Consider the following 288,358-nt stretch of genomic DNA (forward strand, 5'->3'; position numbering starts at 1 on the left):
CACTCATCCACTGCACACACTACCTAACACATCGAACCGCATTACAAACCACCCTCAATCTAAACAAGGCTCTCACTCTAGAAGCAATACTAAACCCACAAAATAAACTAGAAAACTTCAAGGCCTTAGGCGTATTCTTAATCAAAACGGAACTAATAAAACGCATCTAAAAACACTATTATCTACCAAATCAAAATTACATAAACAAACAAACATCCACCATACCCAGCTCCCTTAGTTCTCCTCCCCAACCCCATCGGCATCTATTCCAAATCTCAAAATTCCAAAATTCTATATAAGCAACCCCTAAAGCCCCCTCTTGGGTTGCACACACCACTTTCGCCCCTTTCGGAAACACATTAAATGGCCTGGGCGGGCCCGTGTGCGAAATACGCATCTGTCGGAAAGCGCACGTTAAATCTCCAAAGTAAGTAAGTAAGTAAGTCAATGCGTAACGTTAGTAAACACAATTGTTGATCAATGTTATTCCCTATTTTGATTTATACCATATGTTCCCGTATATTGTTTTCACGTTAACAGTTGACTTGTTTGTTCGTGTGTTTGTGACAGTTGTCACCTGTGGGGCAGGATACGCTCATCTTTTCGCCCAAACCTGGTGTCATCACTATTTGATACTGATGCATTAACGCATGCATTTGATATAGTCGGATTGGTGTAATGGACCTTTAGAAAAGATTTCTTTGGATTAATATGAATTAATGTGCACATCCTTATATGTGATACTAGTGTTGAGGATGTGATGTTAACGTTGAATATTTGATATTAATGTTGAACGTATCCTAGTTATGGTGAATGTATGTTTGGATGAGTATTACAGTTATATCGTGAGGTATACGACATGTCAGCTTGATGCATGTGAATTTGAAACATGTTTAAAGGTGTTTAAATTCTAAGCATGTTTGGATTAAGGGAATGTTGTGTTTAGGCTATGAAGCGATGGTTCATATCATGTGTTTAGAATCTAAACGAGTTTAGACAGAACACACATATGTGCATACCGTTAAGGATCCAAACACGTTCCTAAACATGTTTTGTATGTGTTTACATTCTACACACATTTTTACAGTGTGGTTTAAGTGGTGAATTATATTAATTTGATAAGTATGCAATCTACCTGGCAGGATTAGTATTCGCTGTTTACTAACCTTCTGGCCGCTGTTACTAATTTAAGTTAGTCGAATCAACTAGACTTTTTTCTCAGTGTAGGGAATTAGTTAAACATAAGATAATAAGATAAACTGATTCCTTCCTGTTGAAAATGACTGACATACAAACGAATATGCGCATTTATTAGGCAGGATATGTTTGCGCTCACTTCTTCAAAACACGCTTTTGTAAAAGGGGAGTTGATAACTGATTTTAATGGATATTTTCAATGATCCGCCAAAATCACGCATCAGACTCCATTGGGTGGAAAATGCAAAAGAGCAGTGACAAATGTGTAAATGGGTCACTGAAGAATCAGTGATAACGCCTGGTGTTCGCGAAAAAGCCATGTGAAGGAGCACATGCTTTTTGTGATAGTAATGTTAAATAAGTGATGTCAATTGTGAACGTTTCATAGTTGTGGGGATGTATGTTTTAAGCAGTATTTCAATTGTATCGTTAGTTATAAGCCATGTCAGCTTGTTGTATGTGGACGACAAGTCCAAAGTGAAGCAGGCTTTAGATGTTTACCGCCTCCGTAAAACCCTCGAGCTCGGACATGGCGTTGCTAAACTGTAACACATAATCAGGGCGAGTCTCGGATTCGAATCCATGTGATATTTATGCTGAATGTGTGGTGCATAATGTTGAATGTGTTATAGTAAAGTAAACTGTACAAAATTCACGTTGCACGAGTCATAGTAGTGTAAAATTGCGATATTAATGTTGATGTTATAGTTATGTCGGATGTGTTATAGTTATGTTGAGCTTTACTGCATATACGGTGATAATGTGTGATGCATAATGACATCCTACAACTGCCCAACTGTATAATGCATACGTATCCTGGATAGACACCTTCCTTTTGATCTGCTTCTAGGAATGTGTACAATACAAGTGTTCCATGTTAGATTTCCGATCTCGCACCTTTGACATCGGTTGATATAGTCTCCATATAAACCAGTTTGTTTAAATATCGATATATGTATGTGTGTATTTGTGTGTGACTTGTGTATTAGCATCATATTATTTGCAACAGCAGGTACAATTATTCCTAATTTATTATTTTATGTTCACTTTACTCTTATTGATTGTTAAATGTCCTTTGTAGGGACAGGTGTTCAAATAGGTTTAACCAGTTAACCAATCTCGTTCCTTTTTGGTAATAAATATTGTTTAAGTCATAGTCTCCATATTCAGTAATGACATATCTAAGGAACAATACAATTCTAAAACTGTGTATTAATGTGACATATTTTATTTGTCATCAAAACAATAATAACAACTTCAGCACTCACATCCACAAATATCACAGTTATAGCACAGAATAAAGATAATATAGCACTATGTTTCAGACATGGGGATTGATGTTATACAAGTGACGGTCCTCTTGAACATATATATTGCTCTTAAAGGTATTTCCAATAGCACTACGAGGGTCTCAGACATTATCATACAGACTTCATATTTGATATCAGTTACTATCATTCAAGTGATATTATCGTCCATATTTCACAACTGGAATATGCCAGACAGGAACTCCTCACAATGCTTGGAAGCAACTACGGCTTTGGCAGATCGGGGTCTCCTGGTCCTGTGTCTCTTATTTGCAAACCACTTTCGGAGCTGAGAAAGTGTGATGCCTCCCTTGTTGGCCATGTCCTCAGCTTCTGTATGAGTTGGGTAGGGGTTGTTGAGATGCTCATGGTACCACGATTCCATCAAGGTGATGGATTCAGGATTGAGGTTTCTGCTGGCAGGACGGGACAGCTTCTTGTTTTGATTTTCTAGATTGTTAAGACTTCTCTCGATGCTGGTGAAGACCAGGTGGAGCTGGTCAGTATATGTGTTGGTCAGCCAGTTGTGGTAGTCCGTGGGAAAGAAACCATCTTGAAGACACTGTTCATGCTCCTTCTGAATAGATGACGAATGGAAGGCAAGGAAGCTGGATAGTTCTTTAACCTCTGCTGGGAACCTTGACTGGAGTGACTGAAGTCTATTCTCAAGAGCTGACTGACGATCGGAGGAAAGGCAGTTGGTAGTCTTCATTGTTGAAACTCTATCAAGTGTTTTTGAGATGATGTCATCAACAGCTTTACCAATGTCCGGTCTGGGGGAAGACGGCAGCTTGAGGTCAAGTGGTCGCGTCTCTGTGACAGGGTTGATGTCCATACATTTTGAATGTGGGCGAGTGGCAACTGATATTTGCGTTGGTGTAGACAGGGCAGGGGTGTTTGGAATCGATACTGGATGGATGGGCGGAATTGTTGGACTAGAAATCGTCCCCGTTTTGCTGGAAGGTAATAAGGATGGACTCAATGGTGCACTGGAAAACCCCAACGACTGGGCTGGAAGAAAGCATGGACTTGGTGGCAGGAATGCTGGACTCGGTGGTAGGGTGCAGCTGGAAGGCATGTAGGAGCCTGGTCTGAAGCTGGAAGTGTAGTACCTGGTGGAGCAGGGAGGGAAGAAACTGTAGGGGCTGGAGAAGCAGGTTGCCTGGAGGTAGGTGGGAGATGCCATCGGGTGGAGGCTTGAGAGAGTTGGTACATGGTGGTGGGTGTCAGCAACTGGCAGTGTGAGGGATGGCACACCACGTCTCTTGGGCAGAGGAGTTGATGTGTGCTGAGGTGCCCCTGCAATAAAGGAAATATTGTATAACATACTCAGGGTAAGCAATGGCATGGATACGGCATAGACATTACCCAATGGCACTTTGAATAAGAAGGACTTGAACAATGAGGAGATCTCACTCATTTTATTCCATCTATAGATTAGAACTTGATACTAGAACACTATGTGGAAGGACTTACCAATACCAGAATTGACGTGAAAGGAATCATCAACAGGAGTTTTCAAGTCAGCCATCTTTGATTTTAGGAACGTTCACTTGTTCAAGGTTCTGAGGTAGCTGGGTATCAACAGACTCAACAAGTGAGATGTGCTCACCTTCCAACTGTGGAGTTTTATGCTCTACTCACCTCTCTGGCGTCATCATCTTCAACCCCATTGGCTGTAAGGACTCTTTGATCCATGGCTTCTTTTTGAACATTTAACTTTCTATGATCTAGGGTTTCACTAACCAATTGCTTACTCTTTCTTTATAACACCAAGCCAATCAGCTAATTGGAATTAAGTTTGGCCTCTTGATTCGTCTTTGCCTTATCAACATTCAAGGATGACGAGATTATCGAGTTTTGATAGACGGTCCTTGAGTGTGTACATGACGGAAAGCGGTTGATGGGGGTTTCATTGGTTTCATTGATCTCTGGCTTCTTTAACGCTGTGTTCCCTTTATGTTTGATTGGCTCTGGTGTCTTTCGTGTTACTGGTTAGTGTTTTGATAGCGTTAAACAAACATTTTCCTTTGGCGGGATTTCCTGATTGACGTATCTTTCTTTGATTTTCTCTGACACAAACCAATTAGTTTATTGGATTGATTGTTTCGACTACAAGTTGGGGTTTTTTCACATTAACGAATGATAATGATGTTTCGTACTACTATCTTAAGCAGCTGAACGCAACGTTAAATTACACCCAGACTACAATCTGCGGAGTTGTGGGTAGAATATTTGCATAGCAAGCATAGTACATTATAAACAATATTGTAGTAAATGCGTAACGTTAGTGAACACAATTGTTGATCAATGTTATTCCCTATTTTGATTTATACCATATGTTCCCGTATATTGTTTTCACGTTAACGGTTGACTTGCTTTTTCGTGTGTTTGTGACAGTTGTCACCTGTGGGGCAGGATACGCTCATCTTTTCGCCCAAACCTGGTGTCATCACTATTTGATACTGATGCATTAACGCATGCATTTGATATAGTCGGATTGGTGTAATGGACCTTTAGAAAAGATTTCTTTGGATTAATATGAATTAATGTGCACATCCTTATATGTGATACTAGTGTTGAGGATGTGATGTTAACGTTGAATATTTGATATTAATGTTGAACGTATCCTAGTTATGGTGAATGTATGTTTGGATGAGTATTACAGTTATATCGTGAGGTATACGACATGTCAGCTTGATGCATGTGAATTTGAAACATGTTTAAAGGTGTTTAAATTCTAAGCATGTTTGGATTAAGGGAATGTTGTGTTTAGGCTATGAAGCGATGGTTCATATCATGTGTTTAGAATCTAAACGAGTTAAGACAGAACACACAAATGTGCATACCGTTAAGGATTCAAACACGTTCCTAAACATGTTTTGTATGTGTTTACATTCTACACACATTTTTACAGTGTGGTTTAAGTGGTGAATTATATTAATTTGATAAGTATGCAATCTACCTGGCAGGATTAGTATTCGCTGTTTACTAACCTTCTGGCCGCTGTTACTAATTTAAGTTAGTCGAATCAACTAGACTTTTTTCTCAGTGTAGGGAATTAGTTAAACATAAGATAATAAGATAAACTGATTCCTTCCTGTTGAAAATGACTGACATACAAACGAATATGCGCATTTATTAGGCAGGATATGTTTGCGCTCACTTCTTCAAAACACGCTTTTGTAAAAGGGGAGTTGATAACTGATTTTAATGGATATTTTCAATGATCCGCCAAAATCACGCATCAGACTCCATTGGGTGGAAAATGCAAAAGAGCAGTGACAAATGTGTAAATGGGTCACTGAAGAATCAGTGATAACGCCTGGTGTTCGCGAAAAAGCCATGTGAAGGAGCACATGCTTTTTGTGATAGTAATGTTAAATAAGTGATGTCAATTGTGAACGTTTCATAGTTGTGGGGATGTATGTTTTAAGCAGTATTTCAATTGTATCGTTAGTTATAAGCCATGTCAGCTTGTTGTATGTGGACGACAAGTCCAAAGTGAAGCAGGCTTTAGATGTTTACCGCCTCCGTAAAACCCTCGAGCTCGGACATGGCGTTGCTAAACTGTAACACATAATCAGGGCGAGTCTCGGATTCGAATCCATGTGATATTTATGCTGAATGTGTGGTGCATAATGTTGAATGTGTTATAGTAAAGTAAACTGTACAAAATTCACGTTGCACGAGTCATAGTAGTGTAAAATTGCGATATTAATGTTGATGTTATAGTTATGTCGGATGTGTTATAGTTATGTTGAGCTTTACTGCATATACGGTGATAATGTGTGATGCATAATGACATCCTACAACTGCCCAACTGTATAATGCATACGTATCCTGGATAGACACCTTCCTTTTGATCTGCTTCTAGGAATGTGTACAATACAAGTGTTCCATGTTAGATTTCCGATCTCGCACCTTTGACATCGGTTGATATAGTCTCCATATAAACCAGTTTGTTTAAATATCGATATATGTATGTGTGTATTTGTGTGTGACTTGTGTATTAGCATCATATTATTTGCAACAGCAGGTACAATTATTCCTAATTTATTATTTTATGTTCACTTTACTCTTATTGATTGTTAAATGTCCTTTGTAGGGACAGGTGTTCAAATAGGTTTAACCAGTTAACCAATCTCGTTCCTTTTTGGTAATAAATATTGTTTAAGTCATAGTCTCCATATTCAGTAATGACATATCTAAGGAACAATACAATTCTAAAACTGTGTATTAATGTGACATATTTTATTTGTCATCAAAACAATAATAACAACTTCAGCACTCACATCCACAAATATCACAGTTATAGCACAGAATAAAGATAATATAGCACTATGTTTCAGACATGGGGATTGATGTTATACAAGTGACGGTCCTCTTGAACATATATATTGCTCTTAAAGGTATTTCCAATAGCACTACGAGGGTCTCAGACATTATCATACAGACTTCATATTTGATATCAGTTACTATCATTCAAGTGATATTATCGTCCATATTTCACAACTGGAATATGCCAGACAGGAACTCCTCACAATGCTTGGAAGCAACTACGGCTTTGGCAGATCGGGGTCTCCTGGTCCTGTGTCTCTTATTTGCAAACCACTTTCGGAGCTGAGAAAGTGTGATGCCTCCCTTGTTGGCCATGTCCTCAGCTTCTGTATGAGTTGGGTAGGGGTTGTTGAGATGCTCATGGTACCACGATTCCATCAAGGTGATGGATTCAGGATTGAGGTTTCTGCTGGCAGGACGGGACAGCTTCTTGTTTTGATTTTCTAGATTGTTAAGACTTCTCTCGATGCTGGTGAAGACCAGGTGGAGCTGGTCAGTATATGTGTTGGTCAGCCAGTTGTGGTAGTCCGTGGGAAAGAAACCATCTTGAAGACACTGTTCATGCTCCTTCTGAATAGATGACGAATGGAAGGCAAGGAAGCTGGATAGTTCTTTAACCTCTGCTGGGAACCTTGACTGGAGTGACTGAAGTCTATTCTCAAGAGCTGACTGACGATCGGAGGAAAGGCAGTTGGTAGTCTTCATTGTTGAAACTCTATCAAGTGTTTTTGAGATGATGTCATCAACAGCTTTACCAATGTCCGGTCTGGGGGAAGACGGCAGCTTGAGGTCAAGTGGTCGCGTCTCTGTGACAGGGTTGATGTCCATACATTTTGAATGTGGGCGAGTGGCAACTGATATTTGCGTTGGTGTAGACAGGGCAGGGGTGTTTGGAATCGATACTGGATGGATGGGCGGAATTGTTGGACTAGAAATCGTCCCCGTTTTGCTGGAAGGTAATAAGGATGGACTCAATGGTGCACTGGAAAACCCCAACGACTGGGCTGGAAGAAAGCATGGACTTGGTGGCAGGAATGCTGGACTCGGTGGTAGGGTGCAGCTGGAAGGCATGTAGGAGCCTGGTCTGAAGCTGGAAGTGTAGTACCTGGTGGAGCAGGGAGGGAAGAAACTGTAGGGGCTGGAGAAGCAGGTTGCCTGGAGGTAGGTGGGAGATGCCATCGGGTGGAGGCTTGAGAGAGTTGGTACATGGTGGTGGGTGTCAGCAACTGGCAGTGTGAGGGATGGCACACCACGTCTCTTGGGCAGAGGAGTTGATGTGTGCTGAGGTGCCCCTGCAATAAAGGAAATATTGTATAACATACTCAGGGTAAGCAATGGCATGGATACGGCATAGACATTACCCAATGGCACTTTGAATAAGAAGGACTTGAACAATGAGGAGATCTCACTCATTTTATTCCATCTATAGATTAGAACTTGATACTAGAACACTATGTGGAAGGACTTACCAATACCAGAATTGACGTGAAAGGAATCATCAACAGGAGTTTTCAAGTCAGCCATCTTTGATTTTAGGAACGTTCACTTGTTCAAGGTTCTGAGGTAGCTGGGTATCAACAGACTCAACAAGTGAGATGTGCTCACCTTCCAACTGTGGAGTTTTATGCTCTACTCACCTCTCTGGCGTCATCATCTTCAACCCCATTGGCTGTAAGGACTCTTTGATCCATGGCTTCTTTTTGAACATTTAACTTTCTATGATCTAGGGTTTCACTAACCAATTGCTTACTCTTTCTTTATAACACCAAGCCAATCAGCTAATTGGAATTAAGTTTGGCCTCTTGATTCGTCTTTGCCTTATCAACATTCAAGGATGACGAGATTATCGAGTTTTGATAGACGGTCCTTGAGTGTGTACATGACGGAAAGCGGTTGATGGGGGTTTCATTGGTTTCATTGATCTCTGGCTTCTTTAACGCTGTGTTCCCTTTATGTTTGATTGGCTCTGGTGTCTTTCGTGTTACTGGTTAGTGTTTTGATAGCGTTAAACAAACATTTTCCTTTGGCGGGATTTCCTGATTGACGTATCTTTCTTTGATTTTCTCTGACACAAACCAATTAGTTTATTGGATTGATTGTTTCGACTACAAGTTGGGGTTTTTTCACATTAACGAATGATAATGATGTTTCGTACTACTATCTTAAGCAGCTGAACGCAACGTTAAATTACACCCAGACTACAATCTGCGGAGTTGTGGGTAGAATATTTGCATAGCAAGCATAGTACATTATAAACAATATTGTAGTAAATGCGTAACGTTAGTGAACACAATTGTTGATCAATGTTATTCCCTATTTTGATTTATACCATATGTTCCCGTATATTGTTTTCACGTTAACGGTTGACTTGCTTTTTCGTGTGTTTGTGACAGTTGTCACCTGTGGGGCAGGATACGCTCATCTTTTCGCCCAAACCTGGTGTCATCACTATTTGATACTGATGCATTAACGCATGCATTTGATATAGTCGGATTGGTGTAATGGACCTTTAGAAAAGATTTCTTTGGATTAATATGAATTAATGTGCACATCCTTATATGTGATACTAGTGTTGAGGATGTGATGTTAACGTTGAATATTTGATATTAATGTTGAACGTATCCTAGTTATGGTGAATGTATGTTTGGATGAGTATTACAGTTATATCGTGAGGTATACGACATGTCAGCTTGATGCATGTGAATTTGAAACATGTTTAAAGGTGTTTAAATTCTAAGCATGTTTGGATTAAGGGAATGTTGTGTTTAGGCTATGAAGCGATGGTTCATATCATGTGTTTAGAATCTAAACGAGTTAAGACAGAACACACAAATGTGCATACCGTTAAGGATTCAAACACGTTCCTAAACATGTTTTGTATGTGTTTACATTCTACACACATTTTTACAGTGTGGTTTAAGTGGTGAATTTTATTAATTTGATAAGTATGCAATCTACCTGGCAGGATTAGTATTCGCTGTTTACTAACTTTCTGGCCGCTGTTACTAATTTAAGTTAGTCGAATCAACTAGACTTTTTTCTCAGTGTAGGGAATTAGTTAAACATAAGATAATAAGATAAACTGATTCCTTCCTGTTGAAAATGACTGACATACAAACGAATATGCGCATTTATTAGGCAGGATATGTTTGCGCTCACTTCTTCAAAACACGCTTTTGTAAAAGGGGAGTTGATAACTGATTTTAATGGATATTTTCAATGATCCGCCAAAATCACGCATCAGACTCCATTGGGTGGAAAATGCAAAAGAGCAGTGACAAATGTGTAAATGGGTCACTGAAGAATCAGTGATAACGCCTGGTGTTCGCGAAGGAGCACATGCTTTTTGTGATAGTAATGTTAAATAAGTGATGTCAATTGTGAACGTTTCATAGTTGTGGGGATGTATGTTTTAAGCAGTATTTCAATTGCATCGTTAGTTATAAGCCATGTCAGCTTGTTGTATGTGGACGACAAGTCCAAAGTGAAGCAGGCTTTAGATGTTTACCGCCTCCGTAAAACCCTCGAGCTCGGACATGGCGTTGCTAAACTGTAACACATAATCAGGGCGAGTCTCGGATTCGAATCCATGTGATATTTATGCTGAATGTGTGGTGCATAATGTTGAATGTGTTATAGTAAAGTAAACTGTACAAAATTCACGTTGCACGAGTCATAGTAGTGTAAAATTGCGATATTAATGTTGATGTTATAGTTATGTCGGATGTGTTATAGTTATGTTGAGCTTTACTGCATATATGGTGATAATGTGTGATGCATAATGACATCCTACAACTGCCCAACTGTATAATGCATACGTATCCTGGATAGACACCTTCCTTTTGATCTGCTTCTAGGAATGTGTACAATACAAGTGTTCCATGTTAGATTTCCGATCTCGCACCTTTGACATCGGTTGATATAGTCTCCATATAAACCAGTTTGTTTAAATATCGATATATGTATGTGTGTATTTGTGTGTGACTTGTGTATTAGCATCATATTATTTGCAAGAGCAGGTACAATTATTCCTAATTTATTATTTTATGTTCACTTTACTCTTATTGATTGTTAAATGTCCTTTGTAGGGACAGGTGTTCAAATAGGTTTAACCTGTTAACCAATCTCGTTCCTTTTTGGTAATAAATATTGTTTAAGTCATAGTCTCCATATTCAGTAATGACATATCTAAGGAACAATACAATTCTAAAACTGTGTATTAATGTGACATATTTTATTTGTCATCAAAACAATAATAACAACTTCAGCACTCACATCCACAAATATCACAGTTATAGCACAGAATAAAGATAATATAGCACTATGTTTCAGACATGGGGATTGATGTTATACAAGTGACGGTCCTCTTGAACATAAATTGAAGAGGTATTTCCAATAGCACTACGAGGGTCTCAGACATTATCATACAGACTTCATATGTGATATCAGTTACTATCATTCAAGTGATATTATCGTCCATATTTCACAACTGGAATATGCCAGACAGGAACTCCTCACAATGCTTGGAAGCAACTACGGCTTTGGCAGATCGGGGTCTCCTGGTCCTGTGTCTCTTATTTGCAAACCACTTTCGGAGCTGAGAAAGTGTGATGCCTCCCTTGTTGGCCATGTCCTCAGCTTCTGTATGAGTTGGGTAGGGGTTGTTGAGATGCTCATGGTACCACGATTCCATCAAGGTGATGGATTCAGGATTGAGGTTTCTGCTGGCAGGACGGGACAGCTTCTTGTTTTGATTTTCTAGATTGTTAAGACTTCTCTCGATGCTGGTGAAGACCAGGTGGAGCTGGTCAGTATATGTGTTGGTCAGCCAGTTGTGGTAGTCCGTGGGAAAGAAACCATCTTGAAGACACTGTTCATGCTCCTTCTGAATAGATGACGAATGGAAGGCAAGGAAGCTGGATAGTTCTTTAACCTCTGCTGGGAACCTTGACTGGAGTGACTGAAGTCTATTCTCAAGAGCTGACTGACGATCGGAGGAAAGGCAGTTGGTAGTCTTCATTGTTGAAACTCTATCAAGTGTTTTTGAGATGATGTCATCAACAGCTTTACCAATGTCCGGTCTGGGGGAAGACGGCAGCTTGAGGTCAAGTGGTCGCGTCTCTGTGACAGGGTTGATGTCCATACATTTTGAATGTGGGCGAGTGGCAACTGATATTTGCGTTGGTGTAGACAGGGCAGGGGTGTTTGGAATCGATACTGGATGGATGGGCGGAATTGTTGGACTAGAAATCGTCCCCGTTTTGCTGGAAGGTAAGAAGGATGGACTCAATGGTGCACTGGAAAACCCCAACGACTGGGCTGGAAGAAAGCATGGACTTGGTGGCAGGAATGCTGGACTCGGTGGTAGGGTGTAGCTGGAAGGCATGTAGGAGCCTGGTCTGAAGCTGGAAGTGTAGTACCTGGTGGAGCAGGGAGGGAAGAAACTGTAGGGGCTGGAGAAGCAGGTTGCCTGGAGGTAGGTGGGAGATGCCATCGGGTGGAGGCTTGAGAGAGTTGGTACATGGTGGTGGGTGTCAGCAACTGGCAGTGTGAGGGATGGCACACAACGTCTCTTGGGCAGAGGAGTTGATGTGTGCTGAGGTGCCCCTGCAATAAAGGAAATATTGTATAACATACTCAGGGTAAGCAATGGCATGGATACGGCATAGACATTACCCAATGGCACTTTGAATAAGAAGGACTTGAACAATGAGGAGATCTCACTCATTTTATTCCATCTATAGATTAGAACTTGATACTAGAACACTATGTGGAAGGACTTACCAATACCAGAATTGACGTGAAAGGAATCATCAACAGGAGTTTTCAAGTCAGCCATCTTTGATTTTAGGAACGTTCACTTGTTCAAGGTTCTGAGGTAGCTGGGTATCAACAGACTCAACAAGTGAGATGTGCTCACCTTCCAACTGTGGAGTTTTATGCTCTACTCACCTCTCTGGCGTCATCATCTTCAACCCCATTGGCTGTAAGGACTCTTTGATCCATGGCTTCTTTTTGAACATTTAACTTTCTTTGATCTAGGGTTTCACTAACCAATTGCTTACTCTTTCTTTATAACACCAAGCCAATAAGCTAATTGGAATTAAGTTTGGCCTCTTGATTCGTCTTTGCCTTATCAACATTCAAGGATGACGAGATTATCGAGTTTTGATAGACGGTCCTTGAGTGTGTACATGACGGAAAGCGGTTGATGGGGGTTTCATTGGTTTCATTGATCTCTGGCTTCTTTAACGCTGTGTTCCCTTTATGTTTGATTGGCTCTGGTGTCTTTCGTGTTACTGGTTAGTGTTTTGATAGCGTTAAACAAACATTTTCCTTTGGCGGGATTTCCTGATTGACGTATCTTTCTTTGATTTTCTCTGACACAAACCAATTAGTTTATTGGATTGATTGTTTCGACTACAAGTTGGGGTTTTTTCACATTAACGAATGATAATGATGTTTCGTACTACTATCTTAAGCAGCTGAACGCAACGTTAAATTACACCCAGACTACAATCTGCGGAGTTGTGGGTAGAATATTTGCATAGCAAGCATAGTACATTATAAACAATATTGTAGTAAATGCGTAACGTTAGTGAACACAATTGTTGATCAATGTTATTCCCTATTTTGATTTATACCATATGTTCCCGTATATTGTTTTCACGTTAACGGTTGACTTGCTTTTTCGTGTGTTTGTGACAGTTGTCACCTGTGGGGCAGGATACGCTCATCTTTTCGCCCAAACCTGGTGTCATCACTATTTGATACTGATGCATTAACGCATGCATTTGATATAGTCGGATTGGTGTAATGGACCTTTAGAAAAGATTTCTTTGGATTAATATGAATTAATGTGCACATCCTTATATGTGATACTAGTGTTGAGGATGTGATGTTAACGTTGAATATTTGATATTAATGTTGAACGTATCCTAGTTATGGTGAATGTATGTTTGGATGAGTATTACAGTTATATCGTGAGGTATACGACATGTCAGCTTGATGCATGTGAATTTGAAACATGTTTAAAGGTGTTTAAATTCTAAGCATGTTTGGATTAAGGGAATGTTGTGTTTAGGCTATGAAGCGATGGTTCATATCATGTGTTTAGAATCTAAACGAGTTAAGACAGAACACACAAATGTGCATACCGTTAAGGATTCAAACACGTTCCTAAACATGTTTTGTATGTGTTTACATTCTACACACATTTTTACAGTGTGGTTTAAGTGGTGAATTATATTAATTTGATAAGTATGCAATCTACCTGGCAGGATTAGTATTCGCTGTTTACTAACTTTCTGGCCGCTGTTACTAATTTAAGTTAGTCGAATCAACTAGATTTTTTTCTCAGTGTAGGGAATTAGTTAAACATAAGATAATAAGATAAACTGATTCCTTCCTGTTGAAAATGACTGACATACAAACGAATATGCGCATTTATTAGGCAGGATATGTTTGTGCTCACTTCTTCAAAACACGCTTTTGTAAAAGGGGAGTTGATAACTGATTTTAATGGATATTTTCAATGATCTGCCAAAATCACGCATCAGACTCCATTGGGTGGAAAATGCAAAATAGCAGTGACAAATGTGTAAATGGGTCACTGAAAAATCAGTGATAACGCCTGGTGTTCGCGAAAAAGCATGTGAAGGAGCACATGCTTTTTGTGATAGTAATGTTAAATAAGTGATGTCAATTGTGAACGTATCATAGTTGTGGGGATGTATGTTTTAAGCAGTATTTCAATTGTATCGTTAGTTATAAACCATGTCAGCTTGTTGTATGGGGACGACAAGTCCAAAGTGAAGCAGGCTTTAGATGTTTACCGCCTCCGTAAAACCCTCGAGCTCGGACATGGCGTTGCTAAACTGTAACACATAATCAGGGCGAGTCTCGGATTCGAATCCATGTGATATTTATGCTGAATGTGTGGTGCATAATGTTGAATGTGTTATAGTAAAGTAAAATGTACAAAATTCACGTTGCACGAGTCATAGTAGTGTAAAATTGCGATATTAATGTTGATGTTATAGTTATGTCGGATGTGTTATAGTTATGTTGAGCTTTTCTGCATATGTGGTGATAATGTGTGATGCATAATGACATCCTACAACTGCCCAACTGTATAATGCATACGTATCCTGGATAGACACCTTCCTTTTGATCTGCTTCTAGGAATGTGTAAAATACAAGTGTTCCATTTTAGATTTCCGATCTCGCACCTTTGACATCGGTTGATATAGTCTCCATTTAAACCAGTTTGTTTAAATATCGATATATGTATGTGTGTATTTGTGTGTGACTTGTGTATTAGCATCATGTTATTTGCAAGAGCAGGTACAATTATTCCTAATTTATTATTTTATGTTCACTTTACTCTTATTGATTGTTAAATGTCCTTTGTAGGGACAGGTGTTCAAATAGGTTTAACCAGTTAACCAATCTCGTTCCTTTTTGGTAATAAATATTGTTTAAATCATAGTCTCCATATTCAGTATTGACATATCTAAGGAACAATACAATTCTAAAACTGTGTATTAATGTGACATATTTTATTTGTCATCAAAACAATAATAACAACTTCAGCACTCACATCCACAAATATCACAGTTATAGCACAGAATAAAGATAATATAGCACTATGTTTCAGACATGGGGATTGATGTTATACAAGTGACGGTCCTCTTGAACATAAATTGAAGAGGTATTTTACAATAGCACTACGAGGGTCTCAGACATTATCATACAGACTTCATATGTGATATCAGTTACTATCATTCAAGTGATATTATCGTCCATATTTCACAACTGGAATATGCCAGACAGGAACTCCTCACAATGCTTGGAAGCAACTACGGCTTTGGCAGATCGGGGTCTCCTGGTCCTGTGTCTCTTATTTGCAAACCACTTTCGGAGCTGAGAAAGTGTGATGCCTCCCTTGTTGGCCATGTCCTCAGCTTCTGTATGAGTTGGGTAGGGGTTGTTGAGATGCTCATGGTACCACGATTCCATCAAGGTGATGGATTCAGGATTGAGGTTTCTGCTGGCAGGACGGGACAGCTTCTTGTTTTGATTTTCTAGATTGTTAAGACTTCTCTCGATGCTGGTGAAAACCAGGTGGAGCTGGTCAGTATATGTGTTGGTCAGCCAGTTGTGGTAGTCCGTGGGAAAGAAACCATCTTGAAGACACTGTTCATGCTCCTTCTGAATAGATGACGAATGGAAGGCAAGGAAGCTGGATAGTTCTTTAACCTCTGCTGGGAACCTTGACTGGAGTGACTGAAGTCTATTCTCAAGAGCTGACTGACGATCGGAGGAAAGGCAGTTGGTAGTCTTCATTGTTGAAACTCTATCAAGTGTTTTTGAGATGATGTCATCAACAGCTTTACCAATGTCCGGTCTGGGGGAAGACGGCAGCTTGAGGTCAAGTGGTCGCGTCTCTGTGACAGGGTTGATGTCCATACATTTTGAATGTGGGCGAGTGGCAACTGATATTTGCGTTGGTGTAGACAGGGCAGGGGTGTTTGGAATCGATACTGGATGGATGGGCGGAATTGTTGGACTAGAAATCGTCCCCGTTTTGCTGGAAGGTAAGAAGGATGGACTCAATGGTGCACTGGAAAACCCCAACGACTGGGCTGGAAGAAAGCATGGACTTGGTGGCAGGAATGCTGGACTCGGTGGTAGGGTGCAGCTGGAAGGCATATAGGAGCCTGGTCTGAAGCTGGAAGTGTAGTACCTGGTGGAGCAGGGAGGGAAGAAACTGTAGGGGCTGGAGAAGCAGGTTGCCTGGAGGTAGGTGGGAGATGCTATCGGGTGGAGGCTTGAGAGAGTTGGTACATGGTGGTGGGTGTCAGCAACTGGCAGTGTGAGGGATGGCACACCACGTCTCTTGGGCAGAGGAGTTGATGTGTGCTGAGGTGCTCCAGAACACTATGTGGAATGACTTACCAATACTAGAATTGACGTGAAAGGAATCATCAACAGGAGTTTTCAAGTCAGCCATCTTGGATTTGAAGAACGGTTTGTTCAAGGTTCTGAGGTAGCTGTGTATCAACAGACTCAACAAGTGAGATGTGCTCACCTTACTTACTTACTTACTTACTTACTTTGGAGATTTAACGTGTGCTTTCCGACAGGTGCGTATTTCGCACACGGGCCCGCCCAGGCCATTTAATGTGTTTCCGAAAGGGGCGAAAGTGGTGTGTGCAACCCAAGAGTGGGCTTTAGGGTTTGCTTATATAGAATTTGGGAAGTTTTTGAGATTTGGAATAGATGCCGATGGAGTTGGGGAGGAGAACTAAGGGAGCTGGGTAGGGTAGATGTTTGTTTGTTTATGTGATTTTGATTTGGTAGGTTATTGTGTTTTTAGATGCGTTTTCCGTTTTGATTAAGAATACGCCTAAGGCCTTGAAGTTTTCTAGTTTATTTTGTGGGTTTAGTATTGCTTCTAGAGTGAGAGCCTTGTTTAGATTGAGGGTGGTTTGTAATGCGGTTCGATGTGTTAGGTAGTGTGTGCAGTGGATGAGTGCGTGTTCTTGGGTTTCTAGTTGTTTGCAGTGTGGGCAGTTACCTGTAGTGTGATTTTTTAAATTTTTTTAGGTGGTTATTTAGGTTGGTGTGTCCTGTTTGGAGTTTAGTGATTACTCTGTCGATTTTTTTTGATTGATGTAGAATTTTTGGTTTGGTTAGTGGTTTGCTGAGCACTCTTTTGATTTGGCTATTTGAGTTTAGATATAGGCTATGCCATTTTTGTGATTTTTTGCTTGTTTACACTTTTAATTTCTGATTTTGAGATGGGTAAGTTTAAGCTTATTTCTAGGATTTTGAGGGATAGTTTAGCTGCTTTATCGGCGTTTTCATTACCGTATATTCCTACGTGGGCGGGTATCCACAAGAAGGTTATTTGTTTGCCTGCCTTACACTAAATGGTCTGGCCAGGCCCGTGTGCGAAATTCGCTACAGTCGGAAAGCGCACGTTAAATCTTCTATATCAGTCAGTCAGTCAGGGTATCTTTGGAGGCTCCCCAGTTAGAGCCAATTAGGCATCTTAGGGTGTTTAGGTCTGTACTGCTCACCTTACTTACTTACTTATATTGGAGATTTAACGTGCGCTTTCCGACTGCAAGCGTATGTCGCACACGGGCCCGGCCAGGCCATTTAATGTGTTTCCAAAAAGGGGAAAAGTGAGTTTGTGCAACCCAGGAGGGGGGCTTTAGGGGTTGCTTATATAGTAATTTTGAAATTTTGAGATTTGGAAAGAATGCCAAGAGTGGGTGGGGGACGAACTAAGGGAGCTGTGTGTGTTGGGTGGTTATTAAATAAGGTAGTTTTGGTTTTAATATTTTATTTGGTGTTTAAATGCGGCTAATTAGTCCCGTTTTTATTAGGTATATGCCTAAGGCTTTGAATTTTTCTAATTTATTTTGTGGATTTAGGATTGATTCTAGTGTAAGTCCGGTTTTAAGATTTAGGGTGGTCTGTAGTGTTGTTCGGTGTGTTTGGTAGTGTGTGCAGTGAATGAGTACGTGTTCTGGTGTTTCTTGTTGTTTGCAATGTGGACAGTTTCCTGTTTTGTGTAGATTAGCTATTTAACGGTGATTATTTAGTTTGGTATGGTCTGTTTGTAGTTTGGTAATTATTTTGTCGATTTGTTTGGATGGGTGTAGTATTTTGGGTTTATTTAGGGTTTTTTTGAGTACTTTCCTGATTTGGCTATTTGAGTTTTGGTATATATTTTGCGATTTTTTGTTGATTTTTTGTTTAGTGACACTTTTGATTTCTGATTTTGAGCTGGGTAAGTTTAAGCTTATTTCTGGGAGTTTAAGGGATAATTTTGCTGCTTTATCTGCCTTTTCATTGCCAAAGATTCCTACGTGGGCGGGGATCCAAATGAAATTTATTTGTTTACCTAACTTAGTTAAGTTGTTTGAGCTATTGAGTATTTGATTTATTAGTTTGGGGCGGTTTTTAGTGTTTTTATTTTTGAGGGCTTGTAGTCCACTGAGGGAGTCGGTTAGGATGAGGATTTTTTGGTGTTTTTTAGATTGCTGATTGTGTAGTGCTGAGGCAATGCCCATTAGTTCGACCGTGAATATGGATTGGTTGTTTGGGAGTCGGTAAGATTGTGTGTCTTTGGTTGGTTGTGGGATGTGGACTCCGAAACCTGTGTGTTTTGAGATCGGATCTGAGGATCCGTCTGTGTATATGTGACACCAATTTGGCCAATTTTCATGTATGTATGCTAGTGTGGTGGTTTTAGCGATGTTAGGATCGGTCTGTTTATTTAGTGTATCGGCTAGTGTTGTGTCTATTTTTGGTATTTTAAGTTTTGGAGTGAAGATATTGGATGATTTATTGTTTTGTTTAAGATTATTTATTTTGTGTTCATTTAGGTAATTGGTTATTCTTTGGGAAATTGGAGTAAGTAGTGGATGTTTCCGGGCTAGGGCTTGGTTTCTAGGGCTAATATTTTTTTTTATTAAGTTTTGGATGAGAGGGTTTGATTGGGACGCGGCCCAGAAGTTTAGGGTAAGTTGTTCCCTACGTAGTTTAAGTGGCATTTCTACTGTTAAGGCCTGGAGTGAGGTGGAGGAGGTGCCATGTTGAGTTCGTGTGATTAGTTTGAGGGGCCTGATACTGGATTGAGTCTAGTTTTTTAATGAGAGAGTTGTTTAAGGTGTCGTAAATGGCACTGCCATAGTCTAGTTTGGATCTAATTAGTGATATATAGAGTGAGAGGAGAGTGTTTTTAGAGGCCCCCCAGTTGGAGCCGGTAAGGCATCTTAACGTGTTTAGGTCTTTGCTGCATCTGGTTACAAGGTTTTTAATGTGAGCATCCCAGGTGAGATGTTCATCGAAGATTAATCCTAAGAATTTGGTTTGTTTTTGGAATTTGATTGGTTTGTTGTTTAGTCGGAGGTTTAGGGAGGCGGGTTGCTTATTTTTGTGTTTAAATACTATTCCTGTGGTTTTTTCTGAGTTTAGGGAGAAGCCCCATTTGTCAGCCCATTTTTGTATTTTATTTAGAGATTTTTGTAGTAAGTTTTGGGCCATTTTAATGCTTTTAGTGCGGATCCAGAGGGCTCCATCATCCGCGAATTTTGATGTGTTTACTTTGGGGGATAGTCCCTCGAATAGATCGTTAATCATAATATTGAAGAGTGTTGGGCTTAGGATACTGCCCTGGGGAGTGCCATTTTCTAGGGGACATTGGTCCGATAGCGTTTGGTCTATGCCCACGGTGATTTTGTGGTTTGTTAGGAAACTTTGGATGTAGTTAATTATTTGACCTTTAAGACATATTTTTGAAGTTTTTGTATTAGCCCGTTATGCCAAACCATGTCGAATGCTTTGGAGAAGCCTAGAAAGATAACTGTAGTATATTGTTTGTTAAGTTGGCCTGTTTTAATGTCCTGCTCTAGTCGGGCGAGGTTATCTAAGGTTGAGCGTCCAGGAGTGAAACCGCTTTGGTCTGGATTTATTATGTTGTTTTGTTCTAAGTAGTGTTGTAACCTGTTTTTTGCCATTGATTCCATTACTTTGCATAAGTTAGAAGTTAGGGAGATTGGTCTGTATGAATTAGCCTGGTCAGCTGGTCTATTGGGTTTGGGGATTGGTATGACCAGGGCTTGTTTCCAAGGTGATGGGACCTGTCCGTTTAGATATATGAGGTTATAGAGTTTCAGAAGAGTTTGGAGTAGTTTGGGTGGTAATTGTTTAATTATCTGGTATGAAGTAAGCCTGGGGCTGTGCCCTTTTTCCTATTTTGTAGGACGTGGAGTAGTTCTTCCATTGTGAAATGGAGATTAATTTCTAGGTTATTATCTTTTGGCTCTTTGGTAAATTTGGTTTCTGATTTTAGTTGTTCCTGGAATTTTTGATTGAAGTTGCTATTCCTACTGACGGCCGAGAAGTGATTTGCTAGGTTATTAGCTTTTTCAGTGGGGTTTGTTGAATTGTTTATGTTGGGAGTTTTTTTTATGACGTTTAATGCCCCTATTGGCGTGGATTTTGCGCCAAACTGTTCTGGCGTCTGTATGATGGTTAATTTCTTCGCAAAAAATTTTCCAGTCTCTTGTTTTAGCTGTTTTAACTAAGCTTTGTACTTTGTGATTTAGTTCACGTGCTATCTTTGGGTGTTTGAAGTCACGTTTGGCTTTATTGAATGCGGATTTGCTTTAACGCCTAGTTTGTTCTATCTCCCCGTTCCACCAAGGAACCGAGGGTTTGCCTATGCTGGTTATTTTGAAAGGAATGGAGTTTTTAGCTGCGTTTATCATGCAGTCAGTGGGGTTTTTGCAGTAGATTTCGGGGTCGTTACTTTCTAGGTCAGCTAGGTTAGCCTGGTTGCAAATTTCCTGAAATTTGTCCCAGTCGGCTTTGTTGAAGTGGAATTTAGGTTCCTGGTTTGGGGCTGGTGTTGGGATGTTTACGTCTCCTGTAGTTATATTTATGGGGAAGTGGTCACTACCTAGTGGTACCCCGTGTACTTCCCATTGAATACTTTGGGCTAAATCTGGGGTGCATATGGTTAAGTCGATAGCCGACATTTTGTGGTGTATTTTGTCGTATCTAGTAGGTTGGTTGTTATTTATTAGTATTAGGTCATTTTGTTCTATGCATTCTGAGATGAGTTTTCCGTGTTTATCTATTTTATCTTCTATACCCCAGGTAGGGTGGTGGGCATTAAAGTCTCCTAGGAAGATTGTAGATTTATTGCCTATTTGGTGGAGGGTGTTTAAATCCTCAGGTTTGACCTGTTTTTCTACCCAGTGGTATATATTTATGATATTAATTTTTTGGTTGCTATTTGTTATTTGGATACTGTTTGCTTCTAGGTTTGGTGTGTTTATTTTTAGTTCTTTGTTCACTGCTCACCTTACTTACTTACTTACTTTGGAGATTTAACGTGCGCTTTCCGACTGATGAGTATTTCGCACACGGGCCCGGCCAGGCCATTTAATGTGTTTCCGAAAGGGGCGAGGGTGGTCTGTGCAACCCAAGAGGGGGCTTTAGGGGTTGCTTATATAGAATTTTGGAATTTTGAGATTTGGAATAGATGCCGATGGGGTTGGGGAGGAGAACTAAGGGAGCTGGGTATGGTGGATGATTGTTTGTTTATGTGATTTTGATTTGGTAGGTTATTATGGTTTTAGATGCGTTTTATTAGTTCCGTTTTGATTAAGAATACGCCTAAGGCCTTGAAGTTTTCTAGTTTATTTTGTGGGTTTAGTATTGCTTCTAGAGTGAGAGCCTTGTTTAGATTGAGGGTGGTTTGTAATGCGGTTCGATGTGTTAGGTAGTGTGTGCAGTGGATGAGTGCGTGTTCTGGTGTTTCTGGTTGTTTGCAGTGTGGGCAGTTACCTGTAGTGTGTTTTTTAAAAAAATTTAGGTGGTTATTTAGGTTGGTGTGTCCTGTTTGGAGTTTAGTGATTACTCTGTCGATTTTTTTTGATGGATGTAGAATTTTTGGTTTGGTTAGTGGTTTGCTGAGCACTCTTTTGATTTGGCTATTTGAGTTTAGATATAGGCTATGCCATTTTTGTGATTTTTTGTTTGTTTACACTTTTAATTTCTGATTTTGAGATGGGTAAGTTTAAGCTTATTTCTGGGATTTTGAGGGATAGTTTAGCTGCTTTATCGGCGTTTTCATTACCGTATATTCCTACGTGGGCGGGTATCCACAAGAAGGTTATTTGTTTGCCTGCCTTAGTTAGGTCGTTGGAGCTTTTAAGTATTTGATTTATTAATTTAGGTCGGTTTTTGGTATTTTTGTTTTGGAGGGCTTGCAGTCTACTTAGGGAGTCAGTAAGTATTAAGATTTTTTTGTGGTTTTTGGATTCTTGATTGTGGAGGGCTGAGGCCATGCCCATTAGTTCTGCCGTGAATATTGATTGGTTATTTGGGAGTCGGAAGGATTGTGTGGTTTTAGTTGGTTGTGTGGTATGGACTCCGAAACCTGTGTGTTTGGAGGTCGGATCTGAGGATCCGTCCGTGTAAATGTGACACCAATTTGGCCAATTTTTGTGTATGTATGCTAGTGTGGTAGTTTTAGCTATGTTTGGGTCGGTTTGTTTATTTATTTGGCTAGCTAGTGTTGTGTCTATTTTGGGTATTTTAAGTTTAGGGGTGAAGATATTTGATTGTTTGCAGTTTTGTTTAAGATTTTTAATTTGGTGTTCATTTAGGTAGTTTGTTATTCTTTGGGATATTGGGGTAAGTAAGGGGTGTTTACGAGCTAGAGCTTGGTTTTTGGGGCTGATGTTTTGGTTTATTAAGTTTTGGATGAGAGGGTTTGATTGGGACGCGGCCCAGAAATTTAAGCTTAGCTGTTCCCTGCGTAGACTTAGTGGCATTTCTCCTGTTAGGGCCTGAAGTGAGGTGTAGGAGGTGCCATGTTGGGTGCGTGTAATGAGTTTGAGAGCCTGATATTGTATTGAGTCACGTTTTTTAGATAGAGAGTTGTTTAGGGTGTTGTATATGGCGCAGCCGTAGTCTAGTTTTGATCTAATTAGTGATATGTAGAGAGAGAGGAGAGTATCTTTGGAGGCTCCCCAGTTAGAGCCAGGTAGGCATCTTAGGGTGTTTAGGTCTTTACTGCATTTAGTTGTTAGGTTTTGGATGTGAGCATCCCAGGTGAGATGTTCATCGAAAATAAGTCCTAAGAATTTGGTTTGTTTTTGAAATTTGATTGTTTGATTGTTTAGCTGGAGGATTGGGGAGGCGGGTTTCATGTTTTTATGTTTGAATACTATTCCTGTTTTTTTTTTCTGAGTTAAGGGAGAAGCCCCATTTGTCAGCCCATTGTTGTATTTTATTAGAGATTTTTGGAGTAGATTTTTGGCCATTTTCATGCTTTTAGTGCGGATCCAGATGGCTCCATCATCCGCGTATTTTGATGTGTTTACTTTAGGGGATAGACCCTCGAATAGATCGTTTATCATTATATTGAAGAGGGTGGGGCTGAGGATACTGCCCTGGGGAGTGCCATTTTCTAGGGGACATTGGTCCGATAGAGTTTGGTCTATACCCACGGTTATTTTACGATTGTTTAGGAAGTCCTGGATGTAGTTTATTATCTGACCTTTGAGTCCTATTTTTTTAAGTTTTTGTATTAGCCCATCGTGCCATACCATGTCATAAGCTTCAGAGAAGTCTAAGAAGATGCCAGTGGTATATTGTTTATTTAGTTGTCCTGTCTTAATATCTTGTTCTAGTCGGGCGAGGTTATCTAGGGTTGAGCGGCCAGGAGTGAAACCGCTTTGATCTGGGTTTATGATGTTATTTTGGATTAAGTAATGTTGTAATCTATTTTTAGCCATTGATTCTATTACTTTACATAAGTTTGAAGTTAGGGATATTGGTCTATATGAGTTAGCTTGATTAGCTGGTTTATTAGGTTTAGGGATTGGTATGACTAGGGCCTGTTTCCAGGGAGTAGGAACCTGTCCGTTTAGGTAGATGAGATTGTATAGTTTGAGTAGTGCCTGGAGTAGTTTTAGGGGGAGTTTTTTAATTATTTGGTAAGAGGTTAGGTCTAATCCTGGGGCTGTGCCCTTTTTCCTGTTTTGGATTACGTAGAGGAGCTCCTCCATTGTATAGGGTTGATTTATTTCTAGATTGTTAATGTTTGGTTCTTTTGTGGGTTTGTTTTCTGTTTTAAGTTTATCTTGGAATTTTTGGCTGAAGTTGCTGTTACTGCTAACGGCCGAAAAGTGGTTGGCGAGATTATTTGCTTTTTGGGCGGGGTTGGTTGAGTTGTTAATGTTAGGGTTTTTTTATGTCGTTTTAAGCCTCTAATGGCGTGGATTTTGCGCCAGACCGTTCTGGCATCTGTACGGTTATTTATACCTTCGCAGAATTTTTTCCAGTCTCTACTTTTGGCTATTTGGACTAGTTTTTGAACCTGGTGGTTTAGTTCGTGGGCTATATTTAAATATTTGTAGTCGCGTTTTGCTTTATTGAAGGCTGATTTACGTTTTCGTCTAGTCTGTTCTATTTCCTCATTCCACCATGGTACCGTCGGTTTGCCTGTCTTAGATGTTTTGAAAGGGATGGAGGTTTTGGCTGCGTTTATTATATAGTCTGTTAGGTTTTTACAATAGGTTTCTGGATCATTATTTTCTATTTCGTTTAAGTTAGCTGCGTTGCAGATATCTTGGAATTGGTCCCAGTTAGCTTTATTGTAATGGAATTTTGGTTCTTGGTTTTCTGTTTGGATTGGTACGTTTGTATTTCCTATGGCTATGTTTATGGGGAAGTGGTCACTACCTAGCGGGACGTCGTGCACTTCCCATTGAGTGCTTTGGGCTAGATCTGCGGTGCATATGGTTAGGTCGATAGCTGACATTTTTTGGTTTATCTTATCGTACCTCGTGGGTTGGTTGCTATTAAGGAGTACTAGGTCGTTTGTTTCTATCCATTCGGAGATTAATTTGCCATGATTATCTATTTTATCATCTATGCTCCATGTAGGATGTTGAGCGTTAAAGTCTCCTAGGAATATAGTAGATTTATCGCTTATTTTGAGTAGATTGTTTAGATCCTCAGGTTGGACTTTTTGTTCCGCCCAGTGGTAAATATTTATGATGTTTATGTTTCGGTTATTTAATGTGATTTTAATGCCGTTGGCTTCTAGGTTTGGCGTGTCTATTTTTATTTCTTCGTAATTTATATCTTCCCTGATAAATATGATTAGTCCTCCTGCAGCTCTTCTTGTTTTCGGTTTAGCTCTGTCAGTTCTAACTGAGTTGTAGTTAAGTAGTGTGAATTTCGATTTTTTTGAGAATTTGGTTTCCTGTAAACAAGCTATGTGAGGGCCTTTATTTAGTTTAAATTTAGTTTTTAGTTCATGGCCGTGGGAGGTGAGTCCGTTGGCGTTCCACTGAAAAATATTTAGTCCTTCCATTATTGGTTTCGGGTGATTGGTGATTTAGTTTTTAGTTTTTATTTTATTCGGTGAGTTCTTTTAGATGGAGGTTAAAGAGGAAGAAGGGAAGATCGGTTAATTTTAGATTGAAAGCTACTTTGTGGAAGGATTCCATACTAGCTTTTGGTGAGTTTTGACTATGCATGTATGCTAGGAGTAAGGTGAGGTTATTTAGGTTTGGGCTGTTGGCTGGTTGGGAAGTTTGGTTTGTTTTAGTTGGAGTAGTGTCTATTGTTTCCTCAGTAGTGGAGAAATCTTCGTCATTGGTTGGATTAGGTTTAGCTGGTTGAGTTTCCATGGGGGAGGCATGTGATGTGGAGGGTTGTGAAGGTGTTGGCGGGATGGGTGTAGCTGATGTTTTCTTAGTGTTTGTGTTTTGTTGTTGTGCTTGCTTGTGGGAGAGTGTTGTTGCCATATGGGCTGTAGGGTGCTTGGATGAGGGTCGTGTTGTGGTGGTCATTTTGAGGTTTGTTTTGCATGCGGGGGTTGATGTTTTGGCTATGTGAGATGTGGGAGGGTTTGTGGTTGGTTGAGTGGCTGCTTGTGTGTGTGAGGTGGGTGCGGTTTCTCGGTAGGGGTCCCAGACAGAGCTGTCGGTTATGGGTGTGGTGTTTGTTTGTGGGATGGTGTTTGGGTGTGGTGTAGGGAGGAGTGGTTTAGATGCAGGTGTAGCAAATTTTCGTGTTTGGATTTTAGCCGTTTCTATGTTTATGTGTTTGTTGACCTGCTGGGAAAGTGTGTGTCTGTGTGGGCATTGGTTTGAAAGTGAGGTGTGTTGGGTGGATTTGCAGTGGATGCACCAGGGTGTGCATGTGCCTGGGCAGTCTGTTTGTGCGCATTTTTTATACATTTAGTTTTAGGGTATGTGCATTGGGAAGCATTGTGGTTGTATTTGAGGCACTTTGAACATTGCTTAACCTGCTTTATATAGGGTTTGACTTCTAAGTTGGTGTGGGCTCCGAAGGATATGTGTTTGGGGGCTTCAGGGAATTTAGCGGGTTTTTTAAAGTTGATTATGACAATGGAGGTTGGGACCGTTTTTCCGTTTCTAGTTGAGGTTATTCTGCGCGTGCTGGTGATTAGGGGTTGAGGGTTTTGGTCTTGGTTTATGTTAGCTTCTAGAGAGTATAATTGTAAGTCCTCAGTTGTTTCCCTTGGGTTAACCCTAATTACGCCTCGTGTATATTGTTGCCAATTAGGTGTTTGTTTGATTACCGTGACGTGGAATATTTGAGTTATTTTATTTGCTGCGTTGTAAGATTCTCGGTTAGGAAAGATTATCTGGTATCCTTTGTTGGCTTTTTTAATATTGTTGTAATTTATTTTTTGTCTTTTGAACCAAAGTCCTATTTTATCTGCCGAAAGGTCTAGTGAGAGAGTGGTGCCTGAGCCTGCTGAGAAGAAGTAGAGGGCGAAGGTGGTGAGGAAGGCGGCCGGGGAGGGTGTTGGCGATGGAGGTGGAGTGGATGTGTCGAGTTTGCGTTTTTTGGTGTTTTGTGGTGGCGAGTTAGCTGGTTTGGTTGGGGTGGTGTATGTCGTGTTTTCGCCATACTCGGTCGGGACGATGTTTTCGAGTGACCTCCCAGAAGTGTTGTGCGCTTCCGCAGGCGTGGGTGAGTAAGGAGCTGGAATGTCTGCGAGTGTGGCGTTGCGGGTGTCAGTCATATTGTTTGGGTGTTGTGTTGGAGAGCGTGTGTTGTGGTAAGTGGTGGTGGAGTGTTTTGGGGAGGTGAGTTGGTTTGTTGTTTTTACTTGGACTGCTCACCTTCCATTTGTGGAGTTTTATGCTCTACTAACTTCTTTCGCTTCATCACCTTAAACCTCATTGGCTGTAAGGACTCTTTGATCCATGGCTTCTATTTGAACATTTAACTTTCTTTGATCTAGGGTTTCACTAACCAATTAACTACTTTTTCTTAACAACATCAATCCAATCAGCTGATTGGAATTTCAGCGATCTCTGGCTTCTTTAACACTGCGCTCCCTTTATGTTTGATTGGCTCTGGTTTCTTTCATGTCTCGTGTCATTGGTTAGTGTTTTGACAGCGTTAAACAAACAGTATCCATTGGCGGGATATTCCTGATTAGCTTATCTTTCTTTGATTTTCTCTTTTACAAACCAATCAGTTTATTGGATTGTTTGTCTCGATTGTGTTTTCAACATTTAAGAATGAAAAAATTGTTTTGCTGTTGTATTGGTTTAAGGGAAATATCACGAAACACTGTCGTAAGCAGCTGAACTTAACTTTTAATTACACCCAGATTACAATCTGCAGTGTTGCGGATACATTATGTACATAGAAGCGTAGTAAATGCTATTGTAGTCAAGGGGGGCACGCCAGAAACCTATGATTGTGGGTTCGAATCCCGATTCGCCCCGATTATGTTTCTAGGTTTGTCAGCACAATACCCATGCTCGTGGGTTTCACCAAAGTGGTAAACGTCTGAGACCTGCATCACTTCGGGCTTTCCTCCCACATTAAGCTGACACGCCGTATAACTGGAATACTGTTAAAAATGGCGTAAAACCCAACTCACGCACTCACTATTGTAGTCAAAGTGTAAAGTAGATGTCTGATACTACAGTTGTATATATGATTAAAATCTACACACATGCGTGTCATATGGTGAGATTGCAATCTGCCAGTTTCCGTTGGTAGACACATTGGGATGCGGTGAAATAGGCAATTTGTTAAACACAAATGTTGTCCAATGCAGTTCCCTGTTTTGATTGGTACCATTATGTTCCCGTGTTGCTATTTTTCTGGTGAATAGTTTTCTTTCCTTTGCATGTGTTTGTGACAAGTCATTTTTCGCCCACACCTGGTATCATCACTGTTTGATACTGATTCATAAACGCATTCTTTTGATATAGTTGGAATGGAATGGACCCTACTTTTAGACAAGATTTCTTCTTTGGATTAATATGGAAATGATTTGTATCACTTATTTTTATATCTCATAAGCTGCTTTATGGAAATGTTTAATAATAAATGTTTTCTGTTTCAAATGGCTGACATACAAACGAATGGTTTGAAGTAAATAAACGTCATTTTGATTCTATTATAATGTGAGCATGGGGACCAGTCATTAAAATTCTGGAGGGGCAGCTGCGTGTTTTATTATAGTGACAGGATCCTTTTGTGACTGCCGATTTTTAATGAAGGTTTTCACAACACAATTTTTCATGACATCAGCCACTCTAGCGAACATCCGTACGATGACATTACTCGAATACATTACAGGAAATTACTCCACACTTATGATTTCTTTATTAAAAGTTATATGTTTAGAACCACAAACTTACCTATCGAGCATGCTCTTTCTACCAGCGTCATACGACTCTTGCTCAGAAGTTGTTTCATCAAGGTTACAACATTCAAGGCCTCAGTAAAGCTTTCAAAAAGTTTTATGGTAGACATGTGGAGGACATTTCCAAATTTGACACACCAGTGACAAAAATTAGGTCCGATGCAATTCCCTGTTTTGACTTGTACCATATGTTCCCATGGTGTTTTTTTCCAGATGAACACTTGCCTTGCCTTTGCATGTGTTTGTGACGGGTGCTCGCCTTTTCGCGAACACCTGGTATCATTACTATTTGATAGCTATTCATAAACACATGCTCATGATATAGTCGGAATTGTACAGTCGACTCTGCTTTATGCAGAGATTTCCATCGGATATGGAAAGGGTTTTGTCGCTTTATTTACCAATTGAAACCCGATTTTCTGATATTCTGATATCCAAAGAGTGGAACGTTTATGTAATTTATGTAGTTCTCCCGCGGATGATAACGAGTTTCATTACCTATTTAGCCATTTACTTATGTGAATCTCTTCTCCAGGGGCGGCCTATGAAATTGCCTTCAGATCTCTCCGAATAGCCTAATTTGTATAAATTGTAAAAAAAAAACGTTTATCCAACATTAGAGTAAAAGATACGAAAAACTTTATCAATATATTTCCTTAGAAATGTTGAAGCTGTTAAGAAAACGTGTATGGGACTTTAGTTTTGTCATAATTCCTTGTAACTTTTAATTTCTTTATATATTTGCACAATGCCCCTGTCATCTTTATGTTAGTATATATGAATTTGTATTATACTTTTTGTATCATGTACCACCGTTGGTGGACTGAACTGAACTGAACTGTATTACGCACGATTGCACTCAGCCTGGTTCCCTGCGCAGCATACCCAGGGAACCAAGCTGGATTGCACTTGGAATGGTACCATCTGAGTTAAAGATAGTTCGCTGTATGCATTACTCATGGACATCCATCCTCGATTACCCAAGGTATGATATCTCCATTCTGTTCAGTGTGTGAGTGAGTGCGCCGCTTTTAGCAATATTCCAGCAATATCACGGCAGGGGACACCAGAAATGGGCTTCACACACTGTACCCATGTCGGGAATCGAACCCGGGTCATCGGCGTAACGAACGAATGCTTTAACCACAAGGCTACCCGACCGCCCCTGTTATGTGTGTGTGAGCACGCGCACAAGCGCGGGTTTGTGTTTTGTTATTTAACACCGCACTCAACTATATGACGGTGGCCATCTATTATTATACCTGGATCCATTTGCATCAAGAGCTTCGTTCCGGAAGTGACGTCATCATTTCAATCTCATGTTTCACTGGATAATCGAGGATGCCCCACTTCGTGACGGTTGTTCAGTATTATGGTTGGGATGGGTAGATATGTGCCTTCCTTTGGTCTTGTTCTTAGCCAAAGTACAACCTAGGAAAGATAAGGAACCTTATCAACTGGTGCAAGCCGATGTTTCCGTTCCCTGTGGCCAAAGTGACACGGTTTTCATCTAGTCAGTGTATTTTTTGTAATATCATAACCCTGATGAAGACATTACTTGAGTCTATTACGCTCGTGTGCATTCTGTGTGGCGTGCAATACACAAGGGCTGGTAAGTGACATTAATCTGTATATTTCTGATATATACTACTCAAAATACATTGTCGTTTAAGAACACCCGATTGTATTATATGATATTGTTATTCCGTCATCTCGGATTAATTAGTCATATGACAAAATTCCTTTGAGTTGTAAATGTCAATTTTAGTAAAATTATTTAAAAAACTTGGTGCAAAGGTGCAAGATAATGAAAATGTAAAACATATTTACGAATATAAACTGAGGATCAAAAGAAAGTGTACCGATTAGTTTGCTAAAACCGACAATAAACACAAGTTTAACCTTTTGACGAGATATAAACACGTCAACATCACAGTTCACAAACAGCACTAGTTGTAAATGTACGATTTTACAAAATGACACCCAGGAAGAAGTGTGAATATCCACGGTCATAACTGTCACTAAATAAATGTCAATGATTCAGTATGAGGCGACTAACGGGATCGGGTGGTCAGGCTCGCTGACTTGGTCGATGCATGTCATACTATCCCAATTGCGGGGATCGATTCTCATGATGTTAATCACTGGATTGTCTGGCCCAGACTCGATTTATTTACAGACCGCATTCATATAGCTGGAATATTGCTGAGTGCGGCGGTAAACAACAAACGAACAATGATTCAGTAGCGTGCATGTAGCGTGCGTCTAATGAGGTCATCAATAATTGTCACCCATTCATGTGTCAATGACAATACAATCCGATCTGTCTGTTCATTTGACGTCGTTTTCTCTGGCCACGTCGGTAGCTCAATGTTGTTGCGTCGACTTTGGCCAGCTGGAAACTACTCTCAGAAGGGAACAAGTTGTTTGACCCGATGTTGCTAACTCCAAGGTGAAATTGACGTGCCAGACGTAAACGTTGAAGGCGTTGATTCTTCGTCGTTGTCATCTTTTTATTCCTCTAGACCCTGATACCACGCAACGCACTGTGTGGCGATAAATAGCACGTCCAAGCGCAGTCGCAATCGTACAGTCCATGATCATTTGCGACGTGGGCGTAACCTGTCCCCAACTGCGCAATGCCAGTTCCTCTCCCTTGTTGTTCAGCAGGTATCCTTGCCATGTTCTCAGGTGTTTCACTGTTGACTAATGACCTTATTTTGCCATGGCACCGTTTAGATACCATTACAAACCAATGCTTCATACCCATGCTTCACGTGCAGTAAATGTTTGCTTCCTAAGGTCATTTTACACGTTCAACATCGACCGAACGCAGCGACGATTTTAAATTTCTTATATTTCGTCGATCAATAATGGAACCGGTCTAACCCTCCATGAATGTAAATTGTGTTTATTTCTGCAGGAAGTTAAAAGGCATGGAATATTTTTGATGACGTTGAATGTTTTGTGCATAATGTTAAATGTTTTGTGCATAATGTTGAATGAGGTACATAACATCAAATGTTTGGTGGAACAGAGACTGTCAAATCTAGCGACGATGGCTGGCCAGTGAGAGAGTTCCGAGCTGTGTGGGTGGCCACAGTGGCGGATATCGACTGGCCCCTGTCCAGCCATCACTCCACCTCCCAGCAGAAGGCGGAGCTGGTCCTCCTCCTGGACAAGCTGCAGCAGCTCAACTTCAACGCCATCGTGTTCCAGGTATACCCAAACTCCCGCAGCATCGCGTGTTAGAAGTTCATCTTTGTTGTAATTACTTTTAGAGATTGGAGTTCAATTTGAATGATTAATGCCAGAACAGTCAAAAACAATTTTAAAGTTCTTTTAAGTATAGATAGTTCAATTCATTTCGGGGGCCCAGATGGCCCAGCGATCTAAGGCGCCTCCTTGAACCGTACTAGGATCCGCTGAGCATTGGTTTGAATCATGGATTCGCCCTGACTGTGACCCATGCTCTTTTAGTACTCTGTGTTTTGGGGGTTTCAGTTCTCATACATTAAACTGACACTCTTTGATTTAACTGAAACATACGATTAAAGCCACATTAAACCCAATTCACGCACTTACTCTACTCTACAACAATGCAACATGTAGACATAGGCAAATATGTGTCGACCATCACCTTTTTGTGAATTATTTTCATCAACTGCATCGCCTAACGAATAAAGTTTATTGTACAGCATATATGACGTTCCGACGACGTTAGGTTGCGCTGAACCCATTCACTGTATATTTGCAGATCCGCTCAGTGGGTGACGCCATGTACAACTCCACACTGGAGCCATGGAGCGCGTATTTGACAGGCTCCCAAGGAAGGGCTCCTTCTCCCTACTACGACCCCCTGACCTTTGTGTTGGAGGAGGCCCACAGACGTAACATGGAGGTCCACACCTGGTACAACCCGTACCGAGCACGGGCTGGGAGTACATCCAGGGCCGGACTTGCCCACAACCACATGGCTGTCAAATACTCACAATACGCCCATGCCTATGGGAAGGATCTATGGATGGACCCAGGTGCCAAGGTAGTTCAGGATCAGTGTTACAATGTCATCATGGATGTCGCAAAGCGTTACGACATTGACGGTGTCCACATGGACGACTACTTCTACCCCTACCCCGTTTCAGGTCAAAGCTTCCCCGATGACACCACCTACAACGCCTATCGACACGGAGGCGGCCATCTTGGACGGGATGACTGGAGACGGGACAACGTCAACTCACTTATCCAGCGTCTGTATAATGGAATCAAGGCAACCAAGAAGCATGTTAAATTTGGTCTTAGTCCATTTGGAATATGGAAATCAGGGATTCCTCATGGCATAGTTGGACTGTCGGCTTACTATGCACAGTACGCAGACAGTAGGAAATGGTTTGATGAGGGTTGGGTTGATTATTTTACTCCTCAGCTGTACTGGCGGATTGATCCGGCGCGACAGAGTTTCACTCACCTGCTGGACTGGTGGCTGCAGCAAAACTCCAAACATCGCCATTTCTATGCAGGGAGCTATGCAGGCAACGTGGTACATCAAAACTGGCCTCTTGATGAAATTAAACGTCAGGTTGAGGAATCAAGGAAGCGACGTGACAAGCTAAGCCTTGGTGACGTGTTCTTCAGCGCCAAGTACTTCCGGGACAACAGCAAGGGTTTGTCCACCTTGTTCCAGAAAGACCTCTACACTGTTCCAGCTCTCGCGCCTGCTATGCCATGGCTTGGCGTCACTCCACCCCCAGCGCCCTCTGGAGTCAAGGTTTCTGGCAGCACCTTGACGTGGAACAAGGACAGTTCCGGGGTGACGAGGAGCTGGGCTGTCTACAAGGACGAGGCAGACGCATGGGAGTTGAAGAAGATCCTAAACAAGGATACAACCAGTTGGTCAGTGCCCAGTGGCCGCTACGCCATTACAGCGGTGGACAGACTGTCCAATCAGAGTGACGGGGTGGTCATGGAGGTGCAAGGGAGAGGCAGTATCATTGGCTGAAAATGTTGAACCTAGCAAATACATTGTTTGTAAATGTAATCGATAACTGATAATAATCATCATCGGGGTTATAGTCCTAATAACAATGACAATATGCTTGTGTATAATTTAAGTCAAGTAGTTTGTTGTTTAACGCTAATAATCCAGCTAGATGATGGCGGTCTGTACATATTCGAAACTAGCACAGGCAATCCAGTGATTGACATTATGAGCATCGATCTGGGCAGTTGGGATACGATGACATGCATCAACCAAGTCAGCGAGCCCGACCACCCCCATCCCGTTAGTCGCCTCTTACTACTTGAATGGGTTGCTGAAGATCAGTTCTAAACAGGATCTTCACAGGTAATGAAATGGGGACATACATACCTCACTAGTCTGTCATACAGACCCTGAAACAAGTACATCCAATACAGCCCTGAGTCTAGATTACCACGGTATCAGGAAATGTCTCTGGGCTCATTTTTATTATATTTATCTGTAAAATATGTTCATTTCAGAGACTAAATGTTAGTCTAAAGTCAAATGTCTACTCCTTGTGTGATTTTTGTGCGAACCCAACCGTTACCTGAAACAAAAGCAATGTGTAGATGCCGCAAGACTCCCGCATATGTTGCACGGGAAATATTACCGTAGTGTGATTTAACCTGAGCGCTTATTCGTCAGAGCAAACGCTGGTGTCCCTATACCTGGATGACGAGTGTGGCTTGATTCGTACATAAAGCTGACATTCCGTGACGTAACTGGAATACTGTTCACAGCGGTGTTAACCCAACTCACTCACCGTGATCAAGTATAGACATGTCATGAGGAGATAAATAACGGTTCGCAACCTGGCGTCCATAGGAATAATTCACATCTGGGTAGTTGTTGCATCAGCGTGCTAGGAAGATAACGGTATAGTGAATGAGTGAGTAAGGTTTTATGCCGCTTTAAGCAATGTTCCAGTTGGTTCACAATTGGGGACACGACACGTGTTTCATACATTCACTGGTGTTTATTACGAATCGTCATGAATGAGTGGAACGCTGGTCCTCGGGGCAACGAGCAAACGCTTTAATGGCTGTCCTAACCTTCTTTCTGAGCTAGTTTTTGTTCAAGAAGCACATTTTTAGACAGTTATGGCAACATTTCTATGATTGTTATCGGAAATGTTCATTCGAATGACAAGAAACATATGTTTTCTTTCCTTTACGAGCAGAGTTTGGACTTATAGCACGATCACTGACAGAAAAGTGAAAATGGAAATTTTACAAATTTAGAGAAAATGTAATTGGGAGCAAGTATAATCGCACTTTATTAAGCTACATCTCCTGAGAAAGTGGGAGGAAAAGCCAAATAAACGCAGGTTTCCTTCGTTTACTACGTTTGTGAAACCCACGCGCACAGGTATAGTGCTGACTGACCGAGGAAAGAACGAGTCTATGACATGCGGATCCTGGAACGGTTAAGGGGTGTAACCAATCTCAGTGATGATAGCCACTTAGACACGTAAAATGGCCCTAAGTCATAACGCTGTCATTATTTTTCATCGTTTGTTTGTGTTTCTTGTAATTTGCTTTTTTGCTGTTTATATTTATGAGCGGTTTTCTGTTGTTGTTTCCGAAAAATTATGAACCATTAATATTATATTATTATGTCATGTATTGTTTTTCTCGATTGGGAATAATATACTTATACAAGATATAAATTAACTCAATTGAGTAGATCGATGCTCATGATATCACTGGTTTGTCCGGTCCAGACTTGATTATTGCTGAGTGCAGCATTAAACAACAAACAAACAACTTAAATTAACCAAGAAGATTCGGATGTGTTACCCTTTAGAATAAAATTATCCATTGGCACCTCTTAAAGTCTTAAACAAATAAAGAGGCGGTCGGGTAGCCTAGTGGTTAAAGCGTTCGCTCGTCACGCCGAAGACCCGGGTTCGATTCCCGACATGTGTACAATGTGTGAAACCCATTTCTGGTGTCCCCCGTCGTGATATTGCTGGAATATTGCTAAAAGCGGCCTAAAACCATACTCACTCACTCACTTAAACAAATAAAACGATAGACACCAACCCGCTTCCACTCCCTTCCCTTCGACATCTAACGCGAACATATAAATTAATATGCATAAACAATTTCCCGTCATTTTATATACGCTTTATAATTATCAAATGCGCATGGTAATTTCTAAGCTCATGTTTCAAATAAGGAAGCTGAAAGTAGAAACGTAATATTGGACCCGCGATAAGTGGTATGCGAGCAGCAGCAAGAAAGATGCATGGCGGATATACCTGTATACACCAGGAAAACATGGAAACACCACCACTTCTCAATTCATTATATGGACTTGCTATGTATACTTTCTCTTTGACTACATGTAGCATTGACATCCTTTTGATAAATATCTAAGATACCAGTAATATCTGGTGAAATGTTAGTGTACAGACATAATACGGTTCGCCAAATGGACACTAGTACCGAGTGAGTGTGAGTGAGAATGGTTTTACGCCGTTTTTAGCAATATTCCAGCAATATCACGGCGGGGGACACCAGAAATGGGCCTCACACATTGTACCAATGTCGCGAATCGAACCCGGGTCTTCGGCGTGACGAGCGAACGCTTTAATCACCTGGCTACCCGACCGCTCCTCCCAAGCATTGAGTCTTATCACATGATGGTGAGAAGCAGTGGGAAAACATATTGGAGTCGTCAAGTAGCTGTTACCACAGGACTGTTACAAAACATGCCATTACATAATTCAGTTCGATTTCTGTAGTCTTGTTCGTTTGTTTGTTGTTTAACGCCGCACTCAGCAATATTCCAGCTATATGAAAACGGTGTGTAAATAATCGAGTCTGGACCAGACAGTCCAGTGATTGACATCATGAGCATCGATCCACGCAATCAGGATACGATGACATGCATCAACCAAGTCAGCGAGCTTGACCCCCCGATCCCGTTAGTCGCCTCTTACGACGAGCATAGTCGCCTTTTACGACATGGTATTAGTCGCCTTTTACGACATGGTATTAGTCGCCTTTTACGACATGGTATTAGTCGCTTTTCACGACATGGTATTAGTCGCCTTTTACGACATGGTATTAGTCGCTTTTACGACATGGTATTAGTCGCCTTTTACGACATGGTATTAGTCGCATTTTACGACATAGTATTAGTCGCCAATTACGACATGGTATTAGACGCCTTTTGCGACTTTGTATAAGTCGCCTTTTACGACATGGTATTAGTCGCCTTTTCCGACATGGTATTAGTATAATCAAGGTTTTGTCCCGGGTTTGGGAACTTGATTATACCTTAATAAGAAGAAGAGGAACGATTACAGTCAAGCAGTTTAATGTCAGTGGTGTTGTGTTATATAATACAGAATACAAAGACATAATAGCAATACATGGTACATAGAATGATAATAGTATGAATACATGAAACCTATAGAATAATAATAGAACGATCGAATAAGCAACGGTTATAATACTTGAGGGGGAAAGCTGGAACGGTAGGGGATATAGCTATAGGTAGAGCTAAGCACACTTTCATGTCTAGAGAGAGCATTACATCATGACACCAACATTATGACCTGTGACTGCATTTGTAAGTAACGTCACTATAGATACGCTTGGCTTATTACGTCCGAAGTGAGACGCGCTATTTACTAAATGTAGATAGACATATACGCCATAAACGATAATAACAATAACCTCAAACCAAGTATAATAAAACATGTAGATGTAGGATATGAACGATTTTGATAATCAGAATAGTATCATTTGCATGGAGTTGACTTATCACGATGTTAGATTTGATTCCTAAGTTCATCAATGCTTTGTCATCGTTTGTATCAAAATATGATAAAGTAACAGTTTCTGTAACGGCCGAACATTAGATATACAGACTAACTGTCTGTGTCTTTATCGTTCAACATACCGCCCAACATACGTTACTTTCATGACATTTATTTGATACATATTGCTGTCTGATACCGTGTATATTCGGATATTGATAATGGAAACTCATATTCAATTAATAGGGAATTACTGCTCATTTACGGACACATGTGGTGCTAAACACATTTCATAAAACATACAAAGTATAGTAAACATCTCTTCATAGTACATACAAGTTCTGGTAAACAAATATCTCAAACACGTACGTTATTGTGTTTGATCTTTCATACGTACATAGGTAATAATGAACGCTTCATTATTAAAACATACAAGGAACACGTGCACATGCACAGTGCAAATATGTCTCCACAATCTTACATTAGCTTGTTAGAGTTAACCATCTATAGAAACACAGACTATCTAGAATATATCACACACATATATATAATATAGGACCAAATGTATCAAATAATAAAATGTTTCTTACCTTAATAAGAAGAAGAGGAACGATTACAGTCAAGCAGTTTACTGTCAGTGGTGTTGTGTACTGACCAGTGAAGATGCTTGACTTTTATAGTAATCGCCTCGTACATTTTGACTTTGAGTGATTCCCTAGTCAATGAATTGTGCATTGTCTTCATCTAGTTCTTGACCGACGGACGATACGTCACGAGGTAGTGATGCTGTATTATTACATAATAATAACTTCTACGACGGCGCGACTACGGCCTCTGTACGATAGAATTCACTCAGCGCGATGGGTTTGATGGATACGTCCATCTTACATCACTGTAGCCTGCTATGTAGCTGTCAGTGTTCAGTGTGACACGTGAACGTCTACAAGATTTAATTGCTTGTTGGTATGTTGTAGGTAATGAAACCTTTATGAATATTTTAATTCAATTTATATTTAGCTAATAATTATATCAGAAAACGTTAATATTTACGTAACATATTGGAACAATATTGAGTGTATTTTACACTGGTATATTAGTCGCATTTTACGACATGGTATTAGTCGCATTTTACGGCGATTATGGGTTGCTGAAGACCGATTCTTACTCGGATCTTCATGGGTAATAGTTCATCAGTAATATATATCATGTAACATTACAAATTCAATAATTAGAAATTGCATTAAAGAGAACAAACATAAAAAGACCACAAACATTCCATTCCAGAATACCTTGGAGTGAATGAGTTGGGTTTAACGCCAATTTTTAAAGTGTTCGGGTTATATCACGGCGTGTCACCTTAATGTTGGAGGAAGACCCGAAGTGGTGCGGGGTTCAGACGTTTACCACTTTCATGAAACCCACTAGCATGGGTATGGTGCTGACAAATCTAGAATTATAATGGGGGCAAACCTGGATTGGAACTCACCATCATAGGTTCCTGGTGTGACCAAGGGACGCAACTCTGTACAGCGAATTGCGGCGCCTTAGACGACTGGGCCACCCGTGCCACCAGATGACCCTGGAACATGTCATAGATAAAAAGAGTATTCATCTTGGATATTGAATAGATACCATGTTTATACACTTAGAAGACTAACATCCTTTGATAAAGTCAACAATTAAAAAAGAAAGGATGGAGATTTTGTCGGCCCCCCTGTCAAACGTTTTCAGAAGATACCTTGCTGAGAGCAGCTTTTATTCACGAGTACCTTAAACAGACTGTATTTTATTTTCAACTCAAACGTGTTTGTCATTAATAAGATAAAAATAATCGCCGACAGATTATTTTCCAAATCGTTTCATGTTTTTAATCAAGGTGCTCAAGTCATTTGATGTACTTCGCGAGGCAAGACCCGTTCTATAACAATATAGATCTTGATTATCGATCAGATCGTCTTGACAAGGCGCCGTCCTATTGTTAAAAACAAATGCCAGTAATATGACAGGTGGAACCTGATTGGTCAACAGGAGCGACATACGAGGGGATATCAAAAAGTTTTGAGCCTCACACAGAAAAAGTAAAAGAATTGGATTGTTACTACTTTATTTTTCAACATAGTCCCCTCCCAACTCCACACACTTGTTCCACCTAGTTTGCCAGTCACTGATGCCCGATCGGTAGAAGTCAACATTCTGGTCCCCTAACCAACCCTCCACAGCAGCAGTTAGCTCATCGTCATCTTCAAATCTCCGGCCCGGGAGGTGTTTTTTCAGCCTGGGAAAGAGGTGGAAGTCACTGGGGGCTAGCACTGGAGAATAGGATGGGTAAGGGAGGAGTTCGTAGCCACAGTCTTGCACAGCTGTCATTGCAACAAGGCTCGTGTGGACTGGTGTGTTGTCCTGGTGAAGCAGAATCCCATGACGGATTTTTCCACGGCGTTTCACCTTGATGGATTGGCGCACCTGCTTCAATAACTTGGCGTAATACTCCCCATTCATTGTGGTGCCATGGGGCAGGTAGTCGATGTGAATTACTCCTTTGCTGTCCCAGAAGATGGTCATCAAAACCTTCTTGGTGGATCGGGTGGCTTTGAACTTCTTTGTCTTTGGAGAAGTGGCGTGTTTTCATTCCATTGACTCCTGTTTGCTCTCCGGATCATAATGATAAACCCAGGTTTCACTGGTTACAATCCTAAAATGAAAATCATCGAGTTAGCAAGGCTCCACTGATGGTGACCGTTGATAGCTTCATGCCATCTGTAAGCATTCTCGGGACCCATCTGGCACACACTTTGGACATGTGGAGTTTGCCATGAATCATATTATGTATGGATCCATATGATAGGCCTGTTGTTTCTTCTACCTCATGGAGAGTAATACGGCGGTTTTCCATCAATAGTTCGTGTACAGTGTCAATGTTTTCAGGGCTGGTACTGGTTGATGGCCGTCCGGGCCATGGTGAGGTGAGGTTGACGAGAAAAAACATGATTTGATTACCAAACAGGCTAAAAGACGAATTTATTTAATATAACAAACTGTTACTGTTACAAAAAACGAAAACGAAATGTTCATGACTGGGTGACTTTGAATGGGCGGAGATTAATGTAGATGGCAGTGACTGCGAACTATTTTGTACTGTCTGTCGTATGTACCCTCAACTTAAAGGTTAATTACAGGAAATGGTAATAATAACTGAGAACATAAGGCTGTATAAAATATAAAAGGGCCAGTGAAAATATTGCAGGATGGGTACAAAATAATATCTGCTTGCCCTGCAGGACAAGTTCGGTTAAAGTATTTTTTTCGATCCCTGCTATCAAAACAAATCAATCAACCAAGCGGACCGCCCGATCCATTTAGCCAACCCTTACGACAAGCGCGGGTTGCTGGGGACATGCATTCTGACCCGGAATGTCCACGGGTCGGGTCGGCTTCAGAAACAGATGACATGAGTGGTAATAATATATGTGCGTGGCATAATGGACTACATTTACCGAACTAATGACCCAATGTAGAATAGAAGTGACAGACGCGAGGGGAGGGTGGTGAGAGAGCGACTGGGCACAAGTGAACGAGGGTTGAACATCAGTGAGGAAGGCAGACATAAATAAACACAACGCAAATATACCCAACTGGATCAGTGTCTGTCTGCTTAACATAATTCGTGGCTACTCACCAAACAAGGAAATAGGGCTTAAGTTCTTAGGCAGGGTCACCCCGCTATAAATAACAGTCACAAGACGAATTACGTTTGTGACATATGTCCTCATTGTCGTGTGCACATATGACGTAGATGGCCGTGTGCAGAACCGGCCATTGGATCTGAGGTAACGTTTTCAATACGTTTCCCCCTGAATGAGCGAAGCGTGGCGTGTGCATGAAGTGGAGTGCAAGGCTGTATTTGTACCGTGTGCAGCAACTACAGCACGAACGAATGGCATAAAACCGCGTTTGCTCTCTCACTTACACAATATGGAGTAATTAAGTGGTAAATAGCTAAGTAGGCACCTTGAAGGACTAAATATCTAATAATCTCTTTAAGTGTGGTTTTACTTTATTTTATTGTGTGTGGGTTTTTTTATGTATTATGTCACAATGCTATTGGGGTAGATTACACACGGTAATACCAAATAAGATGGTCAGTGTATGGTGTACACTCGTGAATAAAAATAATACAACCTGGATCGAAATATAAGGGAGTTTATATCAGATTCGCTGGAAAAAAAAGTACCCACCCTATGGTCTTTGTCGTCTTGCAAGTTCTCGTATATAGGCAACAAACAAACTACACATAAATCCCAAATATCAGAAGGCCTTCAATGATTCAGCTTGAGTTACAAAATGTAATTAAAAGCTGGGTTAAGGATTTTGTATTCGTCATGATCACATCTTTGAAAATAGACAGGCATGTTGACTGGAACTCCCTAAAAATATATTATGTAAAATACGCTTTTTACCCTCCACCCTTGGTTGTTCTGAATGCAAAAAATCAACAACTGCAAACACAGATTTGATTTTATCACTGCAAGCTGACTTTATTTTATTACTATTTTGGAACACTGTTTCAAATGACATTTTTTGTGGCATTTTGTTTGTTATATTGATTTGATTATTTAAGACACTATTTACAATGTAGTTTGATACAGACTGCTCCATCCAGTCCATCACGAATGTAGCCTGAGGTTTTATTTTGCATCCAAGCTGCGGAAACCTTATCCCCTCAATGGTTCATCGCTTATTGCGTCAACTATGCCCCATGTGTCACTTCTGCGGGCCATAGATCTCCCCGTTAGATAAAAGTGCGCCACTAGTAAATTAATCAGGATTCCAGATAAAAAAAACGGTTTTATATAACAAGATGGCGGTCGCCACGAAACTGCTATATTTTGTATGTCAATCTGGAATCTATATTTAAAGTCCTTTTTTCGATGTAAACATGCGTATTTGGAGATAATTCAGTCAGTAAAGGGGGAGGGGGGAGGGGGGGATATCGATTTGAAAAAAGCGATATTATTTGTAGAAGTCGATGACAGAACCTTGTCTACTAATAATAAATGATTAATAAATTATAAACAGAAAGGGGGGAAAAGGAAGAGTCCCTATGTTTGTTTGTTTGTTTGTTTGTTTATTGATTGACGTTGTACTCAGCAATATTCCAGCGATATGACGGCGGTCAGGAAATAATCGATTCTAGAGCAGACAATCCAGTGATTGATATCATGAGCATCGATCCACGCAATTGGGATCGATGACATGCATCAACCAAGTCAGCGAGCCTAACCATCCGATTCCTTGGTCGCCTCTTACGACAAGCATAGTCGCCTTTTACGGCAAGCATGGGTTGCTGAAGTCTTCTTCAACCCCGGATCTTCACGGGTCGAGACCCGAAATGAGGGGATACAACGCATCTTATGTTATATCTACGGCCGAAAAACATCATAACCAAGCATATGTACATTTAACAAGTACTGACAATGAAACTACGACTTCTGTTTTAACTGTAAAGATGCATTCACAAAACCTAATCGCCAAATAAAAAATGCATACGTTTGTAATTTGTAGCGACCAGAACTGGGATAAACAGTCCACAATTTCGCAAAGTCCCATTTACTGCGGTAATGCTTTCGATTAGCTCTAAAACACATGGCGATATATATGCGGAATATGATTTAGTTTATATATTTTTTTTTTTTGGGGGGGGGGGGGGGGGGGGGCCGTACTGAATATGATCTCCTGTATATTTCCATGTCCCATTCCAAATAAATAACGCACATTAAATTCTTCACTATAACCTGGAAACATCTTCAGTTATTATTATCATTTTGTTATTTTGTACTTGACAAATATTCACACTCCTTTCTGTGCGGCAATTCACATTTATGCACAAATGTCACAGTGTCTGTGCGATATTTCTTTTAACAAATTATTTTATAATTAGATCAATAATTGAAATCAAGGATGTGTTTCTACATCACATTGTGGTCACAATAGTGTATAGAATGTAATGGAATCGGCCATATTACAAAAGTAAAAGCGGTAACTCGAGGGGTTTCTGAAATATTTCGGATTGTGGCCGTTAAATAAAAGAGCCTCCACACATTATGCATTCCATTTAGATTTTGTTTTGTTTGTAACTGTAAAAAAAAATTCCGTATTCTGTTGTTTGTGGCCCAATTTAACGTGCGGTCTTCTCCAATCCCACGATGTGAATAGAAATGCAAAACATGTATCCTCATTAATTTATTTAATGTAACTGTGCTGAAGGGAATCCTTGTAATTCACACATGAGTATATGTGAGAAATCATATTTATATAATTTCAAAACAATTATTTCACTTGCCTCTGCATTTAGACAAGCTCTTTCCACTTCTTTTAATTAGTTCGATGGGTTAATTGTATATGGTTTGCCAGAAGATTGAGGCGAAAATTACACAAGATGAAAGTGTTATATAATTCTTCTTTACAAAGTTACGGGGAAGTACACAGGTACATCGGACATAAAATATATATTACTCAGAATGAAACGCGAGGTGTTGTATATCAGACATGTTATGTACATCATTATAAATGAAAGACGCGGGGGAGTATGTATATCGGATATAAACTATACGTCACTCAGAACGATAGATAACGATAGAGGGTTTGTATCGGATGTATTATATTATACATACTTCAGAATGCTGTAGATGCAGACCAATGTAAGCTTTGAAACATGCTAAGAAGTATCCAAGCTGGATATTGACGATTGTTTCAGAATGGCATTCTACCCACATATACAAGTTAGTGGTAACCTCAAATACCTCCTTAACTTAACCCTATCACATATACATGATACAGGTAATGCAAGCTCAGAAGTTTGGTGTGCAAATTTATAATAAATGTATAAATATAAATGTATAACTAACAGATATAAGCGGTAAGACGGATATGACTCCTCATGCATGCATGCACCGGTAAACCAGACCTAACAGAAAGGAGTATATAGTTACTCCATAGTGTTTTAGGAACCAGGCAGCATCAATTTGAAATAAAGGAAAGATATATTGAAGCAAGTCGAAATAATATATTATTTTATATATCTAGCCTAAAATCACGATGATCCATGGACAGTGCATTGTGTATGTCTATGTTGGGCATTGCTTAAAATATACCAACCGCTTCGCTTGTCATGTTAGGCGACAATCGATGGTTTGTTGGTTGTTTAACGCCGCACTGAGCAATATCCCAGCTATATGACGGCGGTCTGTAAATAATCGAGTCTGGACGAGACAACACGGACAATCCAGTGATAGACATCATGAGCATCGATCCATGCATTTGGGATACGATGACATGCATCAACCAAGTCAGTGAGCCAGACCACCCGATCCCGTTAGTTGCCTTTTACGAGAAGCATAGTCGCCTTTTAGGGCAAGCATGGATTGCTGAAAAGACCTATTCTACCCCGGGTCTTCACGGGCACCACAATCGATGGACCGGGTGGGCATGCTTGTATAGTGACTTCGTTAATTGTGTGTCATGTACCCCGATATAAATACATGTAAATAAACGATTGGTTTAAGTATGAACAACGTCCCACGCCGACATGTACGATGTCTCGCAATCAACCAAATAACGAACCTGACTACCCGAGGCTCGTTAGTCGCCTCTCATTATACGATTCTAAGCCGGTCTCCCCATCCGATCATGGGAATATTACCTGCATGGTCAGCTTTGCTGTTACTGGTTCTTGTAGTAAAATGTTGGTCCAAATGGGCAGAGAGCAAAATAGTGATTGATATTATAAGAAAACATCCAGCACGTCGGAGGACGTTGAACCTCCGATCCATGAAGTCACCTAGTAAGACAATTAAATTAAGCATGTGTTGCTGGGGACCCCTTCTACACGAAATCAACTGCCTGAGTGGTCTAGTGGATAGACGTCTGCAGAAGGAGTGAGTAAGTGGGTGAATATGTATTTACACTGCTTTTAGCAGCATTCCTGGAGTATCATGGCACGGGACACCAGAAATAGGGTTTACTCATTGAACACATCATTGGAATCGAACCCGGGCCTTCGACGTGACGAGCGAACGCTTTGACTAATAGGCTAACCAATCGCACCCCTGACAGCGGAAGGTAAAACACACGGAATAAGATAGTACCCGTGCTTGGCGATTGGCATTACGTGGATAAACGTGGATAAACACAGTACATATTCTGTTTTACAAAACCCATGTAAGAATCCATGTATTACCTTCACCCTCACTCCTTGTGTAACACACTTACTGGTATAATACTCCCTATAAAAGTACCAATCATGACCTCCCTCAATATTTGCTAAGTTTGTGGTCCTAATCACTTTCAAAAGCTAAAATTAATTATAAATATTCAACAGTTAATAAATTTTAAAGGTGTTATGCCGCTTCTGCACGGTTTGATTACAGTAACACAAGGGTAAATATCTAATCAATAATTAATCAAAATCAGCTACAAGTATTCCATTATTTGTACATGTGAAAGGGCTATCCCATTTCTGGTCAAAGGGACATGAGTGATAATATAGTAAAAGGTCTCTTATAAATAGCAGTATTGACCCATTACATTAAGATTCTGCTCATAAGTACGAAATATTATTTATTATCATCAACAACAAGAAATCTTAAGATTCCATTAAATGTAGATTTTAAAGGCATAATCCCACTTCTGGTCAAGGTGATATGAGTCATGATATAGTAAAAAATCTCTTAAAATTAGAAATATTGACCCATTACATAAAGATTCTGCTCATAAGTGCGAAATATTATTTACTATCATCAACCAACAAGAAATCTTAAGATTCCATTAAATGTAGATTTTAAAGGCATTATCCCACTTCTGGTCAAGGTGATATGAGTCATAATATAGTCAAAAATCTCTTAAAATTAGAAATATTGACCCATTGCATTCAGATTCTGCTCACAAGAATTTACTATCAGTAGTCATGAAGAAATCTTAAGATTCCATTAATTGTAGATTTTAAAAGGATTATTCCATTTATGGTCGAGGCAAAATGAGTCTTAATATAGTCAAAAATCTTGTAAAATTAACAGTATTAACCCATTGCATTCACGTTCTGCTCACAAGTGCGAAATGTTATTTATTATCATCAGCCGAGAACAGATTCCATTAACTGTAGATTTTAAAGGTGTTATTCCATTTATGGTTGAGCGAGTAAGTGACTATGGTTTTATGCTGCTTTTAGCAATATTCCAGCAATATTACTGGGGGACACCAGAAAAAGGCTTCACTCATTGTACCCATATTGGGAATCAACCCAGGTTTTCGGCGTCACGAGCCAATGCTTTAACCACTAGGCTACCCGACCGCCCCCACTTATGGTTGAGGTGATATGAGTGATAAATAGAGGTTATCACGCGAGTGTGTTTTGGGATGGTAAATATCCTGTATTAGGAATAAACATTGTATTTAGCGAGCCTTGGCTTGTTAAATACATAGTAATTGATATTTCTCCAGATTCCCGATGGTTAATTCTGACTTGATCGCGGAATGACAGGGGCGATGCCATGTTTGTTTATAAACAGTGAAAGTAGTCCCAACTTGTCCTTTGATATTTGCATCTCTATCCGCATATGACCCCAACGGATATCGTTTTTATCCATTGGCTTTATTCTGCTGAGAAACCTACCCATTATATGATAATACAGTATAAAAAGAAAATCTTAAGATTCAATTAACTGTAGATTTTACAGGTGTTCTCCCTTTTTCTGGTCGAGGCCATATAAGTAATAATATATACTGAACAACAAAAGTTCCTGTGACATTAAATAAGATTTAAAGCAAAGTTATGTTTTTTACCAAATCTGAAACAATCTCCGTTTGCAACAGATAAAAGACTCCTGTAAATGTTCAAATGGTTTAATTTGTCATACTAAATGTTTCTGAATCAGCTCCAAGTCTTATGGTCTATGGCGAATGTGGTAGATACCCGTTATATATTTGTTCATATTTACGTTTACTCAGATACTGTCTCAAAATAACAGAGATGTCGCGGGAACGAATCCCAAGAAAATGCTACGAAATGCTTGTCTATCGTGATAGTGTTGGTTACGTAACCTGGGCATCAAACATTAAGCATTTACTGTTCTCTCACGGATTTGGATATTTTTGGCTAAATCAAAGCGTTGGAGACAAAATGTATTTTCTTAGCTCTTTTAAGCAGGTAGCGTAGTAAATTACTTAGTAAATCCGATATGTCCAGAAATAATTAGTTGTTTTGAAACTTTCGCATCTAGATCAGGTGTATCTACATTTCATTTTTGTCTGTTTTTTTCTACTAGAAATGCATATACATTTAAATTGTCAAATTGTCATGACATGATGAGTTTATTACTGATAGATCCTTTTGTATTGAACGTCGTGCTATGGCTGAAAGCCTTTGCGACGTAAAACTTCATATTTCCATTCCATTCCTTTTGTATTCCTTTTGTATTTTATACTACTACTGCTGCCACTGTGGTTATTACAACTGTTATTACAATACCTCTATTACATGTCAAGCATCATATTAGTTATCCAATAATCATATAATGCGCTGTACAGCTGTAAATGATATTGTTTATCTGTATGTGTATATGGGCCAATAGCCTTTCATAAAATAAAGATTTATTCATTGACTTCAGAAAATGCGTGATTTCATAAAAAAAACATGAACATGCCAAAATGTCAATTTACAAATCAATAGTGTGTGTGTCCACCTCTGGCTGCAATGCAAGCACCACGTCTTCATCTCATGGAATAGACCAGGCGTCGCACAAAGTCCTGTGGGATATCTGTCCATATCTGTTGGAGCATGTTTGAAGTTCCTGCTGTGTCTGTGGAACACGTGGTTGACGTCGAAGGTGCCGATCCATCTCATCCCATATGTGCTCGATTGGTGAGAGATCAGGGGAGCGAGTCGGCCAGGGGATGACAATTACGTTGGTTTGTTGAAGAGAATCCTGAACAAGTCGAACAATATGAGACCGGGCATTGTCATGTTGAAAGGTAATGCCTGGGCCATGACAACGACAAAACGGTAGAACAACAGGGCCAGTGATCTCGTCACGGTAGCGTTGTCCATTGAGATTTCCCTCTACCACTATCAAACAGGTCCTCTGTCTTGAAGTAACATTCACCTCGACGTAGGTACACACGAATCCGTCCATCGCTTTGGCTGAGGTGAAAACAAGACCCGTCAGTGAATAGAACTTGTCCCCACTGCATGGCCGTCCAGCGTAGACGCTGTCTACACCAGTGTAGACATGTTTGACGGTGGTTTCCTGTCAAAATGGGACGTCTGGCGGGTCTTCTGGCGACAATCCCTGCACATCTGAGGTGGTGACGTACGGTTGGTGAAGATATTCGTCAAAGGCCAGGGATGCTTCTTGCAGTCGCTGTTGCCCGCTTGAATCGATTTCGTGGGTGTATTGTTCGAATCAAGTTGTCTTGTCGATTATTGGTTACGCATGGCCTGCCACTCCGAGGATGGTCTCTGACTGCATTTGTCTGTTGCCAATGTTGCCATAAACACCAAATTGTTCACAGGCGCTCATTTTCGGACAAGCGTGGCATTTCGTAATGTGGAATAATTGCGTAATTTTGTTGTTTTTCTGAGAAGTTGTTGTCAGCACGATGCTAAACAATGCACATTGAATCCAGTTAACGCACATGTTTTTATATCCATTCTTGGGTAGTGAAATGCATGGGGCTTGCATAAAAGTCAACTTTTGCATCGAATGCATGCTTTTCTGTAGCAGATGCGTTTTTGTGACTAGATTCCATACATGGACTACAATATTGAAAACCAAACTTTACTTGTTTGAAAAATACACAAAAATATTGGTGTCACAGGAACTTTTGTTGTTGAGTATAGTACCTGGCAAATGAAACGAGAACAAAGAAGTACTGCTTATTACCATAGTTAATGGAGAGATCTACTTGAATGTTGAGGTAAAATGTACATATTGATAATCTATGTCAGGCAGAATAGTTTCTTTTTGTCTTTGCTTCAGGAGTTCAGCCATGGTGCACAAAGTATTAGTAAGAATTAGTCTTCAGGCGAATCATATGTCATGTGATGAAAATATGAGGGCTATATTGAATTTAACTTATCGCGTACATGACGACACTTTCAAAGACATGTTAGAAGGGGTTACTTTGATCAGAAACATTATTCTTCAAGATCAAATTGTTGGTTCTCAAATTCGCTCCAAGAGAACATTGCTACCTTTAATTGGTGAATTCTCACACAATTCATTTGGTGCCGCCCTGACAGCGACGTGAACATAATACGACAACATATCAATATCTTATCAAACAGAATGAGAGCTGAAGAAGCAGCTTTTAATGTGTCACAGGATTACATGGGTTCGTACATATCTAAGGCTAATGACAAAATGGATGGTTTGAAGCAAGGTATAATTCAAATAATTCCAGTAAAGTAAAATTATTTTTATCTGCTACAACATTAACAATATGAGCTAATGACCTTGCTTAAATTTACACTGAGGTTCTCACACCCTTCATAGAGATAGTTCCTCCTTGGAATTCGAGTGTCAACAATCTCCTGAGCAGTAAGAGATCTGAACAGACAACTAGTCAGTAGTAATTAGGGAATCATCTTGTGACATGTTTATGGCTAGTGAGTCAGGTCAGTGCTAGCAGTAGCTGGCCTGTATTCAGTTGTTTGAGCCCTCAACAGACCAATGAACCCTTCAGTATAAACTATCAATTTCCACTTTCCCCAGTTTGGCTTAAGCAAGTCTAGAAATAGACAAATACACACTTCCATGGAAGGTGGTAATACATCAATCTATACAGATGTTCACAGGTCATAATCAACCTATGACATTTTATACACAATATCATCATACAATCTACACTTAATGGAATGTTAAGATTTCTTCTTGGCTGATGATAGTAAATCACATTTCAAACTTGTGAGCAGAACCTGAGTGCTGTGGGTCAATATTTCTAATTTCAAGAGATTTTTTGCTATTTTATTACTCATATCCCCTCGACCAGAAATGGGATAACACCTATAAAATCTACAGTTAACGGAATCTGAAGATTTTCTTTTGGCTGCGGATAGTAAATCACATTTCTAGCTTGTGAGCAGATTCTGAATGCTATGGGTTAATATTCCTAAGTTTAAGAGATTTTTTACTATATCATTACTCATCTCCCCTCAGCCAGAAATGTGATAAAGTCTTTAAACTCGACAAATAATGAAATCTTAAGATTTCTTCTTGGCTGATAATAGTAAATAACATTTCTAGCCGGTGAGCAAAGCCTGAATACTTTGAGTCAAGATTTCTAATTTTAAGAGATTTTCTGCTATATCAATACTCATATCACCTTGACCAGAAATGGGATAACACCTATAAAATCTACACCTAATGGAATCTTATGATTTCTTCTTGGCTGATGATAGTAAATCACATTTCAAACCTGTGAGCAAAGCCTGAAGGCTATGAGTCAAGATTTCTAATTTTAAGAGATTTTTTTACTATAATTTATATTATCATTTATATAACCTTGACCGGAAATGGGATAAAACCTACAAACTCGACAAATAATAGAATCTTAAGATTTTCTTTTGGCTGAAATGGGATAACACCTATAAAATCTACAGTTAACGGAATCTGAAGATTTCTTCATGACTGCTGATAGTAAATAACATTTGAAACTTGTGAGCAGAATCTGAATGCAATGGGTCAATATTTCTAATTCTAAGAGATTTTCTACCATATTATTATTCATATAACCTTGACCAGAAATGGGATAACGCCTTTAAAATCTACAATTAATGGAATCTGAAGATTTTCTCTTGGCTGCTGATAGCAAAGCACATTTTTAGTTTGTGAGCAGAATCTGAATGCAATGGGTCAATATTTCTAATTTTTAAGTGAGTTGGGTTTAACACCGCTTTTAACATTATTCCAGTTATATCATGGTGTGTCAGCTTAATGTGGGAGGAAAGCCCGAAGTGATGGTGCTGACAAACCTAGAAGCATTATTGGGGTGAACCGGGATTCGAACCAACCATCATAGGTTGCTGGCGGATCCAAGGGACGCAACTCTGCACAGTGAATCGCGGCGCCTTAGACGACACAGCCACCTGTGCCCCCTCTAATTTTAAGAGATTTTTTACTATATCATCACTCATCTGCCCTTGACCAGAAATGGGATAACACCTTTAAGATCTACAGTTAATGAAATCTTTAGATTTCTTCTAGGCTGATGATAGTAAATAACATTTCAAACCTGTGAGCAAAGCCTGAACACTTTGAGTCAAGATTTCTCATTTTAAGAGATTTTTTTATTATATTATTAGTCATATGACTTTGACCAGAAATGGGATAACACCTTTAAAATCTACAATTGATGAAATCTTAAGATTTCTTCTTGGCTTATGATAGTAAATAACATTTCAAACCTGTGAGCAAATCCTGAACACTTTGAGTCAAGAATTCTAATTTTAAGAGATTTTTTTACTATATTATTATTCATATAACCTTGACCAGAAATGAGATAACACCTATAAAATCTACAGTTAACGGAATCTGAAGATTTCTTCATGACTACTGATAGTAAATAACATTTGAATCTTGTGAGCAGAATCTGAATGCAATGGGTCAATATTTCTAATTCTAAGAGATTTTCTACCATATTATTATTCAGGCAGAATAGTTTCTTTTTGTCTTTGCTTCAGGAGTTCAGCCATGGTGCACAAAGTATTAGTAAGAATTAGTCTTCAGGCGAATCATATGTCATGTGATGAAAATATGAGGGCTATATTGAATTTAACTTATCGCGTACATGACGACACTTTCAAAGACATGTTAGAAGGGGTTACTTTGATCAGAAACATTATTCTTCAAGATCAAATTGTTGGTTCTCAAATTCGCTCCAAGAGAACATTGCTACCTTTAATTGGTGAATTCTCACACAATTCATTTGGTGCCGCCCTGACAGCGACGTGAACATAATACGACAACATATCAATATCTTATCAAACAGAATGAGAGCTGAAGAAGCAGCTTTTAATGTGTCACAGGATTACATGGGTTCGTACATATCTAAGGCTAATGACAAAATGGATGGTTTGAAGCAAGGTATAATTCAAATAATTCCAGTAAAGTAAAATTATTTTTATCTGCTACAACATTAACAATATGAGCTAATGACCTTGCTTAAATTTACACTGAGGTTCTCACACCCTTCATAGAGATAGTTCCTCCTTGGAATTCGAGTGTCAACAATCTCCTGAGCAGTAAGAGATCTGAACAGACAACTAGTCAGTAGTAATTAGGGAATCATCTTGTGACATGTTTATGGCTAGTGAGTCAGGTCAGTGCTAGCAGTAGCTGGCCTGTATTCAGTTGTTTGAGCCCTCAACAGACCAATGAACCCTTCAGTATAAACTATCAATTTCCACTTTCCCCAGTTTGGCTTAAGCAAGTCTAGAAATAGACAAATACACACTTCCATGGAAGGTGGTAATACATCAATCTATACAGATGTTCACAGGTCATAATCAACCTATGACATTTTATACACAATATCATCATACAATCTACACTTAATGGAATGTTAAGATTTCTTCTTGGCTGATGATAGTAAATCACATTTCAAACTTGTGAGCAGAACCTGAGTGCTGTGGGTCAATATTTCTAATTTTAAGAGATTTTTTGCTATTTTATTACTCATATCCCCTCGACCAGAAATGGGATAACACCTATAAAATCTACAGTTAACGGAATCTGAAGATTTTCTTTTGGCTGCGGATAGTAAATCACATTTCTAGCTTGTGAGCAGATTCTGAATGCTATGGGTTAATATTCCTAAGTTTAAGAGATTTTTTACTATATCATTACTCATCTCCCCTCAGCCAGAAATGTGATAAAGTCTTTAAACTCGACAAATAATGAAATCTTAAGATTTCTTCTTGGCTGATAATAGTAAATAACATTTCTAGCCGGTGAGCAAAGCCTGAATACTTTGAGTCAAGATTTCTAATTTTAAGAGATTTTCTGCTATATCAATACTCATATCACCTTGACCAGAAATGGGATAACACCTATAAAATCTACACCTAATGGAATCTTATGATTTCTTCTTGGCTGATGATAGTAAATCACATTTCAAACCTGTGAGCAAAGCCTGAAGGCTATGAGTCAAGATTTCTAATTTTAAGAGATTTTTTTACTATAATTTATATTATCATTTATATAACCTTGACCGGAAATGGGATAAAACCTACAAACTCGACAAATAATAGAATCTTAAGATTTTCTTTTGGCTGAAATGGGATAACACCTATAAAATCTACAGTTAACGGAATCTGAAGATTTCTTCATGACTGCTGATAGTAAATAACATTTGAAACTTGTGAGCAGAATCTGAATGCAATGGGTCAATATTTCTAATTCTAAGAGATTTTCTACCATATTATTATTCATATAACCTTGACCAGAAATGGGATAACGCCTTTAAAATCTACAATTAATGGAATCTGAAGATTTTCTCTTGGCTGCTGATAGCAAAGCACATTTTTAGTTTGTGAGCAGAATCTGAATGCAATGGGTCAATATTTCTAATTTTTAAGTGAGTTGGGTTTAACACCGCTTTTAACATTATTCCAGTTATATCATGGTGTGTCAGCTTAATGTGGGAGGAAAGCCCGAAGTGATGGTGCTGACAAACCTAGAAGCATTATTGGGGTGAACCGGGATTCGAACCAACCATCATAGGTTGCTGGCGGATCCAAGGGACGCAACTCTGCACAGTGAATCGCGGCGCCTTAGACGACACAGCCACCTGTGCCCCCTCTAATTTTAAGAGATTTTTTACTATATCATCACTCATCTGCCCTTGACCAGAAATGGGATAACACCTTTAAGATCTACAGTTAATGAAATCTTTAGATTTCTTCTAGGCTGATGATAGTAAATAACATTTCAAACCTGTGAGCAAAGCCTGAACACTTTGAGTCAAGATTTCTCATTTTAAGAGATTTTTTTATTATATTATTAGTCATATAACTTTGACCAGAAATGGGATAACACCTTTAAAATCTACAATTGATGAAATCTTAAGATTTCTTCTTGGCTTATGATAGTAAATAACATTTCAAACCTGTGAGCAAATCCTGAACACTTTGAGTCAAGAATTCTAATTTTAAGAGATTTTTTTACTATATTATTATTCATATAACCTTGACCAGAAATGAGATAACACCTATAAAATCTACAGTTAACGGAATCTGAAGATTTCTTCATGACTGCTGATAGTAAATAACATTTGAATCTTGTGAGCAGAATCTGAATGCAATGGGTCAATATTTCTAATTCTAAGAGATTTTCTACCATATTATTATTCATATAACCTTGACCAGAAATGGGATAATGCCTTTAAAATCTACAATTAATGGAATCTGAAGATTTTCTCTTGGCTGCTGATAGCAAAGCACATTTCTAGTTTGTGAGCAGAATCTGAATGCAATGGGTCAATATTTCTAATTTTTAAGTGAGTTGAGTTTAACACCGCTTTTAACATTATTCCAGTTATATCATGGTGTGTCAGCTTAATGTGGGAGGAAAGCCCGAAGTGATGGTGCTGACAAACCTAGAAGCATTATTGGGGTGAACCGGGATTCGAACCAACCATCATAGGTTGCTGGCGGATCCAAGGGACGCAACTCTGCACAGTGAATCGCGGCGCCTTAGACGACACGGCCACCTGTGCCCCCTCTAATTTTAAGAGATTTTTTACTATATCATCACTCATCTGCCCTTGACCAGAAATGGGATAACACCTTTAAAATCTACAATTAATGAAATCTTAAGATTTCTTCTAGGCTGATGATAGTAAATAACATTTCAAACCTGTGAGCAGAATCTGAATGCAATGGGTCAATATTTCTAATTCTAAGAGATTTTCAAGCCTGAACACTTTGAGTCAAGATTTCTCATTTTAAGAGATTTTTTTACTATTTTATTATTCATATAACCTTGACCTGAAATGGGAAAACACCTTTAAAATCTACAATTAATGAAATCTTAAGATTTCTTCTTGGCTGATGATAGTAAATAACATTTCAAACTTGTGAGCAAATCCTGAACACTTTGAGTCAATATTTCTAATTTTAAGAGATTTTTTTACTATATTATTATTCATATAACCTTGACCAGAAATGAGATAACACCTTTAAAATCTACAATTGATGAAATCTTAAGATTTCTTCTTGGCTGATGACAGTAAATAACATTTCAAACCTGTGAGCAAAGCCTGAACACTTTGAGTCAAGATTTCTAATTTTAAAAGGTTTTTTTTACCACATTATTATTCAAATAACCTTGACCAGAAATGGGAAAACACCTTTAAAATCTACAATTAATGAAATCTTAAGATTTCTTCTTGGCTGATGATAGTAAATAACATTTCAAACTTGTGAGCTAATCCTGAACACTTTGAGTCACGATTTCTAATTTTAAAAGATTTTTTTACTATATTATTATTCATATAACCTTGACCTGAAATGGGATAACACCTTTAAAATCTACAATTAATGAAATCTTAAGATTTCTTCTTCACTGATGATAATAAATAACATTTCAAACTTGTGAGGAGAATCTGAATGCTATGGGTCAATATTGCTAATGTTAAGAGATTGTTGACTATATTATTACTCACATCCCCTCAACCAGAAGTGGCATAAATGTTATGCTTTCAAGAATGAAAGGAATCTTGAGAGTTTTGTTTTCTGAACATTGTCATTCACATTTACAACCTTTGAGAAACATGTACTTTGACAATTAGCTGTTCATATGAAACTACATAGTTTTAAAAAAAGCTTAGTCCCCTTCACAGCTGTAATAGGCTAACTGATCATCATGGAGGGATTGACTGCACAATGTATGACATTGTGCTAGGTCTGTACCTGCCTTGATAGAAACCACAGAAAAAAGGTAAAAAGTAAAGGTATAATGACTTACCTACACATTCTCGTCTTTCAAAGAAATATTATCTTAGAAACTTCAGCCACTTGGCCTTCAACAGCAAGGACCAGACGACCATTTTGATCAAGTTGTAAAGAGAGGATAACTCTTACTGTTGCTTTGTCTTGCAAATATTAATGTCAATGATGACAGAGCTTGAGATGGGTGAATCAAAGGAACATTAAAGAAATCTTTTTTGAACAAGAGAAATCTTTTTCAACAATTTCTACTCTAATATTTCTATATGTAATTAGTTTCTTTTATCTTTTAAGTTAGACTTCTAAGATGAAGCACAAACTTTCTCACATCCTGCATCTGCTATGCGTGGAAGTAGTTACATGTACCTCCACCATTAATATAAGAAAATAGTTGCTTTTATCATCATGTACACAATAATCAAATGGAGTGATTTTGAATAATTGTTACCACTAAAATCTGATACATGATAATGATAGTAATATTTACAAAAAATGACTTTGGGACTTGAGAATACAAACAAAAATACACACATCAGTTGCCAAAGGGCTGTGAGGTGTTGGGGCTTAGAAATCCATTGAATAGTACAAATTTAACTGTACCCCTTTCAACTCTGACATGTTGAGTATTCATTGTTTGATGTTTAATGACACACTTAGTTATATTCAAAATAATTAATATTATTATATTGATGTACATACCCTCCCACATATCTTTTGTGAACATCATGGCCTATCGTACAATGTCATGAGTATTTATTTCTTGACATTTACCTGCGGTTTTACTGTGTATGAGAAGAAATATGTCCAACTCTCATAACTCTTGAAAAATAGCATAACACAAACATCCTAGGAACTTGAATTATTACGCTTTTATCCCCACCAATGAGTGGCATAACAACTTTAAAATACATAAATTAGAGAATAATTTTATTTTCATTTGGCTTTTGCTATTTTGTAGGAAACACTGTGTTCAGAAGTGGCCAAGATAGCTATTTAACAGAAAAATTACTCCGTTTATAAACATGTCACCACCTCACAAAGGTTATGATATGATAGACAATTAAATAATACATTTGGGAGTGATATCATGGTTAGAAATTAAACATGGCAATGGGCGGTAATTACAGATAATAAGCAAAAAGACCATTTTTATAGGAATTGCATTTTTTCATGAGAGATATGCATCAAAAGAAGAAATTGTATTCCGCTTTAGTTCCGCATTACCACTTTTATACGCTGCTATATTTAGCTGCAAATGTCGGACATCGAGTCAGTAGCATTGCCATTGGCGCACTTTGCAGAACGGAGTAAAAATTCAAAACACAAGAAGTGCAGATGATTTTGTTCTTATTAAATGTTTGTCAATTAAACACATAGTTGCATGCCAGAGATATAATTCTCTATTGTGTTTATCCCAGTTCTGGTCGCTACATACGTTCTGGTTCGACCTCGTTTTCACAATGTTTACGGTATTGTGCAAGGCCTATTTTTCACAAAATGAGACAAATGATAAATTACCTCCCTTCTTCATGGAACTGGTGCCTTTGCTGAAATGCGCTGTCGCTATATTCATCTTAACTGGTATTTCTTGTAATGTGTGCGATCGCACTGTCGTGTACACCTTAAATATCTTGACAGACGGGTGCTCAGTCTATTATCGAAAAATGGCACCCAGTCGACCTTATATGATAATAAGAACTGTGTCAGCCGGTTAGATCAGCTGTATGCGAATTTGAGACGGAAGAACGACCCACAACGATGAAATAACATCATTCAATTCACGGCCCTTAAATGACTCAGTCGTGAAGCCTTAAGTAGACGCATTGACCGTGGAAATCGTCACATATCCGTTTTTGCACACAGATCTAAGTTGAAGTTGACGAGTGTCGAGTGCAATATTCTGAACTCGAAAAATGTAGAAATTGTAGTCATGCTATTGTGTTGCAAAGGGAGTTGTGTGCAAAATATTCAACAACGTTCGGCCATATTCTGAGAAGAACCGACAGTAAGTTTTTTCGCCTCTTGTTTGTCAGTAAATACCGCATTAGTATTGATTTGCTATTGTTACTAGGCAGCATAAATACTCCATATTTGCCGAAATGCCAGTGTATTAGGCAACTGTCCCCTGGCTGTTGACTAGGTTATGAGGTCAGTGACATGTCGATGTGTGCTTATCACTTTATCACTGCCGATATACCAGTGAGCAAATGGCACGATCTAACAGAAAGGCGTTCAACCACGATTACAGTTGACGTAAAGAAGCATTGTTAAACCAATGGAATGTTCCAAATTCATCGAGGCTAGGCCTAAGTGAAATCATGCATTTAGAATATCCACATGCCAAAATATAGGATTCACATTCATAATTAAGATATTATATGGACTCTTATTTTCAAAGATATTTTGAATTTAACACTAGAAACTTAATGTGCTGAAAACAATGAATGATATACATGTGTCCCATTTACTTCTGAAGGCAACTATATCTTACAACTGTAAAACATCTCATTTACTTCTGAAAGACAACTATATCTTACAACTGTAAATATCTCATTTATTTCTGAAAGACAACTATATCTTACAACTGTAAAACATCTCATTTACTTCTGAAGGCAACCATATCTTACAAGTGTAAAACATCTCATTTACTTCTGAAAGACATCTATATCTTACAACTGTAAATATCTTATTTACTTCTGAAAGACAACTATATCTTACAACTGTAAAACATCTCATTTACCTCTGAAAGACAACTATATCTTACAACTGTAAAACATCTCATTTACCTCTGAAAGACAACTATATCTTAAAAACAAACCATTATCTGAGTATTTTCAGTGTCCATGCCACACTACTTGTTATTGCATTGTTATAGACTTGGATATAAAATGGATAGAGTTATCATTAAATCGCCCACATGTTATCATAAATGAGGGGCCATTATCATGCCCATTGTTAGGTGATGTCATAGGATAGGGATAGGTGACGTCACGTTCAATAGTGATGTCATCTGGTTTGTTCTCTGACGTTTCCATATTTGTAAAAGTGGGTCAGTGACATTCCTCATGATTGCAATATATATTTCAAAACCGATATTGTTGTTTATTTTTATTTGATAACAAATTATATCCATTTCAGCTATAATAACGGTAACGCTATTTTTCAGGGCATTATCATTTGCAAAAGCCCTCGGTCTTCTCAACTGCCCTCCTTCGTCAGGCAGTAAATGGAAGACCCCAGGCTTCTGCAAATGTTAATGCCCTGAAAAATAGCGTTACCCCTATAATAATCACATTATGTCCGTCCAAAAATGTATGTCTGAAAACCTCTGATCTGAATATATGTTATATAATGATAATTATGATATAAAATTTTTATAAATAATGGTACATTTTTAAAGCGTTTTGTTCACTTTAATTTTACCTTTGTGTATTCAGTGTCAACCACAGCAATTAAATCCTGTCTCCAAAACTGATTAAATTTATGAGATAATACTTCAATTGATAATAATTCAAATCAAATTTATGATGTGTCATGGTACACTTTACTTCTGGGATAGGTAATTCGGGTGGGCCCTGGGTAGGACCTGGATACCCACAGGACTACTATAACTTATAAGACTAGTTAGTCACATGACATATTGTTTTATGACAATAACAATCAAAACTCCATGATTACGCATCAAGTTGCTAAATGTTGCATTCCTTCTGACTTTTATATGTTTCAGTAAAGATAATGCTTCTGTCAACTTCACAGTGCATGCATGATTGGATCATTTTACATGTGAATAGAACTTAGCAGTTTTTGCCAGGGCTCCAGTAATTCACAATCGGACATTTCGTACCCAACTTGAGACCTACAGCGGGTACCCCAGTAGGGTTGGGTAATGCATTTGGACTCATCCGAGTCCAAAAATAACTTTGCAGGTCAAATATCTATATTGTTCTTTGTTAACAATACATCCATAGTCACAGATCATTCCATTTTGACCTATTCTCAGGGTTTTGTGATGATTGGTCTCTGTTTTATTATCAATGCAGGACTGAGCCCCATTCCACCAAACGATTGTTGTACAATGACTGTTGTCTGTCTGTGTTACAATATGGGAATTGCAATTGTCTTGGCTATACAAAAGCTTAGTCAAGCATATCCCTGTTAGAGTTGGAACTGTTTGGGTCATTGTCAGCGCAGGTTCGGCATACAGAAACAATATGTATCCAGGAATATATCTGGGATTTAAAACTAAACCCTTGCCAGGCAAATTGGGGGAAAACTATTTTGTTCAAAATTTGTACAATTTTAGACTTCTTATTTTCTTACTATCAGCAATATTTTAACATTGTAGTTTAGTATTGCATTCGATTCAATGATGTCAAATTAAAGTGAACGCCTCTGTCTCTTTATTGGTTATCAGTGAAACACAAGTCACTTCAACCAAGCCATCACAATAATTATTAACATGAAGTGGGAAATTGTTAATTTGCTGTCGACAAGTTTGAATCGCAAAAGCGTCTGACCCAAAGCCTGTTTTGGTTAAAGTACTCCAAAAACGTGGAGTTACAGGTGCAGGAAGAGCAACTGTAGGACCTGTCCACATATGGTGGAGGGTAGCTAAGTAACATGGGACGAAGAGATTTTTCATCAATTTATGTTTGATGTGATTTAAATTGTCCTGCCAGAACTGGCATAACTTCTGGGACTGGGATGATACCCCAACTGTGCGATACGTATCACGATACCTTACTCACGATCCAATATGATACCTGCATGTGCTTTTAACTCTGGTCCGCAAGCCATCTTTTTCATAGACAGGATGATCAAATATCTGGCACACTGACAATTTAGGGTAAAGTATGGCAAAACAGATAAAAATATTTACGTTTCCACTGTTAACTTTCACTAATAGTTAGTGAACAATATATTGGATAAACCAAATGATTGTGAACTTGAATCTGTGTGCAAAGAAAACACCCAGAACTATGTTTCATACCTTTAACATGTTTACGTGCATGGTTCGACATGGCACAGGAAAAGGAAATCAGCTTTACAATTCTGCCAGTTTAATGTCTGCAAAATGTATAATGGACAAACATAAACCACTTTTAAAACAACAATATTTTATTAAAACATTTTCAATACAGCATTAAATGTATGTACATAATTCATCAACAGTGCATGACACATGTTGGAGAACGTTTTCAGCTTCATGTCTTGGTTCTAAATTTTGAATCTACTGCAGTGGGCACTCTCACTTTTAGTACTTTTGGTTTTTGTAGTCACAGCTGGTGAGAAAAGTAAACATTTTTGAAGGATCGGACTGGTTGGATAAATAGAGAATCTCACCCGTGTGTCTTTTGATCACTGCTCAGAATTTTTCCACTTTTATCAACTCGTGTTTATATATTTGATATCAAAAGACACAAGGGTGAGATTTTATTTATCATCCAATATCATTCTTCCAACTTTTTCAATTTGTAGACAGTAATAAGCAGTGTCTTCAGTGTAAAAAGTACTGCTATCAGCTTCAGTAGCAGAGCCATTAATGATGTCATTTGATTGTGACGTCATGGTAACATTTGCTAATGTCCAATATTGTCGTCTTTAGCAAAGTTGAGTATTAAATCTTAAACCATGTTAACTGAAGAGGAAGATTTAATCAAGTTACTTTAATGTAGAAAATGTTAAGATTGGAGTTGTTGACTGGGAAAGACAAATGTCTGCTTACTTGCCAATGTTTAGTTTCAGAGAAAAGAAATGGGTCGTTATTCTGGTAAAACATGTCGCTTGTTGACCATGTTGGGTCTGACTGGAGCATTCTTTCTGGTGGAGATCATCGTGGGCTACATCACCAACTCCGTCGCCCTCGTGGCAGATTCCTTTCACATGTTGTCTGATGTGGTGGCACTAATAGTGGGATTCTCCTGTGTCAGGGTAAGTCACTTCCACTCTGTCTGATGTGGTGGAACTTATAGTGGGATTCTCCTGTGTCAGGGTAAGTCACATCCACTCTGTCTGATGTGGTGGAACTTATAGTGGGATTCTCCTGTGTCAGGGTAAGTCACTTCCACTCTCTCTGATGTGGTGGCACTTACAGTGGGATTCTTCTGTGTCAGGGTAAGTCACTTCCACTCTGTCTGATGTGGTGGAACTTATAGTGGGATTCTCCTGTGTCAGGGTAAGTCACTTCCACTCTGTCTGATGTGGTGGCACTTATAGTGGGATTCTCCTGTGTCAGGGTAAGTCACTTCCACTCTGTCTGATGTGGTGGCACTTATAGTGGGATTCTCCTGTGTCAGGGTAAGTCACTTCCACTCATCCAGCCATAATTTTCCTGTCAATATCCTAAACATACACGATAATGGAAACACTGCTCATCAAGTTGTTAGCACTGTCACACAGATCATTTTTTGAGTGATCCTTGTCACGTCTGCTTGACAATTTTCATTTCTTCTTCCAGATTGCACGCTGGCCAAGTGAGAAGAATACCTTTGGCTGGATCCGCGCAGAAGTTCTTGGGGCCCTAGTCAACTCTGTTTTTCTCCTTGCGCTGTGTTTCTCCATCCTGGTTGAGTCCCTCAAACGACTGGTCCAGGTTGAGGAGATCGATGACCCAAAGCTGATGCTGATTGTCGGGGTCTGTGGTCTCGTAGTAAACCTCATTGGTCTGGCGTTGTTCCATCAGCATGGTAAGAGAATAACACAGTAATTGCAACCTAATTTTTTTTTCACAAGGCGATAATAAATTTAGATACGAATTTGTTTGGTTGCACACACGCGTGCAAACATGGAAATGGCAGAAGGCCTTGATCAAGTTTTGGTCCAATGACGTAAACATTTGGGGTAAAATTGTCTCCATTGAACGTGTGTCAGTGGAATAAGTTGGGTGTCTATTCTCCAGGCCACTCCCATGGAGGGGTCAGTCACAGTCACGGAGGGGGAAGTCACAGTCACCACAGTCACAACAGTGACGAGGAACCAAGCACTGAGATTGAGAAGCTTGTTGCCAAGCAGAACATCATCAATGGCCTCAGTACCCAGGACGGGGAGGGTGATATGGATGTGCAGATAGAGATCGAGAGCAGCAAACCCAAAGTTGGTGAGTATGGTTTAAAGCATATTTTAGTTATGTCCCTTGACTGACATATTCACTTGACTTGGGTAAAAAGACAAAGAAATGACCTAGGTCTGATCCTTGATTATGAATGAGTTTTATCCACTCCCTTATGGTAAAGACCTTCTCTAACATATTTAGTGCCTGATAGACATGATAAAATGCTAAAAATAGCCTTCGAATGATGGAACTGCCCTCATGATCAAAAGAAACGATGTGATCTGACATCATTTGGTGAATGGGATAGGGTATATATAACAATTTATCATAAAATTGATGATCGTGGTGGCCATAAGTGTTTTACTCACTCACTCACTCACTCACTCACTCACTCACTCACTCACTCACACATTTTTGGAAAGGGTGCTTCCAATATATTGACATTAATAGAATTTCACCATGTACACTATATACACAGACTGTCATTTTTCAAATTTTTTTTTCAAACTGACCAAATATTTTATGTTCACATGGTATGTGTTTGTCATAATACAATTTGTCATTCACATGTATATCATCTTTGTAATACCCGTATAAAGTATAAGGCGAGGAAACATTTGGATTTTTAAAGGAAATTTCATAATACAAGATGTAATCGATGGTTTTCCCAGTTTCCCAGTCCCAGCTGAACATGCGAGGGGTGTTCCTCCATGTGCTGGGCGACGCCCTTGGGTCCGTCATTGTCATCATCAGCGCCCTTGTCATCTGGTTTGTGGAGGGACAATGGAAGTATTATGTGGATCCAGTTATGAGGTAGGCACCATATTTCAACTCAACCAGAGTTCCTATGTGACAGGGGACACTGGTGGCTAAGTCGGTGGCAGGGGACACTGGTGGCTAAGACGGTGGCAGGGGACACTGGTGGCTAAGTCGGTGGCAGGGGGACACTGGTGGCTAAGTCAGTGGCAAGGGACACTGGTGGCTAAGTCGGTGGCAGGGGACACTGGTGGCTAAGTCGGTGGCAGGGGACACTGGTGGCTAAGTCAGTGGGAGGGGACACTGGTGGCTAAGACGGTGGCAGGGGACACTGGTGGCTAAGTCGGTGGCAGGGGGACACTGGTGGCTAAGTCAGTGGCAGGGGACACTGGTGGCTAAGTCGGTGGCAGGGGACACTGGTGGCCAAGGCGGTGGCAGGGGACACTGGTGGCTAAGTCGGTGGCAGGGGACACTGGTGGCTAAGTCGGTGGCAGGGGACACTGGTGGCTAAGTCGGTGGCAGGGGACACTGGTGGCCAAGGCGGTTGCAGGGGACACTGGTGGCTAAGTCGGTGGTAGGGGACACTGGTGGCTAAGTCGGTGGCAGGGGACACTGGTGGCTAAGTCTCCTAGGGCACCTGTTACCAGGGGTTCAAGCTCACGATTCACCCTGATAATGTTTCCAGGTTTGTCAGCACTAAAGCTCAATACCTGCGGCACGTCGTTCTTTCCGCCCACATTAAGCTAACATGCTGCAGTATAGCTTAAATACCGCTCAAAGGTAGGGTACACGGGTGTCCCTGTCGTCTTAGGCACCACAATTTGCTGCCCAGAGTTGCCTCCCTTCGGCAAACCAGAAACCGATGAATCGTGGATTTAAATTCCGGTTCACCCTGAATGTTTCTTGGTTTGTCAGCAGCATACCCATGCTCATGAGTGTCACCATAATACTGACTGTGGTGTAAAAGAAAAAAATGAACGTAACATAATTATTTAGTACTCAACGAAAGTTAAAGGAAATCTGATTCTTTCAAATTACCATAGTTAATCTGTCATGCCATGACAGATTAACTATAGTAATATGATAGAATAGGTTGATCCTTTAGTTGTTTTAAGTAGTATATTTATATTTTTAAAATTCCTGACATGGGTACAATGTGTGAAGCCCATTTCTGGAGTCCCCCGTCATGATTTTGCTGGAATATTGCTAAAACTAAGCGGCGTAAAACCATACTCACTCACTCACTATATTTTTAAAATGTCAAAATATGGTGGAGAAAACTTACATTATGTGTGACCATTTTCATCATTCAATCATGATTATGATTATGATGCTATGATTGTTTTCTTCCAGTATCCTGCTAGTAATCATCATCATCAGTACCACAATTCCACTTTGTAAGTATGATAGTCACAAGGTTAAAACTATGTCAATGTAATGATTTGTCAACTCAAAGTGACATAAAGTTTATATAAATCAAATCGAGCAATGATATAACAAAACAAACTTTGCAATCTTTCGTCAAGATACTTTTGAAATTTCAAGATACTTAGTTGAAAATTCATGATAATATTTTGAAAATTCAAGAAATTAAGTTAAAAATTTAGGTTCCTATCTTGTTGACTTTTCAAGATAGCATCTTGAATTTTCAAGATGAAATACATAGTTTAGTGGCCCTAATGGGCTTCCATAGCACTCCCATATCTATTTCTTTCCTGTTTCTTTCAGTGAAGGATTCATCATACATTCTTCTTCAAGCTGTACCAAAACACATACGTGCAAAAGCCATCTTAAGAAAAGTTGAAAAGGTAATTTGTATTTAAATATTCAAACATATGTTTTACATACTGGTTGCTAGATGTGATGTGGATTTAGAGAAGTTTCAGAATTTAAACTAATATATATCCAGGTTCAGACAAGAGGAAAGTTGATAAGGATCATGTAAGTATGATTGAGGCCTAATTCTTAGTCCAGATTATTTCACAGTCTACAATGGTCTAACAGAGGTATGTACCTTGGTGTCTAATTTTTCAAGCTCTTCCCAGCATGTGACACCTTCGCTACACTCTCGGTAACATCGCTGCCACCAGTGTGGGCGCGACCATTACAAGAATCTTGAAATTTGGCCTCTAACCCCTAAAGTAGTAACGTTCATACTTTTGTTTGTCTTTGGGAATTCCATTATAGTTCATTTTGAAAAGGCTTACAATGGACCATGTTTTCCAGATGAATTTACTTTGTTGTTTGTATAATCAGATTGGTTCGATATTGCAGAAAATCAATCAACTTCTCCCTTACATTCTTACTATATCAGTGACATGATAGATTTAATGAAATGGAAATTCAAATTGGCAAAGAAAGTAATTTAGCTGGGGTGGGTGTTTTCAGCGTCTCGACAGTCGTCACTTGTTTGGAAACATAACGGTCATTCGGTTTCAAGTTCAACTCCAAGCATGGTTGTGGCCACCTATCACAGTGGGGTATTTTGGCTGGTGGCAGTGATAAAATAGAGAGCTCCGCGATGGTGATGGTGGTACTGTTTAGGGTGCCTTAAACTTGAAGGAAGGTCTAAACATTGCCATTCATGTTGAAGAATCATTAATATATATGACCCGTGAAGATCCAGGTTAGAAGAGGTAGGTCTTCAGCAACCCATTCTTGCCGTAAAAGGCGACTGTGCTTGTCGTAAAAGGCGACTGTGCTTGTCGTAAAAGGCGACTAACAGGATCGGGTGGTCAGACTCGCTGACTTGGTTGAAGCATGTCATCGTATCCCAATTGCGTGGATCGATGCTGATGATGTCAGTCACTGGATTGTCTGGTCCGCCGTCATTTAGCTGGAATATTGCTGAATGCGGCGTTAAACCACAAACAAACAAAATAAAAATCATTAATATATTTCTCAGTATAACAAGAGTTATGTCCCTTGGTGTCTAATCTGTAGTCAGGATACTTCACAATCAAACAAGAGTGATGTCCCTTGGTTATCTCACTTACTAGAAGCACAAGGTCTGTCTTCTAACTCTCCTTTACTTCAAGCAGCAAGGCCTGTCGTCTATCTGTAGTGACTGGTCTAGGGTATATATCTCAACAGAAGGAGATGTGGTGCACTGGATAAACAAGGATGCAGATTGCTTATTTTGGTCATGATTGTTTCAGCTTCCAGGAATTGTGGCAATCCACGAGTTCCATATCTGGCAACTGGCCGGGAATCGCATTGTGGCAACAGCTCACCTCAGCTGCCACAATGTGGAGGACTACATGTTTCTCGCCTCCCAGGTGAAGGAAATCTTCCATGATGAAGGAATACATTCCACAACCATTCAGCCAGAGTTCATTGAGGTAAAACTCACATGCAGGTCTCATGTGAACAATATATACATAAATGAGTGTTGATCAATATATTTTTGTTTCAGTTGAGTTGTTGACGTCATTAGGTTTAGTGGAAAAATTAATCCTTACACGGTGCAGGATGTTTAGTAGTTTTATAGTATCATGTTTATGCATTGACTCCCATCATAGAAGGTTTTGTTATATTTTTAGGCCTGAGACTCTATGCAATGCTTTTGAGCATCTATGTTAGAATGCTTGTCGTAAGAGGCGACTGAAGGGATCGGGGGTGTCAGGCTTGTTGACTTGGTTGATGCATATCACCTGATCCCTATTGCGTAGGTTGACACTTAGGATGTAAATCACTGCATTGTCTGATCCAGATTCAATTTTTTACAGATCATGTCATATAACTCTTATAATGATGAGTGCATCTTTAAAAAACGAACAAAGAAATTTAAACAAAACAGGTGGTCAGGCTCGCTGACTTGGTTGAAGCATGTCATCGATCCCAATTGTGTGGATTGATGCTCATTATATTAATCTCTGGATTGTCTGGTCCAGACTCAATTATTTACAGACCATCATCATATAGCTGGAATATTGCTGACTGCGCCGTAAAACAACAAACCAACCAACCAAGAGAGGGAATATTGCTGACTGCTGTGAAAACCGATAAATACTATAAATTGCAAGTGCTTCAATGGCATTTGATTGGCTAACAATGTCACTGATTTTGAATCAGTGTCCTCTTTTTTTTATGTTTATGCCTCCTTAAATGGGAAAAGAAAGTTGAAACCGATTCTTAAATAAATGAACCAACAAAACTGACTCGCTCACTCACCTCTCTGTCACCTTGCAGGCTGGACAGGGCATGAACAAACGCAGCTGTGTGATTGAGTGCCATCCTGACAAAAACTGTATAGGGGACACCTGCTGTGGCAAGACAGGCAAGACCAGTTGCAAGAACTCCAGTCTTAATGACAAGGATAGACACACACTCACTCAGAGTCAGAGTGAACCAATACAAAGTGAAAGTAAACCAATGGAAGACCAGAGTGAACCCACCCAGAGCCTTAGTGAACCAATCAGGAGCCAAAATCAAGAGGACAAAGATCTTGCTCTTTAGTTCATATGGAGAAGACTTGGTTAGACTTTCATCATTGTGAACCAGAGCACTGGAGGGAGGAGGGGTGTTTGCTGGTGAATTGTTCCAGATAAGCAGAATTATTTTGGGCATTTTCACTCACCAGGACCAAAGGTCTAGGTGAGCTTGTGGCTACGTCTGCTTCGACTGTTTCGACTTCTCTTCTGAACTATCTTAAGGATTAGCCTGAAGCTTTACGAGGATAACTATCACCATTACGAGATTAAGAATGTGGTAAAATAATTTTAAAAATACATTTTTTTAATCAATTGAAAAGAAATTAAGATGTTTAAAATCTTCTCAATACTCTCCTTCACAAACACAAGGTCTCGGAAACTGAAGCGTTGATTTCATGTGAAGAGAGTGTCATTCAGCTTTCTTCATACCTAGAACATGATTGGTTCATGTTTAAACATTGAAAATCTTTGAGAAAAGTCTCCTGAAAACAACAAGGACAAGAGATAATTGCATTCAAAAATATAATTCAGATCACCCAGACTTAGGATTAACAGAGAAGGATGAGCTCACTTGATTGTGGCTGATAAGCAACAATACCTTGCCGCTATTTTTGTATGTCAGTGTGTATCTTCATTACACAGTTATTATCAAACATTTCATAGGTTAAATGGCAAAAGACTTCATGAATGATCATTGTCAGGAAATGTTATTTGATCGTTTGTGATTTTTGTGCCAATTGGTGTTAAGTTGTGGCCATTCATATATTTCTTTTATTTGTCAGATAAATTTTCGTATTTTTACGAAATGTTATATATATTCATCTTTATGTGTGTATTAAGCCAACCATCCTGTCTCATACTCAAGGGGTTACATTGCTGTAGAACTGTGCAGAGTTTCATCCCTTGGGGAGGACAACATGATCTATACAGTTGCCTCCCTTAGGCAGGACAGCTTTCTGTGTAAGTTACATCCCTTAGGCAGCACAACTTGCATCCATCAGTTGTCTGGATGCCCTGATTATGAATCCAATATTCTCCCAAATTCTTATCCTTAGCTTGTCAGTATTATAGCCTTGTTCAAAGGTTTATGTCTGTGGCATGCATCAGTTAAGCTTTCCTGCTTCATTAGTTGTGACATTGAAACTAGGAGTGAAGCGATACATCGGTGCACCAGTGCCTTGTGAGTTTTCATGCGATGCTACGATACGTGATATGTTTTTTCGTGTATCGATACAAGACGATACACTTTGTAAAGTAAATTATTTACTATTCGTTTAATGACCCAGCAGAGTTTTTGTCAGTCAAATATTGCAAAATGTATTGCAATTAGCGCATGTTCATGACTACATGCCACTAACATAAGACCACCTTTAGTTTTTCCTTTTGAACCTGCTCTGAAATATTTATATTCAAGAAGTTTCCAAATCATTTGGCGTAATTATTTAATATCTCGTTACATATCGTGTCGTGACTTATGCATTGTGATAAGTATGACCTTTCTGTATAGTTTCACCCCTAGTTGAAACCAACTTCTTCACTATCTTAACTAGTAGAATCATTTTTTTATTTGAAGTTTACAGGATATACAGCTTTTCCATTGGACGAGAGGTCGGTCACATGACCGCGAAATTGATGTTCATAAGTGTATGAATGACACAATTTGACGTTTATACGTTTTTCACGAGACTGTGTTCTTGAAATGACGTAAACACTGGCGGACTACTTCCACATTCCTGGGGAAACCCCTGGGAATTCCCTAGCACGAAAACATACATAAGCGTTCTTTCTGATCATTTAGAACCTTTAATCTTGGTCTCAGTGTTTCAGTATGTGTTGAGAAAAGTAAGAGCTTGACTGCACGATTGTTCACAAATATCCTCACTACGGCCCATCCTAATGAGCAAACGAAGAAATACACATCCAAACTATCGTAGTATCGACTCGATCCGTGTCTAGGCTGACAGTGACCGTCTCCAGCAATCTATGAATTTACCTCAGTGTCTGTTTGACGCATCTTTGATCACCTTTCAGTGATCGGCCAGTTGATCAGTGATGACTAACACATGTAACAGCCATGGGTTCATTAACAACTTCAGATATCTCTCCCGTCACATTTATCGTGTCTGCCATTTTGACGTCTTGTACTCGATGTAAATGTATTACGACGCTCTGTCATTGAGACTGACTTACTGAGGTAGTTCTTTACAGACCTTTCTCATCAAATAGTAATATTATCTGAACACATGTGTTGTGTAAGATGTTTCTGAAGAGCAAGTTATGCATCCATTCGCTCATGTCACATCGCTTTTTGAGGAACTATTATATTCCGCAATATAGCTGGTTGTTGAATTGATGTCAGTGTAAACATGAAGTCACACGTACTAAATACAATTGTGCTTAGATCTTGGCCTACATCCTTTTGAGGTTAGAAATTGTGATAAAAAATTATAAGAATTGACTTTCACTTTGTGTGAGTTCATTTCAGTATGAACCTTCAAGCTCCGACGTTCATATAGTTTGGCCCTCACTCTATGAATGTTCATACTCCAATGAACTCACACAAAGCGAAGGTCAATTTTTAAGTAAATGAACCTCAGACACAAAATCAAGGACATCTAATACTATGTCAGTAATAGTGGCTGTTTATGTAGGTGTAATCGTTGTGTTGTAGAACAGCCCGATATTGATGATGTCAATAGAAACAGCTTTAAAGGGTTTCATTGATTGGTGAGGCCACAGATGAGCCAGTTGTCTGTGCTGAAATTTGTTGCAAAGAGTTATCCCCCTTAGCAATGTTTGCCATTCTAGGAACTGCTCATCTTGGGTTCGAAATCCAAGGTTCTCCCTGTGATGGCCAATAGCTCAGGTCAATGTCCATGCTTGCTTGTTCTCCAGAGTGGAAAATGTCTATCTATTAGGGGTATCGTGATACACCGATGTGTTGGGGTATTGCAAATTTGCACCTGCCTATACGATATACGATGTGTCTACCCTTGTGACTATTCATGTTTTAATTCTGTATCATTTTTCAGAAAGTAATAGATACTAAGTTTTGCAGTAACCAGCCTGATAACTACTTTGGTTGTGTTACCCAGCTGCCTTCCACAAAACATTTTGCCAAATCAAAATGAATGATACCATTAGAATGAACCAAAATTAATCAGGTGTGAGAATGTACTGGTTGAAAGCAAAAAGATTTTGTCAGCTGGGGAACATGGAGAATCATACGCCAAAAACAAATGCAAACTAAGTATTATGATATGTACCGTATGATAGCTCTCAAGTATCGCGATATGTGTCCTATGTCCTATGTAAGGTTGGCGTGTCTTGACACCCCAACTATCTACACTCAGTGATGCTGTAGCTTAAAATGATGCACTCTAACACTGGTGTTGCAAGCTCTAGCTGAAGTAGCGCTAATATGGCAGTGTAACCCCACTCACTCACTCACTCACTCACTCACTCACTCACTCACTCACTCACTCACTCACTCACTCACTCACTGAAACTGTATCAGTAATAATGTATATAAGTATTATCAGCTGTTTGTGGTCTACCTCATCAGCATACAGGTTTTCTAATGCTCTTGTGTGGTAAATAGTCAAAGTCCAAAATAACTGTTTCATTTGATACTTGAATAGAGGGGGCACGGGTGGCCCAGTCATCTAAGGCGCCACGATTCTCTGTGCAGAGTTGCATCCCTTGGGCACGCCAGAAACCTATGATTGTGGGTTCGAATCCTGGTTCGACCTCAATTATATTTCTAGGTTTGTCAGCACCATACCCGTGCTCGTGGGTTTCACCGAAGTGGTAAACGTCTGAGACCTGCATCACTTCAGGCTTTCCTCCCACATTAAGCTGACACACCGTGATATAACTGGAATAATGTTAAAAGCGGCATTAAACCCAACTCACTCACTCACCCACTTGAATAGAGATTACCTTGGCTTTTTGTAGCTGTGAATAGAAGGTTTTCATGGTTGGTATTACTAGGGCTGGGACGAGTCAAAATTTATACTACCCAATCCCGTATTACCCGACCCTGCCCGGGTACCCGCTGCAGGTTTCAAGAGATGGATACAAAATGTCTGATTGGGAATTGTTTGACCAGAGCCCTGGCAAAAAGTATTTAGATACACTATAACCTGGTCTGGTCATGCATACTCTGAAGTCAGCTGAAGTTATATCTTTACTCAAACGTATAAAAGTAAGAAACAATGTGTGCATAGTCAGAAAGAAATGCAAACATAAGCAACTGTTATTGTTATTGTATTTAAGCAATATTTCATGTGACTAACTACAGGTCCGAGTAGACATTTGGGTACCCAGGTCCTTCTCAGGACACCCCTGAGTTACCCGTCCTGGCCTTAGCGTTTTCCAAGCTTGAACTTAAGTGATGTCATGTATGTATGTCGAGACTGATGGACACAACAGTTCAATAAACTGTAAACATGCACCCAAGTTTGGTGTTAGTTCGGAGATAACTGCTGGAAGGCTGGACGGAAGGCTAAAAATGTTTATTTATTTGAACTTAGCATATCCAGATGTCTTTGTTATATTCCTTCATTTATGAATTAACGAATGTAGTCTGTCCATACTATTATGCTATGAATTGAAATTATTCTATACTAAATATGTGATTTTTTTCATTCAGTGCAGTAGATGATGTTACCGGTACATATTTTCACATAAGGTAACATGTAATACTATATTTAAATATGTGATAATTTGAATTTGACATTTTTAAACTTTTGTAATTGTGTATTTTGTATTTTGTAAGATAAAGCAGAGGACAAATATAATAGATCTAATCTTTTTTAATGTTTCATTTTGGTTGTGGTGTGTGACTCAGGCTGGTTAGTTTGTAAACAGTAACAATTTATAAAGTGTTGCTTAACAATAGACAATATTTTGTAAGGGTCACCCAAAAACTTTCATAATCTGGTGGAGGGTCATCACTTGTTCTGTTTTATCAGTGATCTGTTTGTTGATCAAAATTGTGCCATGGTATTTTAGATAGCTACAAGAAGAAATTTTATGTGTATTTGTCATACATGGTGAATGTATGAATATCTGGAAGTTAGTTAGTATTTCCTTGTTTGTTTTAATTAATCGAAACCATTTATACCAATCTCATTAAAATCAGATCTTAGTTCTCAGTATCGTTAAACAACGATCTGAGGACATCCCATTACGGGTCACGTCAGAACAACCTTTCATCCAACCAATCAGAGCGTCGCTTACCGGATCATGAAAGTGACGGACGGAATGTGTTTTCTGATCATGCAACCTCGAAACATTTAACAGAGAGTATTCCGAAACAACAGTTACGGGTTTTATGATTATATCCATACAATCTAAGCCATCTATAAGCCATTCCAGAATGTTCTTTTTATCAGTTTTAATTTTTTTAATCGAGAATACGTCAAAATATGTTCGAGGCGGAGTCGCCAGTTTGAAACTTGTGTCGTTAAGCTCGAGAAAGCTGCCTTCTGATTGGCAAATATCGATTTCTTTTCAGTCATTTCATTGGTCTGTCAAAGTTCGCGAAAGGTCGTTCTGTCGTGACCCGAAATGGAATGTCCTCAGATCTTTGTTGAGCGTGAGCGAAAACTAATCTGATTTTAATGAGATTGTATTTATACCAACACTAAACTAGGTAGAATCATTCATTTTTATTTCTCAAAAGGTCTGTACAGATTTGTTTTATCAGAAAATGCATAGAGAATACTTTCCAAAGCTCAGAAATCAAAGAACTAACTTCTGCTGTAAGCTCAATGTGTGGTCATTTGAAAATATATATACACACCACATTCTACCCAGGACTCTTACAAGACAAACTGTTTTTTATCAAAATGTTTATAACATATTTGGGTATTTCATCGTAGTTTGTCTCATGTTTGCATCAAGGTGAATCTTACTCATGAATGTTTTTCTCCCTCCAATACAGTGCTGTGTGGGTGATTTCACAGAAGGTGCTGAACTTAAGGCTCTATGTTTTGACTTGTACAAACTCTAATAAATGTAAGTAAACAGGTCGGAATATTTTTACCAGTGATTGTTAACTATGGCAAATTCCTTCACAGATATTGACTTAAAAACCCTCCAAAACTTACTCTGTTAATTTCTTCTCTCCCTAAATTGAACAAATATAATTATTAGCTTACGAACAATTTCTTTGATTTGTTATTGTGTGTTGTTGGGTTGTCTCCCCTTGAGTTTGTTGCTGTGAGGAGCAAAGGATGTGTATACATGTTGGGTTAGGGATGTCTGCTGCCACGTATTTCTGTTCACTGCACAACTGAGTCGTGATTCCTCTAAGGCACATTCTAAATCAATCACCAGAATGTAGAGACGCAGGCAATAATCATAATAGTCAAATCATCAAATATGGCGTAATATGCCATACAAAAAGTTAATTACGTCCGATTTTACAACATTTCATATATTGCTTACTATTGCTGTGATGTCATTGAATTGTAACCTTGTCTCTTGACATCACCGCACTGTAGGATCTCATCAAGTGTCGCTGCATGTTAAGAAATTAGGGAAATACATACACATGCAGGTTTTTATGAATTTGATCAAACATTTTGCGCGCTGACAAAGAGAAATAACGAAGCTTCCTTATGGGGGGCACCGGTGGACCAGTAGTCTAAGGTGTCACGATGAGTGTGGTAAACGTGTGCAGGCTTTTCTCCCACCGTAATATAACTTGGATACATTTGAACGTCAAATTTGTGAGATTATTAAAAAATTAAATACTATTAATTGTAATTTTTATGTAAAACTGTTAACAGTGTTGGTGATTAACCTACATACCTCTTTGGCATGCTTAGTAAGGTATGAATTCGGTTGATAAGTTAATAATCGTGCCAAGCTTAACAGAATGCAGACTGACTCTCCTTTCTTTACTTCAACATTAGATTTTAGGAATACATATCTCATTAAAAGTAAAATACTCTGGATACAGACCAGGGGACATCCTTCAGTATTTTAGTCCACTAGAGAGTGATCAGATTGGACTCAAAGTCGCTAAAATAATCATAAAATCCATGTGGGGCGGTCAGGTAGCCTAGTAGTTAAAGCGTTCGCTCGTCACGCCGAGGACCTAGATTCGATTCCCAACATGGGTACAATGTGTGAAGCCCATTTGTGATATCCCCGTCTGTGACATTGCTAGAATATTGCTAAAAGCAGCGTAACACCATACTCACTCACTCACTCATGAAATCCAGGAACTTCATCGGGTGCTAAATTTGTAGACTCATTAAGAAAATTGGTTCCTTTTCCGGTTGAATTTTCCTACTAACTGTTGTCATAGCCAAGTGATGTATGATATCAAGATCATTGAAATTCACTTTAGTTTAGTATATTTGATACCTGGTAGACTAGTCTATATTTCTTTGTTGGATTAAGATATATTGTGGTCAGATTTGTACCTTTGTGGAGTTAAGATTGTATCAGATATTTGTTTAATACTAACCTCCTTTGAAGTCTGTGTTTTATATTTTGTAATAAACATGTGATACCTGTTCCTTTCTGTTCCTGAAACATACATTTGCTCCCTATGTTTAATATTTAATTTGGGAATGTCAGATGAATATTATCCACATATATCTTCATTGTGAGAAGCCTAGATAAACCGAGTTGAAACAGAATAGCAAGTTTAATCAGTTTAAGAAGACTTTGCCAATTTATTTTCTTGTTAGAGTGAGTCTAATTTTATCATTTTATTATCATGATTAGATCTGTATGTTATATATTCATTTTTTTAAATTATCGAAATTAAAATTTTCTTTACATCTTTTGTTTCTATTTTTGTTATCACTTTTATTTCAACTATCTTTTATGCAAGTTTCCTTGAATCACCCCGAACATCTTTTTATTTTGCCTTCTTGCTGTTGTCCTAATGACCATGAAGATCAGTGGAACAAAAACATGACCTTGTCTTGCCTAATGTAGTGCTGATCTTACAAATTAAAAGATATTTTCAATAAAGTAATGTAATCAGTTTCTTTAAACAGGGTCATGTGTCATGTTCTGGTGCCACTTCAAACAGGGCCATGTGTCATGTTCGGGTGCCACTATAAACAGGGCCATGTGTCATGTTCGGGTGCCACTATAAAGAGGGCCATGTGTCATGTTCTGGTGCCACTTCAAACAGGGCCATGTGTCATGTTCGGGTGCCACTTCAAACAGGGCCATGTGTAATGTTCTGGTGCCACTTCAAACAGGGCCATGTGTCATGTTCTGGTGCCACTTCAAACAGGGCCATGTGTCATGTTCGGGTGCCACTATAAACAGGGCCATGTGTAATGTTCTGGTGCCACTATAAACAGGGCCATGTGTCGTGTTCTGGTGCCACTATAAACAGGGCCATGTGTCGTGTTCTGGTGCCACTATAAACAGGGCCATGTGTAATGTTCTGGTGCCACTTCAAACAGGGCCATGTGTAATGTTCTGGTGCCACTTCAAACAGGGCCATGTGTAATGTTCTGGTGCCACTATAAACAGGGCCATGTGTAATGTTCTGGTGCCACTATAAACAGGGCCATGTGTAATGTTCTGGTGCCACTATAAACAGGGCCATGTGTAATGTTCTGGTGCCACTTCAAACAGGGCCATGTGTCGTGTTCTGGTGCCACTTCAAACAGAGCCATGTATCGTTTTCTGGTGCCTCTTCAAACAGGGCCATGCATCGTCTTCTCGTGTCACTTCAAACAGAGCCCTTTGTTGTTTTCTGGTGTCATGACGAACAGACATAAGGTGAAGATACTGTAATATGGATATAGGATAGGGCTGTAATGACACCCTGCAGCAATAGGATCCCTGGAGTTGTTGTAGCAGTGATCACTAAGCCTACCAGGGAAAACAAATGGCAATAACTCCTCAGTCAATGCTTATATTTATTGCAGGAATGCCTGCATGTTGTTTCACCTTCAATACACACCAGGCTAGTTTTGTGTCATCCACTTACAGCAGTAACGCCAAATGAAAGATTTTATACTATTATCAACATCGCATTGCTCAAAAGGTGTCCTGAACTTTACTATATTTCTACCAGAGACAGCAGCCTGCAGCTATTTCCAAGCCATTTTAAATCTCCATTCTGTTTTGATATAAATCTTAGACCAATTTGCTTCCATAGCTTCATAAGGCATGCAAATCAACAGGTCTCAACCGTGATATTGTTGAAATTTGGTTGAAAACATCAAACATACCTCGCTGTCTCAAGCATCATATTGTCAAAATTTTGTGTAAAACACAGGATTTCAACAATAGCATGGTTGCCTGGTGATGTGGCCAGACAAACCAGTGGTTGATAGCAGGAGCATTGATCCACAGGGGAGGTACAAAAGAGTAACACACTCTTCACCGCTTCATTCTTCACTATTATTGTGCCTTACGGTATGAACATGATTGTCGCTTTCGACTTATACATACATGAATCACTTGTTTCAATTTTCTTCAAGAAGTCATTTAGCTAAACTTTGAATAGATATACTCAGGTTGCTTGACTTTGATAAAGTAGTGTTTAAAGGTTTGTTGTTGTGTTAATTTGTGACATCTTCATGATCTTAGATCATTGAGATACTTGTATTCGCTTTCAGGGGGCAAGGGTGGCCCAGTTGTCTAAGGCGCTGTGATTTGCTGTGCAGAGTTGTGTCCCTGGGGCACGCCAGAAACCTATGATTGTGGGTTTGAATCCTGGTCCTCCCCGATTATGTTTCTAGGTTTTTCAGCACCATACCCATGCTCGTCGGTTTCACCGAAGTGGTAAACGTCTGAAACCTGCATCACTTTGGGCTTTCCTCTCGCATTAAGCTGGCACGCCGTGATATAACTGTAATAATGTTAAAAGCGGGGTTAAACCCAAGTCACCCACTCACTATTCGCTTTCAGAAATACACTCAAACCTTTGGACCACAATTATATGTACTGTATGTGATGTATAAACTCTAAGAAGCTCAATTGAACTACATCTGTCTTAAATCTCATACTTAAACATACACCTGTAGAGATTCCAGGTAAGAGCCCAGGTCCCCTTCAACCCATGCTTGAAAGAGGCGACAAAATCAGATGGGTAGATGCATGTCATCGTATCCCAATTGTGGATAGATGCTCATGTCAGTCACTGGATTGTCTGGTCCAGACTGGATTATTTTCAAGCTGCTGTCAATAAGCAGGGGTATTTCTGAGTGCAAGCAAACTTAAACATAGTTCAAATAATCAGCACTTAAAGTTTGCTTTGTGTGTTTAGTTCCAAGGAGAAGGATGGTTTTATGAATCCCATATGTCCTATCCTTTATTTCCTTGTTCCAATAGGGAGGCAGATGAAAATATGTGGGTGGTGATGGGGCTTGGGAGGGGTGGGATATTTTTAAGGGAGGGTGTGAGTAGGTAGATGGGTGACTGTGTACTTGTTGTGACTGTTGGATGTCTTTTAAGGAATTTTTATGATGTTAGAGACTGAATATATTTTGTATATTGAATATTTGCAGATAGGTAATTTGTGTTTAAATACCGGTATGTAAATGTGTTCTAAATTGTACAGATTTTGTTGAACAACCAGAGATAAATGAATCAAATCTGCCTGATGTTTCTGTCGTTTTTTGTTCCAACTTTATATGAAGGAGGGTTGTGGGGGACACGGGTGGCCCAGTCATCTAAGGCACCGTGATTTGCTCTGCAGAGTTGCGTGCCCTGGGAACGGCAGGAACCTATGATTGTGGGTTTGAATCCCGGTTTGCCCCGATTATGTTTCTAGGTTTGTCAGCACCATACCCATGCTCGTGGGTTTCACCGAAGTGGTAAACATCAGAGACCTACATAACTTCGGGCTTTCCTCCCACACTAAGCTGACACTCCATGATATAACTGGAATAATGTTAAAAGCGGCGTTAAAACCCTACTCACTCACTCACTGAAGGAGGGTTGTACATTGCTGTTTGAAACATGGGGGTTACAGCGATCAGCATCAGAGCAGACCACCAAATGCATTAAGTGTTTCTTGTTGAAACTTTCTATATAGATAAGTCTAGTTGGGAGCTGGTGCCTTATGATTTGGAATATTTATTCTTTTTATTTTGTTTTGTTTTCATGATTTTTCATGATACAAACAAGTTGATTTCTGTTTCCGGAGCAGAACTCTCAAACAGTTAAATATCTCTAGATGAAACATGCCATATTGATCAGTCTAGTGGACTGGTGCCTTATGATGATTTGGGATTTTGAAAAATATGGACAACCATTATTTTTTTCCTTCACTGAACTGAAGGTATCCAATGGTAGTGAACCAAAAGTAGGGTAAAAACAGTCATTCTCCTTTTCCTAATTGCACCAGACTGCGGGATATGTCATCTTCTGATGACTCTTGTCTTACATTGTCCTTGAGGGCACAGGTGACCCAGTCATCTAAGATAGAGCTTCACACAGTGTATCCATTTTGGGAATTGAATCCAAAAGCATTCTGCATGATGTGCGAACAACTTACCCACTTGGTACCCAATTGCCCTAAACTCAGATGATTGATCTCGCAACAGTGATTTGAACACAACATACCACACCTGGGGTTAAGAAGATGACTAAGGCATATCATTCGTGTCAACAAAGTAAGGCACGGGTAAATCACTTTCATACCAAGGTCAATCTCATTAAAATCAGACCTTAGTTATCGCCACTAAACAAAGATCTGAAGACATCCCATTAGGGGTCACGTCAACAACCTTTCACCAATCAGTGCGTCGCCTACCAGATTATGAAATGGACAGTCGGAATGTGATTGCTAATCATGCAATCTCGAAAACTTTAACATAGGGTATTCCGAACGATAGTTACGGGTTTAACGACTGAATCCTTACAATCTAGACCATTCAAGAATATTTTTTGTTCAGGTTTCAAATTTGTAATCGAGAATTTGTCAAAATATGTTTCGAAGCCTCAATTTGAAATTTGGGCCGTAAAGCACGAGAAAGCTGCCTTCTGACCATTGTCGGTCAAAGTTCGTGCAAGGTCGGTCTGACGTGACCCGTAATGGGATGTCCTCAGATCTTTGTTTGGCGGTAGCGAGAACTAAGATCTGATTTTAATGAGACTGTACCAAGGTGTACCAGTCGTGGATGTTGATTTTGTGAAACATTCTCTGATTGGACTATCGATATGTGCCATAGTCCAGTCATATTTAGCACATGAAAGTGGTCTTGATGTGGCATGGGTGGATACAAAGGCTAGTGGACGCTCTTTCCTCGGGAAGATGTACCACAACAAACTCATACTTGTTCATCAGATAGTTTCTGGTGTTCCCTGCCGTGATATTGCTGGGATATTGCTAAAACCGGCTTAAAACGATACTCCCTCACTCAATCATCAGGTGCTATGGGGCAGTATTATTATAAGTTTCCCATGATTGTTAGTGGCAGCAAAGCAAATACTCAAGGTAGGTCGTTATCTGTTGTGACTAGGGTTATATTAAGTGACATGACCACGACATCTCATAAAATAGAGTGACCTCCCTAAGTTGTGGACTAGAACCGTTTGTTTAGAATGGGATCAAGTCTATCTGAATGAGTCTAAAGTTTGCGTCGGGAACCAACAGTGGAGACAGCTTACTCGTTACCCTTCCGGGTTAAAGAGCTCCGCTGCGAGGAGCTTGCCGATTCAATTCCGGAACTGACTACATTTATTCGAAACGTTTCCCGAGGTTCAGTTTCTAGAAGGCTGTCCGTGCTTATGTAAGACCGTGAGTGAGTGAGTATGGTTTTACGCCGCATTTAGCAGTATTCCAGCTATATCACGGCGGGGAACACCAGAAATGGGCTTCACACATTGTACCTACGTCGGGAATCAATCTCATTAAAATCTGATCTTAGTTCTCGCTACCGCTAAAAAAAGATCTGAGGACATCCCATTACGGGTTACGTCAGACCGACCTTGGGCGAACTTTGACCGACCAATGAAATGACTGACAAGAAATCGATATTAGCCAATCAGAAGGCAGCTTTCTCGACCAATCAGAAGGCTTTACGGCACAAATTTCAAAATTGGCGACAACGCTTCGAAACATATTTTGACAAATTCTCGATTACAAATTTGAAACCTGAACAAAAAAACATTCTGGAATGGCTAATAGATGGTCTAGATTGTAAGGATTTAGTCGTTAAACCAGTAAATATCGTTCGGAATACCCCATGTTATAGTTTTCGAGATTGTATGATTAGAAATCACATTCCGACTGTCACTTTCATAATCTGGTAATCGACGCACTGATTGTTCGGATGAAAGGTCGTTCTGACGTGACCCCTAATGGGATGTCTTCAGATCTTTGTTTAGCTGTAGCGAGAACACAGATATGATTTTAATGAGATTGGTCGGGAATCGAACCCGTTTCTTCGGCGTGACGAGCGAACGCTCTACCCGACCGCCTAAATAAGAACGACATGAGGGCAATACGAGTAGCACGTGCCTCACTCAAGAGATTCGATTGCGACAAATTCTTGATCTCCGTGAGTGCCCTTATTTGACCAATTGTATTGCCTGTTATTATTGTAAACATAATTCTACGTCTTTCTTCATAATTTGTTTATTAGTCAATGGTTATTTTCAAATTCACACATTAGTTATGTACGTAGCTATTTCTGGGTTAACCATCGCCTTTCAACTTGGGAATCAACTCGTAACAGTACAAAAAGGGTTCCCATCGTGTACGTGTCTGTCCGACAGATCATCATGAGACTATCAAACGCCACAGTCTGCAATGTTCACGCAATTTCACGCCGGCCCGCAAGTATCTTACCAGTGCCAGTAGCTGATAGAATGTGGTACGATAGCACACACGGCCAATTTAGGCATTGTAACTACACGATGGAGCTTGTCACTGGCATGGGGTACTGGCTACATTCTGACAGAATCCCACGGTGAGAATTGCAATTGACCGTTAACTGACTGATAGTTTGTTGTTCAACGCCACTCAGCAACATTCCGCTTATATGCCCGCGGCCTATATTGTGGTCCTGACAAACCAGTGATTGATTTTATTAGCAACGTCCCACGCCCTCGGGGTATGACAGCTCGCAACTCACTGGGTCACATGTCACTAAAAGTTAACGTCACTGAGCCTGACCGTCGATCCTTTTGGACAGGCATGGTTGTTGGGAAACTATTCTAACCCCAAATCCCCAAATGGGGACAGACTTTCAGAGCACACAAAAAGAGAAACAGTGGGTCGTATGGTTGTCATGGGTTTATTTCACAAATATACTCGCAGAAAACACGAACCTGACAGTGAATATTAAACATCACCACGAATTATCCTACCCAAATCAAACATAATATATAAATAGTATATACACCTTGAACAAACACAAGTATAAACAAAACAATACTGTTTCAAGATATACATAGAATAATACTGCTTCGTAAAATTTCAATACATGTACATTATACGTCATCAACTAACAATAGTTTATTTGCTTAAAAGACTTTCATCAGTGGTAAAATTATCACAGCTTGGAATGATTTTACACAACAGACATATGCATCAAGGAGGCTAACATTTTCGCGCTTTTTACTCTTTCACGTTTTCAATAGCAGGGATTCCACAGGTATCCTGTGCTGAATGGTTATTCCATTGTGACGTACTCAGGTCACGTGTTACTTTAGGTTTTCAGGCTTTGGGTAATGTTCGATGGCTACCTCTAAATATATATCCGGTCTAACTAAACTGCAAATTTAGAGGTAATTTTACTCCCAAATACAATATTATCAAATATGAATTTTCGGAAGTAAAGAAACAATATAATTAAACTGAAGATGATAATTTACGATGAACACTAAACCTTTATAATTTCAACATATACGATTTCGATAAATCATAAAAACTCATTTCATTTTCATTTTCATACATCAATATAACATTGGTCCCCTGGTTACCAAGCAATTTCATGAACGCTAAGTGCCACGATATTATTTGTATTTGTACACTCCCTTGTATTTGTGCTGGCTCTGAAGGCTCATCTTCCTCAGCACATCTGGGTCTGAGCTGGATACCATCCCCACTCTCGGCACACTCGGCACTGGAGAACAGGAAATCAATCGTATTACTTATCGTTTGTCCATTTGATTTAACAGAAATAAATTGCAAGTTATCACATGGTATTTTTGCTGCGTTTTATGTTTCTATAAACCGAAAAAATAGGCCTCGCCCACTAGCAGACAACCGTTTCCTGATTGGATGATAATAGAATGGGTGGGGCGTGGTTTGCATTTTTGCGCTGAACGTTGTAACTGATTTCGTAGTGTTGACTTGAGGTTATTCCGATTATTTTTTTGTATATGTATATGTCAGTGTTTTGAAATTAACGAAATGGCGAAAAATATACATGATACCCATCTTTAACAACTAAACAAGAAAATCCGAAGAACTAGGTGTTGTAGAGTGTTGTAGAGTAGAGTATATATATATAATTACGATTTTGCCCGAACGACGGAACGTATCCTGATCTCTGCATTGTACTGAGGTCCCGCTGGTGGTAGCTATCCAGATCTCGCGAGAGCGGGGCATAGCAAGGGTTTGCGAGATGTGGTCGATGAGGAATCTCTGCCTGAAGGGAATTGTTGAACTCGCTGTCGTACACACCCACCAGACCTGTCAACAAAACGGCTATCACAGTTCATGGATGCAGATGGGTTTCCTATACAGCTAAGGAAAGGAGCGAAGAGGGTAAAACAGGAATATGTGAGTGGTGCGAACGTTATATTATCTGTTTAATCAGAGGTGGTTATTTTAATTTGAAACTTCAGATTGACCAATCAGCTTATTTGCCCAAAGTCATATGGTAGAATGTTGTCAGCAATAATCATGTTATATTACATCCTCGATTATCCAGTGTATTATATCTCTATTCTGTTCTAAAAAATACCGTGCAAACCAGTGGTTGATAGCATGAGCAATGACCCATGCCGTCAGACATAACAAAATGTGTTGCTGCCACTAACCATTCACAAACACCGTCCTGTTGCCGCTATGACCGAGGACCTCTTTGATGTGACGCCATGTTCCTCCAATACGACCTTGTCTCGTTCTGAAACAAACACAGATTTCAAAGGGTGCTAGTCTCCAGTTACACAGGTATTTTTTCTAGTAGACGACGGACCTCCAAACTGCTAGTCTCCAGTTATACACGTATTTTTTCTAATAGACGACCGACCTCCAAACTGCTTGTCTCCAGTTAGACACGTATTTTCTCTAATAGACGACTGAACTACACAACCATATTGGAACGAAAGGAACCAGGTCTCTTTCACACAAGTCTCTGACATGCACTCTGAACTGCCATTGACAAAATGAGGCCCCGATCATTGCCAATCTCATAAAAATAAGATCTTAGTTCTCGCTACCGCTAAACAAAGATCTGAGGTCATCCCATTACGGGTCACGTCAGACCGACCTTGAGCGAACTTTGACCGACCAATGAAATGACCAATCAGTAGGCAGCCTTCTCGTGCTTTACGGCACAAATTTCAAATTGGCGACTACGCTTCGAAACATAGTTTGACAAATTCTCGATTACAAACTTGAAACCTGAACAAAAAAACATTCTGGAATGGCTAATAGATGGTCTAGATTGTAAGGATTCGGTCGTTAAACCCGTAACTATCGTTCGGAATAACCCATGTTATAGTTTTCGAGATTGCATGATTAGAAATCACATTCCGACTGTCACTTTCATAATCTGGTAAGCGACGCTTGGTCGGATGAAGGTCGTTCTGACGTGACCCCTAATGGGATGTCTTCAGATCTTTGTTTAGCGGTAGAGAGAACTAAGGTCTGGTTTTAATGAGATTGGATCATTGTCTGGGGTTGTGTTTTAAACTGAAATAAATGAAAACGGTACGTTTGTATAGAAATTTTGTTATGTACTCGGTGTTGCGATGGTTGTGACGTGTTTCAGCAGATCTTATTTTTAGATTAAGGAAAGGGTTTTGTCCCTTTTATATTCAAGAACTGTTGTTCGAGTTTTGAAATGGTAAGTTGAAAACACTCGGTTTTGTAATAAGAAATGATACATGTAGCCACATATACTGCCGCTTTCTTCAACATGTCGTCTGTTATCCGCCATATTGCCTATCGTAAGCTCCTACGACAGGTGCGTATCGCCCACCTTGTGTTAATTTTTGTCTAAAAAAAGACACCTTCAAGAATACACAAAGCTAGGTCTATTTTTTCGCAACGACATCTTTACGGAATTTAAAGCTCTAACAGTACCTGGACTAATAAACCAGTAACCAAATTCACTAAATTCACTCCAGTTTGATAACAGCGTAAGAATCTACATCGAAACGTCGCTATATGCAATAAACCAGAAGTTGTTATCCATAAAGCCAATCAGTTAAATTTTACAGAAAACAGACAATGAACATCGTCTTCGGGGGCGTCTACAAAAGGAACTACGGTATGAGTCACATTAGACATATCAGAACATCGTATCGTCAGAAAATAATGCCGGTTATTATTATTCGTATTATCATGTCGTCTGTTTGTTTGTTGTTTAACACCACACTCAGCAATATTCCAGCTTGTGACTGACATTATGAGCATCGATCCACACAATATTGGGATACGACGACATGCAATAAACAAAGTAACTAAGCCTGACCACCTGATCTATTCATTCGTCTCAAAGACAAGCACGGGTTGCTGGGACCGCGGAACCCCAGCGGTCTGAGGCGCAACTGGGCTGATTTTAAGTGTTTTACAAGCAAAACCAACTTTACGAGGACCCGCTTGGAACGTTTTGGGAAAGCTTACCCAGACATTTTAGAAAATTAGATGCTCTTGAGCGCAATCATAGGTTTCTGGCGTGTCCAAGGGACGCAATTCTGCACAGAGCACTCCAGACACTGGACAACAATCCCTTTTCAGGTACTCACCTGGGTAGACCTGGGTTAGGGTGAATGTAGGCTATCTTAGAGGTGAGATCACTGTAGGCGCGTCTGAACTCCAATTGGGCCTTCTGCTCCATGTTCTTGCGTCTCTCTGAGTCCATCTGTGTGTGGAGGAGGACACTCGGTTATGTCATCCCGGGTTTCATTGATAGCGCAATGTACTGATTTCACGCACATGGTGTAAGCAGCGAGAAAGCAGTCGAATGATAATGAGTGGGTGGGTGTGGTTTTACCCCGTATTTAGAGTGAGTGAGTGAGTTGGGTTTAACGCCGCTTTTGGCAATATTCCAGCAATATCACGGCGGCGGATACCAAAAATTGGCTTCACACATTGTACCCATGTCGGGAATCGAACCCGGGTCTTCAGCGTGACGAGCGAACGCTTTAACCATTAGGCTACCTGACCGCTGCCCGTATTTAGATATACATCATAGATTTAAATCGGTTAATCTTCTCGTTATGTATATCGGACACAGACTTGTATAATATATATATAGATTTGTTTAGTAACGATATTAAAGTAGATTAGTTGATAATATCATTAACATGTTCTGTCATTTATGTCCAGCAAAATCCCTCAATCAGAATGATAAGGCTGTGACACAAAACTTTGTTCAACACTTCGTTTGTTTTGTTTTGTTTTTTTTGTTTAACGCCGCACTCAGAAATATTTCAGTTATAGGATGGCCGTCTAAAATTAATCGAGTCTGAACCAGGCAATCCAGAGACGGACACCATGAGCATCGTCTACCCAGTTGAGATACGATGCATCAACCAAGACAGCGAGGATGACCACCCGATCCCGTTAGTCGCCCCTTTAACACAAGCATGGTTTGCTGAAAACCAATTCCATACCGGATCTTAACACTTTGCACCCATATAATAATCGAACGGTCTTTGATGTGACGAGTGAATGCTATTCCACATTTAAGAAAACAAACACAAGTCAAAACTCGGCAGTCCTAAGGAAATTGGGTGAGTGAGTTGGGTTTACGCATCTACCTGAGGCAAGGCAGTTAACTGACTTTAAAAGTTCAGTTTCCACCCTTGCCGAACCAGTGAATTTCTGGGCTCGATAGTAGCGCACTCGATAGTAGTGGCTATTACGAGTTATGTCCCTTCTATGTCCCTCTTACTGACCAATCAGATTCCACCTCTCATATCACTTACATTTGCTTCAAACAAAATGGCGGTGCCAAGTAGAGACGATCTGATCGATAATCAAAATCTATATTATGATAAAACAGGTCTTTGCAAATCCTGCAATCGACCGAAATCTGCACGGCAGTTTACGAACCGGGTGTAGATTTCGTCACGCGATTTTGCTTGGACTATGCATAGACTCGTTATTCCAGCCAAAACAGAACTCCCTTGCCTCGAGAAGATGGGTTTACGCCGCTTTATCAATATTCAAACCATATCACGGGCTTCATATGATGTACCCCTGTGGCGAAATTAAACCCTGCTGGTCTTCAGCGTGATGCGCCAAATCTTCGGCCATTAGGCGAGCCCATCTCCATTGAACAGCTGTAGCATGACTTAAGACATCGTAACATATGAGATCTAAGATTGACAGAAACACCATTAACAAACAAAAACATTCTTACATCTTTCAAATGACTCCATCTGGCGTCTGTGAGGGTTTGGGGGACGACCGGGTGTGCCACGCCCCCCTCGTGGACCATGTCTCTCCACTCGTTCATAGAAGTGTACGTGGTCCTGAAACATGAAGCATAGGCATGAGATGGAGTTATGTAGTCACATTCTGAAGGTTGGTCCAGTGGCGAGTGATGTAGTGGTCACGCGTCAAATACGGGTTCATGGGCACCAGCTTAAAATAGGTCAGCAGCTCAGCACCCCATGGCTGGTTGTAAGAGTAACTAAAGTGGATCGTGTGGCCAGGATCTGTGATTTGGCTGATTGCTTGTCGTCGTGCTCGTGGGTCATCACTCAAGATTTGGTTTACCTGGTCCAGACTCGATGAATTTACAAGCTGCCGTGCATACAGCTGGACTCCATTTTATTACATCATGTATATAAATACAATGGCGGATCAAGAATTTTTAAAAGGGGGGTGGGAGGTCAAAATATCAAATCCTCTCCCAGATAATTTAACTACCCACAACCTTCCACATTTGGGTTTCAAAATTGTGTGGGGGGTGGGTTAGGGGTCCGGACCCTCTGGATCCACCTATGAAATATTACCTTTACGTAATAGTAATGAAATAGAGTCTGATTCTCGATATCGGCAACACCGGAAGCTCTCATTAAATATCCATCATCATCATCCAGAGGTGTTAATGTAATGGCAACCCCTGGATAATGGACAGATATATCACAGATCTTTTACACTATTGCTTAAATTGATACTGGAGAGTCAAGGACTACTTCCATTCTAACTTTAACGTCTTTTGTTACAATATCAGGAAACAGGTACTTGATGGGATTTGTGCCTTATATGTGTCCAAAGGCTTTAATTTTACACACAGTCATAGTCTGAATGATCACTTGTAAACATAGAAATTGTATGTTCAAAATTGTCATGAAATCTTAACTTTCCGAAAGAATTTGTTTTAAATAACCCCAGAGTGACGAGATACCGTGATATATTGGGACAACTATTGCTTATCTCAGGCATGCTTTTCGGCTATAAATGTGATGAACTTCAATCAGAATAGTTTTTAATATATGAAACAAATCTATATTCACTTTACTTCTGAGGCACTTCACTGTATCCCCGTTATTTCGATCAGTGCCCTTGTGATTTATGTAGGTACTACATACAAGCGAAGATCAGTCACTATATACGTCATATTTCACATATTCCTCCCACATTTAAAACAAACTTTTAGTTCAGACCTTTAAGCTAATGAGAACACAAATTTCATTCCGTGGTACCTTGAGAAAATGCTTGTGCAGGAGCAGTCGAAGATCAACAATCGCGTGACGTCATAGATACGCCACTTGATACGCTTGGGAAATTGGTGACGTCAGATAACAATCGCAGTTTCCGACTTGAGTATCGTACGGAACCAGCGACACAGGAACAAATTTTGTTTGATATACTAATCTAGATTAACAGCTTGAATCACATCCCAAACTTCCATGTTGTTTCGAAATAGTTACATTGATCTGTTTGGGTAAATATCAAAGACATCACTGATGCCTTCGTTGGAATTTGACGCAAAATACAGATTCGAGTGTATGGAAATGTATAGGAAGAGATCCATATAATATATTAATATCAACCTATGACAGGACTGGTTTACTGTTAATATGACTATTATTATAAGTTGTACATTATTACATATACTCGACCCCGTCGGGAAATGTTATGTAATTAATATTTTGAGTGTTTCACAATTTAAACGCAGCTTCAAGTCTGTGTTGCACCAGTTATAGTAATGGCACGTGACTCGTTTCATAGAGCTTGGCATTGACGTAACAATGCATTGTTGTAACCTCAAACAATTCAACTTATGGCCGCTTTTTGCTGTAAAATTGGCGGTTGAGCAATATCAAGTTGCACATTAAATCATGTCTATTCATACTACATAGTGATTTGAGTGAGTGAGTATGGTTTTACGCCGCTTTTAGCAATATTCCAGCAATATCACGGCGGGGAACACCAGAAATGGGCTTCACATAATGTACCCATGTCGGGAATCGAACCCGGGTCTTCGGCGTGACGAGCGAACGCTTTGACCAATAGGCTACCCGACCGTCCCTAGTGATTTGAACTATAAAGAATAATGACTGTTGATAATACAACGCGATTGTATTGTATACATGGTATGAACAATAATATGCAGGTAACAGATTAAACATTTTACACAGCTAGTTGCGAACACAGAAAAGTATATATTGAAAGAGTACCAAGTAAAGTGACACCTTGTTAATCCGGGCGGTATCGTTCCAGGTGAAATGTTCCGTATTGGCAAGTTTCCGGATTAACGAAGCATACATGTACACTGTTATATCTCTTTAGATTCCTTTATCCCAACAGGAATTGACCAGTAAGCAGGGATTCAGGGGTACCGGAGTTTCACTGTAATACGTTATGAGAACAACCTCTACGTACTTGTGAAGGAGCTGGTTCAGGGCCTATATTCCCACGATAATCTCTTTGTAGTGCGTTCTTAAGTTGTGGTTCAACCATACAGCAAGAGCTTGAACATAGAGGGCATTATAGCAAGCCCCGAACGATTAGTTTAAGCATGTGGCAACGGAGATTAAAAAGCAGTGCTTCGATCGGGGTGGGATTAGACCAACGGCGCGTTGTTAGGGTCTCGGTGAAGGGTGTACTGTATGCCAGAGGTACATGCTACCTCCCAGTGATTTCTCACACGGATAGTTTATAGCATATGTGTACTTCGTGTATATGACCTGTGAAGATCCGGGGTAGAATAGGTCTTCAGCAACCCATGCTTGCCGTTGTTGTTGTTGGTATGTTGTTTAACGCCGCACTCAACAATATTCCAGCTGTATGAAAGGCGACTATGCTCGTCGTAAGAGGCGACTAACGGGATCGGGTGGTCAGGCTCGCTGACTTGGTTGATGCATGTCATCGTATCCCAATTGCGTGGATCGATGTTCATGATGTCAATCACTGGATTGTCTGGTCCAGACTCGATTATTAACAGACCGCCGTCATATGGCTGGAATATTGCTGAGTGCGGCGTTAAACAACACATAAACAAAACTTCGCGTATATAAAATAAATCGCGGAATATATTGACAAAAAAATAACCACTGCGGGTTATTTATCTAAAAATATACAAATGGCGTCTTTGAATGACAAAGAACACACTAAACACATATTTGGGATATTTTATTAAAATATACAAAACTGGTGTATTTGAATGAAGACAAACTCATAGACATGTTGTCTTGCTTTAGAAAGGGTCGGATATACTATAAACATGGCGAAACCTCAAAACGGATGAGAGACTTGAACTCAAACATATATTAATGTTTTAAAAGGTGAAACGTATGGGCCCTGGTAGACTCTTTTGGCTCGCTTTACTCTAACACTGCATGAAGTTTCAAACGTCTTAACGTACAGGGGCGGTCGGGTAGCCCAGTGGTTAAAGCGTTCGCTCGTCACGCTGAAGACCCGGGTTCGATTCCCGACAAGTGTACAATGTGTGAAGCCCATTTCTGGTGTCCCCTGTCGTGATATTGCTCGAGTATTGCTAAAAGCGGCGTAAAACCATACTCACTCACTCTTAACGTACAGGTTACAATGATTGAATGAACATGTATTAAAGCCGATTTACGCTGACAAAAGTACCATAACACAGGAAATTCGTTCTAAAATATCCACCAGCCCGCGCCCTCTGGGGAAGTTTCACATTCCGTCGCGTTAAAGCTAGCTAGGCTTGGATAAATAGTCAATCCAAGCAAGTTTCACTGAAGCCATTCAAGACTATGTCTGCTTATTCACATGTTAGGATGTGTATCATTCCAGATATAAATATAGGTCCCCAACAACCAGTATGATTTTCAGGTTCGGCAACTTGCATTTCAATCCTTCAATCCGTCTGTTTATATAGACAACCAGGGCAGAAAGCATATAGTCCCCCTTTAAATTGCGTGTTTATATAGACACCTAGGCCAGGCTGACACGGGGCGTCACACCCCAGCTTAGGTAAGTAAGCTGTCTGTATATTTAATGACGTGTGGATCAAGAAAATCAATAACATTTTCGGTATGTAGGTCGTCTCGATGCTACCCGTTTAAATATTTAAACATATATAACACATTGATGCCGGTTGTGCTATTGTTTTAGGTGTTAAGATTAAGAAAGTGTAATTACTTTTGAAAATGCCTAAAGGGAAACCTTTCAATATCAATAGGGCTTTGCACGCGTACGCACGTGCATTAATATCAGGACAACACGATATGTGATAGTTTAAGGTGACATAAAGACAGATAGCCAAATAATTTCATGCTATACAGTGAATATATTTTTACATACAGTTACTATTTAAGTTGTATGAAACGTGCTTACATATCAGCTATATAATTATTGACGTCAAGCCTAACAGGGGTGTTCTTAATCGTTAGGGATGTGCATTATCCTGTTTGACTTCAAATCAGAATTATCAATTTTTCTCCGATTTCTTCCCACCAACATTTGCCAATTTGGACAACTACTAGTAAAACAATATTTATTTGCAACACTTCACAAAATGACATTCATAATTCTCGATTTACAAAAACGCACATGGCCATCAATCTCACGTGCAACCTGGATAACACTGTGGTCGATCATCTCAACTGTTAAAACGGCTCAGCTTAATATTGTTCAGCCCTGGTTCCATGGCGTAGATTTTGTCACCGAACGTACTTGAGTATTGACCTTTCAACAGGTTAATTCTTCCTCTAACCCGATCCCATGAACCAAACTGAATAATCGGACATTTTCACCCATGCATGACTGTCGTTTAGTTTAATATTTATACATGGCTAACTAGACCTGCGCCATGAGCGTCCAACCTATCCCCAAACGCGCAATCTTGTAAAATCCACAGCGACACTCACACCTTCCCCTCCAAAACAGTGTATGATAAATATTAGTATATTGGGACGTCCCAATGCTCTGTCGTTCCCGAATTATTTATGGGTACGTGGAGCCTTTTCATGATTGCTATGCTCTGTGCTCCTCCCGTGCAATCCGTTTTCTCCCTATACCCACCACCCGACGCTCACTTACCTGTCGTGCACCAAATGATCTAGACCCGTTCCGAAACTGTCGATTGACGGAAAGTCTGCCATATATCTATAGACACCTGTCGACTCCATAACATGCTTATCAAGATCACCCCTGCGCCACTTGTCAGTCGCGTGAGTGCAGACGAAAGTTTCAATGGAAGGAATCGATTTCGGGCCCTGTCGGGAGCTTGCTATACATTGAATCAATGTGAGCACTGGAAACGAGCGAACGCTTGACTATTTACCTGTGTGGAGTTTCCAGGTACAACTTTCGTGTGTTCTTCCGAAATGTACACGCCAATGTCCGATATGGAAGAGGGCACTCTGATTGATGAGATATACAGATATACGTCTGCGGAACAAGCTTAAAACTTAGAGTCCAAGTAATTGTTCAACATTCGGCTGTTTGTTTAATACTGCACTAGGCAATATACCAGATATATGACGGCGATCTGTAGATATTAAGTTTGGACCAGACAAACCGGTTATTGATATCATGGGCAACGGTCCCCAGTAAAGGATATGATCACACGCAATCAGCCAAGTTACCGAGCCTGGCCACCCGCTCTATTTAGTGCTACTCACCATACAAATTGGAAACTACGGGCCTAACGTAAGATATACCTGCCACGGGCCTATTGGCAGGAACTTCTTGCGAATACTGGTATCAACCCCGATACTTGAAGATGGCCCTACTTTTTTTGTAAAGTAGATACAAGGCAATCGTAATTCCAACACTTGAGCACTGGCCTAGACTGACCACTCAATCGCAACCTTCGTAAGTAATCCTCGTACTACAATAGTACTATTGTAAACTCCGATTCCCTTACATAGACCCAAGGCAATCAAATCTTTCTTTCTTTCTTGTTTAACGCTGCAGTCTAGCAGTATGACGGCGGTCTGTAAACACTCGAGTCCGGACCAGATAATTTAGTAACTGACATCATGAGCATCGATCTACGTAACAGGAATACGATGACATGCATCAACCATGTGAGCGAGCCTGACAACCCGATCCCGTTAGTCGCCTCTTACAACAAGCATATTCGCTGTTTACCGTAAAGGTAATACTGTTGTTAATCTCAGAATTTACCGTAACTCCGTCTCGTCGTAATTCGCATACTGGAACGTAGATTTGCGGTTATCATATAACCTTATAATTAGCTCAAAAAGTTCAGAGTTTATGTTTAATTATTAAACGTAATACAAACCAAACTGCCAACACTCGAACGTTCAACCGGGTGACTAGCTGTTTATACACTCATGCAGGCTGTGTTTATATCCCTGCGTAAAGACCCAATGAACTTTAACACGCTAAAGTGTGTATGTAACTTATACAAGGGTACTCGACGACCATGGTTTGTAATTCACGAAGGGTGGGTTTGGAAACCAAGTGCCAGATTTATGATATAATACTGACAATGTTGGTCGTGATCTACTTGTAGACCTGTTGACCTCAAACATGATTTACTCAGAATATTGCTTTGAATGGATAAGGGGCTGTTTAGATAAAGATAATAACTTGAGTGGATGTGTAATTAAATATTATAGCTAAAATGGATAGAATTATCATTAAACCGCCCGCATGTTATCAGAAATGAGCGGATCACTGTTGCTTACTAATGCCTTCATTTTGCTTGACAACGGGCCGTTATCACACCCGTTCGTCGGGCAGTTAATTAAAGACCTCGGGCTTCTGCAAGTGATGACTGAAAAAGAGCATTAACGTTATATATATAGCTTAAATGGATAGAATTTGTTATCAAATAAAAATAAACAATAACGGTTTTGAAACATTTAGTGCAATCAACACGAATTTCACTGACCCACTTTTACAAATATGGAAACGTCAGGGAACAAACCAGATGACGTCATTATTGAACGTGACGTCACCATTCCCTATACCCATGACGTCACCTAACAACGGGCGTGATAATGGCCCGTCGTCAAGCAATATGAGGGCATTATCAAGTTACAGTGGCCCGCTCATTTCTGATAACATGCGGGCGGTTTAATGATAATTCTACCCATTTTAGCTATAAATACGGATATAACGTGTCTATGTCTAAATAGTTTTACCGCAAAGTGTCAACGATTACGATCATCATAAAAGACTTGAACGTTGATACAAATATGAAATCCCTTATTCCCGAATCATATTATTTACATTTATGATAAAAACCCAATAATTTTTAGAAAAACTGCAGGGCCACAGAAATATAAACCCATGTTTGATGGTGGCTAAAAATAAAATGTGATGGCGATGTAACTGATACGGGTATCAAAGGCGATATACATCCATCATATCAATGAGTGAGTGAGTTGGGTTTAGCGCCGCTTTTAACAGTATTCTAGTTATATCGCGGCGTGTCAGCTAAATGTGGGAGGAAAGCCCGAAGTAATGTGTGCCTCAGACGTTTACAACTTCGGTGAAACACACGAGCACGTGTTTGTTTCTGACAAATCTAGAAACATAATTTGGGCGAACCGGGATTCGAACCCACAATCATAGGTTTCTGGCGTGCCCAAGGGACGCAACTCTGCACAGCGAATCGCGGCGCCTTATATGACTGGGCCACCCGTGGCCCCTCATATCAATGAGTATCTCGCAACAAGGAAAATGGAGGTCGCAATTTCATATTACACAGTAATGAACAGCGTGAAGTGTAAATGTTGAAGTATTTGCTTTCTTTCCCCCGGCAGTCTATGTATAGAAACTCAAGAATAAACCTTTGTTTTTTTATTCTACACTGATTCTCAGTCAACTTTTGTTTACGTTTATATTCCATGACCTTGGCTAAAGCATTATTCAGTATGTTCAGTCTTGAATAGGAATATGTTTTCGTCATGTTATTTTACAGTCATGCGAAACGGAATTTCAAGCGGTCCCTTAGCAACCACAGTAAAAAGTCATAAACAGTACTTCATTTGTCTATATCGTAAATTTAACAATTTACTTACTCGACAAGTCACCTTAAACGTCAACAACTGTATTTTTAGCGTCTGTTGATATTGTTATCTGGATAAATATATTTAAAGACGGTATACATACTTGGCGTTAATGATGGGCCTGGTGCTGTCCAGAAAGTCCGCGCTGGACGACACGGGTTTCACATCAATTCCAGCCATCCGTTAACAGATTAAAAATGTTCTTTAAATTCCTGCAAAACTTTGCAGAGACAATATCCGACCATACGCTCCTCGCGACCACAACTCCCGTCTGACAACCACCCTGTATTCTGTCACAGGTGATCTTGGGTTGTGATTGTACGATAATTACATGGCAGTACTGAACAGTACAGTGTTATAATATGGTATTATATTGTATAGGAACGGGAGGTAACCCGAGCAGGTTTGGCTAGTTTGTTAGACATCAGAGACAATGGGCTCCTTAGAAACGCCTAGCGGATAAGGGCGGAGATTCTAGCCAGACGTAACAAACTGCTTGAGAATCAATGAGGTGTTTCGTTGACACGATTAGTGGCCATGTGGTGAGATTATACCTTGTGCAGGTTAAGGTGGGGGTACCAAACAGTGGGACAATTTGTGCTTTTGAGCGTCGGCTTATTGGATTTAGCCATGTTGTATGTTAATCCGGTTGAATAACTTGTTTCTCATGACTATTTTTTAAAACTGATTGGGTTAGGAAGGAAGGACTTTTTGTTTATTTCATTTACCAAGGCAGTAATCTTGATTCTAAACCACGTGACCTATAAATATAGTTATGCCCATGTGGTTCGATGTACGACGATTGAATGGTTGTTGATTAAAGCTTCATTAAGCAATATTCCAGCTATATGACGGCGGCATTTAATAATCGACTCTGGACAAGAAAATCCAGTGATTTAGGGTCGATCTAAATCGATACGATGACACGCATCAACCAAGTCAGCGAGCCTGACCACCCGCTGCCGTTAGTCGCCTCTTACGACAATCATAGTCGCTGCACCTTTTACGACAAGCATGATCTGCTGAAGACCAATTCTAACCCGGATCATCACGGATCGAAGTATTGAAAGAGATGGGCCCAAGGCCATGGTGACTCCATTATCGGGCTGGGACGAGTCAAAATTTACTACCAGGTACCCACCCTGCTATTACCCGACCCTACCCGGGTACTCGCTGTAGGTCTCAAGAGATAGGTACAAACTGTCCGATTGGGAAAAGTTTGACAGTAGTCCTGGCAAAATGTATTTAGATACACGTATAAAACGATCTGGTCATGCATATGCACTGATGTTTACTGCATGAAGTTTTATCTTTTTTTCAAAAATATAAAAGTCAGAAGGAATGCGTGCATAGTCAGAAAGAAATGGGAACATTAGTGATTTGCAGTGTGACCATAGAGTTTTACATAAGTGTTGTCATTAAACAATATATCACGTGACTATCCACGGGTCCGGGTGGTCCTGTGGGTACCCGGGTCCTGCTCAGTACCCACCCGACCCGAGTACCGGAGTTACCCGTCCCTGCCCTACTCCATTACTCTGATGCTATGAACAAGATGAGATCTTCTGCAAACATTTGAGTAGAACAAATCGTCCCTTAACAGTCATTAAAACTTGAATTAGGCGATTCTAGAGGCGGGCGGATCAAGATCACCTATGCTATCTTGTCATCAGTTCAGTTGGAAGCTGCGAAGAACTGCAATAGTCTGTCCACTTAATCTTCCTGTACATAATATGTGGATATTCTAGTTCTTGTACAGGAAGGGCTGACTAATTCGAAGTCTTGGTACCATTAAAAACATCATTCGATACGAACAAAAAGCCGATGTGCCAGTCAGTTAGCCTCCGTCACATGGACAATATTCAGCGTTATGAGAGAAGGCAATGGTGACCACCTCCGAGGTCTAGTGGATAGAGTGTTTTCACAGAGTGCGACAGGTCGGAGGTTCGATCCCCTGGCCGTGTCATACCAACAGGCGTTAAACGATGGTTCTTGTGACCCTGCCAGGCCAGGCGCTCGGCATTTAGGGGATAAAACAAGGATTGGGTGCCGTTGTACAAAGCGATATCTTAACGATAAGCTGATCGTAACTCCCATACCTTAAACATAGACTTACGATAGTCGTAGTGATAAGGATGGTCTGTACAACAGCACCTTGGTCAGCTCGATGCTGGTATACAGTTTCTGGGTGTGGTATCCATCTCAGTGGGCTAGCACTACAAAATCTATATCTCAGTGGGCTAGCACTATAAAATCTACATCTCAGTGGGCTAGCAATATAAAATCTATATCCCAGTGGGCTAGCACTATAAAATCTACATCTCAGTAGGCTAGCACTATAAAATCTACATCTCATTGGGCTAGCACTATAAAATCTAAATCTCAGTGGGCTAGCACTATAAAATCTACATCTCAGTAGGCTAGCACTATAAAATCTACATCTCAGTGGGCTAGCACTATAAAATCTACATCTCAGTAGGCTAGCACTATAAAATCTACATCTCAGTAGGCTAGCACTATAAACTCTACATCTCAGTAGGCTAGTCCGGACAGGTACAAGTGCACACATGCATGCACGCACGCACGCACACACGCAAATGGATTCACATGAGGACGCTATTGGAACCTACAGATGGACATGTCTGTCTCGTCTCGTTTGGCTGTTTTTGTCGGTGAAGCGTTGTGCGTTTTAAGATGAATATCAAGAATAATTTAAGCTTGAAAAGGTGTCGAGTTCCACGATCCCAACACACAGTTAGTGGTATTATATGAGCGCTTCACGTCATGTTGACCCGTGGATGGTGTACACGTCCATGTGTTCTGCCTTTAAGTAGTTTTGTTTGTTTGTTTGCAAGTTTAACGCCGCACTCGGCAAAATTCCGGCAAAATTCCAGATATATGACGGCGGTCTGTAAATAACTGAGTCTGGACCAGACAGTCCAGTGATTGACATCATGAGCATCATCCACGAAATTGGTATACGATGAGATGCATCAACCAACCCAGTGAGCCCGACCCCCCGATCCCTTAGTCAGCTCTTAGGACACGCATAGTCGCCTTTTACAGCAAGCATGGGTTGCTTAAGGCCTATTACCCAGATCTTCACAGATCACTTTCAGTAGGAGCTAGTGAGATTAGTCAACAGTAATTCAGTCATATCACAACTTGTCTGCTTAATGTTCGAAGAAAACCAAAACTGACTCCAGTAGGAGAAACTTACCATCTTAATCACTGTATTACAGCCCATAAACATGTATACTCACCGCCAATAGAAACGTGAAAACATACATGTTGGTTAATATGTGAAGAAAAACTCATATTCAAGAGATACTAGATTGGTTTGATGCCCAAACGAAGATACTGTTATTTTGCATGAACAGATGTTCATGAACACAACACATGTGACATCATAGATGCATAACTAGAGATGCACCATTTGTCTCGTGCAGGATTAGGTGTAAAGTTTGGAAATCACCTGCAGCATATTGTGACAAGAATAAAGACACTCTGTTGTAACACTTGACTGATTGTTAGTTTTGTCATTTGGTGGTACACATTGGAAACATCTCTTCTTGATGTAGATACTTCTCTTTATGTTTCTTTGGTTCGCGTTTCTTTTGTTGGTGAGTATATATGGCGCTGACACACCAAGGATCACATCCCCTATGGATTCAAACCTTTGCGAATCTAAGGGATGGAACTCCAGCATGGCAGACAGCTGGGACAGCCATGGAATCTTTCCAGGAAGAACTTCTTCAACACGGCCTAATTTTCTTGATTCTATCCCAATAATAGAAAAAAGAGACAAAGTTATTCGCGACAATTTTTAATTCACTTTTATATCAATTTTATTCTGGATACCCATATGAGGGACAAGCCCAGGTCATGACTAAATAACATATATATGTACATAGATCATCATATTGATAAACACAACAAAACCCTTAATACAACTCTCTCATTTATGGTATCTGGTTCTTGAATTTCTTTCATAAATCCAATTCTAAAGGTATGTAAACTAAAAATGATTGGCACAGCCTCTTCACTACTGTAAAAGGTTGTAACATCTCATGTATATTTAACAGTCTAATATGTAACAACAATTTTAAAAAAGTAAAAAAACAGGTAATTTCACTAATGTAAAAGAAAAAAATAATTATCTTGACAATATTTTGATAAATGTTTCTCATAAAACGAAGACAGATGTACTAAAAATATATTGGCTGTAAATAATTGAAACAATAACTGGTGAAAGGAAGCAGTACAGTACCAAGATGACCAGGTTTTGCTGCTCACTGTAACTTTCAAGTATATAATAATTTCTGTCAATGTTCCTCAGAATAGGAACTTTAATTGTGACAGCGCAAATACTGTGTTCAAATAATATGATATGGTATACAAAAGAATATTTGTAATACGTAATATTACGGCATCCATACATTACATATTTCTATTTATAATCAAGGGTCATTTCATAATAAATTAGCATAAAACACATATACAAACTATAAATATGTTTCATCAAGGTCAGTACCCGTAACTATCAATGTCACAATATTAATAAATAATTTCTTCATCCTGACCAACATGGCATCTAAATACACCCATGTGTAAGAGAAACTTTTGTGTGTGAGCGAAATAGAACTGATAGTAAAAACATAAAACAAAGAAAACTGTACACCACAACATCAGCGTGAGGTATGTTCAAAGACTAGAGGTCAAGGTCAGTTCACCAAAAAACTTGCATATCCCAAGCAAACTATCTTATCATCATTCAGAAATGATAGCCATTAAAAAAAATGAGGTAATTTATTAACAAAATGAGTTATGAGTAAAAGCGAAAGCCTTTTGAACTGTATTTCAGTAACATGTATATGTGAGTGAGTTGAGTTTAATGCTGCTTTTAACAGTATTCCAGTTATCTCACAGCGTGTCACCTTAATGTGGAAGGAAAGACCGAAGTGATGCAGGTCTCAGACCTTTACCACATAGGTGAAACCGAGGAGCACAGGTATGGTGCTGACCAACCTGGACCCATGGTCCTTCCTGCAAAGGGACACACTTGCAAGGTAAGTTGTTACAGATAAGGGACACAAAGTTGTGGCACCCTTGGTGACTGTGCAGTCCACCTGGAGAGTCTTCAGTTGAACAATGTATGTTATTTTGAAAAATTAGAATTACGTTCACATCCAGCACTGCTGGTAATAATATCAATATAAATAAATTTTGAGACATTGTAACACATTAACATATTGTGAAGCACCATCAATAAAAAACTAATTCTAAACATCTTTTAATGTTAAGTTATGAAGTTGCTGCATGATTATCAAATAGGCCACCATGACCACGATTCCAGGTTAGGGACCAACCATTTGACATTGGACTTTATCCACACACAAAATTATCCTAGAAAATTCTTGAAAAAAATAACTATACCTCAGACTGTTGAAAGAAAGAACTTAAATTACATTGTTGCAAGGTGTTTTTCTTAAAATGATATTCAGGCTCATAGTTTTAATAAAGAAAATCCTGGTTTTGCAGCTTTAAGTGAAAAATTATCTAATCTCCTGACAAAATCCCCAGCCCCCCTCGAGAATTTCCCTTAGAAGAGGTCCCCAGTAAACTATAAGTCGACATAAACAGGATTTTAGGAAATGTTAAAGATGATACTTGTCTTGTAGTCAAATTCTATCCTGAAATATAGTAGACCACTTCCACAGATTGAAAACACAATCATCAGTATGACAGGCAAAAAAATATATAAATATGTGTTTCCAGCAACTTGACCAAACTATCATTCATTTGCAACCCTAAAAATTTATCACATCTGCACTTATCCAGAAAACTGGAGAAAACATAGAATAGACTAAAAATACTGGTATCATCAAGTAAATGCCTCCAATGAATACAGTAAACAAATGAATGGTGATCAATCGAATACAGCATTAACAACTTGCAGCATTAAAACTCTGTTTCAATACTGAAATAGACATCTGCAAATTTATCAAAACCAATCAACAAACTGCCATCGGGTTTTACTCTCACTGGGAACACTTGGGCGGTTACTTTTCTTCCTTTTGGCATCTTGACCTGTCCAGTGTCAAGGTCAAATCGCCAACTATGCCAGGGACAGCGGACACACAACCCTCCCCCGGGTAGATCCTCAATGTCCCCTAAGTGGAGGGGGCCACCTGTGAACATTGGAGAAATCAGTGTTTACAACGTGTTTTAAAGAGTTTCTTTCTTTTTTTTTAAAAAGTATGTTATTTTTTTAAAGATCCAACAAACAAATTGTTGATGGTTAAATAAGAATATTCCCCTCCATGATTCCTTCTCCATGGTTCTGTTTTGATTTTGTCACCTATTTTATTTTCAAGTCCATCTGTGGCCAGTATTACAGGCTTTGACATTCACCCTATCAACCAAGAGTAGCGTGTGGGCTCGTACAATATAAGGAAAACTGCTATCCAAGCAAGTGAAAAGTATTTTCTGACTATGTTCATGTCAACTAGCAGAGACAAGGAGAAAACCATACTGCCAATATTGATTCTCATAGTCTTATTTGAGAACTAATTTTCAATTAAATGTTAATTAAGTGTATAATTTTATGTATTGGTAAGTGTTCAACAGGGCAGTTTGTTATATGACTATTAAATATCCATATGATACAAAAAAGTCTCTCTGGAAAGATTTCATTATTTAAATGGAAAACTGTCTGAAAATACCTTAAGCCTACTTGGATTGCATCTATTGTACTAGCCCACTCAACTTAAGTCGAAGGGACAGCAAATTCACTTAATGGGTGCTAAGTTAATTCAAATAGGGCGCCCAGGGCGCTCTCAAAATGAGAAATAGGGGGCTCTCATTAGAATATTATTTGGGTGGAAAAAAGAGAGTTGAAATTTCGTGGTTTATGCTGACACACTGAAATGTTTATATGCGACAGATACATTTATCCAGAATTTAATTGCCCATAATTAAGAATGCATGTAACACACGAGTGCGTTTTAAACGCGAATAAATAAGTCTTGTGTACATTGATCAATCGGAAGAAGTGCTAATTGGGATTGTTCACTAGCCAATATATCAGCAAATATCGCCGTGGGGGCTTATTAGAGTGGCACGCTTATTATGTTGAATACGGTAGCAATCTTTGCAATTCTTATTGTTTCATGTGTTCCAGCATCGCCAATACTTCAGGACCTTGTATACACGGAGTGTACATAAGCAAAATGAATACTGACAATACTTTTGCATATATTATCGATACTGTTAACTAGTTACCTGCATGTGGGCACCGTTCCCTGATGGCGTACACCTGCCGATGGTATCTGAAAAGGGCGATCTTCTCTTCATTACACTCAACAACAGATCCAGTCTGACTGGTCTGCCTTGTGAGACCTCGCTGCACAACAACTGTCTTTTGTCTACACTTCTGTACAGGGTCCGACCAATCAAACAAATCTGAAAATAAGAACTGTGAATAAAGTACAAGCAATGCCTTTAGAAAGAAAAATGATACTTTGTCAATGTCATACTTAAAAATGACCCCTGAAGATCCGGGGTAGAATAGGTCTTCAGCAACCCATGCTTGCCGTAAAAGGTGACTATATGCTTGTCATAAGAGACGACTAACGGGATCGGTTGATCAGGCTCGCTGACATGGTTGATGCATGTCATCGTATCCCAACTGCGTGGATCGATGCTCATCATGTCAATCACTAGATTGTCTGGTCCAGACTTGATTATTTACCAGCTGTTTACAGACCGCCATCATATAGCTGGAATATTGGTTAGTGCTGCGTTAAACATCCAACAAACATACTTTAAATGATAACTTTGTGATATCACAGTTCTGATTCGTCTTGGTAAAAAAAGTAATTATATATGGTATGATTAAACTGTCTTGAAATGAGCATTCAAACACTGAATCTGGTCAAAAACTATTTATCTGACTTTGTCAATTGGTGTTTTACTGAACAAGTTTAACTGCAACTTTACCACTATACCGTCTAGCTGAAGTCCCAGTTTAGAAAAGATGTAGCATGATTATCAATCTTTACTTGAAGCACTATCAGTATAATTTATTATGTACTTTGTGTGAACTACTGCATTCATCTGAGTAAATATAACTGATATCTCACTCTTATGTAACAACACATAATGCTGCAACTACTTTCAGACTGCTCTGACACTATTGTTTTCACAGTAATAAGGTGAAGATCAGTAAAACAGATAACAAATAGATCTAGAATGTTTGTCTTTTCTTGTTACATTACATGCATATCTTGAGAACCATTTATGAAAATATCGACCTTGTCATGTTACCTTGATCAGTGGAATAAACATGAAATTTATAAGAAAGAACAAATATCCTCTGTAGTCTAGCTATCTCCACGATGGGGGCCTAAAGTCAAGACATGACCCTACGTCGTGATGTAGGGTCATGTCTTCACTGTAGGACACCATCGCGGGTCTCGGCTAGTGCATAAGCAGATGATTATCTTCTAAGGTCTCGAAAAAGCTGACGTCGGCTCGAAAATCTATGTGTTACTCGGGATACGAATGTCTGGCGACGTTCCACACTACTAAGTCTAGTAAGGTCTAGTAAGATACTGCGGGGATACATTCTTTTGATTGGCCCTGTACCTTCGAAGTTTCACTTCGGTCTTTAAATTTCATTAAGTTCCGGTGACAAGCAGTGACGATATTCGGATCAAAACACACTCTATTCATAGGTCATAATGGCGTATCTTGTCAAAATCCTTGATGTTTAGGCAACGCCACATTAAGACACTATATTTCTCTCGAGAGAAGAAATGGAGCGGACTGCCATCCATCATTCGTCTCACCTGAAACTTTTACTCCGCTCACTGGAATGTAAATCTTGTCTTCCATCGCACACGGGTCTGGCTTGTTGTCTACTGTGATCTAATCTTTATGTGTGCCATCACGGTGACGGCTGTAAATGTACAGACAGCGTTCACACGAACTGACTCACCGACTGTCAAAACACGCGCGTTCATATATATGACCTTGACACTGTTTACATTTTGGGTCATTCCTTACAGCAATCGTAACTCGTTGAACATTTTCAAAAGTCTCGGATATTGTATTCCAGGGTTGAGCACGTCGTAACTAGCCGAGTGTTTCCGACTGTAGGCCTTAGTTCACACGCAATATTGTTTTGTCTTTGAATCCTTTTTTTATCTTCTAATTACCGTTCCAGTCCATGCACAGTACCTAATCTCTGATATATGTTAAACGTTTAAGTTAACCATTTTATTAAATACATTCAGTTCTTTGATCACTTGTGTTTAAGATAGCAATTGTATCATTACCTTTGTTTTTGTTCACAATATTTACATCATTATATCTAATTAAATCCCTATAAAACTGGCATATTACAGCTAATTAAGTAACGGCGTCTAATCGCCTTAAAACATTAAGCTGGCAGATGTCAATTAACAACGGGAATTCTGGAAAGAGCAATCAGTAGCTAATCATGCTAATTGCTCGTCAGTGCTTGTACAATGAATCAGACAGCCGTTAGTTGTATCAGCTGTCAAAACACGCTACAGTACTTGCATAACGTTTGTATTATTATTGCATTTGATGTTATGGTGTTACCAATCTTACTGTACGGCACCGAAGTATGGGGATTTGAATGTTTGAATATGGTTGAAAAGGTTCATTTAAAATTCCTTAAATTAGCGGCTGGTTTGAAATTATCAACTCCTTTTATGGTCTATGGCGAATTAGGCAGGACCCCCCTTAATATTAGAGTAGCTAAGAGAATTATAGGTTTTTGGCATAGACATATTATACGATCTCAACAAAATACGTTTTCGACTCTAATATATCAATTCATAAGGATGGATGTTAACGTAAACTCCAATATTCACCCTTGGTTATGTAATCCAGAATGTCTATTAAGCCCCTGTGGCCTGACCCAAGCATATGATATGCCATGTAATTTCAACACCAAGTGGCTTGTCTCGTCTGTGGAAAGAATATTGACCGATCCATTTCTACAATACTGGAGAAGTTCAATATTGTCGAGTTCAAAAGGTTTCTATGATAAATATCTTAAAGAAATGCCATTATTTGAAAACTATCTGTATCTACCTAAATCTGTTTATTACAAGCTCTTAATATTTCGCATATTTCGTTGTCAAGCTTTTCATAACAAAAGACTGGCACTTATTCCTAGAAGATATTTAACTTGGTCAAATGTGTTTTCATTGAAAAGCCTATTTTCAACGACCATACTAAACGAGCTAAAACGTCTATCAAAATATGTATTATTCGTGTTTACCACTTTAAACGCTAAATCTAAAGGCACACAGCCGACTTGACGTACATATTAAATTTATCTCTCTACTTCATGTATGCTCTTGTACCACCGTCGATGGTCTATGGAGTATAAAGAATCTGAATCTGTTACCTCCTTTAGTGAAAACCTTTCTGAGAGACAAAGTAGACACAATTTATGGATGACCTATTCTATTCTTTATTATAGCGACGTTGCTGTACAGATCCTTATAGTGTTGTCAAGACTGTAGTCGCTATACCGAAACGTCGCTCGCTATTACAGTCAACTTATTACCCATAAATTGTGTCTCTGTTTGTCATCCCCCAATTTCTCAGAAACGCCTGTCAAACAATTCATTCTGAGAGAAAAGAAACTGAGTACAAGAACAGAACTGTAAACGTAAGGGTGTCATACCTATTCGTTCATATACATTATTAACCGAATATGTTTCCGTATCGTAAATATCATATACAGGGTATAACAGATATTATGCGAGCACAATACATACATGATATTTGTATATTCTTTTCAAATAACATGTGTATGTCGACTATTGAGTTCATAATGTCTTGAAAATGTCAACTTCGTCAGGTCACGAGATGAGAGAACGATGTATTGGACCAGAAAAGATAATTCCTCTATTTTTTATGTATTTTCTAAATGACAATGTAGACACAATTCACTGGATGTCTTGCTTGACAACGGTATAAGGATCTATACCGAAGCGTCGTCTTTACAGTATTAAAGAAGTTGTTATCCATAAACTGTGTCTACTTTGTCATCTGTCAACTTCTAAGTAATACCTATCAAACAATCTATTTTATAACTGATCTTCACAATCACGTGGTATCATTGAGGCAGACGGAAGGTAGTTCTGACGTAAAGTGTTTTTTCGCTGGAATGAGATATTATTAATATGATTTTATATTGTCAGAGTGAGTGAGTTTGATTTTAAGCTGCTTTTAGCAATATTCCAGCAAGATCACGGCGGGGGACACAAGAAATGGGCTTCACACATTGTACCCATGCATGTCGGGAATCACACCCGGGTCTTCGGCGTGACGAGCGAACGCTTTAACCGCTAAGGTACCCGACCGGCCCTTATATTGTCAGATATATACAGTATCATCACTAAACACATCATAACATTCCATATCTAAATTTATTGGGGACGTTGGGAAAAGTTTATTGAGCAAATACAGGTACAGGTTGTAGGGATCTTATTAAGAGTGGTTCCTGCATCATCGTTATCTCATCAAGTCTCAGTGAAGGAAAAGACAACATTCAGGTATTGGTGAGTGAGTATGGGTTAACACCGCTTTAGCAATTATTATGGCATCTATATTACGGAATGTGACTTCATGAGTGAGTATGGGTTAACATCGCTTTAGCAATTATTATTACATCTATATTACGGAATGTGACTTCATGAGTGAGTGAGTATGGGTTAACACCGCTTTAGCAATTATTATTACATCTATATTACGGAATGTGACTTCATGAGTGAGTGAGTATGGGTTAACACCGCTTTAGCAATTATTATTACATCTATATTACGGAATATTACTTCACGAGTGAGTATGGTTTTACACAGCTTTAGCAATTATTATTACATCTATATTACGGAATGTTACTTCATGAGTGAGTGAGTATGCTTTTACGCCGCTACAAGCAATATTCTAGTAACATCACGGCGGGGGCCATCAGAAATGGGCTTCACACACATTGTACCCATGTGGGAAATGGAACCCGGATGTGACTTCATGAAGTAATGGGCTTCACACATTGTACCCATGTGGGAAATGGAACCCGGGTGTGTCTTCATGAAGTAATGGGCTTCACACACTGTACCCATGTGGGAAATGGAACCCGGGTGTGTCTTCATGAAGTAATGGGCTTCACACACATTGTACCCATGTGGGAAATGGAACCCGGGTGTGACTTCATGAAGTAATGGGCTTCACACATACACATCATGAGGGGCAAGTTTAAAAAAAAAAATGATGGTATGGTTAAAAGAAAATAGGCTTACCATAATATATCGTGTTATAGTTCTAAGGGTCACGACTGCTGCCAGATTGTGTTGTCTAATGTGATAGTCACGTGAACTAGTGAATCCAGTTCCAATATGGATTCCACCCAACGCGAGCCGAGATGACTTGTATTGGATTGGTGTTAGCCGAGTGCTTCCAAGGGAATTATAGGTTCTGAGTTACGCTCCGAATTGTAGCAAGAGGAGTGTGTGAATGAATGCCTGTATATAATCGAATGACAACCAACCAGTAGTTGGGGCATGAGCGGGAATGACGTCACACATTGTTATCAACAGATTATTGTTTTAAAAAAACCATAAAGTACTGTCGGCATCATTTAATATTACGAATCACAAATAACGCAAATCTAACAAATCTAGCCTATCATAATTGACACTGTGATCAGCCTCAAAGGTACCTTTCCAGGCAAAATGATAAACTTAGCCTATTCGTATGTTGTCAAGCATGGAAGAAACGGCCTATAGCCTGAGGTAAGTACCTTACACCTGTGCATTCTAACAGGTGCAAGTGTCACCTGAGTTGGGGATGGTCTCAAAATATTGTTGTTATTGTACTATATTAAGATGTGCGTTGACGCGGGGTAGCAAATAAGGTATGTACCGCATAATATTTGCCAGGGAAATTCAGTGAAACCGGATGAGTATTGGAAGCTAGGGATATTTGAATCAAGATGTATTTGTTGTTCTACAGATGATTTCTTCAGCCAGCATCTGACTCAGCTGATGACGTATCTGTATCTGTACTATCCCCCAAATGTATGATAACTGGAGCAACAAGACTATCTACGCCAAACCCCGTTAATCCGAACCGTGGCGGATTTACACATTCAAACGCAAGAAATAGTGAAGTCAGTTCTTGATATGTCAATAATATAGCGGACTGGTTATTTAATCAATTGCACAAATTTTTTTGACAACGATACGAAATCAGTGACATCATTCGGCGCAATTTAACGCAAACGAAGCCCCACCCACTCTATTATTAGCCAATCAGGAAACAGAAGTCCGCTTGTGGGCGTGGCCTACTTTGTTTTGAAAAGGTATAAGGAAACATAAAGGCAAACAGAATTGTTTACTTAAATATTTATATATAGAAATGTAACATACTATAAAAGAACGAAACACGGGGTTTTCCCGTGTGCGAAATACGCATCAGTCGGAAAGCGCACGTTAAATCTCCAAAGTAAGTAAGGTTTCCGGATTAATTGGGATCAGGGTTAACGAGGCTTCATATAGCACCAGGTCCTGTTTACAGCGAACAGGTCCCAGAGCAGGTGAAGTAAAGCACGTCCACCGGGTAGAGGAGTTGGACCGGTGACCGTGTACGCCAGCTTGACCCTAGACTAACATTAAGTCTCTGAAATCTTATATTACACAATATCCTTCTTGACTCTAAAAAAAAAAAATCCCCATGCTGATTTCAGAATAGAGCTAACTTGAGCTGGCTGGACTTGCTTTTGTATGCATTTTCAGATTATTATTTTTCATAAAATAAATATATCCCACGGTCATGGTGCATGACTAGCTTGACCCCTGAGAGTTTCTGGGGCTTCGATCTTGCCCCACGCTGAAGCACATGTAACCTTAGAGGTTTAGGCAAGTGACTTGGTTCGAAATATGTTTCTGTTCTCACAAGGAGTGTATAGGTACCCGGTAGGAGGAGATGATAGACTGTTAACCTACCAGCCACATGAAGCTTGCATGGGTTGTATACTCCCCGGGGGCTGAGATTGAAACTCGAATGCAGACTGATCCAGTGACCGGGGTACTAATAAGATCCATCGTGATCTAAGCGCATTTGAGCAATTATAAATTGGAAAATGCCTTATACATTTTCATATTATATAATATAATAGATATGCATTATTTTCTATGCTCGTATACAAAACACTTTTCACTCTCGTCCGACCGCCTCCGTGGTCTCGTGGTAGACCGTCCACCGGAAGGTCGGGGGCTCGATGCCCGGCGGCGTCACACAAAAAGATGTTAAAAGATGGTACTTGTTCTTACCCTGCCTGACGCTTGGCATTATGGAGCTAAAACAAGTACTTGTGTACTGTGTCTGAGTGGGGTATTCATGTTAAACTGCGACATGGTATCTCTGTGGGCTGGCACTCGTCATTAGTCCGAACTAGTTCACACACACACACACGGACACAAACACACACACACACACAGTCATGTCAATAGTCCAGCTATATGACGTCGGCCTATAAATATTCCGAGTCTGGCCAGATAATCCACAGACTGATATCATGAACGATCCAGGCCGTCGATGACACCTAATCAAGTCACTGAGCCTGATCACCCGATAGATTGAGTCGCCCCTTCCGACCAACATAGAGTGCTGGGGATCGATATCTGTGGGTATGTTAGGTAATCCATGATCCCAAAGAGTGTTACGTCTAATGTTATATGACTGGGCGGTGTCTTAATTCTTGGTGTCTTTAGTTTAGAAATAAAATTTAAATTTCCTCAAATTAATATTCGCCAAAGAATACACATAATGTTACTGTAAGCGATTTGTTGAAATGTGCCCTATCATGAATTGGAAGTATATCTTGATGTTACCCAAACTTAAGTACTAGCGCTCCCAGAACCCAATCGTGCTTCACGGAAGTCTCGCGAAAATATTCTTGATTTCGGTATCACGTTACTTGTCAACTTATGTTGCAATCGAAAGGGGTCGTCAATATTGACGACATAGAAACCGTCCAATCAGCGTTTAGATAAAAATAGGTCAAGAATCCGGGATTCCCCTATTATGGTATTAATCTATAGTTTTGAACTAAACATTTGGAGACGTTATTCGAACAAGAGAGACTATCGTGTTGTCTTAGTGGAGAGGTTAATGACTGTTGGGTATGGGGTTGTTTATTGCACGATTCTAGACTTCGGAAGAGGAAAGGTGTGTACAGGTGTGAAGATTTGATGATATTCTTCAATAGGATGTAATGGATATATTTGAATGCGCAATTCACAGGTGTGCCTTTAGGTGTGTGTGTGAATTTTTCATATTCTTACGAACACAAGAGTAAGATAGATTTTGTCTTAAAAATATATTTAAATATATTCATAAAAAGGATTTTCCATATATAATATTCATTTTCATATCTTCTTTTCATAAGGTGATGTAAACACAATGTGTTCTCGATCGACGTATAGATATGCCACGTGTACATAGTGGTTATCACGCGAGAGCGTTTGGGGATGGTAGATATCCTGTATTGGGAATAAACAATGTTCATAGTGTTTATTCCTAATACAGGATATTTACCATCCCCAAACACAAAAGCGTGATAACCTCTTTATCTTATAATGTCATTCTTCAATTCTGTGATCTAAAAATCTCTTCCCATCTCTCACAAACATTACCTAAACATTGCAAGTTTTCCTGGAATGTGCGCATTAATATATATAAAATTATATTTCGTCAGAAGGTAAGTGAGTGTCAGTCGGACACGTTCATGATCTGGTAAGCGACGCACTGATTGGTCGGATGAAAGGTCGTTCTGACGTGACCCGTAATGGGATGTCCTCAGATCTTTGTTTAGCGGTAGCGAGAACTAAGATCTAATTTTAATGAGATTGCTAGATGATTGTTGTAAGAGACGAGTGAGGTGGCAATTCAAAACTACAATGTCAGGTAAAGAACTTAATTGTTAGGTTTTGAGATCTCACGTTGAGAGGTAACGTTTAGGAGTAAAATATCTGATTATATTGAAATTGGAACGAGTCCGTATTCACTTGAATTGTACCAGCACGTGGTCTTATTTAAATGAACTTGCGACCTGCAATCTATTTAAAGAAACCTGAGGCCATATTACAATATTTTATGGTTTCCGGAGAAACCGATGCCAGTTTGGGAATTAAATATATGCAAATGAATCACGTGTCAAGGAGCAAAGAAAACCGTTTCTGCCCGCAGAATAGAGAAAGCAGCTATACGTACTGAGTTAATAAACTTGATGTGAAAAGTGGTAATTCCATGCTCTGAGTTAACTTGACGTGTAAAGTGGTAATTATGTGCTCGGAGTTAACTTGACGTGTAAAGTGGTAATTCCATGCTCTGAGTTAACTTGACGTGTAAAGTGGTAATTCCATGCTCTCAGCTCTGAGTTAACTTGACGTGTAAAGTAGTAATTATTTGCACGGGTGGCCCAGTCGCCTATGGCGCCGTGATTCGCTGTGCAGAGTTGCTTCCCTTGGGCACGCCAGAAACCTATGATTGTTTGTTGGAATCCCGGTTCGCCCCGATTTTGTTTCTAGGTTTGTCAGCAAACCGAAGCGGTAAACGTCTGAGACCTGCATCACTTCGGGCTTTCCTCCCACGTTAAGCTGACACGCCGCGATATAACTGGGATACTGTTAAAAGCGGCGTTGAATCCAACTCACTCACTGACGTGTAACGTGATAATTTCATGCTATGAGCTCTGAGTTAACTTGACGTGTAAAGTGGTAATTTTATGCACTGAATTAATGGTGTTACTTCATTATTATTTATTCATTCATTTTTTGGGATCAATGTGTCAAGGGAAGTAACCCTTTGGCTTATTTAATTCCTTTCCTTGAACTAACAGATACAAATATTGAGAGATCAATGTCTAAAAATATTCTCATTTCTATTTAGACAACGCTCCCTACTGTTTTTGTTCTTTTGTTGTTTTTTGTATAATAAATTTGTCATCCAAGCGTAAAAGTCCTTTGTATTCATTGCATTGTGTCTTCATTTATATTTCCCCGTTAATAAACCACTGAAATACCACAACATATCCTCAGTTATCCAGTACGTTATGTACGTGAAGATATGATACACTGGATAATCGAGGATGCCACACCTCCATCACACCCAAACCTAAACTCCGCAGCTCGAGGTGTATATCCGCTTTGTGGTACACTCGCACTGGCACAATCTTAAAACAATACATTCACATTACCACACACATCTTAAGGAAATGTACAAGGACAAGTCTCCCACCGGCAATCACGGGAGTTCGGACTACCCTCTGGTACGTACAAAAATAGATACTGATTTAGTTTCTTCTTCACACGTTTTCAACTAATTTTGTTGGTTTGAAATGGCGAATTGTAATATTGTCATATCCTTCATTCACATATGTCTTGATGGTATTTAAGTATTATTAATAATCATCGTTATAGCGCCTGTATATACACATATATGTCATGTTGACCAGAATTATGAATTTTTATTGTCGACGTCGTTACCTGTTAGTTATATATTTATGTCTCTGTCCAGAGGCAATTGTGTTTAGGTGTTCTTAAATTTAGGCTTCAAATGCACCTTGAAACGTGTTGTCGAACTAGATCCTTGTTGTTTCTCTCCTTGTGATTTTACAATGTATTGTTTTCTTGTTTACCCTTTTGAACCCATTCCGACACGATCACGTTATGTTAATCTGAATGTATGTAGTATCTAGTACTATCTACGTTGTGTGTACCCTTTGTTCGTCTTAAGTTTACAATTATGTCTGATTACTATTGTGACTTATTGGTGAGTTTCTTAATTTCTGGCCAGTGAAAAAATACGGAATATATACTTTCTTTATTTGATGTTATGGAATGATTATGCATGTTTTCGTATCATATTTACTTCCACTACTCAAACTGATTATAATAATCCTCTTGGAATTCATTTTCTACTTTCAAAGACACGATAACTTAGAATGAAATGTCGTCGCTGTCTAATCGTGACGTAAATCCATCTTTTCACAAAACCAAGGAGGAACTACACGTTTATCGGGTTTGCGGCACTAGCTATCGCTGTTTCGTTCTGCGTTTCGACTAGTAAGTCTCTCAACTGAGTAGCGTTACACGCGCGCTAAAACAAAACGGCAAATCGACTAATTAGGATTTTACGCAGCTTTGATCAATATTCGAGTCGTAATCCTACACATTGGAAGAAGATACCCGTTCAGCCACCGGAGACATCCTGGTATCTGTCGTCACACACTACAGAGAACGAGGGTCTGGTTAAAAGATCAGTGTGTAATATCTCAGCAAGCATAAGATATATGGATGCGCAAGTTCTTTATCAAAATTAGGAGCTACTTTTCGGATTAGGTTCTAACACCGCTATCAGGCAAGTGAAGTATGTATTAGAAGCATATATACAAGTATATGAGGTAGGATTTATACAGTTCATTAGTTTGGCTGTGGATAAGCCTGTTATGTACACAAAGCGGGTGAAATAAGGTAAAAAGTCCTAACAGGTGAAGCCAGTCATGTAAATAAGAGGATTACGACTGATTGGAATCTTTGATGAGTTGATGGTAAGCACGAGGTGTGTGGTACACACAATCTTTTCAACTGTATAAATTCTATTTCTTATAAAGGAAGGAAAGAAGAAGAATCGAACGAACGAAAAAAAAAATAATAAAAGTGTCTGTGTGGTCATCCAGTAACCTTACCCCGTTGGTAGACACGTGAAGCTCCCGCTTAGAATGTCTTCAGTGACCCATGTTTGTTTTAAGATGCGACTAACGGGGTCGGGTGGTCAAGGCGGACATGGTTGATGTATATAATCGTGATCTATGATCATGATGTCAAGCACTGGATTCAGCAACCCATGCTTGCTGTTGTTGTTGGTGGTTGTGTGTTGTTTAACGCCGCACTCAGCAATATTCCAGCTATATGAAAGGCGACTATGATTGTCGTAAGAGGCGACTAACGGGATCGGGTGGCCAGGCTCTTTGACTTGGATGATGTATGTCATCGTATCCCAATTGCGTGGATCACTGGATTGTCTGCTTCAGACTCGATAATGGACAGACCGCCGTCCTATATCTGGACTAGTGCTGAGTGCGACTCAGAACTGAATCATGCAAAGATTGGCCAGAGTAACATATTTGAACTTAACAGTCAATACTTGAGAAACAAAAGTTGACCACTGATACGAAATTATTATTATAAAGATGTTATTACAGCATGGTGGGATTTGGCGTCTCAGTTTGATAATAGTGCTGTTAAAGGTAACGACATGACAACATTGACATGTGCGAGAAAGGTCTTTTGCTTAAAGAATGGTATAACCGTTGGTAACCGTGACCATTGGGTAAATGACATAATCGATGATAAGAGGAAACTACTTTCGTTTGACGCATTCAAAAAAGGTTTGATATCAAAAATAGGATATGTAGATAGCAGTTGTTGTAGTTTCTGCGCCAAAGACAAAGAAGCAACCACTCATATATTTTGGGATTGCAAAAATTCTGGAAATTACTTGAAAAAAAATGCTTAAAGGTAAGATAAAAATCAAACTTGAAATTACAAAGGTGCACATACCACATGGTATCCAAGTAGAAACAATGATCAAATCAAAATTATTATTATACTTTTTGAAACTTCATAAAACGAGGTCTATACATTAGCTTCTTAGATAGTCGTATTTCGTAAAAACTAACAGAAAATGAATCTCAACTCATTTTCAATCACATGTTAAACACATTGCTAAATAATTCTCAATTCTCTAATTTCCATGTCTGCCTACTTTCTCAATTCTCTAATTTCTATGCCTGCCTACTTTAATCCTAAGTCTATGAGAGCTGCATCTAAATTGTGCTAAGGGTATTCTAAATATTTTAAAACTGATGTCAAATAAATAGTATATCTGGGGAAATATGTGTGTTCTGCACTTAAAACGTACGATAACCATTTCTGTAAGTAGATATCCTTGGCTTTGCAAGTCTTTGGCGTGCAGATGATAAGAAAGAATTTGGATTATTCGGTACACATTGATTATGCCAAACCAGAGACCATAAAATATATCTATCTATTATATGGTCTCTGGCCAAACATATCCATAGCCGCATTCATGTAATAGAAGGATTTTACATCATAAACCCAATTACGAAATCCATGTTTTTCATAGGACAACATCATATTATATAATTTTCTAGGTGATCTATCAAAATACATGTTAATAATCTTGAACCAATATTGAAATATGTAAAGTGGTAACACTCGATGTACAGTGTTTTACGCCAAGGAAGTACATGGATTGACCATGGCTCTGTATTCATTATCATCGCAGTCATCTGATCCATATAAAAAATAGGAGTAGTTTTTTAATCAAATATTGTAAGAAAGGTTTTCTGTAAAAAAGAAATCAGTGAAAGTTTTTTAAACTAAGTAAGAGTCCCTTCCTTTTTGCCTGGATCGTTGCATTACTGGTGCGAGAATTCCGCGAGAGTTTTCTTGTGCAAATATCTGGATGCTGCTGTAGACCACCCGTACAATTATCCTTAATTTGTGCAGCAAGTTCATTGATGAATAAACAGAAGGAGGGGGCTAAAAATACATTGGCGGACATCAATATTACATGTAAATACATCAGATTATATTCCACGGTTTATAACACATGACTTTACATTTTGATAAATATTGCATAAGAAATTACCCATTTTGTTACTTACACAATTTGAAAAGGAACAATGACATCATTATATTTCTATTAACAGAGGGCGGTCGGGTAGCCTGGTGGTTAAAGCGTTCGCTCGTCACGCCGAAGACCCGGGTTCGATTCCCGACATGGGTACAATGTGTGAAGCCCATTTCTGGTGTCCCCTGCCGTGATATTGCTGGAATAATGCTAAAAGCGGCGTAAAATCAAACTCACTCACTCACTCTATTAACAGAATCAAACGCCTTTTTAATTCTACAAACTCTGCATATAATTATCCGCATTTTCTCTGCATGCATATATTTGTGAACAATCGCATTAAATATAAAATATTACCCGTGGTTGAGTAGCCTTGTCTAAAACCGGCTTGTTCTTCCGAAATATTATCTAGTCAATAAGTCTAAAAGGTAAGCCTTTTATTTATAATAGAAACAAATACTAATATTTTGCTAAAAACACTCGTAAGGTAACTCTTCGATAACTGTATGCATCAGTACATAATCCTGATTTGTGTAGTGGAATAATCACTCCAATAGTCCGGAAATAAGATTTTTCTAAATTCACATTAAAAAGTATTTCAAGGCATGGGAGGAGAATATTAACAGAATGTTTAAGAAATCTCTGGAATTAAACCAGCAATGCTGTTATTCAAATCGTATGTCGCATTTTGAATGACCTCTCTTGTAATTGGTGAATCAATAATTGTTCTGTCATTCTGACATTGTTCCTGATCTGATAAATCAAAGTATCATTTGTAGCACCATCACCACAAAAATATTTTTGAAATAATCATACATTTAACAATTTCAACATTATGTAAACATGTACGCATTAAGTGGATTTAACATCATAAGGGTTGTCCAAACTTCTTTCGAGGACTTAATGGCATCTTCAAAAAACATTGTTTCTCTTTCAAGAAATAACATTTCTTCTCCCGGCACGTGTTTTGTAAAGATTTCTTATTCCTGTATATTCCCTTATCAATGTGGACTACTTTCTTTATTTCTTCACCAGCACAGGAGAGTGCCCCTCCAATTTGTAAATACAGCATCAACTCCTTTTTCAACAAGAGATAAAAACTTCTCGGAAGATAAATTACAAAGAAATATTTCTTCTTTTTCAGTTCTCATTTTAAATCTAAATAAACTTGCATAATTACTTGATATCATCATGACCTTCAATGCCTGAATTTGCATTACGTAAAGATATTGCGAATGGAAAGACTTAGTGTTGCGTCTCTGCAACCGTTTTATTCTTTCCAGAATGAGTGGGTGAGTGAGGTTTTACGCCGCTTTTAGCAATATTCCAGCAATATCACGGCGGGGGACACCAGAAATGGGCCTTTCCAGAATGAAGTAAAACAACACAAGATCTCTTAACGTTCCTCTTTAATAGATTGTACTACAGATTCCTTTTATAAGTTTATGGTCGTCATACCATACTCCACTCTAGTGCTGTCCAATATGTACAGAGGGGCGGTCGGGTAGCCCTGTGGTTAAAGCGTTCGCTCGTCACGCCGAAGACCCGGGTTCGATTCCCCACATGGGTTCTATGTGTGAAGCCCATTTCTGATCCACCCGCCGTGATAATGCTGAAATAGTGCTAAAAGCGGCGTAAAACCATACTCCCTCACTCACTCACTCACTCACTCACCCACTCCAATATGTACGATGCTGTTTCCTACCCCCGGAGGCCATTGTTAATTGTTTCTCTGTACAATGTTGATAAATGCAACAAAACAATAATATTTTTTTAAAAACACTCTCTGTGTTCACAAATGTACCCCAGATACATTTTGGTATACACGGATTTAACTTGACAATATATATGGCACTAGATGTTGTCACGATGCACGAAACCGGTTTCAGTTTGGCAGTCGTATGTGTCGCGAGTGTTGTTTACTTAAATACCGTACTCTCCTGATCGTAAGAGCCGTTCATACTGCCACCTGGGGTACATACCCCATTAACACATAACAAAAACATACTGCATTAACTTTGATTACTATAATCTTGTGAATGAAATTAAGTTGAATGAAAACAGTGAACATGAAGAGCCTGTACTAGGATACCATTTAAGCCATATTTGTGATTTAACAAATGATTAATTTTTTATTACAATATTCGCCAGTCCTAAGGTTAGTGGATAATCAGACCCCAATATAAGTAAAAATGACTCCCGTATCTACACCTACACTAACAACGTAGCATATTCTGAGCTTGTATTTATTAGGGACGGAGGGCACCTTTTGTTTCGTAAATGTTGTTTTGTTTTTAATCCAGAAAATACTGGTAAAAATAATTTAGCGTCATGTTTTACCAAAACAACTAAGATTGTTCACTGAACATGCTTGATGAGGTGAGAATATCTGTTTTTGGTCCCCCAAATTGTTTGACTCCTTACAGAGAAAGAAATTGTATGTCTTGACGCAGTGTTCGAAATACTATTCTTACACAAATGGTAGCTGTCACTTTATTTTTGTAAATGTATTAATGTATTTAAGAAACAATTACTGGAGCGACCCTACTATGACTGATTGTTTACAAGAACAGCTTTAAAACAGAGCTTACACAGGCAAGATAATGTATGAGACGGCGGGGCTACGACTGTCTAAAGCTGTGTGAAACTATCCGGATTACGATAGTCGTATCACTACGATTTCCGACTCGTGAAGATCAGGGATAGAAAGGTCTTCAACAATCCAGTCTTGTCGTAAAAGGCGACTATGCTTGTCGTTAGAGGCACAGGGGCTTAATTCTAACGCACCTGTATCTAAAGAATTAGCAATGCAGTCCACCATAGTTAGGCCATCAACACAAGGATGAGATGAGAATTTACTCAACTGACACTAATTTCACAATCAATTGAGAAGACACTTTACTTCTAGGCGTCATTGGCTCATCTGCCCCTACTAGTTGGAAGGAATCGAATCTGGACCGGACAAACCAGTGACTGAAAACATGAGCAACAATCAACGCAATCGGGGAACAACAACAAAAGAATAACATATTATTTATATTGCGCATGTTTCCACACCACACAGGTAAATGCTCCAAGCGCTATTTGAGTAACACGCAAGCAGCCCAATCACCCATCCTGACCGCTCTGCTGGGGTACTGCATATTCTTCCAGGAATACCCACTCGCTAAAATGTGTGACGTCTGTTGTGCCCTTAAACCTACAATGGTCTTAAGTCTACAATATTCATGAGTAGGCGTGGCTTGTGTATGCACGTGACACTATCTTCCTCAAAGCTGTTGATGTCTAACGAACGCACCGCTGTCTCGGCTGTCATTGCGCGATACGATGTTTCCCTCACAATCTGTACATCAGGTATATAACATGTAGTTTATGTGTCTTTGAATATTGTGCTGGACTATATTTGCGAGCCTCGACTTCGGACAGATCGAAAGTTCCGAGAATTACAGAGTCAACCCAATTCGCCTCACTCCTAAACATTCGGTGGTGTACATTAGCCCTGATCGAAACATTGACATGTCTTTGCTATTACTTGCAGATCCAACACATTAAAAACCTCTTGTCATCATGCTCCATACTTATACAATATACCTTTCTCTACTTGTTATATTCAAGAGCAAAGCAATCTCTGCGTGTGGCAAAAGTTAGTCAACTACAAGATGCAACTATATATTTTTTATTTCCGAAACCCTGTAAAGATTCCAGGGAGTATATTCACATGGTGTCCCAGAAAAAGAGTTATCATGCTTGTGATATAAATATATAAAATAAAATCCAAATAGTGCCTAGAACAATGTTTATTAATCAGGCCCATGGCTCAGGCAATTAGGACTTGCCAAATCAGTCTAGACTTGAGTTGGCTCCCTTTCTCCATTTATTCTAATGTGTCTGAGAGACAGGTTCATGAATGTGCAATCTTCTTTCTGGATAGAAATAACCATATGAACAGATTCTGAACAGAAAATAAAGTAAAAAGTATGAAATTCAATTCCATGTATTAAAGTGACACAACTTTAATCTCCAAACAAAAAATATATGATATGATGCCCTATTTGTATAAAATCTGTTTGGAATTTATTTTTCAAATTCAATATACATCTATGAATAACCATTTGGCAAATAATAAAATTAGATAAAATACATGATCAGTGATGATATTTTCCATTATTCCAGATAATAATAGATGAGCATCTAATTGGATCTAATTAGATATGAGTACATGCAGTTTAATGTTACTCAAGATGGAAGATCTGTCGAAAAGTATGAACAACATGAAATTAAAAAAACCCAGGTAAAATAGACATAACCGCATTGATCATGATCTGACATTTTCATCAGAAATAAAAACAGATTTGTTGGTATCAATCATTGCAGAAGTCTTTACTGGAACTTTCTAAGTCTCAAGTAACTTGAAATGCTTTGACATAAGTTTAGTCCCAGTCAAGACTACTATTTTTGTAAAGGTGCAATTTTTTCATCTAAATTGTTATTATGACATTCACTCTCTCTCCCATTTCAGCAAAAAATGGTGGCTTCCTTGGCGTATCAACGGAAACCCTTGAAGCTACAGAAGGTCTTAAGTCTACAATGATGGGGTGGCCCCTTCCTGGACCCCCCTGGCAGTCATGGGCTGTTGCATAGGCCCCTCCTGATCCCTTTGACCATGCAAAACCCCATCTTGGCTGAAAACTTTCATTCACTCTCTCTCCCATTTCAGAAAAAATGGGCGGCTTCCTCGACGCGTCAAGGTGACAGTCAGTGTGCACCTCAGAGGTTCTTCCAGCTTGCCAGGTGAGCTTCAAACAGCCCAAGGCAACCTAGGAAACTGGTCAAAAATCAAATCCACCTTCTTTTGCTCTCTGTCTTTTTTTAAAGAGCTTGTGTAGACTTAAGACTTTCAGCAGGTTTAAGGGCAGCTATAGGAGCCCTTAAAGCTGCTGAAAGTCTTAAGTCTACAATGATGGGGTGGCCCCTTCCTGGACCCCCCTGGCAGTCATGGGCTGTTGCATAGGCCCCTCCTGATCCCTTTGACCATGCAAAACCCCATCTTGGCTGAAAAATTTCATTCACTCTCTCTCCCATTTCAGAAAGAATGGGCGGCTTCCTCGACGCGTCAAGGCAACAGCCAGTGTACACCTCAGAGGTTCTTCCAGCTTGCCAGGTGAGCTTCAAACAGCCCAAGGCAACCTAGGAAACTGGTCAAAAATCAAATCCACCTTCTTTTGCTCTCTGTCTTTTTTTAAAGAGCTTGTGTAGACTTAAGACTTTCAGCAGGTTTAAGGGCAGCTATAGGAGCCCTTAAAGCTGCTGAAAGTCTTAAGTCTACAATGATGGGGTGGTCCCTTCCTGGACCCCCCAGGCAGTCATGGGCTGTTGCATAGGCCCCTCCTGATCCCTTTGACCATGCAAAACCCCATCTTGGCTGAAAAATTTCATTCACTCTCTCTCCCATTTCAGAAAGAATGGGCGGCTTCCTCGACGCGTCAAGGCAACAGCCAGTGTACACCTCAGAGGTTCTTCCAGCTTGCCAGGTGAGCTTCAAACAGCCCAAGGCAACCTAGGAAACTGGTCAAAAATCAAATCCACCTTCTTTTGCTCTCTGTCTTTTTTTAAAGAGCTTGTGTAGACTTAAGACTTTCAGCAGGTTTAAGGGCAGCTATAGGAGCCCTTAAAGCTGCTGAAAGTCTTAAGTCTACAATGATGGGGTGGTCCCTCCCTGGACCCCCCTGGCAGTCATGGGCTGTTGTATAGGCCCCTCCTGATCCCTTTGACCATGCAAAACCCCATCTAGACTGAAAAATTTCATTCACTCTCTCTCCCATTTCAGAAAAAATGGGCGGCTTCCTCGACGCGTCAAGGCGACAGTCAGTGTGCACCTCAGAGGTTCTTCCAGCTTGCCAGGTGAGCTTCAAACAGCCCAAGGCAACCTAGGAAACTGGTCAAAAATCAAATCCACCTTCTTTTGCTCTCTGTCTTTTTTTAAAGAGCTTGTGTAGACTTAAGACTTTCAGCAGGTTTAAGGGCAGCTATAGGAGCCCTTAAAGCTGCTGAAAGTCTTAAGTCTACAATGATGGGGTGGTCCCTTCCTGGACCCCCCTGGCAGTCATGGGCTGTTGCATAGGCCCCTCCTGATCCCTTTGACCATGCAAAACCCCATCTTGGCTGAAAAATTTCATTCACTCTCTCTCCCATTTCAGAAAAAATGGGCGGCTTCCTCGACGCGTCAAGGCAACAGCCAGTGTACACCTCAGAGGTTCTTCCAGCTTGCCAGGTGAGCTTCAAACAGCCCAAGGCACCCTAGGAAACTGGTCAAAAATCAAATCCACCTTCTTTTTCTCTCTGTCTTTTTTTAAAGAGCTTGTGTAGACTTAAGACTTTCAGCAGGTTTAAGGGCAGCTATAGGAGCCCTTAAAGCTGCTGAAAGTCTTAAGTCTACAATGATGGGGTGGCCCCTTCCTGGACCCCCCTGGCAGTCATGGGCTGTTGCATAGGCCCCTCCTGATCCCTTTGACCATGCAAAACCCCATCTTGGCTGAAAAATTTCATTCACTCTCTCTCCCATTTCAGAAAGAATGGGCGGCTTCCTCGACGCGTCAAGGCAACAGCCAGTGTACACCTCAGAGGTTCTTCCAGCTTGCCAGGTGAGCTTCAAACAGCCCAAGGCACCCTAGGAAACTGGTCAAAAATCAAATCCACCTTCTTTTTCTCTCAGTCTTTTTTTAAAGAGCTTGTGTAGACTTAAGACTTTCAGCAGGTTTAAGGGCAGCTATAGGAGCCCTTAAAGCTGCTGAAAGTCTTAAGTCTACAATGATGGGGTGGCCCCTTCCTGGACCCCCCTGGCAGTCATGGGCTGTTGCATAGGCCCCTCCTGATCCCTTTGACCATGCAAAACCCCATCTAGACTGAAAACTTTCATTCACTCTCTCTCCCATTTCAGAAAAAATGGGCGGCTTCCTTGACGCGTCAAGGCGACAGTCAGTGTGCACCTCAGAGGTTCTTCCAGCTTGCCAGGTGAGCTTCAAACAGCCCAAGGCAACCTAGGAAACTGGTCAAAAATCAAATCCACCTACTTTTGCTCTCTGTCTTTTTTTAAAGAGCTTGTGTAGACTTAAGACTTTCAGCAGGTTTAAGGGCAGCTATAGGAGCCCTTAAAGCTGCTGAAAGTCTTAAGTCTACAATGATGGGGTGGCCCCTTCCTGGACCCCCCTGGCAGTCATGGGCTGTTGCATAGGCCCCTCCTGATCCCTTTGACCATGCAAAACCCCATCTTGGCTGAAAAATTTCATTCACTCTCTCTCCCATTTCAGAAAGAATGGGCGGCTTACTCGACGCGTCAAGGCAACAGCCAGTGTACACCTCAGAGGTTCTTCCAGCTTGCCAGGTGAGCTTCAAACAGCCCAAGGCAACCTAGGAAACTGGTCAAAAATCAAATCCACCTTCTTTTGCTCTCTGTCTTTTTTTAAAGAGCTTGTGTAGACTTAAGACTTTCAGCAGGTTTAAGGGCAGCTATAGGAGCCCTTAAAGCTGCTGAAAGTCTTAAGTCTACAATGATGGGGTGGTCCCTTCCTGGACCCCCCTGGCAGTCATGGGCTGTTGCATAGGCCCCTCCTGATCCCTTTGACCATGCAAAACCCCATCTTGGCTGAAAAATTTCATTCACTCTCTCTCCCATTTCAGAAAGAATGGGCGGCTTCCTCGACGCGTCAAGGCAACAGCCAGTGTACACCTCAGAGGTTCTTCCAGCTTGCCAGGTGAGCTTCAAACAGCCCAAGGCACCCTAGGAAACTGGTCAAAAATCAAATCCACCTTCTTTTGCTCTCTGTCTTTTTTTAAAGAGCTTGTGTAGACTTAAGACTTTCAGCAGGTTTAAGGGCAGCTATAGGAGCCCTTAAAGCTGCTGAAAGTCTTAAGTCTACAATGATGGGGTGGCCCCTTCCTGGACCCCCCTGGCAGTCATGGGCTGTTGCATAGGCCCCTCCTGATCCCTTTGACCATGCAAAACCCCATCTTGGCGGAAAAATTTCATTCACTCTCTCTCCCATTTCAGAAAGAATGGGCGGCTTCCTCGACGCGTCAAGGCAACAGCCAGTGTACACCTCAGAGGTTCTTCCAGCTTGCCAGGTGAGCTTCAAACAGCCCAAGGCAACCTAGGAAACTGGTCAAAAATCAAATCCACCTTCTTTTGCTCTCTGTCTTTTTTTAAAGAGCTTGTGTAGACTTAAGACTTTCAGCAGGTTTAAGGGCAGCTATAGGAGCCCTTAAAGCTGCTGAAAGTCTTAAGTCTACAATGATGGGGTGGTCCCTTCCTGGACCCCCCTGGCAGTCATGGGCTGTTGCATAGGCCCCTCCTGATCCCTTTGACCATGCAAAACCCCATCTTGGCTGAAAAATTTCATTCACTCTCTCTCCCATTTCAGAAAGAATGGGCTGCTTCCTCGACGCGTCAAGGCAACAGCCAGTGTACACCTCAGAGGTTCTTCCAGCTTGCCAGGTGAGCTTCAAACAGCCCAAGGCACCCTAGGAAACTGGTCAAAAATCAAATCCACCTTCTTTTGCTCTCTGTCTTTTTTTAAAGAGCTTGTGTAGACTTAAGACTTTCAGCAGGTTTAAGGGCAGCTATAGGAGCCCTTAAAGCTGCTGAAAGTCTTAAGTCTACAATGATGGGGTGGCCCCTTCCTGGACCCCCCTGGCAGTCATGGGCTGTTGCATAGGCCCCTCCTGATCCCTTTGACCATGCAAAACCCCATCTTGGCTGAAAAATTTCATTCACTCTCTCTCCCATTTCAGAAAGAATGGGCGGCTTCCTCGACGCGTCAAGGCAACAGCCAGTGTACACCTCAGAGGTTCTTCCAGCTTGCCAGGTGAGCTTCAAACAGCCCAAGGCAACCTAGGAAACTGGTCAAAAATCAAATCCACCTTCTTTTGCTCTCTGTCTTTTTTTAAAGAGCTTGTGTAGACTTAAGACTTTCAGCAGGTTTAAGGGCAGCTATAGGAGCCCTTAAAGCTGCTGAAAGTCTTAAGTCTACAATGATGGGGTGGCCCCTTCCTGGACCCCCCTGGCAGTCATGGGCTGTTGCATAGGCCCCTCCTGATCCCTTTGACCATGCAAAACCCCATCTTGGCGGAAAAATTTCATTCACTCTCTCTCCCATTTCAGAAAGAATGGGCGGCTTCCTCGACGCGTCAAGGCAACAGCCAGTGTACACCTCAGAGGTTCTTCCAGCTTGCCAGGTGAGCTTCAAACAGCCCAAGGCAACCTAGGAAACTGGTCAAAAATCAAATCCACCTTCTTTTGCTCTCTGTCTTTTTTTAAAGAGCTTGTGTAGACTTAAGACTTTCAGCAGGTTTAAGGGCAGCTATAGGAGCCCTTAAAGCTGCTGAAAGTCTTAAGTCTACAATGATGGGGTGGTCCCTTCCTGGACCCCCCTGGCAGTCATGGGCTGTTGCATAGGCCCCTCCTGATCCCTTTGACCATGCAAAACCCCATCTTGGCTGAAAAATTTCATTCACTCTCTCTCCCATTTCAGAAAGAATGGGCTGCTTCCTCGACGCGTCAAGGCAACAGCCAGTGTACACCTCAGAGGTTCTTCCAGCTTGCCAGGTGAGCTTCAAACAGCCCAAGGCACCCTAGGAAACTGGTCAAAAATCAAATCCACCTTCTTTTGCTCTCTGTCTTTTTTTAAAGAGCTTGTGTAGACTTAAGACTTTCAGCAGGTTTAAGGGCAGCTATAGGAGCCCTTAAAGCTGCTGAAAGTCTTAAGTCTACAATGATGGGGTGGCCCCTTCCTGGACCCCCCTGGCAGTCATGGGCTGTTGCATAGGCCCCTCCTGATCCCTTTGACCATGCAAAACCCCATCTTGGCTGAAAAATTTCATTCACTCTCTCTCCCATTTCAGAAAGAATGGGCGGCTTCCTCGACGCGTCAAGGCAACAGCCAGTGTACACCTCAGAGGTTCTTCCAGCTTGCCAGGTGAGCTTCAAACAGCCCAAGGCAACCTAGGAAACTGGTCAAAAATCAAATCCACCTTCTTTTGCTCTCTGTCTTTTTTTAAAGAGCTTGTGTAGACTTAAGACTTTCAGCAGGTTTAAGGGCAGCTATAGGAGCCCTTAAAGCTGCTGAAAGTCTTAAGTCTACAATGATGGGGTGGCCCCTTCCTGGACCCCCCTGGCAGTCATGGGCTGTTGCATAGGCCCCTCCTGATCCCTTTGACCATGCAAAACCCCATCTTGGCTGAAAAATTTCATTCACTCTCTCTCCCATTTCAGAAAGAATGGGCGGCTTCCTCGACGCGTCAAGGCAACAGCCAGTGTACACCTCAGAGGTTCTTCCAGCTTGCCAGGTGAGCTTCAAACAGCCCAAGGCACCCTAGGAAACTGGTCAAAAATCAAATCCACCTTCTTTTGCTCTCTGTCTTTTTTTAAAGAGCTTGTGTAGACTTAAGACTTTCAGCAGGTTTAAGGGCAGCTATAGGAGCCCTTAAAGCTGCTGAAAGTCTTAAGTCTACAATGATGGGGTGGCCCCTTCCTGGACCCCCCTGGCAGTCATGGGCTGTTGCATAGGCCCCTCCTGATCCCTTTGACCATGCAAAACCCCATCTTGGCTGAAAAATTTCATTCACTCTCTCTCCCATTTCAGAAAGAATGGGCGGCTTCCTCGACGCGTCAAGGCAACAGCCAGTGTACACCTCAGAGGTTCTTCCAGCTTGCCAGGTGAGCTTCAAACAGCCCAAGGCAACCTAGGAAACTGGTCAAAAATCAAATCCACCTTCTTTTGCTCTCTGTCTTTTTTTAAAGAGCTTGTGTAGACTTAAGACTTTCAGCAGGTTTAAGGGCAGCTATAGGAGCCCTTAAACCTGCTGAAAGTCTTAAGTCTACAATGATGGGGTGGTCCCTTCCTGGACCCCCCAGGCAGTCATGGGCTGTTGCATAGGCCCCTCCTGATCCCTTTGACCATGCAAAACCCCATCTAGGCTGAAAAATTTCATTCACTCTCTCTCCCATGTCAGAAAAAATGGGCGAGAGAAAAAAAATGGGCAGCATCAAGCTGGACAGTGATTGTACATGTCTATGTTTAGTTCTCCATGTGATGTGATTAATATTAAAACTAAAAGTTTTAATGTTAGTTATTTCTGTGTTTGATTATGGATTTACTGCAGACTGAATGGATATTAAACACAATTGTCCTTGTGCCTTATAATGGTTCAGGTTAAACTATACTTTATTAAACTGTATATGAGGATAGAGCAACCTTTATATCTGAAAGACATGCTCCATTTGCTTTATCTGCATGGTTGAACCTTGGCTCTATTAATATCAAAGTTGGCAGTGTAGCAGAGGCTGACATCAACCACATATTAGAATGGATCCCCTACTCTTTTACAATCCATCCACTGGTTTAGACAGAGGGGGGGTCAATTCTCTTGTATATGATGTTTCTTTGTCCCAATTTCTCCGACAGATTGATTTTTTATTAATTGTGCATGTACATCTTTTATGCATGTATTCTGGTGAAAATTTTGCAGAGTATTACACCCAGAGTGAGCCACCTTATCGCAAGCACAGAGTCAGCGATGTAACCCACTGAGTCTTCCACAAAATGAAAGTCCAACAACTGGTAGTCTGATTTCGTCCTTCATGTACACCCCCCACCCTATCACTACCTGTATTTGTCAGTTGAGGTATTATTAGATCTTACCCTGATTGTAGGAAAAAATGTTACAGGAAAGACAGTTACAGAAATAAAGTTACATGACCAGCATAGCCTGCTTGATACCCAACATGGAATACCTGTTTCCTGTGCTATTATGTTCTGTCAGTATTGGATGAAACACATTGTGTAGTAGTATGCTAAGTGTGTGCACCAAGAATGACTTCCTAGAAGAGAACTTAATTGTGAGGCAGTTAACATTAAGTATAACATTACATGCTAATTACTCACTCAGAACTAGAAATTATGAAATAACTTTTTCATGTTAATTATTGTGGAAAGTATCTTTTTATCTTTACATGAATATATTATGCCTTATTTCGTGTGGTTTCTCTAAATTCTTATATTCAAAACTACAGGGTAAATGTAGAAATAGAAATAAACTTTAAATTTGAAAAATAAATAAATGCCATTATAAATGCATTTGTGAATATGACACATGAAAAAGTTACATCCTTTTCACTATTTACCAATTTTGTCAAATCCTGACAGACTTGGTTCAAATATATTTAGATTTAAAAATGTAATTAAAAACACGACTTTATATCTTGCATGCCATTGCAGAATATTGTAGAATATCATAAGGACTGGTAATTTATATATTTATTGGGGGGTGATCATAAAGAAATTACACAGCAAATAATGGAACGGGTTGGGGGGTGGGGGGGGGGTGGGTGGGGGGGGGGGGGGGGGGGGGGGGGGGGAGAGGGTCTCATCTAAATATGGTCCTAACCAGGTTGATAATTAAGGTCCTCTACCTCCTTCTCACACAGATACCTGTATATTTCCACCCCTTTATGTTTGTATGGTGCTCTCACATGGGGGCAATGTGTTCTTTCATTCAATACACAACATGCTTTTGATCTAATTAATACAGAGAGCTGGCATGTTGGTGTATGTAGGATGCAATATTATGCAATCCTCAGTACCATGGTTTATGGTCACTGATCTGGTACTGTTCATTCCTCGTTTCTGTCAATCATGATGAATTAGCCAATGAAAACACTTGTTTCATTGAAAAGGCCAATGACCATCGCTTCCTGAAGTTAGTAGCTAAGAATATAAGATTGTTGTATGTGGTTGTTTATGGAATGTGAATGACTTTTCAACTGTGCCAAGTACTAGTCTGTATCAACAATCCATGTGTGTAACATTGAATCATATCTCCTTGTTATATTTCTCTGTTGGATTGGCGCTACAATTATCTGTCCTCATGACAGTTAAATATTGCAGGTTAGTAATATCATTGCTTTAGGCACATACGTTTCAGCATATCTTTAATGATTGACATATCTCAGGTAATTAGCAGTGTTAATTGCCATGTATGATACTAACTTCCTCATATCAAATAATTCTTGTTTTGGTAATAATAGATATTTTAAAAGTCTTAAAGAGAAGACCTCCAAACCTGAGTATTTGCAGCACCATGTTCATGGGATAGAAATAAAATGCGGTTTCGCAATTTGGACCTGTATTCTTCATTTGTTAAAAAAATATGAAAGTATCATATTTTCCAATGTTTCAAATTGTTTCTATTTGAAAGATTTGTAGAACAATTTAGGGGGTCACATTATGTAGAGAAATAATTGTAAAAAATTAGTAATGAAAATGAAACTGTTCAAATACTAGTCCAAATTTCTTTTCGATATGATCTGTGGATTAAGGGGTTCTTTACTTTTTATTGTTGTATCCAGCAAGTGATATCATTTGATTGATAACGGTGTTAGAACCTACACTGAAAGGTCGCTCTTAATTGTAATAAAGAAGTTGTTCATCCAAAAATTCTTAACCTTGCGACTGAAAATGCAATCTGTATATATTGGGATTATAATAAATGCACATAAAGTGTGTGTGTGTGTGTGTGTGTGGGGGGGGGGGGGGGGGGTGAGGGTCTCATCTAAATATGGTCCTAACCTCAATCCCATTTTAAATTACCCATACCTAAGGTTGATAATTAATGTCCTCTACCTCATTAATACAGAGAGCTGGCAGATTGTAAAAACCAATATTCATAAGACTTGTATACTTCATACTGATATTTCCACACTGAAGAGAGGTACTGCCAGAGACAATGGCAGGATGGGGACCCCAGAAACTGATAAATGGCGATCACATTACAAATGTTCTCCCTGGGTCTGGGCAAAAAAACACAAAGCACACATATTCAACAATTGTCAACAATTCAGGAAAACTAGTTTCATGTAGTATCATTTGTTTGCAGATGAGATTCCTGAATATCTGTCAGAATGTCAGATGATTTGAGGAAACAGACACAGTCCAGTACATCCCAACCAATGGCAAGAGTAAGTACCAACACTATGATATGTATATGTTACTTTTTTTAACTCTATGTTTAGATCAAAGTTAATTTGATTAGGTACTTATGTTTACAAGTTCTACTTACATTAGATATCTAATGTTTTGGTCATTATTGTAAGATAGGATTTGTAGGTCCAGAATAAAATATATTCCTTTCCATTTTGTAAGGCCTTGTAAAGATTACTGTCAGTACATTATTTACTTCAGTTCCCACCAGTTTGTAAGTTCAATATTATTAGAACTGACATGCAATGTAACTAAAACAAGTCATGCAAAGTGCATGGTGGAACCGGGCCTTTATTTCTTAGTCTGAAGAAAAGTGATAACTTAATTGTTTCATGTAACTACTTCGCACACAGCAATATTTAAAATTCGGCAATAGCTGAACTATTGTGTCATGATGACATCTTGATATGTTTGTTAAGAATGGTATAATTTGTATGTTCAATAATCATTAGAACAGAACAGGTACTCATACATCTCATGTTCATCTATTTTTCTGAAGTAATATTGCTTAGCCTTTGTATGATGTGGTGATAACTTTCATGGTGTGACAATCTGTCCATTATACCATACTGTGAGTATGTACACCCAAAACAAGACACAAACTAAAGAGGAATCTTATAAGATAATCATTAGCTCACCCTGGGGTTAGGCTGTGTGTCTGCTACTGATCTATATAACGCATTCTGCATGTAATTAGCTACAAACCACATGGACATTTCCCCACACAGACAGTTCCCAACACTGACATTTCCCTACTCAGACATTTCCCTACTCAGACATTTCCCTACATGACAATCTGTTCTTGTATATTGAGGGTCCTTCTACTTCTACAACATATGCTAAATAACTTGTTAATTTTTATGATTTTCCCATTACCATGAGCCTATGATGTGTACTTTTTATAGTGAGCATGACATTCCATTACAGTTCTGTATATCATAATCTAGTGTTTTAAGTATGAATACTTGACACTAAAATAGGGGCCATTTCTGCAAGTAGTAAACATTTTGAAAAGTTCTTTTCCAAGATGTGATTATGGGAAGGTTTTCCTTTCTTTCTTTACAATCATTAGGATAACCTGGTATTCTGAAAAACTGAAATACTGCATAGAATTAAGGGTTACGTGTTTACATTGCCTGATTGTCTTTGGCTTTATTTACCATATATATTACAATATTAACACATTTCAGTGAATCTTGTGATTTGAAAGGCTGATATGGCAGTCATTATGAAAACAGTTACTCTATATGCAGTTTATTTTAAGACTAGCACCAAGTACCACATTCACAATCAATAAGAAAGAAATAGTTCTGAGTGTCTGTTTATTTAAATTTTCCTTAAATCCTAGAAATATGATTGTGGAAAATAGATTGTTAGTCATCATTCTTTTGTCAGCATCAGCAACCAAATATGAGGACATGTAGAAGAATGTTATCACAAAATTTCAATGAACACTCGAGTACTTATTGGGAATTACAGTATGTGTTTTGAACAAATCATGTACTATTTCTCTTCTCTGGCTCAGCCTAACATGTGACATGTACATTGCCCAATGAGGGTGAGTTTCTGTATCTTTGGTAATGTGTTTTTGTAGGATGACTAATGCACATAGTCAATAAATTTAGTAATATGAAAGAAAAGCCTGGTAAATATGATTATGGACATCATGTATGTCATACAGTTGAACATGATGTAATAGGTTTGCTTTTAATGCATTTCAGGTCAAATGTTCAAGAAAAAGAAGTATTGGTGTGATTTCAAAGGAGAATTACGACTGCCTTAGATTAAAACTTGAAGGAGGTGACATTCCCAAGGATAGCAAGACTGTCAAGTTTTACCATGTCTGCCAGAAAATACGGAAGTTCAATTTATCTTTGACAGAAATTCACAACCCTGTCCAAGGAGAATATAGACTGGAGATTATTGATGGGGACAGAAAAATAGTGATATCAAAGTCAGAACTTGATAATGTCATCTGCAAATTTTACAATGAGTTGCGGGGTTCTGGAGCAAAGAAAATAAGAACATTGATAAACCAGTATTATGCTGGCATTTCTCAGGAAGCCATACAAGACTTTATAGACAGGCAAGATGACAGGCAACTGTTACATCCTAAATTTGTTAATGCTGCCAAACTAAAACCGGTGATCTCAAGAACACCAATGGGGCGACATCAGGTTGACCTTGTGGAACTAACTGGAATGCCTGCAGAAAATGATGGTGAAACATTCATTTACATCTTGTCTGTTATTGATGTTTTCACAAGATTCTTGTGGCTTCGGCCTCTTTCCAACAAAAGAGCCAGTTCAGTGGCATTGGAACTCCACAAAATCTACTTTGAGTATGGATGGGGAAATCCAAGAATCTTACAGTGCGATCAAGGCTCTGAGTTTAAGGGAGCAGTCAACCAACTCTGCATTGAAATGGGAACGAAGATTGTCCGAAGTCGGGCTCACCATCCCCAATCTCAGGGAAAGGTGGGTGACAAATTTCAATCAAAACATGCACACTATAAACGTTGAGGTAATAGATGTAGATACTTAATAGTAAGAACATTAATGTTGATGTTATTTGGAACATGTCATCTTTAGGGCAGAGCCACACTTGCATGTGTGTGACAGATGACACCGGTGGGGCAGGATACACTAACCTTCGTGAACACCTGCTACTATCACTATTTTATGTTGATTCATAACACATGCTTATGATATTGATGGAATCATTCAGTGGACCCAGCTTTTAGAAGAGACTTCTTATGATTATGGAAACTGTTTTTGTTATATATTTCATATATTTCATATACATGGTATTACACTTGTGCACACTTTTTGTGCCTGCCTAATCTGTTTACTATTTAGATGTTAATTTATTTCAGAGTGAACGATCACACCGGGATTGGAAAAGCCATCTGGAATTTGATCACAGCAAACATGGTGATGGAGAAAGCTTCAACTGGGTGGAAAAGTTGCCAGCATATGCTAGAATACACAATGAAAGCATTCATTCTGCACTTGGTAAAGTTTGAATATATAGCTTTAATTTAATGCGGGCATATGTCACAAAGTGTGAAGCACATAATGTAAGCTATACTTTTCAGACTGTAAGCATGGTAAATGTGGATGTGTGACATTGAATTTATTTTACGCACTGACCAACAAATAACCATTATGACACAGTTAAATGATGATGGCTCATTACAGAAGGTACAACAGTTTCATAGTTGACCAGGTATTGACCAAAATATAGTTGCCTGCACCCTTCAGGCTACTGCAAATTTATAGAACTCTGGAAATATCAATATTGCCACAGTGCAGTTGTGACATTTATTGTTGAAGAAGACATGAGAAACACAGGCTTGTATTTAAACGTAATTCCTATGTTAACAGGTTGTTCACCATACAAGGCCATGTTGGGCTGCCCTCCAGTACACTTCAAGAATTTGTTGAGAGCTGGGAGTACAGTTGATGCATACTCTTGCTCTGAAGAAGATGAGCTGTGCGAACTATCTGCAGAGAGTGATGAGGTATGGAGGATTTATGTCATTACGCATAACAAGAGACAAACTCATCTATATACCCCGCCCATTGTCTAGTTTTAAATACAATGATATGTGCAATCAAATGTGACATTGTAAATTATCAGTTTGTCTCACCTCCTTGTAGAAGAGGTTGAATACAAGAGCTAATATAACATCTCCATAAACTTTGTACATCTAAACAAAGGTTATAATCATCTTCAAGTTTGTGTAAGCTAAGAATATTTAGATATCATGCATGGTATTGTAGAGCATTGTTTTCAGGCAGGTATTGTTGCAGCCCTTTATAGGTACAAGTAGTTACCAGAGTAAGGTACTTGGTACAGATAAGGTACAAAAGTTGTAAGCATGCTGACACCTCAAAACCTGGTGAATTTCTAATACATCTACAATGAATGCTTTTATGGATTTTGTTGCAGTGTCTACTGGTGTGTCATTTAATTAGAATAAGAAAATAAATCATATTTTGAAGTTTTTTAAAGAAAAAAGACTCTATAATAGCCATAGACTTATATTGTACAAAGTTTCATGAAGATATCTTGAACAGTTTTCGGGTTCTGCTCTGGTAAACCCCACTGCTTCCATTCAGTTCAGAGACTAAGTCAAAATTTCAAAACTTTATACAAAATAAAAAGAAAAATTTGTAGGTGCAGGGGATAATAACTGTCATCGGGTCCTGTAAACCTGTGCAATAATGACAGTAGATGTGACAAGTAGAGACATGTACATAGAACTATTTCAATTGCAAGATATTAGAAGTAATGATATGTTTAGGTAAAACTACATGTGAAGTGGAAGTGATATTATTTGACGTTTATGTTAGATATGTGGATATAAAAACATGGTAAATGTAATACTTTATTATTCTTTAGGATACTGGAGACGAACATGGCATTAATGAGAGAATAGAAGCAATCACAAACCTCAGGAAAACTGTGCTGCAGGCGTCACTGACCAAATCATCAGAAATGATTAAAAAACACCACAAAAACAAGGACACATCAGTGTACAAGATAGGGGATGAAGTTCTGGTGAGGGTTCATGGAAAAGATACCAGAGTCAAACGAGGTGGGCCCAAAAAAGGGATGAAAAAATGCAAGGAAGGAACTATTGTCGAAATAGATTCCCAGAACTCCCAATTCAAGGTTGTCTATCCGAACAAGCATGTACAGTGGGAGCAGGTGTGTGACATTACTTCTCAGACAAGAAAAGAAGAGAAGAGGAGAAGAATGAGGATATATGAAGGTACATATTTCCAGTAGTAGTTTATGAATAGTATGTAATTAGCAAGTATGTTTAATAATGTATTTTAAATGAAATAGTTCTTACAGAATAGATGACATCATCTATCTTGATGGACTGCAAAGACATGATGTTTGTAATGTATTTGCTGTTTTGATCATTTCCTCCACCCAAAGTAAGTGCAGTTCGAGATACAGAAACGAGATCAGTGTGTCCATCTGTCACATTTTGTATCAAGAGCATTCAATATTTCTTCATGGACCCTCACAATTGGTGCCTTTTCCCATGCTGGAATGTTTATAATATTTCATTTGCATTTTCATGGCAACAAGTTGGTTCAAATGAGGGTGGGGTTTGTTTCCAGAGCACAATTCATAAACCATTGCGTATTTCTTCATGAAACTTTATATACACATCAGGCAGGTTCTGTTATTCTGCTATTCAGTTTCTTTGGTAGACTTTTATATTTTGCATTTCTAAGAAAATACCAAGTTGGACAGCTAAGCAGAACAGTTATCAAAGATGATACAACTCATGTTGCTACTTCAGGTTGAAAAAGGTCTCCAGCAATACATGCTTGAGGTGACTAATTTGACCAGGTGATTGGGTAACTTGGTTTATTCTATGACATGGTACCCAGACAGTGTGGATGTTGCTAATACTGCAGTGTTAATTAAAAGAGAAGGAACAGTATCATAATTAAAATCAGGAACATATGTCAATTAATGTTTTTGCTGTTGTGGAATTATGGTTCAGAATTTTGAAAGTATTATATGGATCATAGCAAATGTAATTACATGCCATTACTAATTCACGACTTTGCAAGGTATTGAAATAATTTGGTGTAGTCATTAATTGTTTTGTCATTTGTACTCAAATCTTAGGATTAATGTGGTATATGATACTTCCTGTGATATTATACATTACTTACAAGGGACATTCATTGGTTTGTCTTCTTGGAACGAAAGCTAACATTGACACAGGAGGTTAGGTGGTATACAAAACACAACTGATCAAGGGTCTGGAATCAAACTGCAGTCAATGGTTGAAGCATTTGTTGATTTTCATTTCAGTTCAGTTCCTTAACCAGTTAAATTGGTCGCTCTGTGATATGTTGGTATGTGCAGAAGAAGGGATAAATGTGATAATTTTCATATATTTTTCTAACAGATGCTCTGCCAGATGCAAGAGAAGAGGGTAGAAAGCCACTCAAAAAGGGAAAAACACAGGATGAAAAAGGTATTACAATTTGAGACACCTCATAGGAATCTTCTCGAAAACATTAGGCATATGCATGAATACTTGCATGCATGCATGCACAATAAGAAGGGTAATCAATACTTGTACAAATTTTCCACCTTTCAGAGTACATTTACACATATTGAACACTTCAACGGAATAAATGTTTTCAAAATAAAATGAATGTAAAGCATTACTTTATCCTGAAGGTATATGCTTGCACTTGGTGATGTATGTTTGTACTTTTAAGGAAAGGGAGAACAACAGGCTCAAACCAAGAGGAGAGACAATGCAGTAACAAAAGGTAATATCTGAATACAGATGGGTACGATCAACAAGACTGATCAGTCCTAGATGCATAATTATATCTGTTGGAAGGAGTACACAAATTCTCCATATGATGTTGTGTCAGTTGCTCATATGTCTTCTTGTATATCATGCACATCTGAAATGGCTCATTGTCTCAGCTGAAAAATACTACATCAGTACATGTATTGCAGAACATTACAGTTGTTTCCATAAAAACAATATACTAAGAGATATATTACAGGTCAATTTGTGTGACTTATATAATGTGTCTATGCAGGACACAAGAAGACTCCAACTATGAAAGAACTGGAGATGGAGGCCTCATTCTATGACCTTGACATTGTGGACAATGAAGGGGCTGGTAACTGCATGTTTATTGCATTGGCTCAACAGCTTCAAATACATGACATTGATATAATCAGCCATAAACATCTGCGAGAAAAGGTTGTGCAATATGTACAGGTAAGTAAACAATAATGCATACTTTCAATTTTCTTAGGGTAGGAATTTGATATAGTGAATAAAATGTGAAAGCCTAATTGGGCTGAAGCCATGTCCTATTTGTTTGGAATCATGTTATTCTTAGAAATCAGTGGACCAGCTGAAAATCTGGCATACAAGTTTGTTCAGATTTTTACACCTCAATGGATTAAAAAAGTTTATATTTGTTATTATGAACATTGATATGCAGTAAGAATGTTTTTTACAATAACGGCAGTACATTTGATTTGGTGAATTTCAATTTTTATCCAGTAATGAATTCCACATATCTTTTTTTGTGTTACTGAAATTTTGGCTTACAGGACGAAACCTCAAAGCTTATGAAGCAAAGGTTTGCCTGAATGGTATTAGTTATTATTGTCTCTGAAAAGTACTCACATATTTTGGATCTTATGTTAAATATGTCAATGACAATTTGCTCTCAACCTTTCCATCAAATATATTTTCATTAATTCTTCTTACGTTATGTGAGCTAGAGAGTCATGGGGCTCTGTTGGTGATGCCCTTGACATTGATTAAACTTCTTTATTTAAAACAAGATAAACGAATGGTTGTCCCAATGAAGGAAACATCCCTCAGGTCAGCCTGTTTAGTAGGGTATATTACTTTCAAATGTTTTGGATATATTATGAGACACCTCTTAATATTGAGAATTTAAGTTTCAAAATTGCATGACAGTTGTCAGATAAGGTGTGTAAAATAAGCTGAATATTCACTTTTATCTGCCACATATGTACATGTTAGCTACAGTTCTAATAGGTTTCATACTTCCGCAGCTGATTTATATTACATTATAAAATTTGTTTTACTTTTGACCTCATAAAGTGTTATCAGGACCTTAAAAGGCATTTAAAAAATGTGATGGCTGAAATTTTGTACAGAAAGGCTGTATACACATTTCTAAATGAGCAAGTCTAAAATCATTATGCAAATTGGCTCTTTTAGGTTACAGTATAAACCACTGACTTTATATTCAGTTCGGCTGTATGAATAATTTCTGATACTTTATGTTTACCCCAATGAATAGGTTCAAGTAAATTTTGAAAGGCATATAGATTGGGATGAGGTGAAATGGGACTAAACTTTGCATTTAAGGTAAATGCACTTATACAGCAAGCCAGTGAAATCTGTTTTTTCATTAGCTCATCTTGAATTTTCACTTTTTCCAGTTTTGGGCAAACATAAAAACACTTGACCAAATTCATGGAACCTGATGAATTGCACAATTTCAATTCATTATCTATGCATGTTGCATTTAACATAAAGATGCAAGTACCAATACGTCCCCATGGGGGTCATGCAAAATGGTATCTTCTGACAATGTGAGGTTTGTCACTTGTAGAGATTTTGTACCATTTTAGCTTTGAACTTAGATGACTATACAACACAACATTGAGTCATGTTTTTTTTTTGTTTTTTTTTTTTTCATTTTATGTGTATTACATGTAGTATAAGAAGAAAGAAGAACAGTAACATTTCTCAGTCTCACACTAACTGAACATGTTTTAGGGCAAGCGGCGTCTGTTTAAGGACTTCGTGGATAAAAACCATTATCCAACATTCAGAGACTATATCATCAAGATGAAGATGTTGGGGGAATGGGGAGACAACATCATTCTGCAGGCAACAGCTGACCTCTATAAGGTGACCATCAGGATCATTACAACAATTGCAAATGAGCCTACATTCATTCGTCCAGCTGAATACCGAGGAGACATGCCAGTACTAAGCATAGGCCACTTGTGGGAGCTGCATTATGTGACGCTCATACCAATGTCCACAGAAGGAGGTTTGTGCTTTATTGATGGTACAGTTCAAATAATTATGGCAGGTCACCATGTCAAAGCATTCAGAACTTGTGTAGGTTTTTGCAATATATACCTATAACATTACATATTACTCAAAACAGTTGACTCTGTCTTCACGCTGAAACAAAGCCCAATAATGCTTAGCATTGTGCAAGTGCCAGCATGTGCATGTTCTTTAAGTTAAGAACTGAATTACTCTTGGATCGTCACATTGAGACCGTGGCATGTACCTATTATCAGATATAAATTTATGACATCTCTGACCACAGAGATATCAGTATATTACTATATTGGTACTGAACATTTCATATATTCATAGACTCATTGGAAATTAAGGATAGAGAGCTAATATAAGTATACTTCTGACATTAACCATTTCATACTTATCATACACAGAAAAAACATTCTTGTGTTCATTCATATGCTTGTTACTTGTACAAGGATTACGCATACTGGTTCCACATCTCACATACAATCATGTTTCATTTTAAGAGAAAGAGACGGAAGCAGCTAATGACACCAAAATGGACACAGAAGATGAATCAGATTCAGATTCAAAGTATCCAATCAACACTGCTGTATGGGAACACAAGGCATGTCTAAACCCATTGCAACACCAACAACAAGACATTTCCTTATTATTGTGTCAGTTGCTTAATGATAGATCCATTAATGTTTTCAGTATGAAATATTAACCAAAGATGATTTCAGATGTACTTTTGTTATAATAAAAAAAATTCTATCTGAGTAAACAGTACTCTTGTATTACCTTCATAAATGTTTTTGCCATGGTGCCTTCATATTTCACAATACATTATTTGAAAGTTTAGCTTAACAATTGTAAGAGGCACATGTCAGTTGCTGCGATTAGATACCTGATAAGAAGGTATTATTCACTCTCAGTAAGATGTTTTCTTAAACTTGTGTTAATGATGTTTCTCTTTACTAAAATTTATACAGAAAGAAAATGTAGTGGCACACCTGCAGAAAATTGCTGCAAGAGATGCACCGTGAGTTTTGTTGGCAGATAACTTGGAATGACTTTCAATCCAGATATAGTAATAACTGGGTTTTTATTCCAGTTGCTTTCTCATAGTGTTTGATTTACTCCTAACCTGTGTTTGTGGGTTTTACCAAAACGAAACAAGCTAAAACAATGAATTATTGAAGTACCATTAAAACACGAAGCACTAATTGAAGTCCTGAATGGATACTGTGTTAGAACTAGTCCCTAGCAACCTATGCTTATCAAACCAGGAGACTCAATGGATACTGTGTTAGAACTAGTCCCTAGCAACCTATGCTTGTCACACTTGGAGACTCAATGGATGCTGTGTTAGAACTAGTCCCTAGCAACCTATGCTTGTCACACCAGGAGACTTAATGGATACTGTGTTAGAACTAGTCCCTAGCAACCTATGCTTGTCACACCAGGAGACTTAATGGATGCTGGGTTAGAACTAGTCCCTAGCAACCTATGCTTGTCACACCAGGATACTTAATGGATCGTGTGTTAGAACTAGTCCCTAGCAACCTATGCTTGTCACACTTGGAGACTCAATGGATGCTGTGTTAGAACTAGTCCCTAGCAACCTATGCTTGTCACACCAGGAGACTTAATGGATACTGTGTTAGAACTAGTCCCTAGCAACCTATGCTTGTCACACCAGGAGACTTAATGGATACTGTGTTAGAACTAGTCCCTAGCAACCTATGCTTGTCACACCAGGATACTTAATGGATCGTGTGTTAGAACTAGTCCCTAGCAACCTATGCTTGTCACACCAGGATACTTAATGAATGCTGGGTTAGAACTAGTCCCTAGCAACCTATGCTTGTCACACCAGGATACTTAATGGATGCTGGGTTAGAACTAGTCCCTAGCAACCTATGCTTGTCACACCAGGATACATAATGGATGCTGGGTTAGAACTAGTCCCTAGCAACCTATGCTTGTCACACCAGGATACATAATGGATGCTGGGTTAGAACTAGTCCCTAGCAACCTATGCTTATCACACCAGGAGACTTAATGGATACTGTGTTAGAACTAGTCCCTAGCAACCTATGCTTGTCACACCAGGATACTTAATGGATATTGTGTTAGAACTAGTCCCTAGCAACCTATGCTTGTCACACCAGGAGACTTAATGGATACTGTGTTAGAACTAGTCCCTAGCAACCTATGCTTGTCACACCAGGATACTTAATGGATATTGTGTTAGAAATAGTCCCTAGCAACCTATGCTTGTCACACCAGAGACTTAATGGATCAGGTGGTAAATCTCTGTGACCCTGGATGAATTTATGACATCATACATTATGACTGTGAGAACTTTGCTCATAATATCAAAACACTATTTTGTCTTGTTGAGACACAATATAGTATTGATATTGCTGAGTGGGGCACTGAACAACAAACACTCATTTTAGATATGTTTTTCAGTGAGGAACAACTTCAAAGGCATGATGAGTTTGTCAGCGGCTTCCCAACACCAGACCGAAGAGTCAATTTTGCAGAGGGATATCTGTCTCAATATGTATGTACCTTCTCAAATGTGACAGTTGCCTCATATATTTTTAACAAACATCCTTCCAATCATTGCTCATGAAAACGTTACATGAAAATTTGTGAGCTATTTCAATGCAAGACCATGCTTTAAGGATTGTGTACATGATACATCAGTCAAGCTGTCCATTCTTTTGATGTATAAAAATGGGTTCAATCTGTCATTGTATTCTGTTGAGAACAGTGCACAGATTATTGAACAAATACCCACCTGAAGGTTTTTGGTTACACCTACTGAGAAAGCATTACTACTTCCATCACCAAATGAGACTTGGTAACCTACAATAACATGACATTTCATGTAGGTAAGAAGATACTATGACAATGCATTGAGATAACCTGTCAGATAGTTTTAAGAGTGAATAATTCATTATAGGTACTTTAGTACATTCAGGTTTGGAAACTGTGGCATAATAAGAATTGTTTTCCTATAAGTAACACTGTAGACATAGAAGGAAGTAATCAACCAGTGTGAGAGCATGGAAGTCATACTGCATACTGCATTAAGTATATGTTTTGTCTGACTTCTAGTAACGTCTGTACCATTTTTATTTAGATAGTTTAGTTCATGCAATTACTAGGTTAATTGGAATAATTGGACCTTCTTGTTGGATCTGTTCCTGTAGTAGCCATGTGCTCAGGTCCTTGCCCATCTGTTTCTTTATGCATATGAATCAGAACTCCTGCTCGGATTGGCAAAATAAAAAACACAGGAATTCAGTCAAGAATTTTGACTTTAGATTCCTGTATATCAATGATCTGAAATTGTTCAATAATGTAAGTAGCCGTACCCTTCCACTGAACTGGAAATAAAAGTGACTAGTACATCTGTTTTATATTTTGGTCTATGCATAAGGATTCAGAGTGACAGTAAAGTATACACAAGACTAGAACAAATAGGATGACGTCAACTTTCTAGTACTCGACTATGCTTTTATGTCTGACAATTTTCAAACAGCTACAGCCTTTTAAGGTACAATTGAGCGTGCTCTTTCTACAAAGTTTTTCAAAGAGTGCCATACAACTCTTGCTTCAAACTTGTTTGATCAAGGCTACAATATTCAAAGCCTCAGCAAGCTTTCAAAACATTTCATGGTAGACATGTGGAAGCCATTTCCAACTTTAATGCATTAATGACCAAAATGATGTCCCATGCAATTCTTTTTTTTTGACTTGTACCATATGTTCCCATATTTATTTAGGTGTCACGAGTCTTGCATGTGTTTGTGATTGGTGTCATAAGTGGGAAACGACGCCATCACCTTTCTTTGAACACCCTGTATTGACAGTTGTTCATAAAAACATGCTTGTGATATGGTGAAACTCGTAAAAAGACTTCCCTTTAAGCAGAAATTTCACATGATAATAGAAAGGGATTTGTTGCTTTTATTTTTTTATGTTTATGAAAATGTTTTTTCCACTTTTATTCCCACACACAGTATTTTTATCTGAAAGTGCATGGTGGTAAGTCATGAGGACATTGCGGTGCCCCTGTTGTCACAAGTACAATTTAAACACGTTCCAAATTAACTTGTGCTTTTAACTAAAACAAAATGTTATTAAAGTTGCTATATCTGCTTATATTTGCTTAACTACTTACTTCATTACATAACAAGACGTGTATTCCCTATATATTTTGCATACTTTTATTATTGTTTCAGATGCAGCAAAAAATGCTTCAGTACTTGATATCAGCTTTGACATTTACAAGACTGAAAGATACACGGTATTAAATATTAATATTTTGTGACACTTTGTGAAACAGGTTGTTTCAAATAATTCCTGATAACATACATTATATTTAAGTTTTGAGGTTATACCAGAGGAATGAGATAGATACCATGATTGGCTTAATGTTACATTTATTTGCATTTACTAAAAATGTATTGTAGGATTGGCTTTCGTTTTCATTCATGGAATGTCATGTAATTCCTGATGAAGTACTCTACACATGACACATATTGCCATCAAATAAGCAACAATGCAGGTAGTTAACTGCCAGACACACTGACATATAGACACTTCCACTTGACATGTAATAAACCAAGTCATCGAACCTGACCATCAGATAAATTAGGTTAGCATATGTTGTTATGGACCTATGTTCTGTCCCATTGGGTACTTACCCAACAGTTGACTATGATGAAATGATGGATTTCTTTGTTGATACAGGAGGATATACTCGGGGAGTATGCGACTGTTCAAGTGCAAGGTTGAAAAGAAGCTGGAACTTTTAACGCAAAAGCACATGATGTAAGAATACCTTTATGTTGAAAAAACACATGATTTACGCCACCGTGGTCTAGTGGATAGAGCATCCACCTGGAGAGAAGAGGGTCGTGGGTTCGACCCTCAGCCACGTCATACCAAAAGACGATAAAAGGTTGTACTTGTTCCTACCCTGTCTGGTGCTCGACAATAAGGGGCTAAAACAGGTATTGGTTGGGTCAGAGTCAGCAAACTGTATTAAAGGTTACACAATTTGCGTTAGCAATCTTTTAACGTCTTTTGGTATGACGCAGCCGGAGATCAAACCCTAATGTTCCTGCTCTCAGGGCAGACAATCTTCCTATAGTTAATGGAGGTGATCAGCTTTTTTTCTTTTACTCTCCAAAAACCTTATTAAGGTATTGATAAGGAACATAAACTGTCATAATATGTAATGTTATAATGTCTTTCAACAATACACATGAGGAAGAGAATTTATGTATGTATGTATGTATCTACCTGTTAGAACAACAAAAGTAATAAGATAACAAAAGTGGTAACGTAACAAGGGTAGCCAACTGATAATTGGTGCTGATAGGGGAAGCCAACTGATAATTGGTGCTGATAGGGGAAGCCAACTGATAATTGGTGCTGATAGGGGAAGCCAACTGATAATTGGTGCTGATAGGTGATTAGCAAAGAAAAAATGGAAGCCAACACTTAACAGTAAATTGGCACTGACAGGTAAAAGAATAGAATGTTGCTCATGGGGTACACAGTTCCAGTGACTGTCATGTTCAAATAACAAAAGTCAGTATGAAATGGTCAAATATTTTTGCCTGTCATTGTACCCAGTTAATGTCATGGACTGGTTATCTGTCATCTGAGTAAACATCTTCTCCTAGGGCAGCCTACTGGTTAAGCATTCACACATCAAGCTGAAGACCCGGATTCGATTCCCCACATGGGTACAATGTGCGAAGCCCCTTTCTGATGTCTCTCTTCTCCTTAGAAACCACATAAACAATGACACTGAAACATCACATACTTGTTCCAATGATGTCACGTGTTAACCAAATATTTCAGTAAGGCTGCAATTTCTGGATATATTTATTGCGTTTTCTTTAAATAGTTCTATGAAAATGAATGAATGACAATGCTTACAACAAATCCTGTTAGATGACTGGCTTTGTTGATATTTCAAACTGTTGCCTACATGTGTTGATGTCTTTGTGAGCTACAGTGCTTAGTCAATTGTTTTTACATAAACATATGTTTTTTCACACTTCAGAGCTGCCACAGATTACCTGATGTATGTTGGGGTAAAGGAAGCTATAATTCATATTCTGATGGATGTGCTGAATAAACCCTATGAAGAAGTCAACTATGAATGTAAATCAACAGAATTTGATGCCAGTCAAGTTCCAGGGAGGGGTGTCCACATCACTGTGGATGACGAATAATGATGGCTTGGTTCACAGAGGGAGGATTAAAATGCCACTGTTATACAGGATGACTGACTTGCTGGATGTGTTGTGATGATTGTGCTTGCACACTGATATCAACACCAACATATATTATCTTTACAAGAAAAGTAATTTGATGTACATGAACCACAGTGACATGTCATTTTGTAACATTAGTATTTCTTTGTATGACAATGTGGGAATTTATTAGGGCTGCAACGGGTAACTCGGGTACCTGGGTCGGGTGGGTACTGAGCAGGACCTGGGTACCCACATGACTGCCTGGACTCATGGTTAGTCATGTGATATATTGTTTAATGACAAAAATTATCGCGAACTCTATGCTTACACTAAAAGTTCGCATTTCTTTCTGACTATGCACCCATTCCTTCTGACTTAGGCTCTTCTTTTGGCAACTGACAGTAAATCCCATTTCTAAGTTGAGAGCAGAATATGAATGCTATGGGTCAATATTTCTAATTTTAAGAGATTTTTGACTATGTTATCACTCATGTCCCATCGACCATAAATGGGATAACACCTATAAACTCGACAAATAATGGAATCTGAAGATTTTGTTTTGACTACTGATAGTAAGTCCCATTTCTAAGTTGAGAGCTGAATATGAATGCTATGGGGCAATATTTCTAATTTTAAGAGATTTTTGACTATATTATTACTCAAGTCCCCTCGACCAGAAATTGGATAACGTCTATAAACTTGACATATAATGGAATCTTAAGATTTTGTTTTGACTACTTATAGTATATACCATTTGTTACTTGAGAGCAGAATATGAATGCTATGGGTCAATATTTCTAATTTTAAGAGATTTTTGACTATATTATTACTCATGTCCCCTCGACCAGAAATGGGATAACGTCTATAAACTTGACATATAATGGAATCTTAAGATTTTGTTTTGACTACTTATAGTATATACCATTTGTTACTTGAGAGCAGAATATGAATGCTATGGGTCAATATTTCTAATTTTAAGAGATTTTTGACTATGTTATCACTCATGTCCCCTCGACCAGAAATGGGATAACGTCTATAAACTTGACATATAATGGAATCTTAAGATTTTGTTTTGACTACTTATAGTATATACCATTTGTTACTTGAGAGCAGAATATGAATGCTATGGGTCAATATTTCTAATTTTAAGAGATTTTTGACTATGTTATCACTCATGTCCCCACGACCAGAAATGGGATAACGCCTATAAACTTGACATATTATGGAATCTGGAGATTTTGTTTTGACTACTTATAGTATATACCATTTGTTACTTGAGAGCAGAATATGAATGCTATGGGACAATATTTCTAATTTTAAGAGATTTTTGACTATGTTATCACTCATGTCCCCTCGACCAGAAATGGGATAACGCCTATAAACTCGACATATAATGGAATCTGAAGATTTTGTTTTGGCTACTTATAGTAAATAACATTTCAAACCTGTCAGCAAAGCCTGAATGCCAAGGGTCAATATTTATAATGTTTAAGAGAGTTTTGACCATATCATTACTCATGTCCCCTCGACCAGAAATGGGATAACACCTATAAACTCGACAAATAATGGAATCTGAAGATTTTGTTTTGACTACTGATAGTAAGTCCCATTTCTAAGTTGAGAGCAGAATATGAATGCTATGGGTCAATATTTCTAATTTTAAGAGATTTTTGACTATGTTATCACTCATGTCCCCTCGACCATAAATGGGATAACACCTATAAACTCGACAAATAATGGAATCTGAAGATTTTGTTTTGACTACTGATAGTAAGTCCCATTTCTAAGTTGAGAGCAGAATATGAATGCTATGGGTCAGTATTTCTAATTTTAAGAGATTTTTGACTATATTATTACTCAAGTCCCCTCGACCAGAAATGGGATAACGTCTATAAACTTGACATATAATGGAATCTTAAGATTTTGTTTTGACTACTGATAGTAAGTCCCATTTCTAAGTTGAGAGCAGAATATGAATGCTATGGGGCAATATTTCTAATTTTAAGAGATTTTTGACTATATTATTACTCAAGTCCCCTCAACCAGAAATGGGATAACACCTATAAACTCGACAAATAATGGAATCTTAAGATTTTGTTTTGACTACTTATAGTATATACCATTTGTTACTTGAGAGCAGAATATGAATGCTATGGGTCAATATTTCTAATTTTAAGAGATTTTTGACTATATTATTACTCATGTCCCCTCGACCAGAAATGGGATAACGTCTATAAACTTGACATATAATGGAATCTTAAGATTTTGTTTTGACTACTTATAGTATATACCATTTGTTACTTGAGAGCAGAATATGAATGCTATGGGTCAATATTTCTAATTTTAAGAGATTTTTGACTATGTTATCACTCATGTCCCCTCGACCAGAAATGGGATAACGTCTATAAACTTGACATATAATGGAATCTTAAGATTTTGTTTTGACTACTTATAGTATATACCATTTGTTACTTGAGAGCAGAATATGAATGCTATGGGTCAATATTTCTAATTTTAAGAGATTTTTGACTATATTATTACTCATGTCCCCTCGACCAGAAATGGGATAACGTCTATAAACTTGACATATAATGGAATCTTAAGATTTTGTTTTGACTACTGATAGTAAGTCCCATTTCTAAGTTGAGAGCTGAATATGAATGCTATGGGGCAATATTTCTAATTTTAAGAGATTTTTGACTATATTATTACTCAAGTCCCCTCGACCAGAAATTGGATAACGTCTATAAACTTGACATATAATGGAATCTTAAGATTTTGTTTTGACTACTTATAGTATATACCATTTGTTACTTGAGAGCAGAATATGAATGCTATGGGTCAATATTTCTAATTTTAAGAGATTTTTGACTATATTATTACTCATGTCCCCTCGACCAGAAATGGGATAACGTCTATAAACTTGACATATAATGGAATCTTAAGATTTTGTTTTGACTACTTATAGTATATACCATTTGTTACTTGAGAGCAGAATATGAATGCTATGGGTCAATATTTCTAATTTTAAGAGATTTTTGACTATGTTATCACTCATGTCCCCTCGACCAGAAATGGGATAACGTCTATAAACTTGACATATAATGGAATCTTAAGATTTTGTTTTGACTACTTATAGTATATACCATTTGTTACTTGAGAGCAGAATATGAATGCTATGGGTCAATATTTCTAATTTTAAGAGATTTTTGACTATGTTATCACTCATGTCCCCACGACCAGAAATGGGATAACGCCTATAAACTTGACATATTATGGAATCTGGAGATTTTGTTTTGACTACTTATAGTATATACCATTTGTTACTTGAGAGCAGAATATGAATGCTATGGGACAATATTTCTAATTTTAAGAGATTTTTGACTATGTTATCACTCATGTCCCCTCGACCAGAAATGGGATAACGCCTATAAACTCGACATATAATGGAATCTGAAGATTTTGTTTTGGCTACTTATAGTAAATAACATTTCAAACCTGTCAGCAAAGCCTGAATGCCAAGGGTCAATATTTATAATGTTTAAGAGAGTTTTGACCATATCATTACTCATGTCCCCTCGACCAGAAATGGGATAACACCTATAAACTCGACAAATAATGGAATCTGAAGATTTTGTTTTGACTACTGATAGTAAGTCCCATTTCTAAGTTGAGAGCAGAATATGAATGCTATGGGTCAATATTTCTAATTTTAAGAGATTTTTGACTATGTTATCACTCATGTCCCCTCGACCATAAATGGGATAACACCTATAAACTCGACAAATAATGGAATCTGAAGATTTTGTTTTGACTACTGATAGTAAGTCCCATTTCTAAGTTGAGAGCAGAATATGAATGCTATGGGTCAGTATTTCTAATTTTAAGAGATTTTTGACTATATTATTACTCAAGTCCCCTCGACCAGAAATGGGATAACGTCTATAAACTTGACATATAATGGAATCTTAAGATTTTGTTTTGACTACTGATAGTAAGTCCCATTTCTAAGTTGAGAGCAGAATATGAATGCTATGGGGCAATATTTCTAATTTTAAGAGATTTTTGACTATATTATTACTCAAGTCCCCTCAACCAGAAATGGGATAACACCTATAAACTCGACAAATAATGGAATCTTAAGATTTTGTTTTGACTACTTATAGTATATACCATTTGTTACTTGAGAGCAGAATATGAATGCTATGGGTCAATATTTCTAATTTTAAGAGATTTTTGACTATATTATTACTCATGTCCCCTCGACCAGAAATGGGATAACGTCTATAAACTTGACATATAATGGAATCTTAAGATTTTGTTTTGACTACTTATAGTATATACCATTTGTTACTTGAGAGCAGAATATGAATGCTATGGGTCAATATTTCTAATTTTAAGAGATTTTTGACTATGTTATCACTCATGTCCCCTCGACCAGAAATGGGATAACGTCTATAAACTTGACATATAATGGAATCTTAAGATTTTGTTTTGACTACTTATAGTATATACCATTTGTTACTTGAGAGCAGAATATGAATGCTATGGGTCAATATTTCTAATTTTAAGAGATTTTTGACTATATTATTACTCATGTCCCCTCGACCAGAAATGGGATAACGTCTATAAACTTGACATATAATGGAATCTTAAGATTTTGTTTTGACTACTGATAGTAAGTCCCATTTCTAAGTTGAGAGCTGAATATGAATGCTATGGGGCAATATTTCTAATTTTAAGAGATTTTTGACTATATTATTACTCAAGTCCCCTCGACCAGAAATTGGATAACGTCTATAAACTTGACATATAATGGAATCTTAAGATTTTGTTTTGACTACTTATAGTATATACCATTTGTTACTTGAGAGCAGAATATGAATGCTATGGGTCAATATTTCTAATTTTAAGAGATTTTTGACTATATTATTACTCATGTCCCCTCGACCAGAAATGGGATAACGTCTATAAACTTGACATATAATGGAATCTTAAGATTTTGTTTTGACTACTTATAGTATATACCATTTGTTACTTGAGAGCAGAATATGAATGCTATGGGTCAATATTTCTAATTTTAAGAGATTTTTGACTATGTTATCACTCATGTCCCCTCGACCAGAAATGGGATAACGTCTATAAACTTGACATATAATGGAATCTTAAGATTTTGTTTTGACTACTTATAGTATATACCATTTGTTACTTGAGAGCAGAATATGAATGCTATGGGTCAATATTTCTAATTTTAAGAGATTTTTGACTATGTTATCACTCATGTCCCCACGACCAGAAATGGGATAACGCCTATAAACTTGACATATTATGGAATCTGGAGATTTTGTTTTGACTACTTATAGTATATACCATTTGTTACTTGAGAGCAGAATATGAATGCTATGGGACAATATTTCTAATTTTAAGAGATTTTTGACTATGTTATCACTCATGTCCCCTCGACCAGAAATGGGATAACGCCTATAAACTCGACATATAATGGAATCTGAAGATTTTGTTTTGGCTACTTATAGTAAATAACATTTCAAACCTGTCAGCAAAGCCTGAATGCCAAGGGTCAATATTTATAATGTTTAAGAGAGTTTTGACCATATCATTACTCATGTCCCCTCGACCAGAAATGGGATAACACCTATAAACTCGACAAATAATGGAATCTGAAGATTTTGTTTTGACTACTGATAGTAAGTCCCATTTCTAAGTTGAGAGCAGAATATGAATGCTATGGGTCAATATTTCTAATTTTAAGAGATTTTTGACTATGTTATCACTCATGTCCCCTCGACCATAAATGGGATAACACCTATAAACTCGACAAATAATGGAATCTGAAGATTTTGTTTTGACTACTGATAGTAAGTCCCATTTCTAAGTTGAGAGCAGAATATGAATGCTATGGGTCAGTATTTCTAATTTTAAGAGATTTTTGACTATATTATTACTCAAGTCCCCTCGACCAGAAATGGGATAACGTCTATAAACTTGACATATAATGGAATCTTAAGATTTTGTTTTGACTACTGATAGTAAGTCCCATTTCTAAGTTGAGAGCAGAATATGAATGCTATGGGGCAATATTTCTAATTTTAAGAGATTTTTGACTATATTATTACTCAAGTCCCCTCAACCAGAAATGGGATAACACCTATAAACTCGACAAATAATGGAATCTTAAGATTTTGTTTTGACTACTTATAGTATATACCATTTGTTACTTGAGAGCAGAATATGAATGCTATGGGTCAATATTTCTAATTTTAAGAGATTTTTGACTATATTATTACTCATGTCCCCTCGACCAGAAATGGGATAACGTCTATAAACTTGACATATAATGGAATCTTAAGATTTTGTTTTGACTACTTATAGTATATACCATTTGTTACTTGAGAGCAGAATATGAATGCTATGGGTCAATATTTCTAATTTTAAGAGATTTTTGACTATGTTATCACTCATGTCCCCTCGACCAGAAATGGGATAACGTCTATAAACTTGACATATAATGGAATCTTAAGATTTTGTTTTGACTACTTATAGTATATACCATTTGTTACTTGAGAGCAGAATATGAATGCTATGGGTCAATATTTCTAATTTTAAGAGATTTTTGACTATATTATTACTCATGTCCCCTCGACCAGAAATGGGATAACGTCTATAAACTTGACATATAATGGAATCTTAAGATTTTGTTTTGACTACTTATAGTATATACCATTTGTTACTTGAGAGCAGAATATGAATGCTATGGGTCAATATTTCTAATTTTAAGAGATTTTTGACTATATTATCACTCATGTCCCCTCGACCAGAAATGGGATAACGTCTATAAACTTGACATATAATGGAATCTTAAGATTTTGTTTTGACTACTTATAGTATATACCATTTGTTACTTGAGAGCAGAATATGAATGCTATGGGTCAATATTTCTAATTTTAAGAGATTTTTGACTATATTATTACTCATGTCCCCTCGACCAGAAATGGGATAACGTCTATAAACTTGACATATAATGGAATCTTAAGATTTTGTTTTGACTACTTATAGTATATACCATTTGTTACTTGAGAGCAGAATATGAATGCTATGGGTCAATATTTCTAATTTTAAGAGATTTTTGACTATGTTATCACTCATGTCCCCTCGACCAGAAATGGGATAACGTCTATAAACTTGACATATAATGGAATCTTAAGATTTTGTTTTGACTACTTATAGTATATACCATTTGTTACTTGAGAGCAGAATATGAATGCTATGGGTCAATATTTCTAATTTTAAGAGATTTTTGACTATGTTATCACTCATGTCCCCACGACCAGAAATGGGATAACGCCTATAAACTTGACATATTATGGAATCTGGAGATTTTGTTTTGACTACTTATAGTATATACCATTTGTTACTTGAGAGCAGAATATGAATGCTATGGGACAATATTTCTAATTTTAAGAGATTTTTGACTATGTTATCACTCATGTCCCCTCGACCAGAAATGGGATAACGCCTATAAACTCGACAAATAATGGAATCTGAAGATTTTGTTTTGACTACTGATAGTAAGTCCCATTTCTAAGTTGAGAGCAGAATATGAATGCTATGGGTCAATATTTCTAATTTTAAGAGATTTTTGACTATGTTATCACTCATGTCCCCTCGACCAGAAATGGGATAACGTCTATAAACTTGACATATAATGGAATCTGAAGATTTTCTTTTGGCTACTTATAGTATATACCATTTGTTACTTGAGAGCAGAATATGAATGCTATGGGACAATATTTATAATTTTAAGAGATTTTTGACCATATCATTACTCATGTCCCCTCGACCAGAAATGGGATAACGCCTATAAACTTGACATATAATGGAATCTGGAGATTTTGTTTTGACTACTTATAGTATATACCATTTGTTACTTGAGAGCAGAATATGAATGCTATGGGACAATATTTCTAATTTTAAGAGATTTTTGACTATGTTATCACTCATGTCCCATCGACCAGAAATGGGATAACGCCTATAAACTTGACATATAATGGAATCTTAAGATTTTGTTTTGACTACTTATAGTATATACCATTTGTTACTTGAGAGCAGAATATGAATGCTATGGGACAATATTTCTAATTTTAAGAGATTTTTGACTATGTTATCACTCATGTCCCCTCGACCAGAAATGGGATAACACCTATAAACTCGACAAATAATGGAATCTGAAGATTTTGTTTTGACTACTGATAGTAAGTCCCATTTCTAAGTTGAGAGCAGAATATGAATGCTATGGGGCAATATTTCTAATTTTAAGAGATTTTTGACTATATTATTACTCAAGTCCCCTCGACCATAAATGGGATAACACCTATAAACTCGACAAATAATTGAATCTTAAGATTTTGTTTTTACTACTGATAGTAAATACCATTTGTTACTTGTGAGCTGAATATGAATGCTATGGGTCAATATTTCTAATTTTAAGAGATTTTTGACTATATTATAACTCATGTCCCCTCGACCATAAATGGGATAACGTCTATAAACTTGACATATAATGGAATCTGAAGATTTTGTTTTGACTACTTATAGTATATACCATTTGTTACTTGAGAGCAGAATATGAATGCTATGGGGCAATATTTCTAATTTTAAGAGATTTTTGACTATGTTATCACTCAAGTCCCCTCGACCAGAAATGGGATAACACCTATAAACTCGACAAACAATGGAATCTGGAGATTTTGTTTTGACTACTGATAGTAAGTCCCATTTCTAAGTTGAGAACAGAATATGAATGCTATGGGTCAATATTTGTAATTTTAAGAGATTTTTGACTATATTATTACTCATGTCCCCTCGACCAGAAATGGGATAACGCCTATAAACTTGACATATAATGGAATCTGGAGATTTTGTTTTGACTACTTATAGCATATACCATTTGTTACTTGAGAGCAGAATATGAATGCTATGGGACAATATTTCTAATTTTAAGAGATTTTTGACTATGTTATCACTCATGTCCCCTCGACCAGAAATGGGATAACGCCTATAAACTCGACAAACAATGGAATCTGGAGATTTTGTTTTGACTACTGATAGTAAGTCCCATTTCTAAGTTGAGAACAGAATATGAATGCTATGGGTGAATATTTCTAATTTTAAGAGATTTTTGACTATATTATTACTCATGTCCCCTCGACCAGAAATGGGATAACGCCTATAAACTTGACATATAATGGAATCTGGAGATTTTGTTTTGACTACTTATAGTATATACCATTTGTTACTTGAGAGCAGAATATGAATGCTATGGGACAATATTTCTAATTTTAAGAGATTTTTGACTATGTTATCACTCATGTCCCATCGACCAGAAATGGGATAACGCCTATAAACTTGACATATAATGGAATCTGAAGATTTTCTTTTGGCTACTTATAGTATATACCATTTGTTACTTGAGAGCAGAATATGAATGCTATGGGACAATATTTTTAATTTTAAGAGATTTTTGACCATATTATTACTCATGTCCCCTCGACCAGAAATGGGATAACGCCTATAAACTCGACATATAATGGAATCTGAAGATTTTGTTCTGACTACTGATAGTAAATGCCATTTCTAACTTGAGAGCAGAATATGAATGCTATGGGTCAATATTTCTAATTTTAAGAGATTTTTGACTATATTATTACTCATGTCCTCTCGACTAGAAATTGGATAACGCCTATAAACTCGACAAATAATGGAATCTGAAGATTTTGTTTTGGCTACTTATAGTAAATAACATTTCAAACCTGTCAGCAAAGCCTGAATGCCAAGGGTCAATATTTATAATGTTTAAGAGAGTTTTGACCATATCATTACTCATGTCCCCTCGACCAGAAATGGGATAACGTCTATAAACTTGACATATAATGGAATCTGAAGATTTTGTTTTGACTACTTATAGTATATACCATTTGTTACTTGAGAGCAGAATATGAATGCTATGGGGCAATATTTCTAATTTTAAGAGATTTTTGACTATGTTATCACTCAAGTCCCCTCGACCATAAATGGGATAACACCTATAAACTCGACAAATAATGGAATCTTAAGATTTTGTTTTGACTACTGATAGTAAGTCCCATTTCTAAGTTGAGAGCAGAATATGAATGCTATGGGTCAATATTTCTAATTTTAAGAGATTTTTGACTATATTATTACTCATGTCCCCTCGACGATAAATGGGATAACACCTATAAACTTGACAAATAATGGAATCTGAAGATTTTGTTTTGGCTACTTATAGTAAATAACATTTCAAACCTGTCAGCAAAGCCTGAATGCCAAGGGTCAATATTTATAATGTTTAAGAGAGTTTTGACCATATCATTACTCATGTCCCCTCGACCAGAAATGGGATAACGTCTATAAACTTGACATATAATGGAATCTGAAGATTTTGTTTTGACTACTTATAGTATATACCATTTGTTACTTGAGAGCAGAATATGAATGCTATGGGGCAATATTTCTAATTTTAAGAGATTTTTGACTATGTTATCACTCAAGTCCCCTCGACCATAAATGGGATAACACCTATAAACTCGACAAATAATGGAATCTTAAGATTTTGTTTTGACTACTGATAGTAAGTCCCATTTCTAAGTTGAGAGCAGAATATGAATGCTATGGGTCAATATTTCTAATTTTAAGAGATTTTTGACTATATTATTACTCATGTCCCCTCGACCAGAAATGGGATAACGCCTATAAACTTGACATATAATGGAATCTGGAGATTTTGTTTTGACTACTTATAATAAATAACATTTTAAACCTGTCAGCAAAGCCTGAATGGTATGGGTCAATATTTCTAATTTTAAGAGATTTTTGACTATATTATTACTCATGTCCCCTCGACCAGAAATGGGATAACGCCTATAAACTTGACACATTATGGAATCTTAAGATTTTGTTTTGACTACTGATAGTAAATCCCATTTGTTACTTGAGAGCAGAATATGAATGCTATGGGACAATATTTCTAATTTTAAGAGATTTTTGACTATATTATTACTCATGTCCCCTCGACCAGAAATGGGATAACGCCTATAAACTTGACATATAATGGAATCTGGAGATTTTGTTTTGACTACTTATAGTATATACCATTTGTTACTTGAGAGCAGAATATGAATGCTATGGGACAATATTTCTAATTTTAAGAGATTTTTGACTATGTTATCACTCATGTCCCATCGACCAGAAATGGGATAACGCCTATAAACTTGACATATAATGGAATCTGAAGATTTTCTTTTGGCTACTTATAGTATATACCATTTGTTACTTGAGAGCAGAATATGAATGCTATGGGACAATATTTTTAATTTTAAGAGATTTTTGACCATATTATTACTCATGTCCCCTCGACCAGAAATGGGATAACGCCTATAAACTCGACATATAATGGAATCTGAAGATTTTGTTCTGACTACTGATAGTAAATGCCATTTCTAACTTGAGAGCAGAATATGAATGCTATGGGTCAATATTTCTAATTTTAAGAGATTTTTGACTATATTATTACTCATGTCCTCTCGACTAGAAATTGGATAACGCCTATAAACTCGACAAATAATGGAATCTGAAGATTTTGTTTTGGCTACTTATAGTAAATAACATTTCAAACCTGTCAGCAAAGCCTGAATGCCAAGGGTCAATATTTATAATGTTTAAGAGAGTTTTGACCATATCATTACTCATGTCCCCTCGACCAGAAATGGGATAACGTCTATAAACTTGACATATAATGGAATCTGAAGATTTTGTTTTGACTACTTATAGTATATACCATTTGTTACTTGAGAGCAGAATATGAATGCTATGGGGCAATATTTCTAATTTTAAGAGATTTTTGACTATGTTATCACTCAAGTCCCCTCGACCATAAATGGGATAACACCTATAAACTCGACAAATAATGGAATCTTAAGATTTTGTTTTGACTACTGATAGTAAGTCCCATTTCTAAGTTGAGAGCAGAATATGAATGCTATGGGTCAATATTTCTAATTTTAAGAGATTTTTGACTATATTATTACTCATGTCCCCTCGACGATAAATGGGATAACACCTATAAACTTGACAAATAATGGAATCTGAAGATTTTGTTTTGGCTACTTATAGTAAATAACATTTCAAACCTGTCAGCAAAGCCTGAATGCCAAGGGTCAATATTTATAATGTTTAAGAGAGTTTTGACCATATCATTACTCATGTCCCCTCGACCAGAAATGGGATAACGTCTATAAACTTGACATATAATGGAATCTGAAGATTTTGTTTTGACTACTTATAGTATATACCATTTGTTACTTGAGAGCAGAATATGAATGCTATGGGGCAATATTTCTAATTTTAAGAGATTTTTGACTATGTTATCACTCAAGTCCCCTCGACCATAAATGGGATAACACCTATAAACTCGACAAATAATGGAATCTTAAGATTTTGTTTTGACTACTGATAGTAAGTCCCATTTCTAAGTTGAGAGCAGAATATGAATGCTATGGGTCAATATTTCTAATTTTAAGAGATTTTTGACTATATTATTACTCATGTCCCCTCGACCAGAAATGGGATAACGCCTATAAACTTGACATATAATGGAATCTGGAGATTTTGTTTTGACTACTTATAATAAATAACATTTTAAACCTGTCAGCAAAGCCTGAATGGTATGGGTCAATATTTCTAATTTTAAGAGATTTTTGACTATATTATTACTCATGTCCCCTCGACCAGAAATGGGATAACGCCTATAAACTTGACACATTATGGAATCTTAAGATTTTGTTTTGACTACTGATAGTAAATCCCATTTGTTACTTGAGAGCAGAATATGAATGCTATGGGACAATATTTCTAATTTTAAGAGATTTTTGACTATATTATTACTCATGTCCCCTCGACCAGAAATGGGATAACGCCTATAAACTTGACATATAATGGAATCTGGAGATTTTGTTTTGACTACTTATAGTATATACCATTTGTTACTTGAGAGCAGAATATGAATGCTATTGGGCAATATTTCTAATTTTAAGAGATTTTTGACTATGTTATCACTCAAGTCCCCTCGACCATAAATGGGATAACACCTATAAACTCGACAAATAATGGAATCTTAAGATTTTGTTTTGACTACTGATAATAAGTCCCATTTCTAAGTAGAGAGCAGAATATGAATGCTATGGGTCAATATTTCTAATTTTAAGAGATTTCTGACCATATTATTACTCATGTCCCCTCGACCAGAAATGGGATAACGCCTATAAACTTGACATATAATGGAATCTGGAGATTTTGTTTTGACTACTGATAGTAAATACCATTTGTTACTTGAGAGCAGAATATGAATGCTATGGGACAATATTTCTAATTTTAAGAGATTTTTGACTATGTTATCACTCATGTCCCATTGACCAGAAATGGGATAACGCCTATAAACTTGACATATAATGGAATCTGAAGATTTTGTTTTGGCTACTTATAGTAAATAACATTTCAAACCTGTCAGCAAAGCCTGAATGCTATGGGTCAATATTTATAATGTTTAAGAGATTTTTGACCATATCATTACTCATGTCCCCTCGACGATAAATGGGATAACACCTATAAACTCGACAAATAATGGAATCTGAAGATTTTGTTTTGACTACTGATAGTAAATGCCATTTCTAAGTTGAGAGCAGAATATGAATGCTATGGGTCAATATTTCTAATTTAAGAGATTTCTGACTATATTATCACTCATGTCCCCTCGACCAGAAATGGGATAACGCCTATAAACTCAACAAATAAAGGAATCTTAAGATTTTGTTTTGACTACTGATAGTAAGCCATATTTCTAAGTTGAGAGCAGAATGTGAATGCTATGGGTATTCATGCATTTATCAAAATTGTATATGCCTTCTTTATTATGTGTACTTGCTTTGTTTAGGCTTTGGTTAAAATTATTAAAGGTTAAGGTCTGTGTTCTGATATTTGCAAAACACATTTTAATTATTGTATGAGGCATGGTTTTCTCTGTAGACATGAGTGAGTGAGTGAGTGAGTATGGTTTTACGCCGCTTTTAGCAATATTCCAGCAATATCACGGCGGGGGACACCAGAAATGGGCTTCACACATTGTACCCACGTCGGGAATCGAACCCGGGTCTTCGGCGTGACGAGCTAACGCTTTAACCACTAGGCTACCCGACCGCCCCCTGTAGACATGAAACTATATATGTACATCTTTACAAATACTGCCACATTAAATGTTAGTGCTATATATGTCAATGTTCAAGGTGACATTTGAGGTTATTGGGACACATGGTTGTATTAACTGTATTACTTGTGTAATGCAGAGACTGGGTTATATTTGGACGAAGAAATTGTGTGATGGTTTGGACTTGAAGTACATGGTAGTTTTTTTAAGACATTTTGAGTAAATGGAAATGTTTCTGATTTTGCAAGTATTTTTAAACATTTGCTAGTTACATTGGTTTGCATTCTGAAAACATTTAATTCCCATGAAAATGATGTGTATAATGGTCTTTGTCATATTTATGTAACCTCCAGGTTTATGTTCATTTGATGTTAAGGAGCCAATGGCTATCATTATTCATCTGGCATTTCTTGTGTGTTAGAATATTTGGCTGACTTATTTCAACAGCCATAAAAATATATTTGTGTCTACCAAATTAAGCGCTTGAATACCACATATGATTATATTTAACATAATAATCATTTAGTCTACCTTGTTGCAATATGGTTTAGACCAGGACCCCAGCAATCTATTCTTGTCATAACAGGCGACTAAATAGATCTGGTTGTTAGATTTGGTGACTTTATTGATTGTGTGTCATCGTACCCCGATGGTGTGGATCGTTGCTCATAATAGGAATGACTGATTTGTCTGGTCTGAATTTGCATACAGGTGGCTGGAACATGGCTGAATATAGCAATAAACAAGAGTGAAAAAAATATCAAAAATATATGATCATGTAGTTTGCATATGTTGTTGTTAGCTAACAATTTGTTATATGTTTGTTTGTTTGTTTCTTATGTGCCTCAGATTTGTCATCAATAATATACATAGGGTGTTTTGTATTTTTGTAATAAAACACCTTCAATGAACTTCATTTCTTTTGTCATGTGAAGTGAATACACCAACAACTAACCCCAGGAGGTGATGGATGTCTACAATCTGACTTCTCACACAATGTCAACCTTGACAAATGTACCTTGAACAGCTTATCTATGTTCAGCTACATACACTTTTTTCTGGTATTAAGTTATCATTGCATGAATGTCCAATCGTGTGTCACAAACTAAAAGCCAATGTGAAGCTTACACCATCTCTAATTACACAAACATTATTTAGTTCCTACATAGGAGTATCCTCTTCTTTCTTCAGATTTGAACACACAATTTAACAGCAGACAAAATGCATGTATAAGTTGATGTAAAGAAGGTGTTCTATTCATGGTAACACACGTGCTTCACATCCTATGTATAGATGTGAGTGTAAAACTAATAATATACACAGATGTAGGGCACAGGTCCTGCTGACTGGTATGTGACTTCACCCCACCCACATGCAAATGTGTACACTTGGTGCCCTCTACAGTGATGTGACTGGCATTATGCTTATAGCAGCATTAAAACAAACTACCTCACTGCTGCCACACTTTACTTTATGTTTTCACGGGACGTCCCAAACACTTACATTAACTAATGATGTCTTATAAACCAACTGAGACATTTGTACTGTTTAATTTGCCTAACCTGTACAATGGGTAGCCTGTTACATTTGCACAAGTCTCGAAGGCAAAACGTATTAGTTTTAAATAATAATTTCTAGATTATGTAAAGAGAAAGAACATTTTGACGTTGGATTCATCTAGACTTGCCCACAATGTGTATAGAATTACAAGGAGCCATACTAGTAGCCTGTATACAATACTTCTAATGCATACCAAAAATGCAAAACTAAATTCCAGTTTATTGATTAAAAAAAATATGCTTTATCTGACCCTAACATGAACACCAATATAAACACCAGTTCCAACTGGTAAAACCTGCAAACAAAACAAAAACGAATTCAATATAATTTTTATGAATATACAATACTGATATTGATCAATCATCTTGTGTGGGGGTGACACATCACTTTCTGGTCCTCTTCAAACTATCTGATGGGGAATGAAAACCACTGACATTTAACCATATATATGTAATGAATATGAACACTACCAGCCTGGATTAGAATTTGAATTTTGAATTTAATGTTATACTTGATATATACGTTGCTATACGGGAGTTATGACACACTGCTTACGAGAAGGAATATTTCCTATTTTAATGCCCATTTCCCAGTGTTTATTTTTCATGAGACAATGGCAACGTGGAAGGTGATACTGGGAAGAAAATTCCTTAAAATTCCCCACTTGCTTACAAAATACACGAACGTTTTTTACAAACATTTTGATTTATTTCCTCTTAGTTTTGCATAAAATAATGATAGTTTACAGATTGAGGAAAGTTTCTTCAGGTTCTGCTGTACCGCAAACAATGCAGTCTCACTGCACGCTGTGTGTTGTCACAACACGGCAGAAGTTCGATGCACTTCCGGGTTCAGTTGAGAAGCAGTGCGTACGAAATAAGTGTCGTGTGCATACACAAGCCACGCCCACTCATGAATATTGTAGACTTAAGACCATTGTAGGTTTAAGGGCACAACAGACGTCCGTTGTTGGAGTCCCGCGCTGGAGTAGACGTGATCCGAATTCACTCACTATCAATGAGTGAGTGAGTTGGGTTTACGCCGCGTTCAACAGTATTCCAGTTATATCGCGGCGTGTCAGCTTAATGTGGGAGGAAAGCCCGAAGTGATGCAGGTCTCAAACACTTACCACTTCGGTGAAACCTACGAGCACGGGAATGGTGCTGACAAACCTAGAAACATAATCGGGGCCAACCGGAATTCAAACCCACAATCACAGGTTTCTGGTGTGCCCAAGGGACGCAACACTCCACAGCGAATCCCGGCGCCTTAGACGACTTGGCCACCCGTGCCCCCTAATTTCAATGAAGATTGTATTCTCATATATGTTTTTATATACAACCATAACCGTTTCATTGAAAACATTCCAAATGATTTATCTGTAAGTACACCAATATGTGTTTAATTAATTGCAAATGTATTCGGCAAAAGGTTTGAATCCGATAATACGAACAACTCGTAGAAACGTGCCAATAATTCTGTTTCTAAAAATAGAAATCGCGTACGTAAGTAACTAGAATGTATGAGAGTTATGTCCCCTTAAAACTAGTCGAAAAGGAGCGTGTGGGTTTTTATAACCAGGAACTTCGAAGTAGCCTAGTGGGATAAGTGTTTATTTGACATTTTCCCAAGGTGTATTTAAATGGACTTCCCCGGCATCGTCCCCCCGGTTCATAAATGGACAAGGGGGGAATAACAGAAATAACAGAACCGAAGGCCCGACCCTGATGTCGTCTCTGTACGAAAGATGACAAGCAAGTTCTTCTCACCATAGCAGGTGTGTACTTTACCGCCAAGGCATGTCTGCGAACGTGTTAAATTCACGGAACTGTAAATACTGCTTTCAATTCCCTATCGTCATATAACTGGCGTTATGTATGGCGGTGTATATGCTTGGAGCTGTCTTATGAAAACAAACAATTATGTGTTTTCATTTAAAATTAATTTTGTTTATTTGTAAGTTACAGCTTTATTTAGCATTTTCGGTTTTCATGTTGTTTCCATATTAATTCGTGTGGACATTAGGACGTCAAATAATTTGTTAGAAGTAAAGCTACGGGGATATACATCAAATGCAAGTTTATTACAGTGGTCTGTTTGGTCAAATGCCATTCAAATGAAAGATCCCATTCAACAATAGAGTTCTTTGAAGATAAGATACTGTGTCATCCTGACGTCTGATTAATGTGTGATGTCATCAACTTGTCATATCACTGACTGTTAACAATTTTATTGAAATCAGACCTTTTACTCCGATATGATACATCATGCGTAAAGATCTGTGGACACCTCCGTAAGAGGTTGGTCAGGTGATCTTTAAAATCAGCCAATAAGAGTAGAGGATTCTAACTTGTTGTAATGAATGAGCGAAACATTCTGACAAGCATATGGTATCTGATTTCTGTATCTCAAAAGTTAAACCGTCAGTTCCTAATGTAACAAAGAAAGGCCCTGCTATGATATTGATTTGGATATAATATACACCCTGTTGTTTCCGATAAAAATGACATGACACCCAAAAGAGAAAACTAACATAAGAACATTTGTTTTCTATTTGGGTTTTCGTTTTCAAAACTCAAAACGTGATAAATGAAGCGGAATCAAGTTAGAAAACTGACTGGTTCAAGAACCCACACATCCTTCATTTAGATTGAGCAATTAAAGTTCACTCAAGGAACACCTGACAGTGACACAACCTCCTATGTCCTCAGATCTTGACACAACAAGGTATCGTATCAAAGTAATGATCAGATTGACCCAGTTTACACTTTGTAGTATTCAAAGTTATGCACACAGGTCATAAATCAGGTGAGTAGTGGCATAGGTGACTGTTTTTGGAAGCTTGCCTCCAGAGAGTTTTTAGGGCTTCAGTCCTGCCCCACACTGAATCACACGTTGCATGTGTGTTGTCTCCATAGGCATGTGCCTTTGTTCAAAATATGGCTCTGTTCACCCATCAGTGAATGGGTACCCAGAAGGATGAGATGGTATAATGACCTTGCACCTCCCAGGCATCTTGGGTCATATACCTCCCAGGGAGCTGAGAATGAAAATCAAGTGCACACTGATTCATTGATCGGGGTAATAATAATGTAGCACCATGAGCAATCACCTGGTTAGTGGAATCATATTCGTTCTTATGGACTTAATATTATTATTATTATTATTATTAATATCTGTAAGAAAGCAGTTAAAAAATTTGGAGACCTGTGAAGATCTGGGGTAGAATTGGTCTTCATCAACCCCTGGTTGTTGTAAAAGGCTACTATGCTTGTCGTAAGAGGCAACTAACGGGATCGGGTTGTCAGACTCGCTGACTTGTTTGATGCATGTCATCCGATCCATGTCATCCCAATTGTGTGGATCGATGCTCAAGATGTCAATCACTGGATTGTCTGGTCAAGACTTGATTATTTACAGAACGCTGTCATGTAGCTGGAATATTGCTGAATGCAGCATTAAACAACAAAAAAACAACCAACAGATGATGTCCGTATCGTGGTGGCCTATGCAGGCTGTACATATATTTGTATTACCTTACATATCTATCCACACATCTGAGCACCCTAAGCAGTATATGTTAACACTGTTCAGGGTTAAACTCTTAGGTCATGTCGACAATTATTTTTATAATCAGATCTTAGTTTTTGCTTCCCCTTAACAATGATCTGAGGACATCCCATTATGGGTCACGTCAGAACGACCTTTTATATGACCAATCAGAACATCGCTCACTGGATCTCCTGTTTGAAACTAGTGCTGTATAGATCAAGAAAGCTTCTTTCTGATTGGCTATTGTCGACTTCTTGTTAGTCATTTCATTGGTCAGTCAGAGTTTGCAAAGGTCTTTCTGATGTGACCTGTAATGGGATGTCTTGAGATCTTTGTTTAGTGGTAGCAAGAACTAAGATCTGATGTTTATGAGATTGGGATGAGGATTTCTGTGGTTTGAATCCCATGACAGGAATAGGATATTTTATGGCCTGTACATGTATTTCTAATAGCTAATATGTCAAACCACATATCTGAGCACTTGAAGCGGTATATGTAATCACTGATCAATGTTAATATGAATATTACACATGCAGAACTATATCAACTGACATGACAGATCCACCTCACACACCCGTTACAAGTTAACTTAGCCCTTGGCCAAGTTTTGTCATGATTTTGGTATTGTTAGAGACACTATCTCTGAGTCTGTTAAATAATATAACAGCTGGTTTTGTTTTTGTCAGTCATGCATTGACCCAGCATAACCCAGCTTGAGTCTAGACCCTTTTATCGATAGGTTTTCATTGCTAGTGTGACTAAGACAGCATATATGACAATGTACACTGATTAACCTAGACCAGCTCTGTGGCTGACTTTAGGCTCCAAGTCTGCAGTAAATGTCAGTAAAAAGTCCCAGATATAAGATTTCCCAATTCTTGTTAGCTTACTTATTACTGATAACAGGACCATTAGAGAGGAAGTGGCTTTAATGCTTAGTTATTTATGGATTGAATAATTCATTGAATTCAATGTTAAAATATTTCTGAAATAAAGAATGAAGACCTCAATTCCTGTTTTGAACTAAAAAATAATGTTTCCCCCCGATTTGCCTGCATAGGGCTCATGTATAGTTTTGAGTACTAGATAAATCCCTTCAAACAATCTTTGCCAAACCAATTTGAGTACTCGCCTCAACTTTGGCTCTTGATATCATTTTAGTAGGTTTCACTGTGATGGTATGGACTACTATTAGCTGAGCTTACTGTTTATACTGTGTGTGCTGTATTTGGGGTTGGACATTCCACTTGTCCAGAAGTCGACCACATTTGGGATTCCAGGTTAGAATCATCTTCCCGTGGCAAGAGAGTTAACTGACTTTAAAAGTCTAGTTTCCACCCTTGCCGAACTAGACTGGAATTACTGGGATCGATCGTAGCGCCACTAAGTGGCTATTACCAGTTCTAAGCCTAACCTATGGACCAATCAGACTCCACCTCTCGTGTCTCTTGCGTTTGCTTCACACAAAATGATAGCGCCCAGTCAGGACGACCTGATCGATAATCAAGATCTATATTGTGATAAAATGGGTCTTACATCGCGAAATGCATCAAATCACGTGAGCAACTTCGTTGAAAACATGAAAATATTTGGAAAATATCTGCTGACAAAGAGTTGGTGGTGCACATGCTTTGCAAATCCTGCAATCGACTGAAATCTTCATGACAGTTTACGAACTTGATTTAGATTTCGGGCTGCGATTTGACTGGACTATGCATAGACTCGTTAGTCCAGCCAAATTGTAACTCCATAATAGCAGCAAAGTTCGGCAAGGATGGAAACTGGACTTTTATAGTCAGTTAACACTCTTGCCACAGGAAGATGGGTTAGAATTGGCTCCTAACAACTTTTGATGGTCCTAAGACATGAATTAATGGATCCGAGGGTCGGTGACTTTGTTGATGGTGTGTCATCGTACCCTGACTGCGTGGATCATTGCTCATATCGGTCACTTGATTGTCTGGTCCAGACTTGATAAAGTCACAGAGTTGAAATATTCCTGAGTGTAGCTTTTAACAGCAAATGGGGGCACAGGTGGCCAAGCTGTGCAGAGTTGCGTCCCTTGGGCACACCAGAAACCTATGATTGTGGCTTCGAATCCCGGTTCGCCCCAATTATGTTTCTAGGTTTGTCAGCACCATACCTGTGCTCATTGGTTTCACTGAAGTGATAAACTCTAAGAACTGCATCACTTGGGGCTTTCCTCCCACTTTAAGCCGACGCGCAGTGGTATGACTGGAATACTGTTAAAAGCGGTGTTAAACCCAACTCACTCACTCACTCACTCACTCACTCACTCACTCACTCACTCTCACTCACTCTCACTCACTCACTCACTTTAACAACAAACATAAAGGGAAAATCTTGAAGGAGTAGTTGTATACCACGATAAACCAGCCATGACTAGTCTGATTTAACTTGTCCATCCGTCCACTTCTCAGAGGGGATAAATGTTTTAAAACAGCTATTTTTTGTTTAAGAAATAAGATTTTACACACTGATCTAATACTGGTCATGATGTCAAATGAGTTCAAAAATTGGTGTCTTAAATTCCATTTTTTTACAGAGTTAACGCCCTTGCTCCATGCTTTCAACTAAATGCCTACTGGGTGAAATTGGGACAAGTTTTCTCAGAAGCTACTGAAGTTACATGAATAAAACTTTGCAAGTTTATCATAGATATACTGATCTATTGGTGCACATTAATTATTTTTTGTAGAGTCACTTCCCTTGCAACATGTTTTTAGATTTTGTGCATCCTGTCTTCAATGGGGACAAGTTTCCTGAGAAACTATGTGTAGTTTGCATGCTTATAAGAGATTTTATCTTATATTTGCTATATAGCTAACATTAAGTTCCATATTATTCACTTTGTATGGTGGCTTAACTTTGGTTGCTGGGGATCTCTAGCCAACTTTTATAATGTATTGTGGGGCGGTCGGGTAGCCTTGTGGTTAAAGCGTTCGCTCGTCATGCCGAAGACCCCGAGTTCGATTCCCAACATGGGTACAATGTGTGAAGCCCATTTGTGGTGTCCCCCGCCGTGATTTTTTTTTATCTGAATGTGGCCACTGGAAGTCTCAAAGCCAGTGTTTCTGAAATGCCAGCTTACTTTTTTTTTTCATATTCACAGTGTTTTATGGCCGCAGGTTTTGTATATCAATTTTTTCCTCCCATGAACAAACGGTCAATCCAAGACAATGCAAGTCTGCGGTGTCACCAACTCCCTCTTCGACATTCTGTTCAGCTCACTGACACTAGGGCTCATCCTGATTTACACATGTTGGATAGGGTTGTCTAGGGTAGCCTAGTGGTTAAAGCGTTAGCTTGTCATGGTCATGCTGAATATTGGCGTACCTCACTGTGATATTGTTGGAATGTCACTAAAAGCATAAAACCCAACTCACTCACTGACATCAGGGTTTTACCTCAGTTAATTAATTTTAAGGGTCCTTGCAGGCAATTTGAGGTTCCTGTAATGAAATGTGTGTAGTGTACTGTACTTTAAAGCCTGGAATGAATCAATGATCATATAGACAGTGGTCATAATTGATGGATGAAATGACGCCCATAACTGCTCTTGATGCGCTGTCAGTAAAATGAACATCATTGTGCGTCCTTTGGGATGCAATGTATCCTTTTTCTGCTCTATTATCATCACTTGCGTGTACTTGACACACATTTGTGCATCGCATAAGACCCTGGGCATTCAGCAACATGATTTGACAGAAAAAAGATATGCCTGAATCGCCACAACAGTCTCTTCTGTAATTTCATATTGGAGAAAATCAAACCTTACTGAACCTTGTCCTTTAGACTTTATAATAAAAGGATTTCTTTGATCAGACTCGGGTGGTTTTCACAGTCGAACAAGAAGCTTTGCCATTGGTTGAAGAAGCATAACTTTCCTATTCAGTTGATTATTTGAGACCAGGAAGTAGAAGTTTGATTTAAACGAATTCCTTACTGAGAAGGCTCGGGGTGTACTGAATTAATTATGAATAAATGTGATTGGTTATTTGCTACATGTTTAGTTTGGACTAATGGGGATTGATAGGTATTGATATGTCACAGCCTTGTGTGTGTAGAGGGAAGAGGGTGTCTGTGGGCAGCAGGACTGGTGGGGATTGTTGGGAGTTAGGTAAACCCATATTTAGTTGTGTGATAGGTATCGATATGTCACAGCCTTGTGTGTGTGGAGGGAAGAGGGTGTCTGTGGGCAGCAGGGATAGAACTAGGCTTTCCTGATTTAATCCATGTGTTCTGAAAACTCTCAGTTTCAGACCTTTTGAGTAAGAGTCTGTGTTAGAAGTTAGTCCTGCTATGCTGTTAGCTAAGTAGAATTTTTTTTATTTGGATAGGACTTTTGCAAGTTCAGTACACCTCAGCTTGTTCAGTCATGTTATTTGGACGAGTATGATTAATAATTTCCCTGCATCTAACTATTTTTTATAATAACCACTTATATCCAAGCTCCAACTTTCATACGATGTTTGAAAAATACTAATCAGAATTATTTATTTCTTCATTGTACTGAAGGTATCCAGTGGCAGTGAACAAAAAATGGGGTATAAGTAGCCAAACTCCATTTCTGGATTGCACCAGACCGGGGGGATATGTCATCTCCTGATGACTCTTATTTTGTGTAGATGCCATGTTGTTTAGAAATGCCAGGGTGTATAGATATCCTCAACAGTATAATGACATGGCCTTTCTTATTTACATTTGGAACTAGACATTTAAATTCATTTTCAAAATACAGAATCAGAATGTCTATGCTTGCTAACTCAGACCGAGAACGTAGAAGCTGTGATGCTTGTTGGCCATTCAGAAAGTTGAAGCACTAACTGAAGAAAATATTATCTCTCAAGTATCCTAGCCCTCCACTTCAGAATATGATTTGGTCCTTAATCATACCCCTGTGTGACACTTTGATGGCACACCCTTTAAAAGTCACTCTAGCTTTCCGGGAATTGTTTGCTTTCCTTAGCCTAATATGCATAAATGGCTAATATCTGCACACATGGTAAATAGGAGCTATTATCCCACGCTGATGTAGGTCAGTTTGAGTGATGACTGCTAGTGTTATAACCCACATCATAGTGTAAGGACAAAAGCACCAGATGGTATGTATCCAGTAATATTGGAACAGTTTACTCAGTGGACGTTATTTCAAACATTAAGGCATAAAACCCCCAAATGGGCCTCATATCAATCTTTTAAAGACGGCAATCTCTTTAACTTTATCCCTGATAAAACTTAATCTCTTAACTTTTTTAACGTTTAGTTATATTCCTATTAAAATGGACGATTGGAAAGTTTACCACATTGTATATGAATCTGTTATCTAAAACTAAAACTGCGTTGGTGATGAATTCCACTATCTCTGTCGAGAATTGGAAACAGAAAGATGCAAGACTGTCTCTCTTCCTGCCTACCAATAGGGAAGCAGTGTTATGCTTATCCTAGGATTCAGTGGGTCGGGTGGTCAGACTTTGTGACTTGGTTGATTGCATGTGCCAAATGGTGTGAATTGTTTCACACTATATCATCACTAGATTCAGTTATTTGCTGCTGAAATCTTTCAGCGTAAAACAACAAACACATTCTCATCCTACTATTGTGAAAAAGTCCAATGTTTTCCTAACCATTGATCAGGTAGAATCATGATGTATAAGGCCACTCATTTGTATTTTTCGTTTCATTGGCCCGCAACCCCTACTGGTAGTGAGCATGGTGAGTGAGTTGGGTTTAACGCCGCTTTTAAAGGGGCACTGATCTAACGCAGTTCCCCGGGACTGGTTGTTGCCTTTGTTATTGTTTTTTCCCAGTGCGTACCCGGATGTATAGCAGAAATCTAGACTAGTTCGACCTCTGCTGCACCATTCGTAAGCGCATTGGTCACTTTTATGGGTACCTGTAGTAATAAGGGCGTATGGTCACATTGATCAACAAAATGAAATACAGTTTTCGAGATAATAAGGAAATGTAGGTATCTTTGTGGGTAGCATCGGTGATGGTGACGAAGTTTTGATAAGTCACTTGCTTGGTAATTTTGCGATTTTCGTTTACACTATTTTGACTTGCAACACAAAGTAAATATTTCACCTGAGCATTGCTTTTTTTATAGTGTGTAAATTCTTTTTACTGTCAAAATGTGTAACAAATTTATTAAACATCTAAATATTCAGTTATTTTACAAAGTGACTGAAAAACATTTCCATCTGTATTATTATGATAATGAATTCCAAACATTTGGATGTTTAATGTCATCACCAAGAGACTGAAAATGTTACGTTGAAAAGTACATTTCTATGTTGTTTGGCTTCTAATCCTACATAATAATCTGTTGTGATGTGTGTAGGCCCTTTTGATCGTCTTAATCAATCTGGACAGATTTTTTAGTCAAAATGACTGAATTATTTACACATTTTATAAATTGCCTGAGGGAATCACATTTTACAAACTGACTGGTAATATATACACGCTTACAAAGGAAAAGACCTGTGAAAACAACGTCTATTGCACATTGAAGAATTTCCCAACCAAGACGTAGAGAAACAAGAACGAATCTGTTCAAATGAATGAAAACAAAATGCAAATACCATAATATTACAACCTACCAAATTTATGTGTATACATTTTAGGCAGCTTCCTTGTTCGAGGAATGTATCCGTGAATATCCACACAAAGGAACAATATCCCACTTGTCTGCAGCTGTACAAAGAAATTTATTCGATTTCACGTGTCTCTGTAACAATCAAATATTTTAAAAGATATATATCGTTTAGGGATATTATAATACGTGTTCGTTTCTCAACTGATCACTTGGATTGTTTCTGGTGTTTCACATAGGTGTTAAGTCTCAAGGGTCGGCTGAGAAAGCCCACGTGATAACTATTTTCATAACGTCCACGGTTCCTAAAATATCCATTGAGTGATAGATACTAATGATCAATCAATCAACATATTATCAGTTAACCCTTTGAACAAAGTATGTTGTTTTTACATCGGCACTTCACGCCATGATGTGAGTGTATTCCCTTTGTTTTAGTAAACCTAGACATGTAAACACTCCCTTTTGACATATCCACTGTGCAAGATAACAGTGATTAATCAATCAACGTATTTTCTGTTAATTCTTTGATGACTAGGACCGATCCGTTGATTTACAAAAAAAGAGTAAATCAACTGATCATTCATCTCTTGCTGGGCTGCCACGTGAATATTACATAACACACATTTCACCTCACTTCAAACCTGGATTTAGATTGAATAATTACCCCAGACACAATAAATGCCAAATGGGAACCTTTATCAGGTTATCTAAGTGGTGCTACCACTAATTGTACCTGTAATAAATTCATTAACTGAGCATCAAGTGAATGACGACAAATACACAAGTGTAGGGTTATACGAGAAAACGTGGATGACAACAAGGGAGTAGTAATCGTATTATCGCCGAAATCCGAAAATGCTTTCACTGCATGGATACTTTTTTTTAGTATTAAACTATAACCATCTGGGGTATTTCCATATGACGAGTGAGTGTGTGAGTTGGGTTTAACGCCGCTTTTAACAGTATTCCAGTCATATCACGGCGTGTCAGCTTAATTTGGGAGGAAAGCCCGAAGTGATGCAGGTCTCAGACGTTTACCGCTTCGGTGAAACCCACGAGCACGGGTATGGTGCTGACAAACCAAGAAACATAATCGGGGCGAACCAGGATTCGAAGCCACAATCATAGGTTTCTGGCGTGCCCAAGGGATGCAACTCTGCACAGCGAATCCCGGCGCCTTACACGACTGGGCCACCGTGCCCCCTTCCAAATGACGACATCAGATGAGCTCCGCTGTTCTTTTTGTCTGTTTGTTTAGGCTGAAGAAATTAATTAACATGCGCCCTTTGTCGGAATCTTTATAGATCACAGTTAACCAATCAGTGTTTATGCAAAAATGCGTAAAACAAATATTGCCTCCAGCCTCCAAGTTTATTTAGCTGTCCTTGCAGACGGTAGCCCAGTCTCTGGTCACGCTCAGTTGCGTTGCGTATCATCCGGGTACTCACGGGGGGGGAAACAATAACAAAGGCAACAACCAGTCCGGGGAATTGCGTTAGATCAGTGCCTCTTTAACATTATTCCAGTTATATCGCGGCATGTCAGCTTAATGTTGGAGGAAAGCCCGAAGTGATGCAGGTCTTGAATGTTTACCACTTGGGTGAAACCCACAAACACGGGTATGGTGCTGACAAACCTAGAAACAGGGATTCGAAGCCACAATCATAGGTTTCTGGAGTGCCGAAGGGACACAACTGTGCACTGTGAATCGCGGCGCCTTAGACGACTGGGTCACTCGTGCTTGATAACGGTGTTAGAACCAACACTGAAACGTCACTCCTAATTGTAATAAAGAAGTTCTTCATCCATAAACATGATAAATCTTATCCTTGCTTATAATATAAACACAAGCATGGTTTGTAACAAGTATATAACAATGTCATTCAGAGAATAGGAATTGCACAATGGGGTTCTGGTGAGTTATCACTGCTGGGGTCATGAGGTCTACCCACTCGTGTCAAACTTGTTGACACCTTCTCCACATACCAATTCAATCAGTGAACTGTTGTTGGTTCAATTATTTTATTGTCTTTGAACTTCCTTTATGCCAGTAAACAGAGTAAACATATAAACTGTTTATTGTTTTTACGGAAGTGCTCTATACACTGCTTATTAGCGGTGCTGTTTGATTGGATTAAGGTAAGGATATGTATCATTCCACTGGGGATGGGGTTGGGGGGAGTCGCTTTTTTGGCTAGGGGTCAGCATTCGTATTAATTTTGAGATGCATGAATTTCCAGATTTACAGTATTAAACATAAAAACATTTATTTTTATTATGGTTCCTGCTAGTACGTAGTCCCTCTATAATAATAAAACATGTTACCGTATTGAGTAGAGAGGACACTTTGTTTTTGGAAAATACAGTTGTGTAGAGGGAAGTATGCATCATACACTAACAATGAGTTCTTATGACTTCCCTCCCAAAACAAAAGCATTACCGTGAGCACATAACATAGGAAATACCATGACAATAAATTGTGTACTGAAGTATGCAAATTAGTCCTTTTGTTTCATTATCTGGTTATAAAAAGTGTTCATTGTATATCTGGATTTTTGTTTGTAATCTAATGTATTAATTTTATTCAAAATTTCATTCAATATTGTTTACACTAATTTTTTGGCAAAGTCATGTGTTGACTAATCGCTGGCTCTCACTGACTCACCGTTATTTACAGCAGCCAGGATCTGATTACCACTAATGACGACTTGAAGCGAATCTCGGTGGACAGAAGATGTATACACTGTACACATATCATAATTGCCTCATTTTGACTTGTTAAAAGCCATATATGTTGTGGTTAGACTGTTATATGTCATTATGTTTTCGTGGAAAGATTCAATGGTGATTGGTCAAAGTGTTCCATACGTTAAAAGTATCCGACAATAGCAGTCAACTGTATGTAAGTGTAAGTTTTGTGAAGTTATGTCATTGAGTGATTGTTTTACTAAATCACCAGTAGATCATGGAGAAAATGTGTGTCCAGCTGATTGCTTTTTCCAGCATTATTTACGAGAAAATATATGGTAATCTTAATATATGCAAATAAAGAAATGCCTAGCAGAACAGGAAATATACTTGAAATGGTAAATCATCATGTTTAGTTATGTTTTATTGTGACAAACCAATATCAATACTAAATTTGGACCACATTATGTCATTGTGTTGTACTTGTTTTACACTAACCCTACCGACCATGCATTGCACAAGATAAAGAAAGAAAGACCTGAAGTTACTATTTATTATTATTATTTTATTTTTTTAGACCGACATTGTGTGGAAAAGTTGGAATAAATCAGTGAACATAAAATTTATAAAAGGGTCCTCTCTGCTTAAAACTCGGATATCATACGACAAGACACTCTAAAATGTACTAGTCCTTATGATACCTTAACATTGGGCAATTTGGCAAGGACTATAGGACTAGTGGCAATTTCTATTGCTGCGACTGCTGTCAAACCTAGAAACATATTGGAGGCAAACTGGGGTCTGAGTGTAATAAGGACTGTTCTATTCCAATCTGTGAGACATAGAGGTTATCACGCAAGTGTGTTTGGGGATGGTAAATATCCTGCATAAGGAATACATAGTGTTTATTCCTAATACAGGATATTTACCATCCCCAAACACACAAGCATTTCTCTGAAGGTTTTCTGATCTGAATTTGATTTTATCTGTTTTATTCATCAGATTGTTGTCAAAGCTAGCTGGATTTAGTCACTGTAAGTTATTTTTATTTTGCATGAGAGGAAAATGTGTTGTAATAGTAAAATGATTTTATTGATCGCCATCTCTTGTATTTTGATATGTACAATGACGTACATATAATTGATGACATAATCTGTTTGTACCTCTTTCTTTCACATATTCCTGAAAAGAATTTCTCATCTCTTTCAGGAAATAAGAACCTTTGAAATACTAGCGTTGCTGTCAAAATTAACAATTTTATGACCAACTTTACGTGCTGCTGAAGACCTTTACAATTCACGTACATGTACCATCACTTGTAGCGGCTGTACTGAAACGCAGCATAACCTAATTGGTGATGATATGACATGTGGATATGTACGCAACTAAAGTATATGTCAAGTTGGAAAGTGTGAAATTCAAACAAGAATAACTTTTTTACATACCGACTGCAAAACGTTTTTCTTACTGATGATTTACCAAATACTAATTGCCAACTAGATTAGAAGCTAGTGTTTATCAAAGGCTTGATTACAATGTTAATATGCCTTGGTCATATGAAGTCAATCACTTTAATACCCAGAGTTCCTTGCGTCTAGCCTTGTACCTCTGTCACATTGTCACGTCTTGCACAATCCATTCATGTGTTTTTTATTGGTTTCATTTTGGATGAGTCTACACATTTAGATTTACGTAAGTCATAAAATTTTAAACTTTCATTGAGGAAATATCCTAAACCGTGAAAAACAATTCCCATTGGCGTATTGATCCTCCAAGTCCGGTCAGTGAAACTTCACAGAGAGCTAGCGATATTGTCACTTTGATATGTAAAGCTGTAGTGTCATGCAGCCCATGCAGTTGTAGACAATTGGTCCAGAGAGGGGAGGGTCCGGGGTACGATCCCCGGCTACATCATATCAAAAGACACTCAAAGATGGTATTGTTGTTACCCTGTCAGGCGCTCGGCATTAAGGAGATAAAACAAGGACTGGTCGGCTTGAAGTAAGTATACTGTGTCTGAGTGGGGTATTCATGTTAAACTGCAGCATGGGTTCTCTGTGGGTTGGCACTATAAAATTGGCATTAGTCCAGACTAGTACAAGCGGCCACATAGCCCCACATGTGTGTGGTGCACTCACGCATGCAAAAAAAACCACACAACACACACACACACACACACACACACACACACACACACACACACACACACACACACACACACACACACACACACACACACACACACACACACACACACATGCATGTACGACGCTATATAAGTGCAATTATTCTCACCTCACCTGGTTAAGTGTTAGAAGTTGAGATTTTTAAGATGCGCCTAATATTCTGAGGTGGTTTATTTGTGTTTTGATTTGCCTGATATGAAGCCATATGATACGAGAACAGAGGCACATGAGCATCAGAGCATGATGAACAATAGTTTTAGCCATCCACATGTCAGTGATGAGACAATATACTTCTCGGCCTTGTATGCTCTATGTTCTGTCACCTGAGAATACAACTTGTTACATAGAATGTCTGTTTGTATTCACTGCAGGTTATTCACATGGACTTACTGATCACACAAATACACCTGATACTACCACACCCCACACCCTCCACACACCCCACACACCCCACACACACAGCCCCCCCCCCCCCCCTCCCCCTACCCCCCACACCCCCCACACCCACACCTCACACCCACACACCCCACACCCACACACCCACACACCCCACACCCACACACCCCACACACACCTACTACACCAACACCCACTGCAACCACACCCACACAAATCAACACACCATCTTCCCAGCTACCTGTCAACCAAGTCAGCAGGCCTGACAACCTGATCCCGTTAGTCGCCTCTTACAATCATAGTCGCTTTTAATGACAAGTATAGGTTGCTGCAGACCTATTTTAACTTGGATCTTCACAGGTTAACTTTGGCATATATCTCCTCATGATGATGTCATACCTTGTTCATTAGATTTTAGTGTTAGTTTTTAGTATTTATGCAGAAAATATTTTAATCAGTGTTAATGTCATTACGGATAGCAACCTTTGTTCAGTGTCTGTCTTTGTTTTTTAAAGTATTGACATATCCAGGTGAGCTACAGTGCTGTTTCACTATTATTTCTTTATACTTGACCTCAGTAGGCATATGGGCCTCCTTCCGAAAAGTAATCTTACTTCTACGACTGTTGTAAATGTATGTTGAATTGTGGGAGTTAGGATCGTCTTAGCTCTAGGATCACTTTGTGGAACAGGTGAGTGAGTTTAACGCGGCTTTTTACAGTATCAGGTGACTAACCACGTGACTAACCACGGGTCCAGGTAGTCCTTTGGGTACCCGGGTCCTACTCAGTACCCATCCGGCCCAAGAACCCAAGGTACCCGTCCCAGCCCAATAACCCATTACGGGGTTATGACAAAGTGGACAGTGGATAGGTTTTCCAATCTCTCCAAATGCAGTCTGAGAACCATTGTGACCAGGATATGTGTTTACACAGTTGCCCCATTCTTATAGTAAACAGGTGCCCCCTTACTTCCTGGTCTGACAAAGTAGGTCAATACAAGCCAGTGCTCACCCCATCCAGCTACACACTAGGAATCCAATGAGGTTTGTTGTTTGTTTGTATTGGCCTGTCATATTATCTGGTGTCTATAGAAATAGTGGAGGAATTGGCATTGAGTGGCACATGTATTAGGTACTATAAATGTGTTTATGACTGGAAGCAGAAAGTTTTATGTAACACTGATTATCTTCTCAGAAATTAGCATTTGATTCATGGCCTTCAACGTCCACCTTATAGCTATACTTTTATGTTCTTTCTGGACCTAGTTTGGAGCAATTGTCAGTGAATATTGGAATACAATATTGCCAAGATATGTTTTAATGGTAATAACTAACGTTATGGCTTTTCATTTCAATGACAACAGGAGCAATTGACAAGAAGAGTTTTTTATGTAGTTTTGCATTTTTGCATTCAATGATGTATTAAAGTACCCCTGAATTTGATAAAATAAGGGCTTTTAACATGTTTAAGAAAGTCCCAATTTTAAACAAACAGGGCACTTTGTTTAGAATCCTAGATATTCCCTGGTATATCAGTGTATTAGTTTATGACTTTCCTAACAACCCAGAGACAATGCCCCAGTCTAACACATGGCTTTAATACAACCTCAAGACATTACGTGCTTGTTTCACCCTTGCAAGCTGCAAGTCGGATAACCTCAAACCTCTTCCATTGAAGAATGATAGTACAAGTGACATCAGTTTGAAGGTGTGTATTCTGGAGATGGAGGTTTACATGAAAGGCTGTGAGAAATATACACACAAATGGTTACTTAACCTGGTCACTGACACATAATATACTGTATTTTTACAAAAGTGTCATCATTTTAGAATAATTACGGTAGTTTACTTTATAGTGAGTGAGTGAGTATGGTTTTACGCCCGCTTTTAGCAATATTCCAGCAATATCACGGCGGGGGACACCAGAAATGGGCTTCACACATTGTACCCATGTCGGGAATTGAACCCGGGTCTTCGGCGTGACGAGTGAACGTTTTAACCACTAGGCTACCCGACCGCCCCAGTTTACTTTATAATAAAAATAACATTTAGCCTGTGATGCATTTAAACAGATTACTAATCCGATAATTACATATAACCTTTATCCGAGAGGTTCGTTTTTCTTGAATTAGTTATTCTGTACATTCATCTATGCAGAGATGTAATAATAACTTGGACTTTTCAACAGCCCATCAGAAAGGGTGGTTCTGCTGTCATGTCTCTTGGGTCCATGTGGGAATTCTGAATCCTACCCCATCCTTCCCATCCTACCCCATCCTACCCATCCTACACATCCTTCCCCATCCTTCCCCATCCTTCCCATCCTACACATCCTTCCCCATCCTACCCATCCTTCCCCATCCTACCCATCCTACCCCATCCTACCCATCCTACACATCCTTCCCCATCCTTCCCATCCTACCCCATCCTACCCATCCTACACATCCTTCCCCATCCTACCCATCCTACCCCATCCTACCCATCCTACACATCCTACCCCATCCTACCCCATCCTTCCCCATCCTACCCCATCCTACCCCATCCTCATGACATGTTTACAATGTTTACGTTTGTTGTTTAACCCTACACTCAGCAATATTCCAGCTATATGACTGTGGTCTGTAAATGATTGAATCTGGACCAGACAATCCAGTGATTGATATCATGAGCATTGAACTACACAAATTCGGATACGATGACATGCATCAACAAATTTAGCGAGTCTCAACCTGTTAGTCACCTCTTAAATGGGTTGTTTAAAGCCGATTCTATCCCGGATCTTCGTGTGACGTTTACAATGTGTGACCTGGTTGATTATGTGTCATCGTAACCGGATGGTATGGATCATAGATCACTACGTGCTCAGTACCACACACATTTTCTAGAATTTAATTCAGATCTTGACAAGTTGGCAAATGTTCATTCGCGCACAATTGGATAAGATGTGTTAATCACATTGCAGTTGTACTTCAGGAACTAGGATGACGTGACTAACATGCATTCACAAACGATTGGCTATGATGTATGAAATTAAAGTGCAATTAAACATCAGGATTAAGATAAGATCCGGATTACATGGCAAGTGTTACGATGACATTGAACTCAAGAACATGGTGAATGGGGGATCCTTGTTTAGCTTGTTGAATCACATGGCGTCAGCTTACTCAGACAATTTAATAGATACCTGAAAACGAATAGAGAGTCCTTAAGATATTGTGTACACCTAGTACCCAATACTTCCTGGTTGCTGAATATTCTTTAGCTGGGTGCCTGTGAAGAGACGAGACAGCGTGCCTCTATAAATACTGTGCTCATCTTGATTGTGGCCGACAACCCAATACGCTGTGATCCTAGACAGGTTGGGATTTTAAGAGACGGGGTATTTGAGATTTATTACACGCAGTAAAATATTTCTGTGTCCTTGTTGTAAGAGTTATTGACCTTTATTGGAGATGTTGATACAAGATCAATTTCTCTGTTGTGACAGAGCTTGAATATTCCTGCAGTGTTATTCTGATATCAGTTCATCTAAATTAAAACAAGACATTCCTTCCGTAGCATGACTGGTGTTCAAAAGCATTCATGACAATCAAACGATCTCTTGTCATAAACCATATGTTAAAAGTTAAAAATTTAGGAGGTCCTTGAATTTAAAAGCAGTACAGAGCTACAGATAAGATGCGTATTGCGTAAATTACCCCCCCACCCCACCCAAAAAAAAACACACAAAAAAATGTTCAAAACCCAATAAATAACAATTAACTTGCCCACAGAAATGTATGCATTAAATGAAAAAATCAAACGTATTAAAACAGCACTGGTAAATACCCAATAAAACTTTTTCAGCATGCATACAATGGAGTTTATTTCCGAAACACAATTACGAGCTTTTCTAAGTCAAGCCCATTGTTATATACATCTTAACATTATTTTATTTTTTTTTAATCTCTGAATGTTTACTCATATTTGGAAAAACCCAATGAAAAATGTATGTCCTAATTAAGATAGAAACCTTTGAGTAAAAACTCAATTGCTCAAAAAGTTATCTGGAGCTCTGGCTATAGCACCAAGTCTCAAGGACCCAAGGGCCCCTTAATATTTAAACGCTGATGAGATAGTTAAAGAAAAAGCCTAAAATACATTTTTTATATTTAAGTCAGAATTATTTTGTAAGCTTCCATAAACTTGTACGTGCAGTCCAATTATTAAGGCTGTACGTGTCTTGCCAAAAAGGTTTGAATTGCAATATATTGCGATACAGGTATTGATATTCTGATGTGTATTGAGATACAGTCAAGTCTCGTTAATCCGACACTCGGCTTTATCCGACACAAATGATGGGAACCGATTGATTCAGCGCTATTTAGTCCCGTTAATCTGACATTCTCGCACTCCGGCTCCGACACACCTAATTTGCAACGAATTACCGAAATCACTCATTAATCAGTCTCATTAATCCGACACAGTGGTCAGCGTACTCCGTGGTCATCTGGCCGCGAGTACACAACCCCATGTTTTGACACGCACTGGCTGCAGAGATTAACTTTAACAATTAACAGGAAAAGCTATTCAAACCTGTATGTACAAAGCTATACAAATGTAGTTTACAGATTGAAGCCAGATAAATGTGCTAGTATATTAGGAGCCAAAGTGATTCACAATGGTTGTACAAGCAGATCCTATTTTCTACATACTAAGGAGAACAATTATGAATGTTGTGGTTACAGCACTCTCAAAATGAGGGTAGGTAGGTAAGAATATTTTTCCCCCAAAATATATAGTTCTAATAATTACTGAATGCTATGCTCTGTGTCATCTTAAAATCATGTGATGTATCATTTCATGACATGTTCTGTATCTTCTGGGAAATTAATGTTTTTTTAGAAACCAAATATTCTCAGGTACATGTCTTCATTTGTTTTGTGTCTTATAGGTTCAGGGGTGGTCGGGTAGCCTAGTGGTTAAAGCCTTCGATTGTCACGCCGATGACCTGGTGTTTGATTCCCAACATGGGTACAATGTGTGAACCCATTTCTGGTGTCCCCCGCCGTGATATTGCTGGAATATTGCTAAAAGCGGTGTAAAACCATACTCACCCACTCACTTAAAGGTTCAAGTGACAGAACAACTCTTTCATAATAAATTTCTTTTCCAAAGTTTGCATTTCAAATTTATATTTTAAAGCTGTATATTTGTAGTTGTGGGTATATGCAGGTTGTGAAGAACATTCTGTGAAGTCTTGGAATCATATTTTACCCACACATACTTTATTAGCCCTTCGTTTTTTAATTTTCTTTTCATGAGAACCATTATCATCCCCCGCCACGAAGTGGAAGGGGGATATAGGAATGGGTGCCGTCCGGCCGTCACATTTCGTTTCCGGAGCAGATCTTGAAAACCGTACCATATTTCTTCACCAAACTTGGCACATAGATAGATATAGTGGTGAACTGGTGCCTTTTGATAGTTTGGGATTAAAAAAAAATTCTTTTTCGAGTTTCCATGGCAACGACTTTGATTTAGACTGAAAATGGCGGTAGTCCTCGTTTCCGGAGCAGATCTTGAAAACTGTACCATATTTCTTCACCAAACTTGGCACATAGATAGATCTAGTGGTGAACTGGTGCCTTTTGATAGTTTGGGATTTTTAAAAAAGTTATTTTTCGAGTTTCCATGGCAACGACATTGATTTAGACTGAAAATTGCGGTAGTCCTCATTTCCTGAACAGATCTTGAAAACCGTACCATATTTCTTCACCATATTTTGCACATAGATAGGTCTAGTGGTGAACTGGTGCCTTTTGATAGTTTGGGATTTTAAAAAAAATTCTTCGAGTTTCCATGGCAACGACTTTGATTTAGACTGAAAATGGCAGTAGTCCTCGTTTCCGGAGCAGATCTTGAAAACCGTACCATATTTCTTCACCATATTTTGCACATTGATAGGTCTAGTGGTGAACTGGTGCCTTTTGATAGTTTGGGATTTTTTTTAAAAGTTATTCTTCGAGTTTCCATGGCATTGGCAACAACTTTGATTTAGACTGAAAATGGTGGTAGTCCTCGTTTCTGGAGCAGATCTTGAAAAACGTACTATATTTCTTTACAAAAAGGCCCAGTGAACATAGTTCACATGGGGCTAATGCATTGCACACATCTGACATGTCATATTGGCAGGGGGGGTGAGTATTTCATGCTTGTTTATTTACTTTCGACTGCGGCCGTTGTGGACTGTTTCTCCTGTCTGCATTTGCATCCATTGGCTTGGAATCGTGTCCACCATCACTATGATTAGTTCCACCATATAGTCATCATTGTTTTCACTCCCAACTTTTTTACTGTGCCCAGATGGAACAGTACTTCGCCTGATGTTTTTGAGAAAAGCAGAACATTCTTCTCATGTCAATAGTTTGTAAACTCAATGCACTTTACAGTGTATAATCATTTAGCATAGCCTAGTCCTCGCACCGGTGCATTAAACTATCAAAGTGTTCACTGACACAGACGATAAATGTGATTGTATGAGTTTCATTACAATTGGAAAACTGGCAATCAAGAATAAGGCGAAGCAGACGTCAAGTTAATAAATAGTGAATAAACGTTTGGGTTGGAAACATTTTAATGGGCAGGTTGGGTAATTGGAACCAAAACATTCTTTGTGAATTAATTTCTGTGTAGAATTTAGATTAAACGGTACAAATCATAACAAAACTTGTAGTATTTTTTCACCCAATACACCGGAACACCAAAACATATTGCAGTATACCAGTAAGGCTGTTCAGTCCTACCAAATATTTCAGATTATAAAAAGGAGTATAATTATTTGGTAACAAGTTGTAATTGATGTATTTTCTATGCAGACTATCATAAATGTTTTGTATCCTGCTTTGGTTGTGGGAGACTTAATCAGTGATTACCACCTTCATGGCATAGTGGTGTAGTGTCTGTCAAGAGGATAGACGTTTACCAGTACGCTCCCCTCGCCTTGTCTTACCAAAAAACGTTAAAAAATGGTATTTGTTTTTACTCTACCTGGTAAGTAAGGGGACAGTTCAATAACAATAAAATATTATCCATGTTAAACTGTGTCATGGTATCTCAGTGGGCTAGTACAGTAAAGTATGTTTATAACGAACACGATTATAACGAACTGACGGATATAACAAACTGATTTTTTTGTCCCGACTATTTGCTTTTGTTATACTGTATAAATGCTTATAACGAACTACGGTTATAACAAACTCAAGTTAGTGGTCCCTTTGAGTTTGTTATAACCGTAGTTTACTGTACTATAAAACTGGTATAAGAAAAGACTAGGAGAAGCAGCTACTCATAATCTTAAACAGTATACTCCATGTCACCTCACCTCACCTCACGTCACGTCAGTGAGTGTTACCTGCTTGACTACAGATTGCCTGTACCAGGAAGTAGTGATATGCTGTGTGACACACTTGCAGCCAGGCTTTCATTCTACATCACTCTCTCTCTTTCATCTTCGGATCGATTTTATTTCTTTTACTGGATTTATCCACTTGGCAGTATGTGAAACACTTTGAGAAAGACCTTTTCTCCTGGTTTGGTGAGTTGGGGCTCATGTTTCCTTGGAACCAGTTTATATAAGAGATACAAGGGTTTTTTAAGTGTTCATAGTTAATTTGTTTCCTGGTTGGAAAGGTTGTGACATTTGTGTTGAAGAATAATTTCAATATTGATAATTAATTTATCATTATTTTAATTGTTAATGGGTGAATTTCAATACATATTGGAGGAAATAGGTTTTGCTTATCAAAATGATTTATATAATATATATATATATCCTTATATATATATATATATATATATATATATGTCTCATGTCTAGGTTTTCAAAATATGTGTATATACAAGGCTCGATTTAGCTTTGTATAGAACATGCTTCAGTGCAACCTTTTATTAATAAATGCACCCTGATATTTATGTCGACATGCACCAAGTGCGAGTAAAAAAACTTTAAATTTTTGGGTCTACTTGACACACATCAATCTTTGAACACATTTAATACCATTGAGGTTTATTTACCACACTACATCTCTAATCTCTGTGTTACGTGTAGTTTGTCATACTTTTGTGGGCTTGACATCATCAAACTGTGGGTACTGGAAACTATGGATACAGCATTATGTCATTAATTAATGTGACACAGGCAGCCGACTGGCCATGTTTCAACTTTGATACATTCATGGGACAAGGGTTCAACCTAATTTTGTCTGTTGCAACTGGGTTTTCATGTCAACATACACCTGGTGCAAGTTAAATCAAGTTCTGACCCGTGAAGATTCCGGGGTAGAATAGGTCTTCAGCAACCCATGCTTGCCGTAAAAGGCGACTATGCTTGTCGTAAAAGGCGACTAACGGGACCGGGTGGTCAGGCTCGCTCACTTGGTTGATGCATGTCATCGATCCCAATTGCGTGGATGGATGCTCATGATGTCAATCACTGGATTGTCTGGTCCAGACTCTATTATTTACAGACCTCCGTCATATAGTTGGAATATTGCTGAGTGCGGCGTTAAACAACAAACCAACCAACTAAATCAAGTTCATTAATTTGAGCCATGATACATACACTCAATGATATATGCAAGTATTTCAGTATTAAATAATCTGATGTTGCTGCTGACATGGCTGATATACTAATCAAAATATTTCCTATTTCTGTAGTTAATCTGTCATGGTATGACTAAAGTTATATATTAAAGATAAAACATGACTCCAAGGTTTTGGTTGAAAACGTAAAACCGTTAGCGAGGGCTTTTCCTTAGCTTTATAAAAGTTTTACATTTTCGACCAGTACCGAGGAGGAGTGTTTTATCCAACTTACGTACCATCTAAATGCAACCTGCTATAGTGATCGACAAAAAGGCAACCGTTATGTTTGTGATCTAAATGTTTTTATCACAGCTGGAAACAGCCATCAAGAAACCCATATTTGGCATTTTTTTTAAAATTCAGATGTTTATGCAAATAATTAATGATGAAGTCATCCATTGTCAATGATGTCACAGAAAGTCGTGTGATGTCATTCCAACAATATATTGATTGAATTGATGTCTCCACTTGTTAGAGTAGGTCTTCAGCAACCCATGCCATGTTAGGCGACTAATGGGATCAGATGGTCAGGCTCACTGACTATTTCACTGATGATTTCCTTTGTCAGAGTCTTTTCCAAGAAAATACGTGTGTGTTGTACCAATTGTGAAAATCAAGAGCGTAAAGACTTCTACTTCGTTTGTGTCTTAAAAGGAGGGCAACAGACTGTGCCCCTTTGATATGAGAGTACCGGTATGTGAGTTGGCAGTGTGTTTTTCAAGGTTATTGATCATTCCTTTAGATGACATTCATTGCAGTTTTCTTATTTTGCCCCCAAACTCAAGTGCATATGATACACAATAAAATATGGTGTTTACAGGCCATTGACATATGCATTCAAAAGAACCCACTCGTCCGATGGTAGAGGCCAGATGGTGGAAACATGAATACGTACATACACTGAAACACAAGTGTCAAAACTTGTGTTGTCACCCTGGGCAAGTGACTTAGTTCAAATGTGCCTCTATTCACCCAGCAGTAAATGGGTACCTGATATGTGTGGTGTATGTAAAAACCTTCTAGTGCCCCTAGGCAGCATGGCTTGTATACTCCCTAGGGAGTTGAGAATGATAACAGGAATTTAAACAGATCCTCTGGTCGGGGACCAAATAAAACCGCATTGGGCAGATACTAGTACCTGGATACCTGCGGTGTAATAATAATAATAATAATAATTATAATGATAATGATATTTTATGAATCCTTTTGTTGTTGATATTAGTGTTTGGGGGCAATTTCTTTTGAAGCCGCTTTTGAAGATTAATAAATGAATCCGCTACCAACACCACATCATCTGCAAATAAAAGCAGTAAAATGTCTTCAATATCTTGATTTACAAATATTCCCCTGTCTGAATCTTCCTTTATCATGTTTATATCATCAGTCAACTTGTTTATAAAAATTATAAACAATATGGGATTTAACAGGCACCCATGTCGAACACCAGATGTTGTACAAAATGTTTCAGTATACTTACTACCGATTTTAACACATGCCTTTACACGGCTATACATACTTTGTAGAACATTATATGATTTACCATGAAATCCATTTAATAATAACCTATATAATAACTTTTCTCTATCAACTAAGTCAAATGCCATTTTGAAATCAATGAAAACTGCATAAAATCTGTGATTTGGTTTACTAAGGTACTTTTGACAAAGTGACTGAAGAACAAACATATTATCCACAGTTGCATATCCCTTTCTAAAACCGGCCAAAACTTTATCAAATAAGTCTACCCATTTTCTAATTCTTAATTCAACAATATTAGTAAAAACTTTCCCTATAACACCTAACAACAAAATACTTCTAAAGTTGCTTGGGTCTCGACGGCTCCCATTCTTATACAAGGGAATAATTGCACCAATATTCCAAGTTTCAGGGAAAACTCCACTATCTAAGACTACATTGAATAATAAAACAAAATCTGATACCAATATTTGGGCATTCTTAAGAGCTGGAATACCATCTATACCTTGGGCTTTATCAGCTTTTAACTTCTTAATTGAAGTAATTACCTCCTCTTCCGTAATCCTACTTGATAAAAAGTCAATAGATTCTTCCCTACACAACTGACAGTTTCAACATTATGACCTTCTACATAAGTCTTAACTAAATCATCAAATTCTGGATCACCCGACTCACTCTGTGGATTTAAGAAAGTTCAAAGTACTGAAACCATATATGGGCTGAAATACCACCGCTATCAACGCTATTTGACGAAAACAACTGTCTAATCTTTCTCCAAAAAAGTTTAGAATCATGCGACTCCACAGCAGCCTTCACCTCAACTTCTATATTTCTTTTATATTCATTAATTTTCCTTGTACATAATTTTTTTAATGACATTTTTGCATCAGTATATGACTGCAAATTTTCATCAGTTCTATATTTTCTAAATGTCTGTAAAGTATCATATTTTAATTTCACAGTCCTTGTCAAACCACTCACTATATAGCGACCCCACATATAAGGCAACCCTCCTGTACAAGCCTTCAAAATTGATGCTTGTTTATATAGCCCGTCTAAAGTGAATCAGAATGAAGCATCTCACCAGCGTATACACACCATCCCTACATTTGCAATAAAAATATGTTTGTCTTCCGCCCAAAAATATTACATCGCATGCCTTCAACGAATTCAGAGAAACAAACAGATCATAACAATCAAACTTGGTCAATACAATTTTGAAATTTCAGACATGATGATTTACCGATTGAATTGTATTTCCTGTTCTGAGAGGCATTGTTTTATATGCAGAGATTAAGATTACCATGTGTATTTTCTTGTAAACTAAGCCGGAAATAGCAATCAGCTGTACTCACATCTCATTGTATCTGATACTTTTATTTTATCAGGAATATTTTATTCCAATATCATGTTATTTTAGCATTTTTCGTTGCAGCTTTACTTAATATATTTAAAATAAATTAATAACCATAAGCGGAACACTTTGGTATTTGTGTGTTCACGAACTCAGTGTTGTGTTTCAGGCACTCTACATGCTCAGCAAGAACTCTCAATGTTGCCTCATCCAATCCTGTGGTTGCTCGGAGTGCCGTGTGTCATGAGTCTGCACCAAAGACGTTTTGTTCGTGAAGATAATGGATGAAAATGAGGCTAATCTTGGGCAGCCGTCATTCCCGAGTGGGAGCGATAGCGCGTCTCTTGGAGAGGTGACATCGTCGGGGGCAGGGTATTGCTATCAAGAGCGGACAGAGGGCTTTGACTATGACTTTGTACCGACCCCTGACCCCAAGTATGAGTGCGCCATCTGCCTGCTTATCCTGCGAGAACCTCGACAGACCAAATGTGGTCACAGGTTCTGCCGTGGCTGCATCACAAAATGGCTGAGGTAAGTTTTTGGTCGCAACCAAAGAAGAAGGAATAAGTACCATTTTGACCAACTAGATTTACAAATTTAAAACACATTGTTCAGAAAGCAATATGAAAGTAAGACTCCTGGTGATTGTGTGCTTACAATGGCTGCCTAGTGATTGTGTGGTCACAATGGCTGCCTGGTGATTGTGCAGTCGCAACAGCTGTCTGGTGACTGCGTGGTCACAATGGTTCCATATAGCTTTTCTATCCCGGAATCTCCATAGGGAACACATAAACAGATGACCCTTGGATGTCCACTGTTACCTACATTGTTGAACATTGTGTTGTCTATTTATCCAATGAGGCACGTAGCATGAAAAACTATTAGCTTTTTGCATCATTATTAGTAGATTTTTTACTTTGTATTTGGATTGTATGAGCTTGTCTTAATAGGCCAGAAATAATTCTACAAGATTTGGTCTTTGGACTTCTTGTGGGAGGGGGATATACAAATGGGTTCTGTCCTTCTGTCATTCTGTTGTTTGCGTAGACCGTTCAATAGTTCTAAACCAGTTTTTGCACAGATATCAGTGTAGCCATGAATTAGTGCTCTTTTTCTATTTAGGAATTTTGGAAATGAAACTTTTCCAGTTTTCATGACAACATATTATACGTCAAATATCAATGCTGCCATGAACTGGTGCCTTCTGTTTTCCCTGACAGCAAATTCTCAATGACTGATTGATGAACTTGTGTAGTTTGAATGCACAATGCCATTTTTAAAGTGGTCAAATGTAACAAATGTTATATTTGGGATAACACTTTCTTAGTAAATAACAGATTCAAGTACTTTTGGGGGTTGAGTCACATCCTGGATTCGACCCCACACTGCCAGAGTGAAGCACCTAATTGCCAGCACACGAAGACAGCGATCTAACCAACTCAGCCACAGAGGCTTCCACAAATAAATAAAGTTTGACGACTGGTAGTCTAGATCACATATTTTGGGTTCCCCTCTGACAATTGGCATGACTGCCATGGCCGAAAGCTAAGAACACACAATGCAATTCAGATCACTGGCGTTGGGTTAGATCACTGTGGTTGTGTGCTGGCGATTTGGTGCCTCACTCTTTTCTAATTTCATTGATACTCTGAAACAAAACCCCAGTGTATTCAATGATAACCACTGTTCCGAGTGATCTTGTCACATTTAACACTGCCCTACTAAGATGGTGAAAGGAGCCAGTCAGCTAGAAATATTTTGATAAGTTCTTAATTCAATGTCATTGACTCTTCAGAGCAATTCCCAAGCAGCGTTTGTGGCCAGGAGCTTGAGCCTTGCACTCAATAGAATATACCACTGGCAGGCGATTTAAATGTTTCCTGTCTCTTATAGTCTCATGTGCATAGGGACTACCTCTGTGGTCAAGTTGTAGAGCATCCCCCCGGAGAGCTGAAGGTCCAGGTTTCAATCCCCGGCCACGTCATATAAAAAGACGTTAAAAGATGGTATTTGTTGTTACTCTGTTTGGCGCTCGGCATTAAGGGGCTTAAAGTCAGCTCAGAGTCAGTATAATGTATCTGAGTGGGTATTCATGTTAAACTGCAGTACAACGCTTGAAACTATGTATACATCTTTTATCCTACCAAACTTCAACTACTGCTGTCATATTTGGGACAACTGTACAAATGAACAATCATTGTTACTCCAGAATTTACATTTTGACGCATTGAGAACTATTTGTGGGGCGGTTCGGGGTACCAGTCATGTTAAAATTTATAACGAAACAAACTTTCAGTCCTTAAAAGAACGATGACACCGCTTCAAATTGATAACATTTTACAAAATGAAAAACAGTATTTCACCTGTATATCTCAACGATCTCATACCAAGTCCAGTCTCTGATAATAGCAATTATAACCTTAGAAATAGATCTAACATACAAACAATCAAATGTAGAACCCAGACTTATGCTAAATCATTTCTTCGAGATACGATTAACCGGTGGAACGCTCTACCCAATTAAGTTACAAATTCTTGCTCATTAGAAGAATTCAAATCCTTAATTAACCGTTCTGATACAATTATTAATAATTTTGACCTAAAATAAGGTCATAGATCATGCCAAATTGTCCACTGTCGCCTTAGGCTCGGCTGCAGTGACCTTCACGCTGATAAGTTTAGACGACATGTATCAGACATATCAGACTGCACTTGTGGGTATCACTTTGAAGACGCAATTCACTTTTTCTATACCTGTCAAAAATACAATAATATCAGAAACACTATGTATTTCTACACACATGGGTATGATTTAAAAACGATATTACATGGCAGTAGTTCAGTCAGCAGTTCTACAAACATGACTATTCTTAAATCAGTTCACGATTTCATTGTCAAAAGCAAAAGATTCGCGTAGCTTAATTTTATGCATGTAGTAATGGAAAACTGCTATATCTTATTTCACAGACACCACTTGTATTGGCTTCATATATTTCATTTGTGCATTTAGTATGTTTATGTTTAGCACTATCTTACATATAATCTGATATATAACCAGCTGTTGTAAAGTTATTACATGGAGAGGTATTTACATAAGCAAGTTTTGCTTGTTTACCGATCCAGATTTCATTTGAAATAAAAATATGTTTAAACCAAACTGCAGTATGGTATCTCATTGTGCTAGCACTATAAATCGGCATCAGGCCAGCCTAGTACAAGCACACGCACACGCACACGCACACGCACACACACACACACACACACTCACACCCACACACACACACACACACGATCACACACACACGATCACACACACACGCTATATAAGTGCAATAATCTTGGACGCAACTTTAAACCCCCTTTCACCTCACCTCACCTCAAGTGTATGGGTACTGTAAATCTTTAAATTAACGTGAGCGTGTATTACATGCGAAAAATGCAAACAGCCTTTGCACGCATTATTAAACATCGCATTTATATAAAAAATAAGACATTAAGGATAGCAGGAATACCAACTTAGACATATGCTGAAAACTAACAACTATGTATTCAGCACCACTGTTTATTGAGCAGCACTTGTAACAAGTATATACTGTCAACGATGTCATTCAAACACTTATTACATCCTGTGAACTGTCACTGCTGGGGTCAAGACAAGATTTATACTCACTTATGTCATCACTGATCACACCTGCAAGTCCAGACAGACGCCACCCACGCAACACAATGTCTTTGTTCTTTCCGACTGCGTCAAAGACAGACATGAGCCAGCGCGCATGTATTGTTTTAGCAGAAGTACTCTACTCAGTGCTAATAAGCGGTGCTATTTGGTGTGTGATTGGATAAATGTAAGATTGGATTAAGGTGAGGATTCTCCTGTAAACCTGACAGAGGACATTTTCTTTAGATAGAAATCTATTGATGCTTGAGAGAGGATGTCGCATTCATATTGAGTCGCATCTTTGGCTGGGGACCAGTGGTCGCATTCTTTTGGAGACGCATTAATTTCATGATTTACAGTATATGTTTACGGTGACATACAGTTTTCATGTGGCCAGGTGGTTGATAGTGTGTCATTATACCCTGATGGTGTGGATCATTGCTCACAGCATCAATTACTGGTGTATATGGTCCGGGCTCGATTACTTACAAGCCGCCATCATATGCCGGTAGCTGGAATATTGCTGAGTGCAGCATTAAACAACAAACCAACAAAGTATTTTTCTGAATGGATACACATGCTTATTCAAGCCAGGTATGTTCAGTTTTTTTGTATGTGTTGTGTCTATTGAAACTACAGTTAGCAACCCATGTAAAATTTCCCAAACTCTCATCCAGTTCTCTGCACAAAGCCTTGCCAAACGTGTGAAACACAACACTCCTTCTCTTCCCCCTGCAGCCTCTCTTCTTCACCTCCCCAGCACAGGATGTGGACTGAATTTGTACAGGTGCTCTGTTACATGAATATGTTTTTGACAGTCAGTGGTTGAGAAGGAGCTAGGTCTTTGAACTTCCTGTTATATTTTATGGACAGTTGATACACCAAATGATTCATCAGGATAAATCCTATACAGCGTGATCAGAATTAAGAGCTAGTAGAACACATGGGTAGTGTTCCTCTCAAATACATTTTTTACTTTTCTGAAGTTCACCTTGCCTCAAAATACCTCTTGTTATGGTGGCCCTCAAAGGGAAGTCAAAGTTAGAGGTAAATAATGTTGAAAATAGTTGGTATTAGAACACAAGTTTGTGTAATTTATTTGGCATAAAATTATTCAAAATGAAATTTCTGTTTACAGAAACATGTCATTGTGTTTGAAACTGATGTATTACGATACTAGGAGTGCACTGATACGGATAAGCCAGGATACAATATGTATCTTGATTCACTGGGATTTGATACATATGTCAGTGTGCTAGTGTTAGCGGGTTGGGTTTAACGCCACTGGGGACAGTATTCCAGTTATATCATGGCGTGTCAGCTTGATGTGGGGGGAAATCCCGAAGTGATGCAGGTCTTAGACGTTTACCACTTTGGTGAAACACGAGAACAGGTATGGTGCTGACAAACCTTGAAACATCATTGGGGCAAACTGGGATTTGCACCCACGATTATAGGTTTCTATAATCCTATAGATGCCCAAGGGACGCAACTCTGCACAACAAAGAGTGGCACCTTAGATGACTGGGCCACCTCTGTCTCCTGATATGCCAGAATAAAAACACAAAATGAAAAGCTTTTTGACATTTTACAGAAAATATGAAGTCACTTACATTAACAGACACTTAATCTAAAACAATTTACTCATAACTGTCAAAACAAATATGTACTTCGTATTGTCATTTATCACAATAGTTCTAGTCGCAGTCCCTGAACCATATTATTTTCCTTTCGCCCAGCCCTTACTGTAATGCCAATTGAAGCAAGTCTAGATTTTCCCCAGGTTCAGGTTCTCAATCTCCCATCCCGCTGGGGCTCCTTTTCAATTTAAATGTATTTGGGGGGCACGGGTGGCCCAGTCGTCTAAGGCGCCGTGATTCGCTGTGCAGAGTTGCGTCCCTTGGGCACGCCAGAAACCTATGATTGTGGGTTCGAATCCCGGTTCGCCCCGATTATGTTTCTAGATTTGTCAGCACCATACCAGTGCTCGTAGGTTTCACCGAAGTGGTAAACGTCTGAGACCTGCATCACTTTGGGCTTTCCCCCCACATTAAGCTGACACCCTGTGATATCACTGGAATACTGTTAAAAGCGGCGTTAAACCCAACTTGAGGTTTGACACAACTGAACATGATAGCTATGGAAGAAGTATGCAGGGACCATGCTTTTACTTGGAGGCAACATGGATTGTTGCTCATAATAGCAATCACTGGTATGTCTGGACCAGACTCGATTATTTACATACACTCATCATACAAACAAACACACAAAATCTGGTTAAAGGAGGTTAAAAGTGGTTAAGGTATCGCTTGTCACATCCCAGCCCAACTGCTTCTAACCCGGCGACAGTTTGGTGAACCTAATGTTGACACATGTTGATTGCTGTAATTCAGGTTTACACAATGAACCCTGTTCATCCAAAGATTATGCTCAGTAGCTTCATACTTGATTAATGCCCTGATTGGCCGAGCTGCCTGGGCCAATGGGAAGCCAGGGAGCTATTCAGGAAGTAAAGTGACATGCCGGTAGTTTGTACTGTTCCTACTTTATTGTGAGAGTGCATGTACCCCATTAGAATGTGTATGACATGGAGGCCATCAGAATATTCTCCTTCATTGTCACTGTTATCAACTTCTTCATTGTCCCTGTCATCTACTGTCTCCATCATTGTCTCTGTCATCAACTCTCTCCATCATTGTCCCTGTCTTCAACTCTCTCCATCATTGTCCCTGTTATCTACTGTCTCCATCATTGTCTCTGTCACCAACTGTCTCCATCATTGTCCCTGTCATCTACTGTCTCCATCATTGTCCCTGTCATCTACTGTCTCCATCATTATCCCTGTCATCAACTCTCTCCATCATTGTCCCTGTCATCAACTCTCTCCATCATTGTCTCTGTCATCAACTGTCTCTGTCATTGTCACTGTCATCAACTCTCTCCATCATTGTCTCTGTCATCAACTGTCTCTGTCATTGTCTCTGTCATCAACTCTCTCCATCATTGTCTCTGTCATCAACTGTCTCTGTCATTGTCTCTGTCATCAACTCTCTCCATCATTGTCCCTGTCATCTACTGTCTCCATCATTGTCCCTGTCATCAACTCTCTCCATCATTGTCCCTGTCATCTACTGTCTCCATCATTGTCTCTGTCATCAACTGTCTCCGTCATTGTCCCTGTCATCTACTCTCTCCATCATTGTCTCTGTCATCAACTGTCTCCGTCATTGTCCCTGTCATAAACTGTCTCCATCATTGTCCCTGTCATCAACTGTCTCCGTCATTGTCCCTGTAATCAACTCTCCATCATTGTCTCTGTCAGCAACTGTCTCCGTCACTGTCCCTGTCATAAACTGTCTCTGTCATTGTCTCTGTCATCTACTGTCTCCATCATTGTCCCTGTCATCTACTGTCTCCATCATTGTCTCTGTCATCAACTCTCTCCATCATTGTCCCTGTCATCAACTGTCTCCGTCATTGTCCCTATAATCAACTGTCTCCATCATTGTCCCTGTCATCAACTGTCTCCATCAACTCTCTCCATCATTGCCCTGTCATCAACTGTCTCCATCATTGTCCCTGTCATCAACTCTCTCCATCATTGTCCCTGTCATCAACTGTCTCCGTCATTGTCCCTGTCATCAACTCTCTCTGTCATTGTCTCTGTCATCAACTCTCTCCATCATTGTCTCTGTCATCAACTTTCTCTGTCATTGTCTCTGTCATCAACTCTCTCCATCATTGTCCCTGTCATCAACTGTCTCCGTCATTGTCCCTGTCATCAACTCTCTCCATCATTGTCCCTGTCATCAACTGTCTCCGTCATTGTCCCTGTAATCAACTGTCTCCATCATTGTCTCTGTCAGCAACTGTCTCTGTCACTGTCCCTGTCATAAACTGTCTCTGTCATTGTCCCTGTCATCTACTGTCTCCATCATTGTCCCTGTCATCTACTGTCTCCATCATTGTCTCTGTCATCAACTCTCTCCATCATTGTCCCTGTCATCAACTGTCTCCGTCATTGTCCCTATAATCAACTGTCTCCATCATTGTCTCTGTCATCAACTCTCTCCATCATTGTCCCTGTCATCAACTGTCTCCATCATTGTCTCTGTCAGCAACTCTCTCCATCATTGCCCTGTCATCAACTGTCTCCGTCATTGTCCCTGTCATCCATTTCTTCATTGTCCCTGTCATAAACTGTCTCCATCATTGCCCCTGTCATCAACTGTCTCCGCCATTGTCCCTGTCATCAACTGTCTCCGTCATTGTCCCTGTCATCAATTTCTTCATTGTCCCTGTCACCAACTGTCTCCATCATTGTCCCTATCATCAACTGGCTGATTTGAAATGGGGTTTTACGTCGCGACTATTCACAAGGAAATATGGTTGTTAACCAAAATGTCAGACAACATGTAACATTTTCATTTCCATCCAAGTTGGACCCACATAATCCATAATATAAACATTTTCATATTGATTTAGCATAAAAAAAATCTTTCTTTTTTAAACCATCACCATCCAGCCAATTTGGTCCAAAGAATTCTTAATACAATAAAAATAAAGGTCTGGTCTATCAATGATTAGTTATAACTGTAATCAACAACACAAATGCATGCAGTGAACAAAAAAAATAATTATGAAACAAATAAAATATAAAATGATTCAGTACATGTGTATATGTCATGAGACTATATTTGGAAATCTTTGTAATTGGCTCACTTGGATGTGAAATGCCAATGGGTAAAGATGGTAAAATGTGTTGTTCTTTGCCTCAAAAAGCTTTGGTAGCCATGTCTGTACATGACGTTGACTGCCTCCAGTGAGGCAGCACTTCCTGGTTTAGTTGCCTGCTCTTATCTACCTCAACGAGGAAGTGATTGCTTGCAGATATAGATGGCCAAGATGTCGAGGCAGACTAGGTGAAGATGCAAGTATGTCATGCTGATGCTACATAGTTTATCCAGAGATAATAATGATTGTATTTGCTGAGCTATAATGTTGAAATAATGTAGACGCCAATATTGGTATAATACAAAGAATATTACTGATGAAAAACAGTCACCTTTGTGAAGGTAATACAGACACCATTACTGGCATAATGCAGACACCATTGTTGAAGTAATGCAGACACCATTGTTGAAGTAATGCAGCCACCATTGTTGAAGAAATGCAAACACTATTGTTGAAGGGTCACTTGTGTAATCTTAAAGTAATAAGTTTGAAGGGGGTATTAGTGTCCTCTATATTCTGTCTGCATTACTTCAACAATGGTATCTGCATTACTTCAACAAAAGATGCAGACACCATTGTTGAAGTAATGCAGGCACCATTGATGAAGTAATGCAGACACGTGTTGAAGTAATGCAGACACCATTGTTGAAGTCATGCAGACACAATTGTTGAAATCATGCAGACACTTGTTGAAGTAATGCAGACACCATTGTTGAAGTAATGCAGACACTATTGTTGAAGTCATGCAGACACCATTGTTGAAGTAATGCAGACACCATTGTTGAAATCATGCAGACACTTGTTGAAGTAATGCAGACACCATTGTTAAAGTAATGTAGACACCATTGTTGAAGAAATGCAAACACTATTGTTGAAGGGTCACTTGTGTAATCTTAAAGTAATAAGTTGTATTTGAAGGGGGTATTAGTGTCCTCTATATTCTGTCTGCATTACTTCAACAATGGTATCTGCATTACTTCCACAAAAGATGCAGACACCATTGTTGAAGTAATGCAGGCACCATCGATGAAGTAATACAGACATGTGTTGAAGTAATGCAGACACCATTGTTGAAGTAATGCAGACGCTTTTTGAACAAAATGCAGACACCGTTGTTGAAGTAATGCAGACACCATTGTTGAAGTTATGCAGATACTTGTTAAAGTAAAGCAGACACTATTTTTGAAGTAACACAAACACTATTGTTGAAGTAATGCAGACACTTGTTGAAATAATGCAGACACTATTGTTGAAATAATGCAGACAGAATATAGAGGACACTAATACCCCCTTCAAATACAACTTATTACTTTAAGATTACACAAGTGACCCTTGACTATTATGATCATTTCAAACACTGAAATGAAAAGATCAACTAAATATTAGTTTGTTTGTTTGTTATTATATGCCACACTTATTAATATTCCCTAATGACAAGTATGAGTGGCAGAAGACCAAGTCTCACCCAGATCTTCATTGGGTTCTAACATCAATAAATTATGCACCCCTAAATTATGAATCCAATTAACATTTAGTATAGTCTTCAGCAACACATGCTTGTCGTAAAAGACGACAACAGGATCGGGGGTCAGGCTTTCTGACCTGGCTGATATTGCATCCCAATATTGTAGATAGATGCTCATGATATCAGCACGGGATTGTCTGGTCCAAATGATTATTTACAGACTGCCTTCATAAAGTTGGAATACTGTAAAACAGGAATTTAATGCAACATGAAAATAATGCAAGCTCTTGAGTTTAGACTTACTTACTTACTTACTTACGTTTGGAGATTTAACGTGCGCTTTCCGACTGGAGCGTATTTCGCACACGGGCCCGGTCGGGCCATTTAGCATGGTTTTGAAGGGAAAATAAAGGTGTTGCAACCAGAGGGGGGTTTTAGTGGTTGCTTATATAAGTTTTGGAGATTTTGAAATTTGGAATGCATGCCTAGGGGTGTGGTAGTGTACTAAGGGAGTGTGTTGGTGTGTGTTTGTTTGTTTATGTGGTGTGGTTGAGTGTTTTTAGATGCGGATCATTAGATTGGTTTTAGTTAAGTATACGCCTAGTGCTTTAAATTTTTCTATATTGTTATGTGGATTTAGGATTGATTCTAGGGTTATGGCTTTATCTAGTTTTAGATTTGTTTGGAGTGTTGCTCGGTGGGTTTGGTAGTGCGTGCAGTGTAAGAGTGCATGTTCTATTGTTTCCAGGTGTGGGCAGTGTGGGCATTTTCCGGTTGCGTGTTTTTTTATTTTTAGGAGTTGACTGTTTAGTTTAGTGTGACCTGTTTGGAGTTTGGTGATTATTCTATCAATTTTCTTGGATGGATGGAGGATTTTAGGTTTGGTTAGAGGTTTTTTGAGGATTTTGATTATCTGTGTGTTTGTTTTTAGGTATGTCTTATGCCATTTTTGGGTGATTTTACGTTTGTTAATGCTTTTGATCTCTGCTTTAGATATTGGTAGATTAAGGCTTATTTCAGGAATTTTGAGGGATTTTTTGGCGGCTTGATCGGCGTTTTCGTTTCCATATATTCCTACGTGGGCTGGGATCCAGATAAATGCTATTTGTTTGCCTGCCTCTGTTAAGTTATTTGCGCTTTTGAGTATTTGGTTAATGAGTTTAGGGCGGTTTTTGGTGTTTTTATTTTGGAGGGCCTGTAGTCCACTTAGTGAGTCTGTGAGTATTAGGATTTTTTTATGTTTTTTAGCATGTTGGTTATGGAGGGCGGATGCTATGCCCATTAACTCTGCAGTGAAGATGGATTGGTTGTTTGGGAGTCGATAAGATTGAGTGTTCCTATTTGGTTGTGCTATGTGGACTCCGAAACCTGTGCGATTTGTGATCGGATCGGAAGATCCGTCTGTGTAGATGTGGCACCAATTTGGCCAGTTTTCGTGTATGTAAGCTAGTGTGGTGAATTTAGCTATGTTTGGATCGGTTTGTTTGTTTATTGAGTTTGCCAGAGATGTGTCTATTTTGGGGATTTTTAGTTTTGGGGTAAGTATATTTGATGGTTTGCAGTTTTGTTGGAGGTTATCTATTTGGTTTTCGTTTAGGTAGTTGAAAATTCGTTGAGATATTGGAGTAAGTAAAGGGTGCTTCCTAGTTAGAGCCTGGTTACGAGGGCGGATATTTTCGTTTAGGAGGTTTTGGATGAGAGGGTTTGATTGGGACGAGGCCCAGAAATTAAGGGTTAAGTGTTGCCTACGTAAGTTTAGTGGCATTTCTCCTGTTAAGGCCTGAAGTGAAGTGAGAGAGGTGCCATGTTGGGAACGTGTGACTATTTTAAGAGCTTGGTATTGGATTGAGTCTAGTTTTTTGGTTAGGTTATTGCTAAGCGTATCATAGATCGCACATCCGTAATCTAATTTAGACCTAATTAGTGATGTGTAGAGAGAGAGTAGAGTATCTTTGGAGGCCCCCCAGTTGGAGCCGGTGAGGCATCTTAGTGCGTTTAGATCTTTGCTGCATTTAGTTGTTAAGTTTTTAACGTGGGCCTCCCATGTTAGGTGTTGATCGAAGATAAGCCCTAGGAATTTGGTTTGTTTTTGGAACTTAATTGGTTTATTGTTTAATTTAAGATTTGGGGTGGCGTGTTTCATTTTTCGGTGTTTGAAGACTATTCCTGTAGTTTTTTCGGAGTTTAGGGAGAAGCCCCACTTGTCTGCCCATTGCTGTATTTTATTTAGGGATTTTTGGAGTAGATTTTGGGAAGTTGACATACTTTTTGTGCGGATCCAGAGGGCTCCGTCATCTGCGAATTTGGATGTTTTAATTTTAGGGGATAGGCCCTCGAAGAGGTTGAATTTAGACATAAATGCGCATTTTATAAATGCGAGTGCCCATACCCTTTCCTAAAAATGTTTGCCCTGGATTTATGTTCTGTGTTATTTTAATAAATGTAACCTACGTAAATAAAAGCCTTACCTGAAAACGCTTCATTTGTTTCAAATGACGTTTTGAGCAGGAACTGTGAGTAGACAGAGATAAATAAAATAACTGTCCACATTATATCCCCTGTCCATGTTTTTTCAGTGTGAGATTCCTTCCTTATTTTAATATTATTTAAGCTAATTGCCCGTATGTTTGATGGCCAAGCGTGAGAATGGTTTCCTTGCAGCTATCATTGTGTTAGTGTTGTTTTAGTTGACAGTCTGTTGGTACTAGTATATACATTCGGCCCTTTGATGAAAAGAAGTAGAAAACAGATCAGTGTATCAAATAAGGGGATTATGCTGGCGCCCATCGGGGCTGCTTGACAGGATGTGATCTGACCACTACTCAACTTCACTTTGTGTATGTGACTTTGTTATTTTGTCTAGTAATTTATTTATCTATAACCTTTGTGACTGATTGTTGTCAATGGCTGCTATCAACTTCTAATGATCTGATATAATTGTTTTTGATGTAATACAAGTAAATAATACTGAAGTGATTTATTTCGTTATTTGATTGTTTCCTTATTTTGATGGTACAAAATTAATGCGCATAAAATTAATACGACCTTCCGTCACTTGCATTTTTCGCATTAATATTCTGCTCGCATTAATTTCCTGTTTAAAGGTATTGCTGAGTGCGGCTTTGAACACCAAACATACAAATATAGTCATCTATAACACAGTGGGATTTTGTCAACGGAGGGATATACATATTAAACTGTCCTTTGTCAGAGAATGAACCCCGTACCTGTAAAGTCTTTATTACAAGCTATGAGTAGCTGCATGGTCCCCGTCATATGGTTGTATATCTTGCAGAGCCCACGGTCTCCATGCTACTTCCTGGATTCAAATTGTGCTTGTTATTGGAGGTGATGAGTTATTTCTTCGCTTTTTCATCCTGCCTACCATTGGCGTTCAGTCAGTGGTATATGGAACAAATCAGGAAACTCACTACATTTGTCCAAGACTATGTATGAGACATCTGAATGGAATAGGTCATAGCCTCGCTGGAGACAATGCAGTATCTTATTTACATGTGTGCGCAAAAGAAGCGAGTTGAAATCAATTCGGAGTTCTGACTTTAATGGCTGAGGCAATGTGAGTATGAAGGAAATATTTGATGTTGTTGATTGTATTTTGCCAGCATATAGACTGATATCTAATTTTGAATAATATGGTGAAAAGGGGGTATATTATTCTTTGTGAAACTGTGTGATTTTCCTTAATTTGTGTTTCCCAGCTTGTGATAACATGAAGGCAAACAGAATATTTTGCCTCCTCTAGTAGGCTAATATTTCCCTGTTTGTCATCAAGACTTCATCACTTCAGAATGTTTGGGCAGGAAATATTAGATGAATAGTTTTTACTTTCGTAGATTTTGTTTGTGTGTGGCATTAGATCACAGTGATAATCAAATATGTGCCGGACAAACAAGTGGTTGACGGCAAGAGCAACAATTCGGTCGGCACAACAGGCATGGGAAATCGCCATGGGTAGACAATGAGTGGCAACTTATGTCAGAGAATGTTTGCTGACATTTGCAACGGTCTTAAAGCTGAATAATAGCCCCTAAGAAGGCCAAGATAAATCCTGATCAGGCCATTTTAAGCCCAAACTAGAACTAGCAGTCACACACGTGCAGAAATAAATTAATCTTGAATGAGTTATTGAACCTCACTTCACCACCAAATAAAGTCTGTCCTTCTGTCCAGTCTATAAAGAGATGTATTCTTTGTGAAGCTCTCAGTGGGAGCTTTTCTTTGTACAAAATAGTGTTCCAACTATCAATGATTAAGTTTAGTTGCAGGTTGACCTATTACCCAGTTTTCATGAACAACTAAAAATAGTTATTAATGTCCTTGGTTGAAGTAAGTAATTACATGTAGAAGCATTCAATGAAGGTATGTGACACTTCATGTTAACTCTTGTGTGTCAGGACATAGATCAAGTGTTGACAACAGAATGAAAAGTAGTCAGGTCCTGGTTGGAAGGGAGCTATGGACATTTCGCATGCAGTACACTCTTGTTGAAACCATGTAAACCATGGACATTACTGCAGTCTTTGTTCATTCTCAACAACATCTGCTATTATCATTATCATTATCATTATTATCATTATTATTATATAGCAGTTATCTAGGTATTAGTATCTGCTAAAATGCAGTTTATTTGTTCTCCGAACAGTGGATCAGTATGCTTTCCAGTTATTCTCAACTCCTTGGGGAGTATACAGCCCAAGCTGCCTTTTGCACTAGAGGGCTTTTACATGCAGCTCACATGCGAGATCGGGTACCCATTCCCTGCTGGGGAGCACATTTGAACTATGTTGCAGAATAATATAGAACCTGGTCACTAGCGGGATACGATCTGAGCACCTGACATTTTCTAGCCTGGTGCTGTATTCAGCGTGCCCACTCCGACCCATCACTTTTATTAAGGCCATAATAAATTTATTAAAGGGCTTTCCACACACAAAATTTAAAAAAAAATTAAACTTATAGCTTGAGGCATTTTATTTTCTATATATATTGGCACACAATAAAACCTCGTAATCAATTTTAGCTTGAAATGACAAGATGTGTTTTTGTGCTCAAGTCGATCTTGAAACACATTAAGTGACATCTGAACCTGTATGACAACATGGTTGTGTTTGATTACATCCTGCCTATACACACAGATCTGAATATTGAATTTTCGTTCTTCAAAGTGTGAAGGTATATGTATCCTTTATAACAGACTGTTCAGGGCCACATTAACTGTTGACAGTTGACTCTCATAAGAACCATTGATGCTTGGACTGTGTATAAGCTGTGTTTCATCAGCTAACTAAAGAAGGGAACACCACCGTGATGTTTCTTATTTTGTAGTGAGCAGGCATGAAAAACTCAAGTATATTTTCACTAGTTATTAATATTGATCTATGGACAATATTTGCCAGGAAGATCTAAAGAAATTAAAACAATATCACTTGTGAAATAATGGTGTATTTAAAGGTGTGGCTTCAGTTTGTGTTTTCTGCAATGACGAAATGTGTGTCGCCATGGTTGATTAGAATTCAATTCATCTACATGATGTAAATGGCTTCTCTTTGACATCAGGGCAGAATCTCAAATTCCTCGAGAAAGAGAAGAAGGCATGAGTGACTTCTGGAAGAATTCAAGGATGTGAATAGCTTAATTTGGGTTATCAAATAAATATATCTCCTGTGTAAACATTATTTTCAGTACATTGAGCTGATGTGATGTCACTCTTTTTGTATTCTGGAAACATTAATTCTTTTGAAAATTGCAATATTTTTCATTTGCTGCTGTCTTTACAGGGAGTGTGATGTTCGATGTCCTGTTGACAATGAAGCAATCGATGAGCGGGAATTATTTGCAGACAACTTTGCCAAACGTGAAATCCTAAACTTCAAAGTCAAATGTCCCAACTCAAGGCAAGGCTGTGAGGTGCTGGCCACTCTCAAGAATGTTCAGGTAGGTTGGACTGTCTCCAACAGGATGGGGGCATGTTGTGTTGGGGCCACGGTGGGCCAGTTAACAACGCTACCATCAATAAGTTATCGATGGGTGTTGGTTTCTTCATTCTGTATACTTCTAATAATGCCACAATTCCAGTGATATTGATGTTTTCTACACCAGCCATTAACAGTGTTTCCGTTGTCTTTTGAAACTACCAGTCCACCTGTACTGGCAACTCTAAAACTTACCATTCCCCCTTAATTTTTGTCAGTCCCAACTTTTAGCAAATTAAAAAAAGTATGGAAATTACCTGGTTTTAATTCTTTTTAAAAGTTTTAACATCATGTTCATGCAATGACGTCATCTCTGAAGTAACTTCGTTAAAACTGCATGTTATTTACATTAAGTCCATCACATTTTTCTCTGTTTTTGTTGTTAATATTTCAAGCCGAAGTTGCTACAAATATATAGTTAACCTTGAAGCAGAGTGAAATGTGATTTGCTTGCACTAAAAATAGACAAGGGGAAACCGTGATGCTAACAGACAAGCTGACTTCATTCGAAATATATACTTATATGCATATAGCCAATGTTTTGTTGAAAAACAAAGATTTATAAGGTACTTTCTTTGCCAGTCCACAGGGACTGGTTTATTTACATGAATTACCGGTCCAAGCTTATTTTTACTGGTAAAAGATTGGTGAATACTTGTAAACAGGAACACTGCATTAATGGGATGACACACCGATGCTTCGGGGATCAAAAGTATTTACTTTTCTATTCAGGTATCAGTCACAGTCACAGTCACACATAAAGTGAAAAGTATTGATTTTCACTGCACATAATATCTTTAATAACTGTTACACCAAAAACTATTCAGAAGTGAAAATATAAATATTTTCAACCATTGAAACATACAAGTGAAAATATTGAAGGATGAGTACAAAATATTTTCAGGTTGCCCAATAAGTTGGGTTTAATGAAATTTTTGGAGCTTTGGATAGACCCCAGTAAATCCCTGGATAGGGTATTTGAGGTCTGTGTTTCGTGTCATTGCTGCCAATGACTTGTGATGTTCATCATGCTGTCCACCACTGGGTTGCCTTGTCCTCACCATTATTTTCAAGTGGACATGACAGCACCAATACTGCTGACCAGTATTACTCACTCATTGTGCCCATACTGGCTGGAATATTGCCAGATTCGACATCAGATCATCTCCCTTTTTTGATTGAACTCGATCCGGCTGTTGTGGCTGTTGGTAATTGTGTGTATGGTGAGAAAGTCACAAATCGCCAACATTAGTCATGGAGAGTAGGTGGATGGGAGATGTGTTCAGCAGGCCTGACTTAAGAGAGGTTATATATACCGTATTCGATGTAATAAGCACCCAGGGCGCTCTCAAAATTAGAAATAGGGGCTCTTATTAGAATATTATTTTGGTGGAAAAAAAAAAGAGATGAAAGTAAAAATTCGTGGTTATGGTGACAGCCTGAAATGTTTATGTACGACATATATATTTCCCCAGAATTTTAATGCCCATAATTAAGGGTGCATATAACACACGAGTGTGTATTATATGCGAATAAATAGGTCTTGTGTACATTGATCAATCGGAAGGGGTGCTAATTGGGATTGTTCACCAGCCAATATATCAGCAAATATCTCCGTGGGCGCTTATTAGAGCAGGGCGCTTATTACGTCGAATACGGTATGTGGTGTCTCCTAAGGCAAATGACTTTGTGTAAAATAGGCTTCTGTGGACCCAGCAGTTAATGGGGACCCTCTAGGATGAGATGGTGATATGATTGAAAAACCCTTTGGCTCCCTGTAAGGCAGCTTGGTTTGCATACTCCACTGGAAGTTGGTGATATAATTCAAATGCACACTGATCAATGTACCGGGATAATCTTTTTGTAGCGCCATGAGCATTTACTTGGGGTAAGGAATTGTGTACTACAAATGGATCCGGGGTAGAATAGGTCTTCAGCAACCCATGCTTGCCGTAAAAGGCGACTATGATCGGGTTGTCAGGCTCGGTGACTTGGTTTGAAGCATGTCATTGATCCCAATTGCGTGGATCAATGCTCATGATATTAATCACTGGATTGTCTGGTCCAGACTCGTTTTTTTACAGACCGCCTTCATATAGCTGAAATATTGCTGAGTGCGACGTAAAACAACAAACAAACAAACCAACTACAAATGGACTTATGTTACCTACAAGTCAGAATATTGAGGTCTGATTGGTTCATTAAATACAATGAATCCTGCCTGGGAGAGATAAAAAATTCTGAGCAGGAGAATAAATTTATACCCCACCATGTTGAAATAGATTTCTGATTGTGAGAATGAATCCCTCATACCCCATTTCGAAGCGAAAAGGTGCGTGTTTACAGTTAATGAAAGTCACATGACACCATGAATTAAACCTCTGCTCAGTCAAATAGTTGTTTTCAATCAAGTTTCAATTTGCTTTAATTCTTTCACAATGGCAGATTGAAACATGTCGGGAAGATAAATCTCTTGTTGCGGGGTCACTCGGGGTACGTGTGCTTTTATGCGTCCCGCGTTTGGTTTTATACCATGAGCTGGAGGCTTAGTATGTTATTGCTATTATTATTGTTTTTCAGGAACATACAGATCAGTGTGCCTTTGCCCTAGTCCCATGTCCCAATCGGTGTATGGACATACTGCTGCGCAGAGATATCCCAAATCATGTACAGTTCAACTGCCGTCGTAGAATTCTACAGTGCCAAAATTGTCAGAAGGATGTCAGTGCTGAAGGAATGGAGGTGAGATAACAGTTTGTGTGGGAAACTTCACACTTACTGATCATTAAGATAATCACTGAATCAGTTAGAAGGTAATTTTATCTTTGTTGGCAGATGTAAGTGAAAGAAACATGACACTTGTAGTTTTTACTTTTATTGTTTGAAATAGCATTGGACATTGCAAATTATAGCAATCACTGGTTTGTCGATCTGATCCTGACTCGATTGTATACAGACTGCTGTGATATAGCAGGAATGTTCCCTCGGCAACTTGTTATATATGTATTTAAGTACATCTCCACTGTCAGTGAATATTTTGACATGGTGAAAAGAGAATCATGAACATTACTTGAACTGTCAGCCCATTTTGTCTCAGGCTGTTGTGAAGTATTTGCAGTCAAGAACATTGCTGATGTGGTTATAATCCTTGTTTCAGGTTCAATTATGCAAAAGCGACATACACTTTATTTGTAGCATAGAAAATCAGTTAGCATTAATAATAAAGAGGATCCTGTTTGAATAAGGATTCCTGGTGATTTTCCGCTCAGTGTTTGTTGTTCGTTGTGAATGGCCCATATTGTTACCAATCACATGTCTTGAATTATGAACCAACAACCTTGTATGAACTTGTTTTAATTTTGGTTGATGGAGACGGATGTATGATAGTTATGATAGATCCAGGATGTGCAGAATACAAGGACAAGTTCACTTCCTGTTTCTAAAGTTCATTTACTGTTGCCAAAGTTCACTTCCTGTTCACAACTGCATGGAAGTTCACTTCCTGTTCACAACTGCATGGAAGTCAACTTGCAAGAATTAAGTGTTTTCGGAGACTGAACATAGTCTAATTGCCAGTGAGGCCACACCAATTGATTGCTGAAGTAAGTTACCATTTTGAGCAATATTAGTTTCTAAATTATGGATATTCCGATGATGTGGGAATTTATGCAGACTTAGAACTGTGCCGTGTTTCATGGATACATGGGCGGATCTAGAGGATGCATATACGGCAGATGCCAAGAATCCAGTTGTTCAAGATCTGCTTCCAGATGGACTTCTGCAAGTGCGATATTTAGATTCTGGACAGTTACATGAAACTAACGAGTCAAGTCAAAGATAAAACTGCTATGCATTGCTAACAATGAAATAATTTTCAGCCGCATTAGCCAGCCATGCTAGCTAGACAATTTTTTATTTGCAAATCGCCATGTTTTTTCCCCAACCAAAAACACAGAAAAATCTTGTAACAGAAAAAGAAATTTTATTTCAAGTTGGGGATACTTAACATGACAATATGATGCATTCGGATACCGCTTGAAAAAAGTTGTCTTCTTCCAGCAAATTGATTAACCACTGCGATATAATTATTTCAGTAAAATCAGTCTTATTTTTGAAGTGAACATTTTCATTTTGAGATGGGAGGGGGAGATTTATGTATTAAAGTTCACAAATTAAGCTATCCAGTGGGGCTACCCAGATTTGATTTTCCTTAGCTAGAAAAAAGAGACAGTAGCCCCAGGGTGGCATAGGGGTAGCTTGTAGTTCAAACAGCCGCTCGTCCAGTGAAAGCCCGGGTTCGATTCCCCACATGGGTACAATGTTGTGGGAAGGCCATTTCTGGGGTCCTCTGTCGCTAGAAGTGGCACAAATCCATACTCACTCACCCTCTAGAAGCCCCAGGCTACCAAGTAGGTCCTATTGTCACCCGTAGATTAAAATCTATTTTCCGTACTGTAGGAGCACCCTCTTCCTTCAAAGTTTTGCTGTAGTTAATATTTCCCCCCTGAAAATACCTGTCACAAGTCGAAATGATTCAAAAGAAAATGTCATTTTGCCCTGAAACAAACACACTGAACTCACCTTCCTAAACAGTCAGCTCCTGTTACTGCTGCACAAATCATTGAGGATAATTTGGGTAACTACATATAATTGGCCAACGTGGGAGTTTGACAGGCTGGCATTTGGGTGGGAATAGAATGATGGACTCCTGATTGTTCTTTCACAGAAACCAACAGGCGAATGTTCGGATATGGAAGCAGACTGTCTAGACAGTTGTCTAAGGCGCCCTGATTCGCAGTGGAGAGTTGCGTCCCTTGGGCACGCCAGAAACCAATGTTTGTGGGTTCGAATCCCAGTTCGACCCAATTATGTTTCTAGGTTTGTCAGCACCATACCCGTGCTCGTGGGTTTCACCGAAGTGGTAAATGTCTGGCACCTGCATCACTTCGGGCTTTCCTCTCACATTAAGCTCACACGCCGCGATATAACGGGAATACTGTTAAAGCGGCATTATACCTAACTCACTCCTGTGTGTATGAAGGGACATGCTGGTCCAGGATTCAGCCCATTGACTGGGCAGGATTATGATCCTGTCTGCGATGTTTTCATGCTCTTTCATGCTCCTCCCTCTCTTCAATCTGTGACATTATGGGTTGTCCTCCCAGTTGAACTCACATGCTGTGACGTTATTGGAACAGTGTTCAAAGTGACATTTAATTCACTGTCTCGGTACTCTTCATTCATGTCACTGCCAGGGAGACACTGACTGATTTTTTAGTGGGTCAAAATATTTCATACTTGGTTGTGTTTTATAGGCTCATATAGCCAGAATCTTCAAGGATCTCCTTGACACGCTTAAATTGTATTGTCCACCTCTTTACGTTGGACGGAGCATCCACTCCGATATATCACAGCAGCCTGAATCAAGTATGGACCCTGCTAACCAGTAATGCTGTTGCTGCTGCTGTTGTTGTTGTTGCTGTTGTTGCTGTTGTTGTTGTTGTTGTTGATATTTGGCCATTCTGAAACAAGTTGGAACTTTAGAAACTACAGGTCATTAAGCAAAAGTTTAGAGAAACTGTATATCAAGCATAACATGGTTTAAGAAATCACTCAAATCAGTTGATTCCTGAAGTAGAATGTCTGACATTTTCATGATTTCTCCATTTCTGAAAACATGACCACCGATGTTGTTTTGTGACTGAATGTGTTTTTGTAAACCGTAACATAACATAAGATAAAACATGCTAAGCACCCCCTGGTTTTGTGGTTACGCATGTAAAACCACGTGGAAACTTGACAATAAATATTTCAGAGTAGGCTCAGTTTAAGGAAAAGCTTGCTGTAGACACATGTTTGTAGTAGCTACTTTAGTAGTGAACTTGAAATGCTAATTAAAACACATTTTTTTCAATAATTGACTGACAAAAACACTCAGGGTCATTTGCCAAGTAGTACATAATTTATTTTAGCAAGTGTATTGTCTTGTACCGATACAGAAAGTATGTATCAAGTATGATAATGTCACATGAAAACTGGTGCACCGATGTCTGTTTTCACCTCCAGTGTTATGTTGCAGCATCATCTGACCGAGTGTCCATTGGTGCAGGTGTTCTGTCAGTACTGTGGTGGAGACTTCATCAAGCAATCAGTAAGCATTGATTCCCTACGTAAGGGTTGCCACCATTTCTGCATGTATCTTTGAGAAATTTGGTGTGCAATAAGTATGAAAAATTCTGTTGTGTGAATTGGATTTTTTACTCCTCTGAGGGCTATAACCATCTAATCCTATGTACATTCTGCTTCCTGCACCACCACATGCATATACTGCTTCCTATACCACCACATGCATATACTGCTTCCTGCACCACCACATGCATATACTGCTTCCTATACCACCACATGCATATACTGCTTCCTGCATCACCACATGCATATACTGCTTCCTGCACCACCACATGCATATACTGCTTCCTGCACCACCACATTCATATACTGCTTCTTATACCACCACATGCATATACTGCTTCTTATACCACCACATGTATATACTGCTTCCTATACCACCACATGCATATACTGCTTCCTGCACCACCACATGCATATACTGCTTCCTATACCACCACATGCATATACTGCTTCCTGCACCACCACTTGCATATACTGCTTCCTGCACCACCACATTCATATACTGCTTCTTATACCACCACATGCATATACTGCTTCTTATACCACCACATGTATATACTGCTTCCTGCACCACCACATGCATATACTGCTTCCTGCACCACCACATGCATATACTGCTTCCTGCACCACCACATTCATATACTGCTTTTTACACCACCACATGCATATACTGCTCTTATACCACCACATGTATATACTGCTTCCTGCACCACCACATGCATATACTGCTTCTTATACCACCACATGTATATTGCTTCTTGCACCACCACATGCATATACTGCTTCCTGCACCACCACTTGAATATACTGCTTCCTGCACCACCACATTCATATACTGCTTCTTATACCACCACATGCATATACTGCTTCCTGCACCACCACTTGTATATACTGCTTCCTGCACCACCACATGCATATACCACTTCCTATACATACACATGCACCACATAAACCAGGATATCCCTAACAAGTGGTTTGACTGGCCATATTCACGGATGTAGCCTTCTTCCTTATCTCCAGAGGTCGCATTTCAGTAAACTTAAAATAACCCCTGGACTCATTCACAAGGTTTTCGCAGTTGTAACTGCCCTTGATTATCATTAACATTTTACCGACCAATCGAGTGTCGAGAAAAGAAAATGGGTAAAGGATGCAACTCATATTGCTTTGAAACAAAGCCACCATTTTTTTAGAGACATTAAGACATCCTCTCCATCAGAAATTTTGTTTATTTCTTTTGCGTGTCAGTCAGTTTTTCAACATTGAATTTCTCTCAACTCTTGTGTAATCAGTGGGACTGGCCGCCATGTTGTTGACATCACCAACCCAACATTGAGGTTGGTTTGTAACTCGCATTCTGATTGGTATGTGAGACCTAGTAGCGTAGCTAATTAAATTGGCTAAAGAAAATCAAGGGCAGGTAATTTAAGATCACAAAAACCCTGTGAATGGGACTAGGGGTTTGTGTAGGTTTAGGGAAATGTGAGCCCTGATGATACGGAGGATGAGGTCTATGTCTGATGATGATCTCTCAGAGTAAGTGTAATGTTTGGGTTGTTTTAGGCAAACTACCCAAAGGTTGCCAGCCTTGATGACATGGTTGATAGCATGTCATCACAGCCAGACGTCATGGCTGAGTGTGGTGTTGCTGTTAAACCACAAACAAATAAACTTGGATCCTACATACATAAACCATGGATCCATGGGACCTAAACAGACCTGGAAACCCTACTGTGGGCAAGCTCCCTTGATTGACCATCTTCCCGAATCAAGAAAGGCAGCTGACTTTAAAAGTCCAGTTTCCACCCTTGCTGAACTATGCTGGAATTCCTGGGCTCGATCGTAGTGCCCTACTATGCCTCTCCTATGGACCAATCAGATTCCACCTCTTGTATCACTTGCATTTGCTTCAAACAAAATGGCGGCGCCCAGTCATGATGATCTGATTGATAATCAAGATCTATATTGTGATAAAACGGGTCTTACATTGCAAAGTGCATCAAATCATGTAAACACCTTCATTAAGGACATGAAAAGATTTTGAAAATATCTCTTGACAACGAGTTGGTGGTACACATGCTTTATAAATACTGCGATCGACTGAAATATGCCTGACAGTTCTCGAACCGGATTTCATTTTCTTTGAGTGATTGTCATTGGACTATGCATAGACTCATTAGTCCAGCCAAAATGTAACTCCATAATACCAGCCTGGGCCAGCAAGGATGGAAACTAGACTTTCATAGTCAGTTAACTCCCTTGCCTCGGGAAGATGAATCTCAATACTTTGTTGATTGACATGTTCTGTTTGTTTTGCAGCTTAGCGGACATCATGAGAAGGACTGTCTTGACTATCCCGTTGCCTGTGACTTTAGACCTCTTGGATGTTCTGTTCAGGTGAGTCCTGGAATGGTAGTGCAGTACTGTTCATGAATATCTACTCCTTTTTCTGTCTGTGACTTTAAATCTTGCTCAGGTGAGTCCTATCAAGAGTATCTTGAGGAGTGCTGAAAATGACTCCATTGATGTGATGTCTTTGTAATGTCAATGTGTTTTCAAATTCACAGGTGTTAGTGAGTATTTCAATATACAGACGTTTAACCTTTTCAACATCCACCAAACACCATCATTTCCAACTGAAATATCTTGGCATCAAGTACTCAAGAATTTCACTGAAACCACATGTATTATTGAGACATTTTCACTCAAATTGGAATTTGCTAGATTTAGATATACTCAATACCAGACACAAGTCTGAAAGCGTGTGATGGCCTCATCCTCTAAATGTTACTGACTGAATGATTGTTTCTTACTTCAGTTTAAACGCAAGATGGAGCAGGAACACTACCTGGACGCCACAGTCGACCATCAACGCATGCTGTGTCATGGGGTGGTAACCATCCTCCACAAATTCGGCATCCAGAGCCTCTCTCCAGCCTCGGCCACAGCCATATCAAGCAGACTCACCCCGATGGAGATGTCCACGTCACTGTCAGCCATGGGCAGTTACCTCAGCCAGTTCCAAGGCCTCAACATGCAGGATCCCGGTCTTGCCCCGAACATCTCCGGTTCACGGACCCCAGATGGACAGTCGGTCAAACAGTTCAACCTTGATCCCCTGACAACCGACTTTGACCCTCGTAAGCTTCACCGAAGTGTCTCCGATACACTGTTGCAGCCATCCAACGAGACTGCAGAAGGAGTTCATGTAAGTCACACCTCCAAACAATCTGATGCTGATGGTGTGAAGGGGGCCCTGTCCTCACTGCAGGGGGCTTCGGGACTAGACCTCCAGAGTCTTAAAAACCAGAACATGTACCAAGATGAAAGTCTGGCTCGTCATGACCAGCAACTGGTTGAAATCAAAGCAAAGAATGAGATGTTGGAGAAAACAAACAAGGAACTGAAGTACAAACTGCGCTTCCTCGACAATGCTGTGCAGGAGTTCGAAGGCCGGGCATGCAATGGTCAGTTCTACTGGAGGATCAAGAATTACCACAAGCTCCGTGAGGAGGCGGAACAGGGCATCAACACCGCGCTGCACAGCCCTTCATTTTATTCCAACTGCTATGGTTACAAGTTGTGTATTAGAGCTAACCTCAATGGTGTGGACGCAGCCAAAGGAAGCCATCTTTCAATCTTCATACATTTCATGCAGGGAGATTGGGACGAGGTTCTCGACTGGCCATTTTCTGGCCGGATTGTTCTGTCAGTGATTGACCAGAACCCCATATGTGAGCTCCGAAATCATATCGCTGAGACTCTTATTGCCAAACCCAATTTGGCAGCTTTTCAAAAACCGGTCACGCCAAGGAACCACAAAGGATTTGGTTACATGGAATTTGTAGCCTTAAGTGTGCTGGATAACGCAGACTTTGTTAGGAATGATACTCTTATCATCAAAGCTCAAGTTATCCCAGCAACGTAACCTGATGGGGATTCCTATATTAAAAGTGATGTCAAACTTATTTGGTGTTTTGGTTCGGATGCTGCATATCCTTCTCTGTGCAGCCATTGTATCGACACCCAGGAGGTTGATGGTTTGTATGGTACTGATCCAGGAAAAACACTTGATGTGATTTGGGGTTGTTTTCTTTTTATTATATTTTCTTTGTTATTTGTATTTTATGAAGATGACAAGAATATTGTTGACACCTCAGAATTCCTTAGATTTAACATTATAATGATGTGCCAATGATTTCTTTTTGTAAGTTCTCATGTGAACTACCATCTTAGGCTTCTGAGTTTGGAGTACAAGCTTGTAGCTTGTCATAACCTTTGTGTTACATGTAAAAGATTGAGGGGTACTCTAGCAGTGTTTGAAATAAATAAAACTACCAGACTGCCATCAGGACCAACAGACTTTTGAAACTGCTGGCCTTGGATATTTGAGTCAAAGATAAATGAAGCCTACAGGGACAATTTTGTGTTCTGCAAGTTCATCTCTGATTGTTTGATTTTTTTCAACTTCGCTAATTGAAGAGATTTGTCGTTCAGGTAACTATGTCCAATTTCTGAATGATAGATAGGCATGTAACCTTACTGCAGGCCATGGAGACCCATACAAATTTGAAACTTGGGGCAGGGGTTGAGATCAACCTTCCACGGGCCTATGGAAAGGCACTCACTTCAAACACTGGACTCTAGTTTCAAATACTACCGCAGCAAACCTCAAAGACCCCCTTTATCTTTGAGAACTGTTGATATGCAGATAATCTGTCAGTATTAAGGAGTTCAATGATTACATGTGATCAATTCTGGGCCTGTAGTAGGTTCACCCCAGATTTGAAATGATTCCTTGTTCAGGCAATAGAACTAGATTTCAGCCTTTTCTAAGAAGCTTAGTAGCAGAAGAACTGGATGATTGAGACAGCACCAGAGCAGGAGAACTGGTCAGTGAGCCTGTTAGGTTTGTTGTCAGTTTGTACACAGAGTGATGGCTTCATGTTGAAGAAAGACAAGGGACACAGATAGTTGACATTTGCCACAGAATCCCACATGCTTCACATTCAATGTGAATCGGACCAAATAACAGAAGATCCTGGCACATCCATATAAAAACTAAAAGTTGAAACAAGACAATTACTTTAGGCTTAAATATTTTGTTTCACAATTATTGGCCATCCATATTTGTAAGCAATATCATTTTAAGATGTTTGAAAGACAAAAAAATAACATTTTCTAAACAATGATTCCTGAAGGTAATTTTGAGTCTTCTATCAAAACTTCAGTGGACACCAGGGTATGAAACTCCCAAAAGTTTCAGCCAGACCACAGGAAATACTTGCCAGCCCTGACCAAAACCTGCCTGCCCACTATAATCATATGTTTCTCAGGATAATTTAATTAAAACTTTAAATTGAATTCATTGAACATGAAGTATTGCAAGAAATGAAATAGCAAACACTTTTTAGGTCAGATTTGTATTTAATATCCTAGAATACATCATGTAAATAATGCTTATCATCGGGAAATATTTAGAATATTTTTACATATGAAATATAACCCGACCATCGGGCAGGGGGATTTGAAAATCTGGCAGCTCAAGTTGAAATCAACCCATCTCGGACGGTCGGGCAGGCAGGTATTTCGAACACTGTGCACACACGTGCTGATGTTTCAGACTTTCGCTGATAGTTGATGATGTATAAGATGACAGAATCGTCTCACACAAGTAAAGACTAAAAGACCTGAGGTGCTGAAACATACACCTTCCTGGGGCAAGGGAGTTAACAGACTATCAAAGTCCAGTTTCCACCCTTGCTGAAATAGGGTGGAATTATGGAGTTACATTTTGGCTGGATTAACGAGTTTATGCATAGTCCAATCAAAATCCTGTAAGGAAATCAACATATGGTTCATGAATATGGCAACTGCCTTGCCAATTTTGTTTTATTGCATGATTATTTGCAGAGCATATGTGTATTGTCAAATGGGCTTCGACAGATATTTTCCCAATCTTTTCAAGTTTTTGTTCAAGGTGCTCAAGAGATTTAATGCACAGGTAAAGCCTGTTTTATCACAGTAAAGATATTTAGTGACAATGAAATTGTCTTGACTGAACACCGCCATTTGATTTGATTGGTAGGTGGAACATATAAGGGACATAACTCATAATAGCCACTGGTGGCACAACAATCATGCCCAGATATTCCAGCCTTGTTTGGAAAGGATGGAAATTTGACTTTTAAAGTCAGTTAACTCCCTTGCCTCAGAAAGATGTGAAACGTATGGAAGAGTATGATTGTGTGAAGGAAAAGATGACGCGTGGTCACTCTTGGCAGTAATCTTCATCAGTGTCCCTCATCGGCTTCAGTTATATAATGAGCATCACGTCTAAGGTACAAAGTCTTTTGATGATTACATGTTTTTATTTTATTGCAAACTATGAGAATATGTCATTTTCTCATAACCCCAGATCTGTGAAGGCAGTGGAAGTACAGTAAAACCCTGCTGGGCCGGACCCTGTGAATGTCTATTACACTATTCAACGTAATAAGCGCCCCGCTCTAGTAAGCGCCCACGGCGATATTTGCTAATATATTGGCCAGTGATCAATCCCAATTAGCACCCCTTCCAATAAATCAATGTACCGGTACAGTACACAAGACTTATTTATTCGCGTATAATACACACTCATTTAATTATGGGAAAATATATTCTGGAAAAGTATGTCTGTCGTACATAAACATTTCAGGCTATCAGCATAAACCACGATATTTATCTTTCAACTCTGGTTTTTTTTTCACTGAAATAATATTCCAATAAGAGCCCCCTATTTCTAATTTTGGGCGCTTATTACGTCGAATACGGTATATATTTCTCTCATCTGAAATTATGTACAGTTATAAACTTTATGGAAGCCATATGTTTCTTTTTATGGAACCCCATAAAGCAATATTGCTTTTTTCGAGTTCATAAAAAAAGTTATCGAGCTCATAAAAGTCTGTACTGGTAATTGTTTTATTACATAATAAAGAGACCAAACTAGATTCAACATATCGACGATGTTAGCTACAATAACATTACAAGGTTCCGGGAAGTCACCATGGTATTTTTAGTAACTCAAGTTAATACCATACCATAATAGTCAATATGTCAAATGAAACTTGACCACTTCTTGGCTGATGATTAGACTATTATGCATTTATTTTTTCGATCAGTGATAATGTTTTTGTCAAAGTCAGGAGTCGGAGGAGGGAATTTTTTTTATTTATTTTTTAAAAAAAGGCTGACATCCAAATCTGTGATAGATCTTATCATCGACTGGATCGGTCTGTACTCCATTTTCATTCCCAGCTCCCTGGGGAGTATGCAACTAAGAATATATCTAATAAGTGAGGACAGTAGTGTCTAGGGTAGCAGGGTCTTAATGTACTTGGATGTTGTTTAGAGTCAAGATTTATTTGCTATCTTGTCTGAGTAGGGGTAATTAAGTTGCTTTTGAACAAGCATAACTCTGCCACAACGGAGTTAAAGAACAGTCCATAGGTTTTACTATGTGTGTGTGGAATATTGTTAATGAATTGTATAGAAATCCATAGCAAATGTTTGTATTGTGCTTACTGGGTATTCATTTCCAGGATTATGTAGTTTTTGTTTGTTTTCATTACTATAATCAATTTAATTAGGGCTCCTTGCCTCATAACCACCCACCCTACAGCACGAGACTACAGTCTCCTTTCTCTGTCTTGCTTTTAGCTTTGCCTCCACAGGACCAGGGAGGAGAATGGCTGTTCTTGGCCCACGGATCTGCATCATTTAGAAATGAAGACAACTTGTAGAAACCACTGTCACAGTTATCACATAGGTTCATATTAATGATAATTTTGACTTTGTTCATGTCAATAGTTGCATGTTTTGGAATTATTACAAATCTAGATTTAAAATTAAGGCTGGCTTCTGTCCGAAATGCCAGTTTTAGAGTTTGGTGATGATCCATTTTGTGATTGATGGAAAGATAACAATGTCCCTATCAAAAGTGGAGAGGTATTTGCCTGTGAGAGTGAAGAGGTGAGTCTATCTGACGTTTGCACCTGTGCATTTTAGATATTCTCAAAGCTGGTAAGTCATTTGAAGCAATTGTTGTGAACAATATGATGTGGTGATAATATTGCAACTTGTGAGTTCAGTTGCTCTGTAGGATTAACATTTCATATGGTTTTCGTCATTTTCTATTTGTTTACTTGTGAATAGATTCTGTAATTGGTTGACCATTTCATATTCTGAGAGAAAAAAACAGATCCAAAAAATGCTGTTTTTTTTAATTAATTTACTCAGGTGTTACACACGCAAAAATCATTCATTGGATGTTCCGGGGTAAAATGTGGGTCTTGAAAAAATGTTGAGTCCTGTTGGAGAAGAAGAGTGCATAGTATGAAGCACTGACTGAAAATGTATTCAATCGCAAACACAAATCACATGTTTATCCCCCGCAAGATGGTCAGTCCTCCATGCTGGTACCGTTCATTCACACAAGATGTATAATCTCTAACTACTTGTAGCGGTTTCCCATTAAACTCTGCTTCAAAACAAATATTGTATCATCAGGTCATGTATCAATACAAGTGATACATTTATTTATTACCATTGGGTTAGAAATAACCCAGTTCATAAAAATTGTATGTGCACCAGTGCAAATATCACTTTATATATTGTTATATAAGGTCGAAATAACATGCTAGAAACGACGTCATAGCTGAAGATTATTTCTGTCATTCTACCATTGTGGGTTTCTAAAACAGATGTTTGTGATTTTTTCTAAAGGGGAGCTCAAAAGGATTAAGAAAAAATAGGTAATTAAAGAAATTGTTACCCTTACATGTGCATCATATGGATTTTATGAAACTTGTGTAAGAATTCATTCGTTACCCTCGCTCTTGCTTGGGAAATACAAGAATTCTGACACTCATTTCATAAAATCAGTATGATACATGCTCATATATTAATCTCTATATATACAAGGACACACAGGATATGAAAATAAACATGATGATTTTCTGATGATATGTACATACGCTCTCAAACCTATGTTCATTTAATTGGATCAGGGATTACTGCATTTTTTTCTCTTGATTCTTTGAGGGGTGGTCGGGTAGCCCCGTGGTTAAAGCGTTCGCTCGTCACACCGAAGACCCGGGTTCGATTCCAGACATGGGCACAATGTGTGAAGCCCATTTCTGGTGTCCCCTGCTGTAATATTGCTGTAATATTGCTAAAAGTGGCGTAAAACCATACACACTCACCCTCTCACTCACCCTCTCACCCTCTCACTCACTCACTCACTCACTCACTTAATTCTTTGTATTTTTTAAGCTCGTTTCCTTAGTCATATTGTTCAACATATGTTATACATAGTGTGATTGTGGCGAATATGTTGAATTACTGTTGGAATAAAAGACTGCTTTCAAAACATTTTTTTTCTTTTTTTTAAAGGTTAATAGATCCTTAAACCAATTTTTAAAAGTATCACTTAAGATGTGTCTGTAGAAAGTTGAAATAAATACCCCTTAAGTGTTTGACTTCACTGTCTTGAGTGCTGATTGGTGAGTCAAAGTTGATTTCAGTACTTTCATAAGCACAGCTCTGTATGAGGAATGGAGAGCTGCATAATACCTTTGTATTAAGAATGACGCTGTATACTTTCATCAGGCATCAAGTCTATTCCTCACTTGACCTCCTGAATATAGCTATCCAGGCATGTGATTGGCTCATTTTGAAGGTTAAGGTCACTGCAAGTGTATTGGCATCAAAACACCTTATGACTGCAAAAACAAGTACAGCATTGTTGACTCAAGTTCGATGTATCAAAATAATGGGGTTTGAGTTCCACTGATTGGTATTCAGTGTCATTCACTTCAAGGTTAGTTTATACTTTGATATTCCTGTGATGCCTTCAGAGTCTGACATGACCTTGGCTGATGCCAATGTCAAGGTCAGTATTTATTGCATTATAATAAGAAATCTTCTACCCAAGAAATCTGAATAGTTTTTGTAGGATTGTAATTTTGATCAGGTACTGGTTCATTTCAGCCAAAGGTCAAGGTCACTTCAGTTTTCTTCCTGATGTCATGGTCACTACTAGTTACAGGTCAGTTTATTTAAATGAGATGCTCAAATCAGGACAGACTTTGGGATTTCAGAATGAAAGGGTCGGTAGTCTGTTTCCATTGTTGCAACACCTTTCAATATTATCATTATTATTATTATTTATTGTATTTTATACAGGTTGATGTACATGTATGTATGTATAGACCCTCAGAATTGGTATTTCTCAAAATCTATTACACTTTGCATTTCTGACAACACTGGTATTTCACATATGGTCATTGGTCATTAGCAAGTTCGCAAAACGTTATTCTTCAAAGTGTCCTGTGAGAAATAATTGTTGCAGACCAGTTTTCAATACGACATCAAACTATGGATGGCTATGTGTTTATATTCATGGATGGAAATCCTGGTTGGAATATGTCCCCAGCAACATATGCTGGTCATAGGAGCCACCAAATTGAACTTAGTGACTTGGTTGTTGCATATTGACGTACCCTGAAGGCATTGATTATTGCTCACAATATCAATCACTGGATTGCCTGCTACAGATTTGATTATTTATAGGCCGCCATCATATGTCTTGAATATTCCTTTTATGTAATGGCAAAACAATTGTCATGGGAATCATATTTGTTAATCAGACTTTTGACAGAGAGATATGGAGAATTCTGCCTTCCTAACTTTCTAATGGCCAATAATGACTAAGAGGCACTAAAGTCAGACCATGCTCTCTGATATCTCATTTGAAAGTAATTCTATACCTTCTTACTTCTACTTTTGATTCCTTAGATACAAAATATATTTGTGCCTGTTGAAATACCCTCATTCATTAATCCCAAAAATGTGTGTGGGTTAACATGCTGATGTTGCTGAGGTGTTTTGGGGGTTTGAAGGGGGATGCTTGGCCTTTTTGTTAGAGACCGAACTTTATGTCTTTTTGACAGCACATATTTTTGTGGTGTTTTTACATCAGAAAACATTTAGTGGGGGTGTTCACATCATAACTCATATTTGTAATGACATTCAGCATGTCCACTGATCACTTTTGTTATTTTCAAATCATGTGAAAATTGAAGCAATCTGTTATCTTTGTGTGGAGATGTAAGATGAGGTTGACCTCCTGAAATAAAGATGATTCTCTCTTTTCCCAGGAGGCTGCTCCTGTGAGTAGTCAGACTCATTCTGTCAGGTAACACTGGCAACATGGTAGTTTGAGTCTGCCCTCAACCTTTGCACAAGCTTGAACAGTCCCTGAATTTAAATTCTGCTTTGAAAATGGATAAGAAGCCTTGAAAGGCCTTGAATTCTCTTTATCTGTCCCAAATTTCAAATAAATTTCCTTTGGATTTATGAACCATTTCATAGTTTGAAGAAAAAATGTCAATATCTGTTTAAAAAATTACAAGAAAATGTGTGTGTAGAGTTATCTTTCCCTTTATAGTCAAATGTGCCTAAATCCATAACATTTTGTTACACAAATCCTGATATACACATTACTGATGGCTGTGGCTAATGACTATTGTTACTGATTATGCAATTGTTTCTCATGATAATCAGCTGTTGCTAATGACTATTCAGCTGTTGTTAATGACTATTCAGCTGTTGCTAATGACTATTCAGCTGTTGCTAATGACTATTCAGCTGTTGCTAATGACTATTCAGCTGTTGTTAATGACTATTCAGCTGTTGCTAATGACTATTCAGCTATTGCTAATGACTACTCAGCTGTTGCTAATGACTACTCAGCTGTTGCTATTGATTACTCAACTGTTGATAACGACAACACAACTGTTGCTAAGGATATGACCTGAAACAGATGTTTTGAGATTGGTGCAAGACAGTCCCTTAATTTACAAACGTCCGGACTTGTGTTTGGAAGGTAAGACTTTCCTTTGTGTTGCTGTTCTTTTCATGTAGTTATGTTGTAATATTCACTTCCGGAATGTACAGGTCAAGTCTACATTTGTGTAGCATCCGTTGGTGATACATTGGTGTAAGATGTGTAGGCTGTAAATCATGGACCTGAGACCACTGACAGGGAGAGGTCAAAACATTTTGTCACATCAAGATATCTCCATCTGTGCAGAAACAGTATTCTGATATTATGTGGTGCTATTGTGCAACCAGCTGAATGCAAGTATGGGGTGTTATATCAATTATAGCTGATTCCGGGTTCAGTTGGTTCCCAGCTACCTTATCAGTTGTCAACCGATCTGGAGGCATACATCAATCCATATGCCCCGAGGGATCGGTTGACAACAAATTTATCTCGCCCACATTCATTCATATGGACCCAATGTTTCACTGAGTAAAATGCTTTGATTCAGCCATTTTGAAAGCTAGCGGAACAAACAACTGAGTCACATCCCTTTACCCAAAGCATTCTGATAAAAATCGGTTCATGTCAGCTCAACGATACTTATGCGAGATGAGCAAGTTACCTAACGTGTGGTCCGATTGATTTCTCAGCGGGGTACATGTCTGGAGAGAGAACTTAATGTATCGGGTGGTCAGGCTCAGTGACTTAGTTGATTGCATGGCACTGTACCCCGATGACAAGAATTGTAGCTCATATTGATCACTGGATTGTATGGACCAGTATCCTTTCTTTGTGGACTGCCATCATTCAGCTGGAATATTGCCGGCACCATTCGGCAACAACAAATAAAACAAAGAAGGGAAGAAACTAGGCTGAACAGTCTGTGCATGTTTCCACTCTGTGTGTCCTGTGTGAAAGTTACATTGTAATTAGTGTCCTGTGTGAAAGTTACATTGTAATTAGTGCCCTGTTAGTAAGTAGGGTTAATAACAATGAAGCAGTAATGTTTTTCTGTTCAGTGTCCTGGGCCCCGTTTCACAAAGATGTCAAAGGGCTGCAGTGGTCTCTATTAAACTATGGGAGGATTGCTTTGCGTCGGATCACTTAGTGTAAAGGGGCCTTGGGCGATCTTAGTGCTACGTTTGTCATAAATTTATGTTATGGTATGGGAGTAACGACTGTCACAAATTATCACTTGAAGAGTGAGCCTGGGAATTATCACTGAGCCTGTGACGAGTACAAATTTACTACCCGGGGACCCACCCCTCTATTACCCGACCCTACCCGGGTTCCCACTGTAGGTCTCAAGAGATAGGCCCAAATGTCCGACTGAGAATAGTTTGACTGAGCCCTGGCAAAATGTATTTGGATACAAGTATAACACGACCTGAAGTTGACTGAAGTTTTATCTTTATGCAAACATATGATGTCAGAAGTAATGCAAATTAGACACTTATAGTGTAACCATAGCGATCTAGATAGTTTTTGTCATTAAACAATATATCACGTGATTAACCACGGGTCTGGGTAGTTTGTGGGTACCCCGTTCCTACTCAGTACCCACCTGACCCCAGTACCCAAGTTACTACCTGAGCCCCATTCAAAAATCGGTCATGGTGCGGGAATAAAATTCTAATTTTTTATAATGGCATTCTAATTCAAAATTAAGTTCTTCTTTTTTTAAAAGTAAGAAGAAATAACCACATTCCAGATGGCAAACAGACTCAATCAGAATAAAGACCTTTTGTTTCATGAAATTTTGGGATGTGAGTCTAAACAAAGTTATTAAAACAAAGCCTGTAAAATAATTGAGGGTGGTGTGCATCAATTTTACTCTGTATTTATATTGTATTCCATGCTTATTTGATTTGTTATGTTTAAAGCTATTTACTGATTGTTTATTGTAGAATGTAGGTTGGTATTGTGATTTGAGACATCTGACGAATCTGAATCGAGTACATGTATTTTCCAACTGCATGATAGAATTACTGATTGTTTATTGCAGAAAGTAGGTAGTAACTGTGATTTGAGACTTCTATTTGACCAGTCAGAATCAAGTACTTTCAAACTTCATGATTACTGATTGTTTATTGCAGAATGTAGGTAGTAACTGTGATTTGAGGCTTCTATTTGACCAGTCAGAATCAAGTACTTTCAAACTTCATGATTACTGACTGTTTATTGCTGAATGTAGGTGTCTGATAAAACATGTCCAGTCTTAAAAGAGGGGTTATTCTCTTTGGTGTATGCTGTGTTCCTTCATCACCCATGAATACAAGCTGTATTTAACCAACAAATCTACTCTGAAGAAATGAAAACCAAAACAGCGTTAAGATGTTTTGTGCCAGATTCTGCCAATACAATAAAGTGAAGGTAATGGCAAAAACCAGAGATTTTGATAAGTCAGTGATTACCTATCTGTAAAGGTGGTTTAACTGTCTTTCACAATGGTTTCACTATCTTTCACAATGGTTTTACTAACTTTCACGATGGTTTCACTAACTTTCACGATGGTTTCACTATCTTTCACAATGGTTTCACTATTTGTCACGATGGTTTCACTATCACAATGGTTTCACTATTTGTCACAATGGTTTCACTAACTTTCACGATGGTTTCACTATCTTTCACAATGGTTTCACTAACTTTCACGATGGTTTCACTATCACAATGGTTTCAGTATCTTTCACGATGGTTTCACTATCTTTCACAATGGTTTCACTGTCTTTCACATTGGTTTCACATTGGTTTCGCTATCTTTCACTATGGTTTCAGTATCTTTCACGATGGTTTCACTATCTTTCACAATGGTTTCACTATCTTCTCACATTGATTTCATTATCTTTCACAATGGTTTCCCTATCTTTCACCATTGTTTCACTATCTATCACTGTGTTTTCAAAAATGATAGAGCATCTGTTGACTGTCTGTAAGTCAGCTATATGATACTTTTATCACAAAATGATTTTGTCCTCAGCCATTGAATTATGGTGACCGTGAATTATCACAGCCATTGTCACATCATTTGAGCATGTCACAATTACAGGGATGTGTTCGGGCAATCCATTGTAAGAGATTATTTATTTTTTACACAAAAATACAGTCATGATTATGACTTGTGTCCATAAGCCTATTTCAAAGTTTCCACCCTTGACATTTCCTTCCTACTTTTGTGTGTTCAAATAGGAATGGATTAACGCACATATTGATAGTCCAATCAGAGAATGTTTTACAAAATCAATGTCCGTGTTCTGAAATCGTGGTCACTGCTATGGCCACAGCTTGTCGAATTTGTGTTGACATTATTCCAAAAATTAAGCTGAGGCAAAAAAAATCAAAGTGATTCAAAGTTTTCAATCAACTTGCCCACATAGTTTCATATATTTGAATGCAAACTGCATTGTTTTTTATTTCAAACGACTGATACTGTGCTATTTAGAGTGTTTGATGTTGTCATGATGTGCAGTGTTACTTGATGGTGTGTAGTCTCATAAATCGCATAAATCAAACGTGGTACCATGATCAAGCCAAGAAAGTAGACTTGGAATGGCAAGGGTAGAAACTAGGCTTTTGATAAAGTGGACACTTTTGTCTCAGGAATATGAGCTTATGATGATTGCTGTTTTGATTACAGTGTACTAATTCAGACCCAAAGTATCCCAGATAGTCCTAATTGCCTTGAATTAGGGTTTCTTCTCTGCAAAAGGATCATGGATGATCTCGGATCAGGGTCCCAATCCACAAAGCGTTCGTAGCATTACGGCCTGTCGTAACATCAAAAGTGTATAAGTGTATAGTTTATCATAGGTTACAAATATCGTAGTACATGTACTACAAATGCTTTGTGGATAGGGACCATACATCATGAGTGATGGAGGACTAATGTATACAAGACAATGAAGTTGGAAATTTGAGTCATGCTTGCCGTAGGGGGCACGGGTGGCCCAGTCGTCTTAGGTGCTGCGATTCCCTGTGCAGAGTTGCGTCCCTTGGGCACGCCAGAAACCTATGATTGTGGGTTCGAATCCTGATTCGCCCTGATTATGCTTCTAGGTTTGTCAGCACCATACCTGTGCTCGTGGGTTTCACCGAACTGGTAAACGTCTAAGACCTGCATCACTTCGAGCTTCCCTCCCACATTAAGGTGGCACGCCGCGATATAATTTGAATACTGTTAAAAGCTGTGTTAAACCCAACTCACTCACTCACTCACCATGCTTGCCGTAAAAGGCGACTATGCTTGTCGCAAGAGGCGACAAACGGGATCGGGTGGTCAGGCTCAGTGACTTGGTTGATGCATGTCATCACATCCCAGTTGTGTGGATCGATGCTTAGGTTGTCAATCAGTGGAATATCTGGTCTAGACTTGATTATTTACACACCACCGTCATATAGAGGGAATATTGCTGAGTGTGGTGCTATACAACAAACAAACAAACTTTATCCTGAGTGTTTTAAGGAATGTTGACCAGTTTGTTCTTGACTTTCTCTGTATATAGATTTTGACAAGAAAATCCATAGTGATCTTTTCTTTTTATTTGTTTGAATTCCTTTGTGTTTTTTTACAAAGAGCATTTACAAAGAGCATTGAAGAGACAGGACACTGTCTGAGATGCTCAGAATCAGAAGTAAGGAATATTTTTTATTTGTTGCCATGGCACCAGTCACAGGATTTGTAAAACAAAAACAAAAAATGATAGACACATTGTCTATTGCACATTATCAAAAGTTTGGTACAAGATTATCTTTTTCTGTTTGTTTTCCATCACTGGGTGCCTGTTTGGCTTTTTGTAGAGCTATATGTGTGTCATATATTGACTACAGTATGCTATTTTGCTATTATTCTGTTCAGAGATGTGTAGCATGATATATTATTGATTATACATGTATACTGATAGTTGAAAATAAGAGAACAGAGCAATATTCCAAAGTACTGATTACTGCTGTGTATAGTAATCATGCTTTATATCAACACAGTTACTCTGAGAAGAATGGTTATGTCAGGCCTACTTCTGCAGATAAAGTTGCTTCCAGTTCCAAGGGTTCCCTTATTTCTTCCCATCAGTAACAACTGAAGCCACTTGCCTTGTTCTAGCCTTGTACTAGCCTTGTACTAGCCTTGTTCTAGCCTTGTTCTAACATTGCACTAGCCCTGTGCTAGCCTTGTTCTAGCCTTGTGCTAGACTTGTTCTAGCCTTGTACTAGCCTTGTTCTAGCCTTGTTCTAGCCTTGTACTAGCCTTGTACTAGCCTTGTTCTAGCCTTGTACTAGCCTTGTACTAGCCTTGTGCTAGCCTTATACTAGCCTTGTTCTAGCCTTGTACTAGCCTTGTTCTAGCCTTGTACTAGCCTTGTGCTAGCATTCTAACATTGCACTAGCCCTGTGCTAGCCTTGTTCTAGCCTTGTGCTAGCCTTGTTCTAGCCTTGTACTAGCCTTGTACTAGCCTTGTGCTAGCCTTGTACTAGCCTTGTTCTAGCCTTGTACTAGCCTTGTACTAGCCTTGTTCTAGCCTTGTACTAGCCTTGTTCTAGCCTTGTACTAGCCTTGTGCTAGCCTTCTAACATTGCACTAGCCCTGTGCTAGCCTTGTTCTAGCCTTGTGCTAGCCTTGTACTAGCCTTGTTCTAGCCTTGTACAAGCCTTGTTCTAGCCTTGTACTAGCCTTGTACTAGCCTTGTGCTAGCCTTGTACTAGCCTTGTTCTAGCCTTGTACTAGCCTTGTACTAGCCTTGTTCTAGCCTTGTACTAGCCTTGTGCTAGCCTTGTACTAGCCTTGTTCTAGCCTTGTGCTAGCCTTCTAACATTGCACTAGCCCTGTGCTAGCCTTGTTCTAGCCTTGTGCTAGCCTTGTACTAGCCTTGTTCTAGCCTTGTACAAGCCTTGTGCTAGACTTGTTCTAGCCTTGTACTAGCCTTGTGCTAGCCTTGTACTAGCCTTGTACTAGCCTTGTTCTAGCCTTGTACTAGCCTTGTTCTAGCCTTGTACTAGCCTTGTGCGAGCGTTCTAACATTGCACTAGCCCTGTGCTAGCCCTGTGCTAGCCTTGTACTAGCCTTGTTCTAGCCTTGTACTGGCCTTGTACTAGCCTTGTTTTAGACTTGTTCTAGCCTTGTTCTAGCCTTGTACTAGCCTTGTTCTAGCCTTGTACTAGTCCAACATTACTTGTGTATTTGTATGCACTGTGCTGCCTTTACGGTAAAGATGATTAAATGTGATTCTGTTCCTAGATGTGTTCTTGTTTCTGTTTGGTTAACATCTGGAATAAACTCTGGAATATACACTGACCTTGTTCTCAGGAACCTGTGCTTGTCACACAAGGCAACTAAATGGAGCGGTTGGTCAGGCTCTTAACGTAGTCATCATACCCAGACGTCGTGGGTTGTTGGTCATTATATCAGTCAGTGGTTTGTCTGTGACTAGATTAGTAGCCTAGTGGTTAAAGCATTCGCTCGTCACACTGTCGGGTTCGATTCTCCACATGGGTACAATGTGTGAAGCCCATTCCTGGTGTCCCCTGCTGTGATTTTGCTTGAATATTGCTAAAAGCGACATAAAACCACTCACTCACTCACTCACTCATCAATCTGAATACAGACTTAAAGAAGAAAAAAACAGCCTTGAGATTAAATGTGTTATATACCACTATGGACACACAATCACCACTATGGACACACAATCACCACTACGGACACACAATCACCACTATGGACACACAATCACCACTACGGACACACAATCACCACTATGGATACACAATCACCACTACGGACACACTATCACCACTATGGATACACAATCACCACTATGGACACACAATCACCACTATGGATACACAATCACTACTATGGACATACAATCACCACTATGGATACACAATCACCACTATGGACACACACAATCACCACTACGGACACACAATCACCACTACGGACACACAATCACCACAATGGACACACAATCACCACTACGGACACACAATCACCACTATGGACACACAATCACCACTATGGATACACAATCACCACTTTAGTCACACAATCACCACTTTGGACACACAATCACAACTATGAACACACAATCACCACTATGGACACACAATCACCACTATGGACACACAATCACCACTATGGACACACAGTCCCCACTATGAACACACAATCACCACTATGGACACACAATCACCACTATGGACACACACAATCACCACTATGGACACACAATCACCACTATGGACACACAATCACCACTATGGACACACACAATCACCACTACGGACACACAATCACCACTATGGACACACAATCGCCACTATGGACACACACAATCACCACTATGGACACACAATCACCACTATGGATACACAATCACCACTATGGACACACAATCACCACTATGGATACACAATCACCACTATGAACACACAATCACCACTATGGACACACAATCACCACTTTAGTCACACATTCACCGTTATGGACACACAATCACCACTACGGACACACAATCCCCACTATGGATACACAATCACCACTATGTACACACCATCACCACTATGGATACACAATCACCACTTTAGTCACACAATCACCACTATGGACACACATTCACCACTATGGACACACAATCACAAATATGGACACACAATCACCACTATGGACACTCACAATCACCACTATGGACACACAATCACCACTATGGACACACAATCACCACTATGGACACACAATCACCACTATGAACACAAAATCACCACTATGGACACACAATCACCACTATGGACACACATTCACCACTTTGGACACACAATCACAAATATGGACACACAATCACCACTATGGACACACAATCACCACTATGGACACACACAATCACCACTATGGACACACAATCACCACTATGGACACACAATCATCATTATGGACACACAATCACAAATATGGACACACAATCACAAATATGGACACACAATCACCACTATGGACACACAATCACCACTATGGACACACAATCACCACTATGGACACACAATCACAACCGAGAGATATATGCATTGACAATGGGATATATAATTGTTCATTTATTGCTGCCACTACTTATGCCAGGGGGTCAAACAATCTCATTCTTCAGTTACATCTTATACATCCTTCTGTTACATCCTATTTCGATCACTGCCACACGGCCATACGTTTACAGTAAGTGTACCTGGTGGGCCTGCTGGGTTAGTTTGCTGGTCATACTACTTGCACACCACTACATACACATACTACTAGTCACACCAATATATACACATACTACTAGTCACACCAATATATACACATCCTAGTTGTCACATCACTAGATACACATACTACTTGCCACACCACTACATACACATACTACTTGCACACCACTACAAACACATACTACTTGCACACCACTACATACACATACTACTTGCACACCACTACAGACACATACTACTAGTCACACCAATATATACACATACTAGTTGTCACATCACTAGATACACATACTACTTGCACACCACTACATACACATACTACTTGCACACCACTACATACACATACTACTTGCACACCACTACATACACATACTACTTCCACACCACTACATACATGTACTACTTGTCACACCACTACATACACATACTACTTCCACACCACTACATACATGTACTACTTGTCACACCACTACAAACACATACTACTTGCACACCACTACAGACATACTACTTGCACACCACTACATACACATACTACTTGTCACACCACTACATACACATACTACTTGCACACCACTACATACACATACTACTTGCACTACATTACATATTATTTGCCACCTGTTGGGTACGTATGTCATCTTACCCTACCAATCTTTAATCACAATATCGATCACTGTATTGCCTGGTCTGTTATTCACAGGTGGCGGTCCTACAGCTGAAACATTGCTGAGTGCGGCGTTAAACAACAAATGAACAAATACAGTAAGTGTATCAGAATAGGAATGCGATACTAGCCAAAGGTTGAGTGAGTTTGTGGAGTAGTGCTTACATCGCCGCTGCCTCACGGGCTTAAATAAATCACTTTCTTCCACCACGTGGTGAAGGAACATATTGTACGTATGTTTTGTCAATGACGTTGGCCAAAGAGATGACATCAGATTAAATTGGCTTTGACGTCATGTTCACACGTGCGTGCGTGCGTGCGTGCGTGTTTGCAATGGTCTGGGCGTATGCTGACTTTACAGTGCTAGCCCACTGAGATACTATCCGGCAGTTTTACAGGGATACCTCACATAGTATACTGAGCCGACCAGTCCTTGTTTTATTCCCATATTGCCGAGCGTCAAGCAATGTAATAAACATGGGGGTTGATTGATAACATCTGAGCCCCACGTGGGAAGACATGACCAAAAGATATTACAATGATTTATTTTCAATATTGATACACTTTTGCCAATGATGTTGGGATATTATCCCAGTTTCGATGACGGTCTTGGCTCCTCGATCGAGTTGAAGAATGGCAGAGACCACAACTGTACTTGGTCTCTGAAAATGGGTTCTGGCTTGAGTTTTCTTCATGTTTAGGAACAGATGGAAGTCTGACGGAGCCAGATCAGGAAAATAAGGTGGGGATGAAGAAGTTGAAAGCGCCACACTGGTGGATTGTAGCCAAGGCAATCGTGGTAACGATCGTGGTATTCCAACAAGAGGGGTGAGGTGAAATGGGGTTTAGCATCGCGTTCAAGAGTATTGTACTTATATAGAGACATACATCAGTGTCTGCGTGTGTGTGTGTGGCTGGTTGTACTTGTCCAGACTAAATCCGTTTTCCAATGCTAGCCCACTAAAATATCATGCCGCAGTTTAATATGGATAAACCAACCCAGACGCATTACACTGACTCAAGAGCCGACAGTCCTTGTTTTATTCCCTTAATGCCGAGCGCCAGGCAGGGTAACAACAAACACCATCTTTTAACCTCGATTGTTATGGCCTGACAGGGGATCGAACCATCGATCTTACGCTCGGAAGACGATCTGTCCACTAGACCACGTGGGTGGTCCCAGCAAGAGAATGCTGGTGAAACTTGTTGAAATGGACAACAGTATAAGACGTTGTCATGAAGGAAATCATATAAGCAACTGTATGAAGTGCTTAATGTTTGCTTCCAGCATGACACACAGAGGTATGTACCCGTAGCTGGGCAAGCAATACTGGCGATATCGTTACAAGCAAACCTTACACTTAATTGAGACATGTTACATGATAGACAAACACTCTACACATGGAATGTTAGCCCAAGGTGTTCACAGCAATTGGTTGAAACCTTATTCAACCTTTCATGTTTCATGGCGACTGCCTATACATATTGTGTCCTACGTGTAATGAGATCGGGGATTTTGAATCAGGGGAATCGGGGATATTTATTCAGCTACATCTGATATATTTTTACAAAAAACAAACATAAAAGCCATCTTGCAGAAATCTATATCTTGTGGCAGATATTTTCTTTTTTTTTCAACAATCTGGCGCAAAGGTTTTTTTAAGCATTTTCTGGGACAATTTATATTTTTCAATTTGGTCAGACAAAAACAATACAGAAAATCTCACCCATAAACTTACACACCGTACGTGGTATGGATATTGAGAAACACTGACACATTTCTAAACGAAACTCGTTCATTATATGAACTAGCCACCACAACCTTTATTTGTGGGGTCATACATGGCAAAGTCGTCTGAGCCGCCGCAATTCGCTGTGCAGAGTTGCGTCCCTTGAGTAAGCCAGCCACCTATTACCTCTCATTCGCCGATTATGTTTCTAGGTGTGTCAGTACCAAACTAGTGCTCGTGGGTTTCGCCAAAGGGGTTAACGTCTGAGATGTGCATCACTTGGGGCTTTATTCCCAAATTAAGCTGACACGCCGTGATATAACTGGAATGCTGTTCAGAGCGTCGTTAAACTCAACTCACTCAAGGGACGCAACTCTGCACGACGACAGGCGACCTCTGTCCCCATATTTGACTGTGCTCGCTTTTTCTGCTTCTTTACATCAGGTGATACGCCTCATTTCGTTGGTAGACAAACGGATAGTCTGTGGATTCCTTTACTACTAATACATTTCCCTCTTCTAAGAATGGTGTGTTCTCGTCAGTGATATTTGATACCAACATCGTGTTCACGAGCGACGTATAACAAAGAAGAAAGTGTTCGGCTCCAATGCATGTGACCTCTGCAGGTGAAAGTTCACAGGTGGTGCATCAAGAAGTTTTCTTGAGGAATACAAACTTGAATAAACGCGTGGGGCCCACATACTTGCCATTCTACCACCATCCTCCAGCTCACCCACACAACAATGTATGTTCAATGGTCAGCAAAGTGCTGCTGGGGCGGTCGGGTAGCCTAGTGGTTAAAGCGTTAGCTCGTCACGCCGAAAACCCGGGTTCGATTCCCGACATGGGTACAATGTGTGAAGCCCATTTCTGGTGTCCCCCGCCGTGATATTGCTGGAATATTGCTAAAAGCTGCGTAGAACCATACTCACTCACTCACTCACTCACTCAACTCACTCACTCACTTACTCACTCACTCACTCACTCACTCATCAAAGTGCTCCGGATATATCGGCGGGGAACACAAGACATAGGCTTCACACATTGTACTCATGTAGGGAATCGAACCCGGATCTTCGGCGTGGAATCTTGTTTAGCAAAAGTTTTAACGACCGGATAAAAGAAAGTATACCCTTGAAATTGGATTTGACAAAAGAAATCACAAACAGTCGCCGAAACACTCCACACTTCAGGTTCAAAACGAAACTATGCTAACTGTTTTAAATACATCATTCTTGTTAGCCAGGTGTTTACTTTCTTTTGCCCGGCAGTGCAGATCACGGCGACTAAATAATGAAGTCTTAATACCGTATTCGACGTAATAAGCGCTCTGGGCGCTCTCAAAATTAGAAATACCTGGCTCTTATTTGAATATAATTTTGGTGAGAAAAAAAGGTTGAAAGGTTGTAAATTTCGTGGTTTATGCTGACAGCCTGAAATGATACAAAAGAAAAGTCGGTGCGTATTATACACGACAGATAATTTTCAAGAAATTAATTGCCCACAATTAAGGGTGCATATAACACACGAGTGCGTATTATACACGAATAAATATGTCTTGTGTACATTGATCAATCGGAAGGGGTGGTAATTGGGATTGTTCACTAGGCAATATATTAGCAAATATCGCCGTGGGCGCTTATTAGAGCAGGGTGCTTATTACGTCGAATGCACAACATTTACTCACGAAAGTACTTCTGCACGTATATGTATACATACGTGTGTATATATAAATTTACTATGCGTTCACATAGATATTAACCATGTAAACAGTGGAATGCACAGATATCAATCAGTCTGTCTGTTCACGTCTCCAACATGAAAAGATCGTTTTCCAAATAAAGCTGAATGAGAAGTGAGTTACCGTGAATAAACCTCGCGTGAACCAATATGTGTTGGATTTATTCGGTACACAACTGTTTGGCTCCTTGAAACCCAAAGAAAACACCCTCCACCCAGCTCTGGATGTCCACATAAAAGTTAGTGTTGATGTATACTGACTAACGTCAACCCAAGGCGTCAACGTCAACCTCTCACCCAACCAAAGGCGGTGATAAAACAGTATCACCATTATCATCTAACGCTTATTCAAAGCTCTGCCTAATCCTCATCTCTTGCCTGCACATAAGTAATAATTGGTAGTCTACATCGAGGTTGTATGTAAGATTGTTATTTCAAAGTGACGTATTTTGGTATTCAGTTCTTTGGGCATCGGTCGATAGCTTCCTTTGAAGTCGTGTAAAATTATATATAATAACTGAAGAAATAAGCAAGATAGCAAAGATCAGGCTCGGGATTCCTGGCAGCTCAGAACACATTGATTTTTGGCCCCTTGGGCTGGGCTCTTTGTATGTAACTGGGAGTGAGTGAGTGAGTGAGCTAACACCACAGTGTCATCACCGTGTCCACATGTAACACAGAGGTACTTCAGTCTTTTCTTGTCCTTTTGGCATACATACAGAGGATTAGACTAACATCTAGTCTCTGAAACAAAAATATTTTACAGAAAAAAACAGTTATTAAATTATCTTAATAAAGAAGCTGCAGGGTAGGGGTGGGGGTGGTAGAAAGTAGTCTCTGGATCCGCTACCGGGCAAAAGTTGATCCCACAGAAGCGAGAGATAGACGACGATTCTGATGGAATATGAATCGTACAGCCTGTGTCTGTCATTCGGAATACCCCTGATCTGGTACGCGACGCTTTGATTGGTTGGTTGAAAGTTTGTTCTGATTGACTCAATCCTGATGGCCGTAACACATCAGGGTCACACACTCGGATCACACATCCGGGTATGCAATGATGTATTGTTACATAAAAATAAACTGTAGACAAACATCCTGGTGGGTAAAAATAGATGCATGTTCGTGTGTTCAGATAAACACTAAGGTAGGGTATGCAATCGTTTCATGCTCAAGATGCTGTATTGCAACATAAAAATAAACCGTAGACAAACATCCTGTTGGGTAAAAATAGATGCATGTTCGTGTGTTCAGATAAACACTAGGGTAGGGTATGCAATCGTTTCATGCTCAAGATCCGGGTTTGAATCCCCCGTATCTGATCCAGCGATGTCTTCTTAATCTTTCCGTGGCGTTGGACCGGCTCCTTTGTGTAGTAGATGTAGTGCCTGCCCGGAGCCTGGAAGTCAGCGGTTTCTTCCCCTGTCCGCGTCATTCCAAAAGAAAAATGGTACTTGTTGTTACCCTGCCTGGCGCTCGTCGGCGTAAGGGGATAAAACAAGGATTGGTCTGCTTGGACTTAGTATACTGTGTCTGAGTGGGGTATCCATGTTAAAAGTGCACCATGGTATCCCAGTGGGCTAGCAAGCACTAGCGCTAAAATCGGCATTTGTCCGGACTTGTAAAATCAGCCATACCCTCACACGTACATGTTCGTAGCTTTAGAAGTTCAACAATCTTAAACGCGACGTTAAACTTCACTTCACCGTGGCATATCGTTGTCACATTGTCGAGGAGCGGTGGGGTAGCTCAGTGGTTAAAGTGTTGACTCGTCACGTAGAAGACCCGGGTTCGATTCCAAACATGGGTATAATTATTGAAGTTCATTCTCGGTATCCCCTGCCTTGATATGGTTGGAATGTTGCTAAAAGCGGCGTAAAACACTGTGGTATTTTCGACTTGGACTTGATACACGCAATGGGGACACGGTGATACGCATCAACTACGGCAGCGAGCCTGAACACCCGACTCCGTTGGTCGCCTCTCACGAGAAGCATGTGTTGTTGAAGACCTAGTCTAACCCAGATCTTCACGAGTCCGTTTCGTTTTAAACCGTCATGATTAACAATCAATTTTGGACATTGTAGATGACATTCCCATTGATGTCCGACTTTGTACATCGAATGCTTAATGCTCCGTAAACCCACGTGCAGGGCCGCGTTCTTATAGACCACAGACCACACGCTATATTGAAAGCGGACGAAAACAAAGGGACACAACTCTGCATAACGAGTTGTGGCACCAAAACCACTGAACCATATCGACCCCAATGTAAAATGTTTATGGCATCCGGCGTACCAAAAGAGGACTGGCACCCTCAGTTAATGATTAGTTTAACACATGGCGATGATAATAATAAATAAAAGCGACAAAAGCCTTTCCATATCCAAAAGAAATACCCGCCGTGATATTGCTGGAATATTGCTAAAAGCGGCGTAAAACCATATTCACTCACTCCAAAAGAAATATCTGCATAAAGCAGAGTCGTTTGTACGATTCCGACTATATCCTGAGCGTGTGTTTAAGAATCACTAACAAATAATGGTGATACCAGGTGTTCGCGAAAAGGTGAACTTATCCTGCCCCGCCGGTGGCACCAGTCACAAACACATGTAAAGGCAAGGCAATTGTTTACCTGAAAGAAACATGGGAACAAGTGGTACAAGTCAAGATAGGGAATTGTATCGGACATCACTGATGCGTCATTTTTGTCACTGATGCGTCAAATGTTGTAACCTTCATCAAACAACTTCTGAGAAAAAGTCGTATGTCTAGACCAAGGCAGCTGGGTATTGACTCAAGAATAGACCCTCTTTACAATTACCAAAAAAACGTACTTTGCTCGACTCAATTGCCGTAGATGTTTATTGGTCGCCTGGTGTTGCGTGAGTGAAGTATCACACGGCTACATTGCACAATACACAGTAGGGGACACAGGAAATGCACCACACAACTTGCACCATGCACAAAGCGATCTTATCGCACCGATAGATGCAGCATTTAGTCAGCTCAGAGGCCAACCAGGGACATGTTAGGGGACGTTTCGCAAAGCCTCGTTGTGATCAGGATGTGAAACTCCTTCACTTTACTATACATATATACAGCATGAAAAATGTTAAGCACCACTTGCAATATATTTCCATTTGAAACATTTGAAACAAAATCGTATGCTTTACTTAATTTCATGACAAAAAAAAATACTTAATTTTTGTTTACAAAATGACATACGCATATTGAAATAATATAAAGTCCCAGCCACAATCTAATGAGTTTATAATGACATGCTGTGTCACAGATACTTGACTACCGTTTGAAGTGTCACCTCCGCTTCTCTGTATCCTATGATCAGTAAGAGGTAAATCTTGGCTCCACCTCACAAAATGATCGAATCTATGAGGTTGACGATAACCCCATGTTATGCATTGATTAATGGTTAGCGTAGTTAAGATCTCTCTCTCTCTCTCTCTCTCTCTCTCTCTCTCTCTCTCTCTCTCTCTCATAATCACTTGTCCGAAATGACACGCGGACTAGTTCGATATGACAAATGGTGTCTACTCTGTGTATGGTTGTATTCCCCACCTCTCTCTCTCTCTCTCTCTCTCTCTCTCTCTCTCTCTCTCTCTCTCTCTCTCTCTTACATCCTTCAGTACATCTTTGAATCAAGGCTAAACATGGACTAGCGAAAACCTTTAGCGAAAGCCTTGCACATTGATGGCCAAACCACCCTACGAGGTCGATTGATAGCGAGCGTGCACGCTTGCAGTCTCGTCCCCCAATGGTGGTTTGGTCAGGCCGAAATTTCGCTACACGAACAGGTTTATACGCAGCAGCTAAGAATGTCATTTTTGTGAGGTAAATTGTAAGCACTGAAAACGCTCATCCGGTACTCGATGTCCCCACGATACATAACGAATGATTGGCCACTCATTCCAGGCGCTCATATTCCTCCAGTATCCATGCACTCACAGCCGCGATCGCGGGTCACACATCCGGGTCACCGTATTAATTGGACAACGAGTGCTGATTGGAAGCCATTTTTAGGAAAAACATCCTGGTGGGTGTACTTATGCTCAGATACTGATATATGTAATCATGTCAAGTGCAAGGTCCGGGTTCGATGCCCTACGTGCCCGTTCTTAGTGTACACTGCAAGTATTTGGGGCGCTTTACATGTTTTTTGCATAATTATATCGATATGCTACTACAACCGCGAGAGTGAGTTGCATGACAATATATATTTATACATCAAAGTGGCCGTATCGCTATCTCTCCGTTTGGCTTCGATGACAGCACGTGGAGCCGTACAACCACTGTAAACAAAGGATAACTACGCAAAAACAAGTAGATGTTCACGTATGAGGATACTTTCTTAATGAACGGTAACCATTCTTTGACATTTGTTTATAAAAATGTGTAGACTTGTCAAACATGAAACGGATGAAAAACATATGCAATATCTTGAATGGACTGTGAAAGATGTGACGAATCGTCACATGGCGCTGGCCTGTTGCAGAGGTACTATGCTGGCTGGCTGCCGACCGCATGGAACTCTGGGTAGGAGAGTGCTAGACTAACATTTAGTCTCTGAAATCTTATATTACACAATATCCTTCTTGACTCTAAAAATTAAAAAAATCCCTATGCTGTGGAATAGAGCTAGCTTGAGCTGGCTAGACTTGCTTTTGTGTGCATTTCTATATTTTTATTTTTTCATAAAATAAATATATTCCACGGTCATGGTGCAGGACTAGGAGAGTGCCTGCAATGGTAGAACCAACAGAAGGTCATATTCTCCCCATGTGGACTCAGAGTACAAATAGGTCCCAAGTAACTCGGGTGATCAGGGGCGGTCGGGTAGACTAGTGGTTAAAGCGTTCGCTCGTCACACCGAAGACCCGAGTTCGATTCCCGACATTGGTACAATGTGTGAAGCCCATTTCTGGTGTCCCCCGCCGTGATATTGCTGGAATATTGCTAAAAGCGGCGTAAAAGCATACTCACACGGGTGATCAGGCTCGGTGACTTGGTTGACAGTGGGTCAGCGTACCCCGACGGCGAAGGGCGTCGCTCATATCAATCACTGGTTTGTCTGGGTTATTTACAGATCGGCGTCACATGGGCACAATATATATGAAGCCCATTTCTGGTGTCCCCCGCCGTGATTTTGCTGAAATATATCTAAATATAAACCATAACCACACTCACTACAGGTCGCCGTCATGTAAGCTGGTGGGCAAAAGAAAGTTTACACCCGCATGTTTGATAGTGGATATGTGGTACATACTTCGGCAGGGGCGACGAAGTAAAAACATATCTTGATGATTTTGGGGGGCGGTCGGGTAGCCTAGTGGTTAAAGCGTTCGCTCGTCACGCAAAAGACCCGGGTTCGATTCCCAACATGGGTACAGTGTGTGAAGCCCATTTCATGTAAGTTTGATGAGGGAGCAACCAATTGATTTTCGGGATTTTGCGTGTGTGCTCGGATGCTCAGTTATATATTTAAAATGAAATAACGAACTGTATACTTTTGACGCTTTAACATAGTCTGCAAAAAAGGGCACATTTATTTTCATTAAAACGGGGGCTTGTCTATTTAATCTATCGGTTATTTATTTTTCAATTTATTTCATCTGCATGGCCTTAAGAAATTACTAGATTTGGGATTATTGGGGACTTGGCTTATTGAGTACTATCTTTCTTTGGAATCAGCCTTGCGGGGATACTGGTTAGAAATGGGCCCCAACAGCCTATGATAGTCGTATGAGGCGACTTATTAGATCGGGTGCTCAGGCAAGGTGACTTGGTAGATTGCGTGCCGTCATACCTAGCCAGAGGTGAAGGTTATTGAGCTGGTTTGCAGTCTTTGTCAGGTTATCTGAGTGGTTCTACTACTAATTATACCTGTAATAAAGTCGTTAAGTGAATGACGACAGATACACGCGTGTAGGGTTGTACCATGAAACACGGATGACAAGAAGGGAGTAGAAAGTGTTGTATTATATGCAATTTGTCTGAAAATTGCTGTTTTGAGTATATGAACTTAGCTTCATTGTTGCAAAAATAGTACTACACGTATTTGCAGAATACCAAACTAAATAATTGTACATACACATTTACATTCGCAAACGAATTTTGTAAGGTTATAATGAGCATCATCCAATCGAATGCGATTCAAGGGACCAATCGAATGCGAGGATTCAAGGGAATTCCCCCTCGTTGTCAACGAGGGGGTCTAAGTCCAGTTTGTTGTGTCGCTGACGCTAACTGGCAGCTGGTGATTACGCGGGTTAATTAAAGTGGCATCGGCTAGACGATTGACAGTTGGAGTGTTGGTTCACTCAGAATCAAATCTGTTTTGTTGGTTAAATAAAGGATGAGCCGTCTGTAAAATCCCGATGAATCGCCAGTAAAATCACCCATGTCATTACATTGTCTTCATCTCTGCCGAATGCATGCATTTTATTTCACTTTGCAGTCTTGTTCGTTGGTTGTAGTTTATAGCCGCATTCAGCTATATTCCAGCTATATGATCGCGGACTGTGAATAGCTGAGTCTGGACCAGACAATCCAGGGTTTTATATCATGAGCATCGACCCATGGAAATCTAGCTACAGTTATACCCAAGCAGTGATGCAAGTCATCATGGGTCTTACCTTGCAGGGTCAAGTCATAGATGGTCTAAGCTAGCAGTGGCCAAGTCCTAGTGGTCTACCCTAGCCAGCAGTCAAGTAAATTACTTATGCACCAGTGTAGATTCGGGTCAGATTAGGTCTTCAGTAACCCATGCTTGCCGAAAAAGGTGACTACTCTTGTCTTAAGAGGCGACAAACAGGATCAGGTGGTCAGGCTCGGTGTCTTGGTTGATGCATGTTATCGCATCCCAATTGCATGGATCGATGCTCATGTTGTCAAACCAGACTCGATTATTTACAGACCGCCGTCAAATAGCTAGAATATTTCTGAGAGTGGCGTTAAACAACAAACAAAGAAACAAAATAGCTTTATATGTAACTGTATGAAGGTCAACCAACCGTATTTTCAGGAGAAAAAAAACCAACCCCAACCCCAACCCCAACCCCAACACCATCACTTGGCTGAAGAGATTCCCCTGGCGCTTTTCTATTATATACAAAGACAATTTAACAAAAACAATCTTAAAATATTTCATTTCAGAATAATTCTGTTGATTTTTGTTGTTGAAATCACACAGAAACCCCCATGCACAATATCCATTGTTTATTCATAACATCATAAACATACATACACATATTTGATACCAACATGTAAAATATTTACAAAATGAGTGACATTTAACAGGACATGCTACACTGAAGAGACTCCACAACTCTGAGTTAGGCCTGGAGAGCAGCACCATCTCTCTTTGCCTTCAAGTTGATGCCAGCCCCTGAAAAACCTGATGATCCCTGGAACAAACAAGTGACTACACGTTAAGGGATTTCATGAACAAATATGCTCAGCTATATTCTATTATTCCATCTTTTTAAACATACAGTGACGACATCCTATTGTTCTCCAGTGGGGTTAAATCTCGTAAACAGCGATGGTATAATATCCCAGGGATTTTATTAATACAACTTCTGTTTATACTGTAACATATGAACGCTTCTCACTAGAAATTTATTTTGCATTTAAACACAATGTAATCAAAGGTAAAATCAAAGACAAATATTATCTTTATATTCCAGCAGATCGAACATGCAACCTTCGTAGAACTGATAAATCACAATGCTTTCAAGAATGTCTTTTTCAAAAACCTGTATACCAGCCATAGATATTTTACGCCTGTTTCCTAAGGTTCAAGGGAAGTATGTTTGATACATTCAAATGTTGATAAATGTTGTTTTCAGTTTGTTTTTTTCTGTTTATAAGTCAAATAAAACACTTACCGTTGGCTTTTTATGAGATTTAAAACCCTCATCCTGAGGATGAACTCTCCCTTGGATTTGGGTGTTAAATCTCACAAAAAACATCTGATGTGTTTTAGCCTACACACATACTATTAAAACAGATCCAATATACTCAGTGTATATTCTTTGTTAATATGCAGACCCCTCTCACCACAGATCTCTAACTAAGATCACCCTACTCAAAACAGTCCTGCACCTCATGTCGAAGTAACCTTTCACACCCCACTAACCACTCTTACACCACTAACCACTCTTATGCCACTAACCACCCTTACGCCACTAACCACTCTTACGCCACAAACCACTCTTACCCAACTAACCACTCTTAACCCACTAACCACCCTTACACCACTAACCACTCTTACCCCACTAACCACTCTTACCCCACTAACCACCCTTACACCACTAACCGCTCTTACACCACTAACCACCCTTACACCACTAACCACCCTCACGCAACTAACCAATCTTACCCCACTAACCACTCTTACCCCATCAACCACCCTCACGCAACTAACCACTCTTACCCCACTAACCACTCTTACCCCACTAACCACTCTTACCCCATTAACCACCCTCACGCAACTAACCACTCTTACCCCACTAATCACTCTTACCCCACTAACCACTCTTACCCCACTAATCACTCTTACCCCACTAACCACTCTTACCCCATTAACCACCCTCATGCAACTAACCACTCTTACCCCACTAACCACCTTTACACCACTAACCACCCTTAAGCCACTAACCACTCTTACCCCACTAACCACCCTTACACCACTAACCACCCTTACATCACTAGCCACTCTTACCCCACTAACCACTCTTACCCCACTAACCACCCTTACACCACTAACCACTCTTACCCCAGTAACCACTCTTACACCAATAACCACCCTTACACCACTAACCACTCTTACTCCAAAAACCAACCTTACCGCATTATCCACTCTTACCCCACTAACCACTCTCACCCCACTAACCATCCTTACACCACTAACCACACTTACACCACTAACCACTCTTACACCACAGCCCCATGAATGTAGTATATTCGGTAACCCTCTGTAGTGGGATGATATCCTTCCACTATCCCACACCCCCTTCTATGTGGTATATTTTGTAGTACCCTCTGTAGCGGGATGATATCTTTCAGCTATCCTACACTCCCCATCTATGTGGTATATTTTGTATTACCCCCTGTAGTGGGATGATATCCTTCCACTATCCCAAACCCCCATTTATGTGGTATATTTTGTATTAACATCTGTAGTGGGATGATATCCTTCCACTAACCAGGAGGCCCCATCTATGTGGTATATTTTGTGTTACCCTCTGTAGTTGGATGATTATCTTTCAGCTAACCCACACACCCATCTATTTGGTATATTTTGTATTACCCTCTGTAGTGGGATGATATCCTTCTCCATCAGCTTCTTGCTATTGGTAGGATCCACCATGTCCTTCTTGATGATCTTGTCCAGACACTCCATGGTCACCACATTCCCCCTGCAACATCGCACAGTCACATTGGACACAGGACGGGAGGGGGATATATCATATTTCATCCATGTGAAGAAATTACAGGCTGGTGGTTCATGAGGTGAAATTTCCAACCTTACCTGAACATGTGAGTGAGTGAGTGAGTGAGTGAGTGAGTGAGTGAGTGAGTGATTATTTAATGTCACATCGGCAATATTTCAGCCGTAACATGACGAGAAGATATAAGTAATGATGTCCTCATAAATCATTTTGAAAGCATGCTTCGATGTTACTCTCAGCTTTGAAAAGTTTTTTATTTTAAAGGCTTAAAAAATAAAAGAATTGGTCCTCAGGCAATGACTTTTGAAAATATAGGGCAGGTGGGCGGTGGGAAAGGGCCTCCCTACATAAATAAGCATACAAACTCCTATTGCTGCCATGACCATAACACGAGATGTGCAGTAAAGCAGTGCACATGTTAAGGGAAGTAACTGCGTGCTATATTGGATCGCATTGTTTTTAAGTATTAGGATTTTTTTATTTGAAAAAAAATGGAAATAAAAATGAAACGTGTGACAGAATTTCTGATGATGCGGACGGTGCCTGAGAACCAAAACTATTATTTTGGGGGGGACCTAAACCATGCTTTAAAAGAGAATTTTAAGATATCTAATATGAGTTGGGTTTAATGCCACTTCAAACAGTATTTCAGTTATACGAAGATGGTCAAGATGCATGCGTCAGAGGTTTACCACTTTGGCGATGCCCACAAGAGCAGGTATGCCTCTAGCAAGCCTAGACACATAATTAGGCAAATCTTTGATCATGTGTTTCTGGCACAGTAATTGCTGCATCTTAGACAACTGGGCGACCCCTGCCCCTATGGAAAAGACAAAACAAGGTTTACTTACGATGTTCTTAACACAGCACATGGCACAGAGTTTCCAAGCACATCATTTGTGACTGCACAGACATACCGAGCCTGGAAGAAAACAACAACAGCATACACTTAACAGAAACTACTCACAAAGTCTGATCCAAACAACTTGAAGATGTGGATGGAATAAACAAATCTCCTGAATCAGATAATGCACTCCATCAGAAATGCAAGACAGCCTGCATTAACTGTCATTACAATGTGTCTAAATGTGTCCCTTTCATTCTGCCAGCAGACATAAAGAGAACATGACCTGTTTGGTAAAGAGAGCATGATTTACTTGTTTGGGCTAAGAGAGCATGATTTACTTGTTTGGCTAAGAGAGGATGATTTGCCTGTTTGGCTAAGAGATCATGATTTACTTGTTTGGTAAAGAGAGCATGGCTTATTTGTTTGGCTAAGAGATTTGCCTGTTTGGCTAAGAGAGCATGATTTGCCTGTTTGGCTAAGAAAGCATGATTTACTTGTTTGGCTAAGAGAGCATGATTTGTCTGTTTGGCTAAGAGCATGACTTATCTTTTCTGCTATGAGATTTACCTGTTTGGCTATGAGAGCTGTTTTGCTATCACCATCCTTGATTGGAGTGAATGTCACATCAATCAGATCCTTCAATCTCAAGGGCTTCTTGCTCATTGGACAGCGGACCTTCTCCTCCTGGAAATGTCACACAACTTCAGATCTTGGTCAACATACAACTGGTACAGGACTGATCAGAGACAAAACAGACTTTCAGCTGCACTATGTACTGCACTGTAACCAGGCCACCCCTCAGAAGGTTCTGTTTGTTTGTTGCTTAACACCGCACTCAGCAATATTCCAGTTATATGACGGCGGTCTGTAAGTAATCAAGTCTGGACCAGACAATCCAGTGTTTGACATCATGAGTATCAATCCTTGCAATTGGGATACAATTAAATACATCAACCAAGACAGCAAGCCTGACCACCAGATCGCCTGACCACCTGCAAGCATGGGTTGCTGAAAACCCATTCCAACCTTGATCTTCTGGGGTGAGGATAGCGGAGAGTGACATCTACATACCGGCTTCTTGACCTGGACCCACTTGCACAAAGCGATCTTAGCGCTAAGACTATCGTAAGCCTATGTTAAAGAATGGGAGTTACGATCATCTTAGCGCTAAGATCGCTTTGTGCAAGTGAGCCTGGTTGGGCTGAGGGGTGAAGATATGGGAGAGTGACCACTTCTTACTGACTTCTTGACCTGGTTGGGCTGAGCAGGAGGGGTGAAGATAGGGGAGAGTGACCACTACTTACTGGCTTCTTGACCCGGTTGGGCTGAGCAGGAGGGGTGAAGATAGGGGAGAGTGACCACTACTTACCGGCTTCTTGACCTGGGTGGGCTGAGCGTGGGGGGTCAGGTTGGGAATCCAGAAGCTGGGGAGTGTCTTGTCTTTCCCTGTCTCCATGTTAGACAAACTGGTCGGAACCTGACTTTCTACTGCTGCAATCATCAAGATGAGACAAGTATGAAGAATAATCTGTTTTATTTTCCTTAATTATATTGACATGATCACATTATTGCATCAGGAAGCATTGTTTGATTGTCTGTTGTTTAACGCCTCACTCAGCAATATTCCAGCTGTATGACAGAGGTCTGTAAATACTCAAATCTGGACCAGACAATCCAGAGATTGACATCATGAGTGCTGTTCTCCGCAATTTGGATACGATGACATGCATCAGCCAAGTCACCAGGGATGACCACCTGGTCCTGTTAGTCGCCTCTTACGACAAGCATAGGCTGCTGAAGACCTATTCTAACCTGGATCTTCATGGGTCTCATGAAGTATTGACAATGATTGATCTATATATTTCATCATGAACAAAGTATTGACCTACACATCATATCATTAACAAAGTATTAATCTATCTGTACATAATGTATCAAAAACAAAGTATTGATCTACATATCGTATCATGAACAAAGTACTAATCTATCTGTACATAATGTATCAATAACAAAGTATTGATCTACATATCGTATCATGAACAAAGTACTAATCTATCTGTACATAATGTATCAATTACAATGTATTGATCTACATATCGTATCATGAACAAAGTATCGGGATGTATCGTGTGTATCTATCACTCCTACCAAGCTTCTTCTGCTCCATGTTGTCAGCGACAGGGTTGGTCTCTTTCTTGACGAAGGCTGTCTTCTTTGCTTCCACTGCAGCCTTGCACAGTTCCGCCTTCTCCGTCTACCAAACAAGGAGCAGTAGTTAATGCAACAACATCACTCAGATCAAAATACAGCAGAACAGTCTCAATATACAGCAGAACGGTCTCAATATACAGCAGGAAGATCTCGAAATACAGCAGGAAGGTCTCAAAATCCAAGGAACCATACACTTTCACTGAAGTTACACATTGGGTGACACCCAAATATGGGGTCGTCAGTTACTGATACAAGTGATTGTTGATTTCAATTTGGTAATGTTCTTAATTTTGGCTTTGAATTGGAATCACTAATACTTTTCATGACTGATATGGGCAAAATTCTCGGTCAACACATTGGAAAATGCTTCATCTACCCCCGAAATCTCTTGATTATATAAATTTGCTTTGCAAGTAATTTTTTAAATTGATGCTGACTGAAATCTTGAAATACCAGTACAGTGCAATCTGTCAAAATCAGACTTCGGTGAAAACCAGATTTTTTTCTCCTGTCCACTCAGTTCCTTAACCTTTAGCCTGCTGAATTGTTTTCACACTTCTTACCCCTACCTGCTGGATTAAGTTTAGCATAAGGCGCTCAATTATTTTGCACATTAATAATTGATAGAAAATTACACATTGTCATATAAAAATATCCTGACATTTTCAAACATACAGAGACAAGATAGACACAATTTTATGGATAACAACTTCTTTAATACTGTGAAAAGCGACGTTTCGGTTCAGATCGCTTTTCACAGTATTAAAGAAGTTGTTATCCATAAAATTGTGTCTATCTTGTCATCCGTCAACTTCTAAGTAATGCCTATCAAACAAACATACAGAGGTTCAGACAAAAGTGAACATAAAATTTGTATCATTACTCAAACTGACTTACAAGTCTCTAATTCAGACTTTTTGCACTTCAGATGCATTATGATCCCAACAACCAATTTACTAGGGAAAAGAAGCTGTCCAAATCAGACTGGACCATACTGGATGTTTTCTCACTTTGAAATAAGTGAAGAAGAAGAAGAATATTTTATTATAGTGTCACCCGCTGTACATATAAAATGACAAGGCAAGAATGTAAAAATTCAGCGGCCGGCCAAAATGGCCTTCGAGACACTAAAAGACTCATAAAAACACTATTTTATATATGTACACACCACATTTAATAGCAGTTATGAAAATAACATTCATAATATTATCCCCCATACAAACATCCTATATACACACAACCACATCCATTCCCACATCCAAGTCTTCACTCACAGCAGCTTACGCAAACCACGCAAACACACCTGCACATTCAGACACACCCAAACCCTCATTGACATCACTTCAATCACATCCAAACCCTCGCTCGAACCCTCACCGTCACACATCACTCTCACACACACCCTATTTCTTAAACACACCCTCACCTGTATCCGTTCCCGCATCCACACCAACTCCCTCATCCGCACCCATCAACCACGTCCTCACTCGCATCCACATCCCTCCCCGTCTCCACAAAAAAGAAGCACCAACCACGCACAAAGACACCAACAAAGTAACAATCTACCGCCGCATACACACACTATAAGTTCAGTCATTGTCAGCTAAAACAACAATCCTAATCCTGCTTGTAATCCTATTGATCTTAACACTTTGTTGTCCACTTAGTTCATTAGAATTTACTCACCTGTTCATGAAATTTAACTAGAGTTTCTCATTAACTCAGTGTCAAAAGTCTGTCAATATATAACGGTAAACACAGCTTGTCATTATCAATCGCAATGGCTCAATGACCGGCAAAGAATAGGCATATCGAACTTACACCTGCTAAGAAAGTTGCTCTAATAGAGGAATTTAAGTCAGTGCCAAAACCTAACCAGAAAGATTTAGCCGAAAAGTGTGGATACTCTTAAGCGTAGTGAAAACAATAAGCAGCAGTAAGAAGACATTTAATCCTGATTTGTAATCAAATTACCTCAAGCTTTGTCTTCTGTTTTTCAAATTCCTTCAGCTTTCTGGCGATCTCTCTCTTTTGGTGGATGATGTATTCCAAGATGGCCTCCTTGTCATACAGATACCCGTCAGGCCTGTGGAAGAAGGAACTGGAGTGTAAGTTTCCCACGATGCATTGAGAATTTACACGCAATGATATGATCCATGATATGCCTACCCATGTGTCATGATGTTTGTGTTCATGTGTTCAAATTAAGTATCACAATGCAAGTATCGTGCTATGTTTCACAATGTGAGGTAAGTGCGTCTTGAGCTCTATACCGAATTTACTTCCAACATTCTTACATGTTACCATGGGTATGCAAAAATTATATTGATATGTTCAGTAGATTTGGGGGAAGAGATTTTAAATTTCATTGCATAAAGTAGTAAAGACAGATAACAAAACATACATAACATAACCTCACACCGAAAAAACTAATAATTATGTAAATGATTGCCAAACTGGCAACAATGACCATGATGTTATTCATCAGGGAGGGCTATTCTTAGACTAATATTCCAATCATATCTGGGAAAAATACCACTTCCAATTTCTGAATCCCATATTTTTTCATGTGTGCCATTTTCAATTTAGGTGTGCCTTGTTTTCGTTACTCAATAAGAATAACGAATAGCAATCATCTGCTAGGTTTTTCACAACAATCAACACATATAACCACTTCCATTTAAAATGCAAGACCTACTTAATATTTGTGATATTCTGTCAAAATATGGTCTGACACGATGACATTTGCATGTTTTTCGTGCAAACTTGAACATCTCGACAATCGATTTTACAACAGGAAATCGTTAAGCAATAGTAGAACATGCAAATAACAGCGAAAACATTTTCATTTCACAGTTTAATTTTGTCAAGACATGAAATAAAAATTGATGTTAGTGTATTTAATGAAAATGACCGTGCTGTGGCACTGAACATAAAATTCAAGTGTGACATTTTCTATTTTATGTTTGCCACAGACACGGCGGCACTAGTAATTTAGGGCCCAGCAAGTTGTGTATTATTCAGTAGGATCAACTCCATGACCTTGTTGTATATTGGAAGATATGCCATCTTACTGACATGATTAAGCTAATAACACTGACGAAAATATTTGCTAAGATCATCTACTGTGTTGGTTATAATCCCCATCATAATAATGTGAGGGTGATGTAGGAGTGAGTGAGTGAGTTGAGTTTAACGCCGCTTTTAACAGTATTCCAGTTACAGCACAGCGTGTCAGCATAATGTGGGAGGAAAGCAGGTTTCAGATGTTTACCACTTCGGTGAAACCCACGAGCACGGGTATGGTGCTGACAAACCTAGAAACATAATTGGGGCGAACTGGGATTCGAACCCACAATCATAGGTTTCTGGCGTGCCCAAGGGACGCAACTCTGCACAGCGAACAGCGACACCTTAGACAACTGGGCCACCCATGCCCCTGGCTGATGTCCATCAGTCTGATCAAACACGGAAAGCAGAACAGACGTATCATAATTTTATTCGTTTCCTACGAGGGCGAACATATGAGGGTTCATAAAAATCATATGTGCCCTTAGGTCATATCAGGTCTCGAGACAACAGTGTATTTTTTCTATCAATCAGTCAGTATTGTTTATGTCATTCAAATCTTATTGTGACATGAAGTCGGAATGATGTCACACTAGAAACGTCATAGCTGAAGATTGTTGACGTCATTCGACAAACTGTGGTTCCCCTGCTGTTGGAACTTGCTGTCCTTATAGGTAAACACAAAAATTTGACTCTGTATGTAGACAATATCTTCGGTAATAAATAGAACATTATATTTGTGTTCATGTTATGCTCTGTTGTAAAGGTAGTATGACATGAAAACTCATATAATATCCTCTATGTATTGTTATTATGTCTGCATGGAGACTTATTCCCAGTCGCTACAGATTAAGTTTCAAAATTTCAATTATCAGATCATAATTACCATGCTTACCTGAAATTGAGTCTCATTGCATACAATTATTTCTGCAGAATAAACATGACAAAAGTAAAAGGGTTAACATCCAGTTCTAAATTTAATTGATTTATGTAATTTTGAAGAAAAAAACCACTTACGTAATAACTGGATTTTTACAAGGTTGTAAAGTCAAACAGCAACAGTCAAATTCCTGAAATAGAAATACAAATAATAGTAATGATTTAGTCTTACTTACTTTATGTCACATCAACATGATCAATGATACATTGTTCTGGGATTTGAACCACAGATCTCTTGACCTGAGGGTAGACACCTTGTCCACCTGTTCATGAGGTCAACCATGAGTTAACCCATCAGCAGGTAGACAGGGTAATGTCACAGTTGTTCAAATGTCCTAGAGCTGAAACCATAGGCCTCCTCTATCATGTCAATGGGTACACATTTGTCAATCAGAGGCACTGTTTTGTGTAAAACTACCATATACAACCTCAACAGAATCAGTACTAGCGGTTTAATCATATTTAAAGGACTTGCAAACTAGCTGAAAACCCATGTATACCTTGTTACATATGACCGGGCCAGTATTAAAAGACAAGCTATGGATAAAATCTTGCAGATCAGTACCATGAATTCCAAAGAATGAAAATTACCTTGACAGAGTCCTTCCCAAGTCGCACCTCCTTGCTTCCATAGCCGGATGAGGACGTGTCCTTCTTCCTCTCATGGTAGGTGTACACAGTGCCGGCCGTACAGTTTCTGGCGTGACGAGTCATGGTTCACCCTCTGAAATAAACCAAAACATATTCTGAGCAAGCGTGATAGGAGCCTAACAGGTTTAACGAGTGGTAAACTATTGGATCTCAATAGCATTTAACATTTTGAGTGCCTAAAAACAATATGTAAAAAAAAATACTTATCCGTGATCGTCTCCTGGGACGCACACAATAAGCGAAAAAAAAAAGACACACAAAAAGCAGAGACACGCAAACACTGAAAAATATTCTGTCTCTTAAAAAAACCCAGGGCACTACCGGAATATATTACTGGACACTAATGCAAACTGTACGCTGGGACACTTCTCCGGAAACAACGAAGATGAACGAAAACTGGGGACATGAAAACGACTTTTGACACGACCAAAAAATGTCACATAAGCAGGATTAAAAATAATGAGATATCATCAGTAAAACGCTCTGGGGTGTGTGTCACAAACAGTACCGAGATTAATGACATCCGTAGCGTAATGTGACCGTACGTAATCAATTAATAACCATATTTACCTGCTACGTTTCTTCGCAATAATTCAACCGGAAATACACTGCTCTCTACCGAGGAAGGGAAGTAACTCCAGATGCAATTCATTCTGTTTTCAAAACTTGTTTACAACAGTGTTTTCATAGGTTCGATACACGCAAAGGAAACTCACTGTAAACAAAACAACTTCGTTTTATTATTGATTCAGCTTTACTTCACACATTTTTTAAAGAGATAATATAAAATTGATAGTTAATAAAAAAGTAATTATCCATGTTGTTATTTATCAAAGTAATTTATTCATTTCAACTTCCAAACTGCATGACTTCTCACATTATGTTTTAAAAGAAAACAACCACAACAAAAATACCCGAATTGTTGTCAGAATGATGCTCTTGCTTTTAATTCAGTAATATTCTTGAAAGTACAAAACGGATTCTCTCTGATACAAGCAGTAGGATTAATTCTGAGGAAAAAAGATGGCGCGAGTTATTTCCCTTTGACCAATTCCTTTCCTCCTGTTTATTGGGGTTGGTTAATATAACGTGTGCATTTGCGCAGTGTTGGTAAAGACTACACCATTTCTTTGGCTGATGGTAACCGAGAAAAAGGAGGATATTGTAGCTATTTAGGTCATTATAATGTAAGTATTGAAAACAAAAACGATTAATATAGTTTTTGCAGGTGGTGAGGTGGTGCATGTTTCCTTGCACTTTCGAAAACACAACTCTATTTCACAAGTCACATAACCTTGGTGGAAACAGAGACCAAATAATATATATATATAATAATCTAATTATATGATCTCTGGTGTAAAGAGCAAATTAAGGAATCTACGCTTCCATAGCTATACGGACACTTCGGCTTTATTATGGTAAAACGGAGAAAGGTCTGATGAGTTTCTGTTAAACAAGGTGTTGGGCAAGTTCGAGTCATGTCAGCATGATTCCTTCTTATTTTCATATAATGATCTGAATCAAGTGAATAAGGAGGCAAGCACTGGCCTCTAAGTTCATGGGTTTTATATACACCGTGTCTTATTGGCCGATTATACAACACCCTTATCTACAACCCCTGGCGTCTTAGTCTTGACTTGATCCATTATTTGCCAACAAACATAGACTCTTCTATAATGCCACTAAGAGTAGATCACTTGCATTCTGTAAATCACGCTAACCTCAAAATAAAGTAAGCTTCAAGTTTGTTGATGCTACCATTGGCAGCTCTGACTCAAATATGGCGGAATACTAGTAAGTATTAACAGTAACTTACCCTGTTCTCGTCATGACGATTGCTCAAAAGCAAGAAAATGTGTTATTCTGATCTCCACCCTGCTACGTGTGTCAATATATGGAAAAGAACTATTTTATAGACAAGCTTTTATGGGTGTGAATTGTTACCAGCCTTATTCGGTCAAGAACGTGAAATAGTTGTATGTAAACAACGTTACTTTGCTCGCCATATAGAAGGGCTTGGTAAAAGACACCCAAGAGATTCGCCTATTTTTTTTTCTAGCTTGAGAATATGTCAATGAATGGTTATATAGATAAATGTATATTGCAGTCATTTGGAAGGCTCTGTAATAACGATTGCAACTCTATTTAGTGTTCACATTTCTACCAACGCTTTTGTTAATATTAGCCGTCCAGTAGGCATATGCAACATCCTTCTATATACTGCGAAAACGTATAATTTAGACAACTATATTAAATATTATACTGGTAATGGTTCATTCCCAACTCAGCATGGCTCTTTACTCTTTATATAAACGATTTGCTTCATGAACTAAGCAATTCCGGTTGTGGACTATGTCTCCCATGGGGACGATGCCCAGGAATACTGTTAGCAGACGACACGACCTTGATCAGCTGTAACACAACAGGTCTTCAAATGCTCCTAAACGTTGCAGAAAATTATGGTAACAAGTGGCAGTTAAAATACAATGTGTTCAAAAGTGCTGTCCTAACTTTTGGATGTAGTAAAAAAATAGTGTCGCTTGAACATCTTTATATTGGTAAGATAAAATTACCTGTTCAAAAGGCAATTGTCTATGCGGGAGTGTACATAAGTACTGCTAAAACTTCGGTAGAAAGAACGAGGTTAGCATGTGAAAAACTGAGAAAATTGATAAATGTAAACCATGATTCTGGCCTGTACTTTGGTGGACTTAATCCTATAGCCGCCGTGCGCATCTGGCAACGAGTGATATTACCCTGTGGCTTATATGGATGTAATGTGTGGGGAAAACTATCATTAAAGGAATATGAAATGCTAGAAATCACTCAACGCTATTTCTGTAAGAAAATCCAGGGTTTTAATAAGCGTATGCCTAAAGAAATAGAGAGGGACACAATTGGTGTTATATCAGTACAAGGATACATTGATCAACAAAAGCTTTTGCTCCTTGGTAAGCTATGTAATTCAAACTTAATGTATATTTTCAAACAAATGTTTCTAGCCCGACTTGGACAGTTTAGATATAAAACAACACTAGTTAATAAGAACAAGTGGGACACGAAATCACCCATCTTTAGCATGCTACATCTTGTCTCCAAATATAATTTATCTGACGAGGTTAATGATTATATAATGTGTTCAAATTTCATCAAGAAACGATTATGGTCAAAACTGGTGAAAGAAAAGATTCACCTACACGAAAAACAATTACTAAACAATGCGTTTCTGAGCAGATTATCTCTGTCAAGATATCTAACAATACGATCTGGACGAGAACATAGATTATGGAAACTTGCTCTCGATAGACCAGAATATTTTACCTCCTTAGCTAGACTAGTTCGCTTAGGTTCAATGCCAATAGAATCAAAGGAATGTATTTGTGGAACAGTTGCGAATGATATAGTAAAACATGTTTTCATGTCATGTCAAAAGAATTTAGAAGAAAGAAATATCATATTTGATAAAATCATTGATTTGCTTGATGTTAAAATATTTGTGAGAACCTGGGCAGACGATGACACCTTTCTGACTTTTTTGCTTGGAGGGTTACCTGAACAACTTGAAGTAGAATTAGACTACAATGTATGGGCAGAGAGCATGATAAATGTTGGTGGCGCAGTAAAAAAGTGGGATGAAGTCATCCGAAGCTGCTTATACTAAACAATGTATGTATTGTAAACAAGTGTACATTTGTAAATAACACATGCTAATTGTCCATCTAATAACACAAATAATCAATACGATACTAATGTATATGAACTACTTCTGACATATATTTAATATATATATGTATGTGTGTGTGCACATTTATACTATAGATGTTGTCCTTTCACTGTATACCTTGTACTCTTCATGAAATGGAGGAAATAAAGAAGATCTATCTATCTATCTATCTATCTCATACACGTTTTCAAATGCACGTTCTCTAAGAATACAATGCATCTCTATCCACACTTAAGACACCTTCTGCAACTTTTATTAAAATCGGATTAAGAGCAAAAGTGTCGAAAGAATGTAATCATTGTAATCGACATTTGACTACAGTTGCCATATTATTTTGCAGTGTGATTTTTTATGTCTGATAGAAATAATTTCTTTTCTCGTCTGATTGATAAACTTAATGTAGATGTATATGCTTGGCAACGATGTCATGCTTTCATTGTTTCTCGGTGCAGAGGTTCATAACAAATTTATTAGGATGCTTGGGGAACATCGTACTGCCTTTTTGCTGCTTTATTTAAGAAATAAACGCCGAGGGCAGTGTTTTATCGTACGACAAACAACGACCACGAGTCGTATATTTCTTAGATGAGATATCAACATTATGTACATACTGTTTAAGAATGATTATAAAATGTACAAGCTTTTAAAATATTTACCCGTATTTAGATAATGACGACTCCGTCAATAGAACCCGACCTCGGAAACGTCGGACAATTTCATTTTATGCACAGGTGGATATTTCCCACATATTCTCACAATCCTCTCGTCGATTACCTGTATCTTTTCTCCCAATACCGATTGTCATACCTCTACCGCTTTGGGATGCGATCGTTTGGCCATCGCGTTTATTATATCTGCGTTGCCCAGCTACATCTTTGGGGAACAACTCACTAGACACTGTCTCCCCTCTCAAAAATAACGTCCTCATATAAACACTGCCCACAAACTGCACAGTGTCAACAGTGTATTCAGGGGCACCGAGTCACATGCTTTCATAGTATATGTAGTCAAGTAATGTAAATACTGTATTTGCCTATGTATGATCTTCGGTTTAGGGGTGGTCGGGTAGCCTCGTGGCTAAAGCGTTCGCTAGTCACGCCGAAGACCCGGGTTCGATTCCCGACATGAGTACAATGTGTGATGCCCATTTCTGGTGTCCCCCGCCATGATATTGCTGGAATATTGCTTAAAGCGGCGTAAAACCATACTCACTCACTCACTCTTCGGATTCAACTTCGTTCGTTCGTTCGTTCGTTCGTTCGTTCATTCATAATGAGCAGCCTGTTTCAGCTGGGGCCTCCGTGGATGAAGCTTGTTTCCCTTCTAGCTACAGTTACTTCGAATTTCTAACATACCAGTTCACGAATGGATTAAACTATTTAGTACTTTGTTGTTATCATTCGGTGGATTAGTTTACACTGAAGATCCCGGATTATAGATTGTCTGTAGTTCATTTTGTAATATTTTGAAAACACTTCATTCGATATTCTACCATGACATTGATGAATGCTTGATTCTGATTGGTTAAAAAGAGGTTTCCTTTTTGCTACGGAAACCCCTTTCAAACATATCAAGCCTTTTCACACAAAAAACGTGCGTGTGAATACATAGATAGCCTACATATCGATTCACAGAAAATGGCTTCCGATCGATCACCCCCATATGAACTGTAAAACATATCTATATTTCCTCTAATACACGCTGGGTTTCTAAAGCGCTCGGTTCAAAATTATAATAAAGAGGTATCTATTCTACAGTGGGACTACATCAAATTTCAAAACACAGTAGGTTTATCTCCTACGTCGAGTAAACAAGTTTTCCCTGTTAATGTTGGTGCACACCGGGTCTACAATTTCAGGGTCGATTAAGTCGTTTGAGTGAAAATAATGTACCGTCGTATTTCGTACTTTATGCTTTGAACGTATGGTTGATAAGGTTGATGTTATTGCTGGTTTGTTGGACGGTAGACACAGTAGAAATAGACACAGTAGACGTATTAGGCACTGTATATACAATAGGCGTGATAAGCATGCACAGAAAACATAGTCGGCACATGTACAGCAGATGCAGACGCAGAGACGGTAGACACGGGCACTGTAAACATAGTAGATATGGGCACAGTAGACACAGACACTGTAGACACGGGCATGGTAGACACTGTAGACACGGGTATAATAGACACAGCGAGCACAGTAGACATAGACACAGTTGACACAGAGTAGACTTGGACATCATAGACACAGACATCAGAGTCGACACAAAGAAGAAAGTAGACATAGTAGACACATGTACAGTAGACACAAAGAACACAGTAGACATAGACACAGTAGACACAGATACGGTAAACACAGACAGAATAGACACAGAAACGCTAGACACAGACACAGTAGACACAGATACGGTAGACACAGTAGACACAGACATAGTAGACAGACATAGTAGACACAAATATAGTAGACACAGACATAGTAGACACAGTCACAGTAGACACAAACACAGAAGGCACAGACATAGCAGACACAGCCATAGTAGACACAGCCACAGTAGACACAGACAGGTAGACATAGACACATTAGACACTGACATAGTAGATACAAACACAGTTGACACAAACATAGTAGACACAGACACAGTAGACACAAACACAGACGACACAGACACAGTAGACACAGTTGACACAGACACAGCCACAGTAGACACAGACATAGTAGACATAGACATAGCAGACACAAACACAGACGACACAGACATAGTAGACACAGTTGACACAGGCATAGTAGACACAGTAGACACAGACATAATAGACACAGTAGACACAGATACAGACATAGTAGATACAGACACAGACATAGTAGATACAGACACAGTACACATTGACAAAGTAGACACGGGCATAGTAGACACGGTAGACACAGATACAGTTGACAAAGACAAAGTAGACACGGGCATGGTAGACTTTATCACATAGTAGACACATACACAGTAGACCTCCCTAAAGTGGGAGTTTGTCTACGAACAGCATCTCTCAGGGCTGTCCCCCAAATACAACAGAAGTCGTGACTGAAATCTACTCATATCAGCGTTAAACCAAACCTACTCACTCACACACAACCCTGAAGAGGAGAAACTGGTTTTCAGTTTATTAACCCATTAACCCAAACTTTGTTAATAAACACGATGTTTAAAAAACAATTCGCCTCAATTAAATCGCAGACGCAACTACGTCGTCACACGACTACCTACATGTCATCTGATAGACCGCATCTTGCATCGGAGTGGGCGTCCTGCCACCTGCCTGCGCGCGCACCTTCCCGTTTCGACCAGCCCACAGTAGGACGCCATATGTATGCGAACCATCAGAATGGTGTAATGCCTGAACCAATATTTTCGCTAGGAAACAGGTTTGGTGTGTGTATCAACCGACGCCCTAGAATATAAAGAGGTAATGAGCTTTGCACACACGACCAGCAAATGTGGCCGAAACAGCTAAAATTCGACGAGAAAATCAAAAGTTTGGGTAAACATTAGAAAAATGTTCGGCGCATGTCGCCCATGTGCAAAAACATATACGTTGATAAATGTGTGAAACACGTTTACTCCTTTAAATTAAAACACAAGACGTTTCAACAAAGTAGCAAATTGACTGGATTGTGTTCGTTTTGACAGCTTTTGTTGATATAATTATGTAAACTGCTGTGTTAATTTAGTCAACAAAGTATTAACTGGATTTAGTGTATCTTACTTTTTGTGGTTTTCTCGTTATATCAAGTTCAGTATATTGGATAAGCTGATGCCATGGATTTCTGTTAAATGAAAGCAGCAGCAGTAGTATAAATGGTAGTAGTGGTAGTAGTACTAGTAGTCGTAATATAATTATTGTTGATGTTATCATCATCATCATCGTCAACGCCATCATCATCATCATGATCGTCATCATCATCGTCTTCCTCGTTTTTCTTATTCCAATTCTAGTCATATTTTAATCAATAAATCACTGAAACTGTTTAGACAGTTGCATAGTTTTAACGTTACAGTTGAAAGACGTTCAAAAGGTTTCTGAAAGGACATTTTCGCTCTACCCCATCGCTGATTGTGAAAACGCTTCTACTTCGGCGTGTGTTTATTTTTGTCTTTTATTACAGAAAAAACAGGATACACATCCGTGTTTCGAATATAACACGTTTCAAAATAACCTTGTGTGATTTATGTGTATTTCCACGCCGGAGTTTTGTAGAACACATCTCCTCCACTGGAAGCTACAAACCTGGGCTTGTTTGATGTTGGTAATCAGTACCTTACACATAGAAGGTTTACTGTACAAAAACCCATAATGTACACATTTTAAATATAAATTTATATTTTAAATATGTGCAGAGCTACATAATTCTGATATTTTTTCTTCTTCAATGTAGCCAGAAAACCTATGCATGCGTGTACAAATCGTGTCTAATGCATTAATGTATGTTGTTAATCTGGACCGTACCGTTCAAATGAAATTATCCAGGTTATTAAGTGTTGGATTAACTAATAAAAAGTAACGAATTGTTATTATTATTATTATTATTATTATTATTATTATTATTTTGGTTCCTTAAACATGCATAAGCAGCGATCCGCAGTCAGTCAAGTTACGGAGCCTTTACCAAGTCCTGCACAGTGACTGCGGAATATTTACATATGATTTAATTATAAAATGCCAGTACTTACAATAAAAAAGGCAAATCTACTTGGCTATATTCAGCAACGGCAGTTGAACAAAAAATGAAAAGAAGGATTTTCGTGTAAAAAGAAATAAGTCCCAATGAGTCGGCCTGACAACAAGCAATGAGAGATGGGTAAAGACCCTGAAACAAATATATCCAGTAGAGCCCAGGCAAGTCTATAATGTTTGGCAAGTCTAGATTACTGCAGTATCTGAAAATAAGGAAAGTCTCTTGGCTCCTTTTTATTATATTTTATAACTATAATTTAGCAACTGTTTTTTTCTGTAAAAAATGTTCATTTCAGAGACTAGATGTTAGTCTACTGGGTACCTAACCCTTATCCTTAAGGAGACATTGTGTACACAGTCGAGTGTTTATGTTATAAATCTCCTGAACAGTAATCTTATTTTTATTTTCTTTCAGTAAGTTTCAATGAAACAACTGTCACGGGTATTTCTATATTTTTAAAATAAAAAGAAGCTATTTTTCTGGTTCATAGTATCATTGGGAATAGAAAGCTATCTGTTTGTCTATTAGTAATGTTCCCGTGTCTTCGGCGTGACGAGCGAACGTTTTAACCACTAGGCTACCCCAACGAACTCGATTTATATTTATATTGCGAAGACATTTTATATTTTAAATGGCCATTTTATCATTGATATCAAAGTCCTAATTTGAATGTACGTGATTACCCGTCGGAACCTCGACACCGTGTAGGCTCCAACCTGAGAAATAATATAATGTTCTCATCACAAAACACAAAGAATCCAAACATATCCTTTGACAACAGTAACCTTAGTCCTTGCAAGAATCCTGATGTACAATCATATGTGGTTACCGTTGTAATAGCCAATTGTGTTCTTTGAATTCGCGAAAATCACACAGAATTCGGAGCAACGACAGAAAAAATAACTTTGTTTTGCTTAATATTCTCAGCATGCTAAGGAAGGACTTTCCTCGGCCTCCGTTTTGAGCCGAGTTTATCAATGGATAGAAATTGTAACACATGAGAACGAAAACACCTGGAAAAACATTTTATAGACCACAAAAAAAATCCAAAAGCATTTGTCCACTTCCAATGCGGGCATGTTGTTGCCGACGTGTTTGATATAGCGTCATTTGGAGGCAGGTGGTTCGCGTTACTTCACTGTAACGAATTCGAGCGGTGTTTTTGTTTTCGGTTTTCAATTTGAGCCAGGACTAGTGTCGAGCGTGGATGTCACATGTCGGGCATATTACGCGGCATACAGTCAAAGTAGTAACACACGCCCTAGCTTAAGGCCATGGGTAATATTTTTGTGTGTTTCTTATATCACTGTCGTGTTTCTTCTTCCTTTTGTTAAGCTCTCAACACCGATGCATTAGCCCTTGCACGAATATATAGCACAATAATGATGTTATGAGTTTATGAGTGAGTGAGTATGGTTTTACGCCGCTTTTAGCAATATTCCAGCAATATTACGGCGGGGGACACCAGAAAATGGGCTTCACACATTGTACCCATGTCGGGAATCGAACCCGGGTGTTCAGTTTGACGAGCGAACGCTTTAACCACAAGGCTACCCTACCGCCCCTTATGAGTTTATGAACACATGCGTTTTTTGGAAAGTGTTAAGGCCAAATTTTCAAACTGGGAAACATGTTAGCATATACCTTATCAGTTGGGATATTCAAGTAAAGACATTTATCATCATCGTCATCATCATCATCATTATTACTTTTTTCTTCCTCCCACCTGCCCCTCTAATGCTTTGTTTGTTTGTTTGTTTAACGCCATACTCAGCAATATTCCAGCTATATGACGGCGGTCTGTAAATAATCGAGTCTGGACCAGACAAGCCGGTTATTGACATCATGAGCATCGGTCCACGCAATTGGAATACGATGACATGCATCAACCAAGTCAGCGAGCCTGACTACCCGATCCCGTTAGTCGCCTCTTACGACAAGCAGAGTCGCCCCGTCTGATGCAGTCTTCAGAGATGTGAAACACACGGATTAATATCCGTAGCCTAACCGCCCACATTTGTTTTTTATATGACATTTTATTAAGAAGTGCAAACGAAAGATTTAGCTTTTATCTTGAAAGTTAAGAAGACGACGACAAACGACACATCCGTACTACCACGTGTGTGGAGACCAAATAACCATTAGAGGTATTCCAGTGTTCAGTTTCATGTAATTCACAAACAAAATGTCAAAATGTCATGCAAGGAGCGTGCACGTGCATAGAAACGATTCATCCGCACTTTTTTCCTTCTTGCAATAATGTTTTCATAGCGCTGTGTCAACCAGATTGGCATTTCGCCAGTTAAAGCATTATATACGTTCACAAACATACGCAGTTTAACAATTTTTAAAAGAAAAATGTGTTTGATTAGCCTTTAAGGACGCCATGGAGCCATACCGAAAAGCTGGACGACCTGAAGTAACACGTGATGCAGGATACCAGTTTACGCAAGGTACCAGTGTTACCAGTTGGACACTTGGGTTCAAGTTCGGAGAAAAATAGCGCCACATTTTGGTTTTAAGCAGCGCTTGAAATGAGAACTCGCTGACCACCTTTGATGAAAATGTTGAAACATAACGAGCCCTTAGAAAACCTTTCAAATAGTTTGATTATGATGATAAAACACATCCCATAATCAAGACATGAGCCCCTCAAGTTAAACACGCAAAACAAGTTAACATATTTATAAAATTAATAAAATGGTTAGAATACCGCTCTTAATAACCCTGCGTTTGAAAAGAATTCAACTAAAGTAGGTCATAGCTGTATAACAGTCGTAAACCAAGATAAGTTAATCCCCTTTGAGCACCTGGTCGGGCTATTTATAGATATGTTGCAACTTTACCTTACCCTCGTGATTAGGGCCAATGAGGGTCTGTCCACGTGCCGCTGAATGTACCGAGTCATACACAGCTGATGTTGGAAATGTTGTCTTAAACAGTTTAATTCTTCTTAACAAGAAAAAGAAATACTTTACAGGAATTTATAAGTTGGATGTAATCATGTCAAAGAGTATGATGGATAACAACTTCTGTATTATAAATACACAACGTATAGAACAAGAAATATATTAAGATTTGCCTTAAGATGTTGTTGTTGTTGATGATCATTGGGAGGTACCAAACCTAAGGCACCGAGAACAAAGGGGAGTCGGACAACTTGGCTAACGTGACGTTTCGTAAACGAGGTCTGCATATACGTTATGTTTTTGCTGAATCTGTCAATCACATTAGTGTCAAAAGGGAAACAAATTCAATAAAATAAATGATTTCCTTAGATTTATAAAAAAGGACAAGATCAGGTTTGTTGGCCTGGATACGTCTGAGGCTGTATACGGGCCTATTCCAAACAATTTTGTATTTATCATTTTCCATGACGCCCTCTACATATTCTGGCTCGTACCATAAGCATGGCGAAGACGGCAATAAAGGGATCGAGCCACTCCATCATGTTGTTATCATTATTATTATTATTATTATTACTATTACTATTACTATTACACTTCAAAAAAAGAAACGCATAGTTAAAAAATAAGGATATTTATTAAGCGGATGTAAAAGTATAGATCTACACAGAATATGCGTGAACACAATCAAATGAAATAAGACGCAGTGATCGACAAAAGCATTGTGGTCATTGTCAGCATTAATTCAGTTCAGTCATTGCACATGTGTAGCCACAAGGGGGCGTCATGGTCAGTACCTGGTCACACCACCGCAAGGCCCCTCTTGCAGCCGTCACTGCTCGACACCTCCTTGGCACAGATTGAACAAGTCGTCGGATTTATTGCGCAATGCACAACAAACATGACATGATTAACGGGAATCAAACATAAGAATTGTCTTCATGACGATTGCTGGGAAAAAAATCTAATTGGAGTTGTCAAAACGCCTATGCGTTTCTTTTTTTGAAGAGTGTATTATCATCATTATTAATAATGTTGTTATCCTCACATCTTACATCAGAAGGGTAAGACAAATGTACGCACAAACATTTAAAAAGACGGTTACAAGATTAAGTTTTATGACTTGGTGACAGTGAGCAAATTAGGATATTTAAATATATACTGAAGAGACACTTGACTCAGCCCAAGGCAATTGTTGCAGCGTTTAGTAAGACGCTACAGTTTATATATAGATTTCACTTTTCACCTTTCATCATAATGGATGTTCAATTCAAGTTTTCATCGCAGCTAACGAGAATGAATGTAGTAGGTTGAAAGTCTCTGCAAAAAGACGATTTGAAATGGGCATACATGTATACAATACAATTTCTAAGCACTGATGTTATTTATTAGCGGACAAAGGATGCCTTTATATCTACATAGGCTTAGCTGAAGTGCATCTCGGATGATCGAAATCCTTTCCGCAAACTAATTAAATTCATTCTGAAATAAATCATTGTGAAATATGATATAGGAAAGAATTGAATATCCTGCTATAGGATATTTTGTATCCGGAAAAGAAACTCGTTTTTCTGCAAGTGTTCTATACGTCATAAAAACAGGTTTGTAAGTCACATGGAACCTTTATTAGCTTGCTTGACTGCAGACAGTGAATTACAAAACAGATGCTGGGGTCAGGCATGTCAGGGTTACACCCACAATTAAATTTATCTACCTCGGAATTCCTTCTATTCTATACACGCTGTGGACGATTATATTCGCCTTTTGATGTACATCTAAAGGTAGATAAATGGACATTAGGCATGTGTGTTTTTAAATTGTCAAAACTACACAATTACCTCTATCGTACTTACCTTTAAAATGACTCCTGTTTACTGTTGTGAATAACCTGTGAACCACGGAAGTCTGTACCGAAAACAGATGTCGCAAACGTCTTCTACAAGTCTGTGATTGTTTGAACTGTATGTATACTAATAGTAAGCACTCTTTGATAGGCATTTAGAAGTTTCTAAAAATTCCCTTCTAAACCCCTAATAGTTTGCATTCTAGTTTCCTAAGGAAACAATATTTTTATCACAAAAAGATTTTGGAACTGCATCTGCCTTTCCATAATGCCAAAATGTTTAAGATATCAATTTTGTCGATGAAATTCACAATTACTGTTTACCTAAAACTTACCACTAGAAGCTTCATTTCATTTTTTTCTGCAACCAAGCAAAATAAAAACGGAGGAAGAAAATCTCATTGTCGCACCCCACTATTCCCCGTTATTTAATTGCAAAGTCCATCATTTGTGATCATACTGTTTGCATTGTGGGTAGCGGCTCAATTCTCAATACGGCTGAGTTAACGGCCAAGTTTTGATGTTATTATCATTCTCAAGGGGCGTGTTTAACAGTACGAGGATAGCGAGCTTGTCCCCTAAGTACCTCTACCCCAGCATCAACCACCTAGATCAAGTGTCGTATAGGAAAGGAAGGGCTTAAAGAGAGCTTATCACGAAACAACTAAATATCCCGTGGAGAGTAAATAGTGTAATCGCTCGGTGTTTGCCGGTTTCAATTCTTGAAAGGGAAACAAGGTCCTTGAGATTTTTTCATAAATATGTGAATCTGATATGCATCTAAATCCACCTCTCACATGAGGGTAGCAGGGATTATGATCTCATTTCCGTGCGACAGCTCGAGACTTGAAATTTACAAAACTTATTTCCAAAATCACCAGTTTGTTTTTCAACAAGAAGTTTATCAAACATCTAAATAAACTTCTTGAATAATAGTTAGATTATTTTGCAATAATTCATATTTTGTTTAAAATATTCCAAAGACAAAATGTAATAGTTTTCCTAAACTTGAATTTAAATAGCCCACCAACTCATTCCCATAGTTATCAAATCAAAGACAAATTTAAGACAGATGTATTGCCTGCCTGGCATTGAAAACGCGAAAATTCCTCTGCAATGAAATGTATTTTTAGGGTATTCTTACCTTGTAATTTGGTTAATGTAAAGTGCCAGGGGACATAACGTATCAGGATTTTGAGACAAGCGGTGTGATCAATTTTGCTATGCATGTTAACAAACAACGTAACGATAATATGCGATTGCATATTGACTCAGCAGCACAGGCGTGTCTGGTTCTAAAATATAAATCTCGGTGAGTTGAGTTTAACGTGGTTTTTCACTTTTACAAAACTATCGCAGCGGGAGACACCAAGGGCGGGACTCGCACGTTGAATCTATTTGGGGAATGCAATAAATCACCCATCAAAGAATATATTTGACTGGGTAATGTTCCAGGATATGTCAACATTTGTAAAATGTCTCAGCATTCATCCTGATTAACTACCATATATGTAAAAGTGTGTGTGACCAGGGATTGACATGGCCAGTCAGTAGTATGTTATATCCTTCGAACATGTAGTTAATTCACATAACCACTAGTTCGAAATGACACGCGGACTAGTTCGATATGACCAATGGTGTCTACTCTGTGACTCTGTGTGTTTGTATTCCCCGTCTCTCTCTCTCTCTCTCTCTCTCTCTCTCTCTCTCTCTCTCTCTCTCTCTCTCTCTCTCTCTCTCTCTCTCTCTCCGGTACCCTTCTTATGCCATGTCCAACGTTTAACTCAGTAACTGATGAACTTTGTCTTCATTGATACTACAGTTTCTGAAAATGCCACTTATGATATTATACATAATTGTCTGTTTTAAGAAAACATTATAATTGAAACATTCCCCAAACCACATAGAGTAAACAGGAAAACGGAATGTAAGGGTAACGAGAGTCGTACCTTTTATCATATTTTATCTTATCAAGTACTTGGATAAAATCATCTATCCCTATCAACTCCCCTTTCACCCGTACGTGCTACCTCCATAGATTACTGAGAAGGGAGATATACAACAATATACTCCTTATACTTAAAACGTCTTTGGAATATTACACTGTGTATTTGTTAAATTTCGAGACCGCACAGCGGGTGCCTGGAGCATCCTTTCCAAGGTGGTCCCCTATTTAACAGGCACGTTTACCACACGGGGTTAAGCCCTTAGTCAACCTGTATGTATATTGGGGCCACACATAAATTAGCTTACCTATTAATAAGGGGTCAGGCAAGGGTCTTCAATAATAGCTGACCGATAGTGGACAAAGGTTTTCCACTAATTTATTTAATTTATCAGAACGATTGTCGTTTGACTTATGAGTGACCTTCAATATTGATTCTGTGTCTGGATCGTGCGGTTTTAATTGAGTTGTTATTGTGAAACGAAGACGTAGATTTCTAATATAAAGGGTTCCTGTCTGTGGAGCATGTTAGACGCTGAGTTAAGTATACTTAGACGTGTGCACAAACACAATAAAATGAAGACATGATTTATATGGTGATTCATTAGTTTAAATGTTCCCACACACGTGGGGGCTTTGGGAGACCAAATCCGTTGTAGGGTAAAAGAAGGAGCAGCAGTTGGAGAGACGAAGAAAGAAGAAGAACATACAGAGGAAGGCGAGGAAGAAGAGGAGTAAAATGAGACAAAGAAGAAGCAGTGGAAGGCGACGAAGAAGGGAAAGAGTAAAATGACACCAAGGAGGAGAGAAAGAAGAGGAATGATGAGTAAAATGAGACGAAGAAGCAGTGGAAGGCGACGAAGAAGGGAAAGAGTAAAATGACACCAAGGAGAGAAAGAAGAGGAGTGGGGAGCAACATGAGAATAAGATGAAGAGGAAGGCGACGAAGAAGGGGAAAAGTAAAATGAGGAGAAGAATAAAACAGGAGATCAAAAGGAAGAGTTCTCGGGGTATACCATCAGCAATGTCATAATGAGCCCAGTTGCACAAATGATGGTTGTTAAATAAGTTTGCAAATTTCTTTGGTTCCTGTGAATAATAAACGAAATAATTTTTAACATGACATAGCATAGCACAGCACACGTCGACACATCAAGACACAGCACAACACACAACACAGCAGTGAAGAGTACAGCACGGTAGGGTACAGAAGACACGGCACAGCATGGTTCAGCACACTACGACACATCACGGCACAGCACAACACACAACACAGCAGTGAAGAGTACAGCACGGTAGGGTACAGAAGACACGACACAGCATGGTTCAGCACACTACGACACATCACGGCACAGCACAACACAGCACATCCAGTTGGTCCATGTCGTGTGATACTAAGGTGATGGAGTAGTTTTCAAAGCTTGATGACCTCAAACTTGACGTAACACTAAAAAATAACCTTAGCATGAACCTACCATCTTATTTCATCATCTACTGGCCTGAAATATTAAATTATTTTTAAAATTGAATAAGATATGTACCAGAACAACTGAGAGAACAATTCTCTCCATTATGTGGACAGAAGCATATCGACAAATGGGCGCAATAAATTCTCTGTGTGGGTCACTTCTATTTGTGATACCTCACCATTAAACATATGCGTCTGACCTTTTAGAACAGTGTACGGCAATTTATAAAATATGTTTTCTTTCTTGCAACACATGGAAAGGTAAATGCATTGACGAATGTAGCCATTGCGTAGCGACACTGTTGACTACAGGTGGTAACAATCAGTAATAATTATCGCTGACAAAATATCCAAACTATTATTTTAATAGTCAATAATCAGTGTGTTTGAAAGGATTCTATTGTTCTTGTTTTTACCTGCAATGATTTGAACAGATAAGTATAATAGTAATAACCACACACCCACACACCTGAAACCTCAGTTCAGTGATTCTGCAGCTCCATTTGTTATTTGAAACCTTTTGTATAAAATACCTATAAAAATAATATGTTTTAACAATGGGAGAGTAAGTTAACATGTTACGTCACATCAGCCACATCGTTATTTTATTTATTAATTTTAAAAAGAGAATGTTAAAATTTGAATTTGTTTGGTTTAAGTATAAGTCGACAGGCCTTATTTTTTTCAGTACTTGTGGTTGTCTGAGAATCTTGATGTCATCAAGCGGAGTTTTTGCTCTTCGAGTCTGCTGGTAGAGTTGTGAAACGGGCCCATATCTCAGACTTGTGCCGAGTGAGTGAGCTTGTCGATCGGACCAGAATTTCAGTTACACTACCGCGTGTCAGCTTGATGTGGGAGGAAAGTCCAACTGATGCAGGGTTAGACGTTTACCGCGTTGTTGAAACCCACGTAAGAGGATGATCTAATTAATATCTGTTCATTTGCAAACACCAAACAAATTGTCAAAAGTGGCCAACTTTTATGCATATATACAGAGTTGAGCGGACGGTGTTTTCTTTTGGTTTCAGGGAGTAAAAATTTGGGTACAAATTAAATCAAACACGTTACTTCACGCGAAATTGTTACGTGAGGTAACTCTCTTCTCATTCAAATTTGTTTGGAAAACAACCTGTTTTGTGTTGAAAGTCGTGAACAGACTGACGAATATGTGTGCCTTACACAATTTACATACTTTATTTACACACCTAAGATGCTTTTCATGTGAACGCAGAGTAAATGTACATATACGCACGTATGTATAGTTACACATGTATAAAATTACTTACGTTAGTAGACCCGTGAAGATCCGGGGTAGAATAGCTCTTCAGCAACCTATGCTTGCCGTAAAAGGCGACTTACGGGATCGGGTGGTCAGGCTCGCTCCGAATTGCGTGGATCGATGCTCATGTTATCACTGGATTGTCTGGTCCAGACTCGATTATTTACATTCATATAGCTGGAATATTGTCATATAGCTGGAATATTGCTGAGTGCGGCGTAAAACAACAAACCAACCAACCAACTTACGTTAGTAAGTGTTGCGCATGTTAACCGGGCATTACACGATTGGGTCCCCTGTGCCTCTCGTCTAATGACGCACGCGATAACTGGGGAGATTTAGAAGGGTCGCCTTCAACACACTGACTACGGTTACATCTTTCCGTTATCTCTGCATGGGGAAGTTACATTAACAACTTCAGGGGAGGTGCATGAAAAGAAAGTCAAATTCAAAAGAGTCGTGATAGAAATAGCCAGTCTTTAACAGTCAGGGTATGAATAAAATGTGTGAGACTTTCACAAACCTACTAATTCGAGTCATCGGAAGGGATGTAAACAAAATATGTAGAAGTATAATGTAACAAAAATATAAAGAATTGAGGCAATCCTTTTTTTAAGTCATGTTATGTCATGAATTCCACACCATCGATACGCGAATCATGGTGGGGGTGGAAAGTATTATTCTTTCATCCTACTAAATATTCATACATTCGGACAAATCCTAAGTGATTGGGTACACTAAAATAAACATATTAACTCTATAACCCACTCATTTGATGATATATTTTCAGCAAGATTACAGGATCGCTAAATAAAACGCACTCCTTTTCCCCAAAACACCTGTCCTCGCCCCTGCTTGGATTTTTTTCCACGAGCAAACAATGTGAATATAATCTATTTTGGAGACCTGAATCCTCGATACCAATATTAAAATATATATCAAAGATATTTCCCTGTGTACGATATTATCAAAGAAAATACAAAATAAGCAATATGCAAGCTATTAAGGGCACAAACTATTTCACATGGTCGCCACAATTGGCTTTCTTACTTTTCCAGTTCATCTTCAAAGCACGAAACGTTTTAGTACAGCTATTTTCCCGAAAGGGCATTCGGTAGAATTATACAAAAAGAGCATCAATTGCACCGAAGGGCTGCTCGATGCATCTCTATGTAAAAAAACATCTTAATGGAAATCGGGACCTGCCCGAAACTACTCGCAGACATCACACATGATTAATGTAGAAATGTGTGACAATTACAGCGAGGCCCTGTTTCCTATCTCGCGGTCCTTCAAAGGGTCCGATGCGTGCTGCAAATAATACGAGTGCACTTGAAGCGTCGAGTCGTCATTGCGCCAATACAAATCACCTAATTTATCATCCAATATTCGACATCGGCCACAATGAAGCAGTTTCACGAACATCGCCCCTCGTGGACCAAAGAGTACAAACGGATGATTTCTCAATCTAGAGGGCGGAAATATTTAGCGGGATAGATAAACGCCTCTTGTGGATGTTTTTGTCTTCACTATTGCAACCATGCCGCCAAGATTTGTGGTTTTGTGAAGGAAACAACAGTCGGTTGACTGTAAAATGGCGGTCAAATTATAATCTCGTTTAATATGTTCGGTAGAAGACGAGATTTGGGTATAAACCTCGTGCATGTGGTCACATCAAAGGAGAATCGCCGGCGTACGTCGTTTGTCAGGAAAATAACAACACTGGAGACGAGGTAGGGGCGTTACTAGTCAATTTAACAACAGTTTAGTTAAGAGGTCTTTACGACTGAAAAGACAAATTGAAAATTAAGTTGTTACAATTTCAGATGCGATTCTACTTCGGAAAAGAATAAAGAATGATGTTCCTCTATGAGTTGAACTTTTCAGGTAATAAAACGTTTAGAGAAAGTTTGTGCGTGGTTATTTTATTGAAACTGTAACATTCGTGAAATATTTGTTGATCATTTGGAAAATTAATTACACAGCATGGCCTAGACTGACATTTGGTCCCAGAAATAAAGTTTTCTTGTTTAAACATCTACATCTACTAAGTAGATAAAGGTGTTAGGATCTACACCGAAACGTCGCACTAATTGTAATAAAGAAGTTGTTCGTCCATAGAACTTGTCTTTCTTTATCTACTAACTATAAAATAAATCCATATGGAGCAAGAAAAATGTATTCTGTTCTACAAAGACGCACGCATACCTTTAATTATATGTATTTCATTGTAATTCAATTTCATGTAAGGGATATGATATATTTGTGAAAATATATTGATTTAATCATTAAACGAATCAATTGTACATTGTAGAATACATACTCGCATCCAGAGACGGGTCGGTGTGTGAACGTGGTGCAAGAGTGCGCACCCTCACTGCTGCCCCCTTTCCCCCATTTTTAAAGTATACTGAACGTGTTAACGTACAAAAAAACTTAACTGCTCAGTTGGTGATATGTTTTTAACAGACCACACGCACACACGCACGCACAAACACCACCATAACAACAACACCCCCGTCCCATTTCCAAACAGCAGTATCTGTACTTGGAATATTCAGACTAAAATTATACGAGTCATATCTTCACATGTCAATTAGCGTTTTGTGACTTCAATTGAAAGGGGAACAAAAATTATTAAAAAATTAATTAAAATGGACTGTAGCTAGTTTTCCCAAATCTACCTGCCACAAGACGGCGTGACACTAAGTAGCATATTTATCAGTGCCCTGGGTATGTTTAATTCTACACAATTGTCTCTTCTTTTCCAAAATCGCTTCTTAACCACATATTGTGTGTGGCCAATTAGATGGGCGTCATAAACACATTGAGGCGGAGACATTGTTCTCTGCGCCTGTTGTAAATCCCTCTCCATCTCCCCATGTCTTCATTAAAAATCCTTAGAACAGGAAGGGGGTGACACGCCACTGAATTATGGTGTTGTTATCGCCCGGTTGAAGGGTGTTACTCGGCCTTTATATCATCGGGGTTAGAGGGTACAATTAATAGCCTCCAAACCAAATGCTTTAAAATGAAAGTTACATGTTTCAGACAAACGAGCCCACAAATTGATACAATTAGACTGCCGTGCTTCTAATGGTTGCAATTACGTGAACAATTTGTGGCTTTTTCGAGCATGAAATTTGTTGCCAAAATATGGTGAATGTAGCCGGTGAAGGGTGTTGAATACAACACCTTGCCCATGTTGAATTCATCGTTGTTTTTTGGCCATTAGTTTCATTTTTACTCGAATTTACTATTATACTTATTTGTTGATTGTTTGTGTGTGTCATTATTCTTATTTTTCTGATACTTATGTCATTTAATTATTAATTAATTATAATATTATTATCATAATCGTCGTCGTTGTCATTATTCTGATTATTATTATGATTATTATTTACAGATTAAAACAAACAAATGCAGCGAAGAAGGTTTGGGTGATCCTGGCACAGTCAGGCTGGTTAGGCTCATCATCAGCTCAGGGGCCTTGCCCCTTCTACACGCAGCCCAGACAGCGAATGGGACTTCTCCCAGGAAGCGCTTCCTAGTCAAACCTCACTCAGAACTTTTCGAAGAATTAAAGACTCCTCAACACTTCAGCCTTTTGCATTACACAGATTGTCATAAGGTACCAAACCTAAGGCACCGCGAACAATGGGGTTCAGACAACTTTGGTACTTGGGATTCAAACGTGACGAGGTCTGCATATTTGCCATGTTCTTGATCGCTCAATACATCTCCGGGACTTCGGGTTAACGAGGTGTTACTGTACTACATTGCAAAGCGAACATTCTAAATATAAATTATGTCAAACTTGTTCATGTCTGTTTTTTAGAAAAATGAGTATTAAAGGGTTACCTTGCAGCATGACGGGATATTTAATTATAACGCATTCATTGAAATAATTACATTTGTGTAATTCAAACCTTTTCTTCGTTTTCTTTTTATTTATGACAAATTTTCATGTTACACCATTTTGAATTAATAATATCATACCACGTAATTTCTATGTCAGTATCATTGACATACATTCATAAACAATTACTGCGCAGTGTATTGAAATTGGGAAATAGAATAGGCATCAGAACACACCCCTTAAGCATTCCAACTCCGAGAAGCAATTACACTCAAACATTCAACGTTAACGAGAAAACTAACAAGTGTAGCATTACTAAATTCCCTAATTTAAAATCCAACACTTCAATTTTATTTACAAACTTCTTCACATTGGTTCAAAGTCAATTCAGGGTTCATTTCGAAAATCACACTGAATCCTAACATCTCTTCAGACGGATGCAACATGTCATAGAAGTGGAATCAGATGGTCGCATAAAGTTAAGATTTCTGTTGAGAAGTATGTTTAATCACTCTTTGTAATATAACCTCATGCATAGTAATGAGTACGAGCAGGTGACTTCCTTTGTTTGTTTCACTTCTCCTGATGTTGACCCCCAGCGGGCTTGAGAGGATACAAATAAAGGCACGCACCATTTCTTACAAATCTCCTTGTATTCGTTGACCTCTTAGGTCGTTTGTAATTATTTCCAGGTAAAGTTGACGTGACAGTAATCTATAGTGTCAACACAGTATACTTTGTTATGCAGAGTGCCCTACTTAATCTGTCGTCTGCTCAATGGTAGCCATTTTGGAAATCTCGTGCAACGAAAGTTTGGAATGTTAATTTCGGAAACAAGGAACAGAGCGATTGTATTTTCTTTTAATGACATTCGAGATTGGTGCTGTGTAAATATTTCTGGCACACTGACGCGAATGAAAAATGGATTTTGCACAATTGAGACAAGAAATGGCCCCTTTTCCTATTGTCTGTTTGGTAGTCTTTTTTCGTTTTTATAGACATATGTGTTTGATCAGGGCCTATTATAAATAATGTTAATGGCATTTTGTGGTAAAGAAACATCTGCAAACAGTTCAGCCACTCTCAACAGCTGGCGCATCTCACCTGGGGCCACTGAAATAAAATATGATGAAAACAATGATATATGTCTATATACTTCTCAAAAGAATTTAAAGAACACCCGATGTTTTCACATAACTATAGTTAATATATCATGGCTTGTGGGTATTGAACACACAACCTTCCAATTGTTGGTGTTATTGAACTTCATTTGAACAGTATATTTCATAAATAAAAATGAGTTGAATATACTAGAAATATTCACGATCCTGAAAATTCTGAAATCATTGCATCAACTTCGATACATCAGTGAAGAGTTTGTTCGTTACATACAATATCAGAATTCGAATCCCAGGATCACGTTGTAACTATCGATTTCAGCCCCCTTGGCCCCGCTGTTATGAACACCGTGTACACGGGAATCTTCAGACTACGACTATGGTAACTCCCATATATATACACATCCACAAAAGTTAAGCGCCACCATATTCATAGTCTCTTGATTTCACGTGTGGGAATGAGAAATACGAAATATGATGATGTATGACTGAATTAGGCTTCCATAGTTTCATTAACCCAAATTTGTCCAGATACCAAAAGGAAAGCGTGCTTTACGTGTTGCTGCAGTTTCCCTACCATATAAATAGTGAAATTCAAGTTTCAGACACGTGGCTGCATTTTGCTCCTGTGAGAGATTCCTCTTCCAATAGAGGTTGAAAATCAGCCATGGTGAGGAGAAAGTTAACGAACGCTGAAAGATGGCAAGTGATAGGCATGAAAAATGCTGACGTGTCATGCAGGGCCATTGCAAGACAAATGGGTCGTCATCAAAGTGTTATCACTCGTTTGATTGTCAAACATGGTCAAACCAATGATGTCAATGACAGGCATAGGTCTGGTAGGCCAAGAAAGACCTCTAACAGAGAGGATAGACGTCTTTTCAGCATAGTCAGACGAAATCTTTTTGCCAATTCAACAGATTTAAGACTGCAGTGGATTACCCATCAGAGACTCTCGACGATGACCTAAAGGCGTCGCCTCAGAGCGGCTGGTAATAACGCCAGAAGACCAGTAAAACGTCCTGAACTGACTGAGAGGCACATTCGGAATCGTCTGATATGGTGTCGTGCCCGTAGTCGATGGAACTTGGCCAACCGGAGAAGGATCCATTGGTCTGACGAGTGTCGAATGCTGCTACGAACTGGTGATGGTCGAATACGTGTTTTGGAGGCAATGTAACACTCGTTCTGAACCAAGGAACATCCAGAAGACCTTAACATGTGGCGGGGGATCTGTCATGATATGGGATTGTGTTTCCTTCGGCTGAAAACTTCCGCTGGTGACAATTCGTGGAAATCTGAATGGCCAACAATACCAAGATGCCGTTCTTCGTCCATGGGTAGTCCCTCATTTTGACAACCATCCTCTTCAGACAAGACCTGTTTACATGGACGACAATGCTAGACCACACAGATCTCGGGCAGTTTTGACCTATTTGCATCAAGAAGCTATTGCCACTCTTCCTTGGCCGGCCTGTTATCCGGATCTTAATCCGATTGAGCATCTCTGGGACATTCTTGGCCGGAAAATCAGACATCGTGATCCCCCAGCTCAAAATCTCGCTGGACTTTAAGCCGCACTTCATGAAGAATGGATCCGTTTGCCTCAGAGAAGTATTCAACGACTTGTAATGAGTATGAGGCGTTGGGTTGAAGCTGTGGTCAATGTCCGTGGATCATACTCACGTTACTGACGTTTCTGTCTTGCAATAGACTCTGCACTCCCTAGGGTATCTATGTGACACCTGATATGGTCTACTGATATCATGAAGGTTACATGACAAAAACAGTTTTTCAATGTTTTCTAATCCTTCAATTTCTGGTCTTCGGTAAAATTCCTTTCTGCTCATATTCTTTTGGAACACAAGATAAATTTGCTTTGTGACAACTTTTGCATCACACGAGGTTTACATATTCGGCTTATAACAATCGTACATCTCGTTATAATAGTCATCATTAAGTGCCAAAAGTAACAGCTCACAAATATGGTAAGTGGCGCTTAACTTTTGTGAATGTGTATACTTTAACAATGACTTGTCGTGGTGCTATGGTCGCTTTATGGAACAGGGTTCAAAACCTTACGGGCAAGGAGCGACAGGCAGCCTAGTAGGTAGAGCGTTAGCCAAAGATCTGGGTTCGATACACACACTGATATGAGTGAAGACCATGATATGATATGGATATAGCTAAAGGTTGTGTTAAACTCAACTCACTCACTCTAAGGATCCGTGAAGATCCGGGGTAGAATACGTCTTCAGCAACCCATGATTATAAAAGGCGACTATGTTTGTCGTAAGAGGCGACTAACGGGATCGGGTGGTCAGGCTCGTTGACTTGGTTGATGCATGTCATATCCCAATTGCGTGGATCGATGCTCATGATATCAATCACTGGATTGTCTGGTCCAGACGCGATTATTTACAGACCGCCGTCATGTAGCTGGAATATTGCTGACTGCAGCGTTAAACAACAAACAAACATACTCACTCTAACTTTCTCAAGCAACAGAAAAATACATTCGGAAAGTCTGACAAGTTGAAGGTACATCCAGCATGTACCTTCTGAACACGCACATCAGCAAATGTTACGGATGTCGCAGGGTTAAGCTCGCTGCGTGAAACGGACCCAGAATCCTTTTCCACGAAGCGATCTTAGCGCTACGACTGTCACAAGCCAGTCCAAGAGTATTGTCTAAGTGCTAAGACCACTTTGTCAAGCGGGCCTCAGGACATCATCATTCTCACCAAAGTAACCTTAGAGCTGTGACTTAAGTATGTCAGTGTTAACGGATAGGGGTTAAGAGCGTCTTGTGAAACGGGCTCCAGGAGAGTTATATGTCACCAAATCAACATTAGAACTATGATGTTCGTAAGTCTATGTTAACTTAAAGGAAGTTACGATAGTCTTACTGCTAAGATCGCTGCGTGAAACGGGCCCAAGGAGAGTAATATGTCACCAAATCAACATTAGAACTATGACGTTCGTAAGTCTATGTTAACTTAAAGGAAGTTACGATAGTCTTACTGCTAAGATCGCTGCGTGAAACGGGCCCAAGGAGAGTAATATGTCACCAAATCAACATTAGAACTATGACGTTCGTAAGTCTATGTTAACTTAAAGGAAGTTACGATAGTCTTACTGCTAAGATCGCTTTGTGAAACGGGCCCCAGGATATTGTCATGTTCTCTTCATAGCATGCGGTACAGAAACATACCACGGTGTCATGACATGTCTTCGGTGGCTTCTTTAAATAGGCCATATATGCTTTAACTTCAGTAATATGACGTCATCATATAAATTAACAGACGAATGTCCCGGAACCGCCTTCTTCTTGACAGGGCATTGTCAATGTCAAATCCAGGCTATCATTTATATTCTGTCATGTACTTACAGTTAGCAGGGTTAAAAAAGTCATTATATGACGGCTTGTCAGTCTAGAGTAAAGCCCAGCTGTTGGAGACAAATCTTCACGGTGCCAAGATACACTTAAAGGTTGTGTTTCCGTGTCGTAAATATCATATTTAAGAAATAACAATTGTATTTTGCGAGACAAATCTATATTTTCTATTCCTAATATATGAGGTGAGGAGGGGTGAAATTGGGTTTAACGTTGCGTCCAAGATTATTGCACTTATATAGCGACGTGCATGCACGTATGTGTGTGTGTGTGTGTGTGTGTGTGTGTGACCATCTGTATGTGTAACCGTCAACAAGGACGTGTCATCTGTGTGTGTGTGTGTGTGTGTGTGTGTGTGTGTGTGTGTGTATACTAGTCCGGACTGATGCCGATTTGTAGTGCTAGCCCACTGAGATATCATGCCGCAGTTTAACATGAATACCCCACTCAGACACAGTATACTGACTCCGACCAGTCCTTGTTTTAGCCCTTTAATGCCGAGCGCCAGACAGGGTAACAACAAGTACCATCTTTTAACGTCTATTGGTATGACGCGGCCGGGGATCGAACTTAGGACCTCCGGGCGGACGCTCTTCCACTAGACCACGGAGGCGGTCCTAATATATGATATCTATGATACGGAAAACACGGGGGTAAAATTCTTCTTTATCATATAATGTCAGTCTTAAAAACATCCGGGATACAGATGTGTTCTTTGCTCAATGTATTATCTTTAAAAACTGCGTATGAATACAACGTTTGAGTGAATCGCCTCATTAAATATAGATCCAAATAAGTTACAGCCACGTTTGGCTACAGAGGCACCCACTCCTCGGGAAAACCCCTTCTAAACCGAATGGGAACGTGAGACAATAATTTATTGATCAAGCAGACATTGCATCGACGAATGGAGCTAAAAGGCGTTCATGCATATTTTTCGGATCGTGATACCAAGTTCACCGGATCCGTTTATCGTATCGATAAAACAGTCTATTGTCTAAACCTGACTTCTGTCGGACCGAAAGTTCAGTCCGGTTTATGCAGATGCCCGGATTAGTGAGACAACAGCTGGGGATAAAGAGGAAGGAAAAAACGGATATGGCTGAAAGAAATACTTTTATCGTAGTAAATTAGGGATCGTAAATATGGTCCGGTATTGACAGAAATCTATATACTTGAAAAGTGTTCAAATTGAATAATAATCATTATCAGCAACTGGGACTAGCTACTCCTGATGAAAAGAAACAGATTAATCGTATTTTATGTTATCAGGACTGGAATGGCGGTTTCAATATTGATATAAATATTGAAAGCGCATTCCCATTGTTGGAGTTTTACCTATTCAGTATATTGTATATTTTGTAGCCAGGTCGAAAAAAAAGAAACGCACAGGTAATATGTAGTTCATTGAACATGAATGACTACACACAAAAATCCCTAAAGAGGGGAATCGCAGTCTTCTGTTGCACGCCACTGCAACGTCCACCACAGCACCATTTGCCTTTGGGACCGATACACACAGTTCAGTTCCACTGCAGACCGTCCGAGAACCGACCGACCAAGAGTTACCACCCCTGCACAGGATCGCTACATTCGACTGTTCCACCTACCTCATCGCAATGCCACAGCTACGGAGACTGCAGGACGCATCCCTGGTATGAGGAGGATATCGGACCAGACTCTTCAACAGGACAACGCTCCAACGACGCACACAGCTCGTTTCACGGTAGACTACCTTTATAATGCCAACATCAAGGTCTGACCTGGCCGTCGAGATCTCCAGATCTCAACCCAATCGAATACCTCTGGGATGAACTCGATCGACGTGTACGTCAACGTCAGAACACGCCGCAGACACTCCCACAACTCGCCAAGGCGTTACAAGCAGAATGGCGCAGAATTCCGCAGGGCAGAATTCGTACACTTATACAGTCAGTGCCGAGGAGATGCAGAGCCGTGATTGCTGCCCGGGGCGGTCACACGAGATACTGAGTTCAGCGCAACCTTGTGGCCTTATGTGACACGACAATGAACAGTTTTCAATGCCATTGTACAACGACAACATGTAACTATCGAGCTTCAAAATGTCATTTGTATCTATGACATTAAATTAGATATATCGACTTTATTAGATACAGGAAATTTACTAAAAATCTACCCGTGCGTTTCTTTTTTTGAAGAGTATATACGTGCGCGTAATAAATCGTTCAGCGCACATTATTTGTAACCGTTCGATCCGTAGCCTTAAATTAGTAAATGTAAACGTAAAAGCAGTTATCTGGGCTTATGGTGTGTTTAAAACTTCATCCGGACATCACTCTTTGAATGGGGAGACAATCTGATATGGATAAAGGCAAGGAGACCATGTGTTATTTTTATCACCTTGCACGTGCATGTTGCAGTATCCTAGCAACGCGTCACGACCTCGTCACGCTGCTTTACAAGACCACGTTTTTTGCAGAAAGAAATGTGATTGATGATAACGTTCATGTTATCACAACACGTGCATCACTTGACTTTGTGCAGCATGTAATTGACCTTTCCAGGTGATGGTAACCAAGGTCATTCCAACCTCGTGCATTTCCGGTGACGCACGCATCCGTGAAGTTTTTCCTCTTCCTGCTGCTGAAAGACACATCCTTTTGGAAAGTCTTATCTTTGGAATTAATCTAAATATATTCGAGGATACAGCTAATCATGTTACCGAAATACAGCCTCAAAGTAAATACGCAACCGTTCAATCGGAGAAGGAAGGTCAAGGACGGTGAAAGCTGACATGAGGTTGTAATCAGTCATCGGTGTATATCACGGTTACATCTAAACAATCACGGTCCTCGAATATAATTACTGCCAGTGAAAGATATGTTGATTAATGTTATACACAAAATTTATTACAGATATATAGATATACAGGACGTTTCCTTGGTTAAGTACAGCTAGTAAGAGTCTGAGACGGTAGGAAGAGCTTACTGGTTAAAGTGTTCGATCGCCCGTCACGACGAGGGCCCCGGTTCGATTCCCTACTGGGTACGATGTGAGAAACCCATTTGTATAATTTATATATATTTATATAAAAACGCCTAGGTAAGTCTAGATAACTCTAAAACAAGTCAAGTTTCCTTGATTCCACAGCAGGTGGGGAAAGGTTCTTTCGAAGAAAAAAAATATATTTGATATATAATAATAATATTTATTTAATATAATATTTAATATATTTTAAAGAAATGTTTTCATTGACTAAGTGTTAGTCTAGACTTGATCATATATTCATTTGTGTTTTCCTCGATATGTCGGAAGAATCGTCCTTTTTTATGTGTTTAAGCCCTAACAGTGTACTGCTCGGTTTTGTAAATCCAAAATTAATAACGTTCATAAAACAGCATTTGTCAGTTGTCGATCTGAAAAGTTTCATTAAATTTTACAACAGTTTTCAACTCTTTTTACACCAAGTTAAATGTCGTCATGAATTCCTGATTAATTTTCTCGGTAACAGGCGACCTGGACCTAGCAGGAGGTTTGTCAATGTGCCATCCTGGCATTTGCAATAAATTCTGCAACTTGCTCACAAAACAAAAGCCTATAACAAGAAATAATTCCGCGAAGAATGCCACTCGTTAGGAGGACAATACCTCCTACAGCTCTAACACATCTGTCCTTGCTGGACGCTTGACCCTTGAGTCCAATAATTCATTATGGAGAACAAGATCAGACAGTTTATTACACATAAGGGCATTTTGCATCCATCACCTCGAGGCAGCACACGCATGCGTCGTGACCCCGACACGAGGTCATGTCAGCATGCCCATGTCAAGTTCATGATAAATTTCTAGACACGGAAGTTCGCTTCGTCCGTGTTGTCAGTGTTCATGTCAGTGTCATTCCGAACCGTTGTTTTCATTCAAGTCGGAAAAGTGCTTTATTCTGATCCATCATGTGTATCTTGACTGCATGTGTCCGAAGATGACAATGTCATCCTTCTTGAGCGTCATGTCATCCTTCTTGAGCAAGCATGTCCTATCCATGCTACATGTATTATGCGTTCACCAAAGACGATACTGTTTTGTACCTCATTAATCCAGACGGCATCGTTCACAGTTAAATTTTCCGGATTAACGAAATATTCGACGGATTTGTATCCAGGTGAGTGTATATCGACATTCCTAATGGTTATTGTCCTGAAAGTACAGAGGATTATTGCAGAAAACAATTATCATTACTAACGAAAAAAATATATTGATGCAGAACACAGTCATATAATGGCAGGACACAATCATATTACTACAGGAAACAAATATATTGAGGCAGGACACGAACACATTATGGCAGAGCACAATCACATTACGGCAGGAAACAATCATATGACGGCGGGACACAAACATATTACGGCAGGATACGATCTTATTATGGCAGAGCACAATCACATTACGGCAGGACACAATCATATGACGGCGGGACACAAACATATTACGGCAGGACACTGTCATATAATGGCAGGACACAATCATATTACTACAGGAAACAAATATATTGAGGCAGGACACAATTACATTACGGCAGGACACAATCATATGACGGCGGGACACAAACATATTACGGCAGGACACAATCACATTACGGCAGGACACAATCATATGACGGTGGGACACAAACATATGACGGCGGGACACAAACATATGACGGCAGGACACAATCACATTACGGCAGGACACAATCACATTACGGCAGGACACAATCATATGACGGCGGGACACAAACATATGACGGCGGGACACGAACACATTATGGCAGAGCACAATCACATTACGGCAGGACACAATCATATGACGGCGGGACACAAACATATTACGGTAGGACACAATCACATTATGGCAGGACACAATCATATGACGGCGGGACACAAACATATTACGGCAGGACACAATCACATTACGGCAGGACACAATCATATGACGGTGGGACACAAACATATTACGGCAGGACACAATCACTTTACGGCAGGACACAATCATATGACGGCGCGACACAAACATATTACGGCAGTACACAATCACATTACGGCAGGACACAATCATATGACGGTGGGACACAAACATACTACGGCGGGACACAATCATATTACGGCAGAACACAATCATATTACGGTGGGACACAAAAATAGTAAGGCGGGACACATTCATATTACGGCTTTTGCAGTCACATTACGGCGAGCGTATGACGACAGGACACAATCATATTGCAGCAGGACACAATCATATTGCTGCAGGACAGAACCATATTACGACAGGAAACAATAATATTAATGGAAGACCCAATTCTATTATGGCGAGACATAACATCACGGCAGGTCACAATCATTTCACAGCAGGACACAGTTATATCATATCACGGCAGGACACAATAATATCACGGCAGGACACACGATCACATTACAGCGGGACACAATAATATCACGACCGGCAACGTATCATATTTTACATTTGCGCATATAGAAGAAAAACATCTAGTGTGGCTGTTGCGTGTTTAAAGTCTGCATTAGCACCCTGATCAAACGAACTGTTCAACCAACTACTGCTCAGGTTTTACATATCAACAACATCAATAACGACAGCGCCAAACTCTGTCCTACGTCTTCGTCAACATCCGTACTATCGTGCACATATCTTAAACATGGCGCTGTGTACCCATGCTTCATTCAATAATACTTTGATGTTTCAAGCACATGCGATATCAGTCAGCATGTTATCGTACTTAACTCATAATGAATGAAGAATAAATTTAGACATGGCGGATTAAACTTCAATCATTATCCAAAACATTTGACGGAAGTTCCCAAACGCCCGGAGTGAGTGTTGTGGAAAGTCCCTACTTATTACCGTGAGTGATATTATTGACACTCGCCTCCTACCGAGCCTCGCTATGGATCAGCTACTAACTACTTCCGGTCCGCCATGACACTTGACGGATCTGAGATCGGGAGGCAATTTGACATGTTGATATGATAAACAATCTCGCTTGAGCGTGGAGAGAATCTCACGGCTTGTCAAACATACACGATGGCACGACATCGTTCAAAAACATATGTTTGAGATTTAAGTGTTTTAAAACATGACCCGTATGTCAACAGTCATTAAATGTTCATAAAAATGAAAACACGGTATAAATTGGGCCTGTTTTAACTAATGCCTGAAAACATGACGAACCGCTAGAATTAGAAGCCACAAATAATAAATATGGTTATTTGTTGCGGATGGGGAACCGAAATATATGATAAAGATCGATCAGAAAATTTATGTTTCCAGGTTTGTTAGCACCATAGCCGTGCTCGTGGGTTTCACCGAAGTGGTAAACGTCTGAGACCTTCGGGCTTTCCTCCCACATTAAGCTGACATGCCGTGATATAACTGGAATAATGTTAAAAGCGGCGTTAAACCCAACTCACTCACTCGCTCGCTCGATCAGAAAATGATGGACTCTGTTATTTAGACCAAGTGAAATGCGGGAAATCCGTTCCTGTGATTACAAAGTATATACGGAGAACATGATATTATCATTGATACATTGATGTAGAGGGGTCGATTCAGGTGTCATTGCTTAAGACGATACAACAAATAAAATGCGCAGTCAAAATACCCATGTGTTTGTTTGTTTGTTGTTAAACGCCGCACTCAGCGATATTCCAGCTATATGACGGCGGTCTCTAAATAATCGAGTCTGGACCAGACAATCCAGTGATTGACATCGTGAGCATCGATCTACATAATAGGGATACGATGACATGCATGAACCAAGTCAGTGAGCCTGACCACCCGATCCCGTTAGTCGCCTTTTACGACAAGCATGGGTTGCTAAAGACATATACGAGTTAATGTCATGAGTATAACACCAATATTACTCTCATAGCAGACACCCCTGAGAGACACCCATGAGAACACCTTGTGAAAGACACATTTAAAAATACTTTAAGAGAGACACCTTGAAAAATACCCCCGGAAACACCCTGAGAGACATTCTTGAGAGACACCCCTGGGAAACACCTTGGCAGAGACATCTCTAGAGAGACATACTTGAGAGACACACCTGGGAGAGACACCTGTGGGAGAAACTCTTGAGAGATACCCATGGGAGAGACACCCATGCGAGACATCTATGGGACAGATACCCGTAGGATGGACAGCCTTTGAAGAGACACCACAGAAATACACCCGTAAGAGATACCCTGGGTGGAACACCTTGAGAGACACACTTGGAGAGACACCATGGAAAGACACCCTTGCAAGGAGACTATTCTCTGTCCTATATCTATTACCGTTTAATTCTGTCATGTCTTCTAGACGAACCACATCATATGGTCATAGTTTCGAATCACACCTTCGACAGGATTATGGCCCTTGGACTGTCCGAACTATACCCGTGCTTGTGAGTTTCACCAAAGTGAGAAACGCCCTCGAGGCATCCTCTCACTCTCAGCTGACGGGGAAATACCTGAAGTATATTTCTCTCACGGTCAGGTTGACCTGAAATAAACCCCAAGTATCATGCTTAACTAACAAAGGTATGAATTAGATTAAAGTTTGGAGCATAGTCGTGCATGCAGTACAACCAGCTAACAAATTTATGAATTATCCCAGTAAATAACCGTTTTTTAATGAATTAGATTAACGGTCTGTGAGTGTATGCACTTCAACAACATAATGCACGAAACTACCGTGCAACAGAAAGTAGACACTTGGTAATTGGAATACAAACGTTATATAAGTGATTGTATGCTAGTTTAAAATATTAATCTGTGATAAATCTAGTTATTTTACTGTCCTTCGACGACAGGTTTATATAAGTCTAAATATATCTATTTTTGAATATAATACTTTATCTCGTCACGATATGGCTGAAATAATGTCGTGTCACGTTAAATATTACCTCACTCACTCACTCACTCACTACAAGGCTGAAAACAGAGACTGAAATACTCCAAACTTAAGGTCCAAAACATAACTATGAGACCCATATCAAATACACCCCCTTACCATTTTTTATTTGTTTCATATATAACCATCACCATACATGGGTGTATACTTTCTTTTGCCCAGCAGTTTAATACGGTATTCTCAATATGGAAACTTACTTGTGATTTGGTTAACTTGAAGTGGCTGGGAACATACTGACTAGTCAGGACTTTAAAACAAGTGATGAAATTGGCTTTACAAGTTGACAAACAACGTGACCATAAAATGCGATTGCATGTTGACCATGCAGCACCAACATGTCTTGTTCTAATAATGGTATAAATCTCGGTGAGTTGAGTTTAATGTTTTGGTTTGATTTGGTTTGTTGTTTAACGCCACACTCAGCAATATTCCAGCAATATGACGGCGGTCTGTAAATAATCGAGTCTGGACCAGACAATCCAGTGATTGACATCATGAGCATCGATCTACATAAATAGATGACATGCTTCAACCAAGTCAGCGAGCCTGACCACCCGATCCCGTTAGTCAACTCTTACGACAAGCATAGTCGCCGGAGTTTAACGTGGTTTTTCACTTTTACAAAACTATCACAGTGGGAGACAGCAAGGGCGGGACTCGCACGTTGAATCTATGTGGGGGAATCCGCCTCTGCGGGGCGAACTGGGATTCGAACACACTGGCATAGATTTCTGTCACGCCTAAGAAACCAACCCTTAAGCGAATTGTGGCGCCTTTTGCTACTTGACAAAGGATATTTTAATTTTCAAAACTGTTTCAAAATGTAAGATTTTCAAATACCACACGTGTTTAAACAGGACCGTTATCAAAACGAGAGATTCGTTATAAAACTTCGGAGCATGGGCACCTGTTGGAAGCTACATACACAAGTTATTTTAATCATTTACAAACATTAATCGACCATATTCATCTTTTTTAATCCATATGAACTTTTTCCCATTTTGCTATTACAAAAATGGTACTCTAATCAGTACTCCTACATTTCATTGTCGGATTGAAAAAAATGAAACAGACGCAAGTCAGGACATCAGCTTAAAGGATGAAACAACATGATCGACAGCTGAATGAGAGTTCCCATGGCTACCCATGGTTATTTTGACATCGCGCTATCTGCCATCTTACAGGAAAATGCATATCACAGAATCAAGCAAGTAGATATTCATGTGAAAATAACCACGTCCTTTTCCCAAACCAGTCTTTTAACCAGTTGCCATGGACCTTGACACGTGACAGGTGCGCGTGCTTTGCGCGTGAGATCAGACGCTGTGTTTATAGACATCTCAGCTGCCCGAGGCTTCGCGCGGAGCCTGGGGGCGCCATTATCAGGCGTTGTTCTCGCTCGTGTTCTCGTGTAGCGAGATTTGATATGATACCGTTATCGCATACCGCTGATGCAGTTCGTGCATCGCTGCACATTTTAATCTGTTGATTTATGTTTTCCAAAAAAATGCCCGATCTTATCAAAAACTCCAATATA

At 39.1% G+C, this 288,358-nt stretch overlaps 10 protein-coding genes across 12 annotated transcripts; 4 read left to right on the forward strand and 6 right to left on the reverse strand.

The window, feature by feature from the left end:
• Positions 1-2,679: 2,679 nt before the first annotated feature.
• Positions 2,680-4,035, reverse strand: LOC139461635 (uncharacterized). The gene is made up of 2 exons (XM_071243100.1): positions 3,981-4,035; positions 2,680-3,803 (listed from the first exon to the last, which is right to left on the reverse strand). The coding sequence occupies exons 1-2, from the start codon at positions 4,033-4,035 to the stop codon at positions 2,680-2,682; spliced, it is 1,179 nt and encodes a 392-aa protein (XP_071099201.1).
• Positions 4,036-7,013: 2,978 nt separating this feature from the next.
• Positions 7,014-8,369, reverse strand: LOC139461636 (uncharacterized). The gene is made up of 2 exons (XM_071243101.1): positions 8,315-8,369; positions 7,014-8,137 (listed from the first exon to the last, which is right to left on the reverse strand). The coding sequence occupies exons 1-2, from the start codon at positions 8,367-8,369 to the stop codon at positions 7,014-7,016; spliced, it is 1,179 nt and encodes a 392-aa protein (XP_071099202.1).
• Positions 8,370-11,328: 2,959 nt separating this feature from the next.
• Positions 11,329-12,684, reverse strand: LOC139461637 (uncharacterized). Its single transcript, XM_071243102.1, has 2 exons — positions 12,630-12,684; positions 11,329-12,452 (listed from the first exon to the last, which is right to left on the reverse strand). Exons 1-2 carry the CDS (start codon positions 12,682-12,684, stop codon positions 11,329-11,331), a joined length of 1,179 nt encoding a protein of 392 aa, XP_071099203.1.
• Positions 12,685-30,567: 17,883 nt separating this feature from the next.
• On the forward strand, positions 30,568-35,929 carry LOC139462031 (glycosyl hydrolase YngK-like). Its single transcript, XM_071243530.1, has 3 exons — positions 30,568-30,709; positions 32,135-32,316; positions 32,855-35,929. The coding sequence occupies exons 1-3, from the start codon at positions 30,568-30,570 to the stop codon at positions 34,094-34,096; spliced, it is 1,566 nt and encodes a 521-aa protein (XP_071099631.1). The 3' UTR covers positions 34,097-35,929.
• A 22,640-nt stretch (positions 35,930-58,569) lies between these two features.
• On the forward strand, positions 58,570-76,939 carry LOC139462497 (proton-coupled zinc antiporter SLC30A1-like). The gene is made up of 9 exons (XM_071244254.1): positions 58,570-58,894; positions 62,629-62,820; positions 63,347-63,575; positions 63,788-63,985; positions 64,612-64,753; positions 66,050-66,093; positions 66,425-66,504; positions 67,855-68,037; positions 68,888-76,939. The coding sequence occupies exons 2-9, from the start codon at positions 62,644-62,646 to the stop codon at positions 69,152-69,154; spliced, it is 1,320 nt and encodes a 439-aa protein (XP_071100355.1). The 5' UTR covers positions 58,570-58,894; positions 62,629-62,643; the 3' UTR covers positions 69,155-76,939.
• A 7,154-nt stretch (positions 76,940-84,093) lies between these two features.
• LOC139462122 (uncharacterized) lies at positions 84,094-93,882 on the reverse strand. The gene is made up of 6 exons (XM_071243628.1): positions 93,794-93,882; positions 88,683-88,794; positions 87,061-87,176; positions 85,126-85,211; positions 84,599-84,775; positions 84,094-84,203 (listed from the first exon to the last, which is right to left on the reverse strand). The coding sequence occupies exons 1-6, from the start codon at positions 93,880-93,882 to the stop codon at positions 84,094-84,096; spliced, it is 690 nt and encodes a 229-aa protein (XP_071099729.1).
• Positions 93,883-100,689: 6,807 nt separating this feature from the next.
• On the reverse strand, positions 100,690-105,728 carry LOC139462032 (Rieske domain-containing protein-like). Its single transcript, XM_071243532.1, has 3 exons — positions 105,594-105,728; positions 104,026-104,205; positions 100,690-102,932 (listed from the first exon to the last, which is right to left on the reverse strand). Exons 1-3 carry the CDS (start codon positions 105,637-105,639, stop codon positions 102,703-102,705), a joined length of 456 nt encoding a protein of 151 aa, XP_071099633.1. The 5' UTR covers positions 105,640-105,728; the 3' UTR covers positions 100,690-102,702.
• Positions 105,729-114,050: 8,322 nt separating this feature from the next.
• On the forward strand, positions 114,051-228,316 carry LOC139462498 (TNF receptor-associated factor 6-like). Of its 3 annotated transcripts, none has more exons than XM_071244256.1 (7): positions 114,051-114,118; positions 189,357-189,718; positions 204,846-205,002; positions 207,621-207,782; positions 211,120-211,191; positions 213,549-213,626; positions 214,048-228,316. In XM_071244256.1, exons 2-7 carry the CDS (start codon positions 189,468-189,470, stop codon positions 215,155-215,157), a joined length of 1,830 nt encoding a protein of 609 aa, XP_071100357.1. In that variant the 5' UTR covers positions 114,051-114,118; positions 189,357-189,467; the 3' UTR covers positions 215,158-228,316. The 3 variants fall into 3 exon arrangements, with proteins under 3 accessions (XP_071100357.1, XP_071100356.1, XP_071100358.1); XM_071244255.1 differs by lacking the exon at positions 114,051-114,118 and adding an exon at positions 163,848-164,068; XM_071244257.1 differs by lacking the exon at positions 114,051-114,118 and adding an exon at positions 185,254-185,308.
• On the forward strand, positions 124,450-146,634 carry LOC139461638 (uncharacterized). The gene is made up of 18 exons (XM_071243104.1): positions 124,450-124,518; positions 124,815-124,888; positions 125,925-125,998; positions 127,035-127,108; positions 133,262-134,017; positions 134,416-134,554; positions 134,927-135,063; positions 135,948-136,320; positions 137,488-137,556; positions 137,807-137,860; positions 138,143-138,327; positions 139,876-140,155; positions 140,667-140,767; positions 141,135-141,184; positions 142,621-142,714; positions 144,405-144,469; positions 144,916-144,996; positions 146,243-146,634. Exons 1-18 carry the CDS (start codon positions 124,450-124,452, stop codon positions 146,412-146,414), a joined length of 2,847 nt encoding a protein of 948 aa, XP_071099205.1. The 3' UTR covers positions 146,415-146,634.
• A 14,384-nt stretch (positions 228,317-242,700) lies between the features above and the next one.
• LOC139462033 (nitric oxide synthase-interacting protein-like) lies at positions 242,701-253,267 on the reverse strand. The gene is made up of 10 exons (XM_071243533.1): positions 253,216-253,267; positions 252,586-252,718; positions 252,073-252,125; positions 249,961-250,072; positions 247,924-248,029; positions 247,145-247,266; positions 246,343-246,459; positions 245,780-245,850; positions 244,787-244,895; positions 242,701-242,879 (listed from the first exon to the last, which is right to left on the reverse strand). The coding sequence occupies exons 2-10, from the start codon at positions 252,706-252,708 to the stop codon at positions 242,808-242,810; spliced, it is 885 nt and encodes a 294-aa protein (XP_071099634.1). The 5' UTR covers positions 252,709-252,718; positions 253,216-253,267; the 3' UTR covers positions 242,701-242,807.
• Positions 253,268-288,358: the final 35,091 nt, after the last annotated feature.

This window comes from Haliotis cracherodii, unplaced genomic scaffold (assembly GCF_022045235.1).
Source record: "Haliotis cracherodii isolate W230 unplaced genomic scaffold, xgHalCrac1.p SCAF_15, whole genome shotgun sequence".
NCBI lineage: Eukaryota > Metazoa > Mollusca > Gastropoda > Lepetellida > Haliotidae > Haliotis > Haliotis cracherodii.

Bases quoted from the DNA above. Each gene is read 5' to 3' on its own strand.
- LOC139461635 (XM_071243100.1), bottom strand. From the start codon at position 4,035: ATGGCTGACTTGAAAACTCCTGTTGATGATTCCTTTCACGTCAATTCT. The intron at 3,804-3,980 runs GTAAGTCCTTCC...CCTTTATTGCAG, and splicing joins TCACGTCAATTCTGGTATTG to GGGCACCTCAGCACACATCA.
- LOC139461636 (XM_071243101.1), bottom strand. From the start codon at position 8,369: ATGGCTGACTTGAAAACTCCTGTTGATGATTCCTTTCACGTCAATTCT. The intron at 8,138-8,314 runs GTAAGTCCTTCC...CCTTTATTGCAG, and splicing joins TCACGTCAATTCTGGTATTG to GGGCACCTCAGCACACATCA.
- LOC139461637 (XM_071243102.1), bottom strand. From the start codon at position 12,684: ATGGCTGACTTGAAAACTCCTGTTGATGATTCCTTTCACGTCAATTCT. The intron at 12,453-12,629 runs GTAAGTCCTTCC...CCTTTATTGCAG, and splicing joins TCACGTCAATTCTGGTATTG to GGGCACCTCAGCACACATCA.
- LOC139462031 (XM_071243530.1), top strand. From the start codon at position 30,568: ATGTTTCCGTTCCCTGTGGCCAAAGTGACACGGTTTTCATCTAGTCAG. The intron at 30,710-32,134 runs GTAAGTGACATT...TTGGTGGAACAG, and splicing joins CGTGCAATACACAAGGGCTG to AGACTGTCAAATCTAGCGAC. The intron at 32,317-32,854 runs GTATACCCAAAC...GTATATTTGCAG, and splicing joins TCAACGCCATCGTGTTCCAG to ATCCGCTCAGTGGGTGACGC.
- LOC139462497 (XM_071244254.1), top strand. From the start codon at position 62,644: ATGGGTCGTTATTCTGGTAAAACATGTCGCTTGTTGACCATGTTGGGT. The intron at 63,986-64,611 runs GTGAGTATGGTT...TGGTTTTCCCAG, and splicing joins GAGCAGCAAACCCAAAGTTG to TTTCCCAGTCCCAGCTGAAC. The intron at 64,754-66,049 runs GTAGGCACCATA...GTTTTCTTCCAG, and splicing joins TATGTGGATCCAGTTATGAG to TATCCTGCTAGTAATCATCA.
- LOC139462122 (XM_071243628.1), bottom strand. From the start codon at position 93,882: ATGGAGTCGACAGGTGTCTATAGATATATGGCAGACTTTCCGTCAATC. The intron at 88,795-93,793 runs GTAAGTGAGCGT...TTCATGTTTCAG, and splicing joins GATCATTTGGTGCACGACAG to GACCACGTACACTTCTATGA. The intron at 85,212-87,060 runs GTGAGTACCTGA...TGTTTGTTTCAG, and splicing joins CCTAACCCAGGTCTACCCAG to AACGAGACAAGGTCGTATTG.
- LOC139462032 (XM_071243532.1), bottom strand. From the start codon at position 105,639: ATGGAAGACAAGATTTACATTCCAGTGAGCGGAGTAAAAGTTTCAG. The intron at 104,206-105,593 runs GTGAGACGAATG...TCTTATTTTCAG, and splicing joins GAGCGGAGTAAAAGTTTCAG to ATTTGTTTGATTGGTCGGAC. The intron at 102,933-104,025 runs GTAACTAGTTAA...CAATGTTCACAG, and splicing joins GGAACGGTGCCCACATGCAG to GTGGCCCCCTCCACTTAGGG.
- LOC139461638 (XM_071243104.1), top strand. From the start codon at position 124,450: ATGGGCGGCTTCCTTGACGCGTCAAGGCGACAGTCAGTGTGCACCTCA. The intron at 124,519-124,814 runs GTGAGCTTCAAA...CTCCCATTTCAG, and splicing joins AGGTTCTTCCAGCTTGCCAG to AAAGAATGGGCGGCTTACTC. The intron at 124,889-125,924 runs GTGAGCTTCAAA...CTCCCATTTCAG, and splicing joins AGGTTCTTCCAGCTTGCCAG to AAAGAATGGGCTGCTTCCTC.
- LOC139462498 (XM_071244256.1), top strand. From the start codon at position 189,468: ATGGATGAAAATGAGGCTAATCTTGGGCAGCCGTCATTCCCGAGTGGG. The intron at 189,719-204,845 runs GTAAGTTTTTGG...CTGTCTTTACAG, and splicing joins TGCATCACAAAATGGCTGAG to GGAGTGTGATGTTCGATGTC. The intron at 211,192-213,548 runs GTAAGCATTGAT...TTTGTTTTGCAG, and splicing joins GAGACTTCATCAAGCAATCA to CTTAGCGGACATCATGAGAA.
- LOC139462033 (XM_071243533.1), bottom strand. From the start codon at position 252,708: ATGACTCGTCACGCCAGAAACTGTACGGCCGGCACTGTGTACACCTAC. The intron at 252,126-252,585 runs GTAATTTTCATT...TTTCTATTTCAG, and splicing joins TTGGGAAGGACTCTGTCAAG to GAATTTGACTGTTGCTGTTT. The intron at 247,267-247,923 runs GTAGGAGTGATA...TGATGATTGCAG, and splicing joins CATGGAGCAGAAGAAGCTTG to CAGTAGAAAGTCAGGTTCCG.